General features: G+C 41.2%; 1 protein-coding gene and 2 long non-coding RNA genes across 3 annotated transcripts; 2 read left to right on the top strand and 1 right to left on the bottom strand.

The window, feature by feature from the left end:
- The first annotated feature begins 11,480 nt into the window (after nucleotides 1-11,480).
- Nucleotides 11,481-66,987, top strand: LOC142366097 (uncharacterized). The gene is made up of 3 exons (XR_012766716.1): nucleotides 11,481-11,583; nucleotides 49,994-50,096; nucleotides 66,907-66,987. It is a non-coding gene; the product is annotated as an uncharacterized LOC142366097 (long non-coding RNA).
- A 1,930-nt stretch (nucleotides 66,988-68,917) lies between these two features.
- Nucleotides 68,918-207,390, top strand: pacrg (PARK2 co-regulated). The gene is made up of 5 exons (XM_075447892.1): nucleotides 68,918-69,145; nucleotides 100,296-100,430; nucleotides 144,427-144,598; nucleotides 151,486-151,635; nucleotides 206,838-207,390. The coding sequence occupies exons 1-5, from the start codon at nucleotides 69,077-69,079 to the stop codon at nucleotides 206,996-206,998; spliced, it is 687 nt and encodes a 228-aa protein (XP_075304007.1). The 5' UTR covers nucleotides 68,918-69,076; the 3' UTR covers nucleotides 206,999-207,390.
- On the bottom strand, nucleotides 91,153-91,770 carry LOC142366454 (uncharacterized). The gene is made up of 3 exons (XR_012766821.1): nucleotides 91,481-91,770; nucleotides 91,297-91,363; nucleotides 91,153-91,200 (listed from the first exon to the last, which is right to left on the bottom strand). It is a non-coding gene; the product is annotated as an uncharacterized LOC142366454 (long non-coding RNA).
- Nucleotides 207,391-217,583: the final 10,193 nt, after the last annotated feature.

Raw genomic sequence — 217,583 nt, 5'->3', positions numbered from 1 at the left:
CACAGTCATTCAAAAAGAATGTATCAGCCATTATGTGTGTCACGATGTGTGGTGTCGACGTGGAGAAGAAGGACCCGGATGCATATTTTAAAGTACAAAAAAATAATAATAATAACTTGACTTGAATGGTGACCATGAACAGTAACGTGACTGTGACAAACCTGACTTGACAAAAGCAGTGTCGGTAGCAATGACAAATCTGACTAAGAAACATAGGTGAGAAACTGAGGATCTGACGATGAGTGAATGACAACCGGGAGGCCAAATACTGTGGAGGGTGACTGGTGAGTGAGTGCAGCTGATGATAATGAACAAAGGCAAAGGGAGTGGAACTGATGACCAGACCAGAGGGAACTGAGGCAAAAGGTCAGGACACGGCAGAACTAAACTAAAGACGAGGCAGAAACACAGAACACGGCAAAAAATGCAAAACATGACAATGTGTATATGAAACAAAGGGACAAAGTGGAGTTTTATGATTTCATTTCAACCGTTTATAAATGATGAACAATTTGCTCAGGTTGACTACTTTTCTTGAGCTCCGTTAAAAGTTCTCAAAAATCCTTAATTCACACACTGAACTTTTTTCATGGTTTCATGAAGGCTTTAGTGGATCCTTAATCCAACTTCATTCATATTCTTAGAATGTCCCTCACCTCAAGCAGGTTAAGTATTTTAGTTTCATCTCTATGTGTCCCTCTTGTTTTTGTAACGCGAGAAGACATATTTCTTTATAATTTTGTAAGCTTACTTTAAACATCATTATTAATTCACAAACCAATCAACAAATCTATCACAAGCGCTTAAAAGATTAAAAGCAGACTGATATGTTCTACTTGAGTGAAAGCAAAAGGCTCCATTATGAGTACAAAGTCATCCTTCGAAAAGTGAAGTGAAAGTACAAATGTTTTGGCAACACTGTCGCTGAATAGCTGGTTTGATTCCCTGGACGTAACATCGTTAGAGTTTTAATAGTGAACTGTGTTGCTCTTGTAGATGTCGGGGTTGGATTTATTTTAAAGTATTTTCTCTGAAGTCAAATCGGAGGAATCACCTACTGATTAATTGGATATGTTAAAGTAATCTTTTCTTTTTTTGTGAGACATTTGATCGTGAGAAAAATCATTGGACTAAAACTATCTGAGTTTTGAGCTTTTGAGGTTGAGCTGATAAGTTATTGACATCAGACTACCTTTACCACACTGGTCTTTGATGTCAGGAGCAAGAACCATTCGGAAACCAAAGATTTAGCTTTTTTAACACGTCTTGTCGTTTTGAAGCTTGTTATCTTATCCGCTGTGTGATATCTTCATCACACAGGGTTGAGCCTGTGGGATGTTTCTCTGAAATATAGTGGTCGAGATATATTTAGTAGCAGAAGTTAAACATACAACACCCAAGTAAAGTGCAAGTAACTAAAGTTACATTTGAGTGCAATTTTACTTCACTGTGCGCTGCAGGTGGAAAATGTTTTGGAAGCTTGATTTGTGATCTGTGGCCTCACATCTGTGCTTGTGAAACTGAGCTATAGGTACAACTGAGGTATAAACATTGTGTTTGTGTTTTCTCACAGCAATGTTCCTAAAATGTAGGAAGTGGTTTATCTTGCACCATCTGACTGTTGCTAAAACAAACTTACATATGCAGTTCTGCTTGACTCGAGAAAGAGGGAACAGTTTCGTAATAAACAGCAGTGAAAGAAAATGTTCTTGGTTTCCATAGAGTTGTTTAAATGCAATGTACATTTGATCAATCAAATGACTGTGTGTATAAGATTAACCAAAAGAAAACCTAAATAAAGTACTTGGAAATTCATCAGATGGACTCACACTGAATGTTAAGGTTGCTCACATATATGCCTGTTGGCTGCTAATCCTTCACCTGATTACAAGCCAGTTTAAATGGGTGTAAGGCGGGCAATTGTAGAAGCCAAGTCATGTCAAGCAGCACCGCTTAACTCTCATTAGTCAAACAGCCCTATTTTAGTTAAAGAAAAGAAACAATTAGGCCCCAAGACAAATAGGAATGATGTGTTTTGCTGTTGCTGTTGCTGCAGTTTCATCACTGCGTTTGTGGTTTTTGGGACTAACTTTGAAAGGTTCTTGAAATATTCCGAACTGACAGAGCTCATTGTTGTAAAGTGATGTCTGCCCAGCTGTTAATTAGGTAGAAATTTGACTGATAGTTATCAAAATTGAGCTGAGTTGAGTTGAGCTCATGTTTAAGGATTTTACATTCTACTGGGTACAGTTACTACCTACAACTAGACATAAGAAAGTCGGTTATTTGGGATGGTCAACGAAATGAATATGTAGAATTAGTGGGATGCAAAAAACTCTCTAAGTTCACTGCATATTGTGCATGACTTAAACATGATTTAAACATTTTCTTCTGTTTTTTGGCTGTTTAGACCAACTTCACAATAAAATCAATCCACAGAAAGAGAAATACAAATAGTGAACAATAACCTTTATCTGTTGCATACTGGATGCACATCAATGTGTGTGTGTGTGTGTGTGTGTGTGTGTGCCAGGTCATTACTCCTTGTTGTTCGTCTATCATTCATCACTAATTCCTTGTCCTGGCTGCCTGTTCTCACCACAGACAGTGCTGAAGTCTTCCTGACAGTTGATGACTGAATTAATGGGGTGAGGTTTGTGTTAAGTGTCTGTCCATATACTCATATATACCTGAGATGTTGTTTGCTTTTAGCAACTTGGACAAATGCAAACAACATTTGTCTTATACTTGATGAACTAGTGGGGTTTGGCTCTTTTTGATCTCTAGGGGGCAGCATCCACCCAGCAGATGGGGAAGCTGGTTTGTGTGAATCCTTAAACATAATATATAGAGGGAAAGTGGGGAAGTCATAGCTGTAGTAGCTGTGATCTCACTTTTTTCATGATTTTGTCTGCATTTGTTCAATAAGTAACTGGGCCACGTTCCATGACATCATCAGGCAGCTGTTTTTTTTTTTTTTATAGAAATGGAGAATTAACTGGGAGGGACCGTTTATCAGCTGGGGAAGCACAGAGAAACTTCCTCATGTACACTGTCACTGCTATAATTAAAACAGCTGATTTTGCAAAGAGAAAATAAGAGCAGATGCCTAAAATACTTTTTCACATTGAGATTAAAAAATTTCTAAATGAGTGTTTGAAGGGCTTGGAAACTAATGGAGATTATTGGCCATGGAAGAAAAATCATGTCTGACCGATAACCACATTTTTCTCCATTTCTGCTATTTAATCCATTATAGGTACAATTAGGAGGTCACAAGAGCTCAAGTCCATAGTTCAATGAGAGCTTTGAGGAGAAGACACGATCGACCACTGGATGGTGCTCAGTGCTAATTTTCCACCCCTTGAGTGTTTGCTCGCATGAAAGCCTCAGTAATGCACAGAAGCTTCCCTTTTAGTCTTTTTTGTCATGTGCTGGCAATGTCACAAGAAATAAGAAATCCATTAAGCAGGTTTTTTTTATGGCGCAAAAGAGTGGAAAATGTTGTTTTACAGCTAATATATTTTTTCTTATGTACCACAGAGCGGCCTCTTTGGCTCGATTGTTACATTTGAACAGTTTTTATCTAATATTTGTTCAGATTTGTATGTGGAAATATATGTTTATCTCTCCATTTATACACATTTTAGCTTTATTGGTTTATTTCTTTTAAATGAATTAATCTGATTACCTTCAGCTTGTTTACGAAAGTCTCTGGCTCTGAGGTGTTTTTTTTCTTTGCTCACACTTGAGTTGCTGCTCCTTTCCTGTGGTGCTTTAAGTTTTTCTGTGTCTTCTGAACATTCGCCCTGTGGGGGGTTTGCAGTCACTTCATTACAAAGAAAATGCAATATTATGTTGTTGAGAGGAGAAAGCATGAGATACAGTGAGAGATTCCCTCCCGGTGACAGTTGCTCTTAATGACTCAAATGAAATATGAAAGCATTGTTTGTGCCTGTGTGTGTGTGTGAGTGAGTGCAGTCATCCCTGCATCATTTTTTGATGGATAAGTTTCCTCCCTCCTCTTGCCACGCGTTGGTTGTCACAGCGATGATGACTGGCTTCCTTCTGCTTTTCTGGAGGGTGGTGGGATGCGACAGTGTTCCAGGCAGATGCCAACATGCATCTTGCTGCGCCCCTCCGTATACTCTTACCATACCCCCCCCCCCTCCCTTTCAAATGATTAACTCCATACTTATTGTCCGTTTTACCATTCCCCTCCTCAGAAACTTACAGCTCATTGTCTTAAATCATGACTACGACTTCCCTCTGCGTAATGCTTCAGAAATAACAACAATATTGAAAACAGCCACCGCAAGAGCTATTACTACAACATGGAACAACCGAGTAGAGACGAGACTCAAATCCAGATGGGCGCTTCCTTTGCCAGGCAGGAAATGGCACCAGGCTCCCATCATTTTTCATTTTAGCGAAGAACAGAGATGATCACCACTTTATCTTAGGCACATCCATTTCCCAAACGCATGAGCTGTGAATTAATTTATTTTTGTTCTCCGCAAGGATCCCACTTGACTTAATAAGAAACTGCGGACATTCAAAATTTGATATGAGTCTTTCTTGTGCTTTTTGTGGTCTCTGAGTAGAACAGAGATGACCTGATTGAGGCTTACCATGCAAAACTAAAATGGCCTGTGTGCGCATGCATAAATAGACGTGTACGTAGGCTCAAAGCTTTGTGAACAGCTTTAAAGATAATCTAAGAAAACTTCAGCATGCATCTGAATGTGTTTCTATAGTGTGTATGCACGCAGGCAGTGTATGTGTGAGTTCATGAAATGCATGTGTGTGTGTGTGCATGACTGCATTATCCCTTGTGCTGCACTGTGCAGATGATGCTCTCAGTTCTGCTGTGTAGGCCCTGTGTTGAACAGATGTCACGGACGCTGATACTGTCCCCGTGCTGAGCGGGAACAAATTACAGGCCGACACACACACACAAAAACACATACACAAGCTGCAAATATAACCTTCAGATTACAGATGGCCCCTATCAGAGGCTGCTGCCTGGATTTGCTAGATGTAACTACTGAGAGGGTAATCCTGAACAGGGCAGAGGAGCAGCATAACACGGGCAGGACGGCCACCAGATGGTGGATGTGTAGTTGCGTGTGTTTTAGAGAGTATTTTAGACACAGACTTTAGGATTATGGTGGTGCAGATGGACTTTTTTTTAGAAAAAAAATGGTTTTGTTCTCAGCACAATAAGCAGATGGATAAAAGCCATCAATCTATAGTTCAGAGACACTTTTTGTGTCTCTTCGCCCATGTAGCATCAAGAGAGAAGGGGTATAAACTTCTAACCAGGAGGCCGAGTAAGAGAATGTGAGCCTCATCACAACTCCATGTTTGTGTATCAGATATTAGGAAAAGAGACGGAAAGTAATGCAAACTTGGAAAATGAAGAAAAGAAATAGTTGTAATACGAGTGTGCCCTTTGCTTTACTCTTTGACTCGCAGAGGTCACAAGCCAGTCGAGCTGGCATGCTATGATACATGCTGGAGAACATTTTCTCCCACACGTTCTTTCTCATTTCACCTCCTCCCCTTCCTCCTCCTCCATCCCCGTCCCCTACACCCTTTTTGTCCTTGCCGTAATTTCATCTCTTCGCACGTCATTAGCAAGCAAGCGCCTAATGAATTTCTTATCTCTCTGAATTCAGTGGCTGTTGTGATAACGTTCATTGTTTTCAGTTTTACTATTCCCCATGTTGGAGGCAGGGGGTTGCGCTAATGAAAGACTGGAAGAGAAGGAAAGAAACAGACAAATAGATAGACAGACAGACGGAAGGGAAATAAAGGACTGAGGCAGAAAGAAAGGGAGCTCTCACCAGCAGTGGCACAATCCAACATTTTAAAAAATGCCCAGAAATTATTCTAACTGAATGTGTATGTGAGTGGTAGAAGCGGATGGCAGCACTCTGGGAGGGATAGTACACAGAGACCCGTCAAGGAGAACAGTTGGTGCAAATGACAGAACGACAAGACTTGAAAATGTAAAAATCATTTTAAAAAAAGAGTTGGCTTAAACCTTTTTAAAGAAGAGAGGAAAACAAGAGCCACTTCATGGAAGACAAGGAGTGAAAAATAAAAAGCTCAGAGATGATTAAACAAGGAGAGAAAAAAGGATGGGAGGCAGATCGAAGGACAGAACACTGGCAGATGGGGCTGTTCTGGTCTGTTACTAATGTTCCTCGCAAGAATTAAAGTCCAATAAGAGGTTAGTAAACACACACTGGCTCATACACACACATGCATGCTGTCAGTTTATTTCAGGTGCTACTGAGGGCCCCTGTAAACATCGGCAACCCCATACTGGCTTCCTCTCAGCAGTACTTAGTGACTTAGTGACCCATGCAACCCCTCAAACACACCAGCTTCAGCCCCTGTAGTAGCGCATCGCTGATCCAAAGTGTCACCTCGCTAAACATGGGCACACACTCAGACACACACTGCTCGCTGTATGTGTTAAATACACTCTTCTGACACCTTTCCTGATAACAGAATGCATGAAGGGTGTGATATGAGAAGGAGACGGGGAGTGATTGAGAGTGGAAAAGAGGGATGAGAAATTGGACACAGAGCTAATAGCAGCTATGTCACATTGTCAAAATTCGTGTAATGTGGTGTCAAAACAGTTGTGCAACCTGACCTGACCTGACCTAATGAACAAGTATTTTATTGCAGCCGGACCAATGCAGCTCAGGAACTCGATTCCCTGTGTACTAATGAAATGCTGAATACTGAAGAATGCTGAGATGGAGACCAACTCACTTTAGGTTTCAGCAATAACATTTCTTGGTTAGGGTTCGAAAAATTTCCTAGTTGGGTCTCAGATTGCATGGGCCATCCACATCGTCTCATTGCCATGGACACCAGGACAACTGGAGAGCTGTTGCTCAACACCACGTTAAAGTAAATCTGGAGAATTTGGCTATTTTAATTTATTTGGCTTCCCCTACAGTTGTGGGGTGTAAAACCACAGCAATGCATCTCAACAGCCATACATGTGCATTTGATGTCATGGGGAAGAGGCTGACAAAGACACCTCCAGAAGCCACCAAAAATGATGAAGTGGGGTCAGGTCACATAACTCATACACTTTGATATATGTGATGAACAAACACACTAAAAAAACAAACAAAAAAACAAACATCAACAGAAAAAGAAAAAAACAAATGAAAAAGAATCCAAAAATAATGAGCAAAACGTTGTAGTTTATCTGTAATACAGTTTGCCAATGTGTGGTGTATGTAGATCTTGGCGTAAAATTTGTAAAATCTGACCAAACAAGAACCTATTTGTAAACTATTCTAAAACAAGGCTAAAGGAGGCTTAATGTGGGAGATACGGGTGATAACCGGACGATTATAACTTATGTTTCAAACTCTGACGAATAACACAACTGGGATAAACGTGCGGTTGGTATAATGTTGTGGAGTTCCTTTTAGCCGTGATACAGAGCACTAAATGCCAGGAGAGTATACATATTTAATTACTTTTGATTCGTAATATACTGCCACTTCAGTCCCCTCTGTGGGCCTGCCTGCTAATGGTAAGCAAAAATATCTTAGTCAGCTAAATGTTCATTGGTTGGGAAATTGTGGGGTGGGGGAGGTGTCTGTACTATGCTGTAACTCATTGCCTGTACTTATGTCTAAGTTATTGTTATTAGATTAGAAGCAACAGAACACATTAAATTTCCTCTCTCTCACTCACTTTTACGTGCCTTATCGGCTGTCGCCTGGCATCTTGTTCACAGAATCGGCTGCACCTCGCTCATATGATCACTATATAATCAACCGATACAAAATCTCCCACTCGATGTTTGAAGTAGTCCTACACAGTAGGACTTTCTCACATTATTCTGTAGTTACTTTTTGAAGAGAAAAAAACTATACTACTATACTATAAAAGGGTCTGAAAGTCTTAAATTCAGTAAATTTAGTGGGTGACTTCATAATCCAATGAGCATCCATCTGTGTGTGATCAAGCATTGACTTGATGTGTAGGACAGTAGGGGTTGATGCAACGCAAATATTTGTATGCCTGTGTGAATGGAAGAGAAAATGGGGAGCTTAATCAAATCAAATCAAATCAAATTTATTTGTATAGCACATTTCATGTACAAACAGTTCAAAGTGCTTTACATAAAATAAAAGCATTGCAGCAGGGAGTGCAAGAAGCATTAAAAATACATAAAATAATATAAAGAGAAACAAATAAAATCATTTAAATGAATCAATTGAATGAATTGAATTAATGAATTAATGAAAATTAATTAATCAACATTGGTGTGGGAAAACCCGAGATATATCCATTGTAAAAGTTCAGATAATCCAGAATAATCCAGATAATTGAATATTTGCTAGAAATTGCAACTGCTGGTTGTCCAAGAAAAGTGTTTGTTGGGGGCAGCCTTCGAGAAAAGATCATTATATCCTTTTCATGAATAAACCTGCACATTTGCTACTTTGCTGACATAAGTAAACAAAGGAAACATGACAAAAACTAAAAACAGGAGGGCTAATCGGTTGTTATTAACTCGAGCAACAGCAAAGCTACCTCTGCATTCGTCTGTCATCCTGTTTTTTCTCCGCACTCTCTCCAGCTGTAAAATCCAGTCAGAGGTTTATTCTTGTCCTGTCTCCTGATGGTATTCTTTAGCTCTTTTTGTTCTCATTTCCTCCAATTACTGCCTTTGGGTATCTTGGCTGCATCTGCCACTGTGTCCCCCCCCTCCAAACTATATTTCTCACATGAAAGTGTTTATTTTTTAAATCTACATCTTAAACTGTAGTAACAAAAGTGTCTTGATTGAGGGATGTGAGAGTGTAGTGTTACTTTGTTGCTGGTGCATGATGTGGCACTGTAAAACTAAACTATGCTGTGCTGGGCTGGAAACCAAAGTTTTCCACCAGGGTATATCAGCTACCAGGTGCTCCAGTTTCAGGCCCAGGAGAGCACATAACGAAGGTAACTGTTAATTCGAAAGAAGTCAGAGGTGTATATTTTTCATTTTCACACGCTTATCTAGCACTGCTTTTAAAGATTATAACAAAGTCTGGCTCTGGGGTGGCTCAGGACTTTTGCATAGAACTATATGTCACTACTTGTAATCATGGCCTGAATTAGTTCACCAGAGGGACTCAATCAAACTAAGACACCAAACTCAACCTATCCCTCGTTTCCAAGCATTTGGTCTGTATGTCTGCTCTGTATGCGCCATCTCACCTATGAATTCCCATCAAGTACAGAACACACAGTTTTAAGTGAGTCTTGATACTTTGAACATGATTCACTTTCCATTCTTCTTCTTCTGATGTTAGTAATAACACACAAATATGGGCATATTGTCAATAAACAAAAATAACTATGAATACAAAAATCAGCAGTGCAGCAAAGCTAATTATCATTTTAATTATTGCTACGATAACAATTAAATATGTTGGGGAGGTCTGTGGCGTAGTGGGTACAGCAGACGCTCCATGTACAGAGGCTATAGTCCTCGTGCAGCTGGCCCCGGTTCAAGTCCCACATCGGACAGCCCTTTGCTGCGTGTTATTTCCCTCTCTCTGCCCCTTGCTTCCTGTCTCTCTTCACTGTCCTATAATAAAGGCATAAAAAGCCTAACAAAAACAACTAAATATGTTATATTTCACAGTTTTGGTTCACTCTGACTTTGAGCATAATGAGATTGAATGCTGTGAGGAGAAGACCTTCAGTCACTTTATGTTGTTGTCAGCTAAACTGTTGTATTCAGGTTATGCTGATGTACACCTGTACAAGTATTTTCACATTTGACTTAAGTTGAACGGTTAAGTTAAGTTTGTCATTTCAATTTACAGCAGTAGCATAAGCTTAGCAAATATGGCATGCTGTGAGCCATAACGCTGACAATACATTATGCATGGGATTGGTACTCGTAAAATGGGTTCACTGTTGTATTTAATCTTCATTGTGTATGCTCTCCATATGTCGGCATGCACTGAATTGTACTTTACATACTGTGATGTACACACGTACACTGGGGCACATTAGACTGCAAAATCCCACGAAAGCAATGTCATGGTTCACACTTGCTAAGTGTCTAATGCTAATGTTCCACCTTGCAAATCTAACAAGGATTTATTTGTAGAAAAGCAGAATGATTTCTATAAGTATGTTTACACTAGTGTAGACTAACAGATTTCTAAGTGGAGGCAAGGGGTTGTCACAGCAGTCTGAAACTTCACCTCTGAATTACATGAAATTCCAGATATGTGACTTTAAGACACAAATGAACTCCTAAATCAGCCTTGTCTTAAAAACATCCGAACCGTTTATGTGATGGCGGCATGAAAGATGTTGCAATTGCATACTGATACCATGGAAAGCAATAATTTTCATACGACCTGTTCAATGTCAGATTATTGTCCCTCCCTATTCTATTTGTAAGGTACGGAGGCGGAATGGGGGGGTTTAAAGTTGGTTTGTCTCTGAGCTGTAGTTGCAGAGCTGAATCCCACCAAGTGTTGCTATGCAACTTCCATTCGCTCGGTATGATCGAGTAAAGACACACCACTGCTTAATGGAGATGTCGTATTTACGGTGATATACTATAGCTCCATTTCTGTGTGAAGCTTTTTCTCCATTTTCTTGGTTTTCAGGATGACGAAGTCCAGGGTGTTATGATGATGACTTGACTCGATGGAAGTAAATTAGAGAATTTGCATGCTGTCAATTCACACTGCTGTGAAAAAAGTTTTTCAGGTGAGGTTAGACTGTATAACACTGATCTTCTCCTAAACCACACAAAGTAGTTATTCTGCCTTAAGCTAATCGAAGAGAGCCTGTTAAACAAATTTATTAATTAATGCCCTACAGAACACTGACAAAGGTGTAATGGTCTCACACTGGGATTAAACCAGTTTCCTGGATGAGAATCATGCATTTGCGTCATTGGAGCAGCTGATGTTGGATTCCACTTGATGCCAAAATTTTCCATCAAAGCCTTTTTTACTTTCAGTTGCTTGAGAAATCATACCGCTAGTGATGCAGAAAGACACAAATTATAAGTAGCCCATGGCTGTTTATCTCTTTGTCTGTCATCTTCCATAAACACGAGTATCAATCAACTATCAGAACACAGGCCATGTTTGTTGACCTTCACAAAATCCTCAGTTCAGCTCTTCCAAACGATGGTCATTTGTTCTCTTTTAAACTTCTCATCCTGTTCTGCACCGGCAGCTCAGACAGCCATTGTACAAGGAGCAGCGAGTCGACACAAGGACCCAGAAGCTTCATTACGCTCCCAGTCTCTTCACAGTACATGCAGCCAGAAAGCAGCCACCGTGTTGTTTGGCACGGCAGTGCTTGCCAACTGTCCACATGTCTTGGGCAGGGCTGGAGTGGGCGCGGCCTGCAGAGAGACTCTTAACTGCCTCAGCAGGAACATCAGGAGTGCAATACCGCTTGCTGTCCCCACACATATGGCCCTGTTTTTCATTTTTTGGTTGTGCACCGCCGAGAGAGGGAAGGGGCTGAAGCCGGGATGGATGAGGAAGAAGTGACAGAACGACAGAGGTAATATAGAGAGGTTAGGCTGGAAGAGAGATGACCAGGCAGAGAGAAGAGTGACAGAGACACAAAACTAGAGCTGCAAAAAATGAGTAATTGAAGGAAATAAAAAGAAAAGCGTTGAGAGGGTGTGAAATGCGAGAAGAGAGCTTGATTTGTTTTTCAGCACTGTCATGCTGTCACAGAAATGTGTTTATCAGCCCCTACTTTGCCATTAGTGACACTTGGACGCTCCTGTAGTCGAAACCAAATAAGATGATAACTGCCTCATGTATCCTCCAAATATCCCCATAGTTCTCCATCTGTTGGACTGCGTTTGTCCGTATGTCTCCGCTCTGCTCTTCATCCATTCCCCCTCTCCGTCATATATTTTGGTCTTTCTTCTGTCTGTTTCCTTTTTGTGCTCAATCTTCCTTCAAGTTTGAACAGCTGCCTGGCGTTGTAATAGAAAACTAAAGCTGAATCAAGGTTAGAGAGGTGAAGGACACGAGTCTCGTGAGAGATGAACACACGGATGCTGTGTTCAACATACCGACATTTCTATGCTTGGAGCTGTTCCACTAGGATGGCTAAAAACTGGAGCTAATGTAAACCTAATGAAGAAAAATGTAAGTAATGCATCAAATTTAAAAAAAAAAGAAAGAAAGTATGCAGTTGTTGTCATCCGAAAGTTTCAGTCATTCAGACCTTGGTCACTTTTGTGTTAATGTCAGCTTCACTGAGGTATGCTTGTGAAACTGATGGGAACCTTCACAGTTCACATGCAGTATTCACCATTCATGCAAGATTAGACAGTACATAAAGGGAGGTAGATATACTAGTCTTTAAAGAGTCACATATTTGTCACAACTACATGTTATATCACCATAGAAGTTCAGAAAATTATGCCAAGCGTGTTGTTGATCACGTAAAAAACATACTGACAAAGGATGGATGTGGCTCAAAATGTCTCTTTTGTGCAATTTGAACAGTCGGTGTTATAAGTGTTGGGGTTTTTGAGCACAACAGTAGCCATCAAATAAAAAATAATAATCTATTTTACCTGAAGACACTTTCCCCACACTGTCACTGTCGTTTGTCAGAAGAGAGACTCCACAACCACACAAGATAACATGTTGTTTTTCCACAAGAATTCACGTCATGTTTTAAAAACAAAAAGGTGGAGGAAGGCAGTGTTTGAAACTAACTGAATTCTATACAGAGAGCAGAAGCTTTAGCTAAAACAGTTTTCTCCTGGTCTTTTGACTGAAATGTTGTTAAAAACATAAACTGTTTGGTGTAGTTAATTATTGTATGTAAAACCAAAGGTTTGGACAGTGATGCTATGATGATGATTTCCCATTTGGGATGAGTAAGTATTTCTATCATTTTGTTTTCAATTAATTATTTTCATTCAATCCATCTCATTAATAATTCATTCACAATAAAGACGTCTGTTGGATTGCTCTGAGCAGCTGATCGGAAGACAATTTAACCTTGCATTACAGTGTGTATGTCTCTTAATGTGACTGCGGCAGTGTTGTGAAGCTAGTTTGAGACCAAAATGTTTATTGATTTAAAGAAAAAATTTTAAAAAACGCAAGTTGAAGTGTGGTTAAGAATCCTTAAAAATGTGGTATATTCCAATCACTCCTACACTACAGCTTGTGCTGAATCCTGACCAAAACCATGTGGATAACCAAAAGCTGCTTGTGTTGTATTTTATTTTCTCATAGGTATTTTGTAGAGGAGATGTCTGAAAAGTTAATTGTAATCCCTTCTTGAACCTGAAGCCACCCCAATAGAAGTAATCTATTCAGCCTCCTTTATTCGCTGTCACTCATGATTGTACACGTTTGTCATCTGTCATTTGATCAAAAGATCGAAGGTTTAAAAAAAATAATAAAAAAAAATTTGAAGCTGAAGAAAGAGGTTGAACTTGACTTGAATCTGAGAAAAATCTCAAATTTAAATGCAAAAATTTAGACCAGAAAGTACAAAAATGAATCAAATTTAAATTTAAACTAAAATACACATTTGTTGCGCCTCTCTTTTAATTTTTTTTCTATCTATTTCTATTCAAGGTTTAAAGTCAAATATCAACCTTTAGGTTTAGCTTATACAGCCATTTATTTATTGCTCTTGAGCTTCACCCCTGATTTACCTCTCCACTGTTCTTACTTGTGGCATGTTGAAAGTGATAAGTTTAGGTCATCAGGTCTGACCTGACCTTTTCAGATTGTTGTTGAAAACTGTTATGGAAAAGCGGGGGAGTAATTCAGACATGACTCAGGCACATTCGTTTTGAATGGCTACCCAAGAAAGCACCCACGTCATGGGTATAACACCTCCGATGAAAAGTGGTTATAGCTCTAAAACGTACATGCGTTAAACAGTTGTGTTGAATGCAAGAGTAGCAGAAGACGTCACCCTGACTTAAGGTCCACTTAGCAGAACTCCCTGTGAAAGAGGCAATACACAAACCAGCAGTATTTTCTGTTCTATTAAATGTAAATTGGAAATCAGAAGTCAGAGCTGATGCTACAATGTAACCTCATTAAAAAGCAAAACTACAAGATAACAGGAGGCAACAATCATCTCGTCTTGAATGTTAACAAAACAAAGGAGATGATTGTAGATTTCAGGAGAAACAGGGTCAGATCAAACCCTGTTTCCATCATGGGAGAAGAAGTGGAGGTGGTTGAGGAATATAAATACCTTGGTGTTCATCTGGACAACAGACTGGACTGGAGACACAACAGTGAAGCCATCTACAAGAAAGGACAGAGCAGACTGTACTTCTTGAGGAAGCTAAGGTCCTTCAAGGTTTGCAACAAGATGTTGCAGATCTTCTACAAGTCTGTTGTTAAGAGCGTCATTTCCTCTTGCGTCATCTGTTGGGGCAGCAGCATCAGAACCAGGGACCTAAAAAGACTCAACAACCTGATAAAGAAGGCTGGTTCTGTTCTGGGGACGACTGTGGAACCTCTGGAGACAACAATGCAAAGAAGGATTTTGCATAAAATCAAGAGAATTATGGACAACCCTGAACATCCTCTCCATGAGACTGTTATCGGAAAACAGAGTCTTTTCAGTCAAAGGCTTCTTCAGTTTGGATGCAAAACGGACCGCTACAGGAACTCTTTCCTGCCCACAGCCATCAGCATCTATAATAATTCCTTGATTTAATTGAGTTACATCAACATTTAATTTCCCTCTAGGATAAATAAAGTATTTTTGAATTTGAATTCAATTGAATTGAATTGAATTATATTAAGTATTAGTGTTTCAGATTATTAAAAGTTTTGTTTCAGTCATCATTGCTGGTAAATCTGCATTGGGGTCCTCTCCTTCAACCCTTAAACCTACCACACACTGTGAGGATCCTGTCAAAATCTGCCCGAAGGTGAAAGATAAAGCTGCTGAAATACTCTTAAGAAGCGTTAAAGCGTCCTCTCTTATTCTAATGTCAGACTTGTCACAAAGCGGCACACGGAGAGTGATGGAATACCTATATAGATACAGCTCAAACAGTTGGGAAAAGAGGAAGAATCCAAGGGTCAATATGCAGGAAGAGGCCTTTTTGAGTCAACACACAGCAATGCTAGGTGGACTTGAAGCTGTTGACTTAAGGAACAGGGAAGAAGCGGAAATCAGCAGAAAAAGACTACGAAAAGTAATCTAAGGGACAAAAAAGGACCTGACAAAATCTGTTCGGTGGGTGTGTTTCACTATCTCTAAGCGCAAGTCCATGTAGCTGAGCTGCAGTGCATGTATTTGTGTGCCATCCCCGGAGCAATTTGTGAATGAAAGGATTTAGAAGGCAGAAGTTTGAGCAGAGAGCTGCTGGAGGTAATCTTGTGGCCTACAGCTGATAACAGCTTTCCACTTGGAGCCTCTTAAATTCCTGGACCACCATCAGTCAACCAAATGTCCTTCAGAGAGTGAGAGAGAAAGTGCAATATGCAATGCTGATTGAGACCCATTTGCAATAGGAATAAACAACTTCAAACATCTCTGGTAGGAAAAATGAGCAATATTTACAGATTTTCACACAAATTTCTCACACAGAAAAGTGCACTTTGACAACATGGCAAAGTCAAATTAGACCAAAGACCAAAGTATTGAAGAAGCGTTGAAATCATAGATTAAGGTCTCTCTAAATTACAGCCAGTATGGAAGTGCCTTGAACCCTAATTCTTACCAACAGCCAGCAGGGGGTGACTCCAAAAGAATTCTAATAGTGTAGAAGTCGATGAGAAACTGACCCGACTTCTCCTGTGTTGTATTATCTCCACAAACGCTTTCCAAATTAGTTATGGTCTCAATTCATATTTCTAACCATACAGCATCATGTTCAGCTTCTAAAATGTGGAACCATTTGAAGTAATATGGACAATAAAGAAGGGTACGTTTTAGGACAGGGTTACCTTGTGTTTGTACGAGTTGCTATCATATAGTTAGTTGTTTTCCCAGTTCCCAGTCAGATGTACTGCTTGAGAGCAATGGCCACTTTCACACTAGCAAGATGGCGACAACCAGAATCACGGCTTTAGAACAGTAGTACAGCTTCCCTATCACATTGCGCACTTTGTAACACCGTTGGAACAATTAACGTCAGTGGGCAGGATTGGGAAAGACACCTGACTCCCAAGCTTACAACCTATGTGGAAGTCTAAGTTTGAAACAGCTGTTTTCTTTTTTCTCTGTCCTCATCTTCACTTTTGGTCTTTACTTTGACTTACTTTCTACTTTGTTTGATGCATTTGTTTGGCATCAAAAGTATTCAATAACACATTAGAAAAACATCAAGATTTAATTTTATTATACACAAAAACTTTTTTTTTGCTAAAAAAAACTCTAATTTTTTTTTCATATTGTCATGGCAGCGTGTCCCACAACTATAAAGTTACCAGCTAAAGAAACTCTGCATGTCAAAATTGACAACTTTGGCAAAACAAGGCAAGGGAAATGTATTTCTGAAGCACATTTCAACAACAAGGTGATGCAAAGTGCTTTACCTAGAAGCTTACATAAAAGCATTTCAAACTGAAACAGCAGGCTCCTGATCACAAGTCTGTGATGAGGTGGGAGTGAATGAGTGTGTGAGGATGTTTAGCTTGGTAGCAAGTTTCTGTAAAAGTATTTCACTTTATCAGAATGCAAAAGCCAGGGAATATATGCTGGAATATTGTAGATTTTATACCAGAATGTAATTGGGATGCATGTGGTTGTACAATACAGTACATCAAATGTGTCCATGTATGAATGTGTATGTGTGTGTGTGTGTGTGTGCGTGCGCGTTTGTGTGTGTGTTTACATCTGTCTGGTCCTGGCCTAATAGGCCTTCAGTCCTTGCATTTCTGACACAAAATCAATGACCCTCTCTGTAGACCCAATACTTCTACCTCTGTGTAGAGAGAGATAGGAGGTTGGGGGGTTTGGTTGACCCACTGTAAATACTATGGATTCATTGTCCGGGGAGACAGACAGAGGTGTCACACATCTCCTTTCTCCGAATCTTGATTTCTATTGCGAGCTTATCTTCCTGCGCTCTCATGCTTGCTCACAACCTCGTACACTCAGACGACACACGGATTTGTAGAGCAGATGTGCGATGCCATTCGTATTTCTGAAAGGCACGAGGCTGGAGACTTTCCACAATGGGGTCAGGCTAATCTTATTATTCATAACTTTGCAGAGTCATTGAAACGGGAAGTTAGTGAACAGAGGAGAGCGATTAGAAAAACAATGCAGGCTGGGCTCAGTCTTTTTTGCATTCTGGCAGTCAAATTTGGTTCTGGCTGAGTGTGTGAAAGGAATGTGGGAGATTTGTGAAAATTTGCAGCAAATGTGTGAGAACTCAAAGTTAAATTAGGCTTTTTTAAAAGAAGAGAAGAGATTATGTAGTCTAATGATCTCCATGAGCGAATGAGCTCTATAATTGATCAACATTATTTGATTCATTGCATTTAATCATAGTTTAAACAAAAGTGCTTGGACTTGGATTTGTAAAATGGATTACATCAGTGTGCAACAAACTGTATGCATCTATGTATACATTAAACAAATGTACATAGATATTACAGCTGAAACTTGTTTTTTATCTTACTTGTTTAATTGCCAAAGAACAGAAAACCTGACCTTATAGTTAAGAAATTCCTCCCAATGAGGAAGAGCTTGTGTTTGAAAATAGGCTGGAGGATAATCCAAATGTTAACAAAGCTCAAATTATTACTCATCTTTGTGACTTTACTTCAGAAGCAGAGATACCTGCAGGAAAAGAGCACTAAGGTCATCTGACGGCTGAACAACCTGTTGTAGCCTGAGACAACAAGTCGTTGGAGTCCGCTGCATTTTTCTTCCACCAATTCAGCACTGGCATCTTGTTATTTCAATTGAATAGTGCAACAATTTGGTAAAAAAATGTGAATTGGTTTTCTTGAGGAGAGTGAGATAAGAGCACCAAACCTGCTTTCATGACTGTAAGGTGACTGTGTAGCTGTGGAAAGCAGCTGGATAGTTGTTTGTCATTTTGCGGAGCTAAGAAAAATAACTCAGTGCAAGAAAGCTAGCTGGTCAAATGCCATTACTTTGTAATGCTTATTTGTAATAATTTTGAGTGAGAACAGAACCAAGTGGATCATATTGAGCTGCATTTGGATCTTGATTAGAGGACGAAAATGTGATTTAAAAAACAAAACTAACCAGAAGTTAACTACGTTTAGAAGAGAGAAAATGCAACAGACTGACGGGGATTCAGGCTGGAGAACAGAGCCAAAAGAGAATGAGAACTGTCATGTGTATTAAAACAAAATGAAATTGATTGTTTTATCCTGAAGAATATACCAAAGAGGAAAACAGAATGCAACCGAGCACAGTGGGATGGAATAAGCAAACTGTAAACACAACACAAGTATAGAGCTGACAGCCCAGCAGGGCAGGACAGAAGTGAATGGAATCAGGCAGCGTAGAGGAGGTCAGTGGACTCCCACTGCAAGCTACGGCTCTGACTGCTGTGTGGATTTCCCTGCAAAACGCTGGATCACATGGTAATCTCAGTTTAATACACAAATCCCCAACCCCAATCCAATCAAACCTAATACTCCCACAAGGCCAAGCAGTCCTCGCTTCCTAATGTCCCATCATACACCAACATCACTCAGAGTTTTGTTAGAGGTGCGATATCTAAGAAGAGAATCTCCCTGTTGACTGTAAGTATAAACTGGGATTTCAGTGCTGAGCACTGGGGAGTAAAGCGTCCTAGTCCAAAAGCTTTTCGAGGAAATGATTCACTCTTATTAAATGAGTTTCTTTTGACAGTTTAGGATGAAACGGGAGCGAATTCACCACTACAACACTAAGATCAAAAGATTAAATTCACCCATGTGTCCAAATTGATAGTCTTTGGAGAACAATTGTAATCTTGAATAATACAGAAAGAGAGTTTGTGTATGTGTAAGTGTGCGAGTGTGTGTGTGCGTGTGTGTGTGTGCGTGTAATGCCCAGCCAGTAGTGTTTAATACTGTCCCAGAGGGTTTTAATCCAGATTATCAGGAGTATAAAGTCACTGAGTCTCCCTGTCAGCTCAGTCTAGCCCAACGCTTAGTGTACTCACTCACACACGCACACACACGCACGCACACACACACACGCATGCACATCAACCATCCCTCTCGCTTTCAATCTGTGAATCACACGCATGGACAAGCTCTCACAGAACGTGGATGTTTTGGATCATCCTCTAGGGGGTGCTGTGTATTCAGAGACAAAACATCAAGCCAGTCGATGCGTTTTCACAGCAGACATACAATTTCCTCACAGATGCAGCTCAACCTGCTGCGTAAAGACCTAAGCTCAGCCGCACTCAGCTTGACCTATTTCAACGTAGCCACAGTGTTACTGTTGCCTCGTTTGACATTTATACGATACCTTGTCTTACACAGTATGAACATTTGATCCAATGACAAAACAATCAAGGTAGACATCTGCGGTGTGTCTGCTCTGGATGTGACTCTATCGTCACCGTTTTGCTTAAAAAGCACATGCCAGAATTTCCACCTGCCTCAGAGACAGCTGCTTCATCATTAATTACAGCAGTGGGATCTGCATATCGGCCAGTCAGTCTGGATTTATTTCAGCGCATATAATCTGATGGAGGAGATTGATGCTTGCAGCAGGGTGGGCTGGTCTATATACGTTTCCTCATATTCGCTCACTCACACGTCCCAGCGACAGGCAGTCTGATTGGATCACTACCAGTCATTTTCCACTCAAACAGAGAACAAATGAAATGTCTCTGCTACATGCAGAGATGCTGCATGGTCAGAATACGGGAGGCGCACAGGCCTTTGCTCTTGTGTGTATAAAATCCCTTTTACTCTGCCTTTGTTCCTCATATTCTCTTTGGCTCTAATGTTGCTTTCTCCTCTAAGATCACATCATTGCTGCTTTTTCTCGTCCCCTTTCTCATTCTCCCTGCACACATGTTTCCTGGTGCTCTGTAAATTAGGCTGAAAATGGAAGATTAACCTCTGGAGACGAGAAGCTTTCTTAATCTGCTCTCTTCCTCTCGCTTCTGTTCTTTTTCTCAGTAAACTGCTGCATTACAGTATCATTTAATGGGAGCATCTAATTGGAACCAGCTGGAAATCAGAGGAACTTGGTGTCCCAACCTTTCACAAAGCTGTAAGAATCAAACATGGAGGATTACTCATTGAGACACTGTTGTGCATGTGTGTCAAGAGAGAGCAGTCATGTTTTCAGCTGAAAAGAGATCTTCAACAGTCTTCAATGCTGCTCATTGGGGTTTCTAGGAATTTATATGCGCCATTCACAGAAGCTTGCTCTTCTTCTTTTTTTTTTGATTTTAGACAGCAATACTATTGTTCAGCCTATAAACTGTTGTATTTTTTTTGGAGCTCCAGTATTGTTTACTGGGTTCAATAAGGTTCCTATTGACATCAAGATTAATAAACACACCTTTACTGCTCATTTAAGCCGTTCCAAAGCAAGTGTTTTTTAGCAGCTGTGGGTAGTCTCTTCTGGGTCTTTGCGGTGCAAACACTTCATTGCATTATAGTGGTGGGTGCTTAATGCTTAAATCAGAGCGTAAAACCTCCCTCTGTTACCCCTCTGTCTTTTTAATTCCATTGAACAGTTTGGTCGACTAAAAGACTGGTCAGTGATTCATAAATCATGCAGTAGAAGTTGTACTGCTGATCAGCAGATCACAACTTCCCACAGCTGAATTGAAATGATTGCACAACCAAGCTAGAAAACACTGAATATTAATAAGATAATGAATACAAGTGGGCAGAGTGACAGCAGATAGTCATTTGGTTTTGCTGTTGCAAAGATGTGCGCCTGGTTTTCTTCCCCTCTGATTAATCCCTTCTGCAAAATTCAGTTAAGGTTTATTGTCATTACATGAGAACAAAATAAACAACAATAACAAAAATTATAGAGCAGAATAAAAGTCTTGTTTTGGCTGTAATATAATGGATCGTATATTGTATATGCTTTAGTACATCAGATCAGTGGTCTCAGACTTCCGGTAAAAACTTCTAATCTCTTTATGAGAAGATTCTCAACATGAACTCCTGTTTAATGCTGATAGTGTGTCGATGTGTCTGAATCACAGCCAATCACAGCCTGTACCTTGCAGTGTACCCCAAAACAAGGCAATATGTCTTAGTTGGTAAGGGCACTACATTTGACCAGATTGAGATTTCACAACTGTTGCCCCTAGAGAATAAGTCATTTCTATCTATAGCTTTTTACACAAGACACATTCGAAGCAGGTCTGTTGCATTTTTGCAGAGCTTTTTTTGTTTGGTTTGGAAGTGAAGAAAAGGGTCAAAGCTGATGCACCTCTGCAGGGGAGGTATTTGCAGAGGCAAAGAGACGATTCAGCATGGTAAACCGTAACCTTGGCCCATGGCTGTGGTTGCCCCTCTGGTTCTCCTCTGCAGTGCTTGCACTGATATGGCACAAAGCTGTTTCTGTTCAGTCAGTATGAATGAGCAAAAGGAAAACAAAAACAGCTTAATGATGGCGTCTTTTCTGAGGCTTCATAGCACAATCTTTAATTGAAAAAGGATCTGTGTGTTCCACATGTTTTCCAAGTTGAGCCACCACGGAGTTCACATTTTTTTACTTTTAGTAAACTATTACCACGACTATTGGATAGTTTTTAGATAAATCTGGTGCAGATTTTCCATTCAGAATGAATTGCATGATAACATACTGGTCCAATAACAATTACCCAGTTAAACACACAGATTTACGATCATTCTCATCAGCCTTGGTTAATCATTGAATTGGCAGTTAGTAATTGTAAACACATGAACATATTAAAACAACATTAAAGGCATTTAAAAACATACACTTGGGACAATGATGGGCCTGGGCATTGTCTGAAGTTATCATAAAATTGGAAATATCTGGCCTATTAGCTTACAGAAATTGTTTTTCAGAAATTCGTTTCTCTGTTTGCACATGGTCCCAATCAGATATTACACAAAACATGGAGCTGACCTTGTAAAGCTGGTTTACTGTTCAATCTGACTCATTTGGACATTTGTGTTGTCATATACAGCTGTGTTGAATCATGTCAATAAACGGCCTGTGCTCTCAGATAGTCGATATATTTGGTTTATGGCTTAAACTTGCCTGAGCTCAGTTGTGACTCTGGCAAGTGTTGTGAGGGCCAGATGTTGCCCGAAGTTCCAAAAACAGTTCAGGTTTGTGCCTTGTCTAACAAGTCTGTGCTGGCTTTAGGCAGCCAGTTTACGTTGAGTCAGAGCTGACATTCAGTGTTAAATGTGGGCCATAAGACACCTGTAGATGTGATCCAAACATTCTTTATCTGAGCTGTAGTGCTGACTTAAACTGACTTAAAAGATGCTGCAGTATTGTATTTTACCCTGAACCAATCTGCTATTGTTACTATAACTATGTTAGGATGGTGACGCAAAATGGTGATGGTGATGAAAACTTAGCTTAATGCACTGCTTTCCCAAAGCGAGGTCCTTTCAGGCAATCCATCTAATTTGGCAGCATTCTTGGAAGTTATATCTTGTACACAAAGCAGGTTCTTATCTAAATGAATGAGATAGAAACATAAGAAGGAAGAAACCCCATCAAATTCTTTATTCTATAAAGTTTGGAGTCTTCACCCTAGAATAAAATTTGCTTGGGAGCAAACGTAGTTTAATCAGCTGAGAAATTCAATAGCATGCATGCGGCAGTGGAACAACGTGATCAGACAGATTTAATTCCGCTTGGGAAGGAGGGGTGGGGAATCTCTCAAAATTTCTCTTTAAAATATTTAAAGTGGTTTGAAATGTTTTTCATTTCTCCCTTTAGATTGCTTTCATTGCATTTTGTCTATCATTCGACAGGAAATCAGCAAAGGACATTGCAAAAGAACATCCAGTCCTAGACATTCAAATCCTAAGATGTCTGCTGAATCTGAGGGCTTCTGTACTGATGTACTTATCAGTGTGTATCTTGCTAGACTGACAAGGTTACCGTATTTTAGTTGCAGTTGAAATATCAGTTAGACACCTAAAATAACAGGTCAGTTTGTTCTCAAGCAAACCTTTAAGTATCATCTCTCTCACACAGACGTGCACACTGCTCTCAGGTTATTACTGGCTGTCATTGTTTAATTTTTGCTCGTTAAATGCTCCAGACAATGACAAAGTGCCTCAGTCTTTGACAACCTCTTTGTTAACCCTCTGCCTCTTATCTCTTTCCGCCTCCTATTCTTGCTCCTCCGTACTTTGCTTTGTCTCTATTGTATGACACTCAAGGACGATTTGACGGTATCCCCAGTCACCACTTAAACATCCCTATTCATCTCAAAGTAAAACCTGAGAGGGAGAGACACAGAGAGAGAAATGCCAGCTTGAACTGTCGAGAGAACAATTTGCAAAAGCCTTGGAATGTCAGATACCTCTTGCCACTTACTGGTAATATAAAACTCGCTGTGATGGAGACAACGCTGATGGCACTGGCGGCAGAGACAGTGGTGATATAAGCTGTCATAACCTCATGTCCTTGCGCCAAGTGTTTTAGAGCCATCAATCTGTTTGACCTTTACCCAGGACTCAATCCCATCATAAACTTGAATCGCTCTATTTCTTTCTCTCTCTGCAGGCCTGGCCTGACAATGATTTTTACAAAGAGTGCAGGGAGTCTACACGTGTGCCTTTGTGAGAAATAGAAAGTCTGAGGAAGATGGAGAGACAGAGAGAGGCTGGCCCAGAGTGCATTCATGTAAGAACCGAGGCCACCTGAGAGCAACGGAGCACAGAGCAGTGAAGATGAGAGAAAATGAAGAGACAAAAGCACTTCCCTGGTGTAATTATGCTTTCATTTCACGGCAAAGTATCTACACCATGTGACCTACATGCAAAGACGCTCATTAAAGTGACAGCACATCAGGAACATTTCTGGCATCTGCCTATTGAGAGCAAGCAAATTATTTGAAAGGTAAGGGTAAAACTCGGCACGCTTGAGCCAACAATGTTTTTGCTTTTGCCTGCAAAAAAAACACATGATGAAAACTCATTTTTGAGCTCACAAACTTGCATGCAGTTGTTATGAAGAATATTTTCGACTATTAGTTCCCTTTTTGTTAAGGCAGCAAATGTTTCTTTATTTCAGGAGGTAAACTTCTCGTTTCTCATCCGGTGACACTCAGGAAACCCAGGAGCAAACAGCAAACCTTCTCATAGCATTACCTCAAATACAAACAGAGCTCAGAGTAAATCCACAGAACTTAGAGTGCATCAGAACAAAACTCCCTCTGCATCTTCTCTGTTAGTGAAGCAGCAGCTTCCTGATGCTTGGATCAATGTTGCAACAAATAACTGTAATATGTCTGACTGTTAACGCTGTCACGCCCTACCTGCTGCACTGTTGCGAGGGAATGGGATGTTAATGTAGTTAAATATGCACACTCATTACTGCTGGCAGGGACTCACTTCATTAACAGCCCCCTGCTAATGTGCTACTCTACTTTTTTGTGCTTTTAAATGTGCAAGCGTTAGCTGGCATCTAAATATAATTTGCATTTGAATATTTGTGTGTCTGTGCCTTGGTGCAGGTGTTTGAATGGTATGATGAAGATAGGACAGGTGTCTGTCTGCCTCTGCTTTTGAAGCTAAGATGAAATTTAGAACGGCAAAACTCTCAGAAACTGATCATACTTTTCAAATATGCCTCGAATGTTATGAACTCTTTATCTACACATACTTCTTTCGGATTCACAAAGAATTCATATGGGAAATCAGTGAAGAATATCGCAATAGCATCTACCTATTTTAGTTCAGAATGTAAGTCTCCCAGTGAGGAGCACTAACATGTTGTACCCATTCCCCCATTACACAGTATTTAAGTTGTTTATTCTCTCTGAAGTATTAAAAGTTATAGCACACAAGGAATGTTGAATGTCGCTCCACATCCTTGTTACCATTCCCCCTCAATACAATGCTGATACTTAGAGTCATGTCAACCCAAACTATAACCAATACTTGCTTAATCTCTACCCTCAACCCTAACGTTTACCCATAGACCAAGTCTTCGTCATCCCATTTAACGTTCACTACTTTCTGTGTCTGAAATGTTCCAATGATGTGATGTTGTAAACAAATTCATGTCCCCACTGCACAAGTATAGCAATTGCTCTCTCTCTCTCTCACACACACACACACACACATGCACACATTCTTCCCTCACCAGAGTCTGGGATTCCAGCAATTAATGGGGCGGCAAATGAGATTGTTACTGATGTGTGGTAGCGAGTTGAGCGAAGGTGTGGAGGTGTTGGAGGAAGACAGAGGAGAGCTGGGGGGAGGCAAACGGCGTGAAGATGTTGTGATGCAAATTAGAAACTTTTGCATCTTGCAAATGTGGGTTAAAGTCTTGAAACCCACTTGTGTAACTTTCTTATCCTTCCAAGACAGATGTGAAGCTGTAGTATTGCGGCACAGTCAAGAAAACTTTGAGACTCAGGCTTGCGTCGTTTGTCAATTAGAAAGCCCCAGTCCCAAAAAAGTTTGTATGCTGTGTAAAATGTAAATAAAAACAGAAAGCAATGATTTCCAACAACAAGCCAATCGTTTATTCACAATAGGACACAGAAGACATCAAATATTGAAAGTGAGACAATTTAATATCATGAAAAATATCAGTTCATTTAGAATTTATGCCAGCGACACTAAATAAAATGGTGGGATGGGACCAGTTTTACAAGCCCTATTCTTTTAACAGCAAGCCATGAATGTCTTTGAAATGAGGAGATCAGTTGAGGTTTGAGAAAGAATGTTCAGAATGTTTTCAGCTAAGCTTTGGACTGCAGGCAGGTCAGTCCAACACCAAGATTCTTCTACTATGAAGCCATGTTGTTGTAACAGATGCAGTATGTGGTTTGGCAATGTTTTGCTGAAATATGCAAGGAATTCCCTGGTAAAGATCTGGATCATGGTAATCTGGATGGGACCATAATGTTGCTCTAAAACCTGTATACTGTATACCTTTCCAGGTGTGGAAGTTGCCAGTTCCATAGCTAATAATGCACCCCCATATCATTAGATACCCAGACCTTTGAACTTAGTGCTGATAATAAGCTGTAGTCCCTCTCCTATTTAGTTTATCATTCTAAATTATGATTAGCCTAAGCAGAGGACTATTTTCTTCTTCGACCCTGCCCATTAAAAAAACAAAAAAAAAAGCTTTAGTCTAGAGAAGATGACAGCTCTTCTAGATTATTTTGATATGTATTTTTAATGTTCTATTGTGAATAATACATTTGTTTATAAGATTTGGAAATATTTTATATCTGTTCTTATTATGAGGTTATTTACATCTCACACAGCATCACATCTTCTTTGGAATTATGGTTGTCTTTACATCTAACCTTGTCTTACTTGTACTTGATCATGACAGAAAGGATTAAAGCAAAGCAAAATTCTATCATCAGAGACTCACATAGAATGCACATTAAAGGCATACTGTAACTCCTGTGGAGATTAATTGTTGAAAAGTACTTTTGTGCTTCATCAAAATCTCTAGAGCTGCTGAAACTTAGCACTGTAACTTAGTTCTTAGTAACTATAACTGTAGTTTGCTTTGGTTAATCTGCTTGGTTGAAGTTTGGTTGAATCATGTTTTTTTTTTTAATAGAGTTGTGTTTATTTCAATCAGCTGTCAGGTTGGTAATGTGAAACAAAGCATCCAGTGCCACGGGTTATCTAAAAGTCGGACAGTGAGCTTTTCCAAGGATGAAAAAACGATCCTTAGATTCTGATATATTTTAGAGCAACTGAATTATGATTAAAAAATGATTTTGATATCATTTTGTGTTTGGTAAAAATGAGTTTGAGCTTTTCTGATGTTGGATTGACTGTGTAAAATCTGTACGAGACAACCCAGTCTTACAAGAAAACCTGTTAAACATGTTTGTCTACCAAATTTAGTGGTGTCACAGTCCATGGTTGTAAATAAAAAGATGGTAAAGCATCCCAAGGCTAGTTTCTGTTCCGCAGCATTCACATGACGGGCATGACTATGAAAAAGCTACAAAAATGCAGATTTTTGCAGCTCTCTCGTCATTTGTTTTTAAAACATTTGGACTTAAATCATGCACATGAATTCTAACAATAATGATGCAACGTGTGCTTTTATTGCTAACCCTCATGCAGTAGTAAATCGAGAAATATCGAGTGGAAGTGAAAAGTATGACTGTTAAAAATAATGAGCAGGCAGGTGTCTTGAATGACATTGTTTACAGTATCACAAAGTCCTGTGGATCAGCAACTCCCACCAACTCCTTCCCTTTGTAAAAAGCATCTGTGGCCAAGTGAACTCGAGCCAGACATAGAAAGCAGATGTCATCATGTAGGAACAGGTATGGAAATGGATGTAGAGGTGAATGGACAGGAAAGGTAGTAAAGTGTTCAATAATTGAGAATTTATTGGGAAAACGTAGCATTATGAACTGTGGACAAACGTATTTCATGCTATCAGAAAAAAAGAAAAACAGCAAAGACGCAATGAAGAAGCAAAACGAGAGAAAATAGTCATGTGTGTTGCCATCAAAAGCTTCCAACCTTCCAGATTTTCCGACACTGTATAAACAACATTTTCTATCAATAAAGGTTTTCCCTGGAGGAGTGGGATAACATTAGTCGACATTGCTCAGGTTTTTCTCAGACTGAGATTGGTTTGTGTGATAGGCTGGAACTAAACCATTAGGTTTAGGCTTAAAGATGTAAAAACCTTTCAGTCGTTTCTCAGATCTTTGGGCAAACTGTGTGAGCAGCATTAAGAATTGTACTTTTAAGATTTTCAAATCAATACAAAAACTGACAAACAAACAATGTAAGGACTTTAAAGTGGGTCTAATGTGTTCTAACACAGCATTTTTCTCCTGCTGTCGCAATGCAGTCGGTCATAAATGTTTGTCTATGTTTCTGTCCAGTCATAGATGTTTGTCTATCACTGGACAGAAACATATATCAATAATAGAGGGAGGCAGCATTGTTCTCTTAAAATAAAAACACAAAGATGGATTATGCTTGATGATGAGAGGACAAAGAACAGACTTTGCTTTTCTCTTCTCTGTTTGCTTCTTTATGTGTTATTATCCTTTTATTCAGACATATTCTTATGAATCACATCCTCTGCCCGCTTGAGGCATAGCTTGCTGGTTGCCTCTGTCTCTCCATTTGTCTCATCTTCCTTGTTTTTGATCCTCTGTGACCGCGGAAGTGTCCCCTGGAATATTATACTTCAGAGGAGGGGCGGTAATAAGGAAGAATTGGAACAATGTCTCCCCTGGAGGCCTATTTTGTCCTGCAGGCAGGTGGATGGTGCATCAGGGGGAAGAGCTATCTATTTATTTCACTTAATCCAGTCGACACACTATTAGAGCACTAGACAGGAGGGAAACACGCGTACTTGTGTGGGCACACACACTCGTGACAGTAAAACACACCTGCAGGCACGGACTCTTACAAGCACACTCATGAAGACACTGATACATAGGCACATATTAACTCATGTAAATGTGGATATCTGATGGATAGCACATTTGTGTAGGTCTTGCGTGTGTACACAGTTATATCTATGCAGATGTGCTATCTGCTCTTCGTGTCATTAGTCAAGCTGTATATTTGCTAAATCTGCCACCAACCTCCGACACACCTTGACTAAATGATTTCAGCATATTTTATAATTTGGTGTGTCTGCTATAGAGCTGTTTTTCTACAGGCAAGATACAGTTGACAAAACCCATTCATCCCTCTCTCTTGTTAAATATTTGACTTCGTAGTGTCTTTTCTGTGAATGCTGCCGTGTTCACATGTGCAAGTGAGTGTAATGACATGTGTAAAGTGTGGGTGAGTGTGCAATTTTAATTGACCATATGAACATTTTGTATGAGAATGTGTGTTTGGCAGAGGGGTAATTTCATTTTATTTGTCATGACTGTGGCACAGCTATACATACGTTGTGTTTGTTTTTCTTTGTTTTTCAGCGTATCCCTCAGTAATCTGTGGCACTGCACATAACAAATGTGTTCAATCTGTTGTCTAATCATGGCTCAAAGCAGGAGAACAATAACACTCTGACATCACACAAGAGATTATGGGGAATCTGCTCCGCTCTCACTGGGGTATGCCGATTAGCTCTACCACCTCTGCTGTTGACATGCTAGAGAGAGTAGAATAGAATAGAGTATGACGAAGATAGCAGTGATATCAATTATCTTGGAAATGTCTGCAATATACTCAGTGCTAGTTTCCTCCAAGCTGAGGTAAGGAAAACCATAACAGCGAGAAACTCAAGCTTTATATTTTACATTAGTAATTACAATAAGCTAATATTCAACTTATGTAAATTAGGATGAAACAGCCATAAAGCTGAGTCTCAGAGTAATTTCTCCCACTGCTTTTGTCATTATTGCCTGAAAACTGGCAGTGTTCGTGTGCCGCTCCCACTGAGGCTGAAAATATTGTTCATTTACATGGACTTATCAAACTCACACACAAAATGAATTAGATCCATCCATGCAGAATACATTTAAAATTCAACCTGACTGGAACCATCATTTATCTATATGACCACACCTTTGGCATGTAACAACCTCGCCTGTCAGAGCCCTGCAGAAGCCAGCTGTCAGTCAAATCCTATTATTGCAGACTCTGAACGAAAATGTAAACTGGTAGTTTAATCAGTTGGATATAGAGCTTGGACGTGATTCCTATGCGCTATTAATGAAGATTTTTATTTTTAAGTGTATAGAGAAGCATAATGACACATTTCAAACAAGCACCTCTCACTCTGGTTGGGATTGAACTTAACAAACTGGCAGCGTGGTGACCTTTTCCCAAACAGTACAGCTGAGACCAAGTTTAATATCAGCTGTGTACAACTGAAAAAGATACCCGTTGAATAGGCAGCCCATTTCTCTCACTCTACTCCAAATAAATTTATATGTCCTCCCTCCTGCTCCTCTCATACCTTTTTGAATCCACTTGTAGGAGACCCGAACCAATAAAACCTGATCTTCATAAGTCTTGAGGGGACAGTCAGGCTAAGTTTGGGGAAATTGCTGCATGGAAAAGGCAATATATGGATTAAAGATAAGAGAGAGCAAGGGGACTGGCTGAGGATATTGCCTGCTTGAGGCTCTGATTTACGCTCAGGATACAGAGAACGAAGAAAAAAGGGGAGGCCCTGAGCAAACTGTTGGATGCGGGTATGGTGGATGGTTGGTAATTAAAAAATTTCTAAACTATAATGATCTACTGGTGAGATTAAAGAAGTTTGACTGGAAGACTGTGAGAGGAGTTGTTCTGAAATAAAAAGCCTTTGTTTTAAGGCTGCCAAGCCTTAAAGGTATAAATTCTTCATCTGTCAGTTTGTTCTGTTTTTCCACCCTTGTCATCCACCTGCACATATCCTTGCACAGCCATTCCCCCAATAGGAGCTCCTGTCGCCTTCAGTTCACAAATAAAGAAAATAAAATGTGTTCTGACATCCTGTAATGACAAAATGAACAGAAATGAGGGACAAAATGGTTTTGTACTCTTGGCTGGGCCTCAGTGCCATCTGCCTTTAACACAAGGTTGGAGAGGTGTCAGATTCAGTTCTTCAGTGTTCAAAATGTTTCTTGCGATTTCTCTTTTCTCTCAGCTGTATATTGGGTAATAAACAGCATGGCAATCATTCAACATATTCTTAAAATTCCCCCTGTAGTGTGTATCTGTGTGCTTTCTGCCTGCATGCCTATGCTGCAAAGCTGATTGATGGATTGAAGATGACGAGACTGTTGTGCAAGAGCTTTCATGCATTTTCTTATTTATTTGTTCGGAAGATGCATGCCTCAAAGTGCGCCCTACTGAACAAGCAGAAACGTCCACCCAGACCTCTATTTGTGCATGTAGACTTGTAGATACTAGATACTTAGATACATAAGGACGTATGTGCATTTTTGCGCAAAGTAGTGTGATGTTCTGTGTTTTCTTCAGCTGGCTGACAGGACGTCTCCTTGAGGCAGAGCTCTAAGCTCGAGAGAGGGAGTAAGAGAATCAGGCAGAGAAAAACTAAGAAAAAAAGACAAAAGACAATCTGAAACAAATGTCTTCATAGAAACTATGAATAATACACCAAAATTTTAAATTTCAGGGATCTAAGAACAAAACCTCTGGGGTCGACTCGTCTCAGAATTTAGCCCTTTAGTTCGCAAGTTCAATGAGCGCGAGACGCATTGTGACCTCAGTGTTAGCTGTCACATACACTCACATCAGCACACTTTTATTCCAGCCAGACTTAAGAGCTCTACTTAAATTCTAAGATGAGACTGAGAGGGGAGACAAAGACAGTGCAACAGAAGAGTGGTGGCGTTATGAGAAACTGAGTAAGTACACACAGTGTCACGCAAACAATTTGGGCTCCCACCCGGAGTGATGGCAGAATAAATATGACTAGGGAGAATCCATTCGGCTATGATTCCCATTTGTCTGCTTTTAAAGTTTGGAGAACTACCACGTTTCAAATGGTCACTGGAGACCGATTCTCAGCTCTTGATCAGAGTGGCTTTGATCAAAACAAATACACTGAGCTAATCTCCCCTAATTACAGTTTGTTTCTGACGCACGCATTTCAACTTGGCTATCAACAAAATTAGTCCTCAAAGTCTGACAGCAGTCAGTCCTTTTCAGTAAATTAGAACACATGCAGTCCAATCGCAGCTGGAGTTCAAGCTTGTGGACTTAACTAACTCTGGTGCATGGCCTTCTAATTTTGGTCTAGCTCCACAAATATAGACAACAAAGTCCTCAGTCTTTCAACGTTTTTCAACCAAATATCGTCCTACAGATATAATGTGTTTTAGTGCAAATCTCTTACTTTACCTGGACTCTAAGAACTGATCTCCAAAAGACCTAGAATCAAAGATTAAAACTTTATTTTCCACATGTTAAGCAGGCTTACTTTCAGATCCTTTTGTTTGGGCATCCAGTTAGAAAAGGGACCAGATTTACAATTTTCACCTGGTGTATGCCATTTAGAAATACTGTAATAGTATTCACTAAAGAGGCAAAGTGATACATAAGCACCTGAGAGACGTGGACTTTAGGGGTTGATTCTAACCCAATATGGTATGTAAAAAGGCTTAAAGGATAAGACCGTTTTTTTGACATTGGGCCCTTGATTTCACATTATAACATGATGTTCTACTCACCCCTGCTTGTTGTTGGTAATTTGGAGCTGTTCCGAAGATATTCGCGAGGCTTCTGGCTGCTCTCTTGAGATATTCGGCCATGAAACGGTTTCCTATGGGCAAGTTTATACAGGCACAAACTATGCTGTTTATAATTTATTAATTACTGTACACTAGCACTGATAACGTGGAGGTGCGTCGCTTACTTAAAAAAATCCGGGTTACTGTAATTTTGAATTTTAGCCGAATGAATAAATAGGCAGCAGGTCTGTGGGCTGTCTGTGGTAGTAGCACGACGAGGACGTCAGTAACACCCACTTTACGACAAAAATTCAAAATTACAGTAACCCGGATTTTTTTAAGTAAGCGACGCACCTCCACGTTATCAGTGCTAGTGTACAGTAATTAATAAATTATAAACAGCATAGTTTGTGCCTGTATAACGTTGCCCATAGGAAACCGTTTCATGGCCGAATATCTCAAGAGAGCAGCCAGACGCCTCTCGAATATCTTCGGAACAGCTCCAAATGTTCAACAACAAGCAGGGGTGAGTAGAACATCATGTTATAATGTGAAATCAAGGGCCCAATGTCAAAAAACCGGTCTTATCCTTTAAGTAGTGCGTTTTTACGAGTACTTATAAACACATTTACTTACTCCTGTCTACAGAGGATGTGTCACCTTTCTACCTAGACAAAACTTCCAAGTGGCAAAACATTCAGCATGGCTTTGGTTTTGACAAGGATCGTCGCTATACACTGCAGAGCAGAACGTATCTGATTACTGATTGCAGATGAAAACATAAGGAAGATGAAGACCACTGGTTAAAAAAAACATGGATAGGAACAACCTGACACAAAAGATTGTCTATGAAAAGTTCAGGAACAAATGAAAAGATGCTTGAGGCAGTTGCATCAAAGTGCCTCAAAATTACAACCTTTTTGGTGCCGCTTCTACATCTGCCGGGACGTCAGTGATGTGGGTGAGACAGACGGCACAGATGAGAACATCAGGCTTCAGACGGAGAAGAGCAGCCCAGTGAGAGCCAGCACCCCCCCCCCCAAAAAAAAAAGCAGAGCTGCGACAGGATGAGGTGAGATGAGTGGGCTTGTTTGACTTGCATGTTTTTTTTTGGAGATATCAGTCAAGGTTGCTAACAGCTTGGGATTTATGAGACACGAAGAAGGTGACTTAATAATGCAGGCTTATAGGCAGTATGTTTTTTATCACATATATGAAGAATTTGTGGGTTCAAATTTCATTGAATAAATTATCTATTGAATTTGAATCACAGATCCGTGGTCCATACAGCTCCAATGCTTCAGCTTCTATTTGCTCTTTAATTAATTTAGTCTAGGCTCTGGTGAGGTGATTGATTTACTTGAGAGGAGTTAAACAAGGGATTTTAATTTCAAAATGCATTTAAATGGCTCGTTTTGTGATCTTGCAAGAAGATATTTCTGACAAAAACCCAAAAACTCTCCATCAAACTGTTTGTTTAAAGAGCTGCTCAGCACACCTCTAATTTAGGGAAGAAAGTTTAAATGAATCATGCAGAGAGATTCTTTTGAAAATTGGTTGTCGGCAATCTATTGCTGATTGTAGCTTAATGCCAAAAAACATTACTTGAATTTGTCACAGTTACAGTTGTTAATTTGCAAAACTTTGCTTTGTTTCAAATTTCAACTTTAAGTATTTTAGAATTTAGGACTCTTCCAGCTGCTCACAACAAAAAAGAAAAGAAAAAAAGTAAATAATTACCCCAAACTTTATGCCAAAAATGAATGACGGTATGTATGACCATGTGACTCTGGGCTTATACTATATACTTATTTTAATACTGTCTAATGGTAGATCTCTGATGTACTTTTAGAATTTGTGAAAATCATCTGTAGTCTTATGTCAACCTTGCAGTAGCCTCAGCGAATTCTAAGTAAAGAAAGAAAGATGGAAAGCACCAAAGAAGCTTTTCTGAATTCAAGTCAACATCAAGTCGCAGCTGCACTCCCCACAGTCACAACACTGAGAAACAATCTTGATCAGCGGGACTCAGACAGGGGGCGTACGTGTTAGCGCACCCAGTTTGAGAAGTGTTAGCTTTACGCTGCCTATCTCTGAAAAAACATTAACATCCCAGACACCTCATTTCAGTATCATCCCTCTTTCTCTCACCCTTTCCCCTCCTCTCCTCTTCCTCACTCTCCCAATAACCACCTCTTCATCTTTCTACTGACACCCCCCCCCCCCCCCCAACACACATACACACACACACACGCACCATACACGCACACACATACCAATACTCATTATAGCTATCCTCATTGTACTGGAAGTGGAGATGATGGCTTTTTTCTCTTTATTTTTATCACCCCTCTGCTTTGCCAGCTCTTGGCCTCCTCTAAGATAATACCCATTTATCCCACTGGGTGTTTATACAAGCCATTCAGGTTAAGTGACTCACTGAGAGCAATGACAGACAGCAGATTTCCTTTATTCAAGGGAAATTGGATTCATCAACCACTGCTTAATGGTTGCTTTCAAGCTTTTGACGACACTATCTGACACATTAGTAGGAGTTTGTGGCGCATTTATCCATGTGTGTGTTCACATGTAGGACTAAATAAACGCCCAGACCTCGTGATTTCAGAATGAGTTGAAAAGAGTATGATGCTGTTGGTTTTACCCATTAAACAACCATGAAGCCAAAAGCATTTGCATCCTTGAGCCTTATAAAATCCCTCTCCAGTTTTCCTGGAAACTGCAGCATTAAGCACCCACTGATGGACTATTCCCATAAGTAGACTTCTTGTGTGTTTCCTCCTATTTGCCAGAAGTGTATTTTATTTTGTTACAATGAGAAAATTGGAAGCACATCTTCAAGCAATGTTGATAGCTTTTCATCTTAACTGCTCTTTAGGATACCGTGTTGGTATACGCATCAAAACACTTTCCAGCTCATGTCCCTTTTGGTTTATTTGTTTTAGTTCTCTTCAGTAAATTCCCTTTTTGCCCATATCCCTATTTTTTTTCCCTGGTATTTCTTCAGTTATACACGAAATGCCCCGTTGGTACTTTTGAACGATCTATGTTCAAAAGAGAAGGCCAGGATAAGTGCTTTCTTTATTTAATCAATGACTAATGTTACTTTGTTATACAAAATCGAAACAGGGAGAAAAGTAGAAAGTTGATATAGATGAATAGAATTTAATAAGTGGAAAAGCAGTGCTGAAAGGCCTTGAAAAATTACCAGCTTTTTTATGTTTCTTATCATAATTAGCAGACGTGATTAAAAAATGTATTATTTAAATTAAAATCATGTCTACCAGCAGCAACAATGGGAATTGTGAAAAGTAGCCTGGAGTTGTTTTTTTGTCAAATTGAATTTTTTGGAATAATGAAAAATAAACCTTAAAACTCTTGAAGATGGTGGTGAGGACAGAGAAATAAACTGAATGTACTATGTGCTGCATCAGTGTGAATTGCTTCGATTGCTTCACTGTATATCGTGGGGATTTCTTGTAATCGTTTTACCGTCAGTTGTAACTAAATATGGAGAAAATGTTCATACAAATCTTGAACAGTGTGACAAACCCCCAAAAGTATTCCCTTCAAAGTTTAACATCAAACCAACCAACTAGAAAGCCAACAGTGTGGAAAATACATGCATTAATTAACCCAAACCCGAAACAGAACTAACCACAAATCTTTGAGGTCATGTGGATTGTCTCTGTCCAAGACTGACAGCTGCAAGTGAACAGTTTTTAAGGGGTGGTGTTGAGCAAAATACTTATTTTTTTTAATTATTATTATTTAAATCCACTCCTGGTGGATTCACACAATAGTTCCATTGATTTCATGCCTTCTCTGGTCTTCTGTTTCAAGTGTTCAACAGGTTTGCAACAGCTCCATGTTCACGCAGCTCTGCTTTGTTTTGTGTTTGTACTGCTGAGTCCTACTTTTATCTTCCTCTCGATGGCAACAGACTCCACATTACGGAGGTCAGAGGGGTTGGATGGCGGAGCTGCACACAAGACTGTTGAACCAAAGAACAGAGCTCAGCAACCGAGCTCATTGATGTTTTTAGAGAAACTTTTCTTTAAAATGTGATTAAAGAGAAATATTCCTGAATGAGGAAATTGCACACATTACAGCGACAGCTTGAGTCATTTTCCAATCTTCGGAACCTGCCCACCTTTGCAATGGGTTTTAGATGGTGAACTATTTCCTCTTAGTTTGTTTCGCTGGTGCAGAGGCTCTCCGACTGTAATTAATTTCTGTGGGACAACAAATGATCAGAACCGCACGCCTTGTCGCTGATTTATGAAGCATTTAAAAGGTTGCAGGGAGGGGAAAAGACAAAAGGTTTCTGACTAAATAAAGCAGGCCTCGGCCAAGCTTTCATCAGCAGAGTCAAAGAGAGAGAAAGAGAGAAAGGATTCATGATTAACTTTAATTTCCTATGGCCTTATTATTCCTTCGCCAAATGAAATTTCTGAGGAGGAGATAAATCTTCTGGCAGAGCCCAGTTTTGTGCACCTAATGTACAGAAATAGCTTCCACTAGCCACCGGGAAGCATATCACCCTAAATTCACAGCAAACTAGCTGTCTTGCTTGACCTGGCAAAATGAAAGTCTGCGCGTGTGTAGGCGTGTGTGTGTGTGTGTGTGTGTGTGTGTGTGCGCATTACTGTAAGTCAGGTAGAGGAAATAAGGTCATCTGTCAGTTCACCTCAGGCTGATATTTATAGACAGTGCACCCTTTGTGTGAATGCATTCTTATGTCTTTTGACCTGCGAGTTCATGTGAAATGCACATGTGCGTGTGTACAGTCCAACAATAGCTTATGTAAAGCGATCGATAGAATTGAAAGCTTGAATCACACAAGCTTTTAATCACGTTCATCTACACCGATCTCTAAATGGACACATGGCTGAGTAGATATTGATGTCATGGCTCAACCAACTCCTGCTCATAATTCCATCATAATGGAAAGGTTGGCTGTCCACTGACTCCTCTAAATACAGGCTCTCCTGCGATCGAAAGCCAAGAGGTGACCACCACTTTTCTATTTCTCATTTATTGCAACCAGAGAGTTGGACTCGTGTCAACAAACTTCGAGCCATTGGATGTGAAAGGGAAGCACATTTAATAAATAAAATGTGAGATTTCAAAACAGGTTTTTGGCATTTTGTATATTCTGGAGCAGTCAGAATCATGATTTAAAATGTTTTCTTCTGGTTCTGTGTTGTACGGAACTCTGAATTATCTTCGCTTCTTATATATAACATATATATATATATATATATATATATGAATGTGGTGATAACCCATACATAACAATATGATAATATTGTCAGTCTTGTATGAAAGAAGATAAAACTGTTAATTATCACGAATCAGAGCTACAAACAGGCCTGTCCTGACCTCTTTCCATTAAATTTCTTAACACTGTTACATTAAGCCAAACAAACATTACTGTAGCGCTGATTTGTTTATCATAAAAGGGTAAAGTAATACACAACAACTGGGATGCAATCAATTGGTTTATATTTATGACACTGTGGAGCTTTGTGAAATATTTGTCACTGTCACACCACACATTATAAGATTCATACAGAAAATCAGCAAGGTGCTGATTACATCTCAACAGTGTTACCAGAAACACACTTGATTAGACCTCTATTGTAAACAATGTGAACGATACAATCACGGCAAAGTGAGGAATGACAGCGGACAGTCTTCATGAGCTTTGGGACATTTTCTGATCCAGTTTACGGTCGGGAAGCTTCCAGGATCTGCTTGCATGCTGCCTCAGTCAGGGCAATCATTTCCCATCTTTCATTGATATTCATGATGCCTGAGACCGAGCCATTTGTTCACTTTCTGTGCCAAGCATGGTCCACCCACCAGTTATGAAAATTTATGGGCGTGTTTGGAATCCACGGAGATTCATTACAATATCAAGGAGAAATGGAGGACCAAGTATATGTCCTCTTCGAGCACCTTTAAATTATCTCTCTTGCTTTAACCTCTCGCCTGGTTTGCACATATGCGGTGTAATTTGTATTCTTTTTCACACTGCACTGAGGTTGTTCACACCATCAGGCACTTCAATCAAATATGTGGTAATAAATTCTGCTTTGTCTCATTTCTCTGCAATGACAGATATGGAAGGAATCTGTACACAAACCAATGCTGGAGGTGGTGATTATTCTTCACATAAGTGAAAATGATTGGCAGACAATGATAGACGAAAATAGCGTAGCTCCACTTTAATTATTGCTAATTTGCATCAGGTGGCTATATCTAATAGGGGAGTGTACTGATAGACTGATTGAGCTTGTTAATTATCTCATGTCCCAACAATACCTCTCCTCTCCTATTTATTTTGTGTCCCCTCAGGGAAAAACATATAGATTGCATGAGTTAAAAGAAAAAAGACGAATCGACTTTGTTTTAAAAGTCAGTTGAACCGTAGGCTCCTTGTCAGATAAACACTTTTTATTCAGGCTCTCGGTCCATAGGGGCTGGACCTTGGCGTGCTGCAGTCCATAACTGCAAGGGTGTTTGCTTCTTTCTCTTTGTGCATGCATAATTTGTGAGTGGGTGTGTGCGTTTTGCATATAAGTGCCTGTCAGACTGTGGGCAGTGGAAACAGGTTCCTTGTGGCTTGATGTGTGTGAATATATGAGAAATATGTGTTTGTGTCTCTTTACCATGACTCTAATTCTGTCTGCAGTGATGCTTTCACAAATTCCACCTTGTTCATTACCAGCATTCCTCAATCCCTCCAGTGCGGTTCAATCATCAGGTTTACATTCACTGTGAAGCCACAAATGCTGACACGTAAACAAGCAAATAAAAACGGCAAAGGTTTACTTGTATTTAGCTCCTGCAAATACTTTTGGCAGAGTCTTGGTAGCACCTGTTGTGGGAGTGTAACTGCCAGCAACATGGATCAAACTAATCCAAAGATTTGTGGGGAAGGCTGAACTTCAGACTCATCGAGGTGTGCACTTGGAACACTGCCTAAACTGGAGAGAAATTCTGAGAAGAGCAGAATGGAAATGAAGGCCTTGAAAGGATGTATCATGCTCTCAGGCCATTAGTTTCGTAGGTGTTTTGTCTGCTTCTTCAATGGTTCATTTAAGGCCGACGCAGGACAGAAGTCTTTATGCTACTAGAGAGAGAATGGGATCTTTTTTTTGTTGCTCAGTGAGGAAAACTTACATATAAAGTGTTACTTCTGTTGTCTAGATCAGGTCAGATTCCTTTAAGAAGCACTGATGAACCCAGGTCACTTTAGTCTTAGTTTACATATATTTGAGTTTGAATACTGGATTGTTGGATGCTGACGATTAGGAGAAAAGATGACCTAAGCAATGTTGCAGGAAACGTAACTTCAGCAACAGTGGTCCATACAAAGACTGAAACCGTTCCTGTTTTATTCCTGACTACTTGTCCTTTACCCTGATTGACGGGTTTGGAAGAGTTTGGAATTGTAGACTCCCTTTCATCAACAGTACTTCTTCTTCCCTGCCGGTTATGGCAGACTGGAAGCTAAAGCAATTCACTACTCCAATGTGACCTACAATGCAGTGCTTCTGTAGATAATAAGGGTGACCTTAATCTGCTTCGCACACCAAATCCAGGAGACATCTCAGAGACACATAATAAATGTGGTTTCTTAACATTACTTTGATTGCCTTTGATCGTCTTTAAATGTTTCAAATGTTTTACACAGCTTCACTGAAAACACATCACAAGGCTGTGGTTCCAGAAAACCCTCCTGTTGAAAAAAAGCATAAACTTCTCTCATAAATGACAAAGTCAAAAAATTACTTTCACAACTCATCAAGATGTCATAAAACGGAGCTCATTTCCACTGATCAGGGTGACGTCACAGTGACTTAGCTGGATTAAACACGATACATTACTGTGGCCATAGTATTGATTTGACCTACTCTTGATAATGCAGTGCGTTATATGCAGTGGTATTGTTGTGCCTGGAGAGGTGGGTATATTCTTAATTTCTTTTTTTCCACTTTTTTTTTGTTGCTGTTTATTTAGGCCGACTACTTAGCAAAGGATGAACGCCCTGTGATGACATATCGTGACTATGTTGTCATATTCAGTTGACACAACAGTGAGCCTCTGCTACGTGCAAATATGTTCTGTTGCCTGTCATCATGGAGTAAACATCAGTATGACATTAGGGCCTTCAGTCCTGTGTGTGAACCTCACCAACCCATTTAATGAAGCTGTCTTGTACAAGTTAGTGAGAGGACTAGTCAGAGTTAGGCAAGGTCATGTCTTCGCTTTCCCAGAGAAATTATAACTGACACACAGCACACTAGTGAATGTCTTTTTGTCAGGTGGTTAAAAATCCAGGTTGTCGTGGGGGAGTCCACCTTCATTTTCTGGATCTTCTTTCATAACAGTAGAGGTTGAATTTTTCTTAAAAGCACTGGAGAAATCAAAGGACACGATCCTTACATTGCTGCCTGTTTTTCCCAGATTAGAGTGGGCTTGCTGAGGCAAGTAATGGCATCTTCAACACCAACTCCGGGACAATCAGTAAACTGTAGTGGGTCTACATTTAACAAAATAACACAAATAAGATTTTTTTCTTTTTTAGGAAGCTGTCATATAAAAAAATCTTTTTTTTTTAATGTGCATGCAGTAAATACTGTTTTCATTGGTGTAGACTGTTTTCACGGCAGATATTTTGACCCGTCTCTTCCTGAATAACCCAGCTGAGAGTAATAAAACTAATCACGACTCTGTTCCAGTAAACAAGAGCAATGATTCAACTGGCTTACAGTAACCCAAATGAAATCCAACAATAATTACAGGTATTAGTTTTGACATATGACATATCAGAATATTTGTTTCACTTCCTGAGCTTTGGTAAGTGCTTGTTGTGATTTCTCTGTACCTCTACTTCTTTTTCACTGTTTGCTTATCTTCAAAACACAAGAAGACCTTGTGGGAAATAACAGTGATTAGACCTCTGGGTTTCAGATCCTTTGATATTTACTTTTTAAGGTCTGGTCCTCTATATGCTTTATGTTTGATCAGCTCACAGCCAACCAGCCGCAGTGTTTTGCTGGAAATTAAAGCGCTTGTTTGCTTTTTGAAAACTGATAGGAAATCAGCGATGGTATTTTCACGCCAGTTAATCCTTAAATAGCATTGCATCTGGTAAATAACTTAATGGTAAGTGACCACAGAGCTATCTAGGGTGCCCTTTTGTTTGCGGGCGCACACCAGTTCCCATCCAAGGGGAAGCAAACATCTCTTGACTAATGATCTACTTTACATTTGTTTTAATTAGGTGTATTTAAATAGCTCTGGGCAATAATGAACTAGTTCGAGCATCAAAGTAGGAGGAAGTGAATGAGTAGGGCATTTCTATTGCGAAGAGTTGTTGTTGTTTCCTTTCTGCAGCTAGTTCCATCAACTTGTTGTGCAATGTGCCAAAACTGCAGTAAAGAGAGGCTTGCTCTCTCTTTCCCTCTTCTTCTCCTCCAAACATCTCCTGCCTCTGGCAGTCACATGAAGCCTTTATGACCACAAAGAACCCTCAATGGAACAGGGGCGGAGTTAAAGGATGGGAGTTTGAATCCAGAGTCGAATGCAAACACGACTGAAGAGAGACGTGAGCAAAAAACCCCTGAAAGATGGAGATGACTCGTGATACAGAGTGAGGGGAGAAGAGAGAAGAGGATGAGCAGGGCCAAGTTGGACGGATGCTTCCAGAGCACAGATCAAGATGGTGTTACAATTGCTCAGGGGGTCTCTTCGTTTTATTGTCTCTCTTAATGAGCTTTTTATGTTCTTGTGTATTTTACACACCATGTGATGGTCGCTCAATACCTCCTTACTGGCCTCCTGATGGATCTGTTCTTTTTTCCGGCTATTCACTGCTGCATGTAAATTTAATTATAAGCATCTGGTTAGCGAATAGCCCTAATTAGCAGATAGGCGCTCAAACATCAGGTCAGAGGCTCTCCTCTGCCTTCCACCCTGTGTCCTCAGCCTCTCTCCTCTATCCCCCATGGCAGAGAATATTCTGTTTTTATCTTATTTCGTTTTTCTTTTTGGGTTTATGTCCTGGCTGCGTTCCCTTGTCTGACTTTTGTTTTTTTTACCATTTAGGACAGAAAAGTTGAAGCAGTAGAAATTTCGTGTCACCCAAAATAAGGTTAGGACTCTAGAAAAGTACTTTAAAACAAATCTAGGACAGAGCTGATAGGAAAATGAGATGTATAGCATTCAGAATTCAAAGATGCATCTGGGCTCACACACACAAAAAAAACAAGCAGTCTGTAACTGGAGGAGACGGAGGAATTCTGGTGGAAGTGAGAACATCACCGGTTAAGACGATTGAGTGGAAATTACAAGCTCTGGAAACATAAAGGAAAGAAAAGTTTGCTTTAAAAGATTCTGTATGTTTTCAAATGCTGTTCTCTCAGAACCAGGAGCTTTTTTCATCTAAACATCGCCTATAATGGCAATCTGTGGGACAGAATATCCCAACATCCCTATGTATCAATTATATACTTCTGTTAATTTTGTCTATTGGTAGTTTATTCTGCAACAATTTCCCCTTTTTTTTAAATCTCACAATTATAGTTCTTACTGTAACTAGTCATTAAAAGAATGATCAAGTGTTAAAGACACGGATTGATTCATTCATTTGCTCTGTGGTATCTAAAAGTTCATAGGAAGAACAAATGTGCTTTCATTTTCTGGTCCATGAAATCATCTGATAGCTGATTTTTAAATCAAGCTCTCCCTGCCTCTACTTGCCCTATTTAAAAAAAAACATTGCAGCATTTATAGCAGGCTATAACTTATTGTTCCTTGATGTTTTGCCACCAGCTAGAGGGTCTGGTTAGCTTTTTGAAAGTCCAACATAATTTCTATCAACATAAAAACCCCAATTAGTGGTTGATATGAACTTAAGCCCCACGTCTGTCCTCTCTGCCTTAAGGGGGCCCTGGAAGTAACAGCCTCACTCAAACTATAACAACATGCTGTTCGGTATATTAGCATAGGCTCGAATGTGTAGACGCTAAATGGATGTGATGTTTTAATGAGGAGCAAAAGAATGGCTTTGAATATAAGGAGGCTGAAGAAGCTGAAATAAACTGAGCAAACAGGCGGAAATGCTTTCTCAGAGGAAGACGCGAGTCATTTAATTGTGTTGTAATGGAGGTCAGTGGTCTCTTGGCTCCCAGCAACCCTTGGTCCCCCACAACCAGCTCCACAGTGGCCGCATGACTAAATGTCTGATGTCTTGTTGAGAAGATGAAAAGTGATAGTGGAAGAGGATGAAACAGAAGACAACATGGAGGACTACCATGGCCCTGTTTCATTCAGTCCTCTAGTCACAAGGGGGAGTGGTGAGTGACAGTAGAGGTGACTTGCCTGTCTGCTCAGCTGATTGCCGCTCCGACTGACTCTCCCTTTCTCCTCCTGTCTTGCTCTCAAAGACTTGCTCCGTCTCTTGCAATATCTCTTTCTCTTTTTTTTTTTTCATCTCCCCTTTATGGACATTTGCTAACTGAAAAAGGGGGTTAAACTGTACAATAAATGTGGACCAGGTCAGGACAAAGCAGTAAGAAACTCAAACTAAAGTGGATGATGTGTTCTGTCTTTTCTTTGACAGGGGTATGTGGAAATGTTTCAGGTCAGCTGTATTTTGACAGGGGTTAGCACTGCAGAAAAAGTCTCTTGGGCAACTGTGCACTTGAAGACAGGTATAAAACTTTCAAACTCTATGGTTATAGAAGATTTATATGTAAAGGTGCTTTGCAACAAGAGATTGTTTTTACTTTGACTGGTGCAAACTGTAGCAGCCATCAGAGATATGTGTGCAGACCCACACCAACATTTTACTGCAGTCCATCTGTCCTTGTCTTAATTTTGTGTTAAAAAGGGATTACAGGGAAGGGAAAGAAAACTCAAAGTGATATATAATTTTTTTGACAACAAGGGTTAATCAGTCGTTAAAGCCCCAACACGTTTGTTTAATTGATGTCTTTGTACATTGAAGTACTCTTCAAAATTTGACTAATGAGATAGAATTAAACGGTTCTGACACTGTTCTGTTTTCATTGGCTTACATGACTGCTGGGATGGCAAAGGAAACTTTATCGAGGTGCAGGAAAAGCTCATTGTTCATCAACTCAAGCAGCAGCAAACAGGTGCTTGAAAAAAAAAAAAGCAAATTTTCAACAAATCAGTGATGGCAGTCTGCGCTACCCGAAGAAACTAAATGAGACATAGAGAGAGGAGGTTAATGATCCCCCAAGAATTAAAATAAGTTTTGAACATAGCTAACATGCCCATCTGGTTTTTTTTTTTAAATTTGCTAAAAAAAAATTATAATGAGCAAAACATGCCGAGTGAGCCATTCCTGAAGATTTTCACCTTGTAGTTTTATTCGAACTAACCTAAAAACATAACTCCTGTCAAGTCGTAAGGTGAAACTTGTGGGAGCTTGTTGTAGCTGCCATTAGGAACACATTGATCACAGTGGGACGATGACATGAGGTGAAAATGTCATGACAACTATTACGACTACTTTTTTCAATGATGTTAAGTGTGATACAGGAAAAATAACCATTATGCTACATTAGCTCACATTTGACTTCCATTCATCCATCTTTTATACCCGCTTAATCCAACAGCAGGGTCACGGGGGGGCTTGAGCCTATCGCAGTTGTCACTGGGCGAGGTTGCCGGTCCATCACAGGGCCACACAGTGACAAACAAGACAAACGACCACAGTCTCATTCCTAGCGACAATTTAGAGACACCAATTAGCCTAACGTTCATGTTTTTGGATAGTGGGAGGAAGCTGGAGTACTCGGAGAGAACCCACGCATACACGGGGAGAACACGCAAACTCCACACAGAAAGGCCCGAGCCGGGAATCAAACCAGGAACCCTCTTGCTGTGAGGCGACGGTGCTAACCCCCGGCCCCGCATCTGACTCACAAGGTGTTTCCAGATGTTTTTTCATTGTGTTAACACACACCTGAATGCTCCAGACCAGCAAGCCACTAAAACATTTACTTTTAAAAAGCTGCTCACATCTGCTGATGATCAGTTCATTCACAAACTGCCAAGTTTTTGTAAACATACATAGTGACACAGTGATACCATGTTTCGTTGAAGTCGTATTTACCCAATTTAGAGAGCAAAGACCAGTTTCTTTTTTTCTAATTCATATTTTGATACATTAAGCATTATAATCAAAAGAAGGTGTATTTTCTTTTTCCCATGACTGTCAACCATCTATTAAAAACTGCGTGGTAGTTCCTACTGCAGCAGTTACTTCAGTAACATTTTACCTTAATGTCACAGGCAGTGAAAACAACTGACTCCCACACTGAATGCAATATGAGATGCACTATGGTGGCTCTTAGTCTTTGTCACTTTGTTGCTGTTAACAGAGCTGCAACTTTGATCTCTGCCAGGGTAAAAAGACTCAAAAACTCCCTTTGAACTTGAGGGAATTCAAGAAAAGAGTTTTAGGAAATGCACAAGACAGATTGTCTTTTAAAGGCCTTTCCCCATAAAAAAAGATTTAAAAGTTTTGGTGTAATGGGACGTAACATCGTCGTTACAGTCCAAATATCACACTGTAGTCGGCAACCTGTCTTCCAAATGGCTGAGAAAAGAAGTGTTTGTAGACTTGATGTTTTATTTAGTTTGGTGCGAAGAAATTGTGAGACATTTAGCTTTTTTTTATTCTTATTATTACTATTATTGTAAACACCACACAAGCTGAGCCCTCAAACAGTAGGCAAGAGGGCAGAATGAAAAAAGGAAGCATGGAAAGCATAAACAAGTCGGGTCTGGCTGAGTGAACAAGCTAATTAACTCGAAAAACTATAAAAATGTAAATTGCAATTTGCAACCGTGGGCATATAATTAAAGCCAGTGGAATGTTAAGGACCAAATTGAATTTGCTAAACAAACGAAAAAATATATGATTTTGCCATATTGTGAGGTATTGATTGCCTACAGTGGTCCTCCACCCAGCCATGAGGAGGCAGAAGGAGAGTGAAGTGTGTGGATGGAAGGGGAGGTGATGCAAAAAGGAGTATGCTGCTGAGAAAAAAAGGTTTGCACAGAGAAAGCAAGAGAGATGGTGTGTTTCTACAAAAACAGTTTGCCAGAGAAAATGGGACAACACAACACAGTGCTCGCTAGAGACAGAAGATGTAATCAGAGCCAAATGGCCCTGGTAATACTCCACAGGTGCAGAATGCAGACGGTTATGTGATACTCGACAAAATAATATGAAATGAATATTGACTGAGACCTGGAACAAATCCTCATAAGGTTCACCAAGCCTCGAAGATCCTCCATGACCCTGGAGTTAATTGTGTTAGCTTAATTGGTGCAGTGTACGTATAATACTTTGGTGTAATTATTGCGCGTGCAAAATTGTTGTGGTTTATCTCGTTATATCACATCCTCTGGGCATGTGATTAGTGTGCACAAAGCTGTGCAGGTGTGTGTCTGTGTCTGGATGGAGGTAAAGGCATGCAGGTAAATAAAGAAATTATCCCTTATGCATCATTGTTGAAGATCCAAGCTGCTACTTTTAAATGCTAGTCCATTTCTCAATCTAATACTGGAGCTGTATGAAATAAAGAAACCCAAGGGAGGGAAGCTAGCCAGCTACAGCACACGCTTTATTTTTTCACTCATTCCATTTTTATTTTATGGCTGCACAGCTCTGAATATTTAAGCTGTCATTATATCTGATGTGCACAGGAAGGGTGAGGATTCTGTGGCTTTTATTGAGGTAATAAACAATAATCACCAGCTCACCCAACAAACAGAGCAGGCCTACTGAATGCTCTGGCTTTTTCTCTCTGCGTTGTTAAATCCATGAAGCTAATGGAGCTTCCTATGCAGATAGGTAGATATTTTTTTTTAAAATCATGGCTTTGTTTGCATTTTGATTTATGTTAACTCATCATTACCCTTCTCATTTTCACCTGTAAGTGAAACGCATGTTTATCCGTTTTTTTCTCTCCAAATATAGGACCTGTTTTCTGTTTTATATCAAACATACAGTGTCTGAAGTATAAAACTGGTTTGGAGTCTGGACTCCTCCTTGTGAAAGCCAGGAGAGCAAATATAACTTATTGGAAAGAAAGTTCTGATGGACAAATTTACAGGCTGCCATAAATCCTGCCTTTTCTTCTTTTCCTCCAGTACCTCCCTCCCCTCCATGGGCTACCAGTGGCCCTGTCGACGGCTGCAGTTTGTTAGCCCAGTAAAAGTTTTATACCTGCAGAAGAGAGGAATGGCGTGTCTGTTGCTGACATGAGTTACGGGCTGCAGTAAACAAACTTGAGAAAGGAGATAGATAGACTGAATCGGGATGGCAGCTTCAGTAACACATTAACAAGAGTCACCAGGCTGCTAAAGACGTGCTACTGTGGGTGTACTGTAGGTGAATCTGCGCATGTTCCCATTCTGTTTCCTTTAACAACCAAGTTTTCATGTGAGAAATACTCTTGAATCACCTCTTTATGGTAACACTTAACTGTGACTGAATTCATTCTTTGTAGTGTTGCACTTTGCAGGTAGTAGGTTCATTTGGCACTTCAATGCCTTCCAAAACAATAATAATAAGAAAAAAGAGTATTCAAATGATCAGGTCTTTTGTCTGTGTAAACTCTTATTATTCTCTTTAAGCTCTTAGGACATTTGGATTGTGTGACATGCTGATGGCGTATCCCGTGTAGTTAATGTAGACATTCCTCTCAATGCTCACCTGACAGTCTACCAAATCTACATGACATCTCGGTGTGTACGATATCTTGTTTTGATACTAAGGTTCTGTCTGATTTAGACTATTCAAAACGTAAGCATTTTGCAGACAGACCCTCCACACTTCATATTCAGGCTTTGTATAAAGTAATCCGTAGCTCCAGATGGAGTCTTGTGAAATCTGAAAACCGCTGCATGAAATATTATTTGAGACAGCTTCTAATGGGACTGATGACCTACCCATTTGTGTTGCCAGATCTATCTGCATCACTCCTCATATCTGTTCGAGGTTAACTGCTCGGGGCTACAACAGCTGCTGTTAGTTCAGCACCCTTGCATCACTGACTTCAGGAAGGAGGAAGAAAGAGTTGAATAAAGAAATACTATATCTATTTCTGCCGAGTCTATTCTAAATTGTTCAATATTTGTCAAACAATGTTACAGAAGCGCATTCTTAAACTTATACTCACAGCACTTCTTTTTCCCACTCTTTCTGTTTCTCTGTCTCTTTCCCCGACGCTTGCAGATGCATTGACTGTCTCACTTTCACATGCCTGTGTGTAATTCACTGTGTATTCCTTTGAATTTAATTTTAGAAAAACATTACACCTGTGATATGTCATTCATTTCTCGCAGTTAGACACACATGCATGTAAGCACATGTCCCGATAAGGAGCAAACCACTCCAGGAGCAAGACTGATGTGGAGCAACAATATAAATTCATGAGTTTTCTAGAAAATGACGGTTAACAATGATAAATGATAAATTTATGTTTTTCCTCTCTGCTGGTTGCAGCACCTGAGGCCATGTATTTCACCAACTGCACCCCAACTTTACATATTTCGCGCCTTAAGAGAAAAATTATTTATCACTACAAACAACCTATTAATAAGAAATCAATAAGAGACTCCCAGAGGTGTTCTGCACAAAACGTTAATGAATTTTTAAAAAGCTCTTACTTGAAGCAAATTGGAAAAACTAAGGAAAGTAAAAGGTTGCTCAATGGCACAAACAAATTATGGCAGGAAAAAAAAATATATATATAAAAAAGCTAAAATGATCATATACACACACACTTTTTTGCATGCAGTCTCAATGATGAAATTGTTTAGTGTGTAAATGTGTGATAGTGTACATGAGTGGGGAAAAAAAGGCATCAAAATATACATCATATTTATTACTCCCCACATATCATTTTAACTTACATTTATGGTGTCGTTGATATCTGTTAAACGTGTATTGACGAGTCATGAGTTTGTGTTTCACGTTGCCGGGCTCGTCTCCTTTCATTTGATCTCCAAGTGCCTTTTGTTTGCTCTGTGTCTGGAATCTGAATACATGTTACCCGCATTTATGGCATGTTCCCTTTTTCCCACGATGGCAGCAACATTTCACGTTGACATATATTAGAGCAATAAAAAGGCTGAATATTTTCACATATTATATGATTTTCTAAAGGATCGAAACGATGTGTTTTATCAACGAAATGAAACACGCCGTCACTCTTTCCATGTGCATTTAAATGCATTTCAACTGTTTTTTTTTACCCAATTTATTTAGTTTATTTCCCATTAACCATGTCATATATTTTAATATTCATTTTATCTTTAGAGGACTCTGATGCCCAGTTGAAGCCCTACTGAGACCTTCTCTTTTAATATGCAACAATGCAAAGTACTTGTATGACCAAAATTTACAAGCTCCTACCACAGGTGTTACACTCTTACAGACATAGTAAAAACAGCAGACAGCGAATCAGACACTACAACCCTAAAGCCTCTTTGTTTGCACTGCAGGGCATCGGGCTCCGTGCATCCCTGCGTGTGTCTGTGTGAGTCGTGTGTGTTGTGGTGGAGACTGACTCTCTCCCTCTTTTTCATTGCCTGCAGGAGGACGGTACAGAGCCTTGGTACAGAGGGACACAATGAGGTGGCAGCTTCGCTTGGCTGACCAGGCAAAGCTGGAACAGGAAGAGAGATTACCTCCCAGAAGGTCTTTGTGGATGTGTGTGCACGTGTATGTATGAACGAATGCAAGTGTGCGTGTGTGTGTGTGTGTGTGTGTGTGACATCCTTCCCCAATTAGGAACACTTTCACCTCCTTTCCACCCGGGTCACTGGTGCAGTAGTCTTTTGGAGGCACAGCCCTGTTTGAGCTTTTAAAATGTTGAACTAAACTACGTGATTCAGTCTGTAAAAGTATTTCAAGAGAAGAGGCTTTAAGTGGACAGAAGTTGGCCTTAAAATCACATTTTCTTTAAAGCTAATTTTTTTTTTTGCTAATTTGATGTGTTTTCGATACAAATGACCTCCTTAGTTGAGATAATGAATAGAACTGAAATCCAATCAAATAGTCACCTTGAATTTGAGAAATGTGCAAGATCGGCCCATCTATCCATGCATTATGTATACTTATGTTTCATGGGTAAGACAAGGGTACATTTACATTAAGGTTACCTGTTGATCATTGCTAAATGCCATCACGTTTTCCATATTTTCTGTGCAGTAGCCTTGATATTGTTTTTTTTTTTGCTTGTCAATTTTCTTGTACCCATTTTTCATCAACCATCATGGAAAGAGTTCAGTTTGGGTTTCCCCATCTAATTTTGAAGCATTTGATGCTTTTCCTCCAACATCAGTGGGCATGTCCAGGTTGAAAACAAGAGGATTTGCTCACAGTTGATGATGTATCCTTTGTTACTGTGGAAAACAAGTGGAAACATGGGTTTGTTCTGTCACAAAGTTCCTGAGTTCTGAACCAGACCTGGTTCAAAAACCAGAGTTAGCAGAAAATGGATATTATACGAGACTATTGGACTTGTTTCTGACACATTTTCAAAAACAGACCAATTAAAATTTCATTTTGTCCTACTTGCTCTATCTTTTTAAAAAAAATGTTATTTAAATTTTTGTTTGTCTGCAATTGTAAGCTACCAGATCTGTTACAGTTTTTGGTCGTTGCAGGGTTGTTTTAAATGAGTATTTTGATTTCTTCGGCATATAGAAAAGAAACTCTTAAACCTCAGTAAACTGTCGGGGTGAGCTTTCATATAGGCTAATATCTACTCTTTAGACTTCTGTGTTTTCTATGAAACACCTCCAAAGGCCAGACGTTAAACAACATGCTTCCCACGAACTAGAATATTATGATGCTCACTATACATCTGAGGAGCATGCAGACAGACAGACAGAGAGAGAGGCAGACAGACGGTTCATTTATCTGGAGGGGAAAGTGGTATTCTGTGAGGATTGATAGACTCCATATTGTGAGCTAATGATCTCCCCAGGGCAATAGGGAGAAACGATGAAACCAGTCTGCATGACACTGTCACACTCCCTATGTCATGCTGCCACCTTCATCTCTCAGTCTTTTCTCTCCTTCTCTTACTCACTCCGTGTCTTCTTCACAACCCCGCTTTTTCTCTTCCTCGGGGAGATGCATCGATTCACCTTTGTTTGTACTGTCACCCACACATATTCAACTGTCAGAGCGAGGAACGGAGTTCACTGAACTGATGGAGCTGATTCAGAGTAAGAGGCATATGCTGTCCTCGTTTCTCCAAAATGGAACTCTAAAACATCCATTCTCATTTAGTTCAGTCTGAACAGTAATGCCAGAAATGTCTGCAGGAAGTGTTTAAAAGATGCTTGAGCATAGGTGGAAGATAACGTCATACTCCAGGCTTTGCAGACATAATAGGAAAAAGATCTTTTTAAATCAATTGTCAGCGCTCTTACAATAGCAGGCACAATGAGTGCATTCACAGGTTGTGTTGGGGGGAAAAAAAGCACAATCATCTCCTGCAATCTGATTCTCAGTTATGTGCCAAGCTGTCACTGCTTCAATAAAAGACAAGATGGGAGAAGAGGCAAAGACACAAAAATATATAGGTTCGGTATTGACTGAAGATATTAACTGCACCACTGAGACATTATATCTGCCAGATAATTGAGAAACTTTTTGCTGTCAAAAAACAATTTTGAAACCAAAAACCCACTGAATTTGGTTGCGTACTGAACTCAGAGACAAACTATGAATAACGAGTCTCTGAGCACAAAGACGTACCCCCCACCGGCCTTCACCCTCTGCATAGGAGCAAGATATTCAGGCTAACAATGCCACTTTTTGCTCTTTGTGGATATTTTTACTTTTCTCTGCTTAGATATTTTGTGTCTCTAAAGTACTTTCAGTGTTGCTATTTATTTTTGTGCTGGTTTTGTGTCTCTGTTATTAATCTATGTCTCTGGGGTTTCTTTGTAGTTACAAGAGCATCCGTCTGTTGTTATTTTGCATTTCTCTGTAGTTGTTGGGCACATCTGTGGGATTGTTTGGCACTTTCTTTGTGGCAGCCGTGCATCTCTTAATTGCTGTTTGAGTCTTTCTGTAGTTATCTCCTTAATGGTCGTTTGTTGTTTCTTTGTAGTTGTTGTGCATCTCTTAGTGGTTGGTTTTGTATCTCGTTGTAGCTCTACATTCCTTAATGGTTGTTTGATGTTTCTTTGTAGTTGTTGTGCATCTCTTAGTGGTTGGTTTTGTATCTCGTTGTAGCTCTACATTCCTTAATGGTTGTTTGATGTTTCTTTGTAGTTGTTGTGCATCTCTTAGTGGTTGTTTTTGTATCTAGTTGTAGCTGTAGATTTCTGAATGGTTGTTTCACGTTTCTCTATAGTTGTGCATGTGTTTTTCTATGCACCGCTATGGTCATTTGTAGTTGTCAGATTGACTGTTTACTTTAAGCCGTGGCACCTTGGCTCCCTTGGTACCTCAGCAGGACTGCTCAGTGATCTATTCACAGTTGTATCTGTGCTTGAGACAAACTGACATGAAAATAATTTTTTTCCTTCCACCACCACTTCATCTTTTCATTTCATAAAGCGTGCCTTGCATGTCTGCCCTCCTCCTCCTGTACTGAAAACAAATAATCTCCTTTTGTTGATGACACCACCTCAGTTCATTTCCACTTTTCTTGCAAGTGGAACTCTTTGTAGTCGATTGTAGTTTCTAGGCTCACCTTTCACCCGCTCTCCATCTTCTCATTCCCATATATTTGTCAAGGTGGGGTGGATTGAGGGTGATGGGGAAGGTAGGACACGGATGCGGACTTCAAAAATAGAAAACTTTATTAAGCAAAACAAAGTACAAACAAAAGGCGCGGCTAAGCCGGATTCAAAAAACCAAACTGTGAAAAAATAAACAAAGACATTGGCATGGAATAGATAAATAAATACTTAACTTGCAAAAACGTGGAACGTGGAAAACATGGGAAGCAAGGCAGGCAGGTAAGGTAGGGTAAGGAAATATGGGTAGCATGAATGGCAACAAAGATCTGGCAAACTGAGAGGGGAGACTGGAAACTAAATAGGGAGTGAGAGTGATTGGAGAGTGAGTGCAGCTGAGGGAAAAGACACAGGTGAAGTGAGTGAACTTAATTAACAGAGTGCAGGGAAACTGAAGCATGGCAAAAGAAAAACTAAACATGGACTGAAAATCAAAACCTGGACCTAAAACATGAAAACTAAAAACAATAGTCCCATGGCGTGACAATTTTCATCCAGGCATTTGTTTTGATTACTCTGTTGCCTTCTTGTTCCTGCCATGTTTTGTAGAGATATAGACACCGAAAAAGAGAAACTGAACACTAGAGCCACAGCTGGTGATTTGACTGAGATGTGGGCTGAGCTATGTATTGGTTCTGTAATATGGCTAAGACACTTCTGTCTGAATTCTACTGTTATTTCAACCCTGTCTGTGCTGCACTGGAGTGTAACCATGACTGACAAAGAAAGTTCAACATTTCAAGAGATTTGTGCGCCGGGGCTGCTTGTTGAGAGAGAACAAACGTCCTTTGTACCTTTGACTCACTGTGACACTTTCTGATAATGGTTTGATTTCCTGAGTCATTCTCTCACCTCTATCAAGGAAGCAAGGAAAAAGCACCATTATAGCACACACCATTGTAAATCTAAGAGGAAAAATAACATTGATTGAAGGCCCAGGGGATTGTGAATCACTTACTGAGGCAAATTCACTTCAGCAGCCTCATTTTGCCACATGCAGGTGCCAGCATGTTGTCCTATTTGTGCCAAGAAAATAATGGCATTTCAAAGTATCTGGGAAACACATTTTGTTTCACTTGAATGTCGAGTTGTTCTGCACTGAAAAAGCAAATTGCAGTAGACTTCTCTGGTCAAAAAGGATTTTTGAATTACTCTACAGTCTCTACATTTAATACGTACAATTTGTTGAACAGCAGATATGATTTGAACATAAACTTTTTTGCTGTTTCATCACACAATCTTTGTAATTAAGCTTATCTGCAGAACAGGGTGAGTGATCAACTCAACTCAGTTTAGCAGACTTTACAGACTTTCCAAAATGTTACCCCATCCGTTTGCATTAAAAACACAACCAGTAATTTACTAATGTAAATACTATGGTCCCATAGTATTTTGCATTTTGATAAATCTCTTCCCAGGAAGCTTTAATCGTGGCAACTTCCTTAGCTCATCTTAGAGATTTCCTTATATTATCCCAGCAGGAAAATTGATCAGTACATAGGATATAGCCTACACAGGACATTAATTATCTGCTAATGCGTTTCTAAATGACTTACTTGATCAATTCAGGGTAGGCCACTGGGTTATAAAAAAAACATTTTGAGAGATTATGGTTGGCACAGTTTCCTCTCTTTAGGGCAACAATAGTGGAAAACCTGCAACAAATTAAAACCACAGGGGTGCACCCCGCACTGCACGGAAGTATATGACGTAGATTGTGGTAGTTGTGGTTCCACAATTAAAAGATAAAAAGGAATGAAAAGCCTGCACATTGCGCTCTGGGTATAATCTGCCAGATACATGTTCATGGTTTATAGTAAATGTTTGAGTATGAAAAAAAGAAATGTCTCATAAATGTCTCATAGATTTGCTTGTTTGATTGCGAAGGACTGTTTGTGCAGATCATGGCGTTGCTTGCAGAACTTGTGCTTTTGATAACAGTCTAACAAAGTCAACAGGCTGCTGTTGTTAATCGTAAACATATGATTCTTGATTTGCTGGTTGGACAAAGATCCCTATCTCATGGCACTTGGTCTCATGGTTACATAGTATGACTCCATAACTCCCAATATAGAAAACATTAGGAATGACTTATTTCATCTTTGAATGCCCCCAGTTTGTTTTTGTTTGATTAAACCTAAAATACAGCTTCAGATCAGAGCATAGTCATGTCATGGCATTTGAACCTTTTTGTGTGTCATTTCATACTGCTTGATCCCCATAAAGAATCATTTAACACTTTTTAAGGATGTCAAAGTTATTGTAATAATTACTCATTAAAGCAATCTCGCTTAAATTTGTTGTTAATGGAAATGAATATAGAGATTCCTGATTCATACTTCAGTCCAGGTGGATTTGGTTAATCCCTTGAGTCCATCCAACGTATTAAGCACAAATCTAACATCAACAGTGTTTGTCACAACATATGTGACAGATCACACTCTGCAGTGTCAATGAAAAACAATGAGCAAGTCGACTGATGACAGCGTTTCAGTTACCTGAACTTGATTTCGTGGCCTTTCCACATCAGTGGCTCCCTAACCATACAACGGAGCTCTCTGTTGTAATCTAAGTGTTTCTACTAGCTTGGCTCATAGCCGACAATTTTCTTTTCACTGTCTGGATGGACTACAGAAACAAGCAGGGACAGTGACACTGCGGTAAGGATGTGTCAACCCAATGTCTTTCTACAAGTTTTTTTTATGAGAAATATTCTGTACACTCTTCAGACATACATTGATATTCCTTTTTTCAATATCAACTACAAAGTCTTTGATACAATTACCACTGGAAAGTTTGACTCTGAATTGTCCTCACTTAGATAAGCGATAAGAAATGAATTTCTTCATTTTTTTTGTGACCACAATAATTAGGAAAAAAATCTTTGAGATATAAATGAGATGTCATTTTAAAAGTAATTGCTTTGCAGATACTTACTTTTAGCATTACGCACCTAACCATACTGAGAACGTTTTCTTCATAAGATGTACTCTACCAAACAAAAGTGGAATTATGAGTAATTTACCATTTTTAGTAAATTGACAAAGTCATGACAAAGAGACTTCTCTGACAGTAACCACTTTATATTCCAGATTTCATGTCCGCACAAATCATAACATGTCTGAAGAAAGCTGCTATTCATTAATTCTGTTGTTAACATCTCTCTCTCTCTCTCTCTCTCTCTCTCTCTCTCTCTCTCTTTCTCTCTCTCTCACATACCCATTCATACAGCTAAAACAATTACAAGTAGCTTCCCTCTGTGTTAAGAGAGCTTGTGAGGTGTTCATGGTCTATAATTAAAACTCTAATTCTGCACACCCGTCTGATGTGCCCAAAACTGCCATATCTGCCTCAGCCACTTTGTTCAGTGGATGTCAGTTCTCACTTTGCGGTCTGCATTTAGAGAGACCATTATATTTAAAACGCTTGGACAGTTTAAAAAAAACAAGGACACTCAGTTTCTTTAGTCCATTTTCTTCTCTTCCTCTGATGTTGACTCTCGGCTTCTTGGTTTTGTCTTTTGTGTGCATTGATACCTTCTCCTTTTCTTCTTTCTTCTTTTCCCTTTTTCTTCTATCCCACAGTTTTGACGTATATATCTACCCCCACCAATCTTTATGCCTCGCATGCTTTCACATCCCATTTCCCATGCTGGCTCTGGGTACCCCCACTGTGGAGAACTCTGCCTGTTCCATTTGGGTGTGAAAACAGTGTGCTAATATTGCCTGCTTATACCCACTGGGTGGGATAATGGCAGTCATCACTCACTGATGCAGCACAAAAACTGACATTTTGCTCTCCTTGCGCTGACAAACAGCGTATAACTCCCACTGTTCAGTCTCTCTGTCTTTTGTGTCTTATTCCCTGTTTTTGCCTCTGACTTCGTCGCCCCCCCCCCCCCCCCCCCCCCCCCCCAGACTGTCTCCCTTTAGTTATTTGTCTCCCTGCTATTCTGTTTCCATCCACAGTTCAGACTTTCAAGTCAGTAACATACAAGAAGGAAGAGGCCATGACCCCTGAAGGATGATGCTGCCGGTGCAAAAAAAACACAAAAAAAAAACCAAACGGAAACCGCACTTGATTCTAAAAGCTTTACAACTGATCATTTTACTCATGCATAAATTATTCAGTCAAGTCCACAAAAGAAGGACACATTAAGGGTCTACATTTGGCTACTGTTACATGTTAGTCATCCCACAGGGAATTCTTATTGCAGTGATGGAAATATTGGCAGGACAAATGGCAGATATTTGATCAATATCCTTGCTTTCTAATCCAGCAACATATAAAGAAATAAATATATTTATTTCATCCTTGGGGGTATTAACTTTACACAGTAAGCAGGATAAAGAAGAACAGACCTGCCAATCTTGTATTTTATCTTTTTTATCTATGATATAACGTATGAATTATTATGACGTACAAAAACTTAAGACAGGCAAAAACTAATCTGACAAAGATTAATTCTTCCCAGGACTATATTTTTTTCACTTGTTCAACCCAATAGTTAAGGCATATGTTGATCTGTATTCACATCTGACAACTTTCTTATGCCAGCAGTGAAGACATCTGACTCTTTAAAGTTATTCATAGTTTATTTAATCATCTTTTTCCACTGACTCCTCTGCAATAGTTCTGGTACAGTGCACCTTGAATCCTTTTCTATATACAAAAGTTGAAATACTTATTTGTCATCATGGTAATATTCATGATTACTTTTATGGAAAAATAAATATAATTCAGAGTACAAAAAAAACCCTCTTGCCTAGACATATTCTCCCCATGTGAGGTGTACAAATAACTGGTTATTACAAGTGAAATTATATCTGAACAAATGTGAGATTTCTATTGCATTACAGCTGAAGACATTAACAGCTTTTTGACCACCTGCTTGTGATTAGTTTGATTTGAAAAAGTGAGGGACAACCCTCAGCAAATGGCAGTGACTCTGCTTCCAACCTCGCCCTCGTGTAGATGGCATTGTCAAGAAGTGAGAGTCTGCAATATGTTTCCTTCTCTGCTAAGGTATCTGGCACTTCTGTTTATCTTTCACAAGAATAAACTGCAGAGGCTGATTTGTGTAATTGCTCTGACCAGGGTTGGAGCACAGAGGCGAGCCCTGCAACACGCCAAAATGAGCAGTTTGTTTAGTCACCTGCACACAGAACAGAAGCCAGGAAGCTGACGGCAATGCAGTGAGTTTCTGTGTTGAAACTACCCAACAGATGCTCAAAAGTCTTGTTTCTACTCTACATTTCACCAACCATAGCGTGTCAAAACATTGTTCCCTTTAGAACGTTTTGAAATGTCCTCCTTTTTTCAGTCAGCCTGCCACTTGCTTCTTGTTTAATGGATACTGAAACAAAGGCTGGCAAAGCTGACTATTGTTGCAGGTTAGCAGGGCCAACTCCAGACAACAGCAAACCCTACCCCAGTAAAGGTTGTCTTTAAAGGGATAATCCGGAGTAAAATGCACTTTAGGTCAATTTACGGGATGTTGGGAGTACATCCGTTGAGTTGACATCAAAATCATTTAATTCTGATGTGTTTTGAGAATTTTGATTTGACCGTTTTCAGCCAAAAGTCGTTAGCCTGGAGGAGAGTGGGGCATATGGTATCGCCGCTACAAAACGCTATTTTTACACCTCTTCTACAGTTCCAAACAACATAACACTTACGTGGTAGTGAGTAGAGGGTCCCTAAATCCAAACAGAAGTGTCCCGAGGTCTTCATGTGGTCGGATAGAGAGTCCAGAATGAATTTAAAACCAGCCAGTATCTTTCCGGAAATGCTCCTGCTGCAGCTGGCATCTTCAGCGTAAAGTCCGTATAGTAGAGCCGAGTGTGGAGTAACACGCTCTGGAAATTCACAATTTCGTTGCCGTTTTTTTTTACAAACATAGTCCAGTATTTCTTTCGAAAGTGAAATGAAGTTGTATGCAACAGCAAAGCCTAGCTTACTAACAGGTTGGAATTTTATAAAATGTCACGTGACCTTACGTCTCGCGTGACCTAGCCTCCTGTTTACGGAAGACGTCTTTTGCGTGACTGGAGTGACCATCACAGAAGAAGGAGAGGTGTGTGAGCAGATTATTGAACAAACAGCGGAGCAAACTTTTGGAGTTATGGTGCGTGTTTGTTCCTATCCTGGCTTTCATTTCTGATTGACTCCATGACACAGACCTGAATCCCATTCTAGTCCCATCTGTATCGATTTCTTAATTTTGTCAACATATTCTAATAACTAATTGTTGAGAGGCATCAAATTATTCCACTGGCATCTTCAAGTGTCACAGAGGTGCTTACTCTCCTTTTGAGGACACCCACCATGTTCTCGCTGAAATCCAGCAGTTGACTCTGAGTCTCCCAATTTTCTGCATAAAAAAAGCAAACAAAGCAAATATCAGCACATATCAGATTCCCAGTGATGTTTGGCAATAACTTTTTGTTGAAGCTTTCTGTAACAACAACTTGATCCCCAAACCCTTTACACATTCTGATTGCTTTCTACAATGTAAGTTAAACTTGTGTGAGGGGTGAAATTAAACACAACGGCCTAACCGTCTTCCACCAGCGTGTCAAGTACACAACATATCCTGTGTGTCCGAGCCATCTTCTTCATTTTTCACAGCATCGGTGCATTTTCGCATCACAAATACAAATTCCTCGAGTTAAAACGCACAGCTGTTTTTCAAACTGAAAATGATTTGGAAAGACAAGGCAAACAACCATGAAGCAGCAATCATTAAATTGGCTCACAGGAAGTTTAAGTCTGTAAGAATATATAATTTTCCACGGTGCCACAAGGTGCAATTTACAGCAAAGCTTAACCTTTTCCCGCTAACCAATGAGCGGATTCGCCTGCACTTTCGAAACGCTGTCTCCAAGGTAACTAAAGCAGTTACCTTTGCACCTGTTAGGGACTGAAAAGAGAGAGCAGATGACTCACCTGAAGCTAGACTGCAATCATCTCTATTCATAGAGTAACAACCTCCTCTGTAGCCAGAACTGTCGTTTTTCAGTGGTAGAGTGCTTCGCAGTGTTTCCCAGCATCGTATGTACCAAGCAATCAGGTGCAAAGGACTGATTATAGTCAGGATTTTAAATTATGATGCAAGATATGACATTTAGCAAATTTCATGCACACTTGCACAGATCCCGTCTCAAACAACATTGTGAGTTCAATATACAGCATGTGGGATGAGCAGGAGTTCGCTGGCTCCCCAGAGGTTGCTTGTGGGGTCGCTGAGGGTCAATGATCTCGTGCCCCACAATCCCAGTGGTGGCGGCGGCTGTGTGGCCAGAGCAAGACAGCACCATCCGACAGCAGGGTCAAGACACCAGGGATGAGGGGAGCGCTCCCTTCAAATGTGACAAATACAATGTGACATGTCAGAGCAAGCTCAGGAACATTGGCCGCTTTAACTCATACTAGTGTGCTAGTTTTTTCTCCTCTTTCCCTTTCTTATACACACTCAGACTCTCTCTCTCTCTCTCTCTCTGTCACACACAGAGAAAAAAAAACTATAAATTTTCCATATTTCTCGCTTCCTCACAAAAGCAGATACAGATATAAAATCAAACAAATATCATTGAATTACTCTCACTTGCAGGAATGAACTCTCACTTGCACATTTACATTGGTCGACAACAAGATTAAAACCACAGGGGAAGAGAATAGCAAGTGCTTTTACATGACAAACCAAAAGTGTCTGTATTAGTCCAACCAAAACCAGACTATGAAAACACATAGAAACATGTTAGTCCAACTTTACAAACTTTGAACTTCTCAAAGCGAGACTAATTCAACTCGATAAAGCGGTTGGGAGTCAAAGTAATCCTGCATGTATACGCTTCACAAGACTCAAACTTGTCTAGGTGCTCTGTGCATGCTCCAAAGTTCAGATCCGGTACACAGAAAAAGAAAAAGAAACCGGTAACAGCCACAAAAAAACAGTATTGTGTGCAACTTTTTGTAAAGCAGAAGTGTATAGTAATACTGGCAAATTCCAAGCTGCTTTCTTCTGTTTCTTTTTGCAGATGGCTAAATATGTAAGAAACCTTTACTGAAAATCGGGCCATTAGGACTATGTTTACACTTGCAACACTTAAAAAAATGACGTCGGACATACTTAAGTCAATGAATTCCTGAACTTCCTGTCTTGATTGTAGATGATATATTTCAAAGCAGATTCACATGTACACACATATACATTCTAAAGTTTACCAGGATGCATCTATTTGCAACGACTTTTAAATAATTTAGCCAATTTTAAATCAAATATCTTTTTAATTGATGCAATGATGCTAGGGGTCTAGCATTAAAGTATACTTATGATTTTCAAAGTGGGGCAACAAAATATAATTAAGGGGAGGGTTTACCTTAAAGTTTAGATTACTTTAAATCAAAATGACACATGTGAAACAATGTAAAAGGGCACAACCTTGAATTTAGAGGTGTCTCCTTCATTCGTCAAAGCACTTGTTCCTACTATTTTGCAAGGTTGTGCAAAAGGACACGTGGAACAAATGCCATTAGGGTTACCAGTAACTTCATTGGCAAGTTAAGTTACACATGAGTATATATATATATAAAAAAAGCCATAACTAACTTCTTGTTTGGTTGTTAAACTTGTTTTCAGGTTAAATGATACAGCATGTGTGTAAGTAGTACAATAGTTTATACACATACAACAAAAAAAGACACATCGCATTAATAATGGTGCATTGAAATCAGTAGCAGACAATGGCTGGTTATGGAAGGAAATCACACACACACACAAAAAAACAGTGACAGTTGGAAAACCACCCCAATTTGTATTTCCTCCTTTGACGCTGTTAAGGAAATTGTTGTAATTTTACCGACACGTCAATTTGTCCTCGTGACCCCCGCCCAGGATTTTGACGGCTAGGGAGGTGTTAATAATATCTAAAGTTAAACGCCATCTGTTCCAAGGACCTAACCTGAATACCAATACGGCTGAAAATGTTGCAATTAACAGAGCCAAGATGTCAGGAACACTGGAGAGGCAGCCTTTAAGCCTCCTGCTTCAGGAATACAGAGGCAGGTGTGATGTGAGCAGAGACGACTCTTCAGTTAGAAAAAAAAAAACAAAACCACCTAATTTTGTCCCCTATTTCACAAACTCCATCTGCCTTTGCTTGATAGGATCCTCAGAAACATCTTTACTTATGGGAATCGGCTTTGAAACATATAGGCCTTACAAACGCATGTCTGTCTCCATTTGAACGTTTTACACAGAGTGCAGAGAAGCATCAGTCAGGTGAATGAGAGGCATGCGGTTTCTCTCAGAAATTAAAGCAAATTGCATTTGCTCTGCCATACAAATTTTTGGCGCCGCAGGCATGTTGTGTTTGTGTTTGTGTCACAGTGTGTGCATGAATAAGGATAATGTATTTGAATAGTTTGATTAAAAAATATGCACGTAAGACAGTGGGAGACATTTGTATTCTGTACATGACACTCAGGCAAACACCAGTGTAAATGCATTTGAAAATCTAATTTATGGGTGAAAAGTTAGCTCATCTACACCCCTGTTTTTAGTCAATTTAGTTGCCGTCAACGTTGATATTTTTGACTTTTTGTTTAATAGCAGATGGATACAAATAAAATGCAGTAAAATCAGGATTTGCTGCGTTTTAATTGTCACATGATTATTCTATTTCCTACCAGTTTATACAATACGGAAAACTCTGCTTCTCACAAAGAGATTTGCCTCCGCCGTGTGTTTTTAGAAACTGCTCATTTTTCCACACAAATGCAGACACAAGAAGAAGACTAAATGAAAAATAAAAAAAATAAAAAATCTTTCTTGGTCTTCTTGACCTCCAAAACTAAGTTTTTCAAGCGGGCTCCTAAATGTAGTTACTGCAAAATTCAAAACGCCATCAGCCCTTCACTCGCACCTTTTCCCTCTGCGCCCCCACTCCTCTGTGTCCCTAACACCATGTCCTCTGTAGAGTGGTGTGCAGTTAAGGCCAGCTTTTGTGCGCCCCGGTGGAATCACTGGTGTCACTGTTTGCACATTCAGGTTCATTTGACATTGACCTGTGGGTGACAGTAAAGCTCCATTCTCTGGAGGGTTAGGTGTTGCCAGTGCTGCTGAAAGCGCCACCAGTGACGTCATGCTGCGAGGCATGCAGCATTCAGTGGATTTACTTTAACGATTCAGCCTGAAAAAGCCCGACAGCACACAGTGACACAGTGGCCTGTAATCTATTTAAGATTAAAGTCTGTCTGTGTTTGACAAACACATACGTCTCTATTATGCATTACAAATATAATCATGTCGACAATTATCAACCAGAGGGCAGCAATACCATAATAAATGTTTTATCTATATGTTTATCACCCGAGCCTGTCATCTGCTTATTGCTGCTATGGTCCAGTGGACATGTTAGCGTGTAAGCTGCGCAGGGATGTAAGCTTTGCCTTCCAATATCAGTTGGTCTCAAAGCGGCCTCAATAATGCATGAAGATCAATACACTGTGGCTTCATGAGTTAGGCCTTTGAATTCTGTACCCATATCAAGTGTTCTTGCCAGTTGCCCCGCTGTTTGAAGAGATCTTTGCCTTTGGATTCATCGGGCCTCTGGGGAGAAAAAAGACCATAGTTTGGATGCCCAAAGTGCTATTGTTTGGGACAAAAACAAAGCTACCTGTGTTGTGTTTGGGGTAACTGTGACATTTGCAGTTTTATGGCAGTATTTGATGATGGGTTTTCAGAGAGGCATTTTCAAGAGATCGGTTTTGAGGGGGCTTAACACCAATAATCCAACTCATCTGTATCTTCTCCAAAGCTTATGTTCAAAGGACTTCCCATCTAATGATATAGCTGATGTATTTATTGAACCAGGGGATTCTTTTTTTAACATGTGTGTTGTAACTGCTAAAGTGGCTCAACATTACCAGAATTTGCCTTTACGTCATCAGAGGTGTACTGCAGTGGACTGCTGTGGTTTTAACAAAAAAAACAAGAAAAACGTATGATCAGGTAAATAATACAAACGGTTGTAAACAGTCAAATGTGCTTCCCCCAAAGAAGTTGACAGATTGGTTTCATAGACAGTACAGGTTGAGTATATAATGCTTTTAATTTTTTTATTTTAAATGTGGCTATATCTATGCTAATTTTCTATGTATTTTATTTGTCTCACCAAAATACAATTAGTGTATCTCAACTTTCAACAAGCCTCATTTCCACAGGTTGAGAAAATGACAAGCTTTGTGGTAATAAATTCCACTGTACCTGTAGGTGATTAAAAAAAGGTAGATATTATTCTTTGGGTTACTTATTCATCTAATCATGTTTCACATCCTCATTTTTTAAGGTTATAGGCTGGAGTCCGTTCCAGTGTGCGCTGGGCACAAAGGGGATAAACACAGTTGGGAGGAACCAGGTAACAAACTTGCACACTTGGCAACATTTATTTATTCCCGCCAAGGTTTTTTTTGGCTATTGTGCTGCTTGTTGTGCCAAACATCGTGTCAGTAGACATAAAAATGCAGGATTTCTGAAAACATCATATTGATTGTAATTATAGCTGCTGATGTTACCCTTCAGGGAACATGCCTCGAACTTTTCAGCCAGGCCTGTGAGCCTTTTAGTTAAGCAGTGCATGATTCATTTTAATCTTCATTAAAAATTCAAGAAAGACAGAAAATGAATGCAATAGTTGGGTAATGCCATATATATACTGTATGTTCTATTCTAAAATGTGGCTCATCATACTTGCCTTTTGATTCTTATAGCTATCCAAACCGCTATTTATTACCAAGTCGGGTACTGCCATACTGAGAATTATATGTCCTTGCACTGAAATAAACTATGTCGTGTGAGGCGTAAAAGTCATAACAGGTGCAAGAGAATCTGTGTGGGCTGTGTGGACACGTAGCACAGTGCGCACACACTGACGTAGCCTTACAAGGGGAACTAATCAGGAAAAAGTAAAAACACTAGAGGAGGTTTGCCAAGAGTATGTTGTTGGGTTCGGTGTAATATTAATGTTGGGTGTCTACATACTGTGTGTTTACTGATTACAGTCAGCTTAATTTCTGATCGGGTGCCACTGAATATATTTTACAATAAAAATCTTAAGCAGCAGTTTGATTGGGTGTGATATTTGTGACCTGTTTTCAAGCTCTTCATAATGAGCCAAAGCAATATTTCCTTATTTCAACTGGGAAGACAAAATCATCCGCTGGACTTAGGAGTGCTGTTATAATAGTGCTTTTTTTTTTTTTAACTGAACTCAAAGGGTCATTTTATACCTGATTTTTGGTGCCTTTAGATTGGCTCTGCACCTACCATTGTTCAAAACAATTTGTAATTATTTCAGCATGAAGGAGAGCTTCCTGCTGTCCTTCGGAGCTTGAGAGAATTTGGGGGAAAGTGTCCTCTGATTGGTCAAATTTCTGGAGGTCTGTCGGGGGCCACGGGAGAGGATGTTGATAACTTGTGACTGTGCACTACTTTGTGTTACAATAAAATGCTACAACTTTTTAACGCCTTATTTTCCCTTCTTTTTTCCCCACATGAAATCCCCTCATTTCCAGCCATACATATGTTTTTGACCCAGAATCGGATCCAGAATATGAAAGTGAGCTGCATGTTGAACAGCCACAACTAGCCAGATGTCTCTGTTTAGTAGACATGTTCAAACAGAGGCCGTCCTGCCCCGCAACACTGTGTCATTTCAGAAATTAAGCTAGTGTCGCAAAATCAGCGACAGTGACGACAGCACCAAAGGTTAGAGTGACGAGTTCTGTGATGGTATCTTGATGTGTGTAAGCACACACGGGGCAGGATTATTTCACCTCTTTTGCCTTCTTACCCTTGCCGGCTCATAGGCACAACATGCGTGATCCAAGATCCAAGATCGCTGGTTCTTTAGGGAAGCTGAAAAGGGTCAACTTGCCCTCACAACCAAAAACATGTTTTCTTGGACACATCCCTGAAGCATACACAAAGCTCTAAGAAGTAGTGGTGGATCGCTTGTTCATTGCACTGCAAAACAATTTGAAATGGTCTCTGTGGTTAATGCTCAAATTCTAGCTGGGGAGTTGTGCCTGGAGATTTTCGCCATACAAGGAAATCCAGGAAAATCATAACGTCTCGGTTTGCTAAAAAAAAACAACAACTTGCAAACAAGAGTTTGAGACTACAGCATCAAGTGAGTTCTTTTTTATTTCATAAAAATACTAAAATATGCAGAGACAGTCTTTGGGGGCTTTAAGTGACGTTTAAGCTGATAATATGTCATTTTAACACTGCAAATAAGACAGAAAATATGGAAAAGCATACCACGGGCCCCTTTATATTCTATATTTCTGTAATATAGGGCTGCTATATGACATGAATATATCTTAGGTTGGTTATTTCATGTTTAGCTTCATGGTCATAGAAAAAAAATGATAACACTCATACAGTGCAACAATCCTGATTCGGTTCTGCAGTGGATGGCATTTATCACATACCTTTTAAGTTTTGTGTGACTTTGACAACCTGACGAACTTTTAAAGCCAGCAAGGCTGTGGCTGCTCTCCCTACTGCCTAATGGCCAACTCTAATGGCTGTTTGTCTTGTGCCATGGTAATTGGGGAGCAACTGAGTCTCTGCTATCCTCTCCCTGCTGAGATGCTTCGACTGGCCCCCTCGGGGTCCTCTGCTTTGTACGTACCAGTTTCTGTTCTAATGATATCATAATTGCTGTTTCCCCACACAGTGGACAATGGTTGCCAAGTCTGAGGGCAGCTCTGCAAATGAGCAGATCAAACCAAGGACACCACAATGATGAAGACGGAGATGCATTAAAATAAAAACATATTCATCAAAGGATAGTGTATTTGAGTATTTTTTTGATACTTTCGCTGTTGTTATTCCCTCATTTCTTTCCTATCTGCCGAACCACCTGCTTATCCACGATGCACCATTAGTAGCAGGAAACCTTGTGGTCTTCAGGAGGCTTTAAGAAAATGAGTTCTCAATCTGACCCACAGAGCATTGTGACTGACACAATAGCCTGTGGTATACACATTTACAAGTGTTTCATTCGGAACTGACGACATACATGTATATTTCATTTTTCATACTTTGTTTTTATAAGGCCTGTCTCCACAATTCACAAAGACCAACTCCCCCTCTCCTCCACACACTCAGCAGTATGATGGTGCAGCTCCGTTTGAACAATAATTTCTCAGTCCAGCTGAATTCATGCTGACGCTCCAGTTTGCTCAGTTTCCTTTCTGAAAACTCCGTTCTCCCTCTTTCTAATCCTCTGAGGGGAAGCAGGGAGACGGATCAGGAAAGAAGGAGAGGCCAGCATTGAATGCTGACAGGGACATAACTTGACTTCCCTACATACCTTGTTTACAGTCTCGCTTTCTGCCGCTATACCCTCCTCTCTCAATGGAGCCATAAAAAACAAATAGGGGCTTTTAGAGAAATTGCCTGTACACTGAAGATTAATAACGGTTGCATGAGTTCACCCAAGAAACTCTCAAGAGGCAAGAATGATATTGGAAGATTAAAAGTGTCATATCCCTAAATTGGAATGAGTCAGTGCTGAGACTGCTCTCAGACCAGTATGTTCGGAGTCAAGACTTTTGGTCTACCTGGCAGACAAAGAGCATCATTAAGTATTGGTGTTATTGATCCTCTTTGACAGATGCACAGGAAAATAAACGCCATCCTGTGTGAGGTTAGTTTTATCTTTTTACTGTTGAAGCCCAATAACTTTTAAAAAAAGTATTTTGGGTGGATATTGGACTTACAGTAAATTATTGCTACCAAAGCTTGCAAATGAAGTACTCTAAAGGCCAACAAACATCTCTGACATCATAATAATTAAAACAAAGGCATGTGACAATAACATTTTTTGTACATATCTTTTTTTCTAAATATAAGAATATTTTCATAATTTCACTCATTCATATTAATGAAAAAAGACTATATAAAACGTCTAGATGCTTATTTTTCTAGACTTTATCTTTTAAACACTTAGGCTATGCAAAATTTGACCTCTTAGTGGGGCTGCATGGTGGTGTGGTGGTTAGCACCATCGCCTCAAAGCAAGAAGGTTGCCTGGTTTTAATCCTGGCTGGGGCCTTTCTGTGTGCAGTTTGCATGTCCTTCCTGTGCATGTGTCCCCCCTGGGTACTCTCCCAGTTAGATTAATTGGTGTCTCTTGACTTAATTATATCAGGAAAATGCAACAGAAATGTTGAACTAGACTTGATAGGATTTTTTTAGATTTCTTTTTTGGGAAATGTCTACAGATTGGCACAAATTTAGATTGATAATCCTTCATTTGCACATTTCAAATATAACATTTCAGGAAAATTTCAATAACAAAAACAATTTTCTTACTGTTTGGGGTCAATGTTTCTTACAAGGGTCATTTCCAAAGTGTTACAGACTGGAAACAATATTGTGGCAACTCACCTCAAATTAGACAGCTTAGATTAAACGTTAGTTGCTACTCCAATGAAATGATACAATTAAATTACAAACGGCTGAAAGCTTCATTCTGAGTTCATTGGTAGACCAAGGATAATTTCCTGCAGAAGCCTGGTGGGTTTAACTCGATTCACAAATGCTTACTTATAGGAACAATATAGATTTTAAAAAGTACAAGCTGCATCCTCTGTAGACGAACCACGACACCTTGATTTGCATATACTCAGCAGTGCCCTTGAGTTTCCATGGTCACAAGGTAACAGACGTCTCCATAGCAACCAGAAGCGTCTCAGAAGTTGCATTGGAACAGCCACAAAAAACCACTCAAAAAACAAAAAAAACGACCGTCAAGTTGTTGTTAAATTGTTTGCCGAACGACATCGCCTTTTTTTTCGACTGCTTTCCTCGACTTCCTGGTGGGAAAAATCCCCGTTAAAATGTCGAAGAAGACAACTGAGCTAAAAGCTGATGGATTCACCCTGAGGGCAGCCATGAAGAACGCCATGGTGAGTGAGGTTATTTAGCTAACGTTAGCGTCGGCTTCAGCAGTGTATGCAGTCTGTTTTAGTCTAAAACAAACAAACAAACAAACAAACAAACAAGCAAACTGTAAAGCCTAAGTGAGGTTGAGTTGAATGTGTGGTCCACGCTTCCTGCTCCCCCGCATGCTACAGCTTGGGACAATAACATTAAATAAAAAATTAAGTTGATACTAGTTGGAGACAGAGAATGCAGAATTCAGCGTCTTTCAAACTTCTTTGAACGATCTTCCCCCACTTTCCACTGGTCTATGATGTTTTATTTATTAGGGACCGAGCAGTGAAACTGCAAGGACCCTATTGTATCTGTAAGGTTTATTAGGGACCGAGCAGTGAAACTGCAAGGACCCTATTGTATCTGTAAGGTTTATTATTATTATTCTTTCTTTCTTTCTTTCTTTCTTTCTTTCTTATTCTTTGCAAAAGGTATGCGAAAACTCAGGAAATTTTGCGAGCGCCACGTGCCGGTCGACGACATGAAAGAATCTAAACTTTATATTTTTGGTAGTCGCTCATTGGCTCTGTAGCGCCCCCTACGATGGTTAAAAATTGTCCCCGCAATAGGATTAGTTTCGCGTGGGATGACGAAATTCGGTACACTCGTTCATCATGCCCAGACGCACAAAAAAGTCTCATGCCGCCATGGTCCCACGTACACAGGAAGGCGGCCATTTTGGATGGAAAGTGCGTTTTCGTGCCATTTTTGGCCGATTCCACGCCTTGCTTAAGATCGAACTTGTCCTACAGATTTCATGCTACAGACTTCAAACTTGGCCAGGTTACTCTCAAGACATGGGGGGGGAAATTCATGGAGAAACTTTTTCAAAACTTAAAGGGCGTGGGCGTGGCAACTCCTCAAAGTTCGATGACTCGCCATCACTCGCCACAACAAATTAAGTCGCTTATAACTCCCACATACATTATCCAATCTGTCCCAAACTTCATACGGTGAATGCTGGACCCAGCCTGAACGCATACATATTATCATAACGACATCCACCTATAGCGCCACCTGCTGGTGGTCGGAAACATCTCTTTTTTTCCACATCTCGCATTTGATCGAACTCGTCCTACAGATTTAATGCTACAAGCTTCAAACTTGGCCAGATTACTCTTAAGACATGGGGGGAAAGAGTCATGGAGAAACTTTTTCAAACCTCAAAGGGCGTGGCCGTGGCGACGCCTCAAATTTATGACTCGCCATGAAGAATTAAGTCGCTTATAACTTCCACACTCATTATCCAATCTGTCCCAAACTTCACACGGTGAATGCTGGACTCAGCCTGAACGCGTACATATTATCATAGTGACATCCTCCTATAGCGCCACCTGCTGGTGGTCGGAAATGTCATTTTTTGCCACACCTCACATTTTATAAAACTCCTCCTACAGATTTAATGCTACAAGCTTCAAACTTAGCCAGGTTACTCTTAAGACATGGGGGCAAATATTCATAGAGAAACTTTTCCAAACTCTGAACAATTCGGGCGTGGTCAGGCGGTGAAAAACTTGTGATGGTGTTTGTGATTTGAAAGCCTTATCATCATCACAACGTCATGAAACTTGGCACACACGTCCACCCTGATGACCTCGTTCGTATGTGAAGGGTATCGTGTGTGGGCTGAGCAAAATGGCTCAGTGGCGCCCCCTAGAAATTTTCAAAAACCCCTCCGCATTGGAGTTATTATGTCCTCGTACGTACGCAGAGGGTATCGTGTGTGTGGGCAGAGCTGCGGCTCCAGCGTCCAGCGCATGCCCCAACGTGCGCATATCCCAACGTACGCACACCTCGGTCCCGCTCACAGCTGCTTGCAGCTTTCTAGTTATTATTATTATTATTCTTATTCTTTGCAAAAGGTATGCGAAAACTCAGGAAATTTTGCGAGCGCCACGTGCTAGTCGACGACATGAAAGAATCTAAACATTATATCTTTGGGAGTTGCTCATTGGCTCTGTAGCGCCCCCTACGATGCTTAAAAATGGTGCCCGCAATGGGGTTGTTTCGCGTAGGACAATGAAATTCGGTACACTCATTCACCATGCCCAGACGCACAAAAAAGTCTCTTGCCGCCATGGTCCCACGTACACAGGAAGGCGGCCATTTTGGATGGAAAGTGCGTTTTCGTGCCATTTTTGACCGATTCCACGCCTTGCATAAGATCGAACTTGTCCTACAGATTTAATGCTACAGACTTCAAACTTGGCCAGGTTACTCTTAAGACATGGGGGGAAAAATTCATGGGGAAACTCTTTCAAAACTTAAAGGGCGTGGGCGTGGCAACTCCTCAAAGTTCGATGACTCGCCATCACTCGCCACAACAAATTAAGTCGCTTATAACTCCCACATACATTATCCAATCTGTCCCAAACTTCATACGGTGAATGCTGGACCTAGCCTGAACGCATACATATTATCATAACGACATCCACCTATAGCGCCACCTGCTGGTGGTCGGAAACATCTCTTTTTTTCCACATCTCGCATTTGATCGAACTCGTCCTACAGATTTAATGCTACAAGCTTCAAACTTGGCCAGGTTACTCTTAAGACATGGGGGGAAAGAGTCATGGAGAAACTTTTTCAAACCTCAAAGGGCGTGGCCGTGGCGACGCCTCAAAGTTATGACTCGCCATGAAAAATTAAGTCGCTTATAACTTCCACATACATTATCCAATCTGTCCCAAACTTCATACGGTGATATCTGGACCCAGCCTGAACGCGCATAGATAAAATAGTGACATCCACCAACAGCGCCACCTGCTGGTGGTCAGAAACGTCTTTTTTTTCCATACCTCACATTTTATCAAACTCCTCCCACAGATTTAATGCTACAAACTTCAAACATAGCCAAGTTACTCTTAAGACATGGAGGCAACAATTCATGGAGAAACTTTTCCAAACTCTGAACGGTGTGGGCGTGGCCATGCGGTGAAAATCGTGTGATGACGTTTGTGATTTGAAAGCCTTATCATCATCTCAAGGTAATGAAACTTGGTACACACGTCCACCCTGACGACCTCGTACGTATGTAAAGGGTATCGTGTGTGGGCGGAGAAAAATGGCTCAGTGGCGCCCCCTAGAAATTTTCAAAAACCCCTCCGCATTGGGGTTATGCTGTGCTCGTAAGTACACAAAGGGCATCGTGCGTGTGGGAAGAGCTGCGGCTCCAGCGTCCAGCGCATGCCCAACGTACGCACATCCCAACGTACGAACACCTCGGTCCCGCTCACAGCTGCTTGCAGCTTTCTAGTTATTCTTCTTATTCTTTGCAAAAGGTATGCGAAAACTCAGGAAATTTTGCGAGCGCCACGTGCTAGTCGACGACATGAAAGAATCTAAACATTATATCTTTGGGAGTTGCTCATTGGCTCTGTAGCGCCCCCTACGATGCTTAAAAATGGTGCCCGCAATGGGGTTAGTTTCGCGTAGGACAATGAAATTCGGTACACTCATTCACCATGCCCAGACGCACAAAAAAGTCTCTTGCCGCCATGGTCCCACGTACACAGGAAGGCGGCCATTTTGGATGGAAAGTGCGTTTTCGTGCCATTTTTGACCGATTCCACGCCTTGCTTATGATCGAACTTGTCCTACAGATTTAATGCTACAGACTTCAAACTTGGCCAGGTTACTCTTAAGACATGGGGGGGGAAATTCATGGAGAAACTTTTTCAAAACTTAAAGGGCGTGGGCGTGGCAACTCCTCAAAGTTCGATGACTCGCCATCACTCGCCACAAAAAATGAAGTCGCTTATAACTCCCACATACATTATCCAATCTGTCCCAAACTTCATACGGTGAATGCTGGACCCAGCCTGAATGCGTACATATTATCATAACGACATCCACCTATAGCGCCACCTGCTGGGGGTTGGTAACATCTCTTTTTTTCCACATCTCGCATTTGATCGAACTCGTCCTACAGATTTAATGCTACAAGCTTGAAACTTGGCCAGATTACTCTTAAGACATGGGGGGAAAGAGTCATGGAGAAACTTTTTCAAACCTCAAAGGGCGTGGCCGTGGCGACGCCTCAAAGTTATGACTCGCCATGAAGAATTAAGTCGCTTATAACTTCCACACTCATTATCCAATCTGTCCCAAACTTCATACAGTGAATGCTGGACCCAGCTTGAACGCGTACATATTATCATAGTTACATCCTCCTATAGCGCCACCTGCTGGTGGTCGGAAACGTCTTTTTTTGCCACACCTCAAACTCCTCCCACAGATTTAATGCTACAAGCTTCAAACTTGGCCTGGTTACTCTTAAGACATGGGGGCAACAATTCATGGAGAAACTTTTCCAAACTCAGAATGGTGTGGGCGTGGCCAGTCGGTGAAAATCGTGTGATGGCGTTTGTGATTTGAAAGCCTTATCATAATCGTAAGGTCATGAAACTTGGAACACACGTCCACCCTCACCACCTCGTACATATATAAAGGGTATCATGTGTGGGTGGAGCAAAATGGCTCAGTGGCGCCCCCTAGAAATTTTCAAAAACCCCGCCGCATTGGGGTTATTATGTGCTCGTACGTACACAGAGGGTATCATGCGTGTGGGCAGAGCTGCACGACTACGACATCCAGCGCATGCCCAACGCGCGCACATTCAACGTACGCACACCTCGGTCCCGCTCACAGCTGCTTGCAGCTTTCTAGTTTATTATTATTATTGCTATTTGTTTTAAGCTGTTTTCTGCTACTATGTGGAGACCTGAATTTCCACAGACATGATGGTCCATAGAGATGGGGTAGCAAGACAGAAAAAAAAAGAATAAATAAATAATAAATCTTTTTTTTTTTACAACAATCGCTTTTTTAGGCAGACATAATATTATTTACAGCCAGGGTTGTATGCAGCACATCATTTAGGAATTTATTTAGAGCTTTGGGTTTGTTTACTAGCTATTACAGATGTGATATTTAAGAATAGATTTTTTTCTGGAGGGATAATTAAGAGGCACTCTCGATTTAGATTTTATCCAACCTCGGACCTATGGTGTGGATAAACTGCGTTGAAGAGGTTGGCTAATTTCCAAGGACAGTTTTCTTCTCCTCTTATTTACTGCAAATGAAGATGGATTGTGAACGTGTAATAGGTTGTACAGCAGCAGACATTAGTCTCTATTGACTTCATGGACTTTATTGATTGGTCATTTAAACCTTTTTTCTTGCCAAAAAAAAAGAAAAAAAAGAAGAGTAGATTAATAAAAGAAACTGCACTAATTGTATTTCGGTACGGTTTTCCGTTTTCTGTTTCTGTGTCTCTAAATGAATGACAGGGAGATGAGTCTAATTTAGGAGCAGGTTTAGCAGGATTTTGGAATGACCATAATTTGTATAAACTTGGAAAAAACAACAACAAACAAACTGCAAAACTAAGATGAGAGAAGAAACTGGATTTTCCTTTAGCTTTTGTTGCTCGCCACCCAAGGACAATGGAATATGTGCATGTACTCGGTGTGTTTTGGCATCTCTTGAAGACCACAGAAAGAGCTGTAAGCTGCTTAAGAGGACAGCCCGCCAGCAGCATGCATAAACTTATCAACTTTAGCTAATCGGTTTTTGTGCTCGTGTAAGGTAGTATGAATTTGAAATGCACCATAGCTTTTAAACTGAGTCTTGAGTTCATTGAGCCTGGTTTTATTGAAAAATTGTCAAATGAGCATGACACAAAAGTCACTCAGCACAGTAACATGCACGTTTAAGTCAAGCTACGGTCACAGCTCTGCTTGGCCACGTTTATGTTTATGTTTATGTTTATGTTTATGCATTTTGCAGATGTAACAGAACCACCGGCCTTGTTCCCGTATATATCAGGCTGAAGACTGAAATATGTCTAGTTTCAGTGGGCCGATTTTCTGCCACAACTTCTGACGCATTTGACTGTTTGACAAAGGATCAAAGAAAACAACTTTATTAAGAATTCGGCCGTATCAATATATACTTTCATTGCACTGTTTTTTCAAAACAATGCAAAAAGTGGAAATTTAGAGCATGTGAGGAGCACATAAAGTCTGAAGCTTGATTTCGTGTGATTTCAGTTTTTTCGGGCGCTAGTGGCCTATATTTTTTAAAATTCTAGGTCTGGTCGTATACATTAGTTTGTTTTTCTAGCAGAGCACAACATAGCCCGAGTTATGTTGTGTTTCGCTTTATTTTAGAGGGTTCAAGCTTGATCTGGGACGAGATAGTCCTTCCTGCTTAGTCTTTCACACGGCCAGTCGTGTCATGTGTTGCCTAAATGTATCCTAAATTGGCATGACCTTCATACGCCTTCCCTTGCGTGATCAGATTAATAACATTTGAGCCAGTTAACAAAAAAAGAGTCTCCATGGGTACGGATGGCATTATAAGATTTAAAGTGTAGGATATTTATGCTGAACAGATTTTTATGGTCAGACTCCAGACAAGACCTTGGTCTACAAGCCAGACAAATAGCATTATTAACTATTTACCTCTGCGTGTGAGAAGCTGATGGTGTGATTAATCCCCAGTGATGTAAGCTGGGTGGCCTGTGACAGGCCATCTTGTGCAAGGTTAGACCTTTTTTTCATTGTTAGTCGACCATTGATTGCAATAAGTTATATGACGACCAGGCTTACTTGAGGCTTACTAGAGTTGAGGAGCACAGTAGTAGGCCTATATTTCGTAGTTTAATTCCTGACTTTAACAGAGTGTCGTGCTAGAGCAACAGAGCAGATGTCAGAAGCAGTCATGTGGCTTGAATTTAACTAAAGTTAGCAGTCTGAGTTATTCTTTTTCGTGCCTGTCTCCTGGGCAGTTGTCCTTAACCTAATTTTTAGAGACAACACCGAGCTCCTCATTAGAATTGAATTCTTAATGTGTGTGTACACTCATTGTATTAAAATGTAATACTATTGTAAGTATTTTAAAACCGAGCCTTCGGGCAGCCTTGGCATTATCCATTGCCAGGTAATAAGATCTTCTTTTTAAGTTTTGATGTTGTCAGTTTAAATTGGTGAAACAAAAGCAGATTTTGAGTCATCCTTGGTTGGTTTATAATTTAACAAGTGAATTTTGGTGTCAGTTTAATCATTTCTGTCAACAAGCCCCTGGCTCTCACTTCAGTAACGTATATATATTTAAAAAAATGCTGGCTGCCAGTGCCTCAATACTTCCATTTAAACAATTTATCTAGGTCTTTCTCTCTTAGCAATTGTTTTTTTTTTTAAGGACATTTTTTTGACTTGTTACATTTGCACTGCAGAATCGGGCCCATGTGATGAATTGAAGCTAAAGAGCTGCACGGTGCTGATGACAACAGTAAATACTCAGCTGAAAATGCAGCAGCCCTTTTTTTTCTGTAAGCAGGGACTGTCTTGGGATGCAAAAGAGGCAGTCAGAGCTATCATTGACTTCCTCAACCTCTTTTGAAGGTCATAAACAAATCTCCTGTCAAGCGCTTTCATGAGGCTCCTGCAAAGCCCTTTAATATTCACCATCTCCCCGGAGGATCTGCTGTGTCTGGAGCATGAATGATACGAGCAAACTGCCATACCACTGGCTAAATCCTCTACAAAAACCATCACATTTCTCAGAGGCTTGCTTGTGTCGGTTGCCTTCTGTTTTTTTTTTTTTTTGTTTTAACCTCCCCAATGGTCACTGAAACATCGCTCCAGAGAGAGGGCAGCTTTGGGTAGAGCTGTGATTTGTAGGTAACGACAAGGCCATTTCAAGTCTTCAAGGGGGTGTGGGGACTTGAAGCATAGGCTTATCATACTTTAAAGTATTTGTGGCCATAGAAATTGAATGAATCGCCAGACCTCTAAAACTTTCATCCCTTTTTCCCCGTGATACATCCTCGAAGATTTAAAGAGAAAGAAAGATGCACTTTACATTCTGGCGGGAGGTCGTCACCTTGTGTTACAGAGAGAGAAACAAAGCTGTTATTTTTTGTGTCAGAGCCTCACACCAGCAAGGTGACAAAAGGAAAAGAAGTAAAAGATAAAGTTTGTGGAGAGAGCAATCCTCTGCGCAGCGTTGTGACACGAATGAACAAGACCCTCCGTGAAAAAGGTGAAAGAACAAAAAGAAAATGCATGTTTTTGAGTTCAGCGGTACGAGGAGTGATTAAAAGAAATTAAGGTGTTTTCAGGCTACAATCATAGGTGAATAGTTTTTGTTAAGTGAGTGAACTAAATTTGCAACAAATCATTCAAATTCTCTCAAAAATACTTGAAAATGTCGATAAAAAGCCTTGATAAGGAGATATATTGAAGGTATACATTTACGCTACTAACGACAGGACAGAAATTCTGATAGATGTCCAGTTTGTATCAGCTCAGAATCTGCTGTTGTCTTATTGCTCTCCACAAATATGGGATAGAACATTTTATATTGGCACCACCTTCTTAATTCTTCATTTGAAAAAAAGTACATTTAAGTCCTTTAAGGGTTTGGTCTTTGGCCTCCTTACTTTCTAACTACTGATGATCTTTTTAGCCTATTTCTAACTTGAACTTTTCCATCCTCTTCACCATTTTGGAAGCTCAATGCTGGTTTTAACGTATGCCAACTTAAGATAAGTTAAAATTTCTCTGTACAGGTAGTAAATCCACTCTGACAGGACTCTGTCTTAACAGGACAGTGTTTTTTTTTTTTTTCTCTTCTGACTGTTGCAAACCCTGGGTTTGATCTTAAACAACACATTAACCTTTAGAACACACTGTATTACCGTCATTCAGCCTGTGTACCTATATCTACAGAACAATAATTGTGTACTCCTACTGTTAACATCTTACAGCACTGTCACTCTTATGCCGGCCTCACAACAGGAGCATCCTGTGCGTCTTAGGTAATGATTTTCATTTCAGCTCCTATTTTAACACAATATTGCATCTACAACGGCTGTGTGAGACACGCATCTCAGTTTGAGCCGCCTCGCAGGACCCTATATTTATCACATATGAGGTCAACGTCATGGAAGCCATTATCAGCAAAAGACGCAGCAAAAAAAAAACAAAACATCTTTCACCATTTATTTCTAGTGTGGACAGTATTTCAGAGATATTAGAAATACAGCTTAGCTGTTGTGGTGACCATTAATGATGAAGGTGATTTACAGTTAATTTCAGTAACTGAGCATGGCTGTTCATGACTGAAACATTCATGTAGTCACTGTTCAAGTCATATCAACCACGGATTGTACAAAACTGTGTATCTGTAGCCATTACTAAAGGAATCTCTCTGTTGAAATTAATTGCAGGCCTTCGCTGCACCACACCGCAGCGGGAGCAGAAAGGTTTTTGGTGTGAAAACACACAAGCAGCAGCGACTCACACTCTGCACACGCTTACGTGAAGTCAAATGCTGTATTGACTCTTCTGACTTGGTCCTCTATGGTCTCTCTTTTAAGGTTATTAGTACATTTCAATTTGCTCAGAAGTTAGCTGCCCACATCATTAATCCATAACCCCTTCCATTGAACCCATTCCCCATTTTCTCCAGCAACTTCCCAGACTCCATATCATATTGATTTCAAGATCCTGCTTCTTACCTTTAAGACCTTTCATAACTTCGCTCTGTTGAATCTCTCTGAACTTCTTTGTGTCCACACACCCACCCATCCTCTCAGATCCTCTTCTTCCATCACCCTTGCTACACCCCCTGCCTGCTTCACCACCATGGGGTCCTGCAGCCTTCAGCTTATTGCTCCGTGACTGTTGGTCGTTCTCCCACAAGACATCTGTAACATTGACTCTGTGCTCTCAAAGCACATCTTGGGCTTTGACAAGTTTTGCCTGACACATACTTAATTGCATCACTTAATTGCTTCATTTTATATTGCTACTTTGTTTGCTGCAATTATGTTTTGATATACGGTTATACCTTTGTGTCTTTTATAAGATGACACTTGAAGGTCTGGAAAAGCTAAGAAAAACTAGGTTCAAATGCCTCATTAAACCTCCCAATATAGTCGGAGGCAATTATCATCATATTGAAGTTCACCATAGTTATTATCGGAGTTCTTATCTGGGGAACAGTATTTGCTTTAACCAATAACCACTGAGTGACATATTTGTCCTGCAGATACATACCACAGACATGGTTCTAGAGGCTTTTCAGAGTTGAACTTAAAATTGATTGATTTTCAGAATGCTTAAAAACGAGCTTTTAAGAGCAGGTATTTCTGCCCACATTGTAGCTATGATTCTGGTGCTTTTTGTGATTAATTCAGGTAATTTTCTTTAAGTGAGAAAGGGAGAGCATATCAATTTTGTAATCTCTCAAAGCTCTGACTTGTCATCAACGGCTGTGTTGTTGTGGTGATGTGGCACATCAATATTAGAATTGCTGAAATTGAATAACAGGTGTAGGCAGCCACTAATAGGTGTGTAACCAGGGTAACTTATTACATTTCTCAGCTTAAACACTTACCTAACAGCAAAAGCATTTGGTCGATAACTATTGAGCGCAGTGGAGATCAGTCATGTAGATAGGATGTTGATTGATTTATACAATCCTCAAGATGTGGAATATATGACCTTAGATGATCGTGATACCCTTTAGCCAATGCATGGAGTCTATAATTAGTTGGATGCTTGCCAGAACGCATCCTGTAATGTTTCCCCCTTTTTTGTGCACTGCTTTGAGACTTTAACAATGACCACCTCTGTGGAAATTGTCGAGGTCTCTTAAGATCCCACAGTGCAGGACATTTATTTATGGTATAAAGTAACTCAATAATTTACTGTACTTATGTGCAGCTCTAATGTGTTTCAAATTTCTGCTTCTTTCTACTTTAGCTCCGCTATATTTTAAAGGAAAAAAGTGAACTTTACTACTACTGCTAGCTGCTACTACTGTGCATATTGTGTCCTTATCAGAGAAAGAATTCACCCTCCATTCGTCTGTGTTTGAGCCCCTGTGTTCTGTTGAGGCTGAGCCAAGCATAGCTTTTAAATGGCAACTTTAAAAACGTATGATTATAAAATTATTATTATTATTGACAACACTTCAATGTTCCTTGCTTGTTAATGCATTACTACTAATACTGTGAAAATGATTGGATTTGGGACTTCTCCTTGTTACTGAGTATCCCTTAAATTGTATAGCTATTTTTCATTCAAGCTGAGGATCTGGGTGCTTCTGCCAACACTGACAGTACACTGTGTGCTAAGTTTTATGGGGTTAAATGTAAGGTAGGATGTTTTAGTATACGTAGAAGAGGTAATGCCCTAAGAACTTTGTTATAAGTAAATGGCATATGAAAGCCACAAAACCTAAATTAACTTTTGCCTTTGAAACTTTTCACCATTACACCGTTACTCCATTTGATGTTGGTAGGTTAAGCATATTAGGTAACTTGCCCCAGTTCTCCTGTGATGTTAGTCTGTCTCAGTGGCTCCTATCTTTTCTTATCAATGTGGAGTGTCTGCGATGCCGAGATAAGCGATGCACGGGAGCTGCAACGTTTGATTGCTTGACTTCTTGCCTTGCTCGTCACCGAAGCTAGTTCTCACTATAAGAATGACATTTTTGTTTTGTAGTGGCATGAATTTGGACTGCTCAGATGTATCAGTGTTGAGTACAGATGCATCTAACATGCCCTTATGTACACACAACTCTACAACAGAGAATATGCATAAGAATGTGAACAAAACCCGTTTTAAGATTCTTTCTTGCACACTTAACCTGAGCGGGTAAATCGATCCAAAACTACACCTGATATCAACCTCAAACTTTACGTGGCAGGGGTCTGCGCACAGGACGTTGCAACAATCACATCTCATTTACTGGTTTCTTGGCCTCTGGGATGAAAATTGAGCTGGCAAACAGTGTCCTCAAGCCTGATACAAAACCCCCCCCCCCCACAATCCCGCCAACTCCTTTCCACTGCCTCAGCCGTCATCCCTGGCTCTCCACTACCCTCAGGGGACAAATGGAGACTCCTGCTAGTGAACGTGACCCCCATATCTTATTCTTTTCCTCCCCTTGAACATCATCATTACATACCTGAGCAGATGTCACAGCCCCTCCTCCTTGTCTTTACTTCTCACAGTATATCTCTGACTGCAGGTCCTTCTCTCAACCAGACAGGAGAAACAAAGGGCTACTCAACAGTTACTTTATATGCACTACAAACCCTAAACCCTAAAGGAAAATGATAACATGGGAAGTGGTAATGGAGGATAGATGCATTTTGATTTGATTGTATCAAAATAGTTTAGCTTTAGGCATGCTTTGTTAAGACTGTGTCAGTGATGTGTTGACTTTTATCATAGCTAATTGCCTTTGATGCTCTAACCCCTGAGCGCCATCCTAATAAATGAATCCATCTGAACAAATTAAACAGGTGACAGTTTAGAATTGATTCTTGATTCAGGCTTAAATTAGTCTAATATTTCAATGCAACCTAATTAAGTGAAAACTCACTTTAAATGGCAATATAAACCTTGTTAAAACACCATCTTAAATTTGATTTTGTTTAGATTGAAGATGTAAAAGTTTATTAAGTAGCCCTGTGTAAATTAGGTAAAGCTTTATTTAAAATGATTAAATCCTTGAAATAAATGAAATGAAATAAACTACACGGTGGGAAAAAATCAATAGAACATGAATGCTGCAAGAATATTTTGAGATGATAAAAAAAAAGAAGAAAATAAGCTCATTGTCACTTGGATGAGTGGCTGGATGGATAGTTGTTGACCTAGATTGGATCCTTGAAAGCTTTTATGGAGATGAGTGTGCCTATTTGTTTTGGGTTTTTTTTCACTGACCATCAAAACCACTCCTCCTCATCACTCCAAACACATTTACCTGACACAGGGACGCATAATGTGCCCAGCATGACACATAAATAAGCCATGAAGCTGGCTGGGGTGTTTTGTGCCTGTTTTGCATCTTACCTATACCAGTCAAGGCAAATACAGCATGCTTCCACTGTTGGATGCCACGCTGTAGATTTTCTTCCTGTCTCTCTTACTTCAACTGCCTCGTGGAAATGTTTTCTAACCCAGTGGCGCCTGTACAGACACATCCCCAATCCCACTATTTTTCTGCATCCGTCTTTCATTCCTTCTGCTCCCGTGCGCCCATCTTATCAGTGCCAGAAGCCTGCAGTCCATCCCAGTAAGCAGTTGGGTTATTTGAGGAAGAATTGAGTCATGGTAAAACAGGTTAAATTGGCAATGGGCTCTTGAGGCCTTCTGGAATTTCCCATTACTATCGATCAAACACGGGGCCTAAAGGCCTCGAGTGGCTGACTTTGAAATCTTACAGTTTTCCACATAAGTCTTGACTTTTTTTCATTTTAGCTGACTTGCCATTACATGAAAAGCTTTTGAAAAAAACAAGACTGGCTCAAATGCGAGCTTATAAACACTATTTCAAGATATTTTAAAATCAATGATGTATTGATAATTAGGTGAATCTATAAGGCAACTAAGGTGCTGTTTACACATACCCGGGTATTTTGATAAACGCATATTTTCTAACCTTCGTTTGCAAAAAAAACTAGGTGCACACAGCCCCGTTTAAAAAAAAAAACACGTCTACATTGATCCGCATAAATACGCTATCAAGAGCTGTTAAATTACGCCAAGCCTGACGGTGGCAGTGTTGGAACAATGAGAATTCCACACAAGCCAATCAGAAGCCTAATAGAGAACCGCTGACAGGAAGAACTTCCGGATCCTTTTCAAGAAGAAAATATGGCGCCAGGCTCATGTGTGTGGACTGATAGCGAGACTGAGCTACTTTTACACGTTGCGCTGGACTATAAAACTGCTAAAGCCGTGAAAAATGTCTTTGTTGTTCAATACATTATATGACTGTAATTTTCAAAATCACACAAGCGAGTATAGCTCTCAACAACAGAAATGCTGCTAGTACCTCCATGCTTGCTAGATAAACAATGGACGGAGAGAATGGCGTTTTCACGCTAGCATCCTGCCAACATGGCGGTTAGGGGCGGGGCTCTGTACTATGACGACAACTCCTCATTCCATTCCCAAAACTCCGTTTTTGTCTCTTTCAACCAGTTTACACACAAACGCTAAACGGAGTTTTTAAAAAATCTCCACTTTTGCCGGAGTTTTTTTTTAGCTTCGTTTTCGGAGGAAAAAACTCCGTTTGTGTATAAACGAAAGGCACAAACGAAGGGAAAGGTCTTCGTTTATCAAAATACCCGGGTATGTGTAAACAGCACCTAAGGCTGTTTTTAGATTGCAGTTTTGTTACTTTGATCCTCTGAAGCTAAAGCGCTGCATTTAGTTCTCTATTTCAACACAAAGTTTCTCTGCTTCGTGTTCCTGTCAACATGTTTTGAGAAATGAGTAAAGTTCAAATCGATGGGATACCAAGGGAGGTGAATTACTCCTGAAATATTTAGGGCCTTTTCGGTGGCTGAGGAAAAAAAAGAACATCTGGAATCATCACTCAACAACATTTCATCATGACCTTACAAAAAAACGTTTGGCGGATTATATCTATTATGTTTTCTTTCCTCAGAGCTCGGTTGACAATTACACTGGCCTCTGTCTTTGTTATGTTCTCCTTCAAGCCCTTGTAGCTTGCATTCTAATTAGATGGCTTTTAATAGAGAATATTTATTGCTCCTTGCAGGGCCTCTATTTTCTGTCCTAAAGTTAATTAGCACTTTGTCATGTGATAACCAGTGTAGAGGACATCTAAACCTTTACTTTGAGCCTGGATCCTTCTTGTATCAAAATCAAAAATGCAGACTTTTGGCTGAATTACGTGCTCCTTACCAGCCGTGACACCGTGGCAGCTATTTTCACCCGTTGAATCAGAGTATGGTCATGTTTGGCCAATGCTCAAATCTTTCTCCTTAAAAGAAAGAAATTACATTAATATTCCAAATATGATATTCGGATTTATGTTATCAAGATGGCCCACAAATACAGCCACTTATATAACAACATGTGCGGTTGTTTTTGTTTCAAAACAGACTAATCTTTGGAAAAAAGCTATATACCATGGTTCCAGTTGTCAAGTCATGCTCATTTGCTGCATATTTTTCAAGTTGTGCATTCAGGTTGTTAGTGCTGGGATGGTAGGTTAACATTTGAAGAAAAAGTTTGCCGTCTGCCCACTGAAATCTGAAGTATATCCAATGGGACATTTGAGCTTGCTGAGAGTGCAAATGACTATCTGAGGCTGAACTGTGTTTTGAACTCTGCTGTTGTTACAGCACAGATGTTTTTGAATTATTTTCTGCTTGACCTACATTTCCGTCTCCATCAAAGAAAGTGACAGTTTGTGCCTCCTGTCCATTATGCAGTGCATTCTGTGCAGCAGCCCTGGTCCTGCTGTAGTGCTCACACTCAGATGTGAATTTTCATATTCAAATATTTCATTTTCTCACTGCTTACAGTAACATCCAACGTCCTCATTGCAGCCCTTACCATATCCTTTAATCATGGCAACTGGGACTGAACTGCTCGGTAATACTTTTGCTACATAAATGCCACAATTCAGAAAGCTCAGCCGCTGCTTGTTTATGCTGCCACTGACAGCATTTATAAAGTTCCACCCCCCTCATCAAACAACCACATTTCGGCTTTTGTTCTACTTTGTCAACTAGTTTGTAATGTCACTCCCTAAATACCTGCTTACTCGAGCTTGATAGGAGTATGGATTATAAATGAATGACGGACAGAGATGCTGTCATGTCACCAACTTCTTGTTAACTGCCGTTTTAAAGCCTTGAGTTGCGTTTGGTTGTCGCCATCTCAGTCTTTTTGGAGCCAGAAGCTCCAAAAAAGCTACTTAAAATCTGATTGGACAACTGAACATATCAAAGGATAATTATCTACTAGATAAATAGATTATTTTCAGAAGGACTGCTAGTACACTGATCAGAGGGACTGAATTGAGCTAAGAGCACTAGAATTACTTTCAGGTGAAATGTATGACTTCTCATTTGAGAAGTTGACATTTTTCGAATAGGGTCCTGTTGCTGTGGGCATTAGTTGTACAGCATTTAAGGCAGTTCCAGATCAGCCTTCACATCGGATGATGCAGCAGGCAGCCGCGTCCATTTTGTCTAGAGTCAACAGAAACAAGGAATGACAAGGTCATAGCCCATGAATAGCAATAAGTGGTGCTGTTCATACTTTACATTTACATGATAATCTATTCCATGGGGGTTGGAAGATTGAAATGCTCAGTATACATAGTAGCAGTAGCAATACAAAGAAAAGTCCTTAACGTCAGTGTCATTGCCAAGCTGTCCTATTCAGCAGTATTTGTGACCATTTCTTCTCTGATGGGATGTTTTACTGTATTTTGTGTTGATATTCAAACACCTTTAAACTCAACCTCTAAATGTCAATAGCCAGACTTCTTATTGCTGAAAAATGCTTTGTACTGTTCTTTTTGCAAAAGTGTCAGTGCTTTTATTTCTTTTGTTTTTCTGTTTAAATGATGTTAAATGCTGCCTTTTTTACACTGTGTGACATGCATACAGTCATTTAAGTACTATAACTAACTTAGACCTAAACAAGGCTTTGTGTAAGTGCACATTGCACATCATTAGCTGTTATTCACCCATCCTCCATCGTCGTTAACCATCACATTGACTTGTGCCTGTCTTAGTGCTCTAATCTGCCAATGTTAGGCATGTTATGCACTTGACCTCAGGGTGGCAGCTCACATACTGCCTGCATCAACACAATGGGAACTAGTGGAGAAAATCAATATATCTGACAAACTCAGTTGTTCCAATCCAATAATGCCAAATAGTGGCCTTTGTGTTGCCACCCCCTACTTTCAAATCACTACCGGTGCAATAGTATTGGCCTGACCTTTTGAAATTTGCTGACCAGTGTAGAGAGCAAAATGCAATGTATATCTTTAATCCCTCATGAACTATGACAAAGTCCACCATTTCTCGGTGATATACTGCAAATTAAAACATATATTGATGTTCTAAACAAATATGTCGCAGTGTGGAACATGTTTCTGTCAGAGCACTGAAAGCAATGTTTTCTCTAAAGAAGAAGGAAGGGTAGGGCAGGGCAAAAGAGCCCTGGAAGACTGAAACTGCTAGAATCCAAAATAGATACAAAACCTATTAAATTGGCTAATAAACAAGGCAATATGATGATAAATACAACTAAAATAATGTGACAAAATGGATTAAGGTAATAACAAATGAGTAGAATGTGAAATAAATCCATTTCCTCTGCTTTAATTTTCAACTGAATTTATTTAACGTTGTGCTAATAAATTCTTTCTGGACTCAGCTTCTCTTTTATTGATTGATTATCAGGCCATAGATATAAATAAATGACAGAAAAATAGATCGATAACAAATAAACAATGTTTCCTTTGAAGAAAAACGTTCAATTAAAAAGATTTTAAGAAAATTCAAAACTCTATGGAGACATCTAACAGATTTATTATCGCATAAATATTTTTTTAAACTTGATTTTAGTAGCATTTATCATCATATGAACTTATTTCTGTATTTATTTTGGACCATGTCAGTTTCAGTCCTCCATACTTTCCACTTCCCACCCCTCAGTGTGCTGCATGCAGTTTAAAGAGCACAACAGTCAACTTCATACATGGCGCTCCGGGGCTGCGGAGTTCGCTGCCTCTGCCAAGAAAGTAAACCGGAAAACCTTTTGAGATTAGAAGTAGTGTGTACGCTTCCTTCAAAATTCCATTGAGGATTACTCTGCTATTTAGCTCATGCTTTGCATCCAGCTGGGTCGAAGTGCTCCGAGTTGAAGGGATGCTGGAGGCAACAGCTCTGCTGCATGCTGGAGAAGGCAGGGAAAAGGAAGGGCTGGAAGGCAAAAGTACTCTGATACTGTCAGAAATGATCCACATCACTGCCTGGCACCCCTCTGCTCTAGCCACCTCAGCTCATTATGCTCGTCCTCCGGAAACACCGAGCAAATTCTACTAACGAGTGTTTGATCAACACAGTGCGCTGTTGCAGAGAAAGACAGGCAACCTGTTCATGACTCATTTTCTCCCCCCCCTTTCTCTGTACCTTTCTCTCTCTTCTACTTTTGTGTCTGTATTTTTTTCTCTCTCTCTCTCCCTCCCACTCCCTTAAGACAGAGGAGAACAAAGAGAGAGACAGAAGAAAAGCAATATAACCTCTTGGCCCTTATCTGCAGAGCACACCAGAGCATGTCTGGCCCCAGACACAGCTTTGCCTGTCCTTTAAAGGAGCTCATCTCCCTTTGATTTCAGCCAAATGGTTCAGCACAGTGACAGATGCTCAACTTTCCATCTGCCACTCTGACACCCATCTCTTTAACATTGTCGAATCTAACTGACTTTGTTTGGGCTGTCTGTCTGAATAAGGTTTTGACGTGGATGCTGATGTGACTGCTAATATAAGAGATCGTGACCGAGACCTTGCGTTGAAACAGATAAAAGACACTTCTTTTGAATCTTTTGAGGTCGTCTTGAGTGTCTTGGCCATATTTTTTTTTTTACATCAGCATCTTAGACATCTAGTTGATGCTCTGGTACTGGGTGATTTAATGAGGAGTCTAAATGCTCATCATTATTTTTACCTTGACAATATTCCTCTGAGATGAGCTACAGAAAACATAAAAATTCAATCCAAAGCAGGGTCATAGGGGGCAGTCTTTTTATGAGAGGAAACTGGAGTGAGTAAGACAGAAAGATACAGGAGAGCGAATATGATTCAGGAGGGAGAGGATGACAGCAAACCTCTTAACAGATAATTTAATGATTAAAGATTAAAACGATTCTGCTGCTCATACTGATGTTAGGAGGGCACATTTCTACCCCAATTAAAAACAGGAACACAATCTCTTTAATTATTCCTTAGATGTAGTCTGTGAAAAGTTTTACACTGAGTGCATGTTTTTGCAGGTATTTCACAATGAGACTGACAATGCACTGCCATTATGGCAAACCCATGATTTACTTTTTTCTGTTTCACACAGTCCTGATTTATGCTTGCCATCAAAGGTGTGGAATAGAGTAGGTGGCACAGGAAGACTCACACTAATGGCCTGTACACCTGTTTCACTGTCAGAGCATTGGCAGCTTGCATTGCAGGGCCAAAGGTGGAGAGGTGGGAGGAGTGATTGAGGACATGGTTGGATAGATGAATGGTACCAATGCTAAAGTACCATTAGTTTGACACAAAGATGCTCTCTGAATAAGTTAATTTAAAAAAAAAGGACTTTTGGGTATGGGTTTGGGGTTGCACGTTAGTGTGTTGGTTAGTACCATGACCTCACAGTAGTTCCTGGTTCAAATCCCAGCTGGGGCCTTTCTGTGTGGCGTTTGCATGTTCTCCACTTGCGTGCGTGCGTTTTCTCTGGGCACTCTTGCTTCTGCCCACCACCCAGAAACATGCATGATAGGTTAATGGGTCTCTCTAAATTGTCATTAGGTGTTTGTGTTTGTCCCTGTGATGGACTGGTGACCCATCCAGGGTGCACCCCGACTCTCACCCGATGGCAGCTGAGATAGGCTCCAAATGGATGAATGGTATGCTTGCTTCAGCTTCTCTTTATTAGTCTCTAAGTGGGAGTATGGGAGACGTGTGTCTTTCTCTATCTGTATCTAACAATCACCTCTGTGTCTTAAAGAGCTGGCAAAGCAAGCACAGTGTTGCCTTTTTTCTAACACATCCACGGAGGAGAAAGGTTTTATCACTTCCATCTCTCAAGCTCATCAATTGCTATCACAAAGCAAATAATCCTTACAGGAGGACATCTGAGAGTATATCTTAATATTTCCTGTGACATCCTGTAACCCTTTCTGGAACTGAGTTTGAATTCTTCTTTGTAATTAATCTAAAATTGTAGAAGTTTTTGAGCGAGTGTGTGTCCTGGGTATCTGCTAGCAGTGATACAGCCTTCAGTGTGCTTTCCCCTCGTTTAATTCATATAAAGGTCAAGCCTCAGACCATGCAAGGCTTTGGTCTCTACATGGTGTCTCTATGAGCAAACCTCCATCATCATTTTTAACAGATGGCCTTACGGGCAGTAAGTCTGGTGTCCAGGAATAGGAACTCACACTAGACTTGTGATAAGACCCAGGGCCTGGGGTACCTTTTGCAATACATAATAATCACCTAGATAATGTTCTTCACAGTTAAATAATATTACCCATATCAGAGATAGATCCCGTTTCTTTGGCCATGAGCAGCCTACTTATCTCCCCAAGCCTGACTCCATTCCTCAGAGATCTGTCAGTCTTGGGCAACCTGTGACACTTGTGAATGTTTCTGGCTGTGGTTAGATGAGGCAGCATACTGACTCCTCTGGGTGTGTCCCTGTCCTATTCTCTGTTTCTGTCAAATCAACCCTTCCAAGGCTCCTATGGTGTTTCCCAACTAAAGTAAACGATCAACTTCAACTGCTTGCATGTCTCACTGATTGTCTGCTTATCTCCAAACCTGGTTCTAAGATGCTGTTTACACATACCCGGGTATTTTGATAAACGAAGACCTTTCCCTTCGTTTGTGCCTTTCGTTTATACACAAACGGAGTTTTTTCCTCCGAAAACGAGGCATAAAAAAAACTCCGGCAAAAGTGGAGATTTTTTTAAAACTCCGTTTAGCGTTTGTGTGTAAACTGGTTGAAAGAGACAAAAACGGAGTTTTGGGCAATATCCGCGGTAAAAGACCGACGTCCATTGTTTATCTGGCAAGCATGGAGGTACTAGCAGCATTTCTGTTTTTAAGAGCTATACTCGCTTGTGTGCTTTTGAAAATTAAAGTCATACAGTGTATTGACCAACAAAGACGCATTAGGGCTCGGAGGGCAGCAATTGCGGAGCTTCTTTTGGCAGACAGAGCCCGGCCATACCACCGCCAGCGACGGCGATTCTGTATGGAGAGAGATTAGTCTCAAAACCGCTGACAAATGTGTAAATGACAATCCACCAGTTCCACATACATCACAAATACGTTTCATTATTTACAAATAAATATATTTCATTTTGTGTCTCACAGTCTGCGTTTTATACAAATACTGTTAAACTCATTAATACTCATTTTGGTTTTTATATATACATCATGATTTGGATGTGAAAGTGAACGCATTTGTTTCAAATTTTGTTGCGTATATTTGTAAAATCAAAGTTACAAAATTAGAATGTATTTATAAATTGGTGCATCTGCATTTGTGGATTAAGTCACAAGCCTGTTTTCTGTGCCGTATTTTTGTTCATTTTCTCTCGGTTTTTTTTGGATTTTGAGACTTTCCTTTCGCCTTTCTGCACCTGATCCACACACAAATGCAGCAGCCCATTCACAAATGTGCCAAGCAAGCGAACGAGCTGCCGCTAGGGGCCGCTGTTGCTAAGTTTCACTGTGGTTGTGGATGGCGGTGCTCCTAGCTTCCAGATAACAGCCCTGCTGCCAGCAACAACCAGGCATCGCTCCAGGAGAGCGGCATGGTGGGTCAACCGGCGTCATTTTCTAATGGAAATTCGTCTACAGTGAGTAAAAATAGAAGGATCTGTGGTCATTAAAGTTGTGCAATAAACCACAGATTTGACCGTGAAAATTGTATAATATTTCAGTGAGTCTAATTGTTAGCTAACCCCATCGTTTAGCTAGCTAGTCGTCACAGTGAAGACTACGACGCTGAAGTTGGCTTCCGATTCACCAGCCTCCGATTCGCGGGGTGGGCGTAAAGGGCCATTTCACTGCATTTTTTGCATTTTGATCGACCAAAACAAGGTCCTGTATGGAAACTACAATAGTTACACTGCTCAAATCTGGATGGAATTATTCTAAAGAGGCTGTAGATTCATTAAAACCTTGTTTGGGATTTGTGAAAATACAGAACAGGGCCATTTGACTGCATTTTTGGAATTCTGATCACCCTGAACTGGGTCCTGTATGGAAACTACATTACTTGGACTGCTCAAATCTGGATAGAATTATTCTAAAGAGGGTACAGAGTCTTTAAAACACATTTTATTATTTGTGAAAACTTTATTTGGTCATTGAAAATTCAAAAAGTTCCTCTGAGCTTTCTTTCTTCTTTTCATTTGGACCATCCAAAACCAGAACCTGTATGAAAAATGATTAAATATGGGTTTAATCATTGATCACATGATATAAATGATATCAAACACACTTTAGAATTTGTGAAACCTTTCTTTGTACCAAAATTCACAGAAGTCCTCGCCTCTCCATGTTCATTTTAATTTCCATGAGGATCTCCTGTCTTTCACTACATAGGAAAAAGAAAACGTTATGCATTTTACGTCACTAACTACTTACAAGAGTCTTCTTCACTTGTTGACTTTATTCTCATGTTCTTTTATCTAGAAACAATGACTTCTCTCACCTTTCTTCCATCTGCCCGTGGTCAACCTCTGCCACCGATTCAATCACTTCCAGAGCCTTTATTGTTGCCTGCATCAGACATCCCATAGTCCAACCATTAATATGCCCTATTCTGTATTGGATGCTTTGATGAAATCTGCATCACAAATTTATTGCTGTCATCTCATTAATCTTTCCACTAACATGTGCTATCATTTCAGACCCTGCTTGTCTTCTCCTGCTCCCATCATAGTCATCTTACCTCCCATCTGAGTGCAGACAGGACCTCCTTCATCCCTTTAATAACACTATCTTAGATACTGTACCACAACTTCCTAATTATATCGTCTATCAAACCCATAGTATTTTGCCATTATGTGTTGCACTGATGAATTGGATATTAAACATTACATTTTGCTGTTAGAGTTCACCCTATACCAGACAAGACAATTTGTGAATGTAAGGTTGAAATACATTTACTTAATCAAGATTGTCTTTCTGGAATGTTGAAGATGTCTTTTGGGTTAAACTATTTCTTCATATCTTCAAGTGGTTGCCAGTGAGAAATAAACTTCTTGTTAAGTTGTTGTAATATAGATAGTACAGTGTGTAGTTTGGTCAGTTAAAAATGTGTAGTGTTGTCGTGGCTCCAGAGTAGAGTAAAATAAATTACAACGGGAAAATGGGCTACTGTAATGAAGGTAATCTTCATTCTGACTTTTGGTCTTTGAGGTCACATGAGTAGTATTTTTAATAATGTGGCACAAATACGGCACAGAAAACAGGCTTGTGACTTAAAGGATAAGACCGGTTTTTTGACATTGGGCCCTTGATTTCACATTATAACATGATGTTCTACTCACCCCTGCTTGTTGTTTGTCATTTGGAGCTGTTCCGAAGATATTCGCGAGGCGTCTGGCTGCTCTCTTGAGATATTCGGCCATGAAACGGTTTCCTATGGGCAAGCTCATACAGGCACAAACTATGCTGTTTATAATTTATTAATTACTCTACACCAGCACTGATAACGTGGAGGTGCGTCGCTTACTTAAAAAAATCCGGGTTACTAATTTTGAATTTTAGCCGAATGAATAAATAGGCAGCAGGTCTGTGGGCTGCCTGTGGCAGTAGCACGAGGAGGACGTCAGTAACACCCACTTTACGACAAAAAAATCAAAATTACAATAACCCGGATTTTTTTAAGTAAGCGACGCACCTCCACGTTATCAGTGCTAATGTACAGTAATTAATAAATTCTAAACAGCATAGTTTGTGCCTGTATGAGCTTGCCCATAGGAAACCGTTTCATGGCCGAATATCTCAAGAGAGCAGCCAGACGCCTCGCGAATATCTTCGGAACAGCTCCAAATGACAAACAACAAGCAGGGGTGAGTAGAACATCATGCTATAATGTGAAATCAAGGGCCCAATGTCAAAAAACCGGTCTTATCCTTTAATCCACAAATGCAGATGCACCAATTTATAAATACATTCTAATTTTGTAACTTTGATTTTACAAATATACGCAACAAAATTTGAAACAAATGCGTTCACTTTCACATCCAAATCATGATGTATATATAAAAACCAAAATGAGTATTAATGAATTTAACAGTATTTGTATAAAACGCAGACTGTGAGACACAAAATGAAATATATTTATTTGTAAATAATGAAACGTATTTGTGATGTATGTGGAACTGGTGGATTGTCATTTACACATTTGTCAGCGGTTTTGAGACTAATCTCTCTCCATAATTCTGGGTTAGACCCGGACGGACTGCGTATTTATGCTGATTAATGTAGACGTGTTTTTTTTTTAAACGGGGCTGTGTGCACCTAGTTATTTTTGCAAACGAAGGTTAGAAAATATGCGTTTATCAAAATACCCGGGTATGTGTAAACAGCACCTAAGCCCCTTGGCTATCTCACTATCTACCTCTCAGGCTGTTTGTTTCTACAATTGTCTCTCTATTTACTTAATGTGGACTCAATATCTGCAAACATCAGTAGGAAAAGCCTCACAAATTTCACAACTTCGCACATTTTGAATATTAACATGATTCATAACCACAATACAATAGAAGGCCATACGAAGATAGCAACATGCATTCAGGTTATTGTTTCCTCTGTGTTAAATATAACTCAGAAATTTAGCAGGAAAACTAGATGTTGAGAGATGTTGCTTTGTGCTGACCATGATGCTTCCCCATATTTTTGCCGTTTGAGCCTCTTCCTCTAGTCATTTTCAAACTAGACTGAAAAAAATCAGGTCAGGTGTTACTTTATGTTGCTATTTACAGTAACTTGCCCAAAGCTTCTGCATATCAGTGTACACCTTATGATTGAAAAATCACTCTCAGGAAGTGCTCCGATTAAACAGTAGGAAGCTTTTTTGTGTGTAAATATAGAAATACATAGATTTTTACAACCAATTTGTAAAAAATTAAATTCCCGCTAAAAGTAAATGCCAATGATTAGGCTGACAAAATTATTATCAAATCGTCACAACAAGACTGCATAATAACAAATTGTATGACTTCATTGAAAGCAGTGTGTTTGCTTTTTACTGTATATGCTTTTATGCTTTGCATGTTTACATGGTACATATCAGTTTGAAGTCACAATGAAAGTGCATCTTGGTTTTTGGTCTGACAAATGTGAGTCAAAGTGCAACTGTTTTCCTATTCACTTAACAAGGAGCAAGATTCTATATTTTCCTCCTTTGCCATGCAGGCTGATTCACTGTGTGCCATCATCTTGACTGTGGTATGGTGATATCAATCAGCCAATAGGGCTCTGTAAGCACAAGGCTGCCCAGCTGCCTGGCTGATAAGTGGGCCACATGGAGAAGATGGAAAATACTCAGGGCATTCTCTTGCTCGCTCTCTTTTTCTCATTCACACAGATTCTCTTTCATTTATACTCCTCCCCTCGCACTCCCACCTCAGACTCTTTTCCTTCACATCCCGTTAACGTCTCCCCATGTCTATGCTGTTCTTTTAAGTCAGAGGGTTAAACTAGAGAAGACAGAAAACAGTGGGGCGCTCTTCAATGCTTGCTCTGCTTTTTGAAGTTCCTCTTTAAAGTTATCCCCCTTGCATTCAGTTCAATTGTAGGTGGCTGTGACCCGTTTCATGCTCGTGTCTTTGTAGTGACACGAGGTGTGTAGGGTTGCCTTTACCTAGAGATGTCGTCATTTTCCATTACATACACCCCTACTCTTGTGCCTTTGTGCATGATACATTTGATGAAAAAACCTCTGCCACGGTGACAATTGTAAAGCACACCTCTATGTTGCTGTGAGCTCCGAACAAAAGACTCTTACCTTTCATCAGTCTGTAGTTTTCCCGTCCAGTGAGAGCTCTTTACTCATTTGTTCTCATCCAACCCTGTCTCTCACAACACGGCTAATTTCTGCAAATAATACAGCTCACTGGAAGAGGCTTTTTGCTGTTTGGCCATGAGAAATTAATGGAGTGCTGCACAAATATTGCAGATGTATTCCTCTGAAAGGAATCAGCATCTCACCAGTCTGTGTTTTGCCCTGCAGAGTGAATGAGTAAGCAAAGATGTCCCGTTGAGTGATTGCTCTGACATGGCCATAAAGAAGTAATTTTCTTAACAGTCCATATTTTGTAAAAGTCATATAATTTCCCTTTGGGATGAATAAAGTATTTTCTCATTTAATTTGTTCAAAATTGGCCTGTTTCTTGTTCAAGAATTTCCAGAATAAACCAGTCCAGTCTTGTATCTTAGATGGCCAGCATGTACACAGCTGGCTGGGCTATGACAGCAGAAAACGCCCTGTTAAAAAAAAACCCAGAATAAATAGAAATAAAAGCTAACTTTGCTTCTTGCCAGCTGACCTTATCAGGGGAACCTTGGCCTTTCTATTCCATTGTCAAGGAAGACGGCCATCTGTATGGAGCTAGAGTTCCATAACTTCTCAACCGAGAAAAGGAGTGAAATGCAGAACGAGCATGCAGGTTCCTACCTCTTTTGCTGCTTCAGTTAACAAATGCACCAATGTGCAGTGGCACCCATGTCCCTGTACAAATGAGAGGCAACAAAATGCTCCTCTGCCCACACTGACAATTGGCAGAGGGTTGATAGGAATCAACAGAAATGAAGATGGAGATTAAAAAGAGGTGATGGCCGTGCAGGGTAGGCAATGAGTTGACAGACCTTCACCAGGCATCTATCATCAAAGGAGGAAGTCAAAGTTGTTTAAGGCTGGCTGTATGAATGCAAAGAGATGGAGAGATGAGAGAGGAAGAGTGTTGGAGCTGAAGGCCCAGGCACAGTGATGGATCACCTATGCTGCAGCAGTGCCATCGTGCCGAACTCACCCTGAGAATTGATGAGCCACACCTATTGTCTCCCCGTCTCCCTGTTCCTCTCATATCCACTATTCTTCCATCACCCTCCCTCATTTCCCAGTCCGACACTGGAATTCTTCTCTGTCTTTCTGTTTTTTCTTATTCCAATTTTTTTCCAGCTTCTTTGCGTCTTTCTGTTCTATCTCGCATTGCACCTTCATCCTGGCTCGGCCTTCCCTTTTATTGCTTCCCTTGCATTTTCCCTTGTGCTTTTTGTCTACTCCACTCTACTGTGTGCGTCAACATCAACCAGGAGAGCCATGGAAGTGGCATGCTCATAAGGTTAGGGGGAGCGTCTCTTTTTCTCATGGTGACACCTTTATTAATGGCAGGAGCACAAGGCCCTGCTGCTCTTCAATCACCGTGGGGCCATCCCTTGGTTAGCTCAGCTGGTGTTGTGTGTGAGGGAGTGTGCATGTGCATGGGTGTATGTTTGCACAATACTTCATCAGTGCATCTTACAGCAGCCAGGTTTATGGTGGATCTAGCTGGGGTGGACAACAGTAATAGGCAGGAAACAGATCTGGAGGCGAAGTGAAGACGAAAGAGAGAAATGACAGCCTGGAGCTCATCTGGTCAGTTCTGCCTTATTATGACTCCCTGATGTGTGCACCAGGGGCACACAAAACAGACACTTATTGCCTTGCACCACCTCTCTCTCTGTTCCGTAGCCTGTTGTCCCAGAGGCTCACTTTATGGCCTCCTCCGAAGACTGTTATCTACTTGGACAGGTCTTTTTTTCGGACTTTTTCTGTCTGTGTTTATACCAGACTTTTGGATTGGACAGGGTCCTACTGAGGCTGATGGAGAGCTATATTTCAGACGCATTTCAACATGGATTCAATTTATTTTTTCAATCGTTTAACTCACAATTGGCACTTTACAATAGCGCCGCGTAAAAATAACAAAACTATGTTGAGAGAGGGGTGAAACAGATGAGGTCATTGCAGAAACAGCAATAGAAAGGAGTCATTTTTGCTCTTCCTCTCACTCCCATTTTTCCTGTCTCACCATGTTTACATGTCAAACCTAGTAGAACTAATAGTTACATGGCACGGGTGCATCGTTTTGCTTTAGAATAAATTCAAATCAGCATTGTTCCTGGCTAATTAGTTTTTTTCTTGTGTTGCAACTGAGTTCTGTTGCAACCGACTTCTATCAGTGGCTCTTGTGATGCTTGTACAGATTGACTTGGGTGCGCCTGTGTCAAACTCAATTACCTGGACATCATTGAAAAGACACACAGCTGTCTTTATGAGCTCACACAGTGGACAGTGAATGCCAGGTGAAAAAATCCCCAAAAAACATGATATGTGAGAATTGTCCGTGTGTGAGCAATCAGACTGGTACCCTAGAAACCAAAGTTAGCTTCGGATGAGATTCATATATTCTTTACGGAGATGGTATCACTTAAAGAAGGACAACCATCCATGCAAGACATCTATGAACGTATGGAATAGAGACATCCTTAATTTTAAAGTTGCATGACAACTTTCTTTTTCATCTCTTTCGATATAACAAAAGTGTAAACCCTGAAAATGTTTGAAAAGATTTTGTATTGTCCTTTTCCTTCTATTTCATTAAACAACACAATTGCCTCTATGGTCGCTCAGCCTGAACAAATGAAGGAGAACTACTAAAAGTTCATGCTGGCCCAACAGATAGCACACCAGAATCAGCAGCACTTGCCATTGTCAAAACAACTAGTCTAAATCGAATGAAAAAAAATCCGTGTTCACCCATACAAGATGGAAGTTTGGACCGTTGTGCCTCACAGCATGGCCACTGCTTCATGTAGGTCTTATCTGAAATGCTCTCTGCATTTATGCTGGACTCAGAATGCCACGAAACAGAAGAAACAAACTCTAAGTTTTCTTAAGACAAACAAGGTTACTGCCTAGAGCTGCAGTATTAGCCTGCTTTAGAATCGAACAGGTTTTCTCTCGGCCCACAGATCCCAATGTCAAGAACGGCAGAACGGGATCAGGCAGATTATTGGAAAAGCATCAGGACGCTGGCGGGTAATAATCTCCCCTCAACCCTATCCTAATTGCAGTTTTCCTTAAGCTGCAAGGAATGGTAGTCTATATGGGCAACACGGAAGTGGTCCTCTATGGTTGGCCTTTTGTTGCATGTGCAAAAACAACTAAATTTGTCACTGTGCATGTGCCTAATGCTAACGTTGATGCATATTGCCTGTCAGTGGTGGTGATTGGGAAATAAACAGGGACATGGCCATGAAGCTTGAAACACTTCACCGATGAACGCAGGCTGTTGAAATGCAGCGTCATCATTGCTGACCATAAAAGCTACTCAGCAAGTCAATGCAGTCTGACTTCATTCTCCTCCCTGCCCGGTCGGAGCTATTTTTAGCCTCCCTGTGCAGCATGGCTCAACCGCCATCGTAGCTACCTGGATATGAGGGCTTTGTCACTCCTGCAGGCTGGAGCAGCACTGATCTTGCAAGCTTTACAGCTTCCTGCTTCCATAGCCAGAGCTGCAAAACACCTCCTGCAGTGATGGGAATAAACACACGGATGCAAAAAAAAAGAGAAAAGACAAACAGATAATGGTTATTTGGCTTTCAAAGTGTTAATAAAATTGTAATTGCAATCTTGGTTCGACAAGACGGAAACTGGACACTAGTAAGGCAAACGAACACTTTAATTTACATGGTAATGCTAAGTTAAAACAAATCGACTGATTGTAGAATAATTAATTAAACTGAAAGGGAGAAATCCGCCTTTTGAGAAGTGTTAATGTTGTTAAACAAAACAATACACGATTAAAGACAGCGCTACAAGTGAAATTAGAAATGAAGGCAGGTTTTTAAATGGGATAATAGGCAAAAATGTTTGTTGTGATGACTTTCATTTGGATTACTACAGTAGCTGAGACGGCAAAGTTCCTTTTCTTGTATTTTACATGCGTTGTTAGTCACAGACATTTTGTTTTGTTTGTCTTTCTCCTGCAGGTATGCAAACCTGTGCCTATTAATTCAGCATAATATTATTCAGTATTCCCTTGCATGGCAAACAAATGCTCCTCACGGCTTCATTTGAAATGACTGCACTGCAATCCCACGGTGGATTAGGGTTGTTTAAAGGCAGCGAGTGCTCGGAGAGGCTCACTTAGGGGTCCCTGGTAATAGTTTCTCCTCTCTTCTTGTGTCTCTTTAGACTCGCTATCGTGGCTCCAGCTACACCACATCTCAGTGTAGCTTTAACTTTGATCCATGTTACATCAGTCCTTGGTGGCAGTTCAACAGTGAAACGCTCGTGGTTCTAAACTTTTTCATATCAAAAATGTTTTTGGATTATGTAAGAAACAGGCAACACTTGTGAATGATGCAACATACAAAAACTACCATGGAGTAACATCGTAGTAATAGGCTCAAACCACTTTAAGATCTCCCATGATGAGCATCAGCATTAGGCAGTCCTGCCAAAGATAATACATCCCAAGTCCCACTCCGCTTTGCTTGTGGGCTGCTGTGTCAAAATTTTGTTTCTCAATGGGCGGTAATCTGAGGATTAATGACAGCAACACATCTGCCAGTCATGTGGCAGCGTGACACAGATGGCAGGGAATGCACACGAGGGATGCAGACAGGGAAAAGACTAGCCCAGGCATTCTGTCATTTGACCGCTACAACATGCTGTTGCAAAGCTCTAATATTTTCAATTTGATTAATCCACATTCCTCAAGATATTTAGTGGCTGCCACTTGAGCAGTCTCAACACAGATGATGGCAGTGTTCCCCTTGCAGTTTCTTTATGGTAAAGAGCCTTATGGACAGTGTGAAAATATCACTGTGGAAAGCATCTTTAAAATTGTTGATAGCATTTAATTGAACATAGTAACACTGTTTTGATTTGTCTGATACGAGACACAACAGTGGATCGTATTTCTTTTTTACTTTATTTTGTCTTTGTTTTAATCTTAAAACCCTCTTATATGCTGCATTGCTTTTGCTTATATTTGTTGAATGTGTTCCACCATCAATGTCCCCCCCCGCTGCCACCACAACAACAACTGCAGACACTGAGGCTGATTTGATAGGAGTCCCCTTGGCTTTCAGTTGCGCAGTAATAGCACATATCCAATATGGAGGCAGAGAAAAGATGATCCTAACAATGCCTCTGGCAGTGCCTTTGGCTACAGGGCCAACACACACACACACACACACACACACACACACACACACACACATTCACAAACATGCACACACTCTATCTGTGTTTTGCCTTCCTTAGAGGAGCAGAGGAGCACATGTGTCTCCCTGAATTATTTTTAAGAAAAGGCATTGGGAATGATTCTCTTCTTGCTGGTGGAAAAAAGTCAATTCTGATTTCATAAAGCAACACTTTTTTTCCTAACTGTGCGTTTGATTCTGTTATAACTTTGTTTTCTGTCTTTCTCTTAATTACCCTTTTCTCTTTCGTGTTGGACCAGGTGGTTGGCCCCCCGGCTGCAGGGGCTTTTCGCGAGCGGCCTTTTAAACCAACCAACTTTCGCAAGTACTACGAGCGTGGAGAGTTTCCGATGGCATTGGAACACGACAACAAAGGCAACAGCATTGCATGGAAGGTAGGGCTGCCATCGTCTCGTGACAACTGGGGATGGTTTTCACAATCCTTTGTTTTCGCATCAGGTTTGAAAGGTAGCTGTGCCATCAGGGAACGCTGTATATCAGAAAGGGGATGAATGGGTGCTCTGAATAAACCCAACAACCTTAGTTGGGTTTATTGCAGTTGAATCTCAAGACTTGATAAGTGTTATGCAAACAGCATTTATCGTCATCATTACCGACTTAGCTAAGGTGATGATGACAGTTTCTCACATGCTCACAAGTCTAATGTGTGCTGTTTTCCTGCAGGAGGCAGTGTAGATTAGCTGACTTCCAGGCTCCATCAGCCTCATAGGACCAGTCACAGCACCCATCAATCACTTAGTCTATAGGAACTCAGAGCAGCAACAGCAAAACGCAGGCAGCAATTCTATATGATTTCTTTTTGTATTTATGTGTGCTTTAACACCCTGTCGAGCCATTAGTGTTGGCTCCTGACTGCTGTATTGTGTGTGGGGTGAATGCAGGTTTCTCGTCACCACATTGCTTTATTTTTATTCCCATTATGCTGCCAGTTATTCTATAACTTCCCAACTGCCATGCACAGGGGCAGTCGCTAGGGATTTTGGACCTCATGAAAAGTTTTCTTACCGAGACCCCAAACAGACGGCCAGGAGGCCGGCGAAAATTTGTAATGCTATTTTACATAAAACTATGCATTTTGATGGTATTTTTGACTATCATTCCCATATTTGTGAAAAAAGAAAAACATGACAGTTGACAGGTAGGTAAGCACTGAGCACTCTGAATACAATGGAATTTATTTAGAATTAATTTAATTTCATTCATTTCCACAAATTTTCTCCTCTATTCCTACTGCACTTTTTCTATTTCAGTGATAGCTGAATTTGAACAAAATGAAAAAGTTTCTTTATATTTATATATATATATATATATATATATATATATATATATATATATGTGTGTGTGTGTGTTTTTTAGAGCATTAAATTGTTCAGAGCGATTTTATTTAATTTATTTTAATGAATCTTTTCCATAATAATAGATTCATCTTTTACATCTTTTGTGTGTATTGTTTTTTTTATCTTATCTGACATTTGAGACTGTAATAAAGTTTATCATATCATTATTATTAATTCAACACACAGCTGCTCACCTCCTTCCTCATGTGGGGGCACTGGGGCTGTTTCAGGGGCAGGTGGAGTTGGGGGCTGACTGACAGCTGCTGCTGCTGCTGCACTTGACGTATTTATTCGGAACGAGGCATCATTTTGACAGAGGGGAGGTCAACTGATTGAATATGAACTGCTTGCTAAACGTTTGACTGCATTAATTATTTAACTAAAACAACAGTGAAATGTGAAAATCCAGAGTTTTCTTTAGAAATATGAGCTAACATGGGGAGAAAAGTGAGCTTGGTTATAGACCATGGACAAAGTTAATATTCCATAACTTTCCACCACATGAACCACTAACAAACCCACCTTGCTTTTTGAAGTATTGGGTGACATACTGTCGACCCTTTTTGGCATCCTGACTTTTGAGGCATATTGCCTTCTCTGCCTTCTCACCCGCTGTGGCGCTGTCACTGACAAACCGGTGCCCTGCAGCTGATCCAGTCGGACTGAACCATTTTACGTAAATAGAGAGGGGGGGGGGGGGGGGCTTAATGTTTCCAAAACAAATAAAGTTATTGTTACCAGTACATTGTACCGGTAAATAAAATATATCTGTGATTATAAGTTAGTTAATAACTTAGTGTCATATTATTTTTTGTCAGTATTATCATTTCATTAGGGCCTCTCTGGGCCCCTCTTAATCATGGGCACCTAGAATCCTTCTCCTTTTTCCCCCTTTTTCGTCGCCCCTGACCATGTAGCAACTACTTTTAATGGCATTTATTCATAGTAAGCAACGGTAAACGAATCAAGGAAATTACGCCGCTTTTCCCCACATCAAAGGGAGAAGGAAAGGCGGGTGGGTGAGGGGTTGAGTGAGCTCTCTAGTTTGATGTCTGTCTTCAGGTGAAAACACTGTTCAAGCATCTCTCTATGGCTGAATTACTTATGTAAAATGTTCAAATGAAACTTTGCGTTTTCCAAAAAATAATGGATTTTCTTTTGTGCTCAGACCATGAAAAAACATCCAGCAAATGGGATGTGGTGTATGAATTTGTTCCGGTCATATCAAGTGCTTCTGTTATGCTTGCCGATTTTCTTCCCAATACCGACACAGTTGTCTCCGTTTTAAATTCCCCAGAAAAAGAGAAGTTTATCAATCAAATTGTTCCTCTGGCTTTGCACTTTGGCTGTGTGTAGTATTTCTTTCTAACACTTAGAAGTACCTTAGAATTCCCATTTGACTGGTGTTGTTTAATGCAGTCTGGATAGAAACGGTGGGCACTTGCTGTGTGCTCATACATGTGGGTATTGTGTAACAGAATGTGTAACTGTAATCGGAGTAAGTTGAGAGGGACTGCTGCATGTTTGCACTGAGCTGCCCTCGGGGCACAGGTTCAAGATTGTAGCTCAGGATCAATCCCAGTCTGAGAGCTCAGCCTCCGAGCAAATAAAGTCGATGGAAAGTAAGGAAAAGAGAGTCTTTCGGAAAGAAAATAAAATTGTGTGTTGATTTACTTTGTGGGTTGAGTACACAGTGGGTGCTTGTGTGCGTGTTTTTATGTGTCAACACTGTACATGTGTATCTGCTTGACAATGTGAAGACGGGTGAATGAATTGAGTTTTTTTTTTTTCTTACAAAGAAGCTCTCTGTACATGTTTTTTTCACAGCATAACAGTATACATCCACTGCATCTCGCTCCTAAAATTGACCATGAAAAAGACAAACAGGCCTCATATTTAGCTAAACAAGTCTGTCCAATCAATATTGGCATCTCCACTGTGCAGGTGCACAGGTAGTCCCTTTTTCTTTCATTCCAATTACATGGTCCAACCCACAGGGAGAGCAGCATGTGTCTCCGGCTCCTCCATAAATTATCACCTGCATGGTATTTGCATTTCTCCTCTTTCGCTGAAGTATCCCAGCACTGCTTTATAGGCAGTTGCTTTCTATAATGGTCTAGTGGGCAATCAGATATGCAGTAACTTACGGGGGAAACATTTTGTTCTTCACCATCTTTTGTGTAACTGTGGTAGTTGGACTGGTTTTACTAGACAGCATTTTGAAACACTTGCTACGTTGTTATAGCACCTTAAACTTGCACGCTGTCATTGGCTGGTAGGAACATACAGCACTCACTGATATTTTGCTCACAAGCAGTGCAGGATGTGCGCACATCCAGTGGACAAACCCTTCTTTAGGAATCACAGGATTCTTATAAACCTTGTTGATAAACATACATTTTCACTGTACCTCAATCCTTCTTATCACAGTAATAAAATAACTCCACCGTAAAAAACACTTTTTCATAGTTGATAGTTTTCTGACTACCAAACACACCCTCAAATTACTTACTGTACCACTGTTGGAATTTTCACTTTTTTCTCATCTGGCGTTAGTTTAATCTGTAAAGCTGGACTGCTTTAACTGCCAATTAACCGTAGGCTGTCCAATAAATACAGCAGCAAACTTTAACGCTCTCTGCTAAACTAACATATTTGCATATTGACAAACCAAAACATATCATTTTTGAGTTTTGGAAATGTCCTAAATGTGAAATGTGAGGCTTGCAGTCACTCATTCTTTTGTTTTAGCTGTTCTAATACTACTGGAAATATTCATTCACTTTCATTTAGAGTCACTCAGATAAAGTCCTGCGCTTCATACAGGGTAGGCATTGTAGACTGGGCTTGTTTGTGCAGTGTTTTTTTGCCAAGTGAAGTGTTCTTTTTCAGATGAAATGTGAAACAATTTATTGACGATGACCTAATGTGTGCATTAAAGATATTGCTTATTTTTTTTTAAATGTAAAGAGAGCCTTGTCTCTTAAGTGATGAACGCTATGAAACTCTGAAGAACTCACTTTTCTCAGTGTTTATGGTATAATTCAGTTCTATCATACAAGCATTGTTGAATACAGAAAAATATGTGGTAAAAGTCTACATTGTAAATAGATAAATTATGGGCCTGGGGGCATGCAACTTTGTGAGTTTGAGTGTGCTTGCTGATCTATGTTTAGGTTTATAATTTGTGTTTGAGTCTATATGTACAGGGGAAGCGCAGGTGAACTGAATGTCAAGGGCAAGTTGAAAAAGGGAAGGTTGGATCTGAGAGGTAATTTGGCTCTCCAGAGGTAAAAGCCTCAGCTGTAATGGGGTGCTCAGGTAAAAGCTTTACACGTATGGGGAACATGTGCGGCAGGTAGATAAGAGAGAGTCGAGCGAGTTACTATCCCTGTCTATTTGTGTTTGTATGGCTGCGCGTTTGTACGCTTGGGTGTTTGTGCATGTGCATGCCTGCGTGGGTGTACGGTTTGTGCGTTAGTTTGGCCCCTGCCGTGGCATGGAAGCCAAAGGCCTGGAACAGCACCGTAATCTACTGCGATGCCCAGTGCCAAAAAGAGAGAGATAGAAGGGGAACGGGGAGTAAGAGGAGGAGAGACAGAGCTCCGCAGGGACTCGGCAATCAGGAGACATGGCAGCCGCTTGGCTCTCAGTTATAATGGATGAGTTGAGGTCTTTCTGCTTTCCCTGTGGGGCTTGGTTTGACTCTCCCATCTCTACCCTCTGCTGTGCTCTGCAGGCTTTCAGCCAAACATCATAGTGTGCAGGTCCATGCACACACATCCACCTCACATGTATTATACAACTCCCAGTCTTGTTTATTTCATTTCATTGATTGCCTATCTGCTTTATCGTGTCCCCTGATCTCCTGTTCAGCTTTGTGTCTCCTGTGCTCCAGGTTGTTGTTTTGTCCTCTCCATAAATCCTCCCTGTCTGTTTCTACAGGCGTCCACCCTTTCATGTCACCAATCACCCCCCTGTTCTCCTGGCTCATGTACTTTATCTATTCCCCTTTGTCCTTTTACAGGGCCTGCCTGGAAGCAGTGGGAGAAAGCCATTTTAAAAAATATCAATGCAAACCTGATTTCTGCACCCCCTCCACCACCATGCCAGCTTTGGTCAGCAGAGGGGGCGCAGATATGAGCGGGGGGGGACAATCAATTAATCTGATCAAGCGCTTTAGGAAATGGAGAGCGTAAGCGCTCCTGGGGGACGGATATCCATCTCCTTGGGATGATTGAATTACGCACAGAGTGAGAGTTACAGAGGAGGGAGGACTGGAGAAATGAGGTGGTTAGGGTGACCGGGAATGAGGGCGCATGAGCTTGAGAAATGCAGTGGGAGAGCGTGCTTGATACAAGTGAACGATAGAGAATGAAATAGAGCAAGAGTGGGGTATAAGAGAGATGAGGTCATTGCCGAAACAGCAATGAACAGGACTTCTTATTTTTCTCTCTCTCTCTCTTCATTTATACCATCTAACCAATTACATTTTTATGTGTCACACCCAGTATTTGATAAACCCTTCTTCTTAGAGCTGTTTTATATGGGATGGGTGCATCATTTTACTTTGGAGACGGGTCAAAGCAGTATAACTCTCTCTGGTTTGTAATTTGGTCAAAATACAATTTTAAGACAGGTAGGATTGTGCCAGGGCACAGATAAATCAGCGATCACTATAAATGATGACTAGGTATTTAGATTCAGAGTCAGGATTTCATAGTAGAGTGGCCAAACAGAAGTCATTCCTCACTAAAAGGCACAGGACAGATAGCCTGCCCACGACCAGCAAAATGTACTGATCTTTTGATCATTTCCCAACAAACCAGACACTGAGCATCATCTCGTTAAAACCATCCCTACAGTCAAGTATGGTGATGACAGCATCATTCGGTTAGTTTAAGTGATTGATGCAAAAAAATACAGAGCACTTAAGTCTTTGAGCTGCAACAAAGGTTTACTTGTCAGCAAGACATTGCTTCAAAACCTACAGTCTCCAGTACTTTTCACAAGTGACTTTGGATAGGTTTGCACAGAATCTGGCTCTGAACTTAACACAGCATATCTAAAGAGGACTATAAATGGCAAAGAAAATATACTAGGCTGAGCATAAACAATTTTGCCAAAAAGACAGGAAAGGTGTGCCAACAGGATCATCCCCAAAAGGACTTTAGGCCACCAAGTGAGGGGTTTTATTAAATGTTGTATTTCAGTGTAATCTCCCGTAAGATTACGCGACACGTGGAAATGTAAAAAAATTGGAACTCATTCTCACAGAAAAATGTGAAACTGTGCTTATTTGTTTTTTCTAGTTTAGACTGTGAACTCACAGGAAATCTATATGCAGAGGGAGTGATAAGCGGACTGGAAACAGGTGAAAGCTAATCAGCTACAGAAACTAGACGTAACAAAAGAAAGGCAGTAAAACACACAGGGTAAACTCTACAAAATAAAGTAGGAAGTAATTAGACAGGAAAAATGTGGAGATCATGACGCTGTGCTCCCGTATGGAGCAGAAAAAAAATCATGTCTCGGGAAACAAATCTTTAGATTTAAAAAAGCTACGTAACTACCTCGTGTTTTGCTGAATCTCTACAAGTTTTATTCAAAACATGTAAAGCCTATAGCAACCCATCTAAGAACACATACTTTTACCAGCTTTAAATACGGCAGCATAGTCCTCTCACATCAGCTGTGTCATAGACAGGCTTCAGTAAATTAGCTTGTCCGTTGTTTGTGAGATGCGAAATGTGGTGCAACATCTTGCTTACAAAAGCGATCTACACTCTACGAAATGACCTCTTTAATTGTGTTGAAGGCAGACCATACCTTCTCTTCCACTGTGAGCACTAGAGCTTTGTTAGGGAACCTTTGAATAGACAGAATAAAACGGGGTTAACCATGCGTTTTCTACTGCTCCCTGGCAGAAAGCTGGTTACTCTAGGGGGATAGTTGTGTGTCATAAGGAAAAAGATGAAACACAATAAGAGGAGAGAATATGAACAAGCCCCCCTGGGCTTTCTCTGAGAGAAAAGAGAAGATAGAAGTAGGGAGTTCAGATTAGAGAAGTGGAAAAAGCAGCAGGCCTTCTCACTGAAAAATGAGAGATGAGGAGAGAAAGGAGTGGATGAGCGAGGTGGAAAAAAAAAGGCCTCCAACAAACAACACTGGCTCACCATCAAGACATGTATGGGCTGCCTCCCTGGAGGGAGTGAATTGTTGAATTACTGCTGGGAAGAAGCCTGATGAGCTGCGCCACTTCCGGGCTGCCTGTGTGACTGCAGGAATGAAGGGACTGTTGGAATGGAGGTATCCAGTGGAGAGAGCGTGTCTGTGGATCTTGAACTGCAACACCACCTGCCGCCCTGAGCCATTATTCATAGCAGACGAACACCACATGAGGCTGATGATGGTTGTTTAGCCTGTGGGCCTTCCGTTCTGTGGTAGGAGACATGAGCAAAAAATGGATTTTTGGGGAGAATGGAGGATCATAGCAGAAGCTTTTATTTTTTGAGATGATTTACAGTGGGAATCAATGTTAAACAGTTTACCTCTGCAGTTCTGCTTATGGTCTGGGAGAAAGTGACCCAGGTCCATTAAATTTAATTAGTTTTTATGCTTCTGTGCTGGCGACAGAGACGGCTGGAGACTTTTTTCTTCTTCTGTTGTCCATCCATCTTAGGACTGGAATGACCTAAACGCATCTGGTCCAAATGTCCACTTGGACTTAGGCATAAACTGATCAGAATCTAGTGGGGAAAAAAACTCGTTTTTGGCCATAACTCAAGAATTCATCCACACACCTTTATAAAATTCCACACAAAACAATGAAATACCAAAGTTCTGACATTTTATATCCAACAGGTTGATGATCAGCCTCTCTCAGGCATCACAATGTTTTACAAATACGCTTATCTGGGTGTGGGCCAGGGTGTGAACAGCAGCATGACTGAAATAGCAGAGGTGTGTCTGGCAGCCTACGACTTCCAGGATCCACTCTGGATCCTCTCAACCCACATGCAGCAGAAGTTTGAGAAATGGATGCAGACTCTCTTTCCATCTTGTGATATATGGAACACCCTTCAATTTTCATGATGCCATCCTCTTGTATTCCAGTGTTCAGTTCCACATCCCCAGAATAACATTATCTCCATGGACACCCTGTTGATCACAGCTCCACTTCTGTCTACCCCAGTCTCCCACATCCCCGACCCCAGCTGCAGCTCCACACATCTGGCTTGCTTGTGCAGATGGCGACTATAACAAATACATCCACACTCTCAAAGGGAAACATAGAACCATGACTCCTAGTAGACAGATGGGGAAAGCCATAGGTAGCTTGAGGTAAAGAAACAAGAGTGAAGTGATGGATGAAGAGGAGTGGGTGAGGAGGGGGAAGGACATTTTGGAATGGTCAAGGTAGCTACCAAATTAGACAGAGACAGAGGACAAGACAGAGAGGGACATGGCGTGTCTGCCAAGGCTACAAATCATGTCCCTGAATGCAGCACTAGTGCTGTCACCCCTCCCTCCTACAGAATAAGCCAGAGATCTATTGATTGGCACTCGTTTTTGCTAGTGGGTTCCAGCTCAAAATGGAGCCTTTAATTAACTTAATGGACCGGCTGCAGCTGTGAGCGAGCCAGTAAGGGAGGAATAGAAATAGATAGGGGGAGAAGGAGCAAGAGCATAAATAATAAGTGGGGTTAACTGCAGAACCCTTCTACTATCAGTCAGACAGGAGAGCCCCGGTGGAGCTTGATTCTTCTCAGGATTCTCTGTTTCCTGCAGCCAGTGTCCAGCTTACCTTTACAGGCTATTTTCACAAATATCCCATTCATGGAGACATTAAGCAGGTCTGCTTCATGTTCAACCAGCATTTCCCCTTCCAGATCATCCAGATGTTTGTTGGTCTGTCTGTGCACAGTCACCCCAAAGGTACCCCCTACTTGCCAGGCCCTTGTTTCAGCACAGTGCTACCTGCTTTCCTCCACCCTCCTCTGTTTCTGCCCTCCACTATGCAGCATTCTCATTCCTGTCCACTCATCCATTCTGTCAAAGGTTAATTGGTTTGGAAATTATTCGATTCATTCTCAACATTAATGCTGTTATCATGCTTTTGTTAGAAAAAGAGGAAAGAAAAACTACCCCCCACATGCACTTAAGCCTAATTTAAAATAGAGGGAAAAAAAAGAAAAAATCCAATTTAATTTTTTTTCCCCTTTTACAATGGTCTAGACTTGTCCCCACAATTCTTTCCCTTTAAATTATGGCAGAATTTCATTACCTTGAAAGCTTTTCTGCCTCCTCCCGCTGTTCCCCTCCCCGTCTCCAATACTTTAAATGGATCAGGACTAATGTCTTTCTTGTAACCTCAAGGTCGGAATATTTGGATCCATGGAAGCGCTCAAGGGTCCCTGTGATTAATGCACTGTACAAAGTACCTTGGAATAATGCGGTGGCTGATGACTGCACAGAGCGATCCGCTGTGCACACTTGTAAATGCACAGACACACGGCTACATCCACTGGAGGTAGTTGTAGATAGAGGTGCCCCTGTCACTGCCCTTGATGTGGATCATGGGAGACATTTATATTCAAATTGGGTTACCTAGAGGCCCATTCTCAATTCCCCCCAACAGTGCCATACAGTACTTTCTTCCCTAAGGAGCTTTATTCCTTTCTCTCTACAGAATGCAACATCTTTACTTACATGGCCTTTGTTGGAGACAACCAGGCTATCACTTCCCTCAGAGCCACTTACAGGAGGACACATTTTCATTGGAGATTTAATTGAAGCAAAATGGAGTTTCTGTATAGAAAAATTCCAAATGCACCTCAGTACTTCAGCCACAACTTTTTCAGATTTTATTTGTCTGCTGCACATTAAAAAAATTAATACGATTATCTTCAAATGTCAGAGAGAGTTAGTTTTCCCACACACTGGTATCTACAATAAAACAGCCACCGTCGGATTACTTCTTTGGTGTTTTTTTGCTGACACAGCTGCGATGCCTGATAAAAATGTGATTTTCTCTGTTTCCATGGCCACCTTGCAGAGGTCCTCACAGTGGCTGCTGTGCATGCTGTCCACACCCTATTGATCACAAGCACAGAGGCCTCTGTATTGAAGTTTTTTGCAAGGCTGCAGATGCTATCTCCACTTTTGTTAATTATTTACATTCACTTCCACAAATCTGATCAATAGTTAATTGAGCTGGCGGGAGCTGTCTGGGAAAAAAAAACTTTGCAAAAGGGACAACATCTTCAGTGCTGCAGTATAAAGAAGTTTTATCATCCATTTCACTCTTAATTGTAATATTAAAATGGGTTAACAGGTTCATAAACATAGGGAGAAAAATACTTTATGTGAGCTCATGTTTCATACACTTGTCTTCTCCTTTTTACAGGAGAAGTAATCTTGAATAACAACACTTTAGGGAGTGGAAGACTCATGGCTGTTATCTTGTTTTAAATGGCATTTAAATTGGCAGGTGCCTAACGAGGACACACTTTTAGTGTTTGTCTGTTGTGGGCTTTTGGGGAAAGTGAGGTCCCTGAACTCCGGTTGGGACATTCATCAAAGCGTGCATAAAACATAATGAGCTGCTGTACACACAAGGTAGTTTGTACTAATGAAGAATGCATGTCTTAGTAGTGAACAGTATTAAGTTCTACATCTCCTTTGGAATAAACAGGCTATTTTACAAGTATGTGTTAGTCTTTCCATTGCAATTTACATAACTACCTGCATTTGTAAATGCTACCTTCGTAGATGTCCAATGTTCACGTTGTCCTGCCTGCCAAAGACACTTAATTAACTCTGTGTTCAGTCAGTCTATAGACAATCAGTCCACAGATGTCCAGTTATAAATCTATGATTTTAGTTTTGAAATGTAATCATGATAAGCCTATTTATAGAAAGATTTTATAACTTTTGACAGTTGTTTTTCACCGGTTATTTGGGGAATGTGTGTAATCATCATCAATGATGCACCGGATATTTATCAGTGTATGAAAAAAGCGACAGCTGGGGATGATTCTACATGTTGCTTTAATGCACTGTAAGCTGATCCTTCACAAAATGGCTGTATAAGAAAGTCTATGTTAAGATTTTTGTAAGATAGAAATGTGCATGTATCTAATGCGTCCAGTTTTAATATTGCAAGGAGTGAAGAAAAAAAAAAAAAAAGCAATATTGACACAATAAAGAATGTACATTCGGAAAAGGCATCACAAATTCGATTTAGGTAAAGAGCATCAAGTTGGGCTTTTTGTGCTGAAATAGAATCAGCCTCCCTCTCAGCTGTAGGAAGCTATTTTTCAGCCTTTCTTTCTTAGACGTTGTTACTATTAAGTAAAGGAACTTTAGAAACTTTACCTGAGTCAGCATTTTGTAAATCTGTAATACATTCCAGTGCCCTAAATGTGGGGCTGGTGTGGAAACTTTTAGAAAGAAAAAAAAAAGCATTCTCACATTGTGAAGCTTGGTTAAATGAGATTCAACTTAGGAGTGTGTTTTAATTGCATTTTCACTCATGGCATTGCAGACGGAATAACAGAATAGTGGCAGTGAGCAAATGCTGTGAACATCGTCTAATCTATTATTAGGACTGTGGCAGAAGTGAAGAAGAAAAAAAGACTAACTTAAGGAAATAGAATCCGCACACGGAGATAAATATTATTACCTAAGAATTATTGCCTTAGAAGTGAGGGCATAGTTTAACGTTGTTGCAGTTATTTTATCGGTTGCAGCCGAAGAAGATTTGCACATATCCCACTCTCTTTTAAATGATGCTTCCAAAACACAACAATTCATCATGAGTGCGGAATGATTAAATCTCAATATCCCCCAACAGATAATTCAAAATATTGCCTGCAAATTGTATTTGCTGGGAAAAGCACATTATGTTATATTTGTGTGCTGCAAACATAATTCATTGTCTCTTGAAGTAAACGCAAATGCTTTGTTTTTTGTTTTAGAGAGAGGACGCTGTTTGTTTGAGTGAAACTATGAAAATTCTGGATTATCCAATGAGTTACACTGAATAAACACTGCCTTAAGCAATGTAATCAGTTGAGCTGACATGGTTTTCAGGGTTATTATAGGCTTCACTTTCCAGAGTTATGAAGCAGACCCAGGTGTATTTGAGTTTATACTTTTATGTATGTTTGCAAAAGAGTTTTTAATGTGTCTGTCTGAGTGACTTGAGTGACAGGAACTGATTGAAATATGCAGTGGCAGCTCCATTTCAATATTCTATCCTGCAGCACCTCGGGCGATGAGCAGCATGTGTCTGGATCTAGCTATTAATGCTGCAGGGGCCTTAATGCAATATGAGGAGAAGATTTATCTTGTTGTCTCTGTTCCCATTTAATAGTTTGAGCTGCACATTTGCCATTGTTAGCTGACAGACATGTCAATGACTAATCTGCCCGAGTGTTCGACCACCACAACTTGTATTGGCCTCGGCGTGTCCTTATCTTGCTTCTGTTTCCAGCCTGTCACTGATAAGAGGGAAGGAAGGTGGATAAGTGGGGCCGGGGAAATAAGAAACGTGAAAATAAAGCCAGAATTGTGATAAAAATTGAGGCAGAAATTGAGACAGAAGTAGGGCATGATTAAAGAGTCAGGTTCCTCCAGTGACATTCTCACTCTTTCCTCTTTTCTGTGTTAGGTTCTATGTTGTTGGGTGGACCTCGTTGTCAGTTCCCTTTTCCGAAGGAGCAGATAGACCGCGTCTCACTTTTGTCCCATCGCAGGCTTGTACATGAGTCTTTCGAGAAAATACAGTACAGAGCATCCATTCATTCTCGAGCATCTTTTCGCTTGTCAATTTTGTTTTGGTTTGCATAAGTGTGTATGTAAGTGAAAGGCACATGCACACCCCCACACACGATAGAACAGAAAGGACGACGGTTCAGTGATACTGTGTTCAGAAGAATGAGTAATAGATGAGGCGAGCTGCATGGTACCAGTCCCGACTCCGACTTCAATCCTGCTTTGACCTGACCCAGCAATATTGCTACATCTGACTTGTTACATGACGGGTGTTCTAGCACACCCTCCTCTCAGAGACAACCTCTGGCCGCAATGTGGGTGTCTTTGTCAGTGCTGAGCAGCCTGGTCCCTGGAATCGCTGAGGTGGTGGATTTTCCTCTCCTCCCTCACTCGTTGTCTGCCCCCCTCCCTTATTCCTCCCCAACATCCACACATCAGCATTTTTTTTTATTTTGCTGTCACCCATTTGCACTACCTCGTACCAGACGCTGCCGCACTATCAGGGGAGTGCGCTCCAGAGATGGAAACCCCCTAGATCATTTTCCAAACTGGCAATTAGCAGACACCTCACTGTGTCCTGACCTGATGCAAGAAAAAAAGAAACAGATGTGAAGAAAAGTATGACAAGAAAGAAGATAGAAATGATGAGAAAGAGAATAAAACATACATACAGAAAGGCTTGATTAAGTGGTCGTGAGTGGGTAGCAATTCAGCAGCTCTTTAGTCTCTGGAGGACCTGTCTCAATTACCCTAATGAGGCAGAATGACTTTAGCTTCCCAGGAAGGCTGTATGAGGCAGGGAGCCTTGCAAGGCCATGCAGGAGGGGCTGGAGGAGGGGGGTGGAGTGGAGGGGGGGGGGGGGGGGGGGGGGGGCGATGGCCCCGACGTGTGTACACCTGTGTGTGTGTGTGTGTGTGTGTGTGAATCGGGCAGGAAGTGGATGCCCTGTGAAGTTAAATGGAGCGTGCCGGGTTTCCAATGAGCCAGTGTTAGCTGGCGGACTGACACACAGTGACCTCCCACTGTGCACATCACTTTCTCATCTGGGCTGTCAGGGAATGGCACTTAACCTCAGCCTGTCCTGAACCTTGGCCTTCGCTAAAACAATACATATCTCCAATAAAGAGAATGCACGTGTCACAATATGTAGGCCTATGTCTATTCTTAACCTGCCTTTTACAGAAAAAGTCATTTTGTGTTTGTGACCATTAAAGCCTCAATGTTGTTATGATGTTTGGCTGCTCGAAATGTCACATTTTCTCTTGCACTATTGTCTCGCTGCCTCCAGACACAAAGTAATGGAACCAGCTCATGTGCTGCACGTAACCAGTTCCCCAGTTGCGTTAAAAGAAAACATTTTTATAAAAGAATACTAAAAATGTCCCACAAACTCTGTATACATGTATCTAGCGCTAAAGTTTACGTGACATTAGTGGGTTCTTTGGTGACTCAGTTTCGAATCTTCTAATTTCCTTGGACTTCTGTCCCCAGCCTGTGAGTTTTTGCTCCAGTGAGCAGAGAGGCCAGGGGGCAAGGGAGGTCAGTGTTTTAATTCTTCACTGTGAAGTAATTGCTGCTCAATTACACGACTGAGCGTCTTTCTCATTCATACCACCGTTAGTGTGTCTGTAAAACACCTACATGGATGTACTGGGCCGTGCCAGTTTTCGATGTTGGAATTGAATAAGCAATTTCACGAAGGCAACATTCTTAATTTGTATGAATTATGTGTTATTTATAATCATGATTGATTAAGTCTGAATCTTACATGTTTGTTTTTTTTTAATCTCTACATTTCTTCTGATATCAAAGAGTTCAAAGTATCCAGAGAATTTGTACTTTTAGTGTTGTTTTCTTATTTTGTCTTTTGGAAATAGTTGTTGTTGTTTGGCCAAAGCCCTCACTGATAGCCATGTCACCTTTCACATTCAATTGCTGCAAAACATCCGGAATCATTTGTCATTCTTTCTGGGCCACTGAGTGAAATATGACTCATGGGCCTCAGAAATGTTGAATTTGAAAAAGCACAGTGGCACACAGTGCCTTTGTCTCAAATCTCCTCCTACCTCTCCTCCTTTTCTCTATGCCCTCAGTCATACAGAAGAAATGGTCTTCATTTAGACTCTCCTAACACTCTTTCTTAATGGCTCTTAGTGATAGGAAGTATTTATGGCCAGTATCATTTTAATTTATCAGTCTGAGGAGAACAAAATCCTGCCGTGAAATGTCTGTCTCTAGAGGCTGTACACTGTTGCTGACCAGGTTGCTCCTCCTTTGATAAAGTAAATGAATAGATGTTAGGTGCCAAGTGCGAGGATGATTTAGCTCATTAAATAGGGGTTTCAATTGAAATACATCTGGTAGAGCTTGGCTTTAGGTGTAAAAATGTCAATATCAAAAAGTGCCGTGTCTCCCTTGTCAGCCCTGACGGAAGACCAACGACAAGCCAGGCTGCCATTTGTCTTCCTGAGTGAGTTTTCTAATAACCATAATGGCCGTGGCAATAAATTACCAACAGCCTGTGACAGAGAACATAGTGCAGCATTTAAATCTAACAAAGAGCCCCCACCGCCCATCATAGCTTTACCCCAATTTTATTTTTAAAACTTAGTAACTCCCAGACTCTCTGAAGAAACACTTCCAGCTAATAGTAAATAACCAAAGCGCACTGCAGCTCAGCTATTCCACATCCTAATTAGTCTCTCCTTTCTCTAAAAGACAAGAATAGCATATTTAGCACTACAGTAGGAGACTTCCTATTTATGTAAATCCAATCCTAAAATATTACCATTCCACACTTTATTTTAAGCAGCAATGTCCTTACTGTATTGGTCACTTGTCTGATGGATTCCCACTTTCATGAAATAACAAATTAGGGCTAATAGCTGATTGGAATTGCATGCCGTCTTACCCTTGACCCCAACATCACGTGCTCACACATACAGTAAGTGTCTCTCCATCACCCTCCTATGGAGATGACTGCAGTCCCTCTGTGAGATGAGTGTGTTTAGTAATTGGAGCAGCGGGAGGCGATCTGTTCACATCCTTTCCTTCAGTGGCAGCAGTTTGCCAGTGGGCAGCCTGTGGAGTATTGCCACTCTGCCATTTGTCAGACTGGGGAGCAATTTCCCGGTCATCTGTTTCCATCCATAACTGATAGTGAGGGGGAAAAAAAAGTGAATCATTGGGACTTTAATATGGCTCCGCATACTGGAAAAGTTTGCTCCTTGTGGCGACAAATACGACTCATACACTCACCCTTGTGGCAAATTCCCCAGCACAGTGCTCATAGTCTTCAAATGCTCGCTATTACAAGTGACGCATTTCTCAATTATGTGGTGCTCTGCTGAGTTTTTGCTAGCGGAACTGTGGTCTACTAACAGATGGAGGATACTGTGCCTCTGGGAGGGGGGTGGGCGTGTCATGTTGAAATGAAAGCTGCCTAATGTGAAGAATTTGCCCCTTAGTAACAGGCGAGAGATTCCAGTCATTTCTACCTTAAGTCTGAACCTCTTGTTAGTATACTGTAGCTCCCTGAGGCAATGTGTGTGTTCCAGTGACTGTTCTGAAAAGGGGTCACAAACTTTGAAATAGGTTTCGGTGTTTATCTAGGTGTTTTCAACCGTGGTTTAAATTGAAAAAAATTATGCATCAATTTCAATCAAGGCTCTTCTTAGCCAGGCACCATAAAACAGTGAAAGCCTGCAGTGTGCAGCTGTGCAGCATGATAAGCATGCAAACTCTGCTCCCAAAACTTGGCTGATCACACACTTCCATCTTTCCATTTACCGAAACCAATTATTTTTTTCAATCCAAAGGTGCCCCTGATACCTCCCCCATTAGAGTGGTGCAGCAGGGACTGAAGAATTCTAAAGAAGAGCAATGAGTGGTATGGGCAGGGCCCCTCTGAATGTGGAGCTGTGTTATGTGTGAACACAAATTGATGTCTTTTGTAGCAATGGGTTGGTGTGATCAGTAGGGTGGGAGAGGCAGGCGTCATGTGAGGCGCTGCAGCTGCTCTGGCTTTCTTCCGTCCCTGCAGTAAAGGGCTTCCTTTCAAAGGAGCCAAATGTATCTCCTTTCAGCCAGACAAAATGGAGTCACTGTAGTTCATTGGAGCCCTCAGATAAGATTGAACAGGTGTCAGGATGACTTTCAAACAAATATCTTTTATTCTCCTTTAGTGGAGAATTTGGAACTGCACAAATATGTACTTCTTTCTCTGTGTCGTTTTCTGCTTTTCCTACTTGACTTAGTTCAGGAGCTTTTCTGCAAATGATTTTTTTCGAATCGTTTATTCTGCGAAGAATAGTGAGTGGTGTTTCCTGATGCATTACTTGAAACAGGTAACTTTCTTTCCTGCTATAATTGAGCGATGGATTTGTCTGTCTCAGCTCAGCAAAAACAATTGCTGATAAAGAAGCACACTATTTTGTATGCTTATCTTTTTAATTACCCCCATCAAGAAATTTGAATAGTATGGCCTTGTTTTTCCCTTGGTGTGTTTTTTTTTTTTTTTTTTTTTTAACATTACCAGAAAGTCGAAATGGGAAAAATCTAAGGCAGAAAAATGATTATCCAGAAGTTCTTAAGTTGAAGGTTGTTGAGCAACCTCCCAACAAACTGCTCAAAACCTTTTTGATGTTACAGCACTTTATTTCGAAGTGTTGAATGAACATGTGATGCACATTTAACATCATGTTGTAAGTACAGTACTCTCAAAAAGACATGTGTAACCCATCATGTAGAACGATGAGGAATGGAAGCAGTTAATGCTTTTCAATTAGATAAGGTAATGAAATAAGAAGGCAGGGATGTACAGCATGGAGCAAGCAAATGGATCTGAACTGCATGTTATTGTGTGTACAGTGTAACCACTGCCTGTAAAGGTGAGGGACTGTTAGTGCATCTTTGCATCATGCAATAACGATGCACTGTGCACGACCCCCAGAAGGGATTGATCAATAAGTCACTGCAGTGAAGTGGCACATCGATTACACCAATGACAGGGCATTTACAGGTTTAATCTGTATAATGAGCGTAACCTTTTTCTTTCAGCCACCTGCTTTCTGCCTGGCACAAACCTGTCCAAGGCCAGCAGAGACCGGAAAAGCAGGGGGGTGCCGGGAAAGGATCATCATCAGCACACATTTGTATGCAGTGTGGCGGGGTGATTAATGTGTGTCATGGTTAACTCTAGGCTCCGCAGTCTCTACACTATTTACAGTGTAGCTTCCTCCTCATGCCTTTACAATCTTTCCCAAGGCTGAACGGCTTCTTCTGCTTGTCTCTTTATGCCCTGCTGCAGCAGAAACAGTTCCTATTCCTCTTGGGTGTCTCGTGCCGCTTCATTAATCTGTTCTTTAACTGTATTTGTTTCACAACACAAATTATGTTGCAAATGACAAATATTGGATTATTTTTAGAGACAGTTTATTGTTATTAACCTCAGACACATTAAAACAAACCGCTAAAACATCCACAGCAGGCAGGATAGTTAAATAATGACTGTCAACAAGCGTCGAAACAAGACTTTTCTTGTTACTGTTATTGCCTTTACAATGAGGCGGGTGAGGATAGGGGGACATCTTTATTTTGTACTTGTCCCACATATTTCAAGTTTCATCACTGATCAATCCAGCAAGCTTTGATAGCTAAACATATTGAACTAAAGCCAGGTTATCATTTTTGTGTGGAGTGAATAAGTGGAGTTGCACACGTTACAAATCTTTGATCTTGGAATGTCTTTTGAAGATAAACAGAGTTGATCAACCGCATTTTGATCATAAGCTAAACCTTAGCTCAATATGATGTATCTACCTACAGGCAACTCATTTGAATGAAACTTTTCACTCAGAGCTATCAAAAAAAGGCAGGCAAATTGTAAGATAAAGATAAGTAAAGTATCGCAAAAACTAGAAATCATCATCTTTTTAATGATTACGCCTCTGAGAGACTGCTGAGGAAGTCACAGCATGGTAAATGTTCTTCACCGTCAATGACTGCAAAAAATGTCTCTAGGGCACAAAATGCTCTGAGCGTGTTGTCAAGGGAATATTACTGCGGCGTTATGATGTGTTTTTATTCTGTCAGTCTCATCCCCAAGGGCAGGAACCCCACTCACAACTGCACTGCCTGCTGGTTCAGCTGCTAGAAATGCTTCGACATATACAGTATATAGATGTGCAGACACACCAGATACACAAAAAAAAAAACAGTGTGCTGCACGTTTACACAGACAGACACCACGTCACCTTCAGGAAGTTGACTGCTTGCAGCTGAGCCAAGTCAAATGCTGCTTTGCCAGTCCATCTTTGCCCCCCCTCCTCGACCCCCCCGCCCCCCTTTCCTCATCTCTTTGACTCCCAAGGACAAGGAGACCCTCTGTACAATGGGACACCATTTATCACCGCAAGAACAATTTCTGGAGACATTTCATTGACAGAAAATTTCAAGCCATTCTTTCTCCATCTTTCTTTCTTTATCTTCCTCCTCCTCCTTTCTTGCCCTCCTTCCATCCCTTACTTTTCCCCCCCTTGCTTCCTCTATACTGTCCCTTTGCATTGCTCCCAATGAGTTCTGTTGCAGGACAGACTCCTATTAGTCCGAACATATCACTGCAGATCCTGGCACAGCAGTGGTGGAGCATTGTATTATATCTCATCTGAAGGCCCTGACAGACATTTCTCTTTTTGTTTCAAACAATGGGCTTCTCTTTTTCCCAATGAAAGGCATGGAAAATTGCTTCTGATACTGTATCTCCAGCCCTGTTCTTTCATGAAACCTTTTAGTGGAGCAGTGTAAAAGGGGAAGGAATACAGTCTGTTTGATCATACATGCAGGCCTTGTCTTAATAACAAACAAGACAAACAGCCATGCACACTCAGACTCACTAAATTAGACCCAAATTTAGTTTAATCACCAACTAACCTAAAATACATGCTTTTTGAGGGTGGGATGAAGCCGGAGTACCACCGGAGAACATGGCCACACAGAAAAGGCCCAGTAGGGATTTTAAAAAGAAACTGTCTTACAATGAGGTGTAAGAGAATGATTTGAATCAAAATATAACTTGGATATGCAACAGGCTTTCCTTGGTTTGCTATTTGGTCTTTTGGACTCTTGGCTGTTTTACTGTACAAACAGATCGTTGAAGGTGGTGTTAGCTAAAAACAATACAACAATCACAAATCAGGAATGAAAGGTACAGCCCTAAACTGGTACATCTGCAAACTTTGCATTACCAGTTTATTCTCTAAAAACTAATTGGTCTTTCCTTTCCTGTAGTTTTACTTTACCTTATTTACCTATCTTAACCGAACCCTGATTTTAGGCTGCAGAACTTTCCAGGACTTTGTTGGCTCAGGTCCTCCCTTTCGGTTTCATTTGCATGTCACATTTGTTAAATCAATATTGGGTTTCGTTAGAGGAGTCAAATTCGTATTTTCAGATTTTCAAATTCAACCGAGTGTGGAGAGCACCACAGGTTGCCGACCTGGCATTCTTTACATCCGTCAGTGCAGGATGTAAATTGGCTCTATGTGTCAAACGTGCTGTAATATCAATGCAAGCGCTGATACCATCACTATTATTTCATTTTTAATGACTAATGACATTTGAAAAGTGCTTGGGTCTGTGCCGAGGCACAGAGGCCAAATCACCTCTCTTCAGCACGGTGCAGTGTTGTCCTGTGGTGAAAGCAGTGGGTCTAAGTCAGAGTGGAATCACGTTGAGTGAGTGTGTATCCATTTGTCACTGTGCAGGCTGGAAGGGAGACCCCGAGGCAGTGCCCAAGGGCTGCTCAGTGGGCTCTAACATGTCCTTGACAGCCTCCAAATGTGTCTCAGTACCGGCCTACAGCCACAGGTTAAACTTGCACACCATAACGCACGTGTTCAAACCCACACAGGCTGATACAATGCATAGCTTGTGGTTAAGTAAATAGAAATGCAGTACAAAGAGACTGAGAAGCTTTCTTTTATACATCGTACAGTCAGGAAATGAGACATGAGGACTGTATGGCCTTGTGAGCAGCCCGCTGTGCCCATTACCATTCAAGTTTAAAACATTTGAATAAGACTTCACTTTTTGTACGTTCAGTTCACTGTAAGCTGTAACTTTCATTGTTTCCCTGGCTCTTTGTTTTTGCCCCCTCAGTATCTCTGAGGGTGTTAATGAAAGTCATGTTTAGCTTATTATCAAATTCTAAATTCATTGAATTTTATATTTCATAAAATATTCACTTAATCGGTCTGTTTTTCTTTGTGTTTCATGAGGATCGTGGTACTTGTTTTTCTCCATGTGTAACAGAAAAGTCCATGTAGTTTTTAGAGCAACCGAAGCACGTGACTTGTTTTACTGTACGTGTGAAGGTGTGCCTTGGGAGAGGGAGAAGAGGGACAGAGGAAGGATGACAGAAATAATGAGGTGGGGATTACACATTATGGAACGTGTGAAACAGTTGACTGACAGTGACAGAAATATTTCCCTGCATCTGCAAACACAAACTGTTAGTTTGAGAAGTGGATCATTTTGCTCTGGGAGCCACAGCTGGTTTTATCAGCAACCAGACACCCCGGGGAACTCTTAAGAGACATTCCTACAGGTTTGTCTCTGCAACAACTCTGTGCTGACATTAGTTAAAAAGGGTCAGTTAGATAGAGGCCTAATAGATCTGGCATGCCTATACAAGTGAGAAGACAGTGATCCGACCATGTACTGCTGAATACTGAAAGGAATAAGACGGGCAATAAAAGTGAGCCCAGAATGTTACATTCAACGATACTTTTGAAATGCAGCCCTCAGTGCTTTTCTCACGAGGGAAATTCCACTAACACTACTTTAACCTTTAGGCAGATTTAGTGGTTGCTTGACGGAGAATACTTGGGGTTTTGTTACAATACTGGTTGCTTTCCATCTCAGCAGCTGAATCTAAAGACTGGGAATGATCCATACGGAGAGTTTAATATCACTGAGAGGGCTACGACAGTGATTTAGATGCACTAAATAGAAGCTCCACATAATCAACTTTGCATATTTGACGTGAGGCACTCTGCAGAGTGGGCTGGCTTTTAAATGTAAATTTTGCCAGTGAACTTAAATCATTTAGTGCGTTTTACTTGAAGCGCATCTTTGACAACAGTAAATCACAAGGTTGCTGCATCCATTAGCAAATTGGCTCTGCAGTAGATGGAGGAATAAAGAAGGAGAGGGGCCGAACAGGAGTGTGCGGCAGCGGTCTTTTATAATCAGCAGAAACAGTGTCAGCTACAGTAGCCAGACACTGCGGTGCACGGCCACTCATAAACCTCCGGTCGCAAACATCACAACAATAGACTCATTGATTGGCTAGCTGACACAGTGGGTGGGACGCACCAGAGCTCCAAAGTGATGCATTCCACAATGAGCTTTGAGGAGCCTCTGTTCTTGTTCTTTTTTTTTGTCCCCTCACACTCATAGCCCTCTCTGTGTGTCCGTTAGACGCCTGCGACGGATCTTTCAATGGGCGTCCTTCATGGTTCACAGTTTGCTGCCAGCGCAAACTCTCTGTCTGCCTCCGCTCTCCATCTCATCCTCATTCTGTCAGTCTCTCTCTCACACACATACTTTTCAAGACACTGGCCTTGTCGTTTCTCTTTGCTTTTTATTTGGAGAGCTTTGTTGTACGTGAATAAGGACGGGCAACAATATGTCTTCCCTTAAGAATCATGCATTAGACGGAGTAGTTGGTCCGTTCATGAGCTCAAAGACAGAGAGACAAGAGGAGGAGAAATGGGGCCAATTAGAAGCCTGGAGCTTGCACAGTCCTCTGATACAGCTGGTCCGGGCTGGAGCATGTGTGTGTATTTGTGTGCATTTCTGTGTGTAGGTGGATTGTTTGCAGGTATAGGAAGTAATGAGTGAAAAGGCAGGACCAGGAAATCCATTATTTCTATTTTGGTGTCTAGCAATACTGGAAGCTGGCTGAAATATGAATTATGGAAATGACTGTAGGGAGCTGTTAGGCCAAGGGCTTTGCTTTAAAACCTTTCCTTCCTCTAGTGATCAGATATGATACCAAAAGCTTGTTGGCAGGGGTTGATTTTCTTTTTACAATGCTGTTCACTCAGTGCCTATCTACATGTCTTTATGCAGTAGTTCACCACTGTCTAAGCTTAGGTTATATGGTAAAATTGTCAGATTTCCAGTGAGTACTGTGTTCCCAGACTAGCAGTGTAACCCGCTCCTCTAAATGTCCCAAAAGTAGTTTAATATCATGAATTTAAAATAAGTAAATAAGAATGGAAACAGGAGTGAGATGGCAGTGTGGAGAAAAAAAATCATAGTGAGGGCCTTTTCATACTCTGCTGTGCAGTCAGATGAAACTGCCCAACTCTACTTTCTGTATGATCAAAGTTAGCAGATCAAACAACTCAACTGGCAGACAAGTGAGTTACCTATCCTACGGCTTCAGGAAATATGGCTCACACCTTGCAATTACTCATCCGCGATGCAGAGAAAAATTTCTGCACTGGAGAATTGTCAAAGGGGTTGACTAGCAATATTTGTCATCACTGTTTGAGAAGAGAAGCTCGTGCTTGTCTGCTATGACACCTCTTTTTTGGCTTGTTCCTGCCCCCCCCCCCGCCCCTGAATACATAGCCTGTCTATCTGTGCAGCCTTTATCACATCCTCATTAATTAACGAAAAATAAACATGCCGTCTCCCATGAGCATTTGTGACTGCTGCATTTTTCCCCAAACACTCTCTGACTTGTAGATATGAGCTTTCACTATCCTCATCTCAAACCTTCGATCTTCTTGGACCCCCTCCCCACCTGTCCCCAGGCTCTGAATCTGAATCTGTCTTTGATGGAGAGCTTACCAGGGTACTCATAAACCAATTACTATCCATTTCATACGAAGGGATCATCAGGATGGCGTCACTAGAGAAAGATGGACATGTCCTCCTGACCTTTTGATTGTCCTGATTCATTGAGTGCTAAGCCAAACAAAAAAAAAAACGTTGAATAGGTGTATTAGGATATGGGTGATTCATTTATCATCAACCAAAATAGTGGAAAAGTGTAGTCACCCTTTAAATCAGTGCAGAAACTGCAAGGGTCTGTGTCAGAGCCTAAAAACTCTTTGAGCTTTATGTGGCATGGAACCTCTTTATTCTGGAGTGGAGCGTGTGGCAGTAATCCGGCCTACAGATAATAAGACGGCATGTCATAAATCCCCTCAGAAAACTAAGACAGTTAGGCTCATATTTGCTCATTCCGTCAGGGCACGCACTGTTTGCTGCTCAGAGGGGATTGTCTCCATTCTCTCCTCTTTTTTTTTTTTCGTTATAAGACTGAAACTCATAAAATTTTCAGACTCTTTAAATATCAGCTGGCCTCATATACTCAGAGCAGACTCTCCCCCAGCTTTCAACGTAGCTGAAGTGTGAACTCTGTAAACAGAGACTGTCCCTTAGAGAGTGAGAGTAAGGAACATTATCATCAGCAACTGTCAGTTTTTCTCTTTGCATTATTAAGTACAGAGGGAAAAATAAACAGACTGATTTGATTAAATAAAAGGATGAGTGAGCATGTGTGTGTGTCGCTGTCCGGGCTTCATTATTATTTTTTTAACAACACCTCTGGACTCAAAGTGCAGCTGTGAAGATATGTGAGAGCCCAGCTGCAGGTCTGAGACAGGAAGTAGTTCGGCATGCCAATCTGGTGGCCTCTTTTAGGCTGCCAGTCTGCCCAGATCTTCAGGGCTCCCCATTAGCCCCCTCTGCTTTGTTGTTCTATGGTACAAGAGCTAATTAAAATGAGGCTAAATTAACAACATATTCACTACCGAGCCTGCCTGTTTGACTTCTTACTCCCCTGTTTTTCTCTCCTCTGTACCTCAGAGGACACACACACACACACACACACACAAGACACACTCCTCCTCCCTCCCCTCATCACCCTGTATCTCACAAAGACTGCCTACAGTGGGAACATGTGTTTACCTTAAGGGTTTTTATAGCAATTACACTGTGTTCGCTTCTTCTTCTTTCTTTTTTTTTTCTTTGTTTATTTAATTGGCAGTCAATGTGCTGTAATTCTGTTCGTGGCTGAAAAGGTCAGGGTCATACGGGAATGGCTTCTGGCAGACTTGCTTGTGAAAGACTCGAGCCGCTCCATACATTCCCAGCCATGATTTAAATGGTCATGGAAGGAGTGAACACTTCGTGACCTTTTGGGAAAACAATTAAACAGGCTAAACGAGATCGAAATTGTGATCAAATTTGAAAATGTAGTTGGAATGTTAATATTTAGTTTCCCGCTCTGTACACATCATAGAAGTTCATTTCCAATGAATCATTTCCCCATCAGTTGAATTACACACTATTAAATATCATTACAGAGTGCTTGGACAATGTCAGAGACAGAGTCTGTGAACAACCACAAGTTAGCCTTCCCCTGTATTTTCTTTGGTAGCGTTATTAAACTGAAATAGCGCTAAATGTGATTGTAAGATAGTGATAACCGACAGCTGAACACATGCAGAGCCTTAGTCACCGACAAAAGCCGTAATGCTGTCACTCTAATGTTATCTGTAAGTCTCTCTGAAATTGTATGCAGAGAGGCACCTTACTGCTGTCAGGTCATCGTCCTAATTGCCCAGAAATTTTGAAGTATTTAAATTTTAAACTCCAATAAAGTGGCCTACATGGCCCCGGCTGTATGTGGCTGTTAATAATGAATGAAGACGAACAGATCAGCATGTGTAATGGGAACTTGGCTGGAGACATGGCGTGAGCTGACTTGGTATTTTGATCTGTCAGCATGTCGGCCGACCCCGATGATATTGAAATTATCCAAGAGCAGAGACTTTAAGGAGACGAGACATGACAAACCTGCGATGTGTTTGTCAGGGATTCGGTCTGAAGATGCAGGTTTTTTTCCTGTTCAAGTTACATGGTGCGATAACACAGATACACAGGGCACATGCAGAATTTCAGCACAGTTGATACAAAGTGCTTTGCACAAAAGATCAAATAAAATACAATAAAAATTACCAACCAAAGTATTTTACAGCGTTTTTTTTTTTTTATATATATATGGCAGCCCTGCCACTTTAAATGCATTTTTCCTTTGTCTCTTTTTCCCTCAATCATCCACCTCTCCCTGCGGATGGTGCTGATTATGGTTAATTATGTTGATAAATGGTCATGCTGAGGCTACTCCATCAGCATTTCATAATCTGTCTTTCCTCACTTCTTCTTCCCCTTCTCTCCAACCCACTCCTATTCCCATCTCGACACATTCAGATGCTTGGTCGGGACCCTTTGGGATCCCATCTCAGCTCACAGGCCAGTGTACTCCTTCAGTGTAATTTTTAATCAAGCAGGATAGTCTTCTAGACTTCAATAGAAGTCACAACTGAAATAGGCCGCAGTCAAATATTCCATGCTGTTGATGTCACCGCCGTGAGACTTATCACTATGGTAACTAAGGAAATGAAGGAGAGGCTTATCACAGAAGGGAGTGGTGTGCCTTGTAACATGTGTATGGATGTGTTGTGTCCAAATTTATTTGTATTGATGTCCCCGGCCAAATATAAACAGGCTCTCAGATTGACTATAAGAGCTTAACAATGTCGTCACAGATCTCAGAGAGGACTCAATACTGATATCTGTTCGACAGCAACTGATGTGTTCCAAGAGGTTTTAATGTGTAAGAAAAGCCTCTTTTCCACTGTCAGTACGGTTCGGGTGACTTCGTATTGGTACGGTACGGGTTGGGTCGTTTTGGGGTCAGCTTTGCGTTCCCACTGTCCAAAGGGGACCCTCAGGGGTGGCCGGATTGCGTGCCGAAGCGTCACTACGTCGATTTACGTAAAGACGTGATGGCATATAATCTGCGACACAAGCGGAACAACAACAAACCAGCGGAGAGCAGAGCCTACACCTCCTCAGCACTCCAGACTCCGTTGCAAGCAGACATTTTTTTTTAAAAATGGCACGGGTGTGTTGTTGTGCTCAGTTGTGCTTCAGATATCCGTCGCGCTGCTCGATGTCATCATATGCTCGACCAATCGCCAGCTCGCAGTGCTTCGGCTCCTCCCCAAGGGAACCGGTCCTGTGTTCTAGGTACCCCAAGCAGAAGGGTTATAAAAATGGTAACGGGTACCGTGGGACCGGTACGCTTTCGTGGTAGTGGAAACACTGAAATAAGCGAACCGTTCTGAACCGACCCGTACCGGACTGCATAGTGGAAACGGGGCTAAAGTAGTACAGCAGGATATCGAAGAAAGTAAGAATAAAGGATGAGGGTGTGGGGTATAAACAGTTTTTAAAGTCAATGATTATTTGAACTAGCTTCACTTCTAGAGATTACACATGCTTACTCCTCGTTGACATAATGTCGGCGCACAGTCGTGGTCGTGTTTTTGGATTTTTTTTTTGTGTCTGATCACAGTAGTGTTTTAGCCTGGGAATTCCCATGCTGCTTTGCGCTCGATTTCATTCTCACTGCAAAGTCAGCCTGGAAACCACCGCCCTTATTTTAGGTTTGGGAACCAATCACAGAACAGGGGGGGCAGCAAGACGATGACGACGTCTATGTGCTACACCGAAGCTTGTAGAGTGTTAATCCAACATGGCAGCGGACACAACGTTACCGTTCGATGCAGCCTTAGAAAGTGTTTCGGAGTAGATTCACCGGGTCATTTGAACCGTGACATCCAGCCAAGTAGCCCACCCGAAGTTTTTCCGATATTGGCCGAACATCAGCTGAGTTACTGAGTTATCCCGAATAGCTTAGTACAAGCACTAATGGACCCTGTCAGTATCTCCAAAATTACCACACTAAAATCACATGCCATGACACCAAACTTCTACAGTAGTACAAATATGGTCTGTACTCACAAAACGAGGCATTTGGAAGTTTGTACATTGTCCAGGAGTTTATTATTATCAACACAAGCCTGATAGCTTCTCTGCTGCTAAAGCTGCGTCGACGTCACTTCCTTGATCTGGGAGCTTCAATGTAAGATGAGGGTTGATCTACTACTGTAGACAACAAAGCAAGGCTGCTCAATTTCTCCATTGATAAAATAAATTCACAACTCTACAACATAAAAATTCATGTAGAATATAGCATATACTTTGTTGTCTACAGTAGTAGATCAACCCTCATCTTACTTTGAAGCTCCCAGATCAAGGAAGTGACGTTGACGCAGCTTTAGCAGCAGAGAAGCTATTAGGCTTGTGTTGATAATAATAAACTCCTGGACTATGTACAAACTTCCAAATGCCTCGTTTTGTGAGTACAGACCATATTTGTACTACTGTAGAAGTTTGGTGTCATGGCATGTGATTTTAGTGTGGTAATTTTGGAGATACTGACAGGGTCCATTAGCGCTTGTACTAAGCTATTCGGGATAACTCAGTAACTCAGCTGATGTTCAGCCAATATCGGAAAAACTTGGCTGGATGTCACGGTTCAAATGACCCTAGGGTGAATCTACTCCGAACCATCACTTTAAGTAGCTTAGAGCGCAAGTTTACTTTTATTTTACTTTTTTTTCTTCTTCTTCCTCGTCGAATTTCTGTCGTCATCTGGTATAAGTGATACAATTGGCTATGAATTGCGCGCAAAGCAGCATGGGAAGAACCAGACGCCATTTGATAGACATTCGTAGCGCCCAATAAACGGCTCTAGGCATTCGTAAACCACGCCTCAAATACGAGAAAATGCACACCTAGTTCCCAGACCACCATCTCATCGAGATTGTGGACGCGTCAGCCAGGCTAGTAGTGTTTAACATTTTTTGTACTTTTCAAAGCAGGTATTAGAATTATGACCGATGCTCATGTTTTATTCAGTGACATCTCAAACATGTGCTTTAGATTTGCATGACCCCTGGATGGAAACACAGCTGGCATCAGTGCTTCCTCCTCTGTTTGGTTGGTGCTTCATGGTGCTTGTTCAAAGGAATAATGTAAATTCATTGAATTAATTATATTATAAAATGAATTTCTTTTTCTGCAGTGTGTTATAAGTCTATTGCAGAGGCTGCTTAGATCTTAATTTGGAAACTCTGGGGTTGATAAACTGCAAAGAAGCAATGCGGCTCTTTTAGGCTGGACAGCGTCTTGACATTGCTCTTCAATATGCACTCAAACAGTCAAGCAAGGATTATGCTCCATCCCCAAACCGCCCCTCCTTTAATTGGCTTAGATGAATATCTGAAGCGCTAAAGCTGTTTCTAAACCGTGCAATTCTCAGATTACTGTTATTGAATTTACATGAACACTGCAGACGATGATTGTTTGTCATAAACATGCAACAATGCATATGACGGATATTTTGCATACTGTAAAATGTTTATTTATAAGAAAAAGATGGATTAAGAAAGAAGGAGACGGTGTGAGAAAATTGCCTAAAATTCAATATGCTGTGCAATTATCATGTGTAATAGCCTGTAAAATCCTAATATCTATTCAGCCACTTGGAAAGGCACAAGAAATGGACTGGCCACTTAGCCCACTTTCTCTGCCCCCTTCCCGACCATGACAGACGGCCCTGTCTGGAAAGCAGAAAGAAATAATATAAGCCATATTTCATTCAAAGCCCTTCCATGCATCCTCATTCTTTCTGTTTAAGAGACTTTCCCCGCTTTCCTCAGTCTTGTGATTTCTCCAGAGCCACATTGGTGATTACCTCCGGTGAATCAGCAGAGTTAATGCGAACTACATCCTGGAGGCAAAATGCACTCTTGTTTTGTGTCTGCTCTCAATTGTTAATGTATGTTTTAGGTTCAGCTGTATTGGGCATATTTAGCCTTCTTTGACACTACCTGTTGCATATGTGCAAGTGCATGTGAAAGCATGGCTTTACTGTCAGTCATCTACGAAAGAAAATGCATTTCTGCGTCATGTGTGGGTAGATCTGCAGCAGCAGGCATCACTCAGACCGAGCAGGTTGCATCAACTGTTTGTGCAACTTCCCTGTCGGAAGCATACCCATCTTCATCTCATAACTGTTCACTTTCTCATCTGACATCTCCTGTCAAATCTTTCCCTTGGTAACCACCCACTCCCCCCAGCACCCCAAAAAACAGGCAGAAAGTAAAAAACCTACAAAACTGCAAAGCATCCACACAACTTTTACACAAAAAACAGCAATAAAACAACACGCAGAGGCAGCAAACAAAAGCAGAACTACAGCACAGTACTGTAGCTCTTTTCTTGTCCACAGGACAAATTGACGGCTTCTCTTTTTTTCCAGATTTTTCTGCATTATATTGAACAGTCAGAACAAGCGACGACTCTGTACCCAGTGGTCTATTCTTTGTGTGGGTTGGCAATATGAGGTGCCAGTTGGACTAGTATTGCATTGGTCATCTGACAAAAGTCACCCCTCTTGGAGTAAACCAGCCACACCAAAGGCTGCCCGCTGAAAGAGAATTGAAATGGAAAATACATCACAGGTAAGGATGCATGCTGGGAGGAGAGCCCCGTCTTGTTAGGATTGCTCTCCTGTTACCTCTGCCCACTGCTGTTTATTGACTGGTTAGTTTTTGTCATGTTTGACTCAAAGTGGACAAATCTAATGTAGAAGGGAAGAGTAAGAGCAAAAAAAGGAGCGAGAAGATGGACCTTTCCGGTGGTAATTGAATTGTGCCGCTCAATACAAGATCTGCAAATGAATCAGCCAGTATCGTGGTAGAATCTTATCCCCACACAAAATCTGACCCGTGTTCTTTGTCCATTTTATTGTTGTGTCAACAAAATTACTTTATTCGACATCATTAAATTTGTTCAGGTAAATTAACTTTATTATTTCTGAATACATTTAACAGTGCTTCTGTTTATTGATTTAAATGCAGGGGGCTCTATAGGTCGCCAGACTGATAATAAAGATGTGTTTGAATCCTGAAACTCATTAGGAGTGTGTTTTTGTAGATTGCAGGGGGCAGATGTTTTAAGCGTTAGGTTAGGAAGAGCACAAACAGACTGAGATGGGATTTTTAGACTTGGAGTGTAAAAACGCGACCCTTAAGTAGGATTTCAGGGTCTGAGCAGACTAGACGGCCTCAGAGCACATACAACATGGCGTCTGAGCAAACCAATGCATGACGTCAACTTTGCATTCTCTGTAGAGATAAATGGAGGGACTGTTTCTTCATTTGCCGTGCCCTCCGCTCCCACCGCCTCCCAGCCACCATCACACGTCATCTTCCCTACGTGTCACATCTGAAAGGAGCAGGGCGCACTTGCCACCTCTATTGGAAGATTTTCTCATTCTGTGGCACCCTGATAAGCTCTGACTTACTTCCTCCATGTGGGTCAGAGAGACTTGGGGACACAGAGCTTGTATTGCCTTTTGTTATTACATCTGCTTCACTGCACTGTTTCTGTTCCCCTCATTCTCAATCCTCCTCCTCTTTCAAAACAAGAAATGCATTTGTGAATGTGTGTGTGTGCATGCATGCGTGTGTGGGGAGGGGTGGGGGATTGGGGGTTGGGGGTTGAGTCTGAACAAGTGTACTCCCTGTACACCATCTTTGGGCTCCAACTATCTTTATTACAGTCAGCCAAACAATGTTAAATGGGATAAAAGGCTTTAGTTCTCGAAATTGCATATTTTTTCATATGTGCACTCCATCCATTGTAGTGCCACCAAACACACACTGCAGTTGTTTTTCCTGATGTATGTCCACATTCCTTAAGTTGGTGGTTTTATGATATCGAATTTATGCATCCATTTTGTTGTCTAATAAAAATAATCAATCTCAACTCACTTCATTAGTGTTCATTAGTGTGAGTGCATGCCTGTCTTTCTGTTAGGATAGAAGGGGCTTGTCTCTTGCCTCTGGAATAAATAAAAAAAATCAAAAAACAGAGGAAGGCATGTGTGGAATGTATTTAGTAGTTTTTTTGTTTTATTCTTTTTGAGTAGTGCAGCAGTACTTTGCATTAAGACATCTCCAACTGGTGTTCCACTTCAGTTTTGCTCAGGATTAGTTCAAACCTTTAAGTTAGTAAAGATTGAGATCGTTAACTCAAACGATCTTAATCTTAAACTGTTTTGCCGGCTAACCTGATGGTTGATGGCACCAAATCCTTGTTGTTCAGCCCCGTTTGGATAGAATTCTTCCCTTTTACGACACGTTCTTCTGTGACTCATCACAGAAGATCCAGATCTGAATATAATCCCAGAAATCTTTCAAAGATTTGCCTTAAACTTGCAGGCTGCTGTTTGAACTGCTCTTGTTTAGACACTGTGTTATGTGGTTGATTGTGTTTGGAAGGAGGAGGGGGATAAAGTGCACAACAGAATCAGTCCATGACACTGTGAAATCTGGCTTCCGTTTTGCTTCCTAATGGCATAATTTAAGCACGTATCACATCATGTGTTATGAATATATGTTTGGCGTATAACAAATCAAATCTATTGAATATTGATTGAAAATTCAGGAAGCCGTGGAGATTTTAATTGTGGATTGACTCTCCTGCCTTTCTGGACACACGTCTGTGAGTTCCTCCACATCAATTGCAAGACAATGGGTTGAACAAAATGCAGTCTGGTAAAAATTATGTATAAATAAACCCCTTTCCTTAAATGTTGATATGACAGAAACTGGGATTAAAGTTTATTAATCGTTTTGTTGTTTAGCAGTATTTTTAAATGCCTTTTAGAAGCTCTCAACCTTTCATTCCTGCATGTTGTTAATGTTGAGTCTGGAAGAGTGTACGGAAATGCTGTGATTCCACAAGATCATAGCACTGCTATACCAAAACATGAATCTTCCAGCAGTAGCAGTAGTAGTGGAAGCAGCTATGTTTCTGTGCTCAGGAGCATACATCTCTACAAACTCTCTGACATTTAAAAAGCTGTCTTTCATCCCACTTGTAAGGCTCTGTGTGCAGAGCACATTAGTCAACTCAACTTAGTCAGCTTAGATTCAGATTTTCTGTCAAAAATTTTTCGAGTGGAAGTTTTGAACCCTGGTACTGAAGATACTTTCATCAGTGCTGGAGAGAAGATCTGTCTCCCTGAAGGTAGATGACGGAGGCTCTTTGTGAGGTTTTCCCTGCCCGTAAAGCTTTATTCTATTGTTCTGGCCACCTAGCATCATATTTTTTATGGCTCTTGATATTCATCACACCAAACATCTTTGTATCTGTGGACCAGGCAGCTGGCTGCCTCTCATTGTTCAAAACACTGCTTCCACACCACCTGACAGAGAGCTTTTCCCTGACATCACTACTGACCCTTAACAGAAAGAGTTACCACGTGCTCTCATGGTACAAGTCAGGCCAACTTCTGATGTAATGAGGCCTCAATTCTCTGTTTCACCTTTTGTTACTTTGCATCCTGCTAAACAAGTGTTAGTTCTCGGTGACACCATCCTGTTCATCCCAGAGTTGTGACATTGCTCACAGTCGATTTCCCAGTTCTCCTGGATTAGGTTTAAAAAACACAGCAGTCCCTTTGGAATGTTTACACAACAGATCATTTTCATCTGTTTTCTTTCACCTTGCTTTCTCTTTACCCGAATAGAGGCAAAAGGGGAGGAAAAGCCTATTATCTGCCTTTTAGAGTGAACAGAGTGACACAACATTCAGCTGGCTCCTTTTCCCCTCTTTACGTCATCTATTCCATCTTTGTTGCTTTCATTCGTTTCTTTTTTTTTTAACAGTTTGCTCGCTTCGCGTCTTTTTTTGTTTGTTTTACCCTTTACTTACCCTTGCCACTCTGTTTTCTGATTCCGTCTCCATGCATGCAGCCTTGGCAGCTCTGTGGATGCCAGGCCCTCTTTGATCTGTGGTCCAGAACACAGGATGAGAGTTATCCACTGGCAGCAACAAGAACATCCCATTAGGAGCTGGACAGGGTCTTCAGATGCTGCTGCAGCATGGTCCTAAACGCACACCGACAACGGCGTCTGCTGCTGCTGAGGCTCTCTGCTGCTCTGCAGCTCAGGGTGAACATTACGGGCGCTATGGGTGAAGTTTGCTTGTTGAATTTAAAACCCTGAAATGCTGTCTTTGGTATTTATTTTTAGATAGTAATGGAGCTGTCACCCACTGGTGTTTGTCACAGAAATTCTGGTTGATCAAGGTACCTGAGCAGAACTTGCATCTCTGATTCAGGCAGGCGTCACCTGATGAAAGAGATATAGTTTGTTATAAAAGCAAAGTCACCTCCAAGTCGCATTTAGTTCATATTCAAGAAATTCTGAGCAGATGGAGTTTGCCAAGTTGTCAAAAGTTATTTATTGATCCTTCAAATAGCAGTTGGTAAAACAATATCATCTCAAGGTCCATAAAGATGGCCCAATACTCTGTCAAATTAGATTGCTTTTAGTCACAATACTTGGTATGAGTTGCATAGGAATCTGCAACCACTTTTCCTATTGCTTCTCTGCTGATTTGTTGAAGTTTGTGGTAGAAGTGAGACTTCTATTTTAAGAGGAGTTGGTGGGTGGAAATGGTGTCAATCCAACGTGCTGCCAAAAATGTTTTAACCCAAGCATCAAGGTGCCTTCCAGATATGTACACGCTGCATCAGGTTTTAAGGGGTTATATTAATTCAATCTGTACTCAATTCATTGCCTAAAAAACACAGAAACATGGCTGCATACACACGAACAGTCTGTTGATTATTTTCTAATCAAGTTAGAATTTCAACTTGGCTTGGTTTTCTTGATTTTGTAGACCCCATTTATTCAAGTGCACACAAAGAATGGCACGCATCCTTGTTAAAGCTGCCTTGTTATCTTAAACAGGCCAGACATTTGTCTTGGTCTCCATTGTTTGAGCTTCATGTACAAAATCAGTGCAGCTCGTTCATCACATGTTCATTGAAAATGAGCATATTTGTGTGAACATTTGTGAGGATTTTTCTTCGTAGTTTGAGGCAGAGGAGCGAGATTTATCAAAACTGCAGGCAGTTGATGCCACAGTCACGATTTTCCCTTGCTGAAACAGCATTATTCTGTCCACTTATCCTCCCTGTGCATCTGACATGTACAAATCACAGACACATTCACACATATGCAGGTCATTAAAGCAGTGATATCACACGGGCTGTTGCAAACTCCAGCACTCATGCACATATACAGAAATACTCACAGTGGTTTCTGTTTCCGTCCCAAACAACCAGTGATGGATAGGACCTTTCCATTTTGAACAGGGAGAAAAACACATGCCCCCGGGGACCCTTGTGTGTGAAAGTACTTTGAAGTGTCCACATTTAATTCTTCTGTATGATAAATGAGACGAAAGCTGCAGTTTTAGCCTGTGAGGAAAAGCTCCGCTTGCTCAACAAGGGGAGCGGTAACAAATGTAGCGATAGCTGATAAGCTGACTGTGTCTCTTGCTCCTGCTTGTTGTTATGCTCCCTGCAGACCCCCACAGCCAGATAACAAATCCATCCTATCAATCAAACCCATCAATGGCTGGCTGCAGATTAGAGGCAGTGATTTTGGGGCTGATTGGAGGGGAAATGCTGATTATACCTCCCTCTCTCTGAGTTGATTACACTCTGTCTGTATGTTGTCAAGCTCAGCTGCTGAGCTGTAATCACTGGAAGCTAAGAGCAGACGCCATGGCTTCTGATTACAGAAGAGACAGACGCGATCACACTGCTAGCTGACGAACCCTGCTTTAAAAGTTATATCTCAATCGCTGGTCATTTAAAATTACCCGCACCTATATGTTACAGTAATTACACATAAGCCAATTCATGCACACTGAGGCAGGCAACTCTTTTTTTCCAATTCCTGTTATGTTCTCACGTTCATTGACTCCTGTTTCCCTCCTCCCGCTTCTTTCCACTGTTCTGCCCTACTTCCATCACAGTGGCAGAGGGTCCCGTGCTGGAGCACACACACACACCCCGACACACACACATTCATAGCGAGCAGGGTCCTAATCTGAGCTTTATTTAGCTATCTCACCTTTAAAACTGGAACAGCTTCCAAAGAGTCTCTTCCGCACCCATTTCATTCTTTTCAAACATTAGATCCCTCCATCCCCCTCGTCCTTCATCAGCCCGTGATCACTCGTTATTTACTTTCATTCCAATCACTGCAGCCATACAGGGAGTGCTGTAGTCTGGCTTGCAGAGGCCGCAGTGTTTGTTGAGTACAACAAGAACTGTGTGAGCTATTTGAAGAATGTAAACAAAGAAAGTCACATTCTACCAACTTTCCACTGGCGAGCTTGGAACATGCACGGAAAATTAATTGGTTTGACTTTCTTTCTTGTTTATAGTAGCATATTTGTGATGGATTGTCAGTGGGAGTGGAAAAAGCGCATTTATTCTTTGTTCCTCGTGTAAACAAGAAAATGCAGAAACGCAAACGGAATGATTTGACGCTGTCAGTTCGGGCAAATAGGGAACGTGTATCTAGAAAGAAAAGAAAAAGTCCCCAGCATAGTTGGAACTTTGAGTTTGTTGTTAAAATATTCATGTGACGTCTTGACTTTTGTTCCGTTTGATAAAGACTTTATTGGCCAAAAGAAAAAGCCCCACAACGTGCCATTTGCAACTTCCATCTGTATTTTTCATCATCTTTAAAAGCATTATTAAAGCAAAAAACAAGCCCAGTTTCAATAGAAACACTGTCGACAGGGTCACTCTTTCAATTATTCCATCCAATGTTAGTCATGCTTATAAGACGCTCCTGCTTTTAATCCTCAGCACAACATTTGAGACTGCTGGCATGGCCGTGTAGCTAAATAAACTTCTTTTCATCTCAGCGTGTATGTGTTTGTGAATGTTTTCATGCATGTGTGAGAGCAGGCTCACATAAAATTCAAAACTCTCTGTGTCCTGTTTTGAACTATCTTTGAAGCAGCAAAATTGTTTCATCTTGCATGTGTTAGGTATCATTTCAATTGACACCATGCTCTTTGCTACTAGTGCTTTGAATTGAGCATACTGGCATGCTTGTTGGATGGAAACAGCTGTCAGGGGAGATAGCAAGACTGACTTACTCCTCTTCCCCATACTTATCGTTTGCCTATTTCAGTCTTTCTCCTCTTATGTGACCTCCAAGAAAGTCAAAATATTCAGCTCAATTTGACTTTTTTCTCTCAATTTTTCCATTTTGTATTCACAGAGAGTGCGCCCAGCATGGTGACAGATTTTTGGAAACATTGTGCCCACAGGTGTGCTGTGCACCTGTGGCACAGTTGGGTACAAGGTTGGATTAGTATGAATAAGTTATTAGTATGTCTTGTGTGCAGTGTGCAGAGTTTTGTTTTCAAAAGGAAATTTGTGTCTCTATCTTAGAGGTTCAGAATCTACGTAAATGAACAATTTTCATCTTAAATCGGAGGCGCTTTTTGTTTTTTCTTTCATTTTTGTGGATGACAAAGTCTTGGCCGATCAAGAATAACGCATTCTAAGACTTAATTTGCTCACATCACATGTGTCCTGAATGCGGGAGAAAAGTCCAGAGATTCTTTATGAATAGCGATAAACTGCAGGTGGGTAGCTTTTGTCATTTTTTGTAAAAATCTGCACAGAATGAAATTAGAGCCTCGTCTCATAAACAGTTTAGCTATCCAAAATATGGATTTTATGGTGGGGCGAACATATGAAGGATTGATAAGTGGGATACTGCTATCCTTAAAGTCGATGCCATTTTAACGAGGATTTGACTCATTACTTATTGACTCATTTCATGGAGCGCATCATCTACATATATATATATATATATATAAATATATAAATGTCTCTGTTCAGAACAGCAAACAGTTTTGGGATGGATTTTATCACATGATCTGTTATACTCAGGTCCTTCTGAAGCATTTGTACTGCATTTGATGCAGTTCAGAACTTTGACTTGGTTATTCCACAACATTAACTTTATTCTTCTTTAACAGTTCTCTGGTAGATGAGCACATCTTCATGGCAGAGGTGCTGCAATTAAGGCCCAAACTTTAAGGCTATCACCGCCATGTTTGCAGATGTGATAATGTTCCTATGCTTGAACGCAGTGGTTTCCTTCCTTCCATATATAATGCCTCTTACTTTATGTAATCCTGGTCTCATCCATCCAAAACCCATTTTTGCAACAGGCTTCTGTCCTGTTCTGTCCATGATCTTTAGCAAAGTGCAGACTGTCAGCAATTTTGGTTTTAGAGAGCAGCTTTCTCCTTGTAGCTCTGCCATGCAGTGGTCCCTTAATGACCTCACGCACTATTACACTCCTTCATCTTGAAGTGTTCTTTTTTAGTGAACCACTCATGAGGAGGATAACAATGGCCTTGAATTTCCTCCATTTGTACACAATTTATATGGCACTGAGATCTAAGCCCCCTATGTTCATCCTTCTGTCTTCTATGTGTTTCTTTTAATTTTTCTCGTATGTACAAAGAGTGTTTGTATAGAGTCAACAGTTATGTTATGTTATGTTATGTTATATATGATTTGTTAACCCTGTTTGATACACCATGCATGAGCTGTCTTTAAAAAGGCTGTAATAATATGCTAGGTGACGGTGACGATTAAGGAAAAGATTCTTCTTTTGGTGTCAGCGAATGGAAAACGCCACGAGCACAGAGATACAGTACAGCATCAGATTATTGCGCTTCTGGTTACGAAAATATTTGACAGCGAGAGTTGTGACATGACTTACTTACCCCGTCATTTTGTCCTTTTAATGCAACAGAAATGCTGCTGGAGGTAAAGTTCTACGGTGTTCGAGCTTGTCTCAAGTTAAAGGCGGGGTAGGGGTTCTTTTTCCGGAACATTTTTTTACATATTGCTTGTAATACTCTTCACACCCCCATTGCAACCAATTAATTAAAAGTTTTGACACAAATATGAAAAGTTTTAGTGGCCTCCAGAACGTACAATCTAGGAAAAACACTATCCAATCATACTGAACGGACCGTTAACAATGATTGGATTCTGATGCTGTCTATCAAACTGCAATCTGCTCCTCCCTCCCCTTCCTTCCCCCTGTGCGCGTACCCTGCTCCGTGAACGAATTACGCGTCCAGAAGCTTGGCAGGAAGCTAAACTAGAGCCAGCTTGGCAAGCACCTAGCATTATTAAACGTATAGTTAGCATATATTAAATACTAAATACGGCAACGATCGATGCTTGCTGTCAGAACAGCGCTTGTGCACCTTCGTGCTCGTGCGCGTTCATGTACTCTAGAGGCGTGCCTTCGGGGGAAAGTGAAGAAAAGGGTTGGGACTTTTGACCTGTGTATTTTCAAAATGCAGCTTCGCTGGACTCAAAATCCAGGATCTCCTACCCTACCTTTAAGTGCAACATTATAAATCGGAAATGGTCACTACCATCAACCTTAGCTATTTTAAAAACTGTTCATCAACTTAGAACACAGAGCATTTACTTATCGAGTTCAAATAATTTTACAAGTTGTAGTCATTGCCAACGCTCACATACACAGAAGTCCGTGCTTGATTTCTTTTCTTGAAGCATCACCTTGTTTTGCCATGATTTCAGCACGATGTGGCTCCAGATTGTGACATATCTGTTGTGTCTGTAACATTTCACAACTACTGCTGAGTTTTGGAATTTGACATAAACTGTAACAAACAATAATGCCACCATGTCCTACATGTACTTGGACCAATTTATTATGTTGTGTCAAAACAAGAACTGAAGATAGATTGACTTTTCATCTCATCTCAGAGCAGCAGTTTAGTTGAAGGCAGATTTACTCTGATCACACTGGATCTATAACTTGTAGTCCTTTATTATAAGATCTCAGTCTCCAGGCACATACCTTTCAGATGGATGCCACAGTGTTTACATTTTTTCATTTATGCATTCTTTGCTGGTTATTTATAATACATTTTCGGCAGATCAAATGGATGTTAGTTGGGCCATAATGGCTGTGTAATTATTGACTCATAGTGTAAGTGGCACCAATAGTAATCCTACTCTCCTCTCCAAGCTTTAAATAATTGACAGCAGCTTATATGCCGGCTCATCTAAACGCAGAAACCTCCACTTAAGTTAACAAAAAGTGGAATACAGGTCAAACCATGATGGCATTATCAATTAAAATAGCGCCATTGTCAAACAGCTGCCAAGCAGCTTGTTTTTAGCCTGATCTATGAGACAGGTTTTCAATGAGGCAACAAAATGAAATAACAATACCTGCCATCTGTTTCACTTTAAAGGTCCAGTGAAACAGAAGTTGTAGCTTGTTGTGACTGAGACTGAATATGCAGCTATACAAAAAATATATTTATCCTACCTCCCATGGGAACCACATTTGGTCAACAGGAGAGTCCATGGATCAAAATCAAAGAGAATCTGTCATTTTGGGTTTTTTTCTCAAGACTTTTTGCACTTTTTGGTGTGGGGGGATTTCGTGTTTTTACCCTGCCATCCTGTATTGTATGAATTGCTGATTTGAGTTTACTGGGGAGTAAGCGTATTGGTTGAATTAATCAGATAACATTTAATTATCAACGCTTGGCAACCTGAGCAGTGATTGGGTTCTCATTACTCAGCGAGGGGTTTGATCCGATAGTTGAATCTCAAAAAGTGGCTCAGTGACTGCAGGGTGGTAAACGAGAGCTGACCTCTGCACACAACTTAATCGCCCATGTAGTTAGATCAGAATGTGGGAACTGAGGGGAAAAGGCAGCCTCTCTTTTGGAAGAGTAGTCCGAGTTTTTCTTTACCAACTGACATCCCAAAGCATAGCAAACCCGGCCAGGCCTATGATGTCACTCTGCGAGCCACGTTGACCTACAAGCCAGCAGTCAAGTTTATTTTTTTATATCACTGGAAAGGTCAGCTTGTTGCTGCAAATTACATTTGATGTAGCCCAAAGCATTTACCTTGTGAGCAAACTTTAAAAAAAAAGAAAATCATTATATCTATATAGATATATATATATATACACACATACATGCAAACACCCGCTTCTCTTTTATTCTCCCTGTCACTCTGACACTGCATCTTATCCTGCTTTATAGCCTCAGTGTATCTTAACCATTTTCAAGATGAATGACTCACCCTGGCAAAATAGCCCAATATTTTATTTGTGCACACAGGTTAAATATGGAACCTTATGTTTATGTTTTACCAGATACATATTCATCCACCTACAAATACATTCCCACAGCCCACACAAAGTCAAATCCAGGTATTATATATTTAACGTGGCAACATGCTGTTTTTGTTCCTCTTGGACTCCTGTGCCTGTCTGGGCCTCTGATTCAGTTGTTTAATGAGCACATTCGCTCCCAGCCTGGTGTGCTACTGTTGCTGTGCGTCTGCGGTTGTAGCGCTGACCAGAGGAGACATGTCGGCCCGAGTCCCAGGGCTAATTGCTGCTACTAGGCTGATAGTCTTTCTCTGCTACAGTCTCATTGACTCCCTGGACTCCAGGGGGATTCCCACAGGCACCCAAAGACAAACAAACCTGGGCGGACAATCAATAACGGATGCAAGAGTTACAGCTCAGCACAGCTGCTGTTTAAGATTCTCTGGGAATGCATGCGTGTGTGTTCTGTATGAGAGTGTGAGCGTCTGGAAGAGTTTGCTGATTGTCCCCTGATTGTCATTGCTAACAGGGATCTTCTGTCAGTCCCCAAGCACTTGTTTTGATGTAATATTGAACATTACAATTTAGAGTCATTTTCACAACAACAGCACATTAATGCTACCAAATAATTATATTCAAAACCTTTCAGGTTCACGATACGAGACATGAGATAAATGTAAGATATGATAAAGTACCAGCAATAAAAGAGCAAAGAAGACTGAATTAACCAATGATTGATTGACTTCATAGAAACAGGCTGACTGTAAAACTGTCTACAGTGCGCTCACCAAAACTGCCGTGAAGCTGTGTAGGGGTTTCTAGGATGTTTCAGGTTGACTCAGAGCAATCTACAGTGGCAGTTTGAACCCGTACCATATACTGCACACTGAACCAAACAGTGATCAACGGCCAAGCAGGACAAAATTATTGAAAAAAGGGACCAAAGAAGACTTCTCACGGATAAGCAACCAAAGCATCTTTATTGGACATAGGAAACCCATTGATGTAGAGCTCTTAGAATCAGATTGAAAAGAAAAAGAGCATCTCACCTTGAGTTAAACATGGTAGATTTTTTTTGTCACAATGTGTTACTTAACGTCAGAAAACAAAGTCTGAGGTCTTTTATCAGGACTAAACTGACCTGAAGGATACATCTTGAAAGAAAGAGTGTTTAAACGGGACTTCAGTGAGCCTTCGCCTAAAAACTTTTTGAAATATGTCATTCCGATAAGGACTCCTTCATACTGAAGAGAGCTTCAACACACAGCAGTGAAAGAGTGATAGATCTACCTGCAGACAGGTGCAAAAAGCTTCGAGGTGTTTAAGAAACATTCATAGAAACATGTTTTTTTTTTACCAAATATTACTGGGGCTTGCCAATAATCCTTTTTGAGCATTTGTCAATTTTACTTCACCGTTTGAAAACCCTGTGTAATAACTTTGCATATTTATTAAAAATATTCTGGGCATACAACATTTGTTAATTTGCATTTATTTATCGGGATATACAGAAATGTGTGCTTGCAATTCAGAGGTTGCAACAATTCCAACAAGCACAGCAATACACACAAGCTGTGCTCAGAAAGACTCAGAGCAACAATTTCTGATTTGTAACTTAAATATCTTTTAATTCTTCTGACAGATCAATGTTATGTCTTATGTAGACACATCTAACCAGTGATATTCTCTTCATGTATCGCAAAATACCTGCAGTTGTGCATGATTGTAACACTGAGCACAATTTCTAGTTTAAAAGTGCTCAGGAAAAGTGCATTTTTTGTTTCCGAAGCCAGATCCCAAAAAGCAGCTGATGGCATGATGTTTCCCTGTATGCATCTGACTGCTACTGGCTCGCCAGCAATGCAGTGCCCTCTCGCCTTTATCCTCACCCTCTCCACCCCTTCATTTTCCCTCAGCTCCATCTCTCTCGGCTCGTGTTTGCTTTTGTTCTCCTTTCCAGTCGGTCTGACTCACAATGATGATCTTGACCAATCGTGGAGAAAGGTCAAGGTTGGCCAGCAAATTGCCTCAAAGCAATCAGACTTGTCTCTCTGCGCTAACAGTGGGAGGCTCTCTGTCTCTGTTGCCATCTCGCTATCTCCCCTTCTTTCCTTCTCTCTCTCCATCTTTAGTCTCTCCTCTTCCATGTCCGCGTTTACCCGAGGGGGGGTTAGACGTGTTTCAGGCAGGATTGGCAGCAGGAGTGCCGAGGAGGAGGTGGGGGTGGTGTCGAGGGGGGCTAGCTCTGCTTTGAAGTCTCGGCTCTGACCAGCGAGAGCTAAGAACTTGAAAGCCCGCAGTGCCACTGCTTCTGTGACATTTAAGCACAGAGCAGCGTGACCCGGCAGCAAGCTTCTATATGTTTGTAAATAGTGTAGTCATAGATATATATGTGAACATGTGACTCCACGTGTCAACAAGAGTCTCTTCGTGGCTTCAAGCCATCCACTGGTCCTCAAGCACGACTGGCGGCTTCTTTTCATTACAGTGAGAAAAAGAGCCGCCCCTTCGACCTATGACCTCTGGATCAACAATAGCGACATTTGGATGTATTGCAACAGCTGACACCCCTGATATAAATACACAGTAACTGGATCTTGTATACAAATACTACATGAGCCATGTGAAATTTATTATAATTTCCAGAGCACTAGGTGGCTCAAGGACAGCTTGCCCAGTGTGCCTTAGTGGCTTTTCCTCTGATGGTTTCTCACACATGAAAGACTTGACTATAATGTGTCACACAGCATCCTCACCCTCAGCTGAACAACATCAAAGTGTTCCTGGGGCCCGAAGGCAGACAAATGTCTTCATCGACTTGTGCTTTGTGCGCTTTTCTTTCTGTCCTGTAAATGGTGTAAACAGGTGTTAACGTGTCAGCCCACAAGATGCCACATGCCGCTGTGTCATGATCCCCCCAACAGCTGCCCCGCACCATTGTGTGTTGGTGTGTGTGGGTGTTTATTGTAACGGTTATAAATGGCAGCAAGATAAGCATTAGCTCTAGATTTTGTTCAAAGCCAAGGACAAACAGAGATAAAGGGCAAATAATGAACTGATCTTTAGCCAATATACTGAATACTGAAGGCAATAAATGATTTCCTCCAAAAAAAAAACATGAATTTTGATAGAAAGACTCTACCCGCTTTCTCTTTCTCAATCGACGTAGCTGCCAGATGCAGCTAATAATACCTGTATTGTAAATGTGCATTCCTCTCTTCAGGCGGACATCGAGACGCTGAACTATCATCGCTACCTGCCTCAGTTTTTTGATGGTTTATGTGAGACTACTCATCCGTATGAGTTCTTCGCCCGCCAGGGAATCCATGACTTGTTGGACCATGGAGGTCCCAAGATCCTTCCTGTCATTCCCCAGCTCATCATCCCCATTAAGAGTAAGTCAGAGAAGGTCAAAAAGGAGCAAATTCCAGATTTGCTCCTTTTTTTCCTAAAATGTCTGGTCATTTCCTAAAATCATTTTTTTTAAATGATATTGCAGTTAGAGGATCTTAGCTGTGCTGTTAAAAATCTTAGAAGTGTGTTAAAATCAGAACCAAAGGTTTGCATATTTCAAACATGTGCTCCCTGATTGTTATTTTTCTGGAGTTAAAATTGGATGTGCAGACACAGAACAATTTTCAAAGCAGTTTTAGGTGATGGAAATATGGCAAGTATTCAATTTGCTTTGAAAGGGCCCTGCTCCATGGTGGCTGAGAGTGCTCTATGCGCTGCAGCTTATGAATACACCTGCTGAGCTGTGCTGTGAACTCAGGAAAACATTGTCATCAATTAGACCACATGTGCTGCTAAGAAAGTCGAAACACTTCTGTTGTCAGTGCTGTTTGCAGCTAATACACATGCAGTCGAGTTGATGAAGATGTATTCACAGTTTGCATCATGGTGACTTATTTAAATGTGTTTATGAGCTGAAGTTTGTCGAGCTCGCGTAGCCGCCGTGCCGTTGTCTTCAGAGTCACATGCTTTCCTTCTTGTAAACCTGCTTAAAGGGAGTATTAGCATTATTTCATGAATGTTTGACAAGTAAACTTGAAGCCTCTAATTTCGGTAATTGTTTAATCGTTTAGCATGGTTAGTGTCTGATCTCTGTTTGCCTTCCCAGCTGCTGATAGTGAATCTACAACATCTCCAGACTTAAATAAATGAAAGGCAAATAAAACACCCAATTTATGGGCACAAATTGAATAAAAGACTTAGTAGAGCTGATAAAAAAAAGCCTAATATTAGGTGATTTAACATTAGGAATGATGGTATTATCAACATTGAATTGGATTATCTTCATTGCATAATCAATTTATTTATTGATGCTTAGAATAATCTACATTATCTAATCGTTGTCTGATAAATATATTAACATATAACATGTATATAATGAGACACAATGTCTTTGTTAAAGCCTTTTGAGGGGATTTTGCGATAGCAGTGGAGTGCAACCATGTGGAGACCAAAGTCTCACCTTTCCTCCGCACAACCAACAACATTGCCATCCAAACCATTCCTGATATGACGTTCTAATTTGGTTTCGCAGCCATACTGTTCCTATTATTACATTAACCCTCAGGCCGGAGCGTCCTTGTTCTTGCGTTTGCTGGAAGAAGTTGACTCTGAAAGCATGCCTGGTAAGCTGCCATGAATGTGGTGACATGCTACATTTAACTGTGTCATTGGGCTGGGCCTCCTTACCTTTCCACTCTGACACGTTTGCACATACACACAGACACACAAAAGTTGGCAGATAGAGGTGGGCAGATAGGTCGTGTCTCGGGTTGAAGTGGACTGGCTTCAAAAATAGACGCCAGAATTTATGGTAAAGTGGATGGCAAAGGTTTCGTGTGGGCCGATAACAAGGATGATCAAGGCACAGGGAAGTTGGAGGATTTCAAAGCGCTTCTTTTGTTGAAAAATGGTGGCACATACACCAACACACACACTCTCACACACACACACACCTTTGCACACACAAACTGTCTTTTGTTTGGCGCCACTGCCAAGTGGAGTGTCAGTTTCAAAGTGGGAGCCTTTAAGTGGCGCCCAGCGAGCCTGTGGTAGTGTTCATGTCATGGGCAGTTGGCTGCTGGTGCGTACGTGTGTCTGAAGTGAGAGTGTGCTTCTTGTTTATGTGTGTGGGTGTTGGATGTCTGTGGAGGCAGGGGGGCGTGACGGCCAACACTAGGCAGGTCCTTTGGAGACATGGAGACATGGAGACACGATGACAGACTGACCCTGACACTGAACTACACTGAGCTCACACTGCGAGGTCCTAACCATCCTACATCACGCTGTGTAGTGTATCTTAAGTCTGCTGTACGCATGACAATCACAGCATTTCATCATTTTTACTTATTGCGTCGGTTTCATTTTTGAAATAATAGACCAAATCGATATTTGTTAAAGCGCACCCAGTGGTAATACACAGCATTAAGGTACCTTATTTGTTAGCACCACAAATATTTGGACTGCCTAATGTCTGTTTTGTCCTATATCAAGACACACAACTTAATATTCAACACATCGTGACTTACACTCTATCTTAAACAGTGTTTTATTTCAAATCCCTCACCTGATTTAGTCATTTGCATCAGGGGAGGCCAGGCAGAAGGTGATGGTTATACTCCTCATGAAAACACACACACTTCGCCCTGATAATGGAATTTTAAATGGCCTGCTCCTTATTAACTTTTTAGTTTATTAAAAATCAGGCCTGTTTCGCCAAAGCCGCTAGCCCATGTCCCCGTTGCAGATTAATTACTTTTCTATGAGAAAGAGGAGAAGAAGGGATGGTGGAAAGAGGAAGAAAGTAAAATGCCGCCTGGAGTTTAAAAATGGCAAGATATGTGTTTCTCTCCTCTGACGTTAATACATCTTCAGTTTGGCTGGCAGGCTGTTATCTGCAGAGTGACTGAGCCACGTTAGGCCCTGGTGAATTTTGATGATGACTGCAGGTCACCCAATGAGAATGCACAATGAGGACGGTTCGGGCTGATACTATACTCCAAGGCTCTGTCCTCAGTGACTCAACTCTTCCTTTCCATGCACCATGTTTCCTTCACCCTGTTTTAAAAAGCCTCCTTAAAGCTGAAAGGGTAACAAAAAAATGCTCAGAGGATAAAATGTGCTTTTGCAGTTTACAGCTAAGTTTTTCGTTTTCCAAGTTTGTGATTTTGAAGTAGCGAGAATGATGAATTGTTTTCTGTGATATGCCAATATATATGCAAGTGAATGCGAAAACAATTGTTTTCTTCAGCCAAGAAGTGCCTATGTGATGCAAGAGAAAAGGTGAAAAGTGACTGAATTTGTGTTTTTTGGGTCTCTCTGTCTTCCTTAAATGGGGAGAAGGATTCAAAGTCATTCCCACACTGAGTCTCAGTTGATTGGTATAACGTTTGCTCAGCTTTGAACTAAAACGAGACTTTCATTACAAGGAGATCCTCAGTCACGCCTCTGCCAGGGAACATCTTCTGATCAGCAAAGTGCATTTATGTGAGAACAATTCGCTGCTAAACTCTGAGCTGTCGCCCTACCTCTGACATTTCACAGGAAACAAAATACAAGGTCACCGTTGTTTTATTTTCTCGCTGGAAATGAAACAGGGCCGTGCATGAATAGATGATTACCTTATTCAGATTTGTCCCAACACAGGTTTTAAACCAGCATTAATATATCAGGCCTTGGTCTGCCTTCTCCTTTGCTCTTTTAATTTTTTTCTTCCCCTTTTTCTTTCGGCAAGGCGAGAGTGCCAATGAATAATTGAGCAGTCCCGCAGACCAAATGTCACAGCAGGGAAAATTGTTTGCGCTGGCTGGTAATTAGAATTTCATTGTTTGTTATGTAGGTTTGAAATTCCTGTCATTCCACGCTCCACCTTATCTTAGTGATGGCAGAAATCTCAGCGCTTGTCTGTCTGGGGACACACTAAGGCAGAGATGGAGAGATGTCATCAAGCACAATGCATTTGCTCATTCAGCATCATCTCCTCTGCTGAACGGACTCTCACGCACACTCATACACACACACTCACACACACACACACACAAACACGCACACTCGTCGCTGACAGACAAAATCCTGCTTTGGCAAACTTGCTGTCCTCTGTGCTCCTGGATCAATTAGTCATTCAGTCACAGATAGCCAACCTTTATGAGTATTCCTTGAACCTTATAACCTCTTGTTGTTCATATGACTCTTCTACTTTGTTTCTCTGCTACAGAGAGTGTGTGCGTGTGTAGATAAGTACCCGTGTAATTATGAGTGTGTAATTTATGAGTGGTGTTTGTAATTGTACGTGTACATGCTTGTCACTGTTTTGTATTTACAAATTAGCTGTTTTAACACAGGGCAGGTGAGAGCAAGAATATTCTCTGCTTCCTCCCACTATCCCCCTTTCGGAGCTTGCATAGCCTCCTTGTACCTGTTTCCTCTCACACTCCAAAGACTGGAACCGGTACTTCCATGATTCCTTTCCTTGCCACCTCCTCTACCTGAGATGCAAGCAAGGGAGGCGCGGAAGAATCGAAGCGACAAGCATTTAACAAAAAGGAGACATCCTTTCTTCCATAGTTTGTCACAACCCACTGCTGTATATTTACTCCCTGTCTGTAATAATGTGACTCATATATCTAATATATATACCCTTACGGATGCCAGAAATACTTGTATAAAGGGTACTCCATTGCAGTCTCACTCATAGCTCCGCGGCAAGCCTCCTCTCTCCTCCAAATGCATTTTAGGGATAAAGACATCCTTCTAGATGTCGCAATGAGATCAATTTTTTAGGTCACAGGCACGAGGATGGAGGAGATAGAAAATAAGGTGCGCAACACAGTGGAATGAAAATGGCCCTTTCTTGGCTGGGATAATAGACAGTTTTGGGATACTGTAAGTGGTAATTCTGTTCCAGATGTTTGGATGAGTGTGTGTCCTTTGTGTTAGCCCTGTGATGGATTTGTGGTATGTCCGGGTTACCTGTCCATCACCCAGTGTCAGCTAAGCTTCAGTCCCTGAGTATGACTCGAAGATTGATGGATGTTTAAACAGTGGTATGAGTGAAAGATAATGCCGTTCTCTCACTGCTTTATCTGTCACACATTATAAACTGTTTCAACTTTCTTTCTCTCTGTTAGTCTCTGGTTAGTTTGAAAATGGATCCAAATATGAGTATTGTTATGATGTCACTGAAATGACTTCTTTAACCAGTCATTGTGATAATTTGTTGATTTTATACTGGTTCTATTGGTTGAACCCCCTCCAAAAAAAAAAAAAAAAATGAACTGTATCATCTGATGTCGCCATTATGGACCTGTACTTGTGACAGTCCTGTGTCCAACGTGTCTCTGTGTTTATACCAGTAGTTTTCGGGACCATGACATGTATGATATGTGATTTTGTGTGAAGCGTGGCACACATGGCACAGTTGAAGTCAGAAAGTTGGAATTCATTCAAATGAGTCGGTACTAAGTGAGCTGTTGGTGTTTCAGTGGAAACTGGATTTCATCTTTCAAAAACAGTCAAACTGAATTGACCTAAGTTGACCTTCAGATAGTGAAAAAATTTAATTAGAAATAAAATATCTTTTGCGTTTCACATCTTTATCAATGCATTTAAACCAGCATTCAAATTTGAATGTATTATATATTGCATGAACCTGTAGATCTGTATTATCTTTAGATGACTGGACTGTAAAGGGATTGTTGTAGTTTTAAAAGGGCTCCTGGAGGCTGGAGCCTGTTTTTCACAGCTCATTTAAATACGCATTCTCCTTCTTAAACTTGCATGAACAGTAGACTAAAGTGTCAACAAGATCACACTGTTATTATCACAATCCAAGTTGGTGTGTCATTCATATGGTGTTGTGTTTCTGACTGTTCACTCGCTTTCATTTACGTTTTTGGCACAGACCTGTTAAATGACAACGTAAATGGAGTTGCAGGCCAAACATGACTTAAACTCACTGTAGCTCTCTGGTAGGCTGAGCAAATTCAGAGCCAGTCATTAAATGAAGCCTTAATTCTCTACGACAGTAAGTACATAGATAACTAATCTCTTTAGCTGCAACGGCAGCAATTTTTCCAAGATCTAAATTGTCTGCCTTCAGGTATCTTTGAAGAGGAACTGAAATACAACACCTGCAGATTTAGTTTTTTTGTGAATCGTGAGTCGACGGTGCTTTTGTGCTGCCATCATCAAAGCTGAAAGGCAAGCATGTCTCAGTCTGGTGTGTTCGTTGAATGGTGTTTGCATTGGATTATTGTGACCACAACTAAAACAGTCATGCAAAGTGTGAGTGAGTGACAGTGTTTATGTTACCCAACAGCAACAAAGCCCGATGCACCGGATTTGTTCCATTTCACTAAAATTGTCTCGCATTTGTGGAGATACAGCTCAGATTTCTGATCACACTGTAGCTTTTTTTTTTTGTATTTCAACAAATTTTTGCTAAATTGTTGTTTTGTTTTTGTCGTTTTCAGTGCTTACTGGCAAAATAGGGACGACAATAACATTACAATCCTGCTTTTAAAATTAAAAAAAGGCAACAAATGACTGTTTGAGTTTTCATCCAGACATACTGTAGCTGTTTGCTTTGGAGTAGGAGGTTTTAAAAAGCACAAGGATCAACAGCTCAAACAGATAAATTAAACAAAAAAGTGGAAAAAAATGTCTGCCTTGGTTGATGGTTAATCACAAGTTATTCTCTAATCCACTGCTCACTGCCGGTCACGTCTCTTCCCCTCTGTTTCTGACATTTTGTACCTTGTCAGTTTTTTTCTGTTCCATCATACTTTCTCTTCTATTATATTGGTCTCTCTCGGTCTCTCTAGCCCTCCATCTCTCCCACCATTATTCCCTTTTGTTCTCTCTATCAGTAGGAGATGAAGTTAAGTGCAGCCTGTAGGCCAAATAGCCCAGTGATTGGCTCTCACTTACTCCTGCTTCCCTAGTGCATTTGAAATCACTGATTGCAGACAAGCTAGTCTAAATCAAAGCCAAGCTGTATGGGAAGTGCTTTTAAGAAGAAAAAAAAGCATGTAAGGGGGTTAAGGTTTAAGTATATTTTATCTGTTTCTTCTAAGGGCATTCCTATCTTCCACATAATTGTAGATGTCGAAACCACTCGACATTTACTCTTCCTCCACTTTCCAAATTGAACAACCTGCCATTCTTCTTTCCAAGCTGCTTTGACCATTTGTCCACACAAACCTCTTTAATTGATAATCTGGTTTTGTCTGAGCCTTGACTCGTGAGCTTTGCTGTTTATCTTGCCTTCCAGATGCCCTGAACACGAGGAACCATCAGGTGATGTGCACAACCCTGAAAGTCTTGCAGCATCTGGTGCTGTCTACAGACAAAGCGGGGGAGGCCATGGTCCCATACTTCCGGCAGATCCTCCCTATTTTTAACCTCTTCAAGCACAAGAACAGTAAGTTCCACTTGGTTAAATTGGTGAGTGTTAATTCATGGACAGATGGTGTGTGACGTGTCTGTACTTTTGTGGAGCAGGTATTGTGTAAGCTGGTCTTTTTTGTGCTAGAACTACGGTGACATCAGTGAGCTGAAGAACAGCAGTGATGGGTATTCATATGTAGTGTGCTGTTCGTGTTAAGAACAGGTAAATTCATAAACCCCGGAATTAGTGTGAAGGTTGAGGTTAACTATCTCTTTTTAATATGACTGTGTGACTTCCAGGCAGAAAGAACTCTGTTTTCTATCCTTTCTTTTCTGTGACTTCAATGGATGCTGTTCTTTTTTTTAAACTTTTTTTCTACTTACGCATCCACATGACAGAGAAGCTCAATTTTGTCTTTTCTATTGCCAGTCAGGCTGCTTTGTGTGGAGCTGTTGAGGAGGAGACTTTGTCCTTGCTCGCTCTGAAAGCTTCCACCTGGGTGACACCAGGACCTGGGGAGATTGGCATCAGATAGGCAGGGCTCTTTGTGTGGCTTTGTCAAAGCACTTAGCTTGGTTTGACATGATGTGGCCCCATTGAAAACATAGAAGCACAACCGTTCCCAAGCACCACACAGTCGGATGTAGAGCTTGACATTGTGAATCAATCATTTAAACGCAAGCTTTAACAGGAGAAAAACACAAGGCTTTAGTCTCTTAATCGATATCCAATTTGAATCTCTTGTCTCTTTAATTCGCTTACATTATCTGTTACTATTTGCTGTGGTCTAAAAAAAAGGAAGGATAGAGCAGAAAGAGATAGCACAGAAAGACAAAAGACGGAAAAGAAAAGCCTCCCTTATTAGCGCATGGCCTTATGCAAATCTCCTCTGTAAATTAGCTGTCAAATCAATCCCCTAAACCGTCTTGAAGCGTGAGTTTTTCCACAGTGGAAGCTTAGGATTTGGCCAGTGAACCCCACCAGGAATAGTTTTATTTCTTTCTGGTAGTTACAGTGCTGGCCTGTCTACCTGCCTGCAAGCTTTTGTGTCCTCCTCTGGCAGGCATTGATTAAACCTGAGCCAGCCTCTCACCTGGCAGACATCCCCACCATTGACCTCTCCCAGAGAGACCATTCTGGGCCAGAGAGGGGTTCATACAGCTGCCAAAGCTCAAAACCAGATCTGCTAAACAAGGACGTTACTTCCTGCGCAGCAGTTTATAGCCATCCAGGACAGTTAAGTTTGTACATTTTGACTGGACCTGAGCCTGAAAATATAACCAAAGTAAAACAATCTAAATATGTAAATGAGGAACATAGTCACAGGTATAGTTTAGTGTCTATGTTCCCGCTTACAGTTTTACAGATAGGAATTCAAATGCTGAGAAAGGATGATTTTCAAACACAGAGCTCAGTGTTCTCTCTCTGCTAATACACAAATATTTCGGGCTTGTTGTTCCACACTTTCTCTGTGTATCTCTTTGTGCCTTGGTCTCTCCTTTTTTAATGTTTCGTTTATGTCGATGTCAAAGCTTTCATTGAAGTCCATCTATTATCTAATATTTCTTACATACAAATCCAGGTCCATCCCACGCTCAGTCGGCTGTCTCAACCCGAGCCAGCGTGCTGCCTGCAGCAGACAGGCACAGTCTTTGTGTTTAATACAGCAGAAGACACAGAGGACTGTCTAGTAGCGTGTGGTAACATCTCCCTTTGGCTCTCCCACGCTGTAACTCACAGAGCTTGCATGGCATCCCTCTTATCGTCTGAGCCACAACGGGGCCACTGTCCACTATGTGCCAAGTGTGTGTGCGTGTCTACATTTGTGCACATCTGTCATGAATAGATCTGTTGTGTCCCATATGCAGCTGTTGGCTTTCAACATATACGAAGGCCCTATCCTTTGTCTCCATCTCTCCTTTCTCATTGTTGTTTTTGGTCTGCACATGATGCTGTACAAGACGTCTACTACACACTCACATATACACAATTTTACCCCACTCTGTCCCAGCTGAGGCCACACAACCTGACTCTGTTCCTTTCTCCCAGCTGTTCGTCCTATGAATCAATAGGCTGACAGCCTCTGCTGCAGGGTCACGGCTACAGTCAGATATCGCCAACATCTCATCATGGGACGGATCCCCCTGGCAGTGTTCACACGCTTCCACACTTGCTCCCACTCTGAGACAGGGTTGTGACCTGTTAAATTGGTCTGTATACAGGCCTTTATCTGAGACATTTTTCCAAGGTCAGATCTGGAACTTATCCAAAATGGACCCCCAGTTGTCCTCTCACTGGACTTCTGACCAGAAGAGCAGTGTCACGACCCTCATGGTCAGCCTTTTTGGTATCCCTTTTTTGCCTCTGAAAAACTGGTTCCACTGTTCTAACAGAAAAAAGACATGCCTGTTTAACACCAAGCTGCCACTCTTGGCCTACCAGTAATGCATCATTTTGAAGTGCACAGTAATGAGCGATCACATAGTATCACCGTCCTTGATGTTTTCCTTTATCTCCTAAATCAGCTCTCTCAGCTTTTGTTTGCTTTGTGCCTTTTGTGTATCAACTGTCCTTTGTGTTTGTTTGTGTAATTCTATCAGTGTGCAAGAGAGAAAGTTGAGAATGGCGTAGGTAATCCTCCAGCATGATTTGCACAGCTCTCTTGCTAGCTTGCAGTGATGAATTTTATCCCTAATGAAATGCAACAACGCTCCTTAAGAAGGAGAAATGTGCTCCGTCATCCAGCAAATTCCTCATCTGAGCCCGGAGGAGGGAACTCATCTGCGCGTCATATCAAGAAGCTCATAGAGTCTATGAAATATTGTAAGACAGCAGAGGTAAACCTACATAGAGAAAATTCGCATTGTTAAAGGCCAGCTTTGATTAACTCACTGTAATCGCGCAAGTGGAAAGGAATTTGTTATCATTTTCATAAAATTGTGTGTCTACTGTTTTCCCATTTAGCTGTATAAACTTACACAGAGCTGTTTTTATTAGTTGAAGTGAGATAAACTTTTTTTTTTAATGGACTACAGGAGGGCTGCGCTGCCTTCTGCTTCTAAACCCATTCATGTCTATGTGTTGCATGATGCATGGACGAGCTCATCTCTGTGCGGCCCATGTCCAAGTTCAACTTGGGCGGAGAGCGTTCTGACAACACATCGATGTGTCCAATCGTAGGGAATCTGACATATATAATTATGACATAATGATATATAATATTATAGTTTTTAAATATTAAAAAAAAATTGAGCTGTTTGACTTATTTGAATTTCTATATCTATATTCTATATCTACACCAATCACCCACCCCCAGATAAGTTACCTGCTTTTTTAAACCTGGACCTTATTTCTTGCATAAAATACGTTGATTTACTGAAGGAGTGAGTAATAACAAGAATGAACAGGGGCATCGGCCAATGCCCCTTTATATGGATATACGCGGATTTAAATATCGTCCGAAGGACGCCGACTTTCACCAAACTGTTATCGGTGAGCAGATGAACGTATTTTATGCCAGAAATAAGGTCTAGGTTTAGAAAAAACAAACTTCTCCTTTAAATTGCTCCATACTCAGCCTGAAGTAGATCTGGAAGCAGTCATTGTACAGGTGCACCTCTTGGATGAGCCATATTCTCCAAACTCCTGTCATACTATGATAACAATATGAACCCGCACCCTTTCAGCTGCTGTATGTCTCCTCCTCCGCCTCAGTAATAGTAAAGCAAGGGCTTTCCCCTGATACCTTTGGAGATACATCTAGCATTCATATGTGTGTCATGTCTGGAAAAACAAGTCACTTCCTGGATATATTTTAGGTTGCCTAAATTGGATGCGATTTGCAAATGTGCACCCTTCTACCCTCCTTATTCCCGCGGCGAGCTCAACGCATACCGCATCTTATTTGAAAACAGCTTTACTACAAGTCCATGCCACTGTAAGCAGCACACACTGACAAAGGCTTGAAAGTGCTCATTCATTTAAGGATTTGGGTCCACATTCTTTGCTTTAGTCAGCTCCACTATTTCATGGATATAACCAAAGCACCAATGGCCAAAGGCTACATAACACTAAGTTTCTCATGACATCTTGAGCCTCTGCATGGCTTGTGTCTGTTGTTAATGTTTGCCTGGAAGGCTCCTCTGGTACTTATTTGAACCTACATTGTAGTGTTGTTGTTGTTGCCCTGATCATTTTCTCAGCTTATCTGTAAGGTGTAGGTCCTTAAACAACTATTCATCACTGACAAACAGCCTCTCCTTCACACACATGCACACACACACGGCTGTGATCAGGTTCATTTGGCCCCTTTTATCTTCCTGAAAAGAATGTGGCCGGCTATGATAAGGTCTAACCCATACACATTTCGGCACCTGCACACACACACACGCACACACACACACACACTCAATGGTTGTGATAGCATTTGTGGGTCTTGTGCACCGGTGCAACTGGTGAGATTTTTGTGTTTTGCTCCGTCTGGTTTATCTTCATATCACATGGTACAATTTCAGCTCATCTTGGAAGTCTTTATGAATGTGGCAGTTCAGTTACAGCTCACGCTGATGGTTGGAATGGAAATAAGCTGGGAGAGCTGGCTGAGCTCACCACCGTTAACCAATCCCACCCACCACTGTGCCCTCACAGTAGGACGGGAAGAAGGAGGCAAGAACACTCCATCCACTGTGGATGGAGATGATGAACATGTAAAATCCAAGCAAATCAAGTCACAACAATTTTTCTCAACTAATTTTAATCTAACAGAAGGCCAAGCGTATGCCTGCGTACTCAACCACCTGCGCCCCTGTCCATAACACAACATAATTCTCCCGTTTATTGGCAGAACACTGCACTATTGCATATATGGTGTCCAAGTTAATTCCTGGAGATTCCCATTTACTAACATTTGCTTTATTTAATTACCATTTCCAGCTGTCGTTGTGAAAAATTAATTCTCTGCCATGCTTTTCCTGCATACATAGCAGTACAATGAAGGGGACACACGTACAAACACATACACACTGAAACCCATGGCCCCTGTGTAATCCATCATCCCTCACAGACACACACAGCTCCTATTCCCAGCAGACAACAGAACACACACCTCATCCTCAGCCCCCCAACTCCTCCTCTATGTCTCTCTCCTCAACAGGAGGTATCTATCTATCAAACAATCACAGTTTGCCAAGACCCCTCCTCCATTAAAATACAAAAAGAATGGAAGAACAGTAAGACAAAAGCTACATGGAAGGAGAAATAGGATAACTGAGCAAGACATGAGATCCAGGTAATACCAAGCTCCTCTGTTCTTACCTACTCCAACGTTAGCATGCTTCACAGCACATAATGACTTTTTCCTTCTCTCCTGAAGCCTAAGAAAAGACAGGAGGTTGAGGAAAATAGTGGAAATATATTGTTATAATAACACAGCCCCCTTCCCTGCCTCCGTCTCTCCCTATCTCACTCCACTCCTTTACTCCTTCCGCCTGCGGACATGCCCACCTGGCTCTGTTAATTTCTATTGTCAGCAGGTCTGGGGCGAAGCAACCAATCAGGTGTGCGCGTCAGCCCTTGGGCATGCAGTCACTCGGCGGCTCCAATTTAAAGGTCAGCTGATAAGCGGCCAGATTCATGCATAATCTGGGCTGCTCTGCAGTCAGACAGGCAGGCAGCTCAGCGGAAACACACACACACTTGACAGATACACACCTCATACTCTTGGTTTATTATGGACCCTCTCAAACTCTTTACTTTGCAGGCTCTACTTTGCAATTTTCATGTGTCCTTCTTCCAGCTAAAAGATGCAGTATTTCTGCCTTTATCGTTCCATCAGGTCAGATAATGTACTTTCACTAATTGCTTGAGAGGAGTGCTTCAATAAGAACTTGGCTTTGTGTTTGTTGATTTGTTCATTAATTTGTACATAGTGCCTTTTGCAATGTGAAGCACTTAGGGGAATTATGGGATCCACTCCTTAAGTGGCACAAAGCCCTGAGGTTGGCAGTGTGCTTAAAATGAAGTTGACGTCTTTGCCGAGGCGTTTTACCACTTTAACAAGCATCTCTTCGATTACCGCAGTGTGCAGTCAGCAGAACTTGCATGGCGGAGCTGCCACACTGTGTCACTGCAACTGGTCAGTAGTGTTGTGAGGGTGTGCTGCATTTTATATCTACTTATTTTTCCCTATCATATCTTAGTCATTTAAGACAATCACCATCCAGTATGATGGACAAAAATACACAATAAGTTTTATTGTATTGGTTTTTAGTCTTTATGATCTTTATGAAAAGCAAATTTTGTGTATTTAATCAAAACACTACACATCATCAGTTCACACCTGAATAGGGGTCCAGTTCTGCTATGATGTTTTCTGCATATCATGGTATTTGCTTGTGAGATCAAAGAGCTATGGGTGTTCGAGAAGAGTTCCAAGTGTGTAACCCCTCAAGCTGCCAAAGTTGCTAAAAGTCCAACCATTGTAATTTCCCTTTTCCCAAGGTTCCCTTAAGCGTATATTAACTACTCATAATTGCTCATTCACTAATCTCCATGTGGTTCAATAAATCCTAAAGCTTAAACTCATTGGTGGACTGGAAGTTAGGAGTTAGTGGAAGCTTATAAGTGAATGTTAAGCTTTTAAACAGGTAACATCGGGTCTGGCCCTGTTGATGACTGTATATTTTTTTCTTGGTATGGAACCAGAAGTCCTCAATCTCAGAGGGGCTCCTTATGTTTTTCCCCTCCAAGAAGCACTCAATTACCTAATTGAATGAGTTATGAGGGTCCTCTCCCCTCTCTCCACTCCCTCCCATCTCAATGAGATTAACACACTCTGTAATTAATGAATTTGGGGCACTTTAAAATGATTTGCAGGATTGTCCTGGCTCCAGGGGCCTGACATGTGTAACACAATTATCGAGTTGTCGAAATTAGACAATGCAGTGAGATGAATAGCGCTAACATTAGCTGTGTTTGCGATAGACAGGTGATTGTTCCTGTCAAAACTTGGATTATGTCGGTGGGGCCACTTTGTTGTTATTCCCTTTAGAGTGTGTGCATGTGTGTGGGGTGGGTAATGTGTATTTGTGAATACGAGTCTGTGTCCTTGCATGTGCTTTTCTGTGCATTATGAGTTCCCAGTGTGCTGGGAGCTCTCTTGCAGCCTTTTACCACATCATCTCGTTTGACATCTCCGCAGGCAGCCAGCGACAGAATGCTGGTGCGTGTGCAGACATTTGTCCAGCCCGCTCTAGATCAGCATTTGTACCCTGTTCCAGGTTGCCTGTCAACTTTCATAAGCAGCCACACCTTCACAAACTGGTCCGCTGCTCAAATGCGGGGACAGAAAAAGGCCACAATTTCGCAAAATAAATAACAGGTGACATTTCTACAATCACCTATACTTGTCTCAGGCAAGGACACAAAGGATAAACAATATAAATGAAATAGACTTTCATTGCAAGTGTCAGGATAGGTATACATTTCTTGCTTGCTGTTTGGGAATTACTTAAGATTGTCAGGAGTCCTCAGTCTGGTCGTCATAACATCTCTACGCCTGTCACTTTTGTGGTCTGTCTCCTGTCTGTCTGGTCTGTCTCTGTCTTTAGAGACCCACATCCTATTACTGCCCCTTTTCAGCATGTTTCCCTGACAGAGGTAACCTTAGCTCCTTTTTTCTCACAAGCACGTCAGCACGTACCATTCACAAGCCTCACTGTCTCTAATGGATGTAATCGAACCTGATTCAAGCTTCCTACGGTGCATTGTTCCTTAAAAAAAACACACATTTTAATGCAAGTAAATCACGATTATGTAGAACCTTTTCCAGACATTAGGTACCCGGAGATGTTTTTGGGATCCTTTTATGATTTAATCGAATGAGGGGTCTCTTTTGTCTCAATCTTCGACAATCAAAATGTAATTAAATCAAATCAAATTTTAAGTAAAGAAACAAGTTTTTAGTTTTATTCAGTTTCAACCTGACTCATTATGATGGCAGGATACAATCACAGTGTTTCCTTAATTTGGGTATACATTTCGTGGTACATTTTAAATCTCTGTTGATTTATACCCTAATAAGTAAAAGCAAGCATAATTTTTCAGTGACATTTTTGTCAACTTGCAGACAAATAGTTTGTTTTTTTTCTCTCTAAAAGTGTACCACAGCACGCGGCTTAGTTACATTATATTCAGCCTTAAAACCAGACCAGAAAAGTTGCATCTTGTAAACATGAATGCGTGCAGCCTACCAGCCATGTGCTCAAAAAAGAAATGGAGTTGATTGCGACTTTTATTTGCACAGGCTCTGCTTTCAGTGTTTTGTCTTTTCAACGCTGCAGCATTGCTAATGGTTAAATCTCGCTCAAGAAAGAAAACATTAATATTTGAACAGGCTCCCGGCAAAGCACAATGTCATAGTGTTGAATGCACATTGAACATTGTTGGCATAATTAATTCATTGCAGCGTCATCTGTAAATAGCATTGTTACCACAACAGATGTGCAGACACAGAGGACCATTATCGGGACCTCTATGTGTGTGCGTGTGTGTGTGGGTAGCAGTGCACGCAGTCACCGCTGCACAAACACAGAAGATTCCCACAGTACAGCCTTATTTACTCTCTGGATCTGCTCTGTCACACAGGCATGCATTCAAAGGTACACACACAAGCACACACATCGTCCGTGCCCTTCAGAGTCAACAGAGGGGATTTAAACATCAGTGTTCGCTTCAGACCACCGTGTGGAATGTAGAGTATGCCTGCTATGATATGCTTGAGATCATATTTTGTAAGTCGGTTGCTTGGTGTTTCTCTATGGCTCTCGTGTTGCTGATAACCTCAAAAAAGTTTATGCAGGAAGGTATTTTAAAAATTTGAGTCAAACGGAGAAACCGAGATGGTGTTTTTAGGAAATAATCAAAATGTAAGGAAGAGCACAATTGATCTAAGTTCATTCATAATGAGCACATGCATTTTTTAAATATTTTTATATTAATTAGTTCATATTTGCATGTATTTCTAACTAAAATGTGCTTATACATCAAATACTTAATAAGAAGGATGTTTTTTGCAAGTTATGGTGATTAGCCTAATACATATCAGATGTCTATAGTTTTTCCGTGTTTTTTTCTTCTTCTTCGTGTTACTTCTGCATCAGGGGCCATGTAATCAACTCTTCCTCTTTGTCATTAACAGCCAAGGTTTTTAAGTTTTCTCTTCTCCTCTGCATCCACCCCTCCTGCTTCTTTTCATATATACTTTCTAAATATCATATATCTACTTTTCTCCTCTCTCTTTTTTCACCTCCCTCTTAACTGTGGAACTGTGTCCACGCATGGATTTCAGTTTTTGGGCACTGCTGCCTATGTGCTAAAAGCCTTGGCCTCTTTGTTATCCACTGTTTGAAGCCTATAATGCTGCTCTAGTGTTGACCTCAGCTGGATGAATAATTCACCTTAAGGACGAGAGCAACTCTTGTAACACCATGACCCCCACAACCCTCTGCATGCCTGGGACACTTTGCACTCTCCCAAAGGAGATGCACCCATAGTTCTGCCCCTCTCACCTTGGTTTCTCTCTTTCCACCACCTCCTCCCATCAAATATTTAGTCAGTGAGGATGGAGAGGTAAATCCGTGGTGCCCCCGTGGCTTCGGCTCACTGTCTGACTCTTAACCCATCTCTTTCCCTCACACACTGCAGGCCCCGCTGTTCTCCTCCACTTTTCCTTACACACAGAGGGGGCAGGGAGATAGGAAGAGGGAGTGAGTGCCTGAAACATTTAGTTCTCTGCCCCCAGTGAGTGGTCTTGTCAAACACTCCAAAATCTCAGTTTCGTGCTGGGGAGCAGCTGCATTGAAGGCTTGCCACTGTCGAGTAAAGTCTTTCCTCGATGGATACTGAGTGGATCATAATGCTATGATTCCAAAATCTTTTGGTGTTTCCTGTTCACCTTTTTCATGTATAAGTAAGACATGTTTTCCAGAAAAAAAATTGAGAACAACAAACAAACAAACAAAGTAAGATTGAAGTTGAAATAGGAGATGCTCACAGGGAGTGTTTTGTCCCTATAAGCCTCGGTGGTGATCAACGTGCCTGTCACTCAGAGAGATGGTGAGAGCATAGATATGCGTTAGTGGATACAACTTCTATTATCCTCTTCTTTTACTAGAGATGGGGCTCCAAAGTTTTGTACAGTTCTTTTTATAAAATTTTGTGCCTTTGTTTTAAGTTATCGTTAACGTGGTTTTGGTGCGCTAAGACAGAATACATTTTTTTTCCTATGTCTAAAACCTTATTAAAAAAAACTGCAATAAGTGGAGTCCATATTTCTGGGGAATATTGAAATGGACACTATGGATTTCCCACAATGCACAGCTGTATTGACATGTAAAAAATGGTAATTAGCTCAGATTCAATATTAATAACTTATTAATTCAAGTTTGAATTAGTTCAACATGGTTGTTTATTCGGTCTTGTCACAATGCATATGTGTTACCAAGCTATTTTTCCTCAGAATGGCAAAAAGGATCTCAGTAAGTAAATTGAAAATGCCCACTTCAATCAATGCTACTGTTTATTCATTCACAATTATGTAGAAAGACAGTACTCAGTTAGAGATTGTGTTACAATTCATGGATCTCTGCCTGTGTATGCCGTCATATCTTAAAGGTTTTACTGGTTACCTGGCAACTAGACTGTGACAACAAGACAAATACTGAACCAAGTCAAGAAACCATAAAGAATTACTGAGATATGTATCCCTTAATTCTTATTGTCCCTTGTTGGGTCATGGTTTGGACCATCACAACCATCTGGGAGGTCAGTGTTGGAAAGTGGAAGGTGATTGGATCAGGCAAATATCTGTCACAGGTTAGCTACGATAAAACAGATCAATAGAGGACAGCCTTATGGCTAATTTTTCCAAATACGATTCAGAAGAAAAGCCTTTGGAATTGTTTGGTGCTCAACTTTATATTCTCTAAAAACATCTGCAAACCCTCTCTAATAGGATGTGGACACCTAAAACCTGCTTGCAGCTGCTAGCCTTGATGCTGATTGAAAAACATACCGCCCACCAAAGGTCTGATTACTGACTCATATGAGGCACGTCACCAGCCTCAACCTCTAAATCCAACATGGCTATCCTCACCAGTTTACTCTAAGGCAACAAAAGAGTTTGATGAAGGTGTGTTTTACTATAAATGCAGGTCATCTTTTTCATCTTTCCTCCTCAAATGATATTTGAAGAAAATTCTGCGAAGGTTGATTTGACCTTGGTTGGTAGTATGTGACTAGCCTGGGTGCCAGCCGAACTTAGCCCCGCCCATAAAAGTTTTGGTCTGGAAGTTCGGTCTGGCTCTGCTCAGTTGGGAAATCATTATGCCCGACCAAGAATTGGTCGGACCAATCAGATTGCCAGGGCGGGCTTTATACGATGATGGACAGATGATCAACAGGGACATTATCGACTACGTCACTAAAGAGCTGAACACGGCTGCCGCTGGAGAGCTAGGGCGTGTAGATTCTGGCATCGAGTCTGTTCTACAGGATCTCCACATTGCATTCATTTTGAAAGACGAACAGAGGAACGCGATAAAGGCTTTTATCGATAGAAAAGATGTTTTTGCCGTCCTTCCTACAACAAGTGTGTGTCGCTTAATCTACGTCACATACTACGTTGCTCTGATTGGTTGTAGGTCTATCCAATTGAGCGAAGAGGCATTTTTTCTCCTGGTTCGGTTGAAACACGCCCCATACCCAAATCTCTATTGAGCGGTATCAGACTCACATTCTGACTAGAATCGTGAGTATGACGTAGTCAGGCTAGTATGTGACTGCTGTAATTACCAGACTTATCATCCACTCTTTATATATGTGTCACTTCTGTGATTGTCTGTACCTTTGAAAGTAACTTTTCACACCTCCGGCTGCTTCACCCTCCGAAAGCTTCTCAGCCTCTCCTTACATCTTTGGCCCAAATTTCTCCTTTTGAAAATGCTTTTTATGGCTACGTAAAGCGTGAACTTAAAAGTGAAACATGGGGAGCAGATCAAGCAGCATAATGACAGCCAAAGTAGTGCATGTGTTTCTGGTAGAAAAAGCCTCGGCAGTTTGCAACCTGCACTGGGAGATTTCAGTGGAAAGGCAGCTGACGTGCTGTGGAGAGCTTTATGGAGAGGTTTTGAAGGTACTGTCCATGATTGTGACAGCTCTTACGGTGATAAAAGCACTAAAGTCATCAGAAACACACTCGTGTCAGGACAGGAACAAGAGACGCTTCTCGACCATGTAATGAAAAGTAACAACATTGATAGCACCAGCAACTAGAGCTGGGCAAGAAGACAAAAAGAAACATTATCACCATGTTATTTTCTATTTTAATTAATCTCAATCTTGATCTTGATCACAATATACAATTATTTAATGTTGTCAATTTCACCACTATACTCATAATGAAAACATAAAAAAAATATAGTTAATCTTTAGAACAGAGTTTATTGATGTTGATGTCTGCTGTTGTAATCACTTTGCTTCATTTTTAATGCTTTTCATATAGGTTGTCAGCCGGCCACAAATGTTTAGAGATGGAGCTTTTTCTGTTTGACGCTTGCACTGCAAGAACTGCGGCGCCTGCTTTCTGCCAGGGATGTGCACGGCTAATCGATTAGCCGGAACGGCGTACATAGTCGACTTCTTCTTTAAAGAGTCAACTCATTTTTTGGTTGAGGCAGGCAGAGACTTGTGTGTCTTTACACAGAGACGTGGAACTAATGTTTACGACGCTGTTTCTGTCGTTAGTTTGCACCTGTTGCGGAAGCGACAGATCGGAGCAGATGTCAGCAATAAAACAAGCAGTATTTCACTCACCTGGACAACAAAGTCGGATGCACATAATGTGGGATGAAGATACCTTACCAAGGTTCTACCAGCGCGATGAGGACTCACTTATTAAACTAACAATAAATGACTAGTTTTGTTGTAGCTAAACACTGTGACAGCAAACGACAAGAAACTAATAACTGCTTTGGTGACTCATTTTAGTTTAATGATGATGTTATAACTAACCGACTTTAACGTAATAACGTAATAACGTGATGTAATAGGAGCTCTCTGGTCAGCTACTTTGACTTTTTGGGACAATAACATAAGTTCAGTTTCAATCTCACCCCTGCTTTTGTGGCTCTCTTCTGCCATTCTCTCCTACGTTTCTCCTCATTTTCCTTCCTCAGTCCCTGGTAGGTCATTGTATTTTCTTTTTCCTTTGGGGTTTTCTTGGCGGTTAGCAACCTGCTTAGAGGTGCATTACCGGTAACTAGTGGACTGGAGTGTGCTGAGGGATTCTCAGCTGGGTATGCAGATGGATCGACTGAAAATTTCTCATGCTTGATCACTGCCCAGCCCAACCAGCAAATTTCTGAATAGTTGAGATTTTTGGCTTTGAAGCACTGCCAGCAGCCTTAAAAAATAAGTGAAAAAGGAGCCGGAAGCATTTGTGTTCTCCAAGCAGCCGCATTCGCTCTTTACTCTGAAAGCCAATACTGATTTGAACCCTGCCGCTTATGATCATTTACATCAGTGGTTCTCAACCGGTGGGGCCCGCCGCCCTGGGGGGGCGCGGACACTCTCCCGGGGGGGCGCGAGTAGACTACAGGATGAGGAAAAAAAAAAAAAATCGGAAAAAAAAAAAAATCGGAAAAAAAATCGGAAAAAAAACAAAATCACGAAAATTCCCTCCTCAAAAATGCAAGAAGTTGGACTATTGTTTGACTAGTTTCATTTCAAATTTACCAGGGGGTAGTATTTTGAGCCTGCAACGTCACGTAACGTAACGTAACGCAACGTGTCGTGGGGGTGGGGCCGTGAAGGGGGAGGGGTGCTGTCGGGAGGAGGGGGGGCCCCAACTGCAATGAACCATCTTAGGGGGGGCCCCACTTGCAAAAGGTTGAGAACCCCTGATTTACATCAATTCGTAAAAGAATTAATGAAAGCCTTGCTTTTAAGGATTGTTTTATGAATGTAGTAAGCTCAGTTTTATTTTGTCACGGATAGTAACACAATAAATGCAGGTATGTGCATGCATCTAATTTCTCTGCATATATTAGTGTGGCATGTAGAAGTGTTAAAAACTCCAAAACAATCCTATATACCACCTGGTAAAATAAGAAAACGCGTGGATGCGTTTCTGGGCACAACACAGTTGCACCTCTCAACTTTCAACTGTGCTGACATTTTCTGTTGTTCAAATTTTTTTGCCATCTGGTATTTAGGATGTCATTCACATAACGTCATGCGCAGCTCCAACTTCTGTCTTTAGAGACAAATGGAATGCAGCATTACCTCCGCCACAAACACATAGCTTCGAGCCCGGCGATACGGTTTCTCTCTGGACTCTGATGTTTTGAGAATGCAGCTGCATCGAAAGATGATCGGCTGCTACTTTACATTTATTTAAATTCACTGCTTTAGCTCCCAACAAGAAAGCAAATAACTGCATTCAATCAAATGTTACTGTGATACATAAGGACCTTAAAATCAAGATTAGATGTTTTCTTAGTGAGTGATTTACATTCAGTGTTTTAGAAAAACAGCTGATCAGAAATAAAAGCTCTAGGAGCTCCAACACATTTCTGTGTCTGTGGTGGAACGGCAGGTGTACATGCTTGCAATTCAAGCTGGTGTTCAGAGCATGTGTGTTGGCCCCTGCGGGGTCACAGTCTCCCCCCATGTGTTTGTCATCACAGCTTTTGTTCCCCACAGCCCTGCTATTCTGAGCAGAGAAAGGTCATCTTCCCCTCCGATGGATACCTTAAGGATGCTTACCTCACGACCACGCACTGTCTCCGGCTTTTGGAACTCGAGACACCTGGTTTTATGATGAAATACTTTGTCTGTGTGCGTAAGTGTCTGTTTTTAAACTAGATGTAGAGCGGCAAATGTCTGGTGTGCATTTTAGACCAGCTATAGCACTTCTCAGTAATGGTCCTTATCTGGACGGCTCTAAAATAGCATGTGGGGACTTGTGCTGTTTCTATTTGGCTCACAAAATAATCACATGATCTGTGAGTCTTTGTTGTTGCGCGCGCGCACGCACGTGTGTGTGTGTGTGTGTGTGTGTGGGCATATGTGTGTGCACGATGGTGCTCAGGCTGAGCTGGAACAGATGCTGTGGTGTAATTTAAGGTGAGCGGAAAGCGTCTGTGCTTGTTGAGTACTCAAGTATGTGGCAGTTGAAGGAGTGTCACTTGCTCCCTTCTCTATTTATGTCTTCCTGTGCTCCCTTGACGTATGAAGCCATGCTGGTGGGTGGTTCATGGAAAAGTGACCCATGCTGCTAAAGATCCCTGCCTCACACCTTGCACATATCTCAAAGTGACCCTGTATTCGTGCGTGAGGCCTCCCCCCTAGTGGAAAATACAGAGAAAAAGGCTTTTGTCACCCGACTCCATATGTGCAGAGAGACGGAACAGCTGCTTTGGAGGGACTGAGAAGCCGCTACAAGGATACACACCTTCAGCTTAAGGAGCGAATAAAAGAGGAGACCATATGTTGCTGAAGGTTATGTGAGACTAGGCAATTTGGAGTTTAGCTATCTTGACTCTGGGAAAGATCTTTCAACTTGAAAAGGGCGGTTTTGCCGCTGATAACTGCCAGCTGCAGCACATTGATTAGGGCATTTAAGTGGGTGTGTCTTCTTTTTCCTGAGAGCCTCCTGGATATTTTAAAATAGCTGATATGCATATCGATTCAGACAGGACCTTTCAGAGGTCCTGTTGACGGGACATCTCAGAATGGTTTGAGATGTAAATGAAAAGCAGTTATAGATGATTCAGACTGAGCTGCCTGGAAGCAAAGGATGGCGTCCCTCTTTATGATCTGACTTTGTGTTTTTTCTTGTGTGTGTAAACAGGCATTTGGTTTCCCATATGGCTCCGTCTGTTTATACTATTCAAGGCAGCAGTCACCGCAGGGTGGGCTTTTATTAAAGAGTTGTAATGAGTGAGAGCCATCATAAGCCAGCTCGCCTATTGATTACCTATAAAGAGCACTCAGTGCAGACGTGCTGTGATCCATAGATAATGCTTTGCTTGGGGAGGCTCAGCTTACCCTGGTTCCAAACCTCTGAATTCCCTCTCAGATTTTGTTGAGCAGATCAAATAGATCTTGGAGAATGAGACTTTACAAGCAGGAACACACTTTGCCCTTGTAGACCAGGAATTTTGAACTCACAGTTTATATTTGGAAAATCTTTCAATGTGGTAACGTTCCTTAAAACTCATTCAACAAACACAGTTTGTCCCAAAATCACTCACACTCATGCTAAATTTTGATTTTAGATTGAACTTCGTCTCGAAACACGCAAACAATTGGCAAAAGTTTGTTAGAGATGGAAATGATCATTACTGTTCGTGCGTATGTTAGTTTGTTCTTCTGTGTTTTGGTCATATGTGTGAAAGATTTGTATCATACACTACCAGAATCATACACCCTCAATAGAGAGTATTCTTTTCTCTAAAACTTGCTCACCCAAACTCCTCAGTGCTGAGAATCACGTCAAAGCAGCCAGACATTCGCAAGAGTCTGTTCAGGGCAATATCAAATCCTCCCACAGAAAGCAGCTAACAAGAAGGCAATCAGACAGAATAATGAAGTGGCAACGAAATGGGCTTTCAATCTGCGCATCAGGCTGGGCTCAGCTGCCACACCAGCAAGACCTCAGCCTTGGACTGAAGACAATGTGACCCACAGAGGCTTGTGGACATCCACCGGCACACAGGTCCAAGAAATAACACCCAGAATAGATACATTTATTCACATGTCATAGAGTCATGTTTGAATGCTGCTAACCCCTTTGTGAGGCCTGACTCTAACAAACATTAGTTTGGCTCTCTGTGATATTGAACTGGATGCATTTGGATGAATTGTAACAAAGCAAAGAGGAAGATGAGTCGAGGGATGATCACAAAGAAAAGCCACCCGCTTTAATTTCTCTGAGCGCAATTGGGGAAGTTCAAAGCATTTTAGACAATGCACATTATTCATTCCATACAATACTGAATAGAGAGGCAATTTCTGCGCTGAATTCTTACATTACCTCAGAAAATGTTCCGCATTGAGAGAAATATTTTTCTATTCATGGAACTCTGACTTCGCTGTCTACGATGACATCCCTGTGGAAATCATTGTTTGATGTACTGAGTCTGTCGTCTCAGACTTATTGTACTATTTGATTTCTAATGATATCTTTAATCATTGTGTTATTGATATTTTCTGAACAACTAATTAGTACTCATGTATTTGGTACTAAAACATTTATATTGATAGTACTTACAGTATAAACACTGTGTATAAATTTGTTCTGTCACTCAAGCTCAGTGCTGAATTGTAACTATGTCAAGATTGAATTAGGCAAATATTGTACTTCTTGCTCTACACAAATCATTTGACAGCTGTCGTTAATTAAAAACTTCCCGTATAAAAATGTACAACTCAAAATAGCCCACAAAATTTGGTGCTTTTCCACATCTATGCCAGCCATGTTCTGCCACTCAAATGTGAACATCTTATTTTGTTTGCTTTGTCCTTTTTGATGTTTGATTATTGGGTGATTCTTTTAAAAAGTAGGTTTCATTGAGTAATAAAGAGGAAATTAATCAGTAATGAGAGCAATTACTCATTGTAGTCTGATATAACGTAGTTCGAAATTTGCTATCTCAGTTAAATAAAATGTGCTTACGAACAAGTAAATGAAAGATAGTACTCCAGCGCTATACTTTTGATGTTTAAAGTAAATTTTCCAGATAATACAAACTTTTACCAGTGCTTAATTTGAACTTATCAATACAAGTAAAGAATATATGTTAAAATGACCATATTTACAGCTTGGTGTTGTAATCTGGATGCTTTCTTCACTGCTGATCAAGCTAGAGGCCTTCAATATAATCATAATCCTGAACAATACCTTCAAAACCTCTCCGTAAAACCCTCCACAGCATGTCAGCTGCCTTTCCACTGAAATATCCCAGTGCAGGTAGAAATTCTAGTTATGAAACATTTCACCTATGGGATGTCGCTAAATAGTCTGGATGATAATGCAAAATCACAACTGACTCTCTCTGGAGAAAAACACTATTTATTCTGTGATGGAAAAGCCAGTGACTCAAGAACAGAGCGCTGTTGTATATCCCCAGTGTGAACTGCCAAGATTCAATTGAAAATTTCTTGGAGTTAGGGCCCTGTCAGTTAAAATCATAACATAATCTTTGTTGCTGTGGGTATTAACTAAAACCATCCCCAACAGCAGATTGGCTGCCAGATTCAATCAGCTATTGTGTGATGTTCTCTAAAGTAATGTTGTAGCAAGCCCTGGGCTTAAAAGATTTCGGCTGACTCGTGTAAAACTACCTGTACATGGAAGCTTCAAACCTTGTCTGGACCTCACAAGGGGTTTTGTCTTCTTGGAAAAGCCCTTCAAGCAAGCTTGAAGCTAATGGTCTCGGAAACAGATGGAGGTGAAATATGTGCTGTAATGGATAATAGTGTGGACTGCATGATTTCTTACAAAGGGAATTCTGTAACAATTTCTGAAACAGGTTTCCTGTTTTTCGTTTTTGATTTACAATGGTACTAAATCCGCCGTGCACGCCTGTGCTATATATGGTGGTTTGGAAGTGCTGCAGCGGCTCTGGAATGAACTGAAGGCTGTGTGTAAATACAGCTGGATTCACAGGTCCCCATGAGGCTGGGGAACGGATGGTGAGATTGAGGAGTCATCCCGTCATCGGTGATCCATGCAAGTCGGCATACAAGCTGGAGCCCCTTTACAAAACACACAGTGAAAATAGCATTACAGCACACACACACACACAAGCACAAACACACTTGCATGTGTGCACACAGATACACGTGTGCTTCAGACAGTTCATTTCAATGCAAATAAGTGTTCACCCTTCTTCTGGGAGGGATTCTTGGCAGACTGCATTTTCTCATCTCTATCATCTGGTAGATCTAGATTGTACTGTGAGGCAGAACCTGGCAGCTAAGAGTACATGCAGGGCATCATTTGAACTGATTTATATATCTATGTTCTTTTTTTTTTTATCCCTGTTGCATTTGTACTTTGTGGAGGAAGTTGCAAGCATGTTCCCAGTAAAGGGTGTTTGTTTACAAGATCCTAAATGTGCGGTGTAGTTTAACTGTTTAGCATCAAAGGGTTGCTGTATTCTAATGGTTATACATGGTCCAGTCTTCTCTGTATAACTGAAGCATTAGAGATGAAGCCAGTTTCTTCAGCCCTCCCAGCGGGCCTTTGTCCTCAAAAGAATGGAGGCTCTTCGCTTCATTGGATAGATTACAGCCAATTAAATGTGTCCGTTATCACCCATTAATTACCGCCACCAGTTCTGCTAGAAATAGGCCTGACCAACGAACGGCCGTGGTTAGAAATTGACCCAAATACATCAAGATGAGTTTCCATTTTTTACCTCTTTAATAAGCTCTCATCAACAGAAGCCTATCATTAAACCAAGTCATCCTTGTTGATTCCTCCCGAGATGTTTATCTGCTTTAGCTGCTCAGTTAGCTGCGAACAGTAAGTTTTTCGTATGTATAGGTGCATCTAAATGTGCCTAAGACTTCATTCGCATGTGGGTGTCTACTTACGAGTGTTTGAGTAGCGACACTGCTGAATGTGCTCTGTGTATGCCGGGTTACTCGAGGTCAGAGCTGATGGAGTGGTCGTCCTCAGAGACATGCAGTGGCCCTGAAGGATTGACACTCTGTGACACCTCTCTCCACCAGCCTGATTAGTCAACTCTTTGATGTAGCAGCCTATATTAAGACTATTAAATGAAAGACAGCCTGACACTTGTCAGCTGAACAGGGCTGTTAAGTCATATGAACAGCATTATACTAAAAAACTGTCTTCGAACAGCATGTTAGAAGCACACTGCTTTTCTTCCATGCATTGCACATATGTTTGACTGTACGTCAGCACTTGACCACACTTATCAGTTGAGATTCAAGTATTTTCAGTGTTGTTGAATTGGATGCTGGGCACTTGTAGGGATCATTGAAGGATTGCATTTCCTTTCTGTTTACTTCTTTTTTTAATGTATTTTTTTGTACCTTCTACCTGATTATAAGCTTGAGGCATCCCTTAACCTCAAAATCAGCCATTAGAGGAACAACTAAACAATTAGTTTGCTGTAACCACACTGGGTTCAAACTCACAACAGAAGGGGAAGAGAGAGAGAGAGAGAGAGAGAGAGAGAGAGAGAGAGAGAGAGAGAGAGAGAGAGAGAGAGAGAGAGAGAGCGAGTTTATATATATATTATATATATATAATATATAATATATATATAGATATTATATATAATATATATAATATATAATATCTATATATATATATATATATATATATATATATATTCTTTACCCTGGGAACATTTAGGGAAATGATTTAGGATTTACCATGTTTAACAAAGAGGTGAGTTATGATGAATTTGATCATTTAGTCACATCAGTGGCACATAGTATAATGAGATTTATTTTCACTTCCTAGCTAAGTATATGGTGTGGGAAGCTAAGTCAACAATATTAATTCAAGGGAATGTGTGGATACTTTGACTCCTGTCTCTCAATTACTGCTAAATATGACACTTTTTCTTGAGGTGTAGCATAGATACAATTTCTGCTGCAGTTAAGGGGGATAAAACAATAGATGATTCCCCTGAAAAAAAAAGGGGACATATAGAAACTGATACCAGCTTCATCAAAACCTGAAGGCTGCCAGCTTGGAAGTCATATTCTCTGGAATAAAGTTTGATAACCAACAAGCCATCCAATGCATATGACCAAATATCTTTATCTTCATACTCTTGAATACGATGCAAAGGGGAGACATGGTGGCACGACATATTGCATATTTCATTATGAGTTAACCAAATTATATTTTATTTCCCTCCAATTTACGGCAGATTTGAGCATTTACACATTGATCTTTGTCAGTTATTAGGTTAGTAATACTGTTTTGCAGGTAGAGGGGGTTTGTTTTGCTCCAGAATTGTACTTATTCATGGTCTTAATGAATAATCATAAACGCAGCTACACTTTCACTCAACAGATCGCTTTTTGTGTTTGTCCCCCTAATTAACAAGATTGATCTTTTCAGGTAATTGACCCAACATGAATCTAAATGTGACACATGACACTGTTTGTGATTTGACAACTAACTGCCTCTGATCCGCAGCTGTAGTCTTCTTAAATCTTTACTCTCGCGTCTTCGATTAACTGGATGGAAATTCAACACGGTATAGACATTATGTTAGATACTATTTTTAGTTACCACTTTTCTGACCTGTTGCAATAGTTAGGGCGACATTTATTTTGTTCCTTTAAAAAATCAAACCACATCAAATGCCAAGCAAGTCAAGCTCCAAATGGGCTGGACCCATTTGATTTTAATTCATCGGTGGCCCATTTTATCTTGAACCATCCTCAGGACAAAAATTTTTGTCCACTGCTGCTGCTCACACACTAATACACATCACTCTCGAGATAAGCTATTTTCACATCTAGAATGTTAAAAGAGCAAAGAGAGAGGTATGTGATGGAGTGAAATGGAGCAAAAACTTTCAGCCTTCTGCTGCACCTGGGAAAAAAAGTAACTTTGAATGTGTGCACGTGTCGGGGCACCTGAACAAAATTTTCTTGCAGGTCTGTGGTTGTTGAAAGCATCTTATAAGATCAAAGCATTTAACACTCCAGAGGCCTGGGCACCAGCCTTCCAAACTTGTTTTTTTTTGCCCCCCCCATATACACATACACACACGCACACACACATACAACCAGCCAATTGCGCATACTCATTCATTCAGTCTTTACCCTGCAAATCTCCAGGGGTTATACACCGCTGAAGTCACCCAAACATTCCACCTGGAATGGACCGCCACCAGCATCTGAGATAAGCCCAACATAGTTGAAGCCCCTCAGCTCTCGACTCCTGATCGGCAGCCACACCAGCAGCAGTGTGGTATCAGCACGACCGCAGCAGCCACGCTGCTTCCCTATCTCTCTCCCCCTCCCCTCCAGGTGCTCTTTGACAGAAATAATTGAGGTAGGGAGGTGGTGGGAGGTTAATGAAGCACTCCCAACACACAGCTGACCTTTCCCCAGCCCCTGCGCAAATCATCGCAGCACAGTTTTTTGGACATTTTTAAATGAAAGCCTTTAAATAATTTATCTAACTATAGTTCCCGGAAGGCCCTTCATTAGAGATTGGCCGTGACATTTCCCTCCTCCCCCCAGCCTCTCATACTTACCGCCTCAAATCCAGTCCAAGAATATCACTGTCGATGTCTCTCGCCTTTGTCTCTCTTCTGCTGTCATCTCTGTCTTGGTCTCTCTCTTTCTGTTTCTCTCTTTGTGACATTAGCAGCATTAAAGTCTGAGATCGCTGGTGTGTTCCACGCACGGTCGGGAAATGACAGCCGGACGTCAAAGCCTTGAGATGTGATATTGCTGGGGTGGAATGAAAATGGCACTTATTAAATCTTTAAACTTGGTTGCGTGCACAGTGACCATCATGGAAGGTTTCAGCGATTCAACATGAGAAAACCTAAAAACTGCTTCATCATCTGCTCAAGCATTACATTTTTCATTGGCCCAGAGCAAATCTAGCACCTTCTGTAACCCATTTGTCAGTTGACTTCATCAAAATGAAAAACTGCCATGTTGTGACTGCAAGATTTAGAAACCACAGAAGATTTCTCAGTAATGGACTAAGAGCTGAAAACACGAGACAGACAGACTCAACCTTTTTAGTTTATTGTATCACTACAAGATAAATACTATTAACTGCTGTTTCATGCTCGCTTGACTGTGATCAAGGCTGATTTGCAAAATATTACACAACCCTTGCTTTGAAAAAGGGTGACGAGACAGGTCACCAGAGAGGAAATCAAAGCTATTTATTAACAATTCCCCGGTGGAATAAAATGGACATATGGACACAGTGTGCTGCACAGACATATATTAAACACAACACAACAAAGTCACCCTCTTGTCACGGTACATCACTGTGAAAGAAAAAACAAACATATTTGATATGCAAAGAGAACAGTACTCTCATTTTGCAAGACATGAAATTAATGTAATTAATCAGGACATTTTTGTTTATGAAACAGAGGAAAATGAGAAGTGAAAATCATTTGAGTTATTCAATATTGATGGAAGTGGAAGTGCTATTAGAGGCAACATGTGATCCTCTGTAGAAACCCAGACCTCCCCGGGGAAGAGCAGTAGTAAAGCAATACCCTCAGACACTCACACAAACAGAATTGTTCTATAGAGCGTCCAAATTCCTCAATAGGTCAATTTAGCAGACCTCAAATAGTGAGTGGGACTTAACATGTGCTATATAATGGCCACACAGATCTTAAAACCGTATCTGTTTACTTAACAAAGCACGTGTTGCTTTGTTAATGCAAATACAGAAACACTCTTCTTCCTGGTCCACATGCATGTGAATAGTCTGGGCTTATTGTCATGCCTTTTTACCATAAACATTGGCTGGCTTTAACAAAGTGTTTCACAGCTTCGCTCATTCACCCATTCATACACAAATAGCATTGCTCAATGTGTTAATTCCTTACTTTTCTGCTCTGTCATTCAGATAATCATACATTGAAGAGTAGCACAGCGGGGGTAATGTGGGCATGGCTGTTTGTCTTGTGTTGGCTGGCTCTGTGATGGACCAGCTAACTGTTCAGGTTGTACACAGCCTCCCGCCTGATGGCAGCTCCCACATGACTATGTCTTGGAATAAGCAGGTATAGAAAACGGATGGATAATTTCCATTTAGCTACTCTGATTGCAGGCCTTGAGACACAATGTAGTCAGTGTTTAAGTGAATTAAACTCTTCACTTGATTATTCCAGCTTAGAGAGCATGATTGCTTGAAGCAGCAAATTCAAAATCTTTAAATCAAGGTTTCCTTCATAAAAAGCCGTGTGTTCTCTTGGAAATACATCAGACCTCCTGATTGTTATTCACTCATCATGTTAACTATTTCATTTGGCAACAGCACCATGAATTTTGTGTTCACTTTAGTTGTCAAGATGTGCTATTACTCTCTTCATAATCAGCTTCTTTGCCACAGCAGTTCATCCCATCCCATCCCATCCACACTCCCCACCTTTTACTCAAACTCATACCTTCTCTTTCTGCCTCTCTCTTGTTATATGAGAAGTTCTTTATGACCTGAAAACAAGAGCAGATTTATGCCTTTGTCTGGGACAGAGGCACACGTGCTTTCCAGTGTGTGTTGTGAAGGATGAGTCGTGTGCAGGATTAGTTTTCGGAGGAGAGGAAAGGAAAGGAGAGCGAGAAGGGTTATCTGCTTGTCTTGTGCGCTATAGTAGATGCAGGCGGAGATAATATGGAAAGACTGCTTCGTTAACTCTCAGGGCCCATGGCCGGGGTCTGCCTGTGGGTGTCTGTGTCACTCACCTTTGAAGGCTGCTGCCTTCTTTCTCTTGCTCTCAGTTGTCTCTGGTCCTTTGCCCCTCAGTACCTCGATTCTTATTAAATCTTCTGGGAGATGCAAAAGCCTGATGTGTAAACTTCACCTTAAAGATGGATGGTGTAATCATCGACCTCTTTGAAGGCCCTGAGAATAAATATCCTGGAAACTTTGCTTTGACATCTTTTCATAAGACAATGTGGTTGGAAAGGATGAGAAACTTTAAATTGTAGTATTTGTATTTCAGAGGAAAGGCGAGGCTTCTCCTAGAATCGAGACTTCCCTAATGTGCTTTGAGCTGAAATCCATGTTGAGGCTAAACCCTAAAGTTTTCACACAGGGTCTTTGTTTTAATATTATTTTAGCAGAGGTAGGTTAATGATTTCCCCTCACAGACTGTCATATTTCCTGTGGCTGCATGATATCATTTTGATCGTTGCCTGTGTCGCGCGCCTGGTGATGCGCTTTTCTTCCTTCAGTAACTTATGCGACTTTTCAGCTGGAACAAAGGGAGGAATGTAGTATTAGTTACTGCCTCAAACACATACAGCTTCACAGCACGGCGTTCAAGATCTTAACATTTTGAATGTAGGAGTTTCTGCATTCCATTTTTCTTCTTCTGGGGAAACACACGCAGACACGCACGCAAGGAAACACACAAAGAAGTATCACAGTAAATGATTAGATGTTAACCAGTCTGGAATAAAACAGATGGAGGGCTGCAATAGAGCACCAAACACAGGAAATGGATTTATGCCACCCCCAACCCCCCCTCCTGTTTTCCCATAATCCTTTACTGTCTTCAGTTCTCCCACCATTACACACTGACACACAATGAGATACTGTGCACGCACTCTTAATCATTTCATCTCTGTCCACTAAAAGCAATCAGCTACATTCGTTTTTTTTTAAGGCAGGAGTCTTATCAGATTTGTGATTAGATGACAAGTATGGTGAAAGTTTTTTTAGTATAATCCTATTGGTTTCAGATGTTGAAAAGCGGAATCAATGTGTCTTTCCTTAACCTCTCTGTTTTCAACATGTAAGTGCAAATTTCCCCAAACTATTGGTGGAGCTGTTTAATGGAGATGCTGTCGGGCCCCTTCAACCCAGCCACTGCAGAACAATGTCGACCCGGAGGAGATGAGGAGATAAAGAGAGAATGTGCAGATTATTTATTTCTGTAAACCAGCCACTACTTATTCATACCCTGACAGAGGATGGGAAAGCTGTTTTTTTCTCCCTTTATACATAACTGTGTGCATATGTGTGTGTTGCGCTATGCTTGTTTAATTCTGTCAACACTCCTCTCCTCATGACTTACTCACCCCTCCAGCTACTTGTTCACTCAGCAGAATAACAGCCTTACATATCACTGCTGTTGCCTTTTTTTTTTTTTTTCAATTGTTGTTGCCACTCACATTAATAATTCGTTTTTTTTTGGTTAACTGACTGATGTAGAGTGGGCTAATCCTTTTATGAGTGGAGAGGGTAGGGCTGAATTTGTCAGCGAGAGTTTGTTAATGAATCGAGCTTGTATCATCGGTATGCACAATATGTTATTGTGTAATGTGCATGATTTTGTGTGTGTTTTGTCTGGGAGGGAACGAGGCTAATTTCCACCCTGCTAGGGTCCTGGAGGACTAAGCTGCTTTTGACCTGATAAGCTCATTAGAATTCCACACTAATTACAACAGGCCCTGTTTGGCAGTCACCAGATGAGAACAACAGGGTACCTAAGAGGGAGAATAAAGTAAGGGAATTTAGACAAGTATAGGTAGGTACTAGTGAGGAAGAGAAAGAGAACTAGGAAGACTGGTTGCTTTAAAACTAAGGAGGACTAAATAAGACCGGGGAAAAGGGAGAAGACATGAGGAGTTGTTTAGTTATCCAGGAGGAGCGAGAAAGCAGATTTTAGAAAATTGTTATAACCAGTACAATGAGCAGTAGAAATGAAAGTCAATCATCAAACTTTGATGCAAACAAAGGAAGACAGTGACAAGAGGAAGAAGAGACAGGTGGGAGAGAACAATAAGGAAAGATTGTAAATTAGCCTGGCCGCCGCAGAGCGTTTTCGCTCACTTGTCGAGGCTAAACTGAGGGCAGCAGGGAGTGGGGCACGATATGTCAGAATCTCCCTGGCAACCAATCCTTCAGCCGCCCCCACACAGGCACAGACACACTCACTTTACACACACTCCACACACAGCACCCTGTTGAGGCCGAGGTGGTGTGTTGTTTGCATCTAGGCCCAGATTAAATCTAAAGCAGCCTGGAAAATTTATAACGGGGTCTCTGCACCTTTATCACATGCTGAAAACCCCACTCGCATTCTTTTCACACTCTTAAGTCTTCCACATTCATTCTCAGTTTCCCCCCATCTGCCTCATGGCTTTAACAGACATATATAATGCAGCCTTTTATATGAGCCCATCTTATTTCTCACAATGTTTTTCTTTTGTAACTCAGGCCGCAGTGCCTGCAGTGAAAAAGATCCATTTTTCCCCATATGGTGTAAGTGTTGGCGCTATTTGTGGGAAGGAGCAGACTTGCATGTTTGCAAATGTGTGCATTAATGTGTTTGTGTGTTTGAGCGTGGGATGTGCTGTCTGGGGGGTAAAAACACTCGCTGAGGACCGTCTGCCTCGACCTCTATTATTCCTATCCATTTGCTGTTTCCTCTCACACTGCTGGAGAACGGGAAAGGGAATTATTAAAGTATGTCGATTTGTTCGCTGTGTCAATGTGAAGCATCCCTCTAATCCCACTGTAGTGCCATATACAGTCATTCAGTGACTCAGTCTGCTGTAGTCCAAAGCCACCAGAACCAGAGGCCTCCATCACTGACTCATTTCCATTTCTAGTTTGTTGCAGCATTAAAACGTTTACATGTGAGTTGTAAACTCTCGTCGAAATGGATGATTTTTATTATTTTGGCACTTTATTTTTAACGACAAATGCCAAGTTAGTGATTTTAAATTCACTCTGGAAAAGCTTGAAGTGACTGCAAGCCGACACACACTCATATTTTCGTCTAAAATGGCGAGGTTGGAAAAAAAATTTCTTCACATTTGCCCAATTTCCAGGCCGCAGGCAAAGGATTCAGATCCAAGGCTGATCAGTGGTTTGTTTGGTGGCCATCGCTTGCACTGCTTGAGCAGTTGGAAGAAGTGATTTAGAGACTTGCAGACACATCCCAGTTTCTGAAAGAATATCATGCACACTTGATATTCTGTAGGAGTCAGCAGGGGAGTCGTTGAGAGGGAAGAGCTGTGGCCAATGAGAACTCAAGAGATGGGGCCAGGGAACACAACGGAGGTGAAGCTGTGAGAACCCACTACAGCTTAAGATCTCCCAATCAAAGGTCAAGCGCACTACATTGAGTGAACAAAGCAATAATCCAAAGACACTGAAGATCTCGTGGCGTGGACTTGGTTTTAAATAGTGTTCAGCTCTTTTGAGGAAAATATGCACACAATGATAGATGGCAGTTAGTTCTGACAATTAAATTCTGAGAGTAAATGTTTAACTTTTAAAGTTTAAGCCCCGAGTCCTGAAAAGGAACATAGTCAATATTGACAGAAAAATTAGCTCATATGTTCCAAATCAACAGGAATTCCTGCAGACCTCTATCCTTTCATGTATGGCAAAGGCAGTTGCTTTTGTTTGCATCTTCTTTACGCTCTTGTCTCAAGTTAACATTTCTACCCCGTCACTCTGTTTATTACAGCCGGGACATACCCTTTAACGGCATCCTCTGATGACATTGCCTACTTTATTCTCTCGAGTACGGAAAGGTGCCAAATACATTTTTTTTTATATTTGGCAATGTTTCAAAGGTTTGTTTAGAATTTACTTCTCATTTATATGGAAATACAGTTGTATTGCTTGTTGTAATTGGCCAGAGGGAGCTTTTGGATATGAAGAATGGTTAGTCCCTTGGACAATACCCAAAGCGCAGGTATCAGTATCCGGACTGAAAAGCTTGATTACTGAAGCCCGTGTAAAGTACTGTATGTTGGTGTCTTCTTTTGTATGGAGACATAAAGTGTGAGTCTGTAGCTCCACTCCACTGTGTATGCCTCCCCGCAGCAGCAGCTGGTGGGTGGGCAGAGCAGAGATGACTGGATTAGCCTCTGGCACACATCTGCACCCTGGGACCAGTAGCTGCTGGCGCCAGCCATCTCTGGCACCGCTTCGTCCCCCGGCTCTCCAAAGGCTGAGTACCTCTGGAGATGCGCACGATTATAGGTGTGTGCGCGTAAACGTCTGCTTTTGCAGCAAAGCTCTAAAGGTGTTCCCAGCATGTTTTTCTAAGCTCTGATGAATTTTGCGCAGCCGTGTATACATGGTTAAAAAAAAAAAAAAAAGACGTCACGAATGTGCGATGAGTTTTGTGTGTTTTTAGCCACATGTCAAGAAGTATGTCCTTGGAAGCTGAGGCTGTGCAGTCCTGGCAGAAGAGGATGGGAACAGTTGCCTCCACAGGGATGGTACTTAATTGGACTGAGCGTTTGGCTGTCTTTCACTCGACTCACTTTACTCCTTCCCGGCTACAGTATCCTCATTTCTCTCTTTCTTCCAGTCTCAGTCTCTATCTCATCCTCTGCTTGCGCAAAGGTTTTACCCCTTTCCAAACTGACATCTGCCACCACCTACTTCCTCAACCCTCTGTCTTTCGGTCTCTTTCTATCTGTCTGTCTCTCACACTCATCCCTCCCTCTTAATTTGAGAAACAGCAGAGGGATCGATTGGTGGTCGCAGCCTCTCTTCTCTCCGCCCCACTCAGATTTATTATTCTCTCAAACACTCACACACTTATGATCCCCTGGAGGGCTGGCTGTGCAGCTTCCAACTCACAAACACTTTTGCACTCTCACACACACACACACACACACACACACACACACACACACACACACACGCAAACTCACACATATATGACACAGATGTCAGATGTTGATGCATTATCACATCACAGTGCAAGAACACTCAAACTAGGGACCACATACACACAATATTACGTGCACTCTCACCTCATACATTATGGATGCACAGACTGGAGCAAGGTGTATTCACACATGCACATTAATTTAAGCAAACACAGACACTATCTGACACAGGAATGAGAATGACCTGGGGGACCCTGGTCTGAGTCAGCATTCCACATGTAACAGTTCAGCTTGATACTGGGCAACAGTGATTGTTTTCGCATGTGGAGCTGTGTGAGTTTAGACAATGACCACAGTGAGACTCAACTTGACTTGAGAGGGAACTCTTAAAGGTCTAGAAAAGGACCAGCTTTTAGATTTTAGGTGCCGTTGCATAAAGAAGCGGAAATATTCGGGTGCATCTCGGTTACATCTACTCAGATCTGTCCTTTGGAGGTTGGTTTGAACCTAAAGTCCAAGCTCACTCCAACCTGTCGCTCTTCACAATGTGTGAATGGCAGTAAGAAAATATTAGAAAGTGTGTGCAAGAGATTTGTTTCATTTTCAGTGAGGAAAAAAAAAGTTTGTTCACTTCTCATTACTTTTCTTTTTTTTCTTTTTTGTCTGCATAATTTTTTCAAGTTTCAATGAAATTTTCTTTCCAAAGTCTCACTGTAAAGTATCATCTTACTGCCCTGCCACAACCTGAGTTGAGGCTGATATGCCAATCGAGCAAGAGCTGCTTTTTCACTTCAAAAACGTTTCACAGACACAAAGTACCTTTAGAGGCTCCTTTCGCTGACCTCATACAATTATAGAGCGGGGATGATGGGCTAAAAAAAAGTACCAGTAAGATATTTCACCCCTCAAAATGGCCCATTTTGGGAAGTGGTACTTTTAAGAGAACCTTGTGCTTTCAGAGAGAGGCTTGCAGTACTGAATATGTCTGGTTGCTCAAGTGATCGAGGGGTCTTTTTCCCCCACCTGCTCAGTCTCTGATATAACTTAATTACTTGACGCTGTTCTGCAGGAATAGAGGCCGTTTGCAGTGTGCAGCAACAGGATTTTTTTTTTTCCTTGTTTCACAGCAGTAATGTTCTAGAGCAAAATTAAAAAACAGCTCCACTTCAACACCACCCTGTAGGATGGTGCTACATCGCTCATTTTGCTCGACTGCTGCAGAAGTGCTCCTTGTCCTTTTTTCAGTCTGTTGTGTACTGTGGCTTGGAGTTGCTCTTCATATATGCGCATCAGTGGAAAGGCAAACAATCGCTGTCAGAAATTTCCTTGAAATTTCTTGACAAGTCTACAAAGCCAAAAGTAGAGGTAAGTTGTAAAATGTGATATATGAGATATCACTACAGAAATCATTTCTACGAACAACACTATTCTGTGAGACCATTTTATGGCAATGATGTAATGATGTATTATAAAACCATGAGAATGCATGCCCACACTTTCAAATAGCTATAAACTGTTTATTTTCAAGTTAATTTCTCCATTGGAATCGGAATGTAAAACACAAATAAGCCTGGTTCACTGTCACCGTTTCACACACTCACTGTTTGTGTGTGTGTGTGTGCGTGTGTGTGTGTGTGTGTGTGTGTGTGTGTGTGTGTGTGTGTGTGTGTGTTTGTGGGGGAACTGCCTGAGCCCCGCTCAGGGTGATGCTCTGACACAGAGAGCAGAGGAGAGGACAGAAGCAGAGATGATGGCAAAACTAACCTCAACTTCTTCCCCTTTTTTTCCTCTGCTCACTTCAGGTGCTTGTCTTACAGAGGTAGTAGAAATTTGGATGGTTATTCCAGCATAATTTCAGCTAAAATATTGCTGACATTCCTATGTAAATAAATACACATAAATATAACGGGTAGTACTGAGATCAGCAGAAATTATCATGGATCCAGTCCACAGAGTATTCCACTCACACTTGCTGCTTTCCACCATGGATAGACAAACAAAGTACTTATCTTAAAAAATGGTGCCTTAAGAGTTTTTTAAATTTTTGTAGATAGAACAAAACAAAAATAATCTAAACTATACAAAGAACCTGTCTGTCTGTCCGTCTGCCTGTAACTTAGTCCTCCCTGTGCACTCTTTGCTCTGGAATTTTACACTTTGGCTCGGGGAGGAAGCAGAGTGATGTGTTTTGACAAGACGGTTATTAAGAAAGCGTTGCTCATCTACGTGAGGCTGCTGGGCTCCATCAATGCCCCTGGAATCTGGCAGGGCGCTGTCGTCCTCTCCTCTCTCCTATTTATGACTCTGCTTTGACTCAGACGGCAACTTCCAATTTACACATGGCCACAAATCACCCAAGCTAACTTCAGAAAGCTAAGCTGTCAATGCTGTAAGTAGGTTTGATGGTGCAAGCTGGGCTAATAGGCTGGAAGTAAAAGATGCTGGTGGGTGCTTTTAATACAGAGACTTGTTTTCAAAGGTTTGGATAATGATGCTGCAAGCTGAAGAAAGACTGGTATGATGAGGGACTTATGTGGCTTTCATCTTCTTGATGGATGTGAAGAGCAGATTATTCTTTGTTTCAGTGTCTCCCCTATACGTGTATTCGTCTGCAGAGGCAAATGAAGCCAAATCAAAATATTGGGTTCATGCTCCTGAACACAGTCTGAAATCGCTGCTTTTTGACAGACTTGTTTCATGTCATTAGCTGTTTTGAACTTGGCATTGGCCACTTTGACTTCTCATTAAGTATGGATCCTCATAGCTGCCTTTTACAAGCTTAAATCTCCTTCAGATGTCCTATCTGATTGAACAATACAGGGAAACTGAAGATGATGTGTCACTCGGGCTGTTTAAGTTCTACAGTTTGAGATGTGCAAGGTTTTACCTCGCTGTACTGTTATTAGTGAAGAGAATACTGCAAGTGAAACCTGATCATTTATGTTAAACTAACCCAATGTTTTGCTTAGAGAGGAAAGAGGCGAGTTTATTATTTACAGCTAGTGAATTTATCAAAGCTTGTGTTTTTTTCTAGATTGAAAGCCTCTATTATTGCTTCCTGTTGGGCATATTAAGTAGTTTGCAGTTAATAAAACTATCGTAAACATAATAATCTCCTTCTTATCATAAAAACAGTAGCAAACATAAAATATCATGCAAGGATAAAACATAAAAAAGAACATCAAAGAAGTCAATAAAACTGTGATCTGGAGATTTTATTGAACTCAGATTCATGAACATGCAAGTGAAAACAGATTTTAGAGGATTAGGCTTATTTCACAAAATTGCACCAATAAAAGTGTGCAGCTGTACATGACTTAAAAAGAAGGAAAAATACTTTCTAAACTTTTAGCTTGGTCATGCTTGTGGATTAGAGGTTCAGAGATCAGAGTTTTTTATATCCAAGTCTTACTTTTCTCAAATTTTGGTTCACATAAGTCATGGAAATTCCTTTGTTTATCTTTGCTTATTCAAAGCTCTCTTTGAAAAGTGGCTTGAAAAGAAGCAGAGAAGTGGTGATTCTCTGATAACAGACACACGCACACCCTCTGCACAGCACGCAAACCCTGCCCAACCTAAGTGCGTATCACACAGCGCCCAAGGATGGCAGGCTTTCACTTTTAAAAGACTGTTATGGAAAGAACCATTACAGTGCAGAAGGTTTCAACCTCAATTATATGGAGAATATATAGTAGTCAGGCTGCTAATGAAAATGGAGGAGAGTGTCTACTCTTGCAAACAGCTTTCCGTGAAAGATGGGGAAGTAATCTATTCTCTTTACGAGGAGCCGTACTTTTCCCCTCTCTGATTGCCACAGCTTTAATGAAGAGCTTACATACCTGAGGGGGATGATTCAGGAGCAAAGCATCAGCCAACACGTTGGATGTGGCCCTAAAATGGAAGTCAGGAAGGCAGATTTTATGTGACATGGTCTGTAAGTGTGTGTTAGTAAAAACATATTGTTGATAGCTTTAGGCCAATTAATAGCTTGTGTGTCCATCTGTGTGAAGTGATGCTGACTTTGGCCACAGAGACAGTCTCATGTCATGTTTCTGTTCTTAATAAAAGCATGTGACAGGAAGCTTTCATGGATGCATCTGAAAGATCCACTGGGACCATTCTTCGTGATTTCTGTGTGGCAGAGGGACTTCATTTTCCCAACCAAATCTCTAAAGACCAAAGTTTTTAGTCATTGTCTTAATTTCAAGGTCAAATTAGGTTGAGACATATGCGTAGCTATGCCAACATACCTGTTTTTCCAGGCTTTCTAGGAGTTGAGCCAAGTAACAATTCAACAGCTTACTTCACCTGTTGTTCACCAGCCACGTTTCACACTTGCACTGTTGGTTTAAAATGTTTCTGTCATGGTTTTATGACACTGGAAACACCTCGCTGATTAGCTGTATGCTAGTTCTCCCGCAGCAATTTGTGGACAAATTGTTATCATCCCAGATGTTGTTTCCAACTCTTGTTTCGTGCCACAATGGCAGAAGAATAAGTCAGTTCCTAGAGTGAATAGATTATAAGATTTGGACCTGGGCAAGCAGTTTGTTGCATTCTTTCCCCCGTGCACAGCAGGCAGTTGTACCCCAGAATTTCAGGAGATTTTGAGCCTCGTGTTTCAAAGCAACTGTTAGTCCTTGTGCTCTTTCAATGATAAATTCTAAGTTGAGAATAACAAATCCCCTGACGCAGTTTCTTCTTTAAGAAATAATGCAAGTTCTTTGTTTCTGGCGCACACGCTTCCTGCACGTATGCAATGTTAACAGCCACAAATGTTAGGCTGCCAGCAGGTATCCAAAGTGGGCATAAATCCACAAAAAGAAAAACAGTTGTTTGGACGTATTGGACATATTGTTGGGTCCACTAAAATAGCTTTCTAGGTAACAATTTTAAATGAAAACACACATAATCATTTTACTTCAACTTGGCAGCTGTTGGTTTATTCATTTGAGTCTTTGATTTTCATTGTTTGAAGGCTCTTGGATGGAGACACAGACCCTAATCTTGGACATAAGTAACAGTTTCTGCAGACAATGTACAATCAGTGTTGTTTATACTACAGCTGTCCTGCAATCGAATCCAATCAAGGGAGCAATACCTGAATGCCTGCTGCGCCTCTGATCAAAGGAGCAGCTTGTTTGTTAATCGTATGTCGTAAATTTCTCTATATCGACAAGCACACAAAAAATTCCGTCTAGACTCAGATATGATATTATGCAAAATTCATGCTCTGAAACCGGAGAGAAAAACTTCAGTAATTTAAGGCTGAGCTGTGAAAGATCATGTCTGGGTTAATACACCGAGCCAGCGGGAGATGAAAACAAAGAGGCAGGCAGAGAGAGAAATAAGATTTCCTTTAAGAGAGCCTGCCGCTGCCGTCAGAGACGGTGCAAAGACGTGACCTCTGAATGCAAAGCACCAGCACGGGTCACAAAGGTTGATCCAATTCAGGCCGGTCAGAGCCAACAGTCTGATTAAGAGGTGACGAACAGGGCAGGCCGAGCATCATCTTTGCAGGCGGATTCACTCTGGTGTGCATGTGGGGTGGGAGAGATGAGAAATGAGGAAAGTTCAAGTACCGTAGCCGGAGAGATAATCAGTAAGGGCTTTAAAATTACCTCTGAGTTGTTGTCTCGTCCTTTAATGTTTCCTGTCTGAATGGTTAATAAAATAAAAAAAAAATCAAATTTATTTTGTACAATCCCAAATCAGAAAAACAAGCAGTGACTTTTACAATCAGTTTAAGTATTTTTTTTTATTATTGTAGATAGTACGAACAAAGGTTATTCTTTTCATTTTTATTTTTTATTCTTTTGATTCATCAACTTGATTAAATTTGATATACAGCCACGTTTCGGCATTTCAGGCCGGCAACATATTCCAATAAAAGTTGGGACGGATTCACTCTGTAGCATTTCCATTCCTCCTAATTGAATTATTCTAACTCTAAAAGATGTTCTGGCATTGACAATCTGAAGTGATGAAGCATTTTAAACTTTACTGTGTCCCATTCTTCCTGCAAGCATGTCTTAAGGTTTGTAACGGTACTGTCGCCTTTAAATCCTCAGTCATCAGGTTTTGGGGGATGGGGAAAAAAGTGTTTACTTCTGCCTGCGTTTCCCTTGATAGGAACTAAAGAGAGTGTTACCATGCTGCTGTAATTAGCTATGACACTTTCAAACATAATAGCAATTGCTGTTGTATGCTGTCAAAACACCCGAGTTTATCTCATACAAATGTAGAAGCACAAAAAATACATTTGGATATTTAACTTGTCAGCGTTAAAAGAATTGCTCTATTCATTCATTTTTCCCACTCCCGCATCATAACTGAGTGGTTATGTGTTTCACATCATTGGAACACTCTTGTTCTGACTCCATAGGTGGATTATTATTATCATTTTCTATCTTTGTATTCCCTGTCTTTACCGTTGCAACTTTTTTTGTGTAGTTAGAGTTAACTGAAAGGTTTGTCACAATATAGATCGTGAGGACTGATTTCTATGATCATTATAAAGAAGAAAAAAACGGAGGCGTTGATTTCTGTCCACTGTAACATAGAACAGATGTCACTGAGGTCAAAGGAGGTGCATTTGGTGTTTCTTCTTAATCAGTGAGGCATTATGTGTTTGTGTAAAGTTGTGTGTAAAGGTGGCAAGTTCCATTGCCATGCCAACTTGAAGACTTAGCTTACTATGTCTAAGCTAACTGTCTGTCCGCTTGCCCAACCTTTGGCAGGTCACATTCAGACACACTCGGGGAATGTTTTGCTGTGTTTTTGAACCACCTTGGCAGTTTGTTGAAAATTCAGACACAGGTGTGAGACAGACATGAAACCAGACACACAAACCTAAAGAGCGACAGCTGCAGTACACACAGATGGAGGGGAGGCCTGAAGAGAGATGTGAGAGCGTTTGTTAATCCACATGCCGCAGCATTTCCTCTGTGGATCTTCGTGCGTTTGAACTTTTCAAGGGGAGGATGGCAAAGAGCGATCGGCCACTCTGTAAATGTCAGTGGATCTGAACAGTCTGAGCCAAGACAGCCCTGTGCCGTCGTATGCCACTCACACTGTTCTCTTCTTTATCCATCCCTCCCTTTTTTTTTCCTCTGTCTGCGCTCTGTTTATTTTCTCCTCTCCTTCCCCATCCTCCATCTTTCTACCTGCCCTCTCCCATGCTTTTATTATTGTCTTTTACCTTTGCCATGCCAATGCCTGCAGGAAAATAGCACATCCTGTATTAGACAATTCTGGCTTTTGTTTCTCCGTTTTATTTTTTCCCCCAACTTCTCTGAATCTGTGCTGGACTCAAATCCACCCCAGCAGTAACCTCTCAGTTTTGCATTACTCAGTTATTTATACAATTTTGGCTACTCTGCTTTTGTTCTCTGAAATGTGCAGGCCTCAGTGGTAAATAGATTTGTTTATGCTGTAGAGAGAGTTGTTGCTTTACTCTGTTGTTTCTAGCCATTCTCATTTTCCCTGTGAGTTATCAAGGGCAGGTTCCTTCATTTAATTTACACGGAAATGAGTTTGTCAGTGTAAGAAATGGGATACTCACAAATGTGGTTTTGCTAGCATCTGTCTTCTCCGCACGTTAGGCCAGCAGTCTTCCCAGTGTTCCAGGAAAAAGCAATGAGAAGACCGAGACAGTAGACAGGCAGTGTTCCAGCCGACAAAACGGTATAAGAATTAAAATACAAGCGAAGGAAAATCTTTTCGAGATGAAAGAAACATTGAAAAGGGAAGGTGGAAAAAAGGAAGAGTATTAAAACCCAAAATGCCGAGAGGCGGGGTCATAAAATGACTGCCTTTATTGAGCAGGGCGCACCGGGCCACTTGCTGCCTGCAGGCCTTTTCTACTCTTGTACTGCACTGGATCTCTCTTAAGTCTCACTTCTATTGAGAGCAGTGAAGCTTTACTATCATCATGTGTGGGGGAAAATAAAAACACAATCAGCAACAGGATAAGGCAAACAGGAAATTAAAGACAACTTTTTTTTTCCTTCATTAAAATACACGCAGGTTTTTTTCTCATTGAGAGGTTGAGGAGTGCATACATGTGACACATTATATCTCGTTTTTGTTTCTTTTATGCAACAAATGGCACATTGTGGTTTATTGTAGATTGCTTTGACATTTCATCTTTGTGGGAATTTATGAAACTGAAAATAACGTGCCAAACCACGTTTTGTTTTACCTGTAGAAAGAGCCAGACTCACTATGATATGCGTTGCTCGGGCTGTCCGTACATTTTTGGCTCCATTTCATGTTGCGCAGTGAAACAAATGCTTGTTGTTAAAAATGCATGAGGGCTGAAGGAAGTTGGAAGCATTCCTTGATTGAAGAAATATGGAAATTCGTGTGCATTGCAGAATCTATCAAAATCTCGGCAAAATGGAAAAATAAAAAAAAGGAGAAGAGTTCCACAAAGCAGTGTGTGTCCGTCAGTGTGTCCCTCTCCTCAGTCCCATCCCTCCTGGCCAACTCTTTTTCTACACTCGAGCAGTCTCTCTGGCTGTTTTGTGTTTGTCTGAGATATGGACTTGGATGCGTTGAGCGACCGCCCACTCAACACATTCCTCTGTAGTCCACCCGCTTCTCTTGGACGTTGAACAAATTGATTTGGGCGTTGATTATTACGGGGGGCACATTTCATAACTTTTGACTGGCTTCTCTCCACCTCCTACTCCTACTTTGCTCTGTGCATCTGCCTCCTTCAAAACTCACGCCCATACCCAGCTGTGGCTCTGCAGGATACCGCTGAAGGAGGCCCGTGGGCCGTGTAGCAATTTCACAGATTGAAGTGGATGCAGACTGAAACAAGTTTATATATTGATGTTTTGACAGCCACTGTTTTGCACTGCAGTGTGTTACTGCTAAAAAGCCTTACAGCAACATATTATGCTCATGTGGACATAACTATGTTGATTTCTCTTAGCAGTGAAGTATTTCTGTGCCCCTCTGTATAGATTAAAAGCAACTGCCACCAGGAATGAAACCCATGACTGCATAAAATCGATATTCGGAGTGTATACTAATAATGAATATTCAAGAAAGATTGGACACCAACCAATAAAGCATTCATCACAGGGACATGAGCTGAGGCACCGCTGCAGGCGCAGTCCCACTTGTTATTAATATAAATGATCTTCACCAAAAATGACTAATCGACTCCGCCGTCCCTCTCTCTTGGGCAAGGGAGTCATATTCCTTTTCTCTGAAGATGTATGCTTTAAAAAAAAAAGTGATAATACTAATAAAGGGCCAAATCCTGAGCTCATTACTAACATGGGAATTGATTTTGCAATGTATTATGATGCATTTTTGTTCATTAGTTGAAGGCAAAGTGTTTAGAGAAACTGGAGCTGCACGTAGAGCTGGTACTTAGGAATAAAATATGAGAAAATCCTGAGAAATATTTATCAGCCTTTCCCAAAGTCTAAGACGGTGTCCTCAAAAAGCTTATTTTGTCCGATAAACATCCTGAAACCCTGAGACATTCAGCTGCAACGAAAGTTGAAAAACTTCACAGGTCTAAAGATGGAGTCATCAATTACTACATGTTGGCTGAGGCATCTCATTTAGTCTCTGGCTAAAAACGGAAAAATGTTGAAAGAAAAGCAGCTGTTTTGACAGCGCTGTTTAAATCAAGTAGCTTTAACTTTCACTTCAAAAATATCCATCCCCTCAGCTCGGTGGTATTAGCATTAAGCTGTTTGGTTCATTGACAAAAGAGTGAACCTGGCGTCCACTTGTAATGGTTAGAAAAAAAAAAAAACACCAGATCTGTCTTGTGTTCAAAAATCATCAAACTCCATGTAACTCGACAGCAAGAGAAGGGTGACACCAAAATGAGCCACAAAGTGAACGAGAGTGTTATAAAGAGAAAATGAGACGCTGATGATTAATTAACTTCTCTTCCCTGCTTGTCCTGTAAGGCCAGGATCATTTTGTGGCTCCACACGAGTGCTGCAGTGCGCTGGTTCGGTCTCATGCGCTCCAGTCAAGGCATGAAACATAGATCAAGAGGAAAGTTTGAGCAAGGAGAGAGTGTGTATTATATGAGTCTATGGTTGATTGCTCTGGAACCAGAGAAGAGTGAGGGGGAGGAATAGCTTTGGTGAACTCACTGATACATCTGATGTATTTCTACCTCTCAAATGTGATGCACACACACACACACCTTATGTAATTCAGGAATCCTTGTATCGTTTAATTCTAGTGAACAGTCCACTCTGATTGCAGCTGCTTCTTCCCTTTGGGCCCTTTGGCTGTCAGCGTGTGCATGTTATTTTTCTATATGCATTTTCACAAGAGTCCATGTGCGGGGGAATTTTTTTTTTTTCTTTTTATTGTCCTCCAGCACTTTGCTGTTATCAGGTCTTTCTTCCTCTTTCCCCCCCTTAGGGGCCTCTAGGCACTCTAATCTGCCCCCACTATGGCTCACCTTTTTTTCCTCCTTTGTCTTGCTCTCCTCTTGCACACTCCATCACAGCATCACCAGCACCCGGCATGGACCTGTTTCTGTCTTCCCCTGGTTCCTTGGGAACAGGTGAGCATTGTTGTGTTGGGCCGTAATGCAAGTTAGTGTCAAGTGGAGTAATATGTTTACTGGATTTGGGTGCAACATTAGCTTACCCTGCAGTTTTATGGAGGGTGGACTCGCATATGTCTACCTGCGAGTTGCATCAGGGGAGACCAAACTCACTTGGCAAATTTAAAGCCTACAATTTAAAAAACAAGCTTGCATACACCTACACTAGTTCTTACATAGATTTGCAACATTTATTTCTTAATTGTCTACCAATTAAAGTGTCCTTGCAGATGTAAATAAAACATCATAATTAGATGTAGTGATGATTTATTCTATTTAAGAGTGAAACCATACTCATAAAGTATTGTTTTCTGGGTTTAAGTTGCAGCTTGTGATGCCACCGTGACTTTGTGTTTGACAGCTTATTATTGGACAACGCATTCAGTGTATCCTATCTATCAATTTACACTCCACTGGCCTTTGCAGTTTACCCGATTAAGGAAATCATTAGTTTAGTGACAAGAGAAAATAATTATAAAAAGTAACAGCAAGTGCAACATAGTCCACGTTTGCAAATGTATCTGCATATGACACGTACAAAAAGATTCTGTTTGTGTGTTCATATGAAAACAAATTTTAGTGATTCCGCTTGGCTTGTTGACTTCCTCCCCCTGCCGCACGCACACACATGTGCACACATCTCTTATGTGTTTTCAGATTGGAAATGAAAGCTCACCGTAGGAGTGTTTGCGAAAGTGTCTGTTTGGTGGATAAGATGATTTAGTGGGTGATTCTATGAGGAGATTCCTCTGTGGGGTAGAGTGAAAGAGATAGTGAGCAGAGGTGAGTTGGGGAGACTGCCCTGGTCATTTGATGGAGGGGTGGAGTGGGACGGAAGTCTGGGTAATAAGACTGTGCAGGCGCCTATGTGCACACACACATGAAAACACACACGCACAAACACACAGGATTGTCCTGTAGAATAAATATGCTGCAGGTTGTCTGAGACCAGAGAGCACAGGAGAGAGATGGGGGGGGGTGTCAGTCTGTGAGCTGCAGGGCAGCAAAGTCTTCCTCTACCACTAAGTCAGCTACTGATCTCATTTCTCCTCAGATGGACTCCTAACACAGTCCCATCAGGGGACAGATATATATTCCCTCCGTCTCTTTTTCTCACACATTCCTGCACCAGCGACCTTTTTCATCTTTTTCAGCTCACTCTCTCTTACTATCTTATCCCGGTTTCTTGCTCCTCTTGTTTCTTTTCCCAGTCTTCTCCTCACTCTGTCTTTATTATCCTCCTGCACCAATACCTCTCATTGTGTGTCACACACTCAATTTTTCTCTTTATGTCTGGTTTTTAACCCTCTCCAGCCCATCACTTCTCCCCGTGTCACACACCGTATCACACACCATTAACCTCTGTCCTCATCCTTTGATCAGTCACAGCCAACAGGTGCTGTAAATTGTGTCCTCTGGCAAAACCGGCCACCGCAGTGCGTTTCGCGGGCGTTTATTCCCTGCACTGTCTCCATCAGTGTTCTTTCCCTTCTCCTCGACACATCCCTCCAGCTCTTGCCCCAGTTTGTCAGCGAAGCAAAACTGGCTCTGTCTCCGATCCCATCATTCAACACCCCCCCCCCCCCCACTTCCTGTCACACTGGTGGCTTGGCTGGTCTCAGACAAATAGCATCACGGCAGATAATACAGACACAGCTAGAAAAGAGCCAAATAAATGGTTCCTCTTCTGCCGACCTAATGGTTCTGCTTTACACCCGGCCAGTGGATGGTGCTTAGCCTTGGTACAACATGGACGCTAACATCAACATCTAGTGAGAAGAACTTGTAGGCATAAACAAGTAGGACATACATGCAACACAAATGTACTCACCTTCTCAATTAGGCCTGTCAAATATCAGCAAATCTCCAAGTAAATTCTGTGTTGTGCTGAAATTACGTGAAGATGTACTGACGTGTTATGAAAGTCAAGATAACTTTACAAATATTCAGATCTGAGAGCCCAAGCTAAATCATCTTATGGTATTATTCTGTATCAGTGATGCCGTTCTGCACGAGGGTGTCTCACCGGGGGGGCATCACTATGCACATCTGCAGAAAAAAAGTGGAGAAGGTCTCGTTGTGTTAGGTTTCATCCAGCTTTTTACACATCTTATTTCATTTTTCTCTCAACACAGTCACTGTTTTCGCGTTTGTCTATTTAGGTCAAATACAGTTATAATGTCTTTGCATGTCAGTAAGAGTCTGGGTTTTTCCAGGTCAATGCGATTGTGTGTGAATTTTTTTTCCCTGTCATTGAGAGCACCATGTGTATACCAATGCAGACACAGAAACGCGCCGACAAGCAAGTATTCAGTCAGTCTGGCAGCTTTTCATCGAATAAGGACCCGACCCAAAGCAAGCCATTTGTAAGACCTGTGAGGGGGAAAACACGGCATTTCGCTTGACTGGAAATGCAGCGACTGAAACAACAAACTAAGTGTGAACATGGTAAAGAGGCTTTTTGCATGTGTATGTGCCATTAACATTTAAATGATTGCAACCTAACAACCTGAAGCTATCTTGTTGAATTCCTCTGTCTTTATTCCTAGTACAATCACTACATTTCACTGGAATATTTACTTTCCAAAAGTGGAAAAAAACAGCACTTCTCTAATGCACTTTTATACAAAATGGGGGATGCTCTAAATTTCCTATTCCGTGGGATTTTGAAAAAAAAAAAAAAAAACACCTGGAGCACTTTTAACTTTTAATATTTCCAGTGACAGAGGCCACCTCGCCTGATGTGTTTGAGGAAATGTAGGTTATTTATTGTCCCAGTTTGATGTTCAAGTGAAACAAAAATCACAAAAATGATTTTGTTTTGGTTAATTAGTTCTTTGAAAGAAAATCCGTATGGGTCAAAAAAAGCAGAAATCATAATTGCCCAAGAAAATTGCTTTCGGTTTGAGTCTCGAGCACAAAATCAGCAGAATGTGTGTTTGAGACAGCGAAACTGAACCTGCACCAGCTTCACATTTTAAGTAAACAGTAGTCTGCTGTGTGAGACCCCATTTGGACTAATCCCTCCACCCCCTTTGATTTGTACACCTTTCAAAGCAGCTGGGTTCCTCCAAAATTTAGGAGTTCATTATCGTAAGATTGTTTGTTGTACCAGCCTCCAAATTATATAGCTGTGGCCAAGACACAGTGGTTTTCCGCCAGGTGCCGTCTTATGCTGACAGTTATCTGCAAGTTTTATGTGTGACAGCAGTCAATAATGATATCCAAGGAGTTTGGCATGGCTTTATTAGCATCACCATATCAAATGTTCTGTTAAGGAAGAGCAAAAAACTAACACTGAAGACTTCTCTCCATGGGAAACATGTTTTTGCTCTTCTCCTGCTTGGCTTCTGCAAGAGTACGATTTTATCTGCCGGTTCTGCTTCATTGATCTGTTTGCTTCAAGCTAGCCCATGATAGACAGATGGTTCATCCAATCATGTGCCAAAATTTTTTTCGACAGCACCTGTCTTTTTCCAAACCCTCTCCAATGGCGACTTACCAGATGGTTGTGTGTAACAAACCATCTGGCCTGTCAGGTTAAAAGACGTTTACTTTTTGGACGTTTGCTGATTTGACCACCGCTTTGGTTCTTCTTGGGGGGGGGGGGGGGGGGCAGTCTCCATCTACGTGCATCGCCTAGTAAAAAAAAATAGAAGAAGAAAATCAGAAGCTTTGCATTAAAGTGTTCACTTTGTTGTGCATGTGGTTACGCCATATTGAGTGCAGGACTTAAACGTGCCACCACCATTTATCTGCTTGCTGCGTGCTCTCTTCGTGTCTGTCACTGATGTGTCTTTTCCGTTCTCCTTGATCATGGCTGCTCTTGTCATCTCCTCTCTCCCAGCCTAATGAGTCAGTGTGTGATGCTGGATGGGTGCTGACAGTGTGTCCTATGACTCACATCGGGGTGGCACTGCTGTCCCACCACATCTCAATGCTCCCCATCCCTCCTCCACTCTCTTCTTCTGTTTGGATGTTACCCTCCACAGTGGGTTGGAGTGGGGCCATGTGGAAATAATGAATAAACATACTGTAAAGGTGATACGGACGATTAACCCACGCCCAGCCCCAGTTTACTCTTGCATATTCTTGTTGAGGAGTAACTACAACAGCTACTGTTAGTCGCATTGGGATTTCATCTTTTTATCTCTTTGACGCGAGAGAAGAACAAAAATAAAAGCTGGAGAATTAAGGGGAGAAGCTGGCGGATAGCACAAAGTGTTGGCCTGTGAAAGGCCTTATGATGATAGCAGCCAAATTGACATTAGAACTGAGACTGTGTGTGTTTAATTGCTTGTGCTTGCACTACAAAGCCCTGTGCTATCACAGTTTATACTTTAGATGTGGCTTTTTAGATCTGTTACACACAGTTGCTGAGGTGAAAAAAAGATAAATGAAATCATTTTTCATGTTGACCTTGTTAAATTGGCAAAAAGAAAATCACCACAGTTGGACAGTGTTTGTCCAAGCCAGATGCACTTTTTGTAGTTTGTATTCACAAAGAGAGAAAGATGTTCTTCAGTCTCAGATTTCTGTATTTAGGTGAGGTCTGTTTAAGACAGACACCTTGGCTTGTTTTATGTAAATGCCACACTTAAACACTCCTTCTTTAAAGGGCCCCAGCACTCATAAACCTTGGCAGACCTCCGGGTCTTGCCACTGCTTATAAAACACTGACTGTTTTATGGACGCCTCTACCTGCATCTCTCCACCCATAAACACTTTCCTTTGTCCTTCTGGGACTGACCAAGTAAAGAGAGAAATTGGACTGGATTGTGTTGCTTCAAACGGGAAAATTATTTGGCCATGTGAGAAATTTTCTTTCTTTACTTATGTGAGAAAAAAACATCTATAGCGTGGGTTAGGGTTTGTTCTTTTTTTTTTTTTTTTTTTCCTCTTGCCATTTGTTGGAGAGGCCTATAAATCCTGACATGAAAAGAACCGTGTTGTGCATTATAGCATACACTGTCCGTTGTCAGAGTGCTTTTTGTCACCAGAGAATGAGTGAAAACCCGAGAGTGAAAGCAGGTCAAGGTTCTTAAACCCTTAACATGGCTACCAGTATATCATATATTGTTGTAAGTCACGTAAATTATCATTTGCGCTTTGAGCAGTTTGGCAGTACATACATATGTCTAAAACAAAAACTTAACAGTGGATGTGCCAGCATTTAACCTTGTCATTTCCCCACCAGGAACTGCTGTCCTCAGGCTTCCTGTCGCCTTATCCCGCTCCTTCCTGCTCTGAATGCAGACGAATACCACATCGTCCACTCTGCGCCATTGTCATAGTGGAGCCAAAGTTCTTTTAATCACACTGCTGCCCTAACCCACTGTGATTTACTAGCCCTCCACATCCATAGGCATCCACTCCAGCCAATTGCATTAAAGAGATAAATAACCAGACCAATAAAAGTGCTGTGTGTGGGTCGAATGGGCTCTGGAATGCTCATCGTCCATTTGGTGCAGTAAGCAATCGGGGGTCGTGAGGGGGGGGGGGGGATCGGGGGAGGGTTGGAGCTTTTAGTAGAAGGTTTTTTAGGGGTGATATTGTGATTGGTGGTGGAGGTGATGCCATGTCATCCATCTTAGGGAGCCACTTCATTAGGCTAATGGAAGGGCTGGACTGCTCCCTGCTCGTTCCTGTACCTGAATGTGCACTTGTGTGTGCGTATGTTTGTCCTTCCACTGATGGCAGCTTCCAAGGCTAAAGTGGTTATGAAGACTAAAGTGATTTTATTAGCCAGGCACATAGCCCATCACTTAGTATTGGCTAAAATGTGTGTGCTTCCACATAAGTGTGTGGGCAGTTTTGTGTGTGTATGTCTCATTGTTTTCCCATAATGCAGTAATGACCCTGTTACAGGTGAGGGGAGACTAAAGCAAATCCTGTTCTTTTGATGGTTAAGTTCCTTCAGTGACTTGCAAAAATGTGACGTGCAGACCGGATCCTCACAGCACTTTAGGTTAATATCGACCTAAGATTTTGATTTGTCACTGACTTTAAAAAGCGGATCACTTCAAATGTTCTTCTTGTGACAGTTTGAGCGGACAAATGAGATCACTGTTTGAATTTACACCGCCGCCTGACCTCCCCTTTCTCACTCTTCCTCTGTCTTCCTCTCGCATTCCATTTTTGTCAGTTTTTCCACCTGAATCCCACATGACCCTCTGTCTGTCTGGGCACGTGTTGTCGTTACAAGAGCCAATTCTTCGATTCCATTCCTCCCCATTGTTGATCTGGTCAACGGTCTGTTCTATCCATTAACTTTGTATATCAGATGTCATCAGAAACCTGCCTTTAACCTTTTTATAACACCCAGGACCTCCTCTCATCATCTGAGCTCTTGAGCCGTTAGTAATGTTGATGGCAAACGTGGATCTGGAACTGCTTATTTATCACAATAGGAATAGGCTCTCATCCTCTACAATTTTTAAAAATATAATACAAGCTAAAAGTAACGTTGTTGCCAAAGCTGGAAAGGAAAACTTGCAAAAATGGTCAACTATATGAATATGTAAATCTTAAGAAATGCAAGACATTCAACTTTGGTCCTATTTTCCCATTTGTTTGGGCCTAAGATACTGATAGGCACCAACCTCTTTGCAGCTTGTTGCAAATGCAAGTTATATTGTTTTGCTGCAGATGTTTGCTCCATGATTTCACATTGCAGCTGTTTAGTGGTTGCTGGTCATGGCTTTTTTTGCTCAGTATAAAGTCAGATTGCGAAGATTTTTGTTACTATCAATGTATTACACCCAAATACAAAGGAAAATGAGTTTAGAAAATCTCGAACATTTCCTTTGGGAGGCTTATCGGTATCTCTGCTTCATAACTGAGGCATGAGTATGACTAAAATAACAGTTGTGTATTTAAATGAACGAATAAGTAGCACCTATATCCTGTAAAATGTTTTTAGCTTTGTTGTTTCGAAAGACAGACTAAAACTGCTCGAGTAGGAAAATAATTTAATAGTTCGATGGTTTTAATATAACATGAGATATTACTTTCTTTAAAGGTCAGCAGTACGAGCTTCAGTGCTTCAATTAGTCTCTTTTAAATGAGTAGTTTCACAAAATCATCTGGGAATGGTTACATTGATTGATCAGTTAATGGCGTTGATCTTTTATCCTTAACATAACTTGCTTTGGAGCGGTTATGGTTGCAGCGCATGTTATTTTGGCCATTTGTTGTAAAACTCGAACCATCTTTGGATGGTCTAAACCTGAGGTCACCTCCCGAGCTCCGAAACCTGCTTCGTAGCACTGACCTCAGATCAGCTTTGACCATGTTTCAAAGGGAAATTGATGGAGTCTTTAAAGATTTAGAGTAATTGTTATCGCTGCAACTGTCCTCCAAATAGAATGATCGTGACGTCCTGATGGAGTTAAAGGTTACAATAGAAATGACTTAATCCCGTCAAGAGAAACAGTTTTCTTGAGCAGATTACAATTGATCCCGTTCCCTACATCCTGTTTCTGACAGTGAATCAAATCAAATTATATTTGTAAAAAGTCCTCCATCTGCGAGCTTCTCTAGATTCCCCCTTTTTTTATTTTTTGGCACTTACAGGATTGCACATATTTTACTGACCTCCATTATTCTGTGTAGTCACAGCTTAATGATTATAACAATGGGATATTTGAGCATCTAGACGTGCACTGTAGAGGTGTTGATGCACAAAATAGTCCCTCTGCGTCCGAGCTGTGAGTTGTGTTGTCTATAGTCAAAAGCTGCGATATCTCCAAAAAAAAGAGGGAAAATAGTTAAACATATTCTCTGCACCCATTCAGATGTGTAAACAAGAGGAAGGGATTGTAGATAGCCTTAGCAAAATGCCAGCATCACCCACATAGGCCAATCTGTTTCACTGAAACTCACCCTGAAAAGATTCCCAGTTGCTTTTTTCTTATTTGTCACAGCCGATAATTTGATATCTCTTTATGCTCGGATCTGAGGACTGAGTGATGTGACAAGTCGTGTAGCCTTTCCTTTGAACTGTGAGAAAATGATCTGATAGATTGGAAGATGCAACGGCCTGTCAATGATTATTGGATTTCTGTCAAACATGTTGCACATCTTTTCCATCAGCTCTGTGTAAACATGTTTTTGGAACATACAACAGGAGGCGGCGTCATTAGAGGACTTCGCTGTCAGATGTCTGATGTAACCCGTGGGCCACAGGTGACAGAGGAGAAATGTGGGATCTGAGGTTTTTACCATGAATGTTTCAGGACACTTTCGAATGCTAGAGATTGAGAAAATATTTGTTATTTACAGATGCAGAGAGCTTTTCAGATGTTTCTTGAATTCATTTAGCATTAAAGAGCAAAAGGGGAAAATGATTAGCTGCACTGTATCAACATATCAATCTGAACCTATTTCCTTCTTTTTGTTTATATATAACATGTTACATTCCTAAGGCTGGTTAAGTGGGCCTTTGCATTTGGAAGCATGTTGCCTGTTTGGCTTATGCGCACCGCCTCACTGCGGTGGCCTTTAACGCCCGTCCCTGGTGCAGATCGATTTTGTGCCTAGCCAGCAGCCCGCTGCTAACCTTGAGGTAAGCTGGCGTAATGAGATCGCATCTGACGGCATTGACTCACACCTGACAGCACTGACACTCTCCTCCCGGCCAGAGAGTGACACAGACGGGCAGAGAGGGAAAGGGTAGATCCATGGTGGTATACGGCACAGTTCAAAGCTTTGAGTTGTTTTCTTGTAATTTCACTGTGATAAAGATTTTTCTGTCTTACATCGAAGTTGGACTGCCGTGACACTTACTGCAGCTTGTAATCACATAATAAACTCTTTGTTTTAATTAAGTGTCTGAACCTGTACACATTGCAGTGCAGCAGTTTTCTTTAGTCAGCCCATAATCTGTAACTACTAATGTCTCTTGTGAAAAAAGGGGAAAAAGAAGAGCTGCGTTGGGCATGCTTGTCTGAAGCTTCAGCTGTTCATCAGTTACATTCAGCGAATACATTGGGCATTGTTGGTCATGGACATCCTTCTGCCCAGCCTAGGCTGGTTTAAACTGTATTCAGTCAAAATAAGAAAATAAAAAAGCGCACCGGAATCACTTGGAATGAGATGCACTGCTGTAACCTGAGCAAAGAAGAAAATCGTTTGAAAATAATTTAAACGTAGCTGCTCATCTGAGCCAGCGATGTGATGTACTTTTAAGATAACTGGATGATTCTATCCTTTTGATCTGCGACAACTGTACCGAAGCTGATTCACAGATGCATGTATCAAGCCAAAATTGGATAAGATGAGACTTCTATAACCCATTGTATGAGTGGCGGTAATTGAAACAATAATGGACATGGCAACGGCTTGGAAAATGGCATTGATCTATCATCTAAGATGGGCTCTCTTTGTGCACTAAAAGCATGGCTAAATAGTGCAAACTGATTTTGCTCTCGGTCACAGCTGGTTCTAGTAGGCTAATTGAAAAAGAAATGACAAAAATGAGGGTTTTTGTGGTGTGTAGCCAAGTGATTCTCTCACCTTACCTCAGCAGGGCTTTGAATCCCTCCCACAGCCTGGGATTCTCTCTAAAGAAAGATTAGCCAAAGACACGGCATGATTTTGGCGGAAGTGTGGAATTGGAATTCAATTCTAGTATACCTACGTACAGATGTAGACTAGTAAGCCAGAGGGACCCAGATCGATGGGAACCTAACTGCTTTAACTGTGTAGCTCAGAAGCATTCTCAGCAGGTCTTGTCTTTATCTCAACCGTGTCTTCACTTTCTGCTGTTGAATCCGACCTTGATGTTTTTCGTCCACCTGGCACACTGCTTTGCTGATGTCCAACTTTTACTAGTTTGAAACGGTTCTGTGCTTCAGTTGCCTATAGACTGAGCTCTGCTGGGCTGGGAGAACACATGGAAAATGAGATCACTGACCTACAGCAAAGGTTAGACTTCAGTAAGCATGAGCAGTTAGATGATGGCTGGTGTAGGGGTTGGGGGTTTAATAAACTACTGCTAGCCGTGAGCCTATTGTTTTACTTCTACCTTTGCAATTTTATGCGGATACCTGTGCATGTGTGTGCGCGTGGGTGGATGTGTGTGTGTTTGATGGTACTGTGGCTGCAGCCCTTGTTTGGGGTAGCTGTACTAAGCTGAAATGTTGTTATTGATTACACACAAAGGTTGTGATGGAAAAGCAACAAAGTGGGAATGGGCCAAGCTCCAGGTGTGTGTGTGTTGGGTGTATACGTGCGTGCGCGTGTGTGTGTGTGTGTGCGCGCGCAGGCAAGCGCATGGGAGCCACAGCTGTGCTGTCCGTCAGCTTCTTGGTAATCCATTAGGGGGAAATTAGGTTGGGTACACAGGCAGAGGAAAAGAACCAATAAGAGCGAAAGCTGCATGGCAAAATGACTGTACCGTCCTTGCAATATAAAAGGACAAGTGTTGTGCTTGAGTGATCGTATCTTGTGAGTCAGTAGCTTTACTCCTGATTTAGTCCAAAATGTTACTGAATATCAAACCTGAGCATTTCGGGGTGTGTGCCCAGCCCACATAGCGCTGGGGAGCACCGTATCCCACCGTCTCATCAAAACAAAGTGCTCTCTCATGTTAGTGTTGTCTACAGCTCACAGCAAGCTTGCAGCTGGTGTGGTGCCTCACCAGCAACTTGCAGTGTCAGAGTGATCTCGCCCTGCTTCTTCTGCATCTGATCATGAAATAAAAGCGGCAACAGTCACGAGATCTTTATCTCTAAGCACTCAGAGTGACCATGTACGGAACTATTAAAAAAAAAAAGAGCTTCACAAGAAAAACACAAGAGTATATGGACACAAGCCATAAGGTTAGGAAAAAGGAATATTATCCTTCACATAGGATTTTATGTGTGCATCGTAATTATCAAATGTTTTTCCTATCAAACCTGTTTATTCTTAGTTTTAGGAAGCAAGTGTAACAAATTAGTATCAAAACTTAAAATGTAACAAGTTTTTCTGGCCTTTCAAATAATCCCCATTTGCTTTCTGTGAACCTATTGTCTGTTTGCATATGGCATTCATCACTTAACCCTTCCTGATTGCACAAATACATCTCCTTTTAAAATGATTAAATTCTTCAAGCCTTTGAAATAATTATGGCCAAAAGAATAATATTGTTTTGGATTTGCTGTTAGTACCCAACTACCTTGACAAAATATTTCTTCCTCTACATTAAGTCAATTTTCCAGTTGTCATGCAACTCTTGCTTTAATTTTCTATCTATTTTCTCTCACCTTCCCCTCTTAGAAACCCGTGGTCACGCCCACACACATGAACGCACACTCTCCCTCACACCTGGTCTCTGCCAGAGTGTGAGTCTCTTCATGAGAAGCCTGCCTGTCGCCCTACTGTGAGGCCCTTTTAATTAGAGCCCTGCTGTTAAGCACAGAGTGGTCCCATCCCCTCCTCATCACCTCCTTCCTCAAACCTACACACCCTCTGTCACACATGCACCAACACCATGCTCCTGTCTCTCCATGTCCTTGTGCCATGATTTTACGAGCAAAAATGTTGCGCAATCGCCCGAAGAACGATTATAAACGTAACCCTCAATATTTCGGATCACTAATTTGGACTGAATTAACATGTTTTTTTTCCATGCAAGAGGGTTTTCAAATTGATTTTTAGTAGATTTCCTGAGGAGGAAATGTTGTTTTAGAAAACTCTGATAGATGGGAGTATTTTCATGCTAAATATGCCTCGTGCTGATGTTAATGCCCGGAAATAATGGAGCTGGAATGTTATCAGGCTGGTGATAAGAAAGAATGACAACACGTGCACTCCTAAACCTGCCCTCAGCTGTACAGCCATTGTGAAAATATTCATGGAACTCAAGCTGTTCCAGCATACTCATAACCTGCATTCCTCCATTTCCCTTTCCCAGCAAGGACAAACCATGCTGGAAAAAAAAAAAAGAGAGAAAAGGAAAAACTCTCTCAGTCATTGATTCTCCTCTGCATCTCACTGCCATGATCAAAGAGCCATTGTGTTGGGTGGCCTCCTCTCTAAGCTGCTTTCATAAGGAACTTCCACATTCAGGAGTAAGTTGATTAGAAACAAAAGCAGGTGGGTTGATGTTACGTTGCATCAGCTCTGGAATTTGGAGCTAAATTTCCCAAATCCGCTGCAGTGTGTGTCACCCAGTCCCTGGCAGGAGAGGGGGATTATAACCGCACAACATAAATATAACGCATGAAAACTCAGTAAGAAGGGGGTGACGGTACAGCTGTGTCGCAGCTTTAGAGGAAGGTCGCGAAGTGAAGCAATGAGACAACCTGCAAATCATCAATTAGACCTAGGCTGCCAACACAGCGCCGCTAAAGTCTATACATTTAGGAGAAACTCTGAGCGGCTTCCATCTGTGACGGCTTGTCTTCAACTTGATGTGGAAAGACAGGTTGTTTAGGACCGTGGGGAATGAGGGATGAAGAAAGAGCAGGGTGGAAGAGAAGGAGGAAGGCTGCAGCTGTTGTTATGTGTAGTTAGTGTGGTCTTCTGGGGTTTGGCCGAAATCACAGCAGAGCCAGAGAGGCGCAGCCCCTGTTGGCTTAATGAAAGGATAGATAGATAGATAGATAGATAGATAGATAGATAGATAGATAGATAGATAGATAGATAGATAGATAGATAGATAGATAGATAGATAGATAGATAGATAGATAGATAGATAGATAGATAGATAGATAGATAGATAGATATGCCACCTTTGCCATGAATTCAACCTTTCATTTTTATCTGAGGAGCAAAAATCCAACTCCTGCATAGAGCCCTTTTCCCTGAGAGTTTTTATTACGATTGTTTTGAAAGATTAGTTTTTCTCCATTTTCTGTCCAGCCTAGTGCACATTGCAGAAAGCAAAGTAAAGAAGAAAAAAAACGACAGTGCGGGGAGAGACGGAGAAAAGGAGCTAGAAAGAGAGGTTATTTTGCTGAAGGACATTTGCAGAGGCAGCTTTTAACACTCTCACCCCTCCCCACCTCCTTCTCTTCCCTCCATCTCCTCTTAAACACACTTCTCCTTTTTCTACTCTTTAAATATTGAGAATCATTGCAAATTCCTATGCCCTCTTCCTTTTGAAGCTGCTGGCCTCCCAACAGCTCAGCTGAAGAAATGCACTTGAATGAGCTGAAAGGCTCAATATTCGGGAAAACCAGTAATTTAGCCCATGAAGGACCTCTTTGCTCCCCCTGTCCAGGCCTCCGTAAACTGTTCTGAGCTTTGTTGGTTCCCGACTCTTTATTCTCTATATCTGAGGCCCAAGCTCTCCCTCTGGGCTGGCTTTGGCTGCTCATTTCCACCCTAACATTAGATGACTCTCCATGGGCTCAGCTTCTTAACCTACACAAACATGTATGCACACTCCAGCAAACTGACGACACCACACAGCTGAAACTGACTGCGGAAGTGACTCCTGATGCTTTATTCTTCACTTTTCACCACTCCCACCGCCCAGCTTCCGCACTGATCCCAATCCTTGCTGATTTTGTTAACTTTTTTTTTTTGCCTTTTATTGCTCAGATGGTTGCATTTTAGATGCTATTTAAGATTTAGCTAACGCCTGTGTTGTGGTTCGCTAAAGTGAGTGAGACAGCTGGATTTCAGATATGTACGAGAGCATTTCTGAAAAGGCCGCATTCCCTAGGTTTATATTCTGTCTCTAAAAGGAAAACTGTAAACAGCGGCTAAATAAAGCCATAGCTGTAAAAGTTGCAATGCATCTGGGTGAACCAGCAGTCAAAGCATGCCCCCCCCCGTTGCTCTCATGTGAAATGAGTCCAGAGCAGAAAGCTAGTGCAGCAGACTGAGATCATAGACGTGTTACTGCTTAACAGCCCAATTTATGAGATCGGCTCTCTTTGTGTTTTAATGAGAAGGCCATGGATGGGTGAAAAGATGAGGAGACGGAGAGACGGAGAGGGGGGTGGTTTGTCAGTGAAGATGAGAGATCAGAAAAGAATGAAGAAGAATAAAGGATGGGATGTTAGGCAGAAGTGGTCACAAAGTTTAATTCCGGCTTCTCTCTTTAGGTGTAATTGTTGGCGAGAAGCGAGGCGGTCGCGGACGGCCATGCTGCTGTTGATATTTCACATCGTATCACACGTCCACTTGATGACAAGAGCTCTTCTCTTCTCTTTTGGGTCCAAGTCTGTTTTGGCACTTTGAAATCAAAAGGCTGGTTTGCTTTGCTTCCTCTTGATTTTGTAGCCTCCAGAAATAAAACCAACACTTTGTCCCTGGGATATTTTAGAGAGCGGAGCATTATTACTATGATGTTTTTTTCTTAAACTTTGACTTGAGTCTACGTGTGCCACATTCCTCCAAAAAGAGTTTTGAGCTCCTGTGCAATGGCATGAGTTTGTCAGTTAGCTGCGTGCACATAGTCACGGTGTGTGTGTGTGTGTGTGTGTGTGTGTGTGTGTGTGTGTGTGTGTGTGTGTGTGTGTGTGTGTGTGTGTGGGTGTGTGTGTGTGTGTGTGTGTGCGTGTGTGTGTGTGTGTGTGTGTGTGTGTGTGTGCCTGCTGGTGAAAGGAAAGAAGAAGGAAGGAGTGGAAGGTGGACATCTCAGGAATGTGTTTTCGATAACAGGTTCCTCCAGAACCCTAGACTTCTGTTTTTGTATCTTTAACTGCATTGTTTCTTGTTACATTATGATTGGCCGGTAGTGTGTCTGTTTGTGTCACACGGACAGACACACATATAGCTGACTGGGTCCTTCACAGCATTTATTTAATTTTTTCTGCATTAGACACTCACACAGAAAAAAATGAACACACACACATACACACACAAGAGTGCATTCCTACCTGTGGAGCATGACTCCAGGTCACTGCTCATGCCTCGTGTGCATCGGCGCAGCGTTGTGCAACAGCAGAGCCGCCACTAGCTCATATGTCCTCTACGCTTCTTTCCTCTCTGTGGGCTGCCTCATTAAACTTTCAGCTGAACAGTTAAAAACTCTTCTGCCGTTCGGTCCCAACCGTCCACAGCAGAGGAGTAAATTAGATTCAGTCCGTCCACTGGGTTTGAAGTCAGACGGAAAGATGGTATTTGCCGACTCAGTCTGCAGCAAAGCAGTGCGGCGTGGCCGCAGGTGGTGCTCTGTGAGCCCTGACAACAACCTCACATACTGTGATGACCCCGACTGTGCCGAATTATTTTTTGTTTTTCTCATTCTGTCTGTCTCTATTTCTTTCTTTGTGGCCAGAAAATCTTGGAGACGGTATCGACTACAGCCAGCGGAAAAGGGAGAACATCGGCGACCTGATCGAAGAGACTCTGCAGATGTTTGAGCGCTACGGAGGACAGGATGCCTTTATAAACATCAAATATATGGTACCCACCTATGAGTCCTGCATGAAGATCTGAGAGGGGCTGTCGGCCAGCGTTGCACAGACCGTTTACCTTCACCTGCCCCAGAACTCTAAATCCAACTTTTATCTTGTGCCTCTCTCTTGTTCTGTGTCTTTTATTTCTTGATGGTTATTTACAGCAGACGAGGACTGCTTGATGTATAGTGACTCAAGTTTAGAGGTCTCTTTCAAAATTACATTAAAAATTCAGTTGATTTCAGGTGAAACTTCAACCAAAAACCTGTCCTTTGACTGTCCAGCACTCACCTCCCATGTTTCTTGATTGTTGACTAAAATGTTTGTCGGTCATTCCTTCACTGGAAAAAGAAGCGAATCTGCTGCACAACGACAAGATTGGGAGGCAGGAAAGCGTCCAGCACCCCATTTTTGTTTCTTTTTGTTCACCTGACCCGGTAGCCTGGCTGACGCGTCCACATCTCGATGAGATGGTGGTCTGGGAACTAGGTGTGCATTTTCTCGTATTTGAGGCGTGGTTTACGAATGCCTAGAGCCGTTTATTGGGCGCTACGAATGTCTATCAAATGGCGTCTGGTTCTTCCCATGCAGCTTTGCGCGCGATTCATAGCCAATTGTATCACTTATACCAGATGACGACACAAATTCGACGAGGAAGAAGAACAAAATGGAAAATAAAAGTAAACTTGCGCTCTAAGCTACTTAAATTAACAACAAAGTAGGCCTATATGCTATATTCTACATGAATTTTTATGTTGTAGAGTTGTGAATTTATTTTAATAATGGAGAAATTGAGCAGCCTTGCTTTGTTGTCTACAGTAGTAGATCAACCCTCATCTTACTTTGAAGCTCCCAGCTCCCAGAAGTGACGTCGACGCAGCTTTAGCTGCAGAGAAGCTATCAGGCTTGTGTTGATAATAATAAACTCCTGGACTATGTACAAACTTCCAAATGCATCGTTTTGTGAGTACAGACCATATTTGTACTACTGTAGATGTTTGGTTTCATGACATGTGATTTTAGTGTGGTAATTTTGGAGATACTGCCAGGGTCCGTTAGCGCTTGTACTAAGCTATTCGGGATAACTCAGTAACTCAGCTGATGTTCAGCCAATATCGGAAAAACTTCGGGTGGGCTACTTGGCTTGATGTCACGGTTCAAATGACCCTAGGGTGAATCTACTCCGAAACACTTTCTAAGGCTGCATCGAACGGTAACGTCGTGTCCACTGTCATGTTGGATTAACGCTCTACAAGCTTCGGTGTAGCGCATGGACGTCGTCATCGTCTTGCTGCCCCCCCCCCGTTCTGTGATTGGTTCCCAAACTCTGGCAAAAATAAGGGCGGTGGTTTCCAGGCTGACTTTGCAGTGAGAATGAATCGAGCGCAAAGCAGCATGGGAATTCCCAGGCTACTGACCCGGCGTATTTTTTCAATATTGAAGAACTTCTCATTCCGTCACTGCGGCAAACATCTGAAAGCTGTTACTTCTTCAGTGCAAAGATTTTATCTGAAGTTTCCAATGCTGTTTGAGCGAAACAGAAGAAAAAAAAAAACGCCGCCTTGGTACAGCTACTGTGGCGTTTTGTATTTTATTGTACTACTGTACCCATTCTGTCACAACCACAGCTGGAGACAGATCCTGTCCTAACACGCAGGGGAAGACGCTCAGGAATGACGACTGACAACATTCCTCCACACAAATACACGCTCGTGCGCACATACGTTTGTTTAACATCCTTTGAACTCAAATACCCCACAGTGATCGCAGCAAACAGTTGGAGTGCACGCAGGCTCACTTGTTAGTGTTTGTGCATGACAACAGAGGCGTGTGCTCTGTTCATCCAAACAAGGGGCCATCTTTAACCAACCTTGTGTTCGCACAACGTACTGATTAAAGATGCTTTAACCTTTAAGGATTTCTTGTCACGTTTGAAAACTTTTTCACACACACAGTAGGAGGTTCAACGGCCATATTTCCCCCACACATTGACACACGCACATTTACAACCCCGCGGTCCACAGGAGAAACATAGTGTAATTGATTTCTGAAACTCACAAGGACACTTGCACAGTCTCGATGTGTAAGTCATGTCTCCGGCAAAAGCAACTTTACAGGCCTGTGGAGGAATCTATTCTCAACCAGAAGACAGGTTCGTAATGCTCATTTTTCAACCTCAGCACATCCTGAAACGAATGTTACTGAGTAGGTGTTCCACGCCGCTGAACCCAGGCGAGCTGCTCCCTGCCTGCTGCTTGATATGTGCAGTGAGCGACGAGGAGTGCAGAGCGGTCCTCTTTCACGACAAAACGCATATTTCACCTCAATAACTGCGGCAGCAAGGCAAAATACAGCAACGGTAGAGGCAGGTGGAGTACTTTTAAAGTGAGGGGGTGCAGCTTCAGCTCTTTTCTCACTTAATGAGCGGATCGAACGCTGAATAGCCTGCGGTTCTGTCGAACTGTATCAGTGACGCCCCGCTGTCCCGCTTCACCTGTCCAATTTTACTGAGCCACAGGCTAGCAAAGAAAGAAAAAGCTTAGAGACAGAGAGGAGAACAAGAGAAAAGGACAAAGTGAAACATGGTGAACATTACTGTGGGGCTTTGTCTTCTGTTTTTCCACATGTTGTTTTTAACTCCATCTGTTCATCTTTTATCTCGGCCTTACGTCAGTGGACAGGGTCCCACGAGCTATGATGTATAAAACAAAGCCAATAGCACTATTAGCTATGAAATGCTAAATGGAAGAAAGGTGACAGTCATAATATTAATATACCCTAAATATTGCTTGTCTACTATTGACCCTTAATCTTTCCGTATCCTTAAACCATTGTGTTCACCCGAAGAGTTAATGCTTTTGTGATGGTGATTTTACTTTATATCCCCTTTAGGCTAGAAGATCTCTACCATGTGGCTTTATGAAAAGCTTTATGGTCCCGCACAAGAATCCAAACGCACACACACACATTCAGTAATGGCAAATAATGTCAAACAACAACAACCGAGCTGTAATTGCTCATGCAAGTAACAGAATGAACGACGAAATGAACAGGAATGGAGGCAGCCATCGAGTTTATTTGGCCTATCAAAAGCATCGCCGCATGACTGGTTCAGACCTACAGGCCAGGAACACAGAGCACGGCATTACTTGGATTTCTCCCTTATCTCGCCTTGTTCTCAGACGTGAAAAAGAGCCTCAACAACAAATTTCGAACAGCTGAAATGATCCCGATCGTAATATTCTGACCCTTTTCCCTTAGTCATAATGAGCTATTGATCATTTTGTGACTGCTTGTGCCCGAGTATACAGTAGGAAATAAATTGCTACCCCATTCAGTGTATTTCCTGCGGTCACAGAGCACAGGTTATGGCATCCTACGCTGCTTCCCTACAGCAGATATTATCTGTGGCAGATAAAGCCGCTTTTTATTTTTTGTTGTGTTTTGTTTTGGTCTTCCTTGCCTATTATGGAAAGACATGGTTGATAGCGTATGGAGTCGATGGTACTGTTTTAATCTCACATGTAACTCAACGCCCTTGCTTATTTTTATGGGAGACTTTTTGCCTTTTCTTAACTTAAGATTAAGATTAACTAAAAAAAAAAGAAGCGTGGGTGTAATGATTTATGAATTTTTCTGTTTCTGTACCATGAAACGTGTAACAGCGTCTGTTATCAGGGCTTTGGAGGAAGCCTCTTTGCATCACATGTTCACTGTGCATGTTTTCCACAGGCCAGGTGTTACAACCCCAACAGTGACCAGTGAGCGTGTAGCATTCTCATATACTCATCTTCATCCTTACAAAGGTGCAGTAGCATTCTCTTCATAGGCCCAGGACTTGGCCTGATTGTTACTCTCTTCTGCAACTGGACCCCGGGAGTCAACCCTAGATGATGTGGGGCCCATAGGCACTCACTCAGCTCCAGGGTTATTATTAGCCGAGCTAGCTCAGCCTCTCGCAACAGCTGCCACTGCCCTGCAGCCAGCAATAACTTGCACTGAGGAACAAATTCGAGCCATTTCACTGAGGGAAAACACTACGAGCAGTGCAGCGATGCACAGAATTCATAGAGCCACACGATGCAGACAAGTGAGAACACTGATGTCTGGCTGACTCCCCAGCACCTCCTCCAGCCTTCAGGTTGATGTGTTGGAATATACAGCGGCTTTCTGAAAGCTGGCTCCACAGAGCTCAAGTTTGTCCTTGTGCATCTCCGTCTCACCACATCACCGTGGTGGCAGGCCAACAAAGGCTTTTATACTGCATTGAGCTGTGCAACAAAAGCTACCAAGACATGCTGATAGCTTTCTGTCGACGGAGGCGAAAAGAAAACGCAGAAAGCAGAGAAAGGGCCAACACTGAGGAGGGAACGAGAAGACAATTAAGGAAGAGGAACGGCAGCATGACGATGTTTTTTTGGTGCGCGTGTTCAACAAAGAGAAAACGCTGAATCAAAGGAAAACGGGGAGATTGGTTGCACCTGAAGTTGGAGACAGACTTGGAGTCAAAAATAAATCCAGCGTGGAAAAAAATATAGAGAAGTTGAACCTGTGTGGGCCACGTGGAGATGGATGGACGAAGGGAATTGGGATGTTTTGTCACCTGGTAGAGAGGACTGTCCGACTCCAGCCAGGCCTCAGATTTAGGATCAGTCAGCTGCACAGAGAGTAATAAGGCACCAAAGAAGAAACCACTTGTTTGTCTGTTTTCTTCCTCACAAGTGAGAAACAAGAGAATTGAGCCGACAACTGTCACTTAACGACATTACCACGCTCCCTTATCTGAACAAACAAGCTGAAAATGAATGCCCTACTTTGCGTGTGATGTCTCCCTGTGTTGAAAATCAAATAATTCATCCATGTGGGTCACACTTAATATGATCAAAGCTGGGCCGTGTGTCGCACGTTCTGGCGCAAAGCAGAATACAGTGAAGGATTTATTGGGCTTTCAGGAAGACTTCATCTGTCTTCCTATTTATCACTCACTCCTTCTTTTCATCTTGTCCCTGCTTCTTCTTCCCTTTCTCCCTCTGTGATTGCAATGTTGCCGTCTCAAAAGGCAGATTGTTAGAACCAGCAATGAGGGGATTGTGCTGTGCAGCAGAAATAAATGCCCCCCGGGGAATGATCGGTCTTCTTCACGTCTGACTCCACGCTCATCCGGGGAGAAACTAAGCATGTGTGAGACAGGACAGCACAATGGAGATTTACCTTTATCTTCGCTTGCACGTGCCAAGGAACTCACAAGCTTTATCCGAGAGTGGAGGAATAATAAACACTAGAAGAGAAGCCTCTGTTTTCATGAAGCTGGCCTTCAATATCAATAAAATATGCAGAACTCTTACATCTTGATTAACTGTTAAGGTTTGTGAATGATTCTCATCTCTGTGCTTATGATCATCAGTGGGATTCTACATGTGCATGTCTATCTGGAGATCTCAGACCTTTCCACAGGATCAATCCTTCTCTGAGGAGATGCGATCAATGAAAATTCTCTGCCTGTTTCTCCGTCACTCTTCCCTCCACCACTTTCTCTGTTCATCGTTCTCCTCTTCTTCTCCTTCGGGTCTTATCACTCAGAAACACTCATTTCTTTCCCCGCCACGGGTTGGCAGGCGCTCACAAACAGGCGAGCGGGCAAGTAAACAAATGCAGGCATTTTGGGTTGGAGACGGAATAGATCCGCGCTGTTAACAATCGGCGGGGACAGACGTAGCGTCGGCTGGACTTCTTTAAGCTGTATTGACACCGTGTGCGCTCTCCACGAGGAGGAGAACGAGGAGGGGGAGGGCGTGTGGAACTTGTTCAGCCTCATCCTGTTGAAGTGTTTCTTATTGTTAAGTGGCAAGCGGTGATTTTTTTGTGTGTCGTTTTCTCCCGCAGATTGATGATTAGCAGGTTCAAGGTCGGAGTTTAGAGGTGATGTTTTCCCATCACAGCCTTCTATCACAAGTGGCTCCAGCTGTCCTCCCCGCCATCCCTCTCTCCCCTGTCTGGGTGACGACAGACGGGCCAACAGGCATTTCCATCACCAGATTGCCAAACCACTGGACCATCTAGTCTACAACACCCAAGGTGACCTTTAACAAAATAGAGAATGGTGTGTAGCAGTGATGGAGAGAGGGTTATTGGAAACACAGAGGAGCTGGAATGTTGCAGTGTCAGATTGAATTGTGATAGATTTTTTCCTCGTGCCACCTCACATTGTTCAGTAAGAATCCAGCAGCTCGAGTAACCTGTGTTGTGTGAACGGTATCCGCTCTCTCTCAAGTGTTTGTGAAGGACAAAAAGAACAAAACAAATCGCTGTTACACGCACTTTACTTTTATGGAACTTACCACCTGTATTGTATCGGTCTCACAACATTGAGCATATCTGGCTGTGGTTGGTGTGTTTTGGTTTCTGGGTCCTAGGCGGGGCTGGGCAGCTCTTCTGGGAGTCTCAGGCGGAGACTTGATTGTTCCTGCTACCACACCTGTTCCTCATCTACCCTCATTAAGAGACACTTACAGGAGCTGCAGGAGCAACCAGTCTTCGCCAGATTTTTTCTCACTTGATTGTGGTAATTCGCCCCCCCTCCATGGTCGGATTCCCAGCCTGCCTGCCTGTTAACCTGCCAGCTCGCCCCGCCGTGACTCAAAGCCAAGCAACACAGCCTGTAGCCTCTCTTCCAGCTTGGATCTCACCTGGACTAAACTTTCCCAGTACCCCTGAATTCAACCTTCATCTGGCATTTCCACTGTCTGTAAATAAATCCTTTCAATTGAACATCACCTGTCTCGTGTTTTCAGGCGGCTAGGATCTAGCCGTGACAAAAATTGAATCTATTCATTTTTGTTCTTGTACACATTTTTTTTCTCTTTTTTGTGTGTGTGTGTGTGCACACTGAGGCAAAAATAATTATGAACTGGATAACGGTTTTATAGCATTTTGTGACACCGTCACAAAGAGTGTTTTAACAGAGAGAATGGTCTTTATTTGTCGTTTCCCTATCAGATCAACTAAACTCATGTTTAACTTGTTTATTTTAGTCATATAGTTATATATACTGTATCACACCTTGAGCTGAGATTGTAGGCACACATCGTTTCAGGGTTCAATATTCATTGTCATTCTGCAGCTAGATGTTGTATAATGTCATTCAAGATGTAATCCACTTTATGTTGTTCCCAAAAGATATACATTAGTTAAACCACCAATGAGTGAAGTCATGCATTCAGTCTCTGTAGTTGCTTGATCCTGTTCAGGGTCGCTGGATGGCGGAGCCTATCCCGGCTGTCATGGTGTGTGAGGCGGGGTACACACTGGACAGGTCTGACACAGAGCTTAACTGACAGGTTAAAAAAAAATAAAGGACTGCTGCAAATCTTCTTTTCTTTCAGCCACAGAGTAGAAACTACTCCTAGGTCTGATGAAACAGCAGCAGATTTGTCACTTGCCAGTTCAGAGGAGATACTTGAAGAGGCTGCGGCCTGGATGGGTTTTAGTATCTTTTGGTCTCTCTACACAAACCCCTCATGGTCATCACTGGTGCTTTGTAGATTGCTCTGCGGATGGGTACTGATGATGTTCTGGGCAATTTTAATCACCTGCTACACAATCTTCCTGGCTCGGGCCGTGTACATCCCAAGCCAGTTTGTGATGTCTCCTCTGTAGACATTTACAAAAACTTGGCTTGAGAGTTCAGCCGTCTGAAGTTTCCTCCAAAACTACAGCCATTTCTCGGCTTCCTTTACTTCCTGCTCCAGCCTCCCTTTCTTTGAATTTTGCAACCTAAGAAGCCAAAGACTTGTGGAGAAAAACTCGTACATGCTGATATTGGTCCAGACTTTGCAAGCCACAATTAAAAACACATGTTTCTGAATCTGTTTTTGGTCTTTTTAACTCTGTAATGCGGTCAACAGGAAGGTGTCAAATACTGTACCATCCTCCTCACTAACAACTAATAGAGCTGGAGGTAAGAGATGTTTTTGATGCTAGAGAGCCTGTTATAATTTCCTTGAAAGATTTGTTCACAAAGCTGCTGAGAGCAACTCTCATTTGGGAACACATATTCAATGGGCAGCTCCTGGCCCTGAGAAGATTTTTTTAGTTGTTAAAACATGTCACATAATGGCAGGTAAATATTAGTCTGAACAGAGAGTTGATTAATAACTCTGGCAGATGGCTGATATGTTTATCAGCACTGCAGACAGATTCCAGCAGGGCAGAGTTGTGTGAAACATCATATCTGCTGACACCGTCTGACTGAATCTTTAAAACTAGTTTAATTTTTGCTGTTAGCGTGGTCTGAATTCTTAAAAATATTTGTCCGAGTCTGCTCTCAGCCTCTCTCAGACATGGCAGCTGCTTTCATATCTGAAATGCTTTGTGAATTAATCTCATACCAAAAACACGAGTCCTGATTCATCCAAAAGGAACACCTGGGGCACGTTCTAAGTATAGAAACAGGCATACACATATGTTGCACAAGGTCATAGTGACGTACTGTATGTGGCAACACTTCCATTGTTTCATTTAAAACAAGTTCCCACGAAGGAGTTAAGAGGTCCTAAAGTATTTGATTATTATTTACCTCCAAAGTGAATCCAGTGGAGTTAATTTTTCCTCCCAGCATGTGCCACCACAGCATTCACTAATTACTCTGCACTCCCTCTTTATCCTCAGTATCTACACATTTTTCAGCTGGGGATCTGAAGACAAATAATGTTCAGTCTCTGACGATAAAAAAAAAAATACAGACTTTTCCAAACAGGCATGCACAGCAAAAACCAGTTTGAGTGCAACAGTGCATGAACACAGATCCACAAGCAGCATTAGAGCATTTGTCATACCATGCTTATGATACAGGTTAAGATTAATAGTTGGGACATTATGTATTTCTCTGTAGCTCATATGCTCTGTTTCTGCTTAAGTTGCTAGAAGAGCATTTGTTTCTATTGCGCCGCATGAATGCCTCCCTGAAAATGTAAATGGCCCAGATTTTGCCAGCACCCGAACTAGCAAATCAGAAGAAATAGGAAAAGAAGTTGCTTTTGTTGGTATGTATATGTGTTATCAGAGCCTGTGGGTCTCTGTTCGCCCTCTCCAGAGCCACAAGCTTTATCGCAGACAGCCTTGGCTCGACAAAGACACCGGATCTCGCTCACTTCCTGTGTCTGTGGCCCCCGGGGCAAGCTGCGACAAGCTACAGGGCCCTTACAGCAGGGCCCCATTGTCTCTATCAGCATACTTTGAGTTGAAAACCCAGGGTGCTCTCCGAGCTCATTGTGACTGTGCTAACAGCCTCTCTTCAAAAGGGGCTAAAAGCATGTTCGTTAATTATCTGGATCATAGTTAATTGGATTAATTGTTGAATAGAAACCGTGTTATTAAAAATGACAAAAACACAAGGGCAGGGGGAGTAAAAGGGAGGATTAATATAGTTTCTGTTTACTCTCAGGCCATTGGAAGACACACAGACACACACACACACACACACACTCGTATTTATGTAAACTGCCTGTCTATTGGCGTGTCTTTCTTCCTCTGATTTTGATGCTATTTCCCACACATCCTAACACATTCACACAGAAGCTGAATGTGACCCATCTCAGAAGAATGAGTGCAAGGCCGGTGCAAATTCCCATGAACACCACTAGTGATAAGAACTAAACCCCCTTTCAAAGCTCAAAATAAATGCCAAATTCTTTTTGATGCAGGAGGACTGTGACTCTCAATCGCTTACAGTCAAAGAGGAAGGAAGGAAAAAAGAGACACATGAAGCCCACACCGTGAACAATTTTAGCTATCTCCAAGTTACATGTCAAATTGGGTTTCTCATTCCCTTCTGCCTATCTACTAAGTCTTATCCACCAAAATCACTTATCAGTGTTTGACTTCAAGAGATGTTTTATCATCCCAGCTTTAAGATAGCGCGTTGATCCTGCAGACCGCCTGGACGACAGGACTGATATTACATGTCCTGGTTAATTGGCACCACTGTAAATGACAAACCCTTATGCAAAGATTCTGCTATCTGTGTTTCTATCTGTGAGTTTCTATTGACACTTCAAGCTGAAAGTCAAATAATAGATGCCAGACACTTCAAGTAGAAGCTTTTAAACTACCTCTATGGATAGTTCAAGCGGACTGAAGTGAATTGAAAAGGATTAACTGACTTCTACAGTGACCAAACAATAAAGAACAAACTGTGTAATTTTGCCTTGGAGCCAGTGTTTCCAAACCTTTGCCCACTGAGCAAGTTGCACTTATTTTTCGTGAGCACTATCAAACCAGCAAAGATCTGCACACGGTGTTTAAAGATTAAAAAATGTAATCTTTTAAAGGCCGCTCCTGTTCTTAGCTTGATGTGTTCAAAATGCAGCAGCCGCATGTAGACACTAGCTGAGGGGCAGAGAAGCAGCATCCATTAAGGCTTTGATGTGGTGACACCTGCTGCACTCCTAAAAGCTGTTGTCGTGGGTGTGGATTTTTTGGGGGAAATTTTCAAGGTGTGTAGCATGTCTTTAGAGGTGCTGTTTTGCAGCGTCAGTTTAATTAAACTCATCCAAACAGGTCGCCACAGAGGTTCATTTTGTTTGATCATTTCATTGATCAAACAATGAAATGAGCAACTTAATCTG

This window comes from Odontesthes bonariensis, chromosome 17 (assembly GCF_027942865.1).
Source record: "Odontesthes bonariensis isolate fOdoBon6 chromosome 17, fOdoBon6.hap1, whole genome shotgun sequence".
In the NCBI taxonomy this organism is placed as follows: Eukaryota; Metazoa; Chordata; class Actinopteri; order Atheriniformes; family Atherinopsidae; genus Odontesthes; species Odontesthes bonariensis.
The sequence above is the reverse complement of the archived record's forward strand: the minus strand, read 5'-3'. Positions and strand labels throughout refer to the sequence as shown.

Bases quoted from the DNA above. Each gene is read 5' to 3' on its own strand.
- pacrg (XM_075447892.1), top strand. From the start codon at position 69,077: ATGTCGAAGAAGACAACTGAGCTAAAAGCTGATGGATTCACCCTGAGG. The intron at 144,599-151,485 runs GTAAGTCAGAGA...CTTGCCTTCCAG, and splicing joins GCTCATCATCCCCATTAAGA to ATGCCCTGAACACGAGGAAC. The intron at 151,636-206,837 runs GTAAGTTCCACT...CTTTGTGGCCAG, and splicing joins CCTCTTCAAGCACAAGAACA to AAAATCTTGGAGACGGTATC.